This window comes from Conger conger, chromosome 7 (genome assembly GCF_963514075.1).
Source record: "Conger conger chromosome 7, fConCon1.1, whole genome shotgun sequence".
Taxonomy (NCBI): Eukaryota; Metazoa; Chordata; class Actinopteri; order Anguilliformes; family Congridae; genus Conger; species Conger conger.
Genome location: NC_083766.1, coordinates 2,320,090 through 2,550,089, shown reverse-complemented (window position 1 = coordinate 2,550,089; position 230,000 = coordinate 2,320,090). Strand labels below are relative to the sequence as shown.

At 43.6% G+C, this 230,000-nt stretch overlaps 16 protein-coding genes and 1 pseudogene across 33 annotated transcripts in view; 14 read left to right on the top strand and 3 right to left on the bottom strand.

Annotated features, from left to right (window-relative positions):
* Positions 1-3,091, bottom strand: part of LOC133132466 (la-related protein 1-like) — a 42,085-nt gene extending 38,994 nt beyond the window's left edge. The window contains 1 exon segment of the mRNA XM_061247923.1: positions 2,392-3,091. Within this exon segment, the coding sequence (XP_061103907.1) occupies positions 2,392-2,797 (406 nt within the window). The 5' untranslated portion in view covers positions 2,798-3,091.
* A 9,360-nt stretch (positions 3,092-12,451) lies between these two features.
* On the top strand, positions 12,452-50,261 carry LOC133132648 (15-hydroxyprostaglandin dehydrogenase [NAD(+)]-like). Of its 10 annotated transcripts, XM_061248234.1 has the most exons (15): positions 12,452-12,771; positions 12,930-13,053; positions 13,634-13,740; positions 13,996-14,092; positions 14,604-14,680; positions 15,494-15,651; positions 15,801-15,904; positions 20,882-20,976; positions 21,061-21,184; positions 23,543-23,649; positions 25,346-25,442; positions 26,679-26,755; positions 27,205-27,365; positions 28,331-28,504; positions 28,551-28,790. In XM_061248234.1, the coding sequence occupies exons 1-14, from the start codon at positions 12,679-12,681 to the stop codon at positions 28,500-28,502; spliced, it is 1,593 nt and encodes a 530-aa protein (XP_061104218.1). In that variant the 5' UTR covers positions 12,452-12,678; the 3' UTR covers positions 28,503-28,504; positions 28,551-28,790. The 10 variants fall into 10 exon arrangements, 9 of the variants coding, with proteins under 9 accessions (XP_061104218.1, XP_061104215.1, XP_061104216.1 ...); XM_061248231.1 differs by lacking the exons at positions 26,679-26,755; positions 27,205-27,365; positions 28,331-28,504; positions 28,551-28,790 and adding exons at positions 40,971-41,047; positions 41,484-41,647; positions 42,326-42,561; XM_061248232.1 differs by having other exon boundaries at positions 28,331-28,792.
* A 3,816-nt stretch (positions 50,262-54,077) lies between these two features.
* Positions 54,078-64,086, top strand: LOC133132653 (15-hydroxyprostaglandin dehydrogenase [NAD(+)]-like). The gene is made up of 7 exons (XM_061248246.1): positions 54,078-54,253; positions 57,932-58,026; positions 58,126-58,249; positions 59,999-60,105; positions 61,440-61,536; positions 63,105-63,268; positions 63,947-64,086. The coding sequence occupies exons 2-6, from the start codon at positions 57,934-57,936 to the stop codon at positions 63,179-63,181; spliced, it is 498 nt and encodes a 165-aa protein (XP_061104230.1). The 5' UTR covers positions 54,078-54,253; positions 57,932-57,933; the 3' UTR covers positions 63,182-63,268; positions 63,947-64,086.
* Positions 64,087-65,537: 1,451 nt separating this feature from the next.
* LOC133132649 (15-hydroxyprostaglandin dehydrogenase [NAD(+)]-like) lies at positions 65,538-72,521 on the top strand. Of its 2 annotated transcripts, XR_009709157.1 has the most exons (8): positions 65,538-65,676; positions 65,769-65,892; positions 66,589-66,695; positions 68,973-69,069; positions 69,957-70,033; positions 70,460-70,623; positions 71,119-71,341; positions 71,742-72,521. XR_009709157.1 is itself a non-coding variant. In XM_061248241.1 (7 exons), exons 1-7 carry the CDS (start codon positions 65,584-65,586, stop codon positions 71,288-71,290), a joined length of 834 nt encoding a protein of 277 aa, XP_061104225.1. In that variant the 5' UTR covers positions 65,538-65,583; the 3' UTR covers positions 71,291-72,521. The 2 variants fall into 2 exon arrangements, 1 of the variants encoding a protein (XP_061104225.1); XM_061248241.1 differs by having other exon boundaries at positions 71,119-72,521.
* A 3,309-nt stretch (positions 72,522-75,830) lies between these two features.
* On the top strand, positions 75,831-82,557 carry LOC133132651 (15-hydroxyprostaglandin dehydrogenase [NAD(+)]-like). 2 transcript variants are annotated; one of them, XR_009709158.1, is made up of 8 exons: positions 75,831-76,235; positions 76,328-76,451; positions 77,790-77,896; positions 79,629-79,725; positions 80,613-80,689; positions 81,118-81,275; positions 81,776-81,998; positions 82,399-82,541. XR_009709158.1 is itself a non-coding variant. In XM_061248245.1 (7 exons), the coding sequence occupies exons 1-7, from the start codon at positions 76,143-76,145 to the stop codon at positions 81,945-81,947; spliced, it is 828 nt and encodes a 275-aa protein (XP_061104229.1). In that variant the 5' UTR covers positions 76,121-76,142; the 3' UTR covers positions 81,948-82,557. The 2 variants fall into 2 exon arrangements, 1 of the variants encoding a protein (XP_061104229.1); XM_061248245.1 differs by having other exon boundaries at positions 76,121-76,235; positions 81,776-82,557.
* Positions 82,558-83,101: 544 nt separating this feature from the next.
* LOC133132652 (15-hydroxyprostaglandin dehydrogenase [NAD(+)]-like) lies at positions 83,102-87,717 on the top strand (annotated as a pseudogene).
* Positions 87,718-90,765: 3,048 nt separating this feature from the next.
* Positions 90,766-98,518, top strand: LOC133132650 (15-hydroxyprostaglandin dehydrogenase [NAD(+)]-like). 2 transcript variants are annotated; one of them, XM_061248243.1, is made up of 7 exons: positions 90,766-91,118; positions 91,227-91,350; positions 93,987-94,093; positions 95,376-95,472; positions 96,114-96,190; positions 96,625-96,788; positions 97,116-98,518. In XM_061248243.1, exons 1-7 carry the CDS (start codon positions 91,026-91,028, stop codon positions 97,285-97,287), a joined length of 834 nt encoding a protein of 277 aa, XP_061104227.1. In that variant the 5' UTR covers positions 90,766-91,025; the 3' UTR covers positions 97,288-98,518. The 2 variants fall into 2 exon arrangements, with proteins under 2 accessions (XP_061104227.1, XP_061104228.1); XM_061248244.1 differs by lacking the exon at positions 97,116-98,518 and having other exon boundaries at positions 95,376-95,519; positions 96,625-96,761.
* A 3,319-nt stretch (positions 98,519-101,837) lies between these two features.
* On the top strand, positions 101,838-109,233 carry LOC133133884 (15-hydroxyprostaglandin dehydrogenase [NAD(+)]-like). Its single transcript, XM_061250161.1, has 7 exons — positions 101,838-102,242; positions 102,335-102,458; positions 103,812-103,918; positions 105,651-105,747; positions 106,635-106,711; positions 107,140-107,297; positions 107,792-109,233. The coding sequence occupies exons 1-7, from the start codon at positions 102,150-102,152 to the stop codon at positions 107,961-107,963; spliced, it is 828 nt and encodes a 275-aa protein (XP_061106145.1). The 5' UTR covers positions 101,838-102,149; the 3' UTR covers positions 107,964-109,233.
* Positions 109,234-109,744: 511 nt separating this feature from the next.
* Positions 109,745-115,942, top strand: LOC133133885 (15-hydroxyprostaglandin dehydrogenase [NAD(+)]-like). The gene is made up of 7 exons (XM_061250162.1): positions 109,745-110,914; positions 111,998-112,121; positions 112,461-112,567; positions 113,121-113,217; positions 114,787-114,863; positions 115,144-115,298; positions 115,686-115,942. The coding sequence occupies exons 1-7, from the start codon at positions 110,822-110,824 to the stop codon at positions 115,816-115,818; spliced, it is 786 nt and encodes a 261-aa protein (XP_061106146.1). The 5' UTR covers positions 109,745-110,821; the 3' UTR covers positions 115,819-115,942.
* Positions 115,943-118,941: 2,999 nt separating this feature from the next.
* LOC133133059 (15-hydroxyprostaglandin dehydrogenase [NAD(+)]-like) lies at positions 118,942-126,600 on the top strand. 4 transcript variants are annotated; one of them, XR_009709188.1, is made up of 8 exons: positions 118,942-119,244; positions 119,353-119,476; positions 122,123-122,229; positions 123,512-123,608; positions 124,250-124,326; positions 124,761-124,924; positions 125,190-125,412; positions 125,813-126,600. XR_009709188.1 is itself a non-coding variant. In XM_061249021.1 (7 exons), the coding sequence occupies exons 1-7, from the start codon at positions 119,152-119,154 to the stop codon at positions 125,359-125,361; spliced, it is 834 nt and encodes a 277-aa protein (XP_061105005.1). In that variant the 5' UTR covers positions 118,942-119,151; the 3' UTR covers positions 125,362-126,600. The 4 variants fall into 4 exon arrangements, 3 of the variants coding, with proteins under 3 accessions (XP_061105005.1, XP_061105006.1, XP_061105007.1); XM_061249021.1 differs by having other exon boundaries at positions 125,190-126,600; XM_061249022.1 differs by lacking the exons at positions 125,190-125,412; positions 125,813-126,600 and having other exon boundaries at positions 123,512-123,655; positions 124,761-124,897.
* A 3,294-nt stretch (positions 126,601-129,894) lies between these two features.
* On the top strand, positions 129,895-137,291 carry LOC133132610 (15-hydroxyprostaglandin dehydrogenase [NAD(+)]-like). 2 transcript variants are annotated; one of them, XR_009709146.1, is made up of 8 exons: positions 129,895-130,299; positions 130,392-130,515; positions 131,869-131,975; positions 133,708-133,804; positions 134,692-134,768; positions 135,197-135,354; positions 135,850-136,072; positions 136,473-137,291. XR_009709146.1 is itself a non-coding variant. In XM_061248141.1 (7 exons), exons 1-7 carry the CDS (start codon positions 130,207-130,209, stop codon positions 136,019-136,021), a joined length of 828 nt encoding a protein of 275 aa, XP_061104125.1. In that variant the 5' UTR covers positions 129,895-130,206; the 3' UTR covers positions 136,022-137,291. The 2 variants fall into 2 exon arrangements, 1 of the variants encoding a protein (XP_061104125.1); XM_061248141.1 differs by having other exon boundaries at positions 135,850-137,291.
* A 135-nt stretch (positions 137,292-137,426) lies between these two features.
* Positions 137,427-143,473, top strand: LOC133132611 (15-hydroxyprostaglandin dehydrogenase [NAD(+)]-like). Its single transcript, XM_061248142.1, has 7 exons — positions 137,427-138,986; positions 140,076-140,199; positions 140,539-140,645; positions 141,199-141,295; positions 142,433-142,509; positions 142,792-142,946; positions 143,334-143,473. The coding sequence occupies exons 1-7, from the start codon at positions 138,894-138,896 to the stop codon at positions 143,464-143,466; spliced, it is 786 nt and encodes a 261-aa protein (XP_061104126.1). The 5' UTR covers positions 137,427-138,893; the 3' UTR covers positions 143,467-143,473.
* A 2,547-nt stretch (positions 143,474-146,020) lies between these two features.
* LOC133132609 (15-hydroxyprostaglandin dehydrogenase [NAD(+)]-like) lies at positions 146,021-152,794 on the top strand. Its single transcript, XM_061248140.1, has 7 exons — positions 146,021-146,351; positions 146,460-146,583; positions 148,850-148,956; positions 149,222-149,318; positions 150,011-150,087; positions 150,515-150,678; positions 150,876-152,794. Exons 1-7 carry the CDS (start codon positions 146,259-146,261, stop codon positions 151,045-151,047), a joined length of 834 nt encoding a protein of 277 aa, XP_061104124.1. The 5' UTR covers positions 146,021-146,258; the 3' UTR covers positions 151,048-152,794.
* A 5,679-nt stretch (positions 152,795-158,473) lies between these two features.
* Positions 158,474-194,044, bottom strand: LOC133132890 (histone deacetylase complex subunit SAP30L). Of its 2 annotated transcripts, XM_061248686.1 has the most exons (5): positions 192,854-194,044; positions 191,796-191,918; positions 190,765-190,863; positions 187,220-187,344; positions 158,474-158,576 (listed from the first exon to the last, which is right to left on the bottom strand). In XM_061248686.1, the coding sequence occupies exons 1-5, from the start codon at positions 193,037-193,039 to the stop codon at positions 158,543-158,545; spliced, it is 567 nt and encodes a 188-aa protein (XP_061104670.1). In that variant the 5' UTR covers positions 193,040-194,044; the 3' UTR covers positions 158,474-158,542. The 2 variants fall into 2 exon arrangements, with proteins under 2 accessions (XP_061104670.1, XP_061104671.1); XM_061248687.1 differs by lacking the exon at positions 158,474-158,576 and having other exon boundaries at positions 186,889-187,344.
* LOC133134126 (heart- and neural crest derivatives-expressed protein 1-like) lies at positions 179,048-180,444 on the top strand. Its single transcript, XM_061250560.1, has 2 exons — positions 179,048-179,521; positions 180,349-180,444. The coding sequence occupies exons 1-2, from the start codon at positions 179,048-179,050 to the stop codon at positions 180,442-180,444; spliced, it is 570 nt and encodes a 189-aa protein (XP_061106544.1).
* Positions 194,045-196,765: 2,721 nt separating the features above from the next.
* On the top strand, positions 196,766-207,519 carry LOC133133842 (organic cation/carnitine transporter 2-like). Its single transcript, XM_061250081.1, has 10 exons — positions 196,766-197,164; positions 197,757-197,860; positions 198,079-198,233; positions 202,994-203,165; positions 204,216-204,342; positions 205,034-205,128; positions 205,288-205,502; positions 206,100-206,282; positions 206,750-206,885; positions 207,080-207,519. The coding sequence occupies exons 1-10, from the start codon at positions 196,766-196,768 to the stop codon at positions 207,111-207,113; spliced, it is 1,620 nt and encodes a 539-aa protein (XP_061106065.1). The 3' UTR covers positions 207,114-207,519.
* Positions 207,520-229,756: 22,237 nt separating this feature from the next.
* Positions 229,757-230,000, bottom strand: part of LOC133133117 (transmembrane protein 47-like) — an 11,281-nt gene continuing 11,037 nt past the window's right edge. Inside the window, exon 3 of the mRNA XM_061249132.1 lies at positions 229,757-230,000. This exon is cut by the window's right edge and continues 1,909 nt beyond it. The gene's annotated coding sequence lies outside the window, so the exon portion shown is untranslated.

Below are 230,000 nucleotides of genomic sequence, written 5' to 3'. Positions count from 1 at the left end.
CCACTCAAGAATTAACACCCTCTCAGACAAGTACAGAAGCTAGAAAAATCCACCACAAACATGCATTTCCCAGAATCCCTTGCTGCCTGGGCATGTGGCGGCCAATACAACAGATTTGACATTCTCACCGATATTTCACAACACCGGCAAAGACCTTGAACACTGTGCACAGAATAGGCCCTTTCTGCGGGGGCAGGAACGCTAAATCCAGCGTTACAAAACTGATACTGTCAGTGAAAGATGCGTGCTACTTCAGGTGACACAGATAATATAGACTATAAAAAGGGTTTGTTTTTATTTATGAGCTGTAATCACGGTTGTATATCCTTACATGAGCACTCCATGATGCTGCTTTTTTTCCCTTTTTCTTCGATTAACGGTGATCAGTACCAATTCTGGTGACTGCGCACCAGAGAGGGTTTACTTCTGACCAGATTTCTGAAAGAACGAAAAACGAACGAACGCTCTTATACCATGTGGACTGTGAGCTTATTTCCTGTAAATGCTCCCCCAAGCCGAACAGGGCAGCATCACGCCAGTCGAAAACAAGCCGTTTTCTCCCTCAGTGTAAGCGTGGGGGGAGGGGACGCCCTTTGCAAGGCCGCACTGTATTGTTTACAACTTTCTGTACACCGTCTGTGACAACAAACTAATGGGATAACTCGCATTGATTTATAAACTGCTCAGTTTTTTGTAGCGGTTCCTGGACATTTTAAACGCTCCCCAACAAAAATAGCGGTTTAAAGTCGTGCATTAGAGGCGATCACATGGCTGAAAGCACGTTGTCTTCATACCAAAGGATTGTGGGACATAAGAACTTTGTAACACCAACACAAGGCCACGATGTGTTATACAGAGGGACAGTAACTTATACACTACTGTTATGTTGTACTTTTTTAGCGTTTCTCTGTAGAAACTACCGAAATATAAATTCTGTCAAGTGTTAGCGAGCTAGCCTGGTCTCGCGTGTAGACGTGATTAGCTAGCTACCAAGCTAGAAACCTCATTAAGATGTTTAGGCACAGACAAAACCAGGTAGCACAACTAAAACATTTCTAGCGCTAAAATCGTCACGTTAGCCAACATGCCAACTAGACTAAAGTTTTCATATGGCTGAAAAGTCTCGGACGAAGGCTGACTCACACGTGGACAGAGCACGTGATGTTCCATAACAAACCTGCAATTTAACTATCCTTTCTAGTTAAATTCGTCTTCACAGGGCTACGGTCACCTTCACATGATGTTTTACCCCTAAACATCATGTGCTGTGCATGTAAACAATGTCAACATACTAACTGTGGCCTCTCCGTCTTTCCCTAGTCAATTAGCTAGCTATTAGTTAGCTTGTTAGCTAGCTAACTAGTAGTAGTAGGCCCCAGGATGGCTTGCCATCTGGCTCAAGTTAGGTTAGACCAAGCTAGCTAAGCAAGCTAACTAACTGATGAGACATTCGGGACAGCTAGCACGTCTGTTTTTTGCTGATGCTATGGCGCTTTGGCATGAATTGGCTCGCGATGCAGACGACAAGGCAGAGGGCAAAACCACCACTAGCTAGCGTTAGCCTCACAAATTAGCAAACCGGCTATTCCGTCTTCAGCATGTCGTTAGCTAGCCAAGACATTAAGTCGCCAAACAAGCAACGGATGAACTCGTCCCTGACTAGCAAGTGGACTTAATAGCTTAGCCTAAGTCTAAATATAATTACTACTGAATATTTACAAAACGCTCTATTAAAGACCGGTAACAAGCAACATTTAACCAGTCCGACGAGCCAGCTGGCAAACAACGTGCAATGACAACGTGGGATTAGCTAGCGTGTAGCAGCTCAACCATAGCTAACTTTAGCCAAGCAACGTTACTACCGTTACTTAGCCAGTGACCTGGAGACAACATTAGCTAGGGATATTAGTCCATAGAGGCTTGAACAATAATAGCACGAAGGTACAACACAAGGCCTGTCACATGAGCCAGCCCGATCTTAACATGCACAAATAACGACCCAGATGAGCAGCTTGGCAATAGGTTATAGTTAGTCTATATTGTTAAGTGGACAAGTTAGTTAGTCTAGCATACCATTTCGTAGCTACATTATTTCAATTCTCAATCAGCTGACTAGTTAGGCAGCTAGTTGATACAGGCGTAAAGCATCCCTCTTATTCCTAAAATAGTTTTGGGCCTTACTCTATATATAGAGCATTCTGGTAGCTAGCCTGCTAATGTGCAGTGCAGCATTATCCCTGTAACTCCCCCACCGTCCTATCGCGGGTTGGTTTTTAGACTGTCCAATGTCCGATAAGAAATACAAGCAAGCGAGTTAAACACAGACAACAAAAGAGACAAGTATCTAGCGACTACGACTATGAAACGTGAATGAGCAGGGAGGGTACCCACCATGATGAGTTTGTCCATTTACACTGACCACGGTCACTGCGTTCATTTTCTTAGTCCATGGGTTAACCTTGGGCGGGGGGGCTTCGGCGAACTCCTTTTTGTGGCATTTAAGATCTTCCTCAATTTGCCCATCGGCATCTTTGAGATGGGCCGCTTCTTTATCGAGGTTTATCTTTTCTTGGTTGTTGCTATCATCTTTCACCTGCTTTTGGCTTTGCTCCTTCACGGCAAACACTCCCTGTTCCGACTCGCCTCCCTTGACTTTGCTCCCCTCGTCTGCAGCAGACGTCGCCTTCGCCCCTTTCTCAAGACATTCGTCTCCTTGTTGCATTTTGCCTGCATGACCGTGCTCCTCTTGCTTCAGTAGAGGATTGTTCGGTAGGAGAGTCTCCACCTGAGTGGCCATTTCTCCTTTCCTCACCCCCCAAATTCGCCTTCAAATCGAGAGCAAAAAAAAATATTGTAATCCGCAATTCAACTCGTCTCTATCTTTTCTCCACTCCACCCCTAGACCAAATACTCTTTAGTCTAAGATGCAGAGTGGTCCGTTTAAAATTAAAACATATAAAAACACCTCCGAGCACCTCTTTAAAAAAATTCTTGCTAATCTCCACCGCTAGCAGCAATATGGAAGAACACCACGCGATCGGGAGGTACGCGCACGTACGCCCAGCGGGGGGAACGAGCACGCAACGATGCGTGTGGGAGATGGCCGTGATAATGATGACGTAGCGTTCGCCGCTGCCTTGCTGAAGTGAATTTACGGAGCGTTTGCTCCACTTCACCATATTTGCCCATATGCACGTGTTGAACGCGGGAAGACCACGTGTGTCCACATGTTGTAAATGCTACGCACTTGTAGTAACGGCTTTTGGGCGTATGAAAGTTATCTGTAACGATCGTTTAATAGCAGATTTGTGCGGTGTGTTAAGTAGTATGTTTTAACCGTGTGTGTTTTCAATCCGCCCATGTCTGCTGCATTCATAGTCACTAAATTGTGTGGAAAGAAGTTTCAGAATAGTATCGGCAGTATATCACAGGCAGTGATTGGCTACTGAGAGGCAAGCCTTTTCAAAGTGTCCACACATTTGACTGCTGTGTGGGTTATATGTGGATCTGAAAACATTGTACTTCATAATGTCACAATAATATAGAAAAAGAAAAATCATGTGGATAACTATAGAGAGTGCATACACTCTCATAACGTACTTTAAACATGTAATTTGATCGAATTTCTGATTTTGATCATTGTAATGAGTTTTTAGTAATATCCAGTGGGTTGACAATCACACATTGTGCGCAATTGTTTGCTGTAAACCTCAGAAAGGTTTACGTAAGTAGCCTACATATATTATGTGTAGAGAATAGCCCACATTCTGCTCGCAGTTTGCAGTGGCCAGTGCACATGCCTGCAGATTAGGACATTTTCCCCCAAGTCTTAAAACCTATTACACCTGATGCAGCCAATGAGGATCCTTTCATCAGCGGAACAATACCAATACCGTGTGTAAAACGATGACGTTGCGGTTATGGAAGCATGGCAGAGCAGCCAGCTGCCAAAACTACGAGCACTAGTACTCGCTAATCCACTGAAAGCAGATCACGATCCTTGTATTGAGAGAGAGGGAGGGAGGGAGGGAGGGACAGAAAGAGAGAGATGGAAAGAGAGGGAGGGAGAGAGGGAGGGAGGGACAGAAAGAGGGAGAGAGAGAGAGGGAGGGACAGAAAGAGAGAGAGAGAGGCGGCTGTTAGAACTCCGCCAGAATTTCTCAAGCCAACACCCAAATGTGTACTTTCTCTGTGTTGCTTTGGCAACGTCCCCTTGTTCCTCATACCTGTAGTACAGTGGGGGCCCGGGGGCGGGGCCTGTCAGCGCTGAGCCCACCGCCAGCCAATAGGAGCTCAACGGGGAGGTCTCCAGGTCTGACTGCGATGTGGGCATCCAGGCCCCACCATTATTTATCCAGCCCATTCTTAAGCAGTCGGACCGGCACTGGAGGTTCTGTCGGATGGGACCGCCTGGCGGGGACGGGAACCACAGCAGAATGATTCTGACTGTCGTCAGCCCCCCGGCCCGCGTAAGCGCTTTGGTCCTGTTGAAAAAGCAAATATTGAAATGTCGTGTTTTTTGCCAAAGCAAACTCAAAGGAGGAGGAAAGCACGGGTTGAGCTGGGTTTGTACCGGGAGGAGGTACACACACACACACACACACACACATGATGGTAAACACACACACACACACACACACACAATGACACCCACACACAATGACAAACACACACACATTCACACACACACACACACACAATGACACACACAATGACATGTGCGCACACACACACACACACACACACATACAATGACACACACAATGACATGTGCACACACACACACACACACATACAATGACACACACAATGACATGTGCGCACACACACACACACACACACACACACACAATGACACACACAATGACATGCGCACACACACACACACACACACACACACACAATGACACGCAGCTGTAACAGTCACAAAGGGGTCTGGTTTCTCTGACCCCGTGAGAGCCCCCATGACTGTCCACAGCAACACAGCTGACAGACAGAGAAGCTGCTCACTCAGGGGAAACGGGCCACACGGACCGCACAGCTTTCTGTGCACAAGGCTGTTAACCACGTGAATCACAGGCAAAAAAATTTATTCACTTTTTTACGCTTCAAGTAGTCACAAAACAAGAGATATTATTTCATTTTCATATCTTAAAGAGGTGTAGGCACACAAACAATGCCAGCCTTTTGCCTATAAGTCATGACATTTTACATTTTAAAGTAAATACATAAATAAATAAACAAACAAACAATATAATGAATAAACCCAAAAGCATATGATGTACAACGTCTGTGGACGTACACACGTACGCAACGACACACAAACACCCACATGAATAAAACGCTAACTGAGTGGATAACTTGAGTTTATTTCCCAGGAGAACTCCGCCCACAATCTCAGAAGGAATCTGATTGGACTGAAACAAAGTCAAGAGCGCACAATATGGGCCAGTGTCCATCTGTAACCCTGTAACCAGATCCCCTCTCACAGATTCACACCCGAGGGACCCCCACCTCCACCTGACGCCTACTGCCTGTGCCAGGACCTTTCCAGCACAACTGTTATTCTGAAGAAACAAACAGCATTCATTAATGATGATTTCCTGCGTTAATTCTTCATTAGTAGCAGTCTCAAATTATTTTTTCTTTTTTACAGATGTTTTGATCCATGTGTAATTCATTAACTTAGTAAATCAGAATATGACTGAAGTCCACACCACGTTAGTGATTACAAGAAAAATAAGTTTGCCTAACAAAAAAGATTTAATGAGAAAATGTGGACTAAAATATAATGGACGTAAGTATGCATTATGTAAGTGTGTTCATTCACAAAGTTGGAATTGGGCATGGAAAGGTGTTTCATAATCTCTGACTGCATGTTGGCACTTGTTGATCTGGAAACCTCCCCCCAAAAACACTCACTCTCTTGTGTACTCCAATAAACACAAAAAATAATCTCTCTTGTGCCTCCTATCCTCCTCCACACATACACACACACCCACCCACACACCAGCTCACACCCACACACACACACACACACACACACATTTCCCGTGGCCTCCTTTGTTACCGGGGAGAAATAAACACAGTGATATTCAGACCAACTGCAGAATCCCTTTCTTTGCCACCGATGACATCAGTGGCATGTAAAGCTGGGCATTGTGCGGCCCCTGGCCCTCTTGTGCTCCCTTTAGCGGTGGAATCAGCAGCTGAATGGGTCCTGGCCGCGGGGATAAAAACTCCAGTCAGCAACTGGTCAGCAAATCACGACTGAAAGCTTTAAACAGTGGAAGTGCCTCGTAAGCACCGTACTCTGGGGGCATTGTGGAGGTGGATCGGTGGGGAAAGGGTGGACAGGAGTTTGTACTTTGCTGGTGTTTGAAGTGGACTGGAGTGTGGCTGCCAGCTGAGCCACATTTCCAATTATTAATATTTAAAATGGTGGACCTGGTGCACCGTAACCCAAACCCAGAGACACCCCCCCCCCCCCCCCCCAGCCATTAAACTGTGTGTAGAAATATATAAATATAAATAAAAAAACACTAGCAACTGTTAAAGAGAGAGAGAGAGAGAACATTTTGGATCTTGTTTCCTAGCTTTGAACCAGTCACCCGGCATCCAACCTCAAACCACACAGAGAGGTGGCTACGGAGAATGATTCAGTAACAGGTATGGCCCTCAGCCACCTCTCCTGATCCCACCCAACATGCGTGTGTTCAGAGGATGGTGGTATTGAAGCAGGCGATAAGCAGGAAGGCATGCGCAGGGCAGGACGATGTGACTTCAGGAGCGGGTGGGATTACAGGTGGGATTACAGGTGGGATTACAGGTGAAGTTTTCTAGCAGAAAGAGGCACAGAGCTTTTCAGTATTGATAAAAATAAAAATAAGGTAAGACCATTTAAAAAAAGGAACACCCAGCACATTGCATGATAGACAACACAGAGCTATCCATCTATCCATCCATCCATTATCTGAACCCGCCTATCCTGAACAGGGTCACAGGGGGGCTGGAGCCTATCCCAGCATACATTTGGCAAAAGGCAGGAATACACCCTGGACAGGTCGCCAGTCCATCGAAGGGCACACACCCCATTCACTCACACCCTCATACCTATGGGCAATTTAGACTCTCCAGCATGTCTTTGGACTGTAGGAGGAAACCGGAGTACCCGGAGGAAACCCACGCAGACACGGGGAGAACATGCAAACTCCGCACAGAGAGGCCCCGGCCAACCGGGACTCGAACCCACGACCTCCTCGCTGTGAGGCGGCAGTGCCGCCCACCGCACCATCCGTGCCGCCCCAACACAGAACTACACACAGAAAAGTCTTATTTTGAATGACACTATGAAGCTGACCGGTTCCATTTTAATTTGAAAAGCGCTCCAGCACTCCCTTGTCTGCCATGCGACTGCGATCACGTCCGTCAGTTCAGCTCAGAGGCGCTTTCATCCTCCTCATGACATATTTCATACGCAGAACTCAGGAATGGGCAGTGTGCCCAAACACGCCTCGCTTCAGAGGGAAGGATTATTATCTTCCACTCACTTCCAGTGCTGGCTACACATAGGCCATTGGGTGTCTGTGTGCTGTAAAATCCAGCTATGACCAGCTGGAAATACCAGCTACCAGCCGCTTCAAAACATAGCTTGGGCTGGTCAAACCATGTTGAGCATGGAGCTGGTCTGAACTGGTCAACCAGCTACCAGCTGTTTCAAAACCTAGCTTGAGCTGTTTATTTCAGCAAGGTCTACATTCTTCCTGACTCAGGGTTGGACAAAATAATTGAGAAGCAAGATGAAATTTACAGTTTTTTTTTCTTTGGGGTGAAGAGTATCTGGCAGTGTGAACATGAAACGTTTTTGTTATAGCATGTGACAGTTAATGCTGAAAATGCTAAAAGTTATTTCTTCATGTTAATTTTGTGTTTTAAAAAAGAAAAATTCGAAAAATAACGTGTTAATAGTGTTTGAATATAAAACAAATGTACATTTTTGGCTGGTCCAGCCAGGATTTGTATGAAGGATATTTTAAAAATATATTTAGTTTGTTGTCTAAAAACATAACTGTAAAAAGCTGTTTTGAAGTTACTTGAAGTGTATTTTCTTTATATGGGCCATCTTAGATATTTTTTCAACTGTGTCTCATGCAGAAACTGGAAGCCTGCATGAGACTGAATGCATACATTAAAATATCCTTTTTAATTTCCTTTCATTAATTTGAATGGTTTAACATAGAGTACAGTCATATGTACAGTATGAATATGGGGGTGTCCCAGGAAGATGGAAAGTTACTCATACAAGTGTGATCTTGTCAAATATGCAGAAAATACTTCAGGCCAGGTTCTTTCCCCCCCAAAAAAACCTCCAGGATATGTCAAGTTGTCCGCTTTTATACTCCTCAGAAAGAAATGGAGAAATGGAGTTTGGCTCTTTGAGCATACCCGTGTGCTCATCTGCAAACGATGTGTACACCTGCCCTTTCGGAAATACATAAGTGTTATTTTTATATGGCGTTTCGGCGGCACACTGATGTGGGCACACACAGAAATCTCCCGGGGCACTCTGGGAAGCCTTCTGGCAGCCGGTGGTAACGGACTCCTCCCAGGCACAGGGCAGCTATCTGGGCCTGGCCCAGGCCTGGGTGGGGTGCAGGCCAGGCCTGGGGGCCTCAGATAGGGCCTGAGTGCCACCCGACCCCCCAGCCAGCTCCCCCACACCATCCACACCGCAGAGCGAGATCAGCTTCCTGATCACTCCTCCTCCCCAGTTCATATGCTGAACAGAAGAACAGTTAATATTCTCCTGTGCGGCAACACTGCTTCATAACTTACCAACATACGACATCCCCATGGGGTTCGATAAAAAGCATATCTTTTTTTTTAGCATGTCTGATATCCTACAGCAGCACTGACACATTCTGAATGTTTTCCTGGAAAGAATGCATTTGCATGCATATGGAAATTATCTCATTTCGATCCCTGTAAGGTTCGTCCACTTTACAACTCAAAATATTTGTAAGAGAATGCGAATGTGGGATGGTGGTTTCTTGGAGACGTGAGTGAGCACAGAAGCCCTGAAGAGTAAGCTCTCCATCATATATGTGGCCGCCATATTGAATTACATAAGAAGGCTTGTTGGAACACACTTCCAGGCTAGTCAGAGGACCCTGCCCAAAATATCTCTCAAAAATACCCTGCTCTGCAGCGCCATCTGGTGGTTAGGCGAACTGTTAAAAACTTGCGTTCTGCGTTCAAAATTCTAGTCTGACGTGGAAGAAATGCCCTTGATTAGTTCAATCAGGTGCGTGAGTTCCTGGTTACAACTGGTGGGCCCTGAGGTCGGAAGATGAGAAACACTGGTCCAGAAGGCCCCTCATACAGGTGGCTTTTTGACACATTCAAAGGGAGTCACAGGTGTGGACATTTGGTCAATACATTTAAATACAACCTGGTATTTACACCTAGATGTGTTAAACTACTTTGAACATAGCACCTTGGTGTCAGACCACCCAATTTTTAGGTGAGTAAAAGTATTGGAACAGAGAGCATTTAAGTAAATGAAAGTAAATAACAGTTAATATTTGGTAGCATAACCCTTGCTTACAATAACTGCATCATGACTATGACCCATTGACATCACCAAACTGTTGCATTCTTCTTTTGTGATGCTTTCCAGGCTTTTACTGCAGCCTCTTTCAGTTGTTGTTTGTTTTGGGGTTTTTTTCCCCTTCAATCTCCTCTTCAGGAGGTGAAATGTATGCTCAACTGGGTTAAGGTCTGGTGATTGACTTGGCCAGTCTATAACCTTCCACCAAATGAAGTCCTTTGTTGTGTTGGCAGTGTGTTTTGGGTCATTGTCTTGCTGCATGATGAAGTTCCTCCCAATAAGTCTGGACACATTTCTCTGCACGTTGGCAGACAGAATGTTTTTGTAGACTTCTGAATTCATCCTACTGCTACCACCTATTGAGTTACATCATCGATAAAGATTAGTGAGCCCAGTCCAGGAGCAGCTAGAAAGAAATCTGAATTTTGGGCTTTCAGCAAAGTGATTGATACAGTCTACGGCTTGTTATTGGTTGAGACTTTTGCCAAGGAATCAAACCCACTACAACTTATCTAATACCACCATACAAATTGAACAAGACTGCAGTGTCACTAGATGCACCAGCCACTTGTAACGGGCAATTATGATACTGCCATATTAAATCATAATTTAATAACTACACATATGAGACTGCGCTCATACTTCCGTCACTAATGCTGATTATATCACAGTTCGAGCCACAAGATGGCGCTGCAGAGCAGCGTATCATTGACAGATACGTTGGGTAGGGCCCTCCGACTTGCAACTTACGAAATTAAATATGGTGGGCAGATGTATAATGGAGTTTACTTTTAACACATTGACTCACTCCATTTTAACAATTTGTGGTTACAAGCTAAACATTTTCCAAATGAATTGTATTGCTGGTTAGGGGTAGCTACAGTTTTAGCCTATGTAAAATATTTTTTAATGTGCAAGAAATTCCCAAAAATTGACCAACTCATTCATAGTGGGGATATTTGAATTCAGCTCATAGGGGAGCCAGTGAAGGTTCGTAACATGCGTGTGTTACCGACGGACAGCTTCAGACAGTCGTGCGAATACAATGCTATGAAAACACAAGCTTGTAGGGGGGCGGGACTGTTATAGGGGACTTCAATTACCCCGCTATTAATTGGGAATTGTTGACAGGACAAGGAAAATGTGAGGAAGACATTTTAGATGTTATAAATGACCAGTTTGACCCCAGTATTCAGGTCAGACATTTACAAACATTGGGTTATCGCAAAGACGGTTTGGACAATGATGCAATAAAAAAAAAAGAAGAAAAAAAAAGAATTAAGGTAACAGGCCATTTACTAAGAAGCATATTGCACTTGAGTAAAGGCTTGTTAAAGAATATGAAATGCATGATAAATGGAAGGTCCGCCGTTCCAGCACGATGGAGTTATGTAGGCTGTTGAGTAAATACTGGGAGTAATTTTAAAATGGAATGGCAACTAATCTACAGTTTGAGTGACGCCATCGCATTTTTCAAAACTGCGTACAGTTAAATAAGAGCGTTGCCTTCTTGAGCCCGGCCCGGGCACGACGTTATACGTTTCAATATTTATTTTCACATTCGCTAGGGGATCAAATTGCAAAGGTGAAGCTGAGGTTCAAAATTTGCCATCTGCATTCATTAATCGTTCTCTCTGTGGGGCTATATTTCCGTAATTTTTGTTGCAACCTCTTCCACTCACATCACGTTTTGCGCCGCAGTGCAATTAGGTTCTCTTTGCTGAGCCGAACATTATCCAACCGTTTCTCTCAACACTAGGATGCGTAACATTTCGTTTGATGCACCGTTTTTGACGCAAAAACACAGAATCACCCTTGAGGATATTTCAAGACTTATTTCAGTCCAAGAGAAAGCGTGAACTGCTTTTTATCCACTTTAAGCGGTGTGTGATTACACTCGTCACTTGTTAATGTGATCGCCTACATACAGCCCAGGAGTAAATTCCTTGCGTAAGCAAACCTATCCATTGCGGCGGCTTTCATCCACACCTCATCACACCAAGGAGCTGGACCATGACAATGCAAACCTATGAGGACGTTTGCATGTGGCTGTTAAAAATCGGTTATTAATACATTTGCAGTACAAAACAGTAGGTAAGAACTGAGGCTTTATTTTCGTAGTTAGCCAAAGTTCAGTCGTTCAGAAATCTACTTATCCAGAAGTGGGCCGCTACACAGATTGGAAACCGCTTGAGAGAATGCAGGTCACACATAACAATCTAGCAAAATAAATGTGTGGCCATACAAGTATATAAACACAGGTGAACTAAACTGAAATCTGACCATCAGGTGTGAGAGTGGAGATGAGGGAATTACAAACAGGTGAAATGAATGAATGGAGTGAGGGGTACGGAGCGGGAGTTAGGACAAAACATAACATGAAACCGACAACGCAAAATAGAAGGCAACACGGGGCGTGACAAGTGCGTGACCTGAAACAAAAAAACACTAATCAGGGAAAAACGCGGAATAAGACAGACAGAAGAATAGCCTAAGCCATGGGACGGCAACCCTGGGGAGAGCCGCAGGGTGTGCTGGCTTTCGTCTCCACCTTAAAATAAGCAAGCGACTCAGACCCAGTAAAAACCAGGTGAGGTGAGTTAACTGTGTAATCAACGGCTTTCATTGATCAATTAATGCCAAGCAACAACGAAAGCCAGCACAGGACCAGGCTCTCCAGGACCAGGGTTGCCGACCCCTGGCCTAAACGACGGGTGTCAAACTGAATTCCTAAGGGGTCGCATTGTCTGCAGGTTTTTGTGGTTTCCGTTCAATCAGCTGTCAATTAAGGCCTCGAGAGCAAGGTGCGTCGATTCTTTAGCCAATCAATGACTTAAATGAACCACAGGTTCCGAGAACAATCCGACAACCAGCACACACTGCGACCCTCCCGGACACCTCCGGGCCTAAGCACAAAAAGTCAGCGGTGTTATCGTTCGCAAGGATCTATTATTCCATTGGCCTACATCATATTTTTTTAATTTATTGACAAAGTGACAAATGTGTGATTATTATTTGTTCATTTCTGTAGTAAAACGCTGAACTGATTTCTTCTTGTTTCTCCAGTTATGGCATTAATTGGTAAGGTAGCTCTTGTAACTGGTGCCGGGCAAGGTTTAGGGAAAGGCTTTTCTGACATCCTTCTGAAAAATGGAGCAAAGGTAAGACGAACGCTCTCGAAAGGGCCATAGGCCATGTGTAACGATTTAAAATGACCATAATTTCAATTTGCTATTAATGCAAAATAAACGAAAATCGTTATTTTCCTGGAGAATGTATCTTATACGATGTTCCTGACACTAGATCTGCGTATATATAGGTGGCTCTGTTGGATATAAATGAGAACATTGGGGAAAACACCAGAGCGGATTTTGGTAAAGGGTACGGAGAAGACCGCGTCTGCTTTTTCACATGTGACGTGGCCTCCGTTGAACAACTGGAAGGTAGGCTATGTTTGTTTTTGTTATACGGAAGTCCGTAGAAACCATACTTTAAAAAATGAATCTGGAGATAACGGGACTAAACTGCGGTAGGCTGTGTATCCTGGTTTTTGGTCCAACTAGAGTTGCAACCCCCGATTTTAAAAAGCTGTTCTCTTAATTGTGTTGGTACTTCATGTTTAGAGGAAATGTTTACCTGAAACATCTTAAAGCACATTGTCTATGAATGGCTATGCATGTGCTATATTGCAAATACTTGCACCACTTGTTGCAAATCAATTAGGGTTGCCTGTCCAAACTGAATGCAATATGTTTTCAAAGCTTTCACTGGCTGACCGATCCTATATAGGTAGTCTACGAGTTTACCCAGCTTTGTCCAGCAGTGACTTAGAGCTAGAAGTGTTTTAAAAACAGGGTTTAAAACAATGTTAAACCAGATTAGAATCCCATCTGAATTTTGCTGGAGTTCTCAACAGGGAATACACGCGTAGGCAACATCGCAGCTTAAACGGAAAACTGAATTTACTACTAACTAGTCTCGTGCATATGCTAACGTTCGTGGTGACATTCCTTTCGCTAACAGATGCATTCCAGAAAACCATCGAGAGGTTTGGCCGAATCAACATAATGAGCAACAATGCAGGGATCTTGAACGAGACCAACTGGGAGAAAATGGTGGCAGTAAATCTGGTAAAATATCTTTCAATAATTTAAGAATGAACCATAGGGACAGATCTGTACCTGGGGGGGAATAGTTATCCTGATTGACAACAACTTCTTACCATAGAGTGAGTTGCAGTACTGCGATAGACAGATTTACACAATTTCATCTGTCTATATGACCATCTAGGAAGTTGCAAGTATTAACCTCCCTGACACATGTCTGCTGAAGTGTGAATTTAATCTGGTGTGTGTTGGTGATCAATCTTCCATGTCTTTTGACAGAATGCAGTGATTCGGGGCACCTATCTGGCACTTCAGCACATGAAGAAGGACACTGGAGGAGAAGGAGGGGTCATAGTCAATACAGCTTCCCTAGCAGGTAGATTCCCAACGTCTGTCTCTGAGGGGGACATTTTGTGTCCGTTTCCCTGCCCTTACTTGATTGTTTTTAAAGCCACTCGTGACTATTTGGTGTAGTGGTGACTTGGGGTTGCTTTGAGACGCCAAAGCTAAAAGTTTGATCAGTTAAATTTCCGGACTCCTAGATAAAAAGAAATAAATAAAATAAAAAAAAATAAATAAAAAAAACACCCCTGAAATGTTTTTTTTTAATTTTATTTATTTTTTTATAAATATGTGGGCCACTGCACAAGCTGTTGTGTTTAAACATTTCAGTTAAAGTTTGCGCTAGAAGTTCATGAATCACAAGACCACCCACAGACTTCAGGACCTTAGAATACACAAATCTCCTTGATTTTTCTAGACCTCATTCTTCTGAGGGTCGGCAAGAGTAATGCTATGGGTTGTTGCCTTTTGTTTGCTGTAATGAATTGCATCATTGGCTTGTGCTGGATGACTGATAATGGCTGATCCGTTTCTGCACATAACAGGTCTGGGTTTCCTCTTGACTGTGCCCGTCTACACAGCCACCAAACACGGAGTGGTTGGGTTTACCCGGGCTGTGGCGGTAAGTTCATTCAGGTGGTCAACGCACATCTTCAATCTGGTCCGTGTTCGGAATGCACCATTTGGGGCAGCCGCCATTTTGTAGGGTGTCGGAAATTTACAGTATCAAATTTGACGCCTGAAATGGTTCGCTCGGTATTCCCCCCACAATGCACTGCAAACGATGTGCACTACTGGAGATTGAGCCTGGTGACGGTCGGGCCTGCTTTACTCGTCTACAAATGCAAGGCTGGCAGAACATGCTCACGCCAACAAAAATGGCAACCATTACTTTTTTGTTTAATTGTTTATTGGTTATTAATCACAGAAGAATAATATGTACAGGACACTGAGCCAGGAAATCCCTTGTTCAAAAAAAAAAAAAAAAAAAAAAAAGAGATTATTTGCTCACCAAGCAAACTAAACGCAAGCGATCCACTCCCGTCCAGTATGTTGCCAAGGTGTTCCTTTCTTAAAATGCACAGCACTGATGCCATGTTTTGGGTTTGTAACATGTTTTCTTAACTTTTCACTTGGTGGTAAATGGCTGGTTTATGTAGCACCTTTTGTCCAGAGCGCTGTACAATCGATGCTTCTCATTCACCCGTTCACATACTCGCACACCCGGGGCGGGATCGAACCGGCAACCCTCTGACTGCCCGACAACTGCTCTTGCCACCTGAGGCAATGTCGCCCCTGATTCAACATGCAGTGCTCGCCTGTGCACCGCTGTCAGTTTGCTTCAAAAATAAATTCAGCACTTAAATTTTGACTATACTGTACATTCACATCGGATGTATTACCGAAAGTCATGATTTCATGGTGTGTGTTACAGGGAGCCTCCGAGGAGAGTGGGTATGGCGTGAGGATCAACGCCCTCTGCCCCGGTTTGGTCAAAACCGCCCTCCTAGATTCGACCAGCGAACGGCATGGGCAGTTTGCCCACCTCTCACATCTCTCAAAGGAAGTTGTGAAGAAGTGTGGCATTCTCGAGTAAGTTCCTGTGAGGTGTTTGTCTGTTGCTGTTGGCACCTTGGCCAACATTATCTCTGCTGCGTAGCCCTGAAACAAAACTCTCATGCCTCCATTCAAACTGCAACTCGCTTGTTTAAGGGGTGGTGGGGGTGTTTGTGTGTTTTTAGGGTACCAGTGGTGGCTGAGGGGTTTCTGCAGCTGGTGATGGATGAGGGCAAGAACGGAGCAGTGATGAAGATCACACATGAAGGTGCCGTCTACGTTGACTCGGGTACATTCAAGACTCCTCTGCCCTGAAAGTTATCTCCTGAATCTTTCTCCGAGTTAATGTGAATAAAATGTTCTGTAAACATTCCACAATGTACACACTTATTGGTCTTCTGCTGCTGTCGCCTATCCGCTTAAGAGGTTTGATGTGTTGTGTGTTCAGAGATGCTCTTCTGCATACCACTGTCGTAACGTGTGGTTATTTGGGTTGCTGTCAGCTTTGAGCAGTCTGGCCCTTCTCCACTGACCTCTCTCATTAACAAGGTGTTTTTTGCCTACAGAAACTGCTGCTCACTGGATATTTTTTTTGTGTTTCACACAGTTCTCTGCAAACTCTAGAGACATCCCAGGAGATCAGCTGTTTGAGATACTCAGACCACCCAGTCTGGCAGCAACATTCATTCCACAGTCAAAGTCACTTGGATTGCATTTCTTTCCAATTCTGACATTTGGTCTGAAAAACAGCTGAAACTCTTGACCATCTCTGCATGTTTTTTATGCTGCCACATGCTTGGCTGATTAAATATCTGCTGGTGTACAGGTCTACCTAATGCCTACCTAGTGCTCAGTGAGTGTGTGTGTATAACATGTATAGCTTATCACAATACATATTGCCCTACACCATGGTATAAGCATGCGTGCATCTCTAGTCACATTTTATAGTAAATAACCAGAAACACAGATCAGAACTTTGGTACAGAATAACTCCTTGGGTACATTTCCTTAAGCTAACATACTAACATATACATTTTACAAACAAAAAAGTACAAATTAATTGGTCTATTGCTTGCGAGGGGTATAGTTTTATGCATGTATAGAATACGTTTCTGTTGAAACAATCAAGCTGGTTGTAATTCTGCCAGCGGACAGGTGGCCTGTAGTGTAGTGGTTAAGGTGAATGACTGGGACATGCAAGGTTGCTGGTTCTAATCCCAGTGTAGCCACAAGAAGGTCCGCACAGCCGTTGGGCCCTTGAGCAAGGCCCTTAACCCTACTTTGCTCCAGGGGAGGATTGTCTCCTGCTTAGTCTTGTCCAGAGCGACGTACAGTTGATTAGAGTGTCTGCCAAATGCCATTAATGTAGTGTAATGGACAGACTGACAATCGGGTCGTAATGACAAACATGCCATCGACAGGAACCTCATTACAGTACGGGCATTTAGCAGATGCTGTTATCCAGAGCACGATGAAGTGCAACTCAAAACCAAGGACGAGTGCATTGAAGAGCCTAGAGGAAAGTGCAGATCCAAGTCTTGGAGTGATCACAGAGATGCAACTTGAACCCTAGAAGAGTAAACCAGCTTATCAACAACTTGAAAGGACTCTGCTGTCCTGACATCCACAGGAAGGTCATTCCACCACCGTGGGGCCGGACGGTGGTCATGACCGAGAAGTGCAGGTGCGGCGTGGGGGAGGTGCCAGCAGCAAAACGGAGGGGTCTAGCTGGTGTACGGGTTCTGATTAGTGATTTAATGTATGTAGGGGCTGATCCCAATTTTAGGGGTCTGATGGCCAGCCAGCAAAGAATTGCAGTAGTCCAGGCGGGACGGGACCATCGCTTGAACGAGGTGCTCAGTGGAGTAGGTGGTGAGAGAGGGTCGGATTCTCCGGATGTTGTACAGGAAGAACCTTCACGCCCGGGTCACCGTAGTGATGTTCTCGGAGAAGGACGACCTGTTGTCCATCGCCACTCCCAAGGTTTCTTGCACTAAGGGATGAGGTCAATGTATCCCCTAGTGAAATGGAAAAATCAGAGCAGGGAAAGATTAGAGCAGGGATGAAGATTAGCTTCATCTCACCTGGGTTGAGCTTTAGATGGTGGTTGCCCATCCAGCTCTGGATGTCTCTCAGGCTGGCAGAGATACGGGTAGAGACCTGTGTGTCGGGGGTCAGGATGTCGCAATACCCCCTGTGTAATGGCTAACTACACTTTTTTTTTTTTTATTCGTTAATGTTTGTAAAGCAGCATCGTCTTTCAATAATTAACTAAATGATTGGCAAAATAACAGATAATGTAATATTCCTGCATTCTGTCTGTTAGTTTTTCTTTAACTTTATTATTTTTCATATTCATGTCTGGTTTTCGTTTTCATTCATGGTTCATTGCACTCGTTTTCCCCTGTGATGTCTGTGTCTTTATGTAGCTCTGAGCCCGAGTCACTTCCCTGTCTGCGTGATTCACTATTCAGGTGTTTTCGGTAATCTCCAGTTTCCCACGATTCCTTCTCCGTCTCGCTTTTCTTACTTCCCTCCCATTCATGTTTGTAGATGGGGCTAATCTACTAATCCCGACTAACATAGATTTTGTACAGTACTATTATACATATTAACACACTAATATGTTTGTCTAACTAACTGACATTCACTAGTTTTGTGTATTTATAGTTTAATCATGTACCAAACATTAACATTCTCTTTCTGCACAGCTTGGAGCTCCAACTCCCTGTTCTATCTCTGATTGCCTGCCTTAATTCACCTATCTAAACGTTGATAATTATTTCACTGCCAATTATGTGTAAACCTGTCATATTTGAGAGTATTGAGATGCCCTTTGTGGGCGGCACGGATGGAGCACTGCCGCCTCACAGTATGAAGGTCCTGGGCTCGAATCCCGGTCGGCCGGGGCCTCTCTGTGTGGAGTTTGTATGTTCTCCCCGTGTCTGCGTGGGTTTCCTCCGGGTACTCTGGTTTCCTCCCACAGTCCAAAGACATGCAGGTTATCCTGATTGCAGAGTATAAATTGCCCGTAGGTATGAGTGTGTGTGAGTGAATGGTGTGTGTGCCCTGCGATGGACTGGCAACCTGTCCAGGGTGTATTCCTGCCTTTCGCCCGATGTATGCTGGGATAGGCTCCAGCCCCCCTGCGACCTTGTTCAGGATAAGCGGGTTAGGATAATGAATGAATGAGACACCCTTTGCCTGACTTTGAGTTTGCCCATTCCCTTCTGCTTTGTTTGCTTGTGATTTTTGTTTTTGATCTTTGCTTTGTTTACGATTCTCCCTGTGCGTACTCCTCTGTACCCCTGGCTTTCTGGGCCGCGTTTCCCGATAACAGTGTCTCTTAACGTTTTACGAAGACTCGGAAGGTATACCTTACTAAAGTTGTTTACTTTCCTAAGTGTGTTCCCCGAACTATCCCTTTAGGAGGTTGCTTAAGGTAGCTTCTATGTGCGACGTTTCTAGGCTCATCGACCTTTCTAAGATCGATTATTCACTCCATGCAGTGACTGCTTAACTGCGTTATGAGAGAAAGTAGTGTTCTTTATGAATAAAACAGGAATACTGCAATACTGGTGGGAACTTATTTATAGAATTAAACACGTACAAACTAAATTATCCAACCATATATATCATTTTCGTATTTAAAAAAAATATATACGGTTTGTGATCTCAGATTATGGTGTCACGTCTCGTCCTGCTATGCCACCAAGCAATTCGCCTTCTTTGGCATGTCATGTTTTATTTACATTATTTTAATATATTTGTCATGGTGCCTTAAATGACTTTGCAATCACGGTTGATTTGCCAAAAGCACCAACTCATTACTGGTGCAATTCATTATTTTCTCTGATTAGCTGACGTTTTCAATAAAAGCGCACTAAACGAGCAAAACGCACCAACACGAAAACAACTTAAGCTATAGTGGGAAAGAAAAAAAATTAAGAAAGAAGCGGTCCCACAGATTCACAGCAAACAAAATGGAGATATTGTTAGAGGACGTGGCGTGGAAATTATTTTCCAGTTTTAGGACTACGGTGTCCAACAAAACAAAGAAAGAAGTTATAGTTAAGTACAGTATAGTTAAAGTAAGTATAGTATACTATAGTATAGTATAGTAAGTATAGTTAAACATCGCTCCAGCCCACAGAGAGAGTGGGAAATCGGCACCATGTTCAATAAAGCGCAACATACATGCTTCGTAATGTAGCCTACACTTTAATTCTTTGCATGAAAACAGTCCCATTAATGTGGTATTTTAGTAATATTATAACTAAGAACAACAGCTGATTTCAGAGGCTTGCGGTCAGAACAGTGGTGGCCACTAGCGGAGTGAGCTGACAATGTAAGGTATAAGAGAGGTCCAGACTAACCTTAAAAAAGTACGACGTACAAAAAGTATACTTAACTAAGAACGTTTCGGGAAACACGCTGAAACGTAGAACTTAAGCCTTAAGGTATAATTTAACGACGTAACGTTAAGAAGGCTTCGGGAAACGCAGCCCTGATCTCGTGGATTTTGACCTTCGGAATGTTTTATTTTTATTTTTTATTTTTTTGACCTTCGGACACCCTTATTCATCTCGAATTGCCACTGTGTTTACTGGATTACCTGGCTTTGACCCCTGGACTGGTATAAAAAAAAAAAAAACGTTTATCGGAATACTGTGGTCTGCGTTTGGGTTTCTGGCTGCGAGCCTAACGGATACGAGTCGTAACTAGTGAGGTGCATCAGACTACGGCTTCTATCGGTGTCCTCATGTAAAGTGATTCGTAAGGAAATTTTCACCAATTTATCGAATTTTGTGGAATGGCTGGCTACCCGGAGCGAGCCGGCTAGAACGTCTGATTTTTCCAAGAATCATGCGCCATATAAATGACTACTTTAGAGGGTCATCGAAGTGCAATTTCCACGTCGGATAATTCCTACAGTACTTGAAGCCAACATCTGTGCGGGTTTGCCCCTCCTGTCGCGGATATCACATATCACGTGGCGGTGGTAATGTGTTATATGAAACTTCACTTGTAACTCTGGACAAAAAAACTGTAAGCGCATTTGGCAATTCATAAAATATTTAACAAATTTAGTTTGAGGTTGATTAATAGCCTAAGTACAAAAAATCTGCGGTGTTATCCTTCGCACGGAGGTATTGTTCCATAGGCCATAATATATTTTTTACTTGACAGAAAGTGACAAATGTGTGATTATTATTTGTAAAGTTCTGTGGTAAAACTCTGAACTGATTTCTTTCTCTTTCTCCAGTTATGGCTTTAAGTGGTAAGGTAGCTCTTGTAACTGGTGCTGGGCAAGGTTTAGGGAAAGGTTTTTCTGACATTCTCCTGAAAAATGGTGCAAAGGTAAGTTTTCAAAATGTTTCGTCGAATTGTTTCGCAGAATTTCCGTCTTCTATGGAGTTTGTAACAATAGATCTGTGTATTTAGGTGGCACTGTTGGATATAAATGAAACGGTTGGGAAAAGCGCCAAAGCGGATTTTGATAAAGAGTACGGAGAAGACCGTACCATTTTCTTGACATGCGATGTGACCTCAGACGAACAACTCAAAGGTTGGCTATAGTTGGGAAATAGTTTCGTTTCAGAATTTTCCGGTTTCCCACGATTCCTTCTGTCTCGCTGTTCTTACTTCCTGCTTTCTCTTGTGTTTATAGATAGCACTGATATACTAATCCCAACTAACATAGAATTTGTACAGTACTAATTATATTAACACTCTAATATGTTTGTCAAACTAACAAGTTCACTAGTTTTGGGTATTTGTCATTTAATCACGTAACTAACTTACTAACACATCTCCAGTTCTGTAACTCTATCACTGATTAGTTGCTTAGTTTCAGCGAAGTGGTCGCACTTGTCTCTTGTTATCACTACATCTATTGATACTCTCTAATCCGGAGCTGTTTGTATTACATGTGTGTCTTTGTGAATCCAGTCCGCGTTTTCGTTTCCCCCTCGTTATTGTATTATTACCCTTTCATGTGTCTCACCTGATGTTTATTTGTTAGACGGCCCTCACTCCCATGCCCCACCTAGGTTGTCTCATTCCCCTGTGTATTTATACCTGTCCTTTTCAGTTGCACCTTGTTAGTTCGATATATCCTGCTTTTTTTTTTTTTTTGTCCCAAGCCCTTTTACTCCCTTACCCCTGTTCTAGCCCCCTTATTCCCCTTGTCCTTGCCCTTGTGGCATTCTGTCTTGTTGATTTTTGTTTTCCTGGATTCTCGTGTAGAGGGCATTTTACATAAGTGTGCCTCTCTGCAGACCCCCAAAAGGAAACAGACTGTGTTGACCATGTTGACAGGGTCAGCAAGGCTTGATGAAAAGACAGTGCTCATCAATACAGGACTATTGCTCCTGCCATTGTGCTGCCTCTGCACAATTCTGCCACCTCAGTGGAATGCTCCCAGAACTGATGAGTTGAAATGGCACTGTATAAACCATGGGTTTTCCACATACAGTGTTTGGTGTCTTTAGATAGCTAATGATGTGGGAAATAGTTTGGTGTCATTGGTGGTGTAGTACACTGGTTGCTGAATAAAGATCTTGTAGGAATAAACCACAGGTAATGCAAGTTACCTGTGAGTCAGCATCCAGCTGTAATACAAAGGTTAACCAGGTTTATTGGACATACAGAGATAACATCAACAGGACCATTGTTACCGCCATCTTGTGACTCTTTATTTGATGATTTGTTGTTTTTTTCCTGAAAACCCTGGGTATATAGAGGGAAACATGGAATGGTTCGAGGAGACTCGCTAATACGACCTCCTGCGCACCATTTGCGTATAGCTATTAATATTGCACCTTTCCACGTAATTATATTTCTGCATTATTGAATAAATTGTATTAATTTGAACTTGCATCCTCTTGACTTACACCACTGCACAATTAGCAGTGTAGAGTCCTAACAGACATAAACAACCTAGGATACCTGCACCCCGTAGTCACTCGCCTATACACCAGTACCGTCACAAGATACATACTAAGTGTATCATTGTAGGCTATACATGCCACAGGTACGTCCGTGTCTATACAAATAGATAGCGATCATATAGAGCCACACTATTGGCGGACATTTGCAGTTCCTTTTGTTGAACTGTTAGAACAGAGGAGCAGTTGAACTTATCTATTGGAGTCAGATAAACGAGAACAAAATTAAATGAACCCTGTTCCAGTAGCATTGGTCAGACTACACGCGTTTCCTTCACCTCTCAGATACTTCCGCCTTTTGGTGTATTAGGGGGGTTTCTTACACGTGTATGACCCCTGCCTGCTTCTCTGGACTCTTTTTTTGGTTTTTGTGGATCTCTGTACCTCTGCCGTATTTGGACTGACCTCCCGGTTTTTGAACTCTGCCTGTTTTTAATTATCCTCCTGCTATTAAACCTGCCATTTTTCTACACCCCTGTCTGCTTTTGGTTCCTCTGTCCCCCCTGTCATGACAAATAATTTAATGTTATGCACTATGAATACAAAAGGGAAGGGACTATTAAAAAAATAAAATAAAAAAAAAGATATTGCAATTACATTATTTTCCCGAATCGTTCAGCCCTAATCTGGATAAAAGGGCAAATAGAGATGGGACTGCACATAGGAAAAAGAACAGTAAATACAGAGTACCCGGACTAAACCCACCCAAACACGGGGAGAACATGCAAACTCCACACAGAGGATCTGTTATACATTATATAGATTATACGCATGTATTTTTAAAAATGTGTAACTTTTTTACAGAGTATTGTACATTGTAAATATAGGTGATTCGAAGCTTGCTATAATCCATATCCCCGAAATGCACTGTTTCTCTACCGTTCACTTTACCCAAATGAACTGAAAATTACCCTCAATAAACAGGAACCATGGTTGTGTCTATGCTTCGTTTGTGGTGACATTCCTTTTGCCAACAGATGCATTCCAGAAAACCATCGAGAGGTTTGGCCGAATCCACATAATGAGCAACAATGCAGGGATCATGGATGAGACTAACTGGGAGAAAATGGTGGCAATAAATCTGGTAAGATATCTTTCAATAACTTTTTAAAATGAAGAGGAGAGATATTTGTCTGTACTTGGGGAAATTAATTGTCCCCAGGACAAGTATCGATTAAAATCAAGAAAAAGTGATTATCTAGACAAAATATTGCCAGCAGCTATACCATCATGCACCCCACTCCTGTAGCTAAGCAGGTGTGGGCTTGGTTAGTAAATGGCTGAAGCTAAGCAGGTGTGGGCTTGGTTAGTAAATGGCTGAAGCTAAGCAGGTGTGTGCTTGGTTAGTGAATGGCTGAAGCTAAGCATGTGTGGACTTGGTTAGTAAATAGTTGAAGCTAAGCAGGTGTGGGCTTGGTTAGTAAATAGTTGAAGCTAAGCAGGTGTGGACTTGGTTAGTAAATGGCTGAAGCTAAGCAGGTGTGGACTTGGTTAGTAAATGGCTGAAGCTAAGCAGGTGTGGACTTGGTTAGTAAATAGTTGAAGCTAAGCAGGTGTGGACTTGGTTAGTAAATGGCTGAAGCTAAGCAGGTGTGGGCTTGGTTAGTAAATGGCTGAAGCTAAGCAGGTGTGTGCTTGGTTCGTGAATGGCTGAAGCTAAGCATGTGTGGACTTGGTTAGTAAATAGTTGAAGCTAAGCAGGTGTGGACTTGGTTAGTGAATGGCTGAAGCTAAGCAGGTGTGGACTTGGTTAGTAAATGGCTGAAGCTAAGCAGGTGTGGGCTTGGTTAGTACTTGGCTGAAGCTAAGCAGGTGTGCTCTTGGTTAGTACATGGCTGAAGCTAAGCAGGTGTGCTCTTGGTTAGTACATGGCTGAAGCTAAGCAGGTGTGCTCTTGGTTAGGTCATGGTTGGGAGACTTGAAGTTGCTGCTGGAAGTGGTGTTGGTGGGCCTGTAGGGTGTGATCGTCTCTCTGGTTAAATTTCCCCCAGTGCAGTGATGGGGACACTGTGTGGTAGGAGGCGCCATCTTTCAGGTGAGATGCTAAACCGAGGTCCTGACTCACTGTGGACATTAAGAATCCCATGACACTCTTCACAAAGAGTAGGGAGTCCCAACCCAGGCTCCTTCTACCTGGCAGCTAATCATCCCGAAAAAACATTGTTCTCTCCCTCAACACCTCAGCTGTGTGGAGCATTCTGCCGCAAAATGGCAGCCAGGTGGGTGCTTCACATTGGTAGTGGTTGAGAATGAGTTTTCCCCTCATCACTGTGCTCTGGGTGTCTAGCCACTCAATGCCATTATATTTAATAGTCTGCATTTATACAGTGCCTTTATCCAAGCACTGTACACTGTACAATTGATGCTTCTCATTCTCACACACACACACAACAATGTCAATTGGCTGCCATGCAAGGCACAAAACAGCTCTTTGGGAGCAATTGGGGGTTAGGCGTCTTGCTCAGGGGCACTTTGACACACCCTGGGCGTGATCGAACCGGCCAAGTTACCCCCAGCCTGTAGCCTAGTGCCTAAGGTACATGACCAGTAAGGTTGGAGGCTTAAGCCTTACTGGTAGCTAAGATCAGCACAGCTGTTGGGCTCTTGAGCAAGGCCCTTAACCCCACATTGCTCCTACAGGGTTCAATAAAGTATATCTTCTTCCTCATCTTCTATGACCGTCAAGTTGCAAGTATTAACCTCCCTGACGCATGTCCGCTGAAGTGTGAATGTAATCTGGTGTTGTGTGTTGGTGAGCAATCTTTCATGTCTTTTGACAGAATGCAGTGATTCAGGGCACCTATCTGGCACTTCAGCACATGAAGAAGGACACTGGAGGAGAAGGAGGGGTCATAGTCAATATAGCTTCCATGGCAGGTAGTTTGACAGCTTCTTTGAGCATTGATCTGGCCTGGGAACATCTATCTTTTCCCTCTGTTTGTATTTGAACGTTTTGACGGCGTCAGACATTAGTTTCGTTCTCCCAGGACATCCTGCTTTTAGGTTTAGTTCAAAGCATGTAGGCTTGAAATAACAATTTCGGCCTATATTGTAGTGGTTAAGGTACATGACCGGGCCCTGCAAGGTCGGTGGTTCTAATCCCGGTGTAGCCACAATAAGATCCACACAGCTGTCGGGCCCTTGAGCAAGGCCCTTAACCCTGCATTGCTCCAGGGGAAGATTGTCTCCTGCTCAGTCTAATCAACTGTACATCGCTCTGGATAAGAGCGTCTGCCAAATGCCATTAAAGTAATGGAACAAAGAACTGAGTTCCAGCCGAATGGGAAAGCTCTTCCATTGTGACCTGTCCCTAGGTCTAGCCACTTTTCCGCTGTCACTGGCTTTGGGACACAGACATACTTTTTCTCCTTGTTGTTCCGCTTATTATTATGACAAGCATATGCCTTGCACTCCAGTTTTGCACTCAAATGTCCTGCCGATAAAATAAGCGGCTAACTCTGGCTCCTGGTTTGCAACAACTCACAATGATCCTGACCTTCGAGTATGCAGCAATCTGTCTGCTCACTGAAGTGTCATGGGATCAAGGTAGTCCGATAAAATTAATTAAATATGCTGTTATGCGTGACTTATTTTATCTAGGCACATGCTCAGGTACAGATACCCTTGTCTCAGTTCAAGTGTATGCAACAAGTTAATGAGTCACAATAACACCCTTGATTTATTCACCAGCTTCAAGGCATTTGAGTACGCTGTTCTTGGGAAGACTATAAATCACATTTACGTATGTAAATTTTAACATTTTACATTTTTGTCATACACTTTTAATCCAAAGCAAGTCCAACTGCATAGGTTCTTCTTATTTATGCTGCATAGGTTCTTCTTATTTATTTATATATTTTTTTATTAAGGATTAGGGTTAGACAAGAGGGATATCGAAATATGGGGAGGGATTCTGCTGAACTGACAGTGGTAGGCAAGTCATTTCACCACTGAGAAACCAGAACGGAAAACAGGCGTGAACGTGCAGCTCAACCGCCAGGTACACATAATGGTGTACAATGGTGCACATTGGTACATCTTTGCTGTAATGAATTTCATTGTCTGCTTGTGCTAGGTGACTGATATTGGCTGATCTGTGTCTGCACCCAACAGGCCTGGCTCCCTTCTTAATCTTCCCCGTATACTCGGCTGCCAAACATGCGGTAGTTGGGTTCAGCCGGTCTGTGGCAGTAAGTTCCGTCAGGAGAAACATGGACACCTCTAATCTGTAATGTAGTTCTGCCCTCCTATAGAGTACTACAGTTTGTATTCATAAAAGCAATATTGAAGAGTTCTCTCTGCAGATTTCCCATGCTTTTTCCCCACAGGGATTTTGATTTCTGCCAAATATACTGAAAGGCCTGTGGTTAATATCCACTTAAGAGTTTCACATTTGTTTAATGAGATGAGGTACATTTGTTTATATCATAACCATGAATTTCAAAGCCGTTATATGCTTTTAAAAAGTCAGTTGCTAACAAGTTGCTATAGCTATGACCTTTCACTTTGTGAGTCAACAAAACATGCAATTTGACCAGGAGTGCCCACTGTCTGCGTGTCTGCAGCAAAACATTTACATTTGAATTATCTACATAAGGGACTGATGATTCCATGGTGTGTGTGTGTGTGTGTGTTACAGGACGCCTCGATGATGAGTGGGTATGGTGTGAGGATCAACACCCTCTGTCCCACTGCTGTCTCAACTCCCCTCCTGGGAGCAGTGGCCGATGAGAAGAAAAACGGACCATTTTCCCACCTCTTCAACCTCATTGGGGACACAGCGAAACTAAGGAAAATCGAGTGAGTTCTTCTCAAGATTCTGTCTGTTGTCACCAAACCAGTTGCCGTTGGCACTTTAACCCTTTCCACTTTGGCACCCCTAGAAGACAATTTCAGCCTATTTTGTACTAGTAAATATCTCAACAACCATTTACTGCACCCACACAGTTGAAGATGTAAAGTAAAGAAGATGCTTGTACTATTCAGAAATTTGAGACAAAACAAATTAATGTCAGAGCATATATATAGAGTGTACAGAAAAGATACAATAAAAAGAAAATGACAAAACACCTTATGTTTTTATAGTGTTGTCAAGGACCAACCCAGAATTATTATATTTGTGGACAAACTTGATCTCAATGTGTGTACAAGATTTAGCAAAGATATCTACAGGCATTCAAATTCCACATAAGCTTTCCCAAAACTGTATCCAGATGTCCTCAGGTGTCCCCAAATCTCTCCGAATCCCTTTGCATATCTTTTTGTCCAGACACATGAATGATCAGAAAAGCTCACTTTTCTATGAAACCAGATTTGTTTTATACAATATGGAAAGAAAACTTTCACATGTTTTATTCACATATATGAGAGTGTGTTTTATAAAGTGCCGAAGAAGCTCTTGAAAAAGGATGACCTAGCAATTTTGACCTTTGCTCAAAAATTGCTGAACAGATTACAAAAAACTTCAACGTTAGTCAGAAAACTGTAGTAGGTTTTTACCATCTTGCAGTTTTTATTATGTCAGAGATATGAAAGCAACAGTAAGAGGGGGGAGTGTTTTTGTGTTTTGTGTTTTTTTGTGTTGTGTGTTTTTATGGTACCAGTGGTGGCTCTGTCTCTGTTTAAGGGGTGGGGGTTGTTGTGTGTTTTTATGGTACCAGTGGTGGCTCTGTCTCTGTTTAAGGGGTGCGGGTTGTTGTGTAATTTTAGGGTACCAGTGGTGGCTCTGTCTCTGTTTAAGGGGTGGGGGGGTGTTGTGTTTTCAGGGTACCAGCGGTGGCTGAGGGGTTCCTGCAGCTGGTGACTGATGAGGACAAGAACGGGGCAGTGATGGTGGTGAAAGAGGAAGGCTGCAGCTACGTGGATTTTCCAAAGGAATTCATGCTTGATCTAAAGGCCCATATTCCCTGTACTGAGCCTAAGCCCCCTTCCCAGTAAACCTTGTCACAGTAGACCCCTGTCCCAGTAAACCCTGTTCCACTAAACCCTGTCACAGTAGACCCCTGTCCCAGTAAACCCTGTTCCACTAAACCCTGTCACAGTAGACCTTTTTCCCAGTAGACCCCTGTCCCAGTAAACTCCCGTTCCAGTAAACCATGTCCCAGTAACTCCATATCCCAGTAAACCCATGTGACATTGATAACTTGATAATTTTTTTACATAATAATAATAAGGGAGTCATTTAATAGCTTGCCATTAATTTAAAAAAAAACATTGCTGCATCTGTATACCTGTATAAATAAGACAAATAAACTGCCATCCCTGCAATGTGGAGAATAGGCTAAATTGTCATGGCTGTACTTCAGAACATTCAGCACCTGAACCAAAGGTGCATAAGAATACACGGAGGACACAGTAAAGTCCCGACACCGGACATAGTAATCAGAGTACATTTGAAACTGTCAGACCCCTTCACAGTGGTTGGGTAATGTTGGGTAATTTTCATGCGGGTATTTAGTGTATTAAATAACCACATGAGCACTTGGTTGGGAGACCACCTGGAAAAAAGAAGTTGCTGCTGGAGGTAGTGTTGGTGGGCCAATAGGGGTGATCTTCCCTCAGGTCAAATAAACCCCAGTGCAGTGATGGGGACACTGTGCTGTAGGAGACGCCGTCTTTCGGATGAGTCGTTAAACTGAGGCCCTGACTCACTGGGGTCATTAAATATCCCATGGCACTCTTTGCATGAGTAGAGTGTTCCTCTGTGTCCTGGCTAAATTCTCAACCTGGCTGTTACAACTTGCCACCTAATCATCCCTTGATTTAAGTGGCGAGAATCTTTCTCTCTGAGCGTTCTGGTGCAAAATGGCTGCCATTGCATCACAGAGGTGGGTGTGACGCATTGGTGGTGGTTGAGGTGAGTTTCCCCCTCATCACTCTTAAAGCACTAGAAAAGTACTATAAAAATGCAATGATCTATCTGTCTATACTGAAGTACGGCAACTGTATGTCCACATATACAGTGATGTGAAAGTGCCCCCTTCCTTATTATTATTATTTTTTTTTGCATGTTTGTCACACTTAAATGTTTCAGATCAAACTAATTTAAATATTAGTCACAGACAACGCAAGTAAACACAAAATGCAGTTTTTAAATTAAGGTTTTTATTATGGGAGAAAAAAAAATCCAAACTACATGGCCCTGTGTGAAAGTGATTGCCCCCTAAATCTAATAACTGGTTGGGCCACCCTTAGCAGCAACAACTGCAATCAAGCGTTTGCGATAACTTGCAATGAGTCTCTTACAGCGCTGTGGAGGAATTTTGGCCCACTCATCTTTGCAGGATTGTTGTAATTCAGCCACATTGGAGGGTTTGCGAGCATGAACCGCCTTTTTAAGGTCATGCCACAGCATCGCAATAGGATTCAGGTCAGGACTTTGACTAGGCCACTCCAAAGTCTTAATTTTGTTTTTCTTTAGCCAAATAGCAAGTTTGGACTTGCTGGTGTGTTTTGGATCATTGTCCTGCTGCAGAACCCAAGTTCGTTTCAGCTTGAGGTCACGAACCGATGGCCGGACATTCTCCTTCAGGATTTTTTGGTAGACAGCAGAATTCATAGTTCCATTTATCACAGCAAGCCCCAGACCATCACACTACCACCACCATATTTTACTGTTGGTATGATGTTCTTTTTCTGAAATGTGGCGTTACTGTGGTACACACACCTTCCAAAAAGTACAACTTTTGTCTCGTCAGACCACAGAGTATTTTCCCAAAAGTCTTGGGGAACATCAAGATGTTTTCTGGCAAAATTGAGACGAGCCTTAATGTTCGTTTTGCTCAGCAGTGGTTTTCATCTTGGAACTCTGCCATGCAGGACATTTTTGCCCAGTCTCTTTCTTATGGTGGAGTCATGAACACTGGCTTTATAACTGGCACAAATGGCTTTATAACCTTTTCCAGACTGATAGATCTCAATTACTTTCGTTCTCATTTGTTCCTGAATTTCTTTAGATCTCGGCATGATATCTAGCTTTTGAGGATCATTTGGTCTACTTCAGTTTGTCAGGCAGGTCCTATTTAAGTGATTTCTTGATTGAGAACAGGTGTGGCAGTAATCAGGCCTGGGTGTGGCTAGAGAAATTGAACTCAGGTTTGATAAACCACTGTTATGTTTTAACAGGGGGGCAATCACTTTTTCACACAGGGCCATGTAGGTTTGGATTTTGTTTTCTCCCTTAATAATAAAAACCTTCATTTAAAAACTGCATTTTGTGTTTACTTGTGTTGTCTTTGACTAATATTTAAATTTGTTTGATGATCTGAAACATGACAAACATGCAAAAAAAAAAAAAAAAAAAAAAAAAAAAAAAAAAATCAGGAAGGGGGCAAACACTTTTTCACACCACTGTATAATCAACCACAGCCATGCCATTATTCTGGGGTGCAGTATCAACATTGTTTTAACATTGTTCTACATTCTACATTAACATTGTAGAACATCAAAGAAAAAATTTTTTTTTCATGAAGATCAACCTGACTAAGATGATGTTCATATTGTGTGACTGCAATGTGATTGGTGTATATCTTGAATACCATATTGGAATCATTTTTGTGAACAAATTATTTTGCCACCTGTAGCAATTTATTATTGCATCTTTTTATGCATGTGAGCACCGGACATGTGTAACAGAGGTAATCAGGTTTGTAATCGTAATGACAGGCAATAGTCCAAGCATGTACATCTGCAGAAGAATGATCGAGTTAATCAGACACCATTCTTTCCAGTCAATAATCACTGGTGCGGGGTGTCTCGGTGGCGCAGCCTGTAGAGCACTGACCGCATGCTCATTGCGAGCCGCGACGTCGGCGGTTCGAATCCGACCGTCTGACATTTGTCGCATGTCTTCCCCTCTCTCTCGCTCCCATTCTCAGCTGTCCTGTCTCTCTATACTATACTGTCCAATAAAGCTGAAAAAGGCCTAAAAAATATCTTAAAAAAAAAAAAAAAAATCACTGGTGCTCTGTCAGCACTGGACTGAATGGTCAGAACACATTACAATCTGGCTATGGACCGAAGCAAACAGGCGAGTATAAATGCACAGACACATTAACTGAAATGACAAACAGGTGTGAGTGCCGGGAAACCGGTAACAGGTGAAATGAATGAATGAATGAACAGACAAGGCAAACAAGTACAAGAGACACGAAACAAGGCAGGAAACAAAAATATATAAAAAACGCTAAGACTGGGCACAGTTGTTTTTCTTGACTTGTTCTTGAAATTCAAAATGGGGGCAAATCTAATGGTGCAGTTTTCAGAAAAACAATTTTGACAGATTTTTTTTTGTTCAAAAGGTAAGGCCTGTTTGTTGTAGTGTTTGTAATTTGTTTTGGTCAATTTGTTTAGAGAAGAAGGCAGATCTAGCAGGTGTAAGAGATTGCTTCTACTGAGGGAACTCCTCCCTGTCTTCTGGCTGTTTTCCATCATCCTCCAAGAGGGCCTACATCACCCCGCTGCTAAAAAAAAAGCCTACCCTGGATCCCTCACTTCCCTCCACCAGCTGCCGGTCAAAGCTGAGAACATTCTGCAGCTTCAGCCAAGTTCTCATTTCCAAAATCAACCGATTCATTGTGCTCACTTGCTTCACCCACCGATTCAGTTTCACCAGAGACACAGTCACCCTTATGCTTTCTGCTCACATGCGAAGTAAACCGAGAAGATTTGAACTCTGAATCACAACCACTGAAAGGACAAGCTACCAAATCCCCACAACTGATAAGCAATTTCAAATGCACACACAGGCTACTGAAATCTGCACATACAACAGGGCATCTTTCCACATGAGTGAATCAACATGTGTGTGCCTAACTGGCTTGGGTGCTGAATGTTTTTTATACTTCTGAGTCTTCAGTTGAGAGGGACATTGCGCGACACCACAGGGGAAACGAAAGTTGGCGCGGTTCAGGTGCATTTTTGTATGTTTCACTTAGTTAGGGAGGGTGTCTAAAGATGACTTGCTGTATCTGCACTTAAATGCCATGTCATGTAAACTCCACAATAAATGATTTTGCGGTGTTCCGGTCGGTAGCTTTTACCCTCCGTACCTCTCCTCCTCCTCGTTAATGTAGCCTACCTGGATCCCTCCATCATCCAGAACTACCGCCTGGTATCTCTTCCTTTTCTATCGAAAACAATTGAAGCAAGCTGCTTCTCATCAACTTTCTTCTTTCCTTTTCCAAACACTCCCATGTCACCCCCCTGCTCACTTCCCTCCACCAGCTGCCTGTCATGGCTCAAGTTCAAACATTGGCGTTAGCCTTCCAAGCACTTAAGGGGTCAGCGTATACAAAAGATCATCAGACCCTACACGCTTGCCAGACCTCTTCGTTCAGCCTCCACAGGACGTCTGGCCACCTCCCCCTCTCCGCACTTCCACCTCACGCTCACGACTACTGTCTGTTCTGGCTCCACGGTGGTGGAACGAACTCCCCGTGGAGGTCAGAACAGCAGAATCTCTCCCCACCTTCAAGCACAAGCTGAAGACACACCTCTTCAAGCAGCACCTCTCCCCGTCCCTCCCTACCTCCCTGTGAACCTTAATTGTTGTCTTTACCTGTGTTACTTGTCATAAGGATGATACCTTTGCTAGTTTGGTTTGGCTAGGTAAGCAGTTTATTCATTTATTTGCGTGTATTACAATAAACGTGGCTCTCACCAGAGAACACGGCCACCCCGGCTGCCCTTTCCTCTGCCTTCTCTTTTTCCCACACACCCAGATCCTCTGGCAGAGGAGGTGGCACAGGTCTCCTAATCTCATCCTCATGGAGATCTAGTGTCTTCTCCTCATCCCTCTCCTTCTCCTCTTTTGAATTTCATGTGGTTTCTGTTACTCTGCCGTGCAAACTGTTTATTATTGTTGTTTATCGCCCCCCGGGTCCTCTGGGAAACTTTTTGGATGAGATGGACATCCTCCTCAGCTCCTCACCTGTCAATGACACCCCCCTGATCCTCCTGGGTGACTTCAACCTGAACTCAGAGTCCACCCAGTCTACCTTTCTCTCCCTCCTCTCTTCTTTTGACCTTACCCTCACTCTTTCCCCTTCCACAAAGCAGGCAACCTTCTTGACCTCATCTTCACAAGGAGCTGCACAACAACCAACCTCTCTGTAACACCACTCCATATATCTGACCACTCCTTCATCTCTTTCTCTCTTCCACTCTCCTCTAACACCCATCCATCTCTCCCACCATCCACTGTCACCTGTCGACGGAACCTACGCCACCTGTCTTCCTCCACCCTCTCATCTACAATCCTCTCCTCCCTACCATCTGCGGAGTCTTTCTCTCGACTGTCTCCCGATGATGCGGCTACAACTCTCATGTCCTCCCTCTCATCTTCCTTTGACTCTCTGTGTCCCCTCACCACCAAACTAGCTCGGGCCTCCCCCCCCAGTCCTTGGCTTTCTGATGCTCTACGAGCTGTCCGAACCGAACTGCGGGCGGCGGAGAGAAAATGGAAAATGGAAAAGGTCCTGTCTCCCCAGTGATATAGCTTCCTTCCATGCCCTCTTATCATCTTTCCATTCCTCTGTCTCTCTAGCTAAATCTTCCTTCTTTCACTCGAAAATTAACGCGGCCGCCTCTAATCCCCGCAAACTGTTTTCAACCTTCTCCTCTCTTCTGGCCCCCCCTCCCCCCCCACCCCCCTCATCACTCACACCTGATGACTTTGTCTCCTTCTTTGAAAAGAAGGTCGATGCTATTCGCAATTCCTTCTCCCAACCCTCCACCCCTGCTGACCCTCCTACCCTCCCCAACTCCCTAACCTCCTTTTCTCCCCTCTCTGACGCCGACACACTGAAACTCCTTACTTCCCACCGCCCAACCACCTGTCCTCTTGACCCCATCCCCTCTCCCCTCCTACAGTCTATATCTGAGGACATTCTCCCTTTTCTCTCCTCTCTAATCAACACCTCCCTCTCTTCCGGCACCATGCCCTCTTCCCTGAAGAGGGCCAGAGTCACTCCCCTCCTCAAAAAACCTACTCTTGATCCCTCTGCCCTGAACAACTACCGGCCTGTCTCTCTTCTTCCCTTTCTCGCTAAAACCCTGGAACGGGCGGTCTGCTCCCAACTGTCCACTTATCTTCTCCACAACAATCTCCATGACCCCAACCAGTCTGGCTTCAAGAGTGGCCACTCCACTGAAACCGCCCTGCTCGCGGTCACTGAGGCACTCCACTCTGCTAAAGCAAAATCCCTCTCCTCTGTCCTCATCTTCCTTGACCTGTCAGCCGCCTTCGATACAGTCAACCATGAGATTCTGCTCTCATCGCTGTCTGGGATGGGTGTCACAGGTTCTGCACTCGCTTGGTTTTCCTCCTACCTCTCTGGTCGCTCCTACCAGGTGACTTGGAGGGGCGCAGTCTCCAACCCTCAACCCCTACGAACTGGAGTCCCGCAGGGCTCGGTTCTTGGGCCTCTCCTCTTCTCGCTATACACCATGTCTCTTGGTTCTGTTATCTCTTCCCACGGCTTCTCTTATCACTCCTATGCTGATGACACCCAACTCTTCATTTCCTTCCCCCCTGACACCCAAATCACCACACAGATCTCTGCCTGCTTGGCTGATATCTCTGCGTGGATGACTTCCCATCACCTGAAGCTCAACCTTGCCAAAACTGAGCTTCTCTACATCCCTGCCAAGTCCTCTCCGTCAATTGACCTCTTACTGACTGTGGAGGACTTTGTAGTTTCTTCCTCCCGTACGGCAAAGAATCTTGGGGTGACTCTTGATAACTGCCTCACCCTGGCTCCACAAGTATCCTCCACTGCCAGAACCTGCAGGTTCTTTCTGTATAATATACGCCGTATCCGTCATCTCCTGACTGAGAAAGCCACCCAGCTCCTAGTCCAGGCGCTCGTCATTTCCCGCCTGGATTACTGCAACTCCCTCCTAGCCGGTCTCCCAGCGTGCGCCATCAAGCCCCTCCAGCTGGTCCAGAATGCTGCAGCCCGCTTGATCACCAGTCAGCCCAGGTCGGCTCATGTCACCCCGCTTCTCATTGGCCTCCACTGGCTTCCTATTGCCGCACGCATCCGATTCAAGGCCCTAGTGTTGGCATTTCAGGCTGCTAAGGGGACTGCCCCACATTACATACAATCCCTGATTACTCCCTACTCCCCAGCTAGACCACTCCGGTCTGCCAGCTCTGGTCGCCTTACGGTTCCCTCTCTACGGGCACCTGGCGGTCGAGCTGCACGTTCACGCCTGTTTTCCGTTCTGGTCCCTCAGTGGTGGAATGACTTGCCTACCACTGTCAGGACAGCAGAATCCCTCCCCCTATTTCGACGCAGACTCAAAACACACCTCTTCAAACTCTACCTTAGTCCTCCCTCCTGACTTACCCCGCCCCCCCCTTCTGATACCCCTATCCCTGTCTAACCCCCCCCCCCAAAAAAAAAAAAAAAAAAAATGGCACTTATGATGACGACTATATGTTTAGAACAGCAGTCCAGGTGTATTTTCCTAGTTCTGGTTGTGATGCTTTGACTTGTGGTAGAACCTATGCACTTGTAAGTCGCTTTGGATTAAAAGCGTCTGCCAAATGACTAAAATGTAAATGTAAATGTAAAATGTAACTTTTTTTTTAAATCCAATGATCAGATAGGCCCTAGTCCTTATCTTTGTTGCACAGGTAGGAGTTGAAATTGTACTTCTCTCGAGGGTCATTCAGCGCACTTATCTCTGGTATGGGTATGCACTTTACACTTTGTTGTACGTCGCTCTGCATAAGAGCGTCTGTCTGCAAGACGAAATACTTCAAGTTCAGTTCCCCGCCATTTTCGCAATGCCTCTTCTGTAATGGCTAACTACACTGCCTGGGTCAATACAGTTATTGATTCAATTTTTATTTGTTAATGTTTGTTAAAGTAACTGGTGAGGTCACTGTCCTTATACGAACTGATTCATAAGGAAATCTTCGTATGGCTGCATTTTGTGGAATTTCTGGCTAGCCGGAGCGAGCGTCAGATCCGGTAATGTCTTATAAAACTTCACTTATAACTCTGGACAAAAGATAACTCTTTCTAGATAACGGTAAGCGCATTCTGCAATTCATAAAATTCCCATCAAATTTAGTTTGAAGTTGATTAATAGCTTAAGTACAAAAAGTGTTATCGTTCGCAGGGAGATATTGTTCCATGGGCCAACGTAATATTATTTTTTGACGGAACATGGTAAATGGTTGGCATTTATATAGCACCTTTATCCAAAGCGCTGTACAGTTGATGCTTAATTTCTGTAGTAAAACGCTGAACTGATTTCTTTCTCTTTCTCCAGTTATGGCTTTAAGTGGTAAGGTAGCTCTCGTAACAGGTGCCGGGCAAGGTTTAGGGAAAGGCTTTTCTGACATTCTTCTGAAAAATGGAGCAAAGGTAAGTATTCAAAATGTTTCTTCACGTTCTAAAGGATCGAATTGTTTTGCATAATGTCCGTCTTCTACGGTGTTTGTAACAATATATCTGTGTATTTAGGTAGCACTGTTGGATATAAATGAAACGGTTGGGAAAAGCGCCAAAGCGGATTTTGATAAAGAGTACGGAGAAGACCGCACCATTTTCTTGACATGCGATGTGACCTCAGACGAACAACTCAAAGGTATGCTATGTTTTATTATCGATATTTTACACGGAGTTATTATTATTTTTTACAATCTGGAGATAACGGAACTAAACTGGTAAATATCATAACATTTAAATGACGTTGCATGGTTTGCATAAGAACGCCACAACTCAGTTTGACAGGCGAGGGCAGGCAAGGGCAAGGTGGATAGTGATCAACAAAGGCCGCGTGGCGTGTCTCAAAGTGCCTATTGAGAGGTGTGACTTCTATACATAAAATTAGCGTTTTTAATAGTGCTACTAAACGTTATTAAAATCTTTTATAACCATTTGTGTTAGGCGATCTTTGGCTACGTTTAAAAGTCGGCCATTAGTAGCTATACTGATGTTGTGTCGGTTTTGATTTTGAGTGAACTTAGGGACATGGGAAATGTGTTCCTCCTAATGTGTTACTCCTAAAGTAAGTAAATAAAACGTAGTTGTTGCTAAAATAAATAAATAAATAAAAAATCGTAAAGAAGGAGATACCAGAAATACCACAGATACCAGAAAATAAAGCCAAATGTAAATTTTGCCACACCCAGCTCACATCCAACAGCACACAAATGATGCAATATAATTAATAAATTAATAAACAGTCACAGTGACAGATTGATGTGTAGCAGCTACGCTATGATACTATACGCTACTATATAATTATTTTTTATGTTAGGCACTGTGACTACAAAAGGGAAGGGACTTTTAAAAAAGCAAATCGCAATTTGCTCTGAAATATTGCAATTACATTATTTCCCCAAATCGTTCAGCCCTAACTGACTAAAATGGCAAATTGAGATGGGACTGCATGTAGGAAAAACGAACAGTAAATACAGAGTACCCGGAGAACAGAGGATCTGTTATACATTATATAGGTTATACGTATGTATTTTCTTTTTGACAAACATTAATACAGATCATTGTTCATTGTATCTCCCCCACCCCTCTTGAAAATGTAGGCGATTTGAAGATTGCTATAATCCATATCCCTGAAATGCACTGTTTCTGTATTGAACTGAACTGAAAATTACCCTTAATAAACAGGAACCTTGGTTGTGTCTATGCTTCGTTTGTGGTGACATTCCTTTTGCCATCAGATGCATTCCAGAAAACCATCGAGAGGTTTGGCCGAATCCACATAATGAGCAACAATGCAGGGATCGTGGACGAGACTAACTGGGAGAAAATGGTGGCAATAAATCTGGTAAGATACCTTTCAATAACTTTTTTAAATGAAGAGGAGAGATATTTGTCTGTACTTGGGGAAATTAATTGTCCCCAGGACAAGTATCGATTACAATCAAGAAAAAGACTAAAAAGATTATCTAGACAAAATATTGCCAGCAGCTATACCATCATGCACCCCACTCCTGTAGCTAAGCAGGTGTGGGCTTGGTTAGTAAATGGCTGAAGCTAAGCAGGTGTGTGCTTGGTTAGTGAATGGCTGAAGCTAAGCAGGTGTGGGCTTGGTTAGTAAATGGCTGAAGCTAAGCAGGTGTGGGCTTGGTTAGTAAATGGCTGAAGCTAAGCAGGTGTGGGCTTGGTTAGTAAATGGTTGAAGCTAAGCAGGTGTGTGCTTGGTTAGTGAATGGCTGAAGCTAAGCAGGTGTGGGCTTGGTTAGTAAATGGCTGAAGCTAAGCAGGTGTGGGCTTGGTTAGTAAATGGTTGAAGCTAAGCAGGTGTGTGCTTGGTTAGTGAATTGCTGAAGCTAAGCAGGTGTGGGCTTGGTTAGTAAATGGCTGAAGCTAAGCAGGTGTGGGCTTGGTTAGTACATGGCTGAAGCTAAGCAGGTGTGCTCTTGGTTAGGTCATGGTTGGGAGACTTGAAGTTGCTGCTGGAAGTGGTGTTGGTGGGCCTGTAAGGTGTGATCGTCTCTCTGGTTAAATTTCCCCCAGTGCCCCAGTGCAGTGATGGGGACACTGTGTGGTAGGAGGCGCCATCTTTCAGGTGAGATGCTAAACCGAGCTCCTGACTCACTGTGGACATTAAGAATAGCATGACACTCTTCACAAAGAGTTGGGAGTTCCCCGGTGTCCTGGGTAAATTCCCCAACCCAGGCTCCTTCTACCTGGCACCTAATCATCCCGATTCAATTGGCAGAAACATTGTTCTCTCCCTCAACACCTCAGCTGTGTGGAGCATTCTGCCGCAAAATGGCAGCCAGGTGGGTGCTTCACATTGGTAGTGGTTGAGAATGAGTTTCCCCCTCATCACTGTAAATGCTCTAGAAAAGCACTATATAACTGCAATGATTTATCTACTTACTGCAATTATATTTAATGGTCTGCATTTGAGCCTTTATCCAAAGCACTTTACAATTGATGCTTCTCATTCACCCATTCATACACGCACTCACACACCGACGGCGATTGGCTGCCATGCAAGGCACCAAACAACTCTTTGGGAGCAATTGGGGGTTAGGCGTCTTGCTCAGGGGCCAAGATCAGCACAGCCGTTGGGCCCTTGAGAAAGGCCCTCAACCCCACATTGCTCCCCAGGTGCAAATTACCCACAGGTTTCAATAAAGTATATCTTTTTCACCTTCTATGACCGTCAAGTAAGTTGCAAGTATTAACCTCCCTGACGCATGTCCGCTGAAGTGTGAATGTAATCAGGTGTTGTGTGTTGGTGATTAATCTTCCATGTCTTTTGACAGAATGCAGTGATTCGGGGCACCTATCTGGCACTTCAGCACATGAAGAAGGACACTGGAGGAGAAGGAGGGGTCATAGTCAATACAGCTTCCATGGCAGGTAGTTTGACAGCTTCTATGAGCATTGATCTGTCCTGGGAACATCTATCTTTTCCCTCTGTTTGTATTTGAACGTTTTAACGGCGTCAGACATTAGTTTCGTTCTCCCAGGACATCCTGTAAGTTCTGCTTTTAGTTTTCTTTCAAAGCATGTAGGCTTGAAATAACAATTTCGGCCTGTATTGTAGTGGTTAAGGTACATGACTGGGCCCTGCAAGGTCGGTGGTTCGATCCCCGGTGTAGCCACAATAAGATCCACACACCTGTTGGACCCTTGAGCAAGGCCCTTAACCCTGCATTGCTCCAGGGGAGGATTGTCTCCTGCTCAGTCTAATCAAATGTACATCGCTCTGGATAAGAGCGTCTGCCAAATGCCATTAAAGTAATGGAACAATTACAGCCGAATGGGAAAGCTCTTCCAGTGTGACCTGTCCCTAGGTCTAACCACTTTTCCGCTGTCACTGGCTTTGGGACACAGACATACTTTTTCTCCTCGTTGTTCCGCTTATTATTATGACAAGAATTCGCCATTTTGCACTGAACTGTCCTGCCAATACCGATGATAAAATAAGTGGCCCCTCTGGCTCCATGGCAACGACTTGACTTCACAATGACCCTGACCTTTGTCAAGTACCAAGGGGGGGACCAACGTAGTTAGATTAAATTAATTAAATGTGCCGTTATGCGTGACTTATTTCGTTTATCTAGGCACATGCTCAGGTACAGATACCTTTGTCTCAGTTCAAGTGTACACAACAAGTTGATGAATCACAAGAACACCCTTTATTTATCCACCAGCTTCAAGGCATTTGAGTACGCTGTCCTTGGGAAGACTAAATCGCATTTACATTTTAATATTTTACGTTTTCGTCATTTGGCGGACGCTTTTAATCCAAAGTCCAAGGTTCTTCCACAGGTTAAATAAATCCGTAACTAGCAAAACACGCATGAAGAGCTGTTCTAAATAAAAAGACAAAAGTCATTGTAAGTGCAAGATCATGCTTGTGCTAGATGACTGATATTGGGTGATCTGTGTCTGCACTCAACAGGCCTGAGTCCGTCCACACTCTTACCTGTATATGGGGCTGCCAAACATGCGGTAGTTGGGTTCAGCCGGTCTGTGGCAGTAAGTTCCGTCAGGAGAAACATGGACACCTCTAATCTGTTATGTAGTTCTGCCCTCCTATAGAGTACTACAGTTTGTATTCATAAAACCTGGAAGAGAGTTAGCAATTTTGAGCCATCAACTCTCTCTGCAGATTTCCATTTCTGCCATTTCTGTAAGGCCAGTGGTTAATATCCACTTAAGAGTTTCACATTTCTCATAACCGTGAATTTCAAAGCCGTTATGTGCTTTAAAAAAGTCAGTTGCTATCAAGTTGCTATACTGAAACCGCAAATTTTCACTTTGTGTTTCAACAAAACAGGCAATTTGACGAGGAGTGCCCTCAGCTTTGCATACCACTGTCTGTGTATCTGTAGCAAAACATTTACATTTGAATTATCTACATAAGGGACTGATGATTCCATGGTGTGTGTGTGTGTGTGTGTGTGTGTTACAGGACGCCTCGATGATGAGTGGGTATGGCGTGAGGATCAACACCCTCTGTCCCACTGCTGTCAAAACTCCCCTCCTTGAAGGAATGTCCGATGTGAAGAAACGCGGATGGTTTCTCCACCTCTCCTACCTCAGTGAGGACATAAGAGCGAAATTAGGGATAATCGAGTGAGTTCCTCTTCAGCTTCTGTCTGTTTTCACCAAACCGCTGGACCCAGATGTCCTCAGGTGTCCCCAAATCTCTCCAAATCCCTTTGCATATCTTTTTGTCTAGACACATGAATGATCAGAAAAGCTCACTTTTCTATTCAACCTGATCTGTTATACAAAATGTAAAGAAAATTAACCTTCACGTGTGTTTTGTTTGCAGGTATGAGAGTGTGTTTTATAGAGCATGTCCAAAGTGTTGAAAAAGCTCTCCAAAAAGGATTATGGACTCTAAAGAACATGCATCACATTTAAAAAGGAAATTTATTTCAAAATGTGGTAAACCAAAGCCGTGTTAGACAGTAAAATTATAGGTTTATCTATAGCAAGTCCAATGCAAATGCCCACTTGAGGTTTTATGTGAACGTAGCAATATTCAAAAAGTGTTCGTCACCTGAATATGACACATTATACCTTGTTGGAAAGAAAACCCTGTACAAGAAGATTTAAATAGATTGTTAAATTAATTATTTTAAATTAGTTCCGTATTGAAATGACCTAGCAATGCATTCATGCAACAAGAACAAGTAGTTCATAGTCCCTGCAAAAACATAGTTTTGTGGGGGTGTTGTGTGTTTTGAGGGTACCAGTGGTGGCTCTGTCTCTGTTAAAGGCGTGGGGGGTGTTGTGTGTTTTCAGGGTACCAGCGGTGGCTGAGGGGTTCCTGCAGCTGGTGATCGATGAGGACAAGAACGGGGCAGTGATGGTGGTGAAAGAGGAAGGCTGCAGCTACGTGGATTTTCCAAAGGAATTCATGCTTGATCTAAAGGCCCATATTCCCTGTACTGAGCCTAAGCCCCCTTCCCAGTAAACTCCTTATGAGTTTCATTGATTTTAATAGATGATTCAGTAGAACAACATTTTCACTAGATGTTTCTGCAAGAAAAGGACCTGCACTGAGGACATCAGCTGTGCATTGCATTTGGGGTGCCCAGTAGTGTAGTGGTTAAGGTACATGACTGGGATCGATCCCCAGTGTAGCCACAATAAGATCAGTGCAGCTGTTGGGCCCTTGAGCAAGGCCCTTAACCCTGCATTGCTCCAGGGGAGGATCGTCTCCTGCTTAGTCTAATCAACTGTACGTTGTAGAAATATAAATGGCATTGCACATGAGAAACTACTGCATGATATTTCAGCATCACTTGTGTAGTGGAGAATTGGGAGACAACAGGGAACAAGCCCAAGGTTGCGCTGTTCATACATGGAAACAAAATCAGGGTCAGGTTAGAAAAAGAATGCCTCTTGTCTAATGGCCAAGTATTCATGTTTTTGTTTTTTTTAAAGAATCATGTGCCAGCATAGTTACACTGAAACACGAAGCCATCAGACCTGTTCAGGCTTTCAGAAGTCTGTTCTTAATGTCACCCTATTGAAGGCAATATATCACACGAATAAATACCATCCATCCATCCATTATCTTAACCCGCTTATCCTGAACAGGGTCGCAGGGGGGCTGGAGCCTATCCCAGCATACATTGGGCGAAAGGCAGGAATACACCCTGGACAGGTCGCCAGTCCATCGCAGGGCACACACACCATTCACTCACACACTCATACCTACGGGCAATTTAGACTCTCCAATCAGCCTAACCTGCATGTCTTTGGACTGTGGGAGGAAACCGGAGTTCCCGGAGGAAACCCACGCAGGCACGGGGAGAACATGCAAACTCCACACAGAGAGGCCCCGGCCGACGGGGATTCGAACCCAGGACCTCCTTGCTGTGAGGCGGCAGTGCTACCCACTGCACCATCCGTGCCGCCCAAATAAATACCATGTCATCCTTTATGTTTTCAAAAATATCTTTCCCAGAATTTAGTGATAACACAATATAAATGTGTTTATGACCTTCAGAGAAACTAAAAGTCTTAACCTCCCTAATGCAAGAACCTGTCAGACTGGTTGAGGCTTTAGTCATCCAAGTGCAATTTCCACGTAGGATAATTCCTACAGTACTTGAAGGCAACATCTGTACGGCTTTGCCACTCCTATTGCTGACATCACATCACGCAGCGGTCTTATATGAAACCTCACTTATAACTCAAATATAGCTATTTCTAACAGTAAGCGCATTTGGCAATTCATAAAATATTTAACAAATTTAGTTTGAGGTTGAGAAATAACCTAAATACAAAAAATCTGCGGTGTTATCGTTCGCACGGAGGTATTGTTCCATAGGCTTACTTTTTTTATTATTATTGACAAAGTGAGAAATGTGTGATAATTATTAGTAAAGTTCTGAGGTAAAACGCTGAACTGATTTCTCCAGTTATGGCATTAAGTGATAAGGTAGCTCTTGTAACTGGTGCCGGGCAAGGTTTAGGGAAAGGCTTTTCTGACATTCTTCTGAAAAATGGAGCAAAGGTAAGCATGTTTCTTCACGTTCGAAAGGGTCGAATTGTTTTGCAGAATGTCCGTCTTCTATGGTGTTTGTAACAATCGATGTGTGTACTAAGGTGGCACTGTTGGATATAAATGAAACGGTTGGGAAAAGCGCCAAAGCGGATTTTGATAAAGAGTACGGAGAAGACCGTACCATTTTCTTGAAATGCGATGTGACCTCAGACGAACAACTCAAAGGTAGGCTATATTTTTATTATTGATATTTTACACGGACAGTTATACCAAAAAATAAACCCAAATGTAAATTTTGGCACACCCAGCTCTGATGATCCAACAGCACTTTTTGTTGTGTTTGCGACTGTAATGTCAAATGTAATCTGGCACACAGTCGATTGAGCTTTTTTCCGTTTCTTAAAAGGGAGGATAACTCAGATCCTACAGTCCTTTTACAGGGCGGCCTCAGGTGCTTGGCACAGGCAATGAGAGCTGACGCAGAGAGGCCCGACATAAGTTTCAAAGTGTCAGAAACATACTGTATAAAGAATAGGTCAGAAACATGGGGGATTCTTGCTAACATTACATTAGCAAGAATCACATACATCATACAAATAAAATAAATTCGTTCAGTTTTCATTAATTCGTTTTATATTCCAACATTGACTTTACGTGTTCAGTGTTCAGACCTTGGTTAAATGACACAGAAAACACTGCCTGCTATTCACTTTCTCATCCACCCGGAACTAAATTCTTCACTGTTGTGACGACATATTACAAAAATCGCAATTAGATTATTTTCCCAAATCGTTCAGCCCTAATCTGGATAAAAGGACAAATAGAGATTGGACTGCACATACGAAAAACCAACAGTAAATACTGAGTGCAGGAGGGTTGGGTGTATGCTATTGTTTGTGGTGACATTCCTTTTGCCTATAGATGCATTCCAAAAAACCATCGAAAGGTTTGGCCGAATCGACATAATGAGCAACAACGCAGGGATCGTGGACGAGACTAATTGGGAGAAAACGGTGGCAGTAAATCTGGTAAGATATCTTTTAATAACTTTTTTAAATGAAGAATATTGGCAGTTGCAGTGGGTAGCACTGCCGCCTCACAGCAAGGAGGTCCTGGGTTCGAATCCCCGTCGGCCAGGGCCTCTCTGTGCGGAGTTTGCATGTTCTCCCCGTGTCTGCGTGGGTTTCCTCCGGGTACTCCGGTTTCCTCCCACAGTCCAAAGACATGCATGTTAGGCTGAGTGGAGAGTCTAAATTGCCCATAGGTATGAGTGTGTGAGTGAATGGTGTGTGTGCCCTGTGACTGGTGACCCGTCCAGGGTGTATTCCTGCCTTTCGCCCAATGTATGCTGGGATAGGCTCCAGCCCCCCTGCGACCCTGTTCAGGATAAGCGGGTTCAGATAATGGATGGATGGATATTGGCAGTTGCTGTTGGAGGGCCAGTAGGGGGCGATCTTCCCTCTGGTCAATTTATCCCCACTGCCCCAGCGCTGTGATGGGGACACTGTGCTGTAGGAGGCGCCATCTTTCAGGTCAGATGTTAAACTGAGGCCCTGACGCACTGTGGACATTAAGAACAGCATGACACTCTTCACAAAGAGTAGGGGTTCCCCGGTGTCCTGGCTGAATTGCCAACCCTGGCTCCTTCAACCAGGCACCTAATCATCCTGATTCAATTGGCAAAACATTGTTCTCTCCCGCTCCACCTCAGCTGGTATCACCAAACCTCACATTGGTAGTGGCTGAGGCGAGTTCCCCCACCTCGTCACTGTAAGTGATCTGAGTGTCTAGAAAAGTGCTATCATAGTGCTATAGTAATGATCTATATACTCAATGCACCCATTTACACACACCAATGGCAATTGGCTGGCTGCCATGCAAGGCACCAAACAGCTTGTTGGGAGCAATTGGGGTTTAGGTGTTGCTCAGGGACACCTCGACACACCCAGGGCGGGATGGAACTGGCAACCCTCAGACTACCAGATGACAGCTCTTACCCCCTGAGCCAATGTCACCTCCATATAGTGAACAGAATCCAGTGATTGCACCATGTAAATGTATCTGGAACAGCCTGTAGCCTTGTGCAAAAGGTACAGCAAGGTTGGAGGTTTAAACCCCAGTGTGGCCATAGTAAGATCAGCACAGCCGTTGGGCCCTTGAACAAGGCCCATAACCCCACATTACATTACATTACATTATTGGCATTTGGCAGACGCTCTTATCCAGAGCGACGTACAGTTGATTAGACTAAGCAGGAGACAATCCTCCCCTGGAGCAATGCAGGGTTAAGGGCCTTGCTCAAGGGCCCAACAGCTGTGCGGATCTTATTGTGGCTACACTGGGATTAGAACCACCAACCTTGTGTGTCCCAGTCATTTACCTTAACCACTACGCTACAGGCCGCCCACATTGCTCCCCAGGTACAAATTACCCACAGGGTTCAATAAAGTACAGTGTCATTCAAAAGAATTGGAACAGCAAGGTCAATTCCTTTGTTTTTGCTATACACTGAAGACAATTAAGTCGCTCTTGGTTTTAGTCTTGGTCTTTGCCTGTGAAGCTTGCATTTGTGTTAGAAAAGATAAACTGACATGAAGACCAGAGAGCTGTCTTTGGGAGAAAAGCAAACAAATTTGAAGCTTAGAAAAGCGGGGAAATCAATCGGAGCCATTGCACAAACATTGGGGATAGCTTGTACAAGAACTTAAAATGTCCTGAAAAGAAAAAAAACGCTGGCATGCTGAGCAGCAGACATTAAACAGGGTGACCAAGGAAAACAACAGCAGTTGATGACAGAAACATTGTGAGAGCTGTGAAGAAAAACCCCCAAAACATCAGTCAGTGACATCACAAACAATCTCCACAGGGCAGTATACCACAAGATGCAAACTACTCATCAGTAGTAAGAACTGGAAGGCAAGATTACAATTTGCAAAGAAGTACAGAGATGAGCCACAAATGTTGTGGAACAAAGATGTATGGAATGAAACCAATATTATCTCTAACAAAGAGATGGAAAGGCCAAAGTGTGGAGAAAGAAAGGGTCTGCTAATGATCCAAAACATACAGGCTCATCTATGAAAGCACGGTGGAGGAAGTGTAATGGCTTGGGCCTGCATGGCTGCTTCTGGAGTGGGCTCACTAATCTTTATTGATCATGTTACTCATGATGCTAGCAGCAGGATGAATTCAGAAGTTGACAAAAACAGTCTGTCTGCCAACATATGGAGAAATACATCCAAACTAATTGGGAGGAACTTTATCATGCAGCAAGACAATGATGTGTGAATGTAATCTGGTGTTGTATGTTGGTGAGCAGTCTTCCATGTCTTTTGACAGAATGCAGTCATTCGGGGCACCTATCTGGCACTTCAGCACATGAAGAAGGACACTGGAGGAGAAGGAGGGGTCATAGTCAATACAGCTTCCATTGCAGGTAGTTTTACGGCTTTTTTGAGCATTGATCTGTCCTGGGAACATCTTGTATATTTTTCCCTTGTTGTATTTGAATGTTTTTAATGTTCTCAATCATTGCTTGACAGGAGATTCAAAATGGCCCGGGCTGTTTTTTTGCTTATATACTCCACTGTGTTTGCATTAGATTTAGCCGTGTCCGGTTTCAGCTGTCAACACTGTGACATCAAGTCATTGACAATTCAAACCAGACACTGCTAAATCTAATGGAAACACAGTGGAGTATATAAGCAAAATCATGCAGAGAATTAGCAGATTTTTTTTTGAGCTAGGCATCATTATCATTATCATAATTTTAGAAAATTCAACAGGTTATTTGTATGAACCACTGAAGAGGGATTGATCTACAATTAGTATGCTCAGGTGGAGAACGCGACGATTCAGAAGATGACATTATGGGACTTCCAACACAATCGCTAGCTGGCAATGATCACATAAAACAGGCATCTGAAGTTTGGTGTTCTTGTGGCAACAAAAAACTGATCAAGAGTTTTTTTGCCGCAAAGAACATGAGAACCACTATAATTCTGTGGCTTAAACATATGATTGTTACCTTCTTCTTGTCCCAACTGGCAGCACGTTCATCAAGGCTTGTGTCAACTGTCTTCTCCTTTTGTCAACAAATATGTTTGGTGTGGTGTCAGACATTAGTTTTGTTCTCTCGGGACATCCTGTAAGTTCTGCGTTTAGGTTTCGTTCTAAGCATGTATAAATAACATTGAGTATGACTCATTATAATAGATGCCTTAACAAGTATAATGCTGTGGATTGTTGCCTTTGCTGGGTGAATTTCATTGTCTGCTTGTGCTAGATGACTGATATTGGCCGATCTGTGTCTGCACCCAACAGGCCTGGGTCCCGTCTTACTCTTGCCTGTATACGCGGCTACCAAACATGCAGTAGTTGGGTTCAGCCGGTCTGTGGCAGTAAGTTCCGTCATGAGAAAAATGGACACCTCTAATCTGTTATGTAGTTCTGCCCTCCTAGAGTACTACAGTTTGTATTCATAAAAACTTGAAGAGAGATAGCAATTTTGAGCCATCGGTTCTCTCTGCAGATTTTTTCCCAGAGGGATTTTTCCCATAGACGTTTTGTTTAACGAAATGAGGTACATTTGTTAATATCATAACTGTGAATTTCAAAGCCGTTATTGGCTTTAAAATAGTCAGTTGTTATCAAGTTGCTATACTGAATTGCAACTTTTCACTTTGTGATTCAACAAAACATGCAATTTGACCAGGAGTGCCCTCACCTTTGCATACCACTGTCAGTGTATCTGTAGCAAAACATTTACATTTGAATTATCTACATAAGGGACTGATGATTCCATGGTGTGTGTGTGTGTGTTACAGGACGCCTCGATGATGAGTGGGTATGGCGTGAGGATCAACACCCTCTGTCCCACTTTTGTCAAAACTCCCCTCCTCAAATTCATGTCCAATGCGGGAACAGCCGGACAGTTTTTCCACCTCTTCCACCTAGTCCAGGACATTCAAGCGCGAATAGGGATAATCGAGTGAGTTCCTCTCAAAGCTTCTGTCTGTTCTCACTAAACCATTCGCCGGTGGCACCATGACCATCATTTATCTGCTGCATAACCCCAAAAGTATTTTTCAGAGTGGTAGCTAAGTGTTTCTATTTAAGGGATTGGGGTATAGTGTATTCTTAGGGTACCAGTGGTGGCTATGTCTCTGTTTAAGGCGTGGGGGGTGTTGTGTGTTTTTAGGGTACCAGTGGTGGCTCTGTCTCTGTTTAAGGGGTGGGGGGTGTTGTGTGTTTTTAGGGTACCAGTGGTGGCTCTGTCTCTGTTTAAGGGGTGGGGGGGTGTTGTGTGTTTTTAGGGTACCAGTGGTGGCTCTGTCTCTGTTTAAGGGGTGGGGGGTGTTGTGTGTTTTTAGGGTACCAGTGGTGGCTCTGTCTCTGTTTAAGGGGGGGGGGGGGGGGGTGTTGTGTGTTTTTAGGGTACCAGTGGTGGCTCTGTCTCTGTTTAAGGGGTGGGGGGTGTTGTGTGTTTTCAGGGTACCAGCGGTGGCTGAGGGGTTCCTGCAGCTGGTGATCGATGAGGACAAGAACGGGGCAGTGATGGTGGTGAAAGAGGAAGGCTGCAGCTACGTGGATCTTCCAAAGGAATTCATGCTTGATCTAAAGGCCCATATTCCCTGTACTGAGCCTAAGCCCCCTTCCCAGTAAACCTTGTCACAGTAGACCCCTGTCCCAGTAAACCCTGTTCCACTAAACCCTGTCACAGTAGACCTTTTTCCCAGTAGACCCCTGTCCCAGTAAACTCCCGTTCCAGTAAACCATGTCCAAGTAACTCCATATCCCAGTAAACCCATGTGACATTGATAACTTGATCATTTCTTTACATAATAATAATAAGGGAGTCATTTAATAGCTTGCCATTAATGTTAAAAAAAACATTGCTGCATCTGTATACCTGTATAAATAAGACAAATAAACTGCCATCCCTGCAATGTGGAGAATAGGCTAAATTGTCATGGCTGTACTTCAGAACATTCAGCACCTGAACCAAAGGTGCATAAGAATACACGGAGGACACAGTAAAGTCCCGACACCGGACATAGTAATCAGAGTACATTTGAAACTGTCAGACCCCTTCACAGTGGTTGGGTAATTTTCATGCGGGTATTTAGTGTATTAAATAACCACATGAGCACTTGGTTGGGAGACCACCTGGAAAAAAGAAGTTGCTGCTGGAGGTAGTGTTGGTGGGCCAGTAGGGGTGATCTTCCCTCAGGTCAAATAAACCCCAGTGCAGTGATGGGGACACTGTGCTGTAGGAGACGCCGTCTTTCGGATGAGTCGTTAAACTGAGGCCCTGACTCACTGGGGTCATTAAATATCCCATGGCACTCTTTGCATGAGTAGAGTGTTCCTCTGTGTCCTGGCTAAATTCTCAACCTGGCGGTTACAACTTGCCACCTAATCATCCCTTGATTTAAGTGGCGAGAATCTTTCTCTCTGAGCGTTCTGGTGCAAAATGGCTGCCATTGCATCACAGAGGTGGGTGTGACGCATTGGTGGTGGTTGAGGTGAGTTTCCCCCTCATCACTCTTAATGCACTAGAAAAGTACTATAAAAATGCAATGATCTATCTGTCTATACTGAAGTACGGCAACTATATGTCCACATGTACAGTGATGTGAAAAAGTGCCCCCTTCCTTATTATTATTTTTTTTTTTTTTTTTGCATGTTTGTCACACTTAAATGTTTCAGATCAAACTAATTTAAATATTAGTCAAAGACAACGCAAGTAAACACAAAATGCAGTTTTTAAATTAAGGTTTTTATTATTATGGGAGAAAAAAAAATCCAAACTACATGGCCCTGTGTGAAAAAGTGATTGCCCCCTAAATCTAATAACTGGTTGGGCCACCCTTGGCAGCAACAACTGCAATCAAGCGTTTGCGATAACTTGCAATGAGTCTCTTACAGCGTTGTGGAGGAATTTTGGCCCACTCATCTTTGCAGGATTGTTGTAATTCAGCCACATTGGAGGGTTTGCGAGCATGAACCGCCTTTTTAAGGTCATGCCACAGCATCGCAATATGATTCAGGTCAGGACTTTGACTAGGCCACTCCAAAGTCTTCATTTTGTTTTTCTTTAGCCATTCAGAGGTGGACTTGCTGGTGTGTTTTGGATCATTGTCCTGCTGCAGAACCCAAGTTCGTTTCAGCTTGAGGTCACGAACCGATGGCCGGACATTCTCCTTCAGGATTTTTTGGTAGACAGCTGAATTCATAGTTCCATTTATCACAGCAAGCCCCAGACCATCACACTACCACCACCATATTTTACTGTTGGTATGATGTTCTTTTTCTGAAATGCGGCGTTACTGTGGGACACACACCTTCCAAAAAGTTCAACTTTTGTCTCGTCAGACCACAGAGTATTTTCCCAAAAGTCTTGGGGAACATCAAGATGTTTTCTGGCAAAATTGAGACGAGCCTTAATGTTCGTTTTGCTCAGCAGTGGTTTTCGTCTTGGAACTCTGCCATGCAGGACATTTTTGCCCAGTCTCTTTCTTATGGTGGAGTCATGAACACTGACCTTAACTGAGGCAAGTGAGGCCTGCAGTTCTTTGGATGTTGTTGTGGGGTCTTTTGTGACCTCTTGGATGAGTCGTCGCTGTGCTCTTGGGGTAATTTTGGTCGGCCGGCCACTCCTGGGAAGATTCACCACTGTTCCATGTTTTTGCCATTTGTGGATAATGGCTCTCACTGTGGTTCGCTGGAGTCCCAAAGCTTTAGAAATGGCTTTATAACCTTTTCCAGACTGATAGATCTCAATTACTTTCTTTCTCATTTGTTCCTGAATTTCTTTAGATCTCGGCATGATGTCTAGCTTTTGAGGATCATTTGGTCTACTTCACTTTGTCAGGCAGATCCTATTTAAGTGATTTCTTGATTGAGAACAGGTGTGGCAGTAATCAGGCCTGGGTGTGGCTAGAGAAATTGAACTCAGGTTTGATAAACCACTGTTATGTTTTAACAGGGGGGCAATCACTTTTTCACACAGGGCCCTGTAGGTTTGGATTTTTTTTTTCTCCCTTAATAATAAAAACCTTCATTTAAAAACTGCATTTTGTGTTCACTTGTGTTGTCTTTGACTAATATTTAAATTTGTTTGATGATCTGAAACATGACAAACATGCAAAAAAAAAAAAAAAAAAAAAATCAGGAAGGGGGCAAACACTTTTTCACACCACTGTATAATCAACCACAGCCATGCCATTATGCTGGGGTGCAGTATCAACATTGTTTTAAAACATTGTAGAACATCAAAGAAAAAAATATTTTTTCATGAAGATCAACCTGACTAAGATGATGTTCATATTGTGTGACTGCAATGTGATTGGTGTATATCTTGAATACCATATTGGAATCATTTTTGTGAACAAATTATTTTGCCACCTGTAGCAATTTATTATTGCATCTTTTTATGCATGTGAGCACCGGACATGTGTAACAGAGGTAATCAGGTTTGTAATCGTAATGACAGGCAATAGTCCAAGTATGTACATCTGCAGAAGAATGATCGAGTTAATCAGACGCTATTCTTTCCAGTCAATAATCACTGGTGCTCTGTCAGCACTGGACTGAATGGTCAGAACACATTACAATCTGGCTATGGACCGAAGCAAACAGGCGAGTATAAATGCACAGACACATTAACTGAAATGACAAACAGGTGTGAGTGCCGGGAAACCGGTAACAGGTGAAATGAATGAATGAATGAACAGACAAGGCAAACAAGTACAAGAGACATGAAACAAGGCGGGAAACAAAAAAAATATAAAAAACGCTAAGACTGGGCACAGTTGTTTTTCTTGACTTGTTCTTGAAATTCAAAATGGGGGCAAATCTAATGGTGCAGTTTTCAGAAAAACCATTTTGACAGATTTTTTTTTGTTCAAAAGGTAAGGCCTGTTTGTTGTAGTGTTTGTAATTTGTTTTGGTCAATTAGTTTAGAGAAGAAGGCAGATCTAGCAGGTGTAAGAGATTGCTTCTACTGAGGGAACTCCTTCTGGCTGTTTTCCATCATCCTCCAAGAGGGCCTACATCACCCCGCTGCAAAAAAAAAAGCCTACCCTGGATCCCTCACTTCCCTCCACCAGCTGCCGGTCAAAGCTGAGAACATTCTGCAGCTTCAGCCAAGTTCTCATTTCCAAAATCAACCGATTCATTGTGCTCACTTGCTTCACCCACCAATTCAGTTTCACCAGAGACACAGTCAAACTTATGCTTTCTGCTCACATGCAAAGTAAACAGAGAAGATTTGAACTCTGAATCACAAGCACTGAAAGGACAAGCTACCAAATCCCCACAACTGATATGCAATTTCAAATGCACACACAGGCTACTGAAATCTGCACATACAACAGGGCATCTTTCCACATGAGTGAATCAACATGTGTGTGCCTAACTGGCTTGGGTGCTGAATGTTTTTTATACTTCTGAGTCTTCAGTTGAGAGGGACATTGCGCGACACCACAGGGGAAACGAAAGTTGGCGCGGTTCAGGTGCATTTTTGTATGTTTCACTTAGTTAGGGAGGGTGTCTAAAGATGACGCTGTATCTGCACTTAAATGCCATGTCATGTAAACTCCACAATAAATGATTTTGCGGTGTTCCGGTCGGTAGCTTTTACCCTCCGTACCTCTCCTCCTCCTCGTTAATGTAGCCTACCTGGATCCCTCCATCATCCAGAACTACCGCCTGGTATCTCTTCCTTTTCTATCGAAAACAATTGAAGCAAGCTGCTTCTCATCAACTTTCTTCTTTCCTTTTCCAAACACTCCCATGTCACCCCCCTGCTCACTTCCCTCCACCAGCTGCCTGTCATGGCTCAAGTTCAAACATTGGCGTTAGCCTTCCAAGCACTTAAGGGGTCAGCGTATACAAAAGATCATCAGACCCTACACGCTTGCCAGACCTCTTCGTTCAGCCTCCACAGGACGTCTGGCCACCTCCCCCTCTCCGGACTTCCACCTCACGCTCACGACTACTGTCTGTTCTGGCTCCACGGTGGTGGAACGAACTCCCCGTGGAGGTCAGAACAGCAGAATCTCTCCCCACCTTCAAGCACAAGCTGAAGACACACCTCTTCAAGCAGCACCTCTCCCCGTCCCTCCCTACCTCCCTGTGAACCTTAATTGTTGTCTTTACCTGTGTTACTTGTCATAAGGATGATACCTTTGCTAGTTTGGTTTGGCTAGGTAAGCAGTTTATTCATTTATTTGCGTGTATTACAATAAACGTGGCTCTCACCAGAGAACACGGCCACCCCGGCTGCCCTTTCCTCTGCCTTCTCTTTTTCCCACACACCCAGATCCTCTGGCAGAGGAGGTGGCACAGGTCTCCTAATCTCATCCTCATGGAGATCTAGTGTCTTCTCCTCATCCCTCTCCTTCTCCTCTTTTGAATTTCATGCGGTTTCTGTTACTCTGCCGTGCAAACTGTTTGTTATTGTTGTTTATCGCCCCCCGGGTCCTCTGGGAAACTTTTTGGATGAGATGGACATCCTCCTCAGCTCCTCACCTGTCAATGACACCCCCCTGATCCTCCTGGGTGACTTCAACCTCAACTCAGAGTCCACCCAGTCTACCTTTCTCTCCCTCCTCTCTTCTTTTGACCTTACCCTCACTCTTTCCCCTCCCACAAAGCAGGCAACCTTCTTGACCTCATCTTCACAAGGAGCTGCACAACAACCAACCTCTCTGTAACACCACTCCATATATCTGACCACTCCTTCATCTCTTTCTCTCTTCCACTCTCCTCTAACACCCATCCATCTCTCCCACCATCCACTGTCACCTGTCGACGGAACCTACGCCACCTGTCTTCCTCCACCCTCTCATCTACAATCCTCTCCTCCCTACCATCTGCGGAGTCTTTCTCTCGACTGTCTCCCGATGATGCGGCTACAACTCTCATGTCCTCCCTCTCATCTTCCTTTGACTCTCTGTGTCCCCTCACCACCAAACTAGCTCGGGCCTCCCCCCCCAGTCCTTGGCTTTCTGATGCTCTACGAGCTGTCCGAACCGAACTGCGGGCGGCGGAGAGAAAATGGAAAAGGTCCTGTCTCCCCAGTGATATGGCTTCCTTCCATGCCCTCTTATCATCTTTCCATTCCTCTGTCTCTCTAGCTAAATCTTCCTTCTTTCACTCGAAAATTAACGCGGCCGCCTCTAATCCCCGCAAACTGTTTTCAACCTTCTCCTCTCTTCTGGCCCCCCCTCCCCCCCCACCCCCCTCATCACTCACACCTGATGACTTTGTCTCCTTCTTTGAAAAGAAGGTCGATGCTATTCGCAATTCCTTCTCCCAACCCTCCACCCCTGCTGACCCTCCTACCCTCCCCAACTCCCTAACCTCCTTTTCTCCCCTCTCTGACGCCGACACACTGAAACTCCTTACTTCCCACCGCCCAACCACCTGTCCTCTTGACCCCATCCCCTCTCCCCTCCTACAGTCTATATCTGAGGACATTCTCCCTTTTCTCTCCTCTCTAATCAACACCTCCCTCTCTTCCGGCACCATGCCATTCCCTGAAGAGGGCCAGAGTCACTCCCCTCCTCAAAAAACCTACTCTTGATCCCTCTGCCCTGAACAACTACCGGCCTGTCTCTCTTCTTCCCTTTCTCGCTAAAACCCTGGAACGGGCGGTCTGCTCCCAACTGTCCACTTATCTTCTCCACAACAATCTCCATGACCCCAACCAGTCTGGCTTCAAGAGTGGCCACTCCACTGAAACCGCCCTGCTCGCGGTCACTGAGGCACTCCACTCTGCTAAAGCAAAATCCCTCTCCTCTGTCCTCATCTTCCTTGACCTGTCAGCCGCCTTCGATACAGTCAACCATGAGATTCTGCTCTCATCGCTGTCTGGGATGGGTGTCACAGGTTCTGCACTCGCTTGGTTTTCCTCCTACCTCTCTGGTCGCTCCTACCAGGTGACTTGGAGGGGCGCAGTCTCCGACCCTCAACCCCTACGAACTGGAGTCCCGCAGGGCTCGGTTCTTGGGCCTCTCCTCTTCTCGCCATACACCATGTCTCTTGGTTCTGTTATCTCTTCCCACGGCTTCTCTTATCACTCCTACGCTGATGACACCCAACTCTTCATTTCCTTCCCCCCTGACACCCAAATCACCACACAGATCTCTGCCTGCTTGGCTGAAATCTCTGCGTGGATGACTTCCCATCACCTGAAGCTCAACCTTGCCAAAACTGAGCTTCTCTACATCCCTGCCAAGTCCTCTCCGTCAATTGACCTCTTACTGACTGTGGAGGACTTTGTAGTTTCCTCCTCCCGTATGGCAAAGAATCTTGGGGTGACTCTTGATAACTGCCTCACCCTGGCTCCACAAGTATCCTCCACTGCCAGAACCTGCAGGTTCTTTCTGTATAATATACGCCGTATCCGTCATCTCCTGACTGAGAAAGCCACCCAGCTCCTAGTCCAGGCGCTCGTCATTTCCCGCCTGGATTACTGCAACTCCCTCCTAGCCGGTCTCCCAGCGTGCGCCATCAAGCCCCTCCAGCTGGTCCAGAATGCTGCAGCCCGCTTGATCACCAGTCAGCCCAGGTCGGCTCATGTCACCCCGCTTCTCATTGGCCTCCACTGGCTTCCTATTGCCGCACGCATCCGATTCAAGGCCCTAGTGTTGGCATTTCAGGCTGCTAAGGGGACTGCCCCACATTACATACAATCCCTGATCACTCCCTACTCCCCAGCTAGACCACTCCGGTCTGCCAGCTCTGGTCGCCTTACGGTTCCCTCTCTACGGGCACCTGGCGGTCGAGCTGCACGTTCACGCCTGTTTTCCGTTCTGGTCCCTCAGTGGTGGAATGACTTGCCTACCACTGTCAGGACAGCAGAATCCCTCCCCCTATTTCGACGCAGACTCAAAACACACCTCTTCAAACTCTACCTTAGTCCTCCCTCCTGACTTACCCCGCCCCCCCCTTCTGATACCCCTATCCCTGTCTAACCCCCCCCCCAAAAAAAAAAAAAAAAAAAATGGCACTTATGATGACGACTATATGTTTAGAACAGCAGTCCAGGTGTATTTTCCTAGTTCTGGTTGTGATGCTTTGACTTGTGGTAGAACCTATGCACTTGTAAGTCGCTTTGGATTAAAAGCGTCTGCCAAATGACTAAAATGTAAATGTAAATGTAAAATGTAACTTTTTTTTTTAATCCAATGATCAGATAGGCCCTAGTCCTTATCTTTGTTGCACAGGTAGGAGTTGAAATTGTACTTCTCTCGAGGGTCATTCAGCGCACTTATCTCTGGTATGGGTATGCACTTTACACTTTGTTGTACGTCGCTCTGCATAAGAGCGTCTGTCTGCAAGACGAAATACTTCAAGTTCAGTTCCCCGCCATTTTCGCAATGCCTCTTCTGTAATGGCTAACTACACTGCCTGGGTCAATACAGTTATTGATTCAATTTTTATTTGTTAATGTTTGTTAAAGTAACTGGTGAGGTCACTGTCCTTATACGAACTGATTCATAAGGAAATCTTCGTATGGCTGCATTTTGTGGAATTTCTGGCTAGCCGGAGCGAGCCGATTAGAACGTCAGATCCGGTAATGTCTTATAAAACTTCACTTATAACTCTGGACAAAAGATAACTCTTTCTAGATAACGGTAAGCGCATTCTGCAATTCATAAAATTCCCATCAAATTTAGTTTGAAGTTGATTAATAGCTTAAGTACAAAAAGTGTTATCGTTCGCAGGGAGATATTGTTCCATGGGCCAACGTAATATTATTTTTTGACGGAACATGGTAAATGGTTGGCATTTATATAGCACCTTTATCCAAAGCGCTGTACAGTTGATGCTTAATTTCTGTAGTAAAACGCTGAACTGATTTCTTTCTCTTTCTCCAGTTATGGCTTTAAGTGGTAAGGTAGCTCTCGTAACAGGTGCCGGGCAAGGTTTAGGGAAAGGCTTTTCTGACATTCTTCTGAAAAATGGAGCAAAGGTAAGTATTCAAAATGTTTCTTCACGTTCTAAAGGATCGAATTGTTTTGCATAATGTCCGTCTTCTACGGTGTTTGTAACAATATATCTGTGTATTTAGGTAGCACTGTTGGATATAAATGAAACGGTTGGGAAAAGCGCCAAAGCGGATTTTGATAAAGAGTACGGAGAAGACCGCACCATTTTCTTGACATGCGATGTGACCTCAGACGAACAACTCAAAGGTATGCTATGTTTTATTATCGATATTTTACACGGAGTTATTATTATTTTTTACAATCTGGAGATAACGGAACTAAACTGGTAAAGTCGGGTGGCGTGGAAAGTGATGCGATTTTAACAAAAGCATAAGCGGTGCAGAATAAGGGAAAACACATCAGAGTCCAGAGAACAAGCTTGGGAGGACTGCAGGTTCACGTGACCTCATGTCCACCGTGTTTACCGTTATGTACAGTCTTGTACCTTTGCCCTTTTTTTCTAAAGATCCCCCCCCCCCCGTTTGATAATACCATGAGTAATCTGGTCGCCGGATGGTTCGGTTCATGGCTTAGACTTTATTAGTACTTATTGTGGCACAGCGCATGCGCATCATGACTTATTTCGAACAAACAAACATGAGTTAAATAAGCAAATTTCTGTCTTCCATCAGTGAAGACTTGCGAACCATTCACCAGCTCGAGTCACATTCATGAATATCATTCATCTTACTATTTTAGCTTAATAAGTACACTGCAAGCCAATTTAAATCGAATGACATCTGGATTAGGGCTGAACGATTATTTCACACCGAAATCGCGAATTTGTTACAGTTACAGTTTTGCATTCGGAGGAAAAGTGAAGTTAGTAACCAAACGACAGGAATGATGGAAAATAGAACAAACGTATGCCGTTGCTTTACACTGGTAAATGAGTGAACTGCACATATAATATCATAACATTTAAATGACGTTGCATGGTTTGCATAAGAACGCCACAACTCAGTTTGACAGGCGAGGGCAGGCAAGGGCAAGGTGGATAGTGATCAACAAAGGCCGCGTGGCGTGTCTCAAAGTGCCTATTGAGAGGTGTGACTTCTATACATAAAATTAGCGTTTTTAATAGTGCTACTAAACGTTATTAAAATCTTTTATAACCATTTGTGTTAGGCGATCTTTGGCTACGTTTAAAAGTCGGCCATTAGTAGCTATACTGATGTTGTGTCGGTTTTGATTTTGAGTGAACTTAGGGACATGGGAAATGTGTTCCTCCTAATGTGTTACTCCTAAAGTAAGTAAATAAAACGTAGTTGTTGCTAAAATAAATAAATAAATAAATAAATAAATAAATAAAAAATCGTAAAGAAGGAGATACCAGAAATACCACAGATACCAGAAAATAAAGCCAAATGTAAATTTTGCCACACCCAGCTCACATGATCCAACAGCACACAAATGATGCAATATAATTAATAAATAAATAAACAGTCACAGTGACAGATTGATGTGTAGCAGCTACGCTATGATACTATACGCTACTATATAATTATTTTTTATGTTAGGCACTGTGACTACAAAAGGGAAGGGACTTTTAAAAAAGCAAATCGCAATTTGCTCTGAAATATTGCAATTACATTATTTCCCCAAATCGTTCAGCCCTAACTGACTAAAATGGCAAATTGAGATGGGACTGCATGTAGGAAAAACGAACAGTAAATACAGAGTACCCGGAGAACATGCAAACTCCACGCAGAGGAACTGTTATACATTATATAGGTTATACGTATGTATTTTCTTTTTGACAAACATTAATACAGATCATTGTTCATTGTATCTCCCCCACCCCTCTTGAAAATGTAGGCGATTTGAAGATTGCTATAATCCATATCCCTGAAATGCACTGTTTCTGTATTGAACTGAACTGAAAATTACCCTCAATAAACAGGAACCTTGGTTGTGTCTATGCTTCGTTTGTGGTGACATTCCTTTTGCCATCAGATGCATTCCAGAAAACCATCGAGAGGTTTGGCCGAATCAACATAATGAGCAACAATGCAGGGATTGTGGACGAGACTAACTGGGAGAAAATGGTGGCAATAAATCTGGTAAGATACCTTTCAATAACTTTTTTAAATGAAGAGGAGAGATATTTGTCTGTACTTGGGGAAATTAATTGTCCCCAGGACAAGTATCGATTACAATCAAGAAAAAGACTAAAAAGATTATCTAGACAAAATATTGCCAGCAGCTATACCATCATGCACCCCACTCCTGTAGCTAAGCAGGTGTGGGCTTGGTTAGTAAATGGTTGAAGCTAAGCAGGTGTGTGCTTGGTTAGTGAATGGCTGAAGCTAAGCAGGTGTGGGCTTGGTTAGTAAATGGCTGAAGCTAAGCAGGTGTGTGCTTGGTTAGTGAATGGCTGAAGCTAAGCAGGTGTGTGCTTGGTTAGTGAATGGCTGAAGCTAAGCAGGTGTGGGCTTGGTTAGTAAATGGCTGAAGCTAAGCAGGTGTGGGCTTGGTTAGTAAATGGCTGAAGCTAAGCAGGTGTGGGCTTGGTTAGTACATGGCTGAAGCTAAGCAGGTGTGCTCTTGGTTAGGTCATGGTTGGGAGACTTGAAGTTGCTGCTGGAAGTGGTGTTGGTGGGCCTGTAAGGTGTGATCGTCTCTCTGGTTAAATTTCCCCCAGTGCAGTGATGGGGACACTGTGTGGTAGGAGGCGCCATCTTTCAGGTGAGATGCTAAACCGAGCTCCTGACTCACTGTGGACATTAAGAATAGCATGACACTCTTCACAAAGAGTTGGGAGTTCCCCGGTGTCCTGGGTAAATTCCCCAACCCAGGCTCCTTCTACCTGGCACCTAATCATCCCGATTCAATTGGCAGAAACATTGTTCTCTCCCTCAACACCTCAGCTGTGTGGAGCATTCTGCCGCAAAATGGCAGCCAGGTGGGTGCTTCACATTGGTAGTGGTTGAGAATGAGTTTCCCCCTCATCACTGTAAATGCTCTAGAAAAGCACTATATAACTGCAATGATTTATCTACTTACTGCAATTATATTTAATGGTCTGCATTTGAGCCTTTATCCAAAGCACTTTACAATTGATGCTTCTCATTCACCCATTCATACACACACTCACACACCAACGGCGATTGGCTGCCATGCAAGGCACCAAACAACTCTTTGGGAGCAATTGGGGGTTAGGCGTCTTGCTCAGGGGCCAAGATCAGCACAGCCGTTGGGCCCTTGAGAAAGGCCCTCAACCCCACATTGCTCCCCAGGTGCAAATTACCCACAGGTTTCAATAAAGTATATCTTTTTCACCTTCTATGACCGTCAAGTAAGTTGCAAGTATTAACCTCCCTGACGCATGTCCGCTGAAGTGTGAATGTAATCTGGTGTTGTGTGTTGGTGATTAATCTTCCATGTCTTTTGACAGAATGCAGTGATTCGGGGCACCTATCTGGCACTTCAGCACATGAAGAAGGACACTGGAGGAGAAGGAGGGGTCATAGTCAATACAGCTTCCATGGCAGGTAGTTTGACAGCTTCTATGAGCATTGATCTGTCCTGGGAACATCTATCTTTTCCCTCTGTTTGTATTTGAACGTTTTAACGGCGTCAGACATTAGTTTCGTTCTCCCAGGACATCCTGTAAGTTCTGCTTTTAGTTTTCTTTCAAAGCATGTAGGCTTGAAATAACAATTTCGGCCTGTATTGTAGTGGTTAAGGTACATGACTGGGCCCTGCAAGGTCGGTGGTTCGATCCCCGGTGTAGCCACAATAAGATCCCCACACCTGTTGGACCCTTGAGCAAGGCCCTTAACCCTGCATTGCTCCAGGGGAGGATTGTCTCCTGCTCAGTCTAATCAAATGTACATCGCTCTGGATAAGAGCGTCTGCCAAATGCCATTAAAGTAATGGAACAAAGAACTGAGTTCCAGCCGAATGGGAAAGCTCTTCCAGTGTGACCTGTCCCTAGGTCTAGCCACTTTTCCGCTGTCACTGGCTTTGGGACACAGACATACTTTTTCTCCTCGTTGTTCCGCTTATTATTATGACAAGAATTCGCCATTTTGCACTGAACTGTCCTGCCAATACCGATGATAAAATAAGTGGCCCCTCTGGCTCCATGGCAACGACTTGACTTCACAATGACCCTGACCTTCGTCAAGTACCAAGGGGGGGACCAACGTAGTTAGATTAAATTAATTAAATATGCCGTTATGCGTGACTTATTTCGTTTATCTAGGCACATGCTCAGGTACAGATACCTTTGTCTCAGTTCAAGTGTACACAACAAGTTGATGAATCACAAGAACACCCTTTATTCATCCACTGGCTTTGGGGCATTTGAGTACGCTGTCCTTGGGAAGACTAAATCACATTTACATTTTAATATTTTACGTTTTCGTCATTTGGCGGACGCTTTTAATCCAAAGTGCATAGGTTCTTCCACAGGTTAAATAAACATCAAATCCGTAACTAGCAAAACACGCATGAAGAGCTGTTCTAAATAAAAAGACAAAAGTCATTGTAAGTGCAAGATCATGCTTGTGCTAGATGACTGATATTGGCTGATCTTTGTCTGCACTCAACAGGCCTGAGTCCGTCCACACTCTTACCTGTATATGGGGCTGCCAAACATGCAGTAGTTGGGTTCAGCCGGTCTGTGGCAGTAAGTTCCGTCAGGAGAAACATGGACACCTCTAATCTGTTATGTAGTTCTGCCCTCCTATAGAGTACTACAGTTTGTATTCATAAAACCTGGAAGAGAGTTAGCAATTTTGAGCCATCAACTCTCTCTGCAGATTTCCATTTCTGCCATTTCTGTAAGGCCAGTGGTTAATATCCACTTAAGAGTTTCACATTTCTCATAACCTTGAATTTCAAAGCCGTTATGTGCTTTAAAAAAGTCAGTTGCTATCAAGTTGCTATACTGAAACCGCAAATTTTCACTTTGTGATTCAACAAAACATGCAATTTGACTAGGAGTGCCCTCAGCTTTGCATACCACTGTCTGTGTATCTGTAGCAAAACATTTACATTTGAATTATCTACATAAGGGACTGATGATTCCATGGTGTGTGTGTGTGTGTTACAGGACGCCTCGATGATGAGTGGGTATGGCGTGAGGATCAACACCCTCTGTCCCACTTTTGTCAAAACTCCCCTCCTTGAAGGACTGTCCGATGTGAAGAAACGCGGACAGTTTCTCCACCTCTCCTACCTCAGTGAGGACATAAGAGCGAAATTAGGGATAATCGAGTGAGTTCCTCTTCAGCTTCTGTCTGTTTTCACCAAACCGCTGGACCCAGATGTCCTCAGGTGTCCCCAAATCTCTCCAAATCCCTTTGCATATCTTTTTGTCTAGACACATGAATGATCAGAAAAGTTCACTTTTCTATTCAACCTGATCTGTTATACAAAATGTAAAGAAAATTAACCTTCACGTGTGTTTTGTTTGCAGGTATGAGAGTGTGTTTTATAGAGCATGTCCAAAGTGTTGAAAAAGCTCTCCAAAAAGGATTATGGACTCTAAAGAACATGCATCACATTTAAAAAGGAAATTTATTTCAAAATGTGGTAAACCAAAGCCGTGTTAGACAGTAAAATTATGGGTTTATCTATAGCAAGTCCAATGCAAATGCCCACTTGAGGTTTTATGTGAACGTAGCAATATTCAAAAAGTGTTCGTCACCTGAATATGACACATTATACCTTGTTGGAAAGAAAACCCTGTACAAGAAGATTTAAATAGATTGTTAAATTAATTATTTTAAATTAGTTCCGTATTGAAATGACCTAGCAATGCATTCATGCAACAAGAACAAGTAGTTCATAGTCCCTGCAAAAACATAGTTTTGTGGGGGTGTTGTGTGTTTTGAGGGTACCAGTGGTGGCTCTGTCTCTGTTAAAGGCGTGGGGGGTGTTGTGTGTTTTCAGGGTACCAGCGGTGGCTGAGGGGTTCCTGCAGCTGGTGATCGATGAGGACAAGAACGGGGCAGTGATGGTGGTGAAAGAGGAAGGCTGCAGCTACGTGGATTTTCCAAAGGAATTCATGCTTGATCTAAAGGCCCATATTCCCTGTACTGAGCCTAAGCCCCCTTCCCAGTAAACTCCTTATGAGTTTCATTGATTTTAATAGATGATTCAGTAGAACAACATTTTCACTAGATGTTTCTGCAAGAAAAGGACCTGCACTGAGGACATCAGCTGTGCATTGCATTTGGGGTGCCCAGTAGTGTAGTGGTTAAGGTACATGACTGGGATCGATCCCCAGTGTAGCTACAATAAGATCCGCACAGCTGTTGGGCCCTTGAGCAAGGCCCTTAACCCTGCATTGCTCCAGGGGAGGATCGTCTCCTGCTTAGTCTAATCAACTGTACGTTGTAGAAATATAAATGGCATTGCACATGAGAAACTACTGCATGATATTTCAGCATCACTTGTGTAGTGGAGAATTGGGAGACAACAGGGAACGAGCCCAAGGTTGCGCTGTTCATACATGGAAACAAAATCAGGGTCAGGTTAGAAAAAGAATGCCTCTTGTCCAATGGCCAAGTATTCATGTTTTTGTTTTTTTTAAAAGAATCATGTGCCAGCATAGTTACACTGAAACACGAAGCCATCAGACCTGTTCAGGCTTTCAGAAGTCTGTTCTTAATGTCACCCTATTGAAGGCAATATATCACACGAATAAATACCATCCATCCATCCATTATCTTAACCCGCTTATCCTGAACAGGGTCGCAGGGGGGCTGGAGCCTATCCCAGCATACATTGGGCGAAAGGCAGGAATACACCCTGGACAGGTCGCCAGTCCATCGCAGGGCACACACACCATTCACTCACACACTCATACCTACGGGCAATTTAGACTCTCCAATCAGCCTAACCTGCATGTCTTTGGACTGTGGGAGGAAACCGGAGTTCCCGGAGGAAACCCACGCAGGCACGGGGAGAACATGCAAACTCCACACAGAGAGGCCCCGGCCGACGGGGATTCGAACCCAGGACCTCCTTGCTGTGAGGCGGCAGTGCTACCCACTGCACCATCCGTGCCGCCCGAATAAATACCATGTCATCCTTTATGTTTTCAAAAATATCTTTCCCAGAATTTAGTGATAACACAATATAAATGTGTTTATGACCTTCAGAGAAACTAAAAGTCTTAACCTCCCTAATGCAAGAACCTGTCAGACTGGTTGAGGCTTTAGTCATCCAAGTGCAATTTCCACGTAGGATAATTCCTACAGTACTTGAAGGCAACATCTGTACGGCTTTGCCACTCCTATTGCTGACATCACATCACGCAGCGGTCTTATATGAAACCTCACTTATAACTCTGGACAAAATATAGCTATTTCTAACAGTAAGCGCATTTGGCAATTCATAAAATATTTAACAAATTTAGTTTGAGGTTGAGAAATAACCTAAATACAGAAAATCTGCGGTGTTATCGTTCGCACGGAGGTATTGTTCCATAGGCTTACTTTTTTTATTATTATTGACAAAGTGAGAAATATGTGATAATTATTAGTAAAGTTCTGAGGTAAAACGCTGAACTGATTTCTCCAGTTATGGCATTAAGTGATAAGGTAGCTCTTGTAACTGGTGCCGGGCAAGGTTTAGGGAAAGGCTTTTCTGACATTCTTCTGAAAAATGGAGCAAAGGTAAGCATGTTTCTTCACGTTCGAAAGGGTCGAATTGTTTTGCAGAATGTCCGTCTTCTATGGTGTTTGTAACAATCGATGTGTGTACTAAGGTGGCACTGTTGGATATAAATGAAACGGTTGGGAAAAGCGCCAAAGCGGATTTTGATAAAGAGTACGGAGAAGACCGTACCATTTTCTTGAAATGCGATGTGACCTCAGACGAACAACTCAAAGGTAGGCTATATTTTTATTATTGATATTTTACACGGACAGTTATACCAAAAAATAAACCCAAATGTAAATTTTGGCACACCCAGCTCTGATGATCCAACAGCACTTTTTGTTGTGTTTGCGACTGTAATGTCAAATGTAATCTGGCACACAGTCGATTGAGCTTTTTTCCGTTTCTTAAAAGGGAGGATAACTCAGATCCTACAGTCCTTTTACAGGGCGGCCTCAGGTGCTTGGCACAGGCAATGAGAGCTGACACAGAGAGGCCCGACATAAGTTTCAAAGTGTCAGAAACATACTGTATAAAGAATAGGTCAGAAACATGGGGGATTCTTGCTAACATTACATTAGCAAGAATCACATACATCATACAAATAAAATAAATTCGTTCGGTTTTCATTAATTCGTTTTATATTCCAACATTGACTTTACGTGTTCAGTGTTCAGACCTTGGTTAAATGACACAGAAAACACTGCCTGCTATTCACTTTCTCATCCACCCGGAACTAAATTCTTCACTGTTGTGACGACATATTACAAAAATCGCAATTAGATTATTTTCCCAAATCGTTCAGCCCTAATCTGGATAAAAGGACAAATGGAGATTGGACTGCACATACGAAAAACCAACAGTAAATACTGAGTGCAGGAGGGTTGGGTGTATGCTATTGTTTGTGGTGACATTCCTTTTGCCTATAGATGCATTCCAAAAAACCATCGAAAGGTTTGGCCGAATCGACATAATGAGCAACAACGCAGGGATCGTGGACGAGACTAATTGGGAGAAAACGGTGGCAGTAAATCTGGTAAGATATCTTTTAATAACTTTTTTAAATGAAGAATATTGGCAGTTGCAGTGGGTAGCACTGCCGCCTCACAGCAAGGAGGTCCTGGGTTCGAATCCCCGTCGGCCAGGGCCTCTCTGTGCGGAGTTTGCATGTTCTCCCCGTGTCTGCGTGCATGTTAGGCTGAGTGGAGAGTCTAAATTGCCCATAGGTATGAGTGTGTGAGTGAATGGTGTGTGTGCCCTGTGACTGGTGACCCGTCCAGGGTGTATTCCTGCCTTTCGCCCAATGTATGCTGGGATAGGCTCCAGCCCCCCTGCGACCCTGTTCAGGATAAGCGGGTTCAGATAATGGATGGATGGATATTGGCAGTTGCTGTTGGAGGGCCAGTAGGGGGCGATCTTCCCTCTGGTCAATTTATCCCCACTGCCCCAGCGCTGTGATGGGGACACTGTGCTGTAGGAGGCGCCATCTTTCAGGTCAGATGTTAAACTGAGGCCCTGACGCACTGTGGACATTAAGAACAGCATGACACTCTTCACAAAGAGTAGGGGTTCCCCGGTGTCCTGGCTGAATTGCCAACCCTGGCTCCTTCAACCAGGCACCTAATCATCCTGATTCAATTGGCAAAACATTGTTCTCTCCCGCTCCACCTCAGCTGGTATCACCAAACTTCACCAAACCTCACATTGGTAGTGGCTGAGGCGAGTTCCCCCACCTCATCACTGTAAGTGATCTGAGTGTCTAGAAAAGTGCTATCATAGTGCTATGGTAATGATCTATATACTCAATGCACCCATTTACACACACCAATGGCAATTGGCTGGCTGCCATGCAAGGCACCAAACAGCTTGTTGGGAGCAATTGGGGTTTAGGTGTCTTGCTCAGGGACACCTCGACACACCCAGGGCGGGATGGAACTGGCAACCCTCAGACTACCAGATGACAGCTCTTACCCCCTGAGCCAATGTCACCTCCATATAGTGAACAGAATCCAGTGATTGCACCATGTAAATGTATCTGGAACAGCCTGTAGCCTTGTGCAAACGGTACAGCAAGGTTGGAGGTTTAAACCCCAGTGTGGCCATAGTAAGATCAGCACAGCCGTTGGGCCCTTGAACAAGGCCCATAACCCCACATTACATTACATTACATTATTGGCATTTGGCAGACGCTCTTGTCCAGAGCGACGTACAGTTGATTAGACTAAGCAGGAGACAATCCTCCCCTGGAGCAATGCAGGGTTAAGGGCCTTGCTCAAGGGCCCAACAGCTGTGCGGATCTTATTGTGGCTACACTGGGATTAGAACCACCAACCTTGTGTGTCCCAGTCATTTACCTTAACCACTACGCTACAGGCCGCCCACATTGCTCCCCAGGTACAAATTACCCACAGGGTTCAATAAAGTACAGTGTCATTCAAAAGAATTGGAACAGCAAGGTCAATTCCTTTGTTTTTGCTATACACTGAAGACAATTAAGTCGCTCTTGGTTTTAGTCTTGGTCTTTGCCTGTGAAGCTTGCATTTGTGTTAGAAAAGATAAACTGACATGAAGACCAGAGAGCTGTCTTTGGGAGAAAAGCAAACAAATTTGAAGCTTAGAAAAGCGGGGAAATCAATCGGAGCCATTGCACAAACATTGGGGATAGCTTGTACAAGAACTTAAAATGTCCTGAAAAGAAAAAAAACGCTGGCATGCTGAGCAGCAGACATTAAACAGGGTGACCAAGGAAAACAACAGCAGTTGATGACAGAAACATTGTGAGAGCTGTGAAGAAAAACCCCCAAAACATCAGTCAGTGACATCACAAACAATCTCCACAGGGCAGTATACCACAAGATGCAAACTACTCATCAGTAGTAAGAACTGGAAGGCAAGATTACAATTTGCAAAGAAGTACAGAGATGAGCCACAAATGTTGTGGAACAAAGATGTATGGAATGAAACCAATATTATCTCTAACAAAGAGATGGAAAGGCCAAAGTGTGGAGAAAGAAAGGGTCTGCTAATGATCCAAAACATACAGGCTCATCTATGAAAGCACGGTGGAGGAAGTGTAATGGCTTGGGCCTGCATGGCTGCTTCTGGAGTGGGCTCACTAATCTTTATTGATCATGTTACTCATGATGCTAGCAGCAGGATGAATTCAGAAGTTGACAAAAACAGTCTGTCTGCCAACATATGGAGAAATACATCCAAACTAATTGGGAGGAACTTTATCATGCAGCAAGACAATGATGTGTGAATGTAATCTGGTGTTGTATGTTGGTGAGCAGTCTTCCATGTCTTTTGACAGAATGCAGTCATTCGGGGCACCTATCTGGCACTTCAGCACATGAAGAAGGACACTGGAGGAGAAGGAGGGGTCATAGTCAATACAGCTTCCATTGCAGGTAGTTTTACGGCTTTTTTGAGCATTGATCTGTCCTGGGAACATCTTGTATATTTTTCCCTTGTTGTATTTGAATGTTTTTAATGTTCTCAATCATTGCTTGACAGGAGATTCAAAATGGCCCGGGCTGTTTTTTTGCTTATATACTCCACTGTTTTTGCATTAGATTTAGCCGTGTCCGGTTTCAGCTGTCAACACTGTGACATCAAGTCATTGACAATTCAAACCAGACACTGCTAAATCTAATGGAAACACAGTGGAGTATATAAGCAAAATCATGCAGAGAATTAGCAGATTTTTTTTTGAGCTAGGCATCATTATCATTATCATAATTTTAGAAAATTCAACAGGTTATTTGTATGAACCACTGAAGAGGGATTGATCTACAATTAGTACGCTCAGGTGGAGAAAGTGACGATTCAGAAGATGACATTATGGGACTTCCAACACAATCGCTAGCTGGCAATGATCACATAAAACAGGCATCTGAAGTTTGGTGTTCTTGTGGCAACAAAAAACTGATCAAGAGTTTTTTTGCCGCAAAGAACATGAGAACCACTATAATTCTGTGGCTTAAACATATGATTGTTACCTTCTTCTTGTCCCAACTGGCAGCACGTTCATCAAGGCTTGTGTCAACTGTCTTCTCCTTTTGTCAACAAATATGTTTGGTGTGGTGTCAGACATTAGTTTTGTTCTCTCGGGACATCCTGTAAGTTCTGCGTTTAGGTTTCGTTCTAAGCATGTATAAATAACATTGAGTATGACTCATTATAATAGATGCCTTAACAAGTATAATGCTGTGGATTGTTGCCTTTGCTGGGTGAATTTCATTGTCTGCTTGTGCTAGATGACTGATATTGGCTGATCTGTGTCTGCACCCAACAGGCCTGGGTCCCGTCTTACTCTTGCCTGTATACGCGGCTACCAAACATGCAGTAGTTGGGTTCAGCCGGTCTGTGGCAGTAAGTTCCGTCATGAGAAAAATGGACACCTCTAATCTGTTATGTAGTTCTGCCCTCCTAGAGTACTAGAGTTTGTATTCATAAAAACTTGAAGAGAGATAGCAATTTTGAGCCATCGGTTCTCTCTGCAGATTTTTTCCCAGAGGGATTTTTCCCATAGACGTTTTGTTTAACGAAATGAGGTACATTTGTTAATATCATAACTGTGAATTTCAAAGCCGTTATTGGCTTTAAAATAGTCAGTTGTTATCAAGTTGCTATACTGAATTGCAACTTTTCACTTTGTGATTCAACAAAACATGCAATTTGACCAGGAGTGCCCTCACCTTTGCATACCACTGTCAGTGTATCTGTAGCAAAACATTTACATTTGAATTATCTACATAAGGGACTGATGATTCCATGGTGTGTGTGTGTGTGTTACAGGACGCCTCGATGATGAGTGGGTATGGCGTGAGGATCAACACCCTCTGTCCCACTTTTGTCAAAACTCCCCTCCTCGAATTCATGTCCAATGCGGGAACAGCCGGACAATTTTTCCACCTCTTCCACCTAGTCCAGGACATTCAAGCGCGAATAGGGATAATCGAGTGAGTTCCTCTCAAAGCTTCTGTCTGTTCTCACTAAACCATTCGCCGGTGGCACCATGACCATCATTTATCTGCTGCATAACCCCAAAAGTATTTCAGAGTGGTAGCTAAGTGTTTCTATTTAAGGGATTGGGGTATAGTGTATTCTTAGGGTACCAGTGGTGGCTATGTCTCTGTTTAAGGCGTGGGGGGTGTTGTGTGTTTTTAGGGTACCAGTGGTGGCTCTGTCTCTGTTTAAGGGGTGGGGGGTGTTGTGTGTTTTTAGGGTACCAGTGGTGGCTCTGTCTCTGTTTAAGGGGTGGGGGGGTGTTGTGTGTTTTTAGGGTACCAGTGGTGGCTCTGTCTCTGTTTAAGGGGTGGGGGGTGTTGTGTGTTTTTAGGGTACCAGTGGTGGCTCTGTCTCTGTTTAAGGGGGGGGGGGGTGTTGTGTGTTTTTAGGGTACCAGTGGTGGCTCTGTCTCTGTTTAAGGGGTGGGGGGTGTTGTGTGTTTTCAGGGTACCAGCGGTGGCTGAGGGGTTCCTGCAGCTGGTGATCGATGAGGACAAGAACGGGGCAGTGATGGTGGTGAAAGAGGAAGGCTGCAGCTACGTGGATCTTCCAAAGGAATTCATGCTTGATCTAAAGGCCCATATTCCCTGTACTGAGCCTAAGCCCCCTTCCCAGTAAATGGTAGTTATAGTTTAATGATAATGTGACATGTTCTCACATTCTGAGCACTTTGTTTTTCAGTGTTGATTGGCAAAGAAACATATGATGTGAAACTCCACCTATAACTATTCATGCCTTTAGCAGGAATGTGCATGGCAAAGAAGTTTGTTATGTTCCTCTTAAGAGTCTGTCTAACGAGTGTGTTCGGGAAACCCATGTACTGAGATGATTAAAAACCTAACATACTTGTTTATCCGAAGAGCCAACGTTATCGGGAAACCCACCCCTAAAGAGTTAACTGAAGGGAAGGCTATCTTCATTTAACTCTTCAGTTACTCTTGAGAATCCTCCTCACCTCACTCTCAGGAAACTTCACCCTGATTGTTCTTCTGAGATTTGAAATGTTTTCTACATATGGTGCCAGAAAATGGACATTAAACTCCTGATGTCTCTTTCCAGATATAATTCCACAGTTACAAATTCCCACAGACCTGCATGTTTTAAATATCCCATGACACCCTTCGCAAAGAGTAGGGTGTTCCCCAGTGTCCTGGCTAAATTCTCAAACTGGCTGTTTCAACTTGCCACCTAATCATCCCTTGATTTAAGTAGCGAGAATCTTTCTCTCTGAGCGTTCTGGTGCAAAATGGCTGCCATTGCATCACAGAGGTGGGTGTGACACATTGGTGGTGGTTGAGGTGAGTTTCCCCCTCATCACTCTTAAAGCACTAGAAAAGTACTATAAAAATGCAATGATCTATCTGTCTATACTGAAGTACGGCAACTGTATATCTACATATATTATCAACCAGAGCCATGCCATTATTCTGGGGTGCAGTACCAACATTGTTTTAATACATTGTAAATGATTGAACTGCTGTTGCTGCCTGAGCCCCGCAATGTCACCAACGGTGATTGGCTGCCATACAAGGCCCCAACCAGCTCATCAGGAACATTTGGGGGTTAGGTGTCTTGCTCATTGCATTGTAGAACATCAAAGAACATTTTTTTGCCTCATGAAGATCAACCTGGCTAAGAGGATGTTCATATTGTAGCTCCTGCAATGTCAGTGGTGTCTATTTTTTAAAACCATATTCTAATCATTTTTGTTCACAAATGATTCTGCTGTCTGTATGTATTTTGCATCTTTTTATGCATGTGGGCACCGGACATGTTATTCCTTGAACTGACTGCATGTTTATAAGAAATGCATGGATTTACAAAACTATGCAAGTACAATGTTCTTATATAGGTCCAACTTTCTCGTTAATTAAATAATTTTCATCTGCTTGTTGGGAAGCTGTTCCATTTTTCTTCTGTTTATGGTCATGTAGGATGTCAAGCAGAAAATGACTGACAATAATATACACGGCCACTAGGTGTGGCTGTTGAGTTAACACAACTATTTGATAAGAGCTTGAATCCCCCAGAATGCCGTCTTGAGTATAACCACCAAAGGTTGCGGTGAGATGTTCTTATGAGCACAAGCAATATCATTACTAGCAACTAGCTACTACTCTTTAAGCACAAAAACATACCGGACTGGTTTCAGTAGGTCTAGGTTGTGTCAAGCAGGTCATAATGACATACACACCTACACTGAGGACATCAGCTGTGCATTGCATTTGGGGCGCCCAGTTGCATAATGGTTAAGGTACAAGGTATAAGGCAGTAAAGGCCCGGACACACCAAACCGACGGTCGGACGTAGGTGGTGCCCTGTCGGCCGAGTCTTTCCGGTGTGTCCGTCGGCGTGTTTTGGAGGGCTCCGACGCCGATTCAACATGTTGAATCGGCGTCGGAGCCCCCGGAGCCGTCGATGAGAGAGAGCTCTCTGATTGGCTGTCCAGCTAGCGAATCAGTGCACGAGAAGAGAAACGGAAGCGACGAAAGCAAGCAAACGAGGAAGTCAAGAGGACACAGACAAAAAGCCAGTGCCATTCCAAAGTTACTATCACTACCAGACATAATTTTCGATTAGTATTACTAAATAGCGAGAGAACAAGGAAATTGCTGCAAACTTTGTTGTGAGCGAGACAATGGCTGCTTCTAGGTCCAACGCAATGCAAACGCATTTCCGGGTCTTCCGGTTTCCATTTTTTGAAAGACAAATACAGACTACCGCCACCTGCTGGTGTGGAGAGTTATTACCTCGGCCGTCGGCGGACCGTCGTTGCGGTGTGTTCGGCACAGCCAACATTAACGACGCGTATCGACGCGAGGCGATCTTTGTCGGCGCTCAGCGGCCGACCGTCGGTTTGGCGTGTCCGGGCCTTAAGAGCAGTCGTCTGGCAGTCGGAGGGTTGCCGGTTCGATCCCCCGCCTGGGCTGTGTCGAAGTGTCCCTGAGCAAGACACCTAACCCTCAAATGCTCCTGACGAGCTGGTTGGTGCCTTGCATGGCAGCCAATCGCCGTCAGTGTGTGAGTGTGTGTATGAATGGGTGAATGAGAAGCAGCAATTGTACAGTGCTTTGGATAAAGGCGCTATATAAATGCCAACCATTTACCATTTACATGACTGGGATCCCTGGTCTAGGCACAATAAGATCAGTGCAGCCGTTGGGCCCTTGAGCAAGGCCCTTAACCCTGCATTGGTCCAGGGGAGGATTGTCTCCTGCTTAGTCTAATCAACTGTACGTTGTAGAAATATAAATGGCATTGTACATGAGAAACTACTGTCTACTTGTCTAATAGCCAAGTATTCATGTTTTTTTTTATTTTAAAAGAATCATGTGCCAGCATAGCTACACTGAAACACGAAGCCATCAGACCTGTTCAGGCTTTCAGAAGTCTGTTCTTAATGTCACCCTATTGAAGGCAATACAGTTAGGTCTGGAAATATTTGGACAGTGACACAATTTTCATAATTTTGGCCCTGTACGCTACCACAATGGATTTGAAATTAAATAATCGAGATGCAATTGAAGTGCAGACTTTCAGCTTTAATTTGAGGGTATTTACATCAAAATTGAAGGAAGGGTTTAGGAATTGCAACAATTTTCATACGTAGTCCCTTCATTTCAAGGGACCTAAAGTAATTGGACATTGAGAATCCTTTGCAGGCCATGACTGCCTGAAGTCTGGAACCCATGGACATCACCAAACGCTGGGTTTCCTCCTTTGTGATGCTTTGCCAGGCCTTGACTGCAGCTGTCTTCAGTTGTTGTTTGTTTGCAGGTCTTTCTGCCTTAAGTTTTGTCCTAAGCAAGTGGAATGCATGCTCAATCGGATTGAGATCAGGTGATTGACTTGGCCATTGTAGAATATTCCACTTCTTTACCTTGAAAAACTCCTGGGTTGCTTTCGCAGTATGTTTTGGGTCATTGTCCATCTGTACTGTGAAGCGCCGTCCAATCAACTTCGCTGAATTTGGCTGAATGTGAGCAGACAGAATGTTCCTATAGACTTAAGAATTCATGCGGCTGCTTCCGTCTTCTGTCATATCATCAATAAACACTAGTGACCCAGTGCCATTGGAAGCCATGCCATCACACTGCCTCCACCATGTTTTACAGATGATGTGGTGTGCTTCGGATCATGAGCCGTTCCAAGCCTTCTCCATATTTTTCTCTTCCCATCATTCTGGTACAGGTTGATCTTAGTTTCATCTGTCCAAAGAATGCTGTTCCAGAACTGGGCTGGCTTTTTTAGATGTGTTCTGGCGAACTCTAATCTGGCCTTTCTATTCTTGTGGCTTATGAATGGTTTGCACCTTGTGGTGAACCCTCTGTATTTGCTCTCGTGAAGTCTTCACTTTATGGTAGACTTGAATAATGATACGCCTACTTCCTGGAGAGTCTTCTTCACTTCACTAGATGTTGTGAAAGGGTTCTTCTTTACCATGGAAAGGATCCTGCGATCATCAACCGCTGTTGTCTTCCGTGGACGTCTGGGCCTTTTTGTGTTGCCGAGTTCACCAGTGCGTTCCTTTTTTCTCAGAATGTACCAAACTGTTGATTTGGCCATTCCTGATGTTTCTGCTATCTCTCGGATGGATTTTTTCTTTTTTTTTTCGCAGCCTAAGGATGGCCTGTTTCACTTGCATTGAGAGCTCCTTTGACCGCATGTTGTGGATTCACAGCAACAGCTTCCAAATGAAAATGGCACACCTGAAATCAACTCCAGACCTTTTACCTGCTTAATTGATGATGAAATAACAAGGGAATAGCCCACACCTGCTCATGAAACAGCTTTTGAGTCAATTGTCCAATTACTTTAGGTCCCTTGAAATGAGGGGACCATGTATGAAAATTGCTACAATTCCTAAACCCTTCCTCCAATGGTTGCGTACAGGGCCAAAATTATGAAAATTGTGTCACTGTCCAAATATTTCCGGACCTAACTGTATATCACACAAATAAATACCATGTCATCCTTTATGTTTTCAAAAATATCTTTCCCAGAATTTAGTGATAACACAATATAAATGTGTTTATGACCTTCAAAGAAACTAAAAGTCTTAACCTCCCTAATGCAAGAACCTGTCAGACTGGTTGAGGCTTTAGTCATCCAAGTGCAATTTCCACGTAGGATAATTCCTACAGTACTTGAAGGCAACATCTGTACGGCTTTCCCACTCCTATTGCTGATATCACATATCACGTAGCGGTCTTATATGAAACTTGACTTATAACTCTGGACAAAATATAGCTATTTCTAACAGTAAGCGCATTTGGCAATTCATAAAATATTTAACAAATTTAGTTTGAGGTTGAGTAATAACCTAAATACAAAAAATCTGCGGTGTTATCGTTCGCACGGAGGTATTGTTCCATAGGCTTACTTTTTTTATTATTATTGACAAAGTGAAAAATTTGTGATAATTATTTGTAAAGTTCTGAGGTAAAACGCTGAACTGATTTCTCCAGTTATGGCATTAAGTGATAAGGTAGCTCTTGTAACTGGTGCCGGGCAAGGTTTAGGGAAAGGCTTTTCTGACATTCTTCTGAAAAATGGAGCAAAGGTAAATATGTTTCTTCACGTTCGAAAGGGTCGAATTGTTTTGCAGAATGTCCGTCTTCTATGGTGTTTGTAACAATCGATGTGTGTACTAAGGTGGCACTGTTGGATATAAATGAAACGGTTGGGAAAAGCGCCAAAGCGGATTTTGATAAAGAGTACGGAGAAGACCGTACCATTTTCTTGAAATGCGATGTGACCTCAGACGAACAACTCAAAGGTAGGCTATATTTTTATAATTGATATTTTACACGGATAGTTATACTAAAAAATGAACCCAAATGTAAATTTTGCCACACCCAGCTCTGATGATCCAACAGCACTCAAATTATGCAATATAATGAAAAAATATAACAGTGACCGACTGATGTGTAGCAGTTGTACTGTGATATCCCTGAAATTGTCCGCTCTCTACAACCCATCATATGGTGGTTTTCTGTGATCTTGTGTTCTTGTAGTCACAGTATTTGCGGTCAAAACTGTAGTTTCATGTTGCTAAAATGTTTACAGAAGGCTTAAAGTTATCAAAAGATTTTTAATGTGAACCTTTGTTTTTTCAGTTCAATAAATTTTTTTAGGAATATGTACATATATAGGCGGCACGCATGGTGCAGTGGGTAGCACTGCCGCCTCACAGCAAGGAGGTCCTGGGCTCGGAATCCCCGAGTTTGCATGCTCTCCCCGTGTTTGCGTGGGTTTCCTCCGGGTACTCCGGTTTCCTCCCACAGTCCAGTATTAGAGCAGTTTTATATTCACGGCATCTAATGTTGTAGATATACTGTAGAATTATTTTTTATCTTACGCACTGTGAATAGAATACGGAAAAGCAAAATAAAGCAAATCGCAATGATGAAATCAGAATGTTTGTAAACAAAGGTCGCTAAGATACTGCCGCGAATGTTACTTTAAAATCGGATGAACCGCAGCTGTGTAGAAACCGTTAGCAAGTTAACTAAGCCGAAATCTTGTTGTGTTTGCGACTGTAATGTCAAATGTTATCTGGCACACAGTCGATTGAGTTTTTTTCCCGTTTCTTAAAAGGGAGGATAACTCAGATCCTACAGTCCTTTTACAGGGCGGCCTCAGGTGCTTGGCACAGGCAATGAGAGCTGACGCAGAGAGGCCCGACATAAGTTTCAAAGTGTCAGAAACATACTGTATAAAGAATAGGTCAGAAACATGGGGGATTCTTGCTAACATTACATTAGCAAGAATCACATACATCATACAAATAAAATAAATTCGTTCAGTTTTCATTAATTCGTTTTATATTCCAACATTGACTTTACGTGATCAGTGTTCAGACCTTGGTTAAATGACACAGCTGCTATGCACATTCTCATCCACATTCTCATCCACCCGGAACTAAATTCTTCACTGTTGTGACGACATATTACTCTGAAAAATCGCAATCAGATTATTTTCCCAAATCAGCCCTAATCTGGATGAAAGGACAAATGGAGATTGGACTGCACATACGAAAAACCAACAGTAAATACTGAGTGCAGGAGGGTTGGGTGTATGCTATTGTTTGTGGTGACATTCCTTTTGCCTATAGATGCATTCCAAAAAACCATCGAAAGGTTTGCCCGAATCGACATAATGAGCAACAACGCAGGGATCGTGGACGAGACTAATTGGGAGAGAACGGTGGCAGTAAATCTGGTAAGATATCTTTCAATAACTTTTTAAAATGAAGAATATTGGCAGTTGCTGTTGGAGGGCCAGTAGGGGGCGATCTTCCCTCTGGTCAATTTATCCCCACTGCCCCAGTGCTGTGATGGGGACACTGTGCTGTAGGAGGCGCCATCTTTCAGGTCAGATGTTAAACTGAGGCCCTGGCGCACTGTGGACATTAAGAATAGCATGACACTCTTCACAAAGAGTAGGGGTTCCCCGGTGTCCTCGCTGAATTGCCAACCCTGGCTCCTTCAACCAGGCACCTAATCATCCTAATTAAATTGGCAAAACATTGTTCTCTCCCGCTCCACCTCAGCTGGTATCACCAAACCTCACATTGGTAGTGGCTGAGGCGAGTTCCCCCACCTCATCACTGTAAGTGATCTGAGTGTCTAGAAAAGTGCTATCATAGTGCTATGGTAATGATCTATATACTCAATGCACCCATTTACACACACCAATGGCAATTGGCTGGCTGCCATGCAAGGCACCAAACAGCTTGTTGGGAGCAATTGGGGTTTTGGTGTCTTGCTCAGGGACACCTCGACACACCCAGGGCGGGATGGAACTGGCAACCCTCAGACTACCAGATGACAGCTCTTACCCCCTGAGCCAATGTCACCTCCATATAGTGAACAGAATCCAGTGATTGCACCATGTAAATGTATCTGGAACAGCCTGTAGCCTTGTGCAAAAGGTACAGCAAGGTTGGAGGTTTAAACCCCAGTGTGGCCATAGTAAGATCAGCACAGCCGTTGGGCCCTTGAACAAGGCCCATAACCCCACATTGCTCCCCAGGTACAAATTACCCACAGGGTTTAATAAAGTACAGTGTCATTCAAAAGAATTGGAACAGCAAGGTCAATTCCTTTGTTTTTGCTATACACTGAAGACAATTAAGTCGCTCTTGGTTTTAGTCTTGGTCTTTGCCTGTGAAGCTTGCATTTGTGTTAGAAAAGATAAACTGACATGAAGACCAGAGAGCTGTCTTTGGGAGAAAAGCAAACAAATTTGAAGCTTAGAAAAGCGGGGAAATCAATCGGAGCCATTGCACAAACATTGGGGATAGCTTGTACAAGAACTTAAAATGTCCTGAAAAGAAAAAAAACGCTGGCATGCTGAGCAGCAGACATTAAACAGGGTGACCAAGGAAAACAACAGCAGTTGATGACAGAAACATTGTGAGAGCTGTGAAGAAAAACCCCCAAAACATCAGTCAGTGACATCACAAACAATCTCCACAGGGCAGTATACCACAAGATGCAAACTACTCATCAGTAGTAAGAACTGGAAGGCAAGATTACAATTTGCAAAGAAGTACAGAGATGAGCCACAAATGTTGTGGAACAAAGATGTATGGAATGAAACCAATATTATCTCTAACAAAGAGATGGAAAGGCCAAAGTGTGGAGAAAGAAAGGGTCTGCTAATGATCCAAAACATACAGGCTCATCTATGAAAGCACGGTGGAGGAAGTGTAATGGCTTGGGCCTGCATGGCTGCTTCTGGAGTGGGCTCACTAATCTTTATTGATCATGTTACTCATGATGCTAGCAGCAGGATGAATTCAGAAGTTGACAAAAACAGTCTGTCTGCCAACATATGGAGAAATACATCCAAACTAATTGGGAGGAACTTTATCATGCAGCAAGACAATGATGTGTGAATGTAATCTGGTGTTGTATGTTGGTGATCAATCTTCCATGTCTTTTGACAGAATGCAGTGATTCGGGGCACCTATCTGGCACTTCAGCACATGAAGAAGGACACTGGAGGAGAAGGAGGGGTCATAGTCAATACAGCTTCCACTGCAGGTAGTTTTACGGCTTTTTTGAGCATTGATCTGTCCTGGGAACATCTTGTATATTTTTCCCTTGTTGTATTTGAATGTTTTTAATGTTCTCAATCATTGCTTGACAGGAGATTCAAAATGGCCCGGGCTGTTTTTTTGCTTATATACTCCACTGTGTTTGCATTAGATTTAGCCGTGTCCGGTTTCAGCTGTCAACACTGTGACATCAAGTCATTGACAATTCAAACCAGACACTGCTAAATCTAATGGAAACACAGTGGAGTATATAAGCAAAATCATGCAGAGAATTAGCAGATTTTTTTTTGAGCTAGGCATCATTATCATTATCATAATTTTAGAAAATTCAACAGGTTATTTGTATGAACCACTGAAGAGGGATTGATCTACAATTAGTATGCTCAGGTGGAGAACGCGACGATTCAGAAGATGACATTATGGGACTTCCAACACAATCGCTAGCTGGCAATGATCGCATAAAACAGGCATCTGAAGTTTGGTGTTCTTGTGGCAACAAAAAACTGATCAAGAGTTTTTTTGCCGCAAAGAACATGAGAACCACTATAATTCTGTGGCTTAAACATATGATTGTTACCTTCTTCTTGTCCCAACTGGCAGCACGTTCATCGAGGCTTGTGTCAACTGTCTTCTCCTTTTGTCAACAAATATGTTTGGTGTGGTGTCAGACATTAGTTTTGTTCTCTCGGGACATCCTGTAAGTTCTGCGTTTAGGTTTCGTTCTAAGCATGTATAAATAACATTGAGTATGACTCATTATAATAGATGCCTTAACAAGTATAATGCTGTGGATTGTTGCCTTTGCTGGGTGAATTTCATTGTCTGCTTGTGCTAGATGACTGATATTGGCTGATCTGTGTCTGCACCCAACAGGCCTGGGTCCCGTCTTAATCTTGCCTGTATACGCGGCTACCAAACATGCAGTAGTTGGGTTCAGCCGGTCTGTGGCAGTAAGTTCCGTCAGGAGAAACATGGACACCTCTAATCTGTTATGTAGTTCTGCCCTCCTAGAGTTCTACAGTTTGTATTCATAAAAACTTGAAGAGAGATAGCAATTTTGAGCCATCGGTTCTCTCTGCAGATTTTTTCCCAGAGGGATTTTTCCCATAGACGTTTTGTTTAACGAAATGAGGTACATTTGTTAATATCATAACTGTGAATTTCAAAGCCGTTATTGGCTTTAAAATAGTCAGTTGCTATCAAGTTGCTATACTGAATTGCAACTTTTCACTTTGTGATTCAACAAAACATGCAATTTGACCAGGAGTGCCCTCACCTTTGCATACCACTGTCAGTGTATCTGTAGCAAAACATTTACATTTGAATTATCTACATAAGGGACTGATGATTCCATGGTGTGTGTGTGTGTGTGTTACAGGATGCCTCGATGGTGAGTGGGTATGGCGTGAGGATCAACACCCTCTGTCCCACTTTTGTCAAAACTCCCCTCCTCGAATTCATGTCCAATGCGGGAACAGCGCATGTCCACCTCTTCCACCTAGTCCAGGACATTCAAGCGCGAATAGGGATAATCGAGTGAGTTCCTCTCAAAGCTTCTGTCTGTTCTCACTAAACCAGTCGCCAGTGGCACCATGACCATCATTTATCTGCTGCATAACCCCAAAAGTATTTTTCAGAGTGGTAGCTAAGTGTTTTATTTAAGGGATTGGGGTATAGTGTATTCTTAGGGTACCAGTGGTGGCTATGTCTCTGTTTAAGGCGTGGGGGGTGTTGTGTGTTTTTAGGGTACCAGTGGTGGCTCTGTCTCTGTTTAAGGGGTGGGGGGTGTTGTGTATTCTTAGGGTACCAGTGGTGGCTATGTCTCTGTTTAAGGGGTGGGGGGGGGTGTTGTGTGTTTTCAGGCTACCAGTGGTGGCTCTGTCTCTGTTTAAGGGGTGGGGGGTGTTGTGTGTTTTTAGGGTACCAGTGGTGGCTCTGTCTCTGTTTAAGGGGGGGGTGGGGGGGTGTTGTGTGTTTTTAGGGTACCAGTGGTGGCTCTGTCTCTGTTTAAGGCGTGGGGGGTGTTGTGTTTTCAGGGTACCAGCGGTGGCTGAGGGGTTCCTGCAGCTGGTGACTGATGAGGACAAGAACGGGGCAGTGATGGTGGTGAAAGAGGAAGGCTGCAGCTACATGGATTTTCCAAAGGAATTCATGCTTGATCTAAAGGCCCATATTCCCTGTACTGAGCCTAAGCCCCCTTCCCAGTAAATGGTAGTTATAGTTTAATGATAATGTGACATGTTCTCACATTCTGAGCACTTTGTTTTTCAGTGTTGATTGGCAAAGAAACATATGATGTGAAACTCCACCTATAACTATTCATGCATTTAGCAGGAATGTGCATGGCAAAGAAGTTTGTTATGTTCCTCTTAAGAGTCTGTCTAACGAGTGTGTTCGGGAAACCCATGTACTGAGATGATTAAAAACCTAACATACTTGTTTATCCGAAGAGCCAACGTTATCGGGAAACCCACCCCTAAAGAGTTAACTGAAGGGAAGGCTATCTTCATTTAACTCTTCAGTTACTCTTGAGAATCCTCCTCACCTCACTCTCAGGAAACTTCACCCTGATTGTTCTTCTGAGATTTGAAATGTTTTCTACATATGGTGCCAGAAAATGGACATTAAACTCCTGATGTCTCTTTCCAGATATAATTCCACAGTTACAAATTCCCACAGACCTGCATGTTTTAAATATCCCATGACACCCTTCGCAAAGAGTAGGGTGTTCCCCAGTGTCCTGGCTAAATTCTCAAACTGGCTGTTTCAACTTGCCACCTAATCATCCCTTGATTTAAGTAGCGAGAATCTTTCTCTCTGAGCGTTCTGGTGCAAAATGGCTGCCACAGCTATATGTAATGATTGCACTTGCATTTAATTATTTTATTAATCGTGGTGTTCTAGTTGCCAAAATTCTGGTATTGCTAATTGGCCAGTTATCAGATTATTCTACAATGGTTCAAGTTATTCTCTATGTGATCACTCACACACATGGAACCATACTCTGCTCTTGGGTTTTAAGAGCACCTATCCTGGCTAAGAGCCTCTGCTAAATGACTATAATGTAATGTCATTTAATGTTATATATTTTAAGATGAAAAGAAACTATTTTCTCCTGGAATCTTTTCAAGCATTCAGAACAAAAACGCACTATTATTATTTTCTAGCAGAATATTAAATTAGACTAGTATTCAGTTCCATGTGGTGCATAGCCTGATAATTCTGATTCAGCACTAGAAGGCAGCAAGCCAGTTCCACAGCAGACACGGGGCGTGGCTTTGTCTGTATGAAAGCTTAGTGAAAGAGGTGTGACTGAGGTTTGAAAGAACACAGTTCTGTGGTAAAGATACTGAAGTGATTTATTATTGTTTTTGCAGTTATGGCTTTAAGTGGGAAGGTAGCTCTTGTTACTGGTGCTGCTCAAGGTTTGGGGAAAGGCTTTTCTGGGATTCTACTGAAAAATGGAGCGAAGGTGCAGTAATACTAACTGACAACAATAGTAAATATTCTAAACATTTCTGAATGTTCTAAAGGCACTGTATGTTTTTGCACATAGTCAGATCCTGAATAATTGCCTCACTTGATAAATATGCATAAAAAATACTGAAAACTTAAAAACAAGACTGTTCAATTTTCTCATCTCATCTGACCGTAGCACCCTCTTGCAGTCATAATTCCAGTGAGGTTTGGTTTAGTTTATTGTGCTCAGTAAGTGCTTTCTCCTTGCAACCCTCCCAAAGTATTTGTTGGTATGGAGGTGACATTGTATGGTTATTTTTGAGACTGCGAATATGCAAATGCAAATATTCTCTGTGATTCCTAATCTGCAGTCCTTTGGTTATTTATGGCCTCCCTTACCAACTTCCTCACTGTCTGTGGGGACAATGTGCACTTGCGTCCTCTTCCTGGCAAGTTTGCAACCATTCCATATGTTTTCCATGTTTTTTTTTATTATTGCCCTTACAGTACTAAGTGGTATATTTAGCAGTCTACATTACCCATTACCATTACCAGGCATGTGGTAGTTAGCTACCATCTGTGTCATGTGAATGGACATGCCCTTTTCCCATGCTGATGGATGTCAGATGTCAGATTTGCATGCGTGTTGCCTAATTTTTATACTCAGATGAAACAGGGAATGATGGATTGACACAATATATTTCCTTAACTAGACCTAACTAAACAAAATGTTATTGCCAATTTAATTTGATTTCATTTTATTTAAAATCATTATTCGGAGTGCCAATAATTTTGACGTCTAAGTTTTTCTGAATTATTTTTTTTCAAACTTAAACAACATTAAATTAAATCTTTTGAAATAAAAGTGTAGTTTTCCAATATGTTTGACCATAAGGATTATTATCTGTGTTGTTTATTAGAAGCAGCCTTTTTTCTTCATTTGTATTAATAATAATGGAGCTGACTGTAGACTGAAAGTTAGGCTTCCTTAATTTCAACATTAGGCTATTGTTTGAACAAAAAAAACTATTAAAACCAATAAGACAAATACAAAAATCATTAGTTCATGAGAATGTCTGTAATCTACGGTGTGTGACAACAGATCTGCGCATTTAGGTGGCACTGTTGGATATAAATGAAACGGTTGGGAAAAGTGCCAAAGCGGATTTTGATAAAGAGTACGGAAAAGACTGCACCACGTTTTTGACATGCGATGTGACGTCAGATGAACAGCTGAAAGGTAGGCTATCTTTATTTTTTAATACAGAGGTCTGTAGGGGCCATGCTTTTTCATCTGGAGATAACAAGACTAAAGTCTGGTAAACTGTTAGGGTGTAAAGTCATACGATGTCAAACAGAAGCATAGGTGGTAGAGTCATGGATCAAGAGTCCAGAGATCAAGCCTGGGAGGTCTAGAGGTTCATGTGAGGCAAAATTAGGTGAGAGGAATATTCATCACAAAGCATTTTTAGTGTACATGCGTACAGAAGCAACATAGGGCAGTTTAAACAGAATTCCTTACAAACTAGTGGAGTACATATGCTAATGGTGACATTGCTTTTGCCAACAGATGCATTTCAGAAAACCATTGAGAGGTTTGGCAGAATCGACATTGTGAGCAACAATGCAGGGACAGTGAACGAGATTTACTGGAAGAAAATGATAGAAATAAATCTGGTAAGATATAATTTAGAAACTTTTGAAAATTAACCACAGGGATACAGTAGATGCATGTACTGAACCTGGGGGAATTCATTTTCCTGTGGTCCCCAGGACAAGGATGTATAAGGATCGAGAAAGTGATCTAGTAAAAATATTTCCTGAAACGTATTATGCATACACAGCAAACTTTACCTAATTGATCACAACTTATTAATATAGTGAGTCATAATGTTGTGATATCTTTCCCATAATTGAGTGATTTCAATTGCACAATATAAATGTGTCTATGACATTCAGAGAAACTAAAAGTCTTAACTTCCCTAATGCAAGAACCTGTCAGACTGGTTGAGGCTCTCAGACACCTGTTCCTAATGCCGCCCTACGCTATTGAAGCCAATAAATCATTTTGCTGGTTGAATATATACAGGTATTTCTGCTACACCCCCAAAATACATATAGCACAATCTAGTATACATATAGTTATCTTTCATGTTTTCACGTGTCCGCTGAAGTGTGAATGTAACATGGTGTTGTGTGTTGGTGAGCAATCTTCCATGTCTTTTGACACAATGCAGTGATTCGGGGCACCTTTCTGGCACTTCAGCACATGAAAAAAGACACTGGAGGAGAAGGAGGGGTCATAGTCAATACAGCTTCCATGGCAGGTAGATTCAGCCAAGTATATGCCTACTACAGCTTTCCTTTAAAGCTGTGGTCTTTCTTATCTGGATCAGGTGGCAGATTGCCAGCAGTTGTCTGGCAATTGGAGGGTTGCCCGTTTGATACTGTCCTGGGTGTGTCGAAGAGCCACAGGGTGTACTGGTTTTTGTTGTAAATAAGCACTTAACAGCTTTAAATGAGCAATGAACTCACCTCACCTGATTTTAAGATGAAAAACCAGCACATCCTGTGGCTCACCCGGACCAGGACTGAGAACCACTGCTTTAAAGGATCATTTCTAAAGTCCCACTTGACGCCTTGGTATACTGGTGCATCTGGGTTGGTGCGTCTGGATGAGAATCAGAAAGTTTCATGTGGAGGCACTGACTAACTATCATTCCAGCCCCACAGCAAGTAGCAATCTGTGTGAGAGCAACGAAAGTTCATTACATCACCCATACAGTCATTTTGCTGATGCTTTTATCCAAAGCAACTAACAGTTAAGTGGAGTACAATCCCCTCTGGAGCAATGTGCGGTTAAGGGCCTGTCCTCAAGGGCCCAACAGCTGCATCAGGGCTTGAACCACCAACCTTACAGGCATGTACCATAGCCAGTAGGGTACAGGCTGCCCTAACAAGCACTCTGCTGTGCATTAACAAATCAGAGTGGGTGGTATGCCCCCTCATTATTATATGGATGAAGAAATACAGAAGTAAATAAACAAATATACAAAATAAGCAAATATACAAACATACAAGCCCATTTATATATTTATTGCAATATTTATTTCAAAATGTGCCTTTTGTATTTAATTTGACTTGACGCCACCAGTAATGCTGTTAAAATTGAAAATTGTGCATAATATAATACAGTATAAAAGGTTTTTTTATGCAGTGGCACCTCTGCACAAGCTGTTTTCTGATTTAACAGTTTCAGTTAAGGTTCACGCAAGAACCTTCATTTATTCACAGGCTTCAGGGCACATCCGTACGTGTGATGTGTGAATCATTACAATTTCAGAGGCCTCATTCTTATGAAGGCCATGCAGAGTGATGCTATGGATTGTTGTCTTTGCATTCTGCAATGATTTGCATCATTTGCCTGCGCTGGATGACTGATAACAGCCGAAGTGTTTCTGCACATAACAGGTCTGGGTCCCGTCATGAACCGTCTACACAGCCACCAAACATGGAGTGGTTGGGTTTACCCGGGCTGTGGTAAGTTCCTTCAGAAGGTCAATGGACACCTCTGATCTGTAATGGAGTTCTGGTCTCCTTTACTCTCTAACAGTCTTTCTATTCTTGCTTTAGGATTCCCCCCCCCCCCACCTTGCAGAACCATTCTAGTACAGAAATATGTTAGGTATTCTTGCATGCACGGCATGTTTGAGATCTCCCCTCAGATTTTGATATGATTTTTTTTTTTTTTTTGAAACGTGGCGTCTCCACACCTACCCGATTTCATGGTGTGTGTGTGTGTGTGTGTGTGTGTGTGTTACAGTTAGCCTCAGGGCTGAGTGGGTATGGCGTGAGGGTCAACGCCCTCTGTCCCGGTTTGGTCAAAACTCCCCTCATCGATAATCTGACCAATGAAATGTACGGGCGGTTTGCCCACCTCTCGCATTTCACGGATGAATTGAAGGCTGGCATTATCGAGTGAGTTCCCGTCAAACGTCCGTCTGTTGTCATCGATTCAGTTGCTGTTGGCATCTTAACCAGCATTATATCTGCTGCATAACCCTGAAACAAAACTCTCATACCTCCATTCAAACTATACTTGCTAATTAAATTCAGTTTAAATGTATTTGTGTAACAGGGTGTTGTGTATTTTTATGGTACCAAGCGTCTGCCAAATGACAAAAATGTCAATTTAAATGCAATGCTGGCTATGTCTCCGGTTAAGTGGGGGGGTGGGGGTGATGTAGATTTTTAGGGTACCATTGGAGGCCATGTCTGTGGTTACTGGGAGGGGTGTTGTGTATTTTTTACGGTTTCAGTGGTGGCTAAGTCTGTTTAAGAAGTGGGGTGTTGTATCATTTTTAGAGTACCAGTGGTGGCTGAGAAGTTCCTGCAGCTGGTGACAGATGAGAGCAACAATGGGGCAGTGATGAAGATCACAGGAGATGGCGCCACCTACATGAATTTTAAGGATGTGCTCAAGAATCCTCTGCCGTGAAAGTTCCCTCCTGAATCTTTGTCACAGAAACTGTAAGTTAACATGAATAAAATTTCTATAAACAAAATATGCAAATATGCATATTGTTTATATATGAAAACATTAAAGATAACATTGTATGTATTTGAGGTGTGCACAGGAATTACCTGCATGTATCTAACCAGCAAAATGTCTGCGTGCAATGCATTATCTGTGCCTATTCCTATAGGGTAGTTTATTCAGTTCTGGATACATCCGATACCACAGTAATGTACTGTTGGAGGCAAACACAGCAAGATGTCAATTTGGTGTATTTGATACTCTGTAGAGCTCTGCAAGTCACGTGAGTACATCTTCTTTGCCAGACAAAAATCAATGAAAGTGAATGTTCAAACCTTTTGAGTTCACAGACAGTAAAAAAGTCTGGCCGTCAGTTATCCTACTGGGCTGGAACGGCAGGAATTTCTCTCATTTGGACCTTAGGAAATAGCAAAATTTTTAAATCTTAAAGGAACCTCTGAGTATTAAGGTCTGAGAACTGGATTAAGTAACAAGTCTCAGGTTTTTTTAGCCACAGAGACAGATTCACCTTTCACTGGTATGCTGCCCGGGACCAAAGCACACACATCTCTGGGATTCACACATTTCAATAGCACCTGTCTCACTTACTGACAAACAGGTTTTAAACATGATGGAGTCAGATAAGCTTGATTTTGCTTATCTGACTCCATCATGACTGGCGACCTGTCCAGGGTGTATTCCTGCCTTTCGCCCAATGTATGCTGGGATAGGCTCCAGCCCCCCTGCGACCCTGTTTAGGCTAAGCGGGTTCAGATAATGGATGGATGGATGGACTCCATCATGACTCCATTAAGTCTGGATTTAATTAGTGTGACATAATTGTACATTTAAAAAATCTCTAGAAAAATAATTGAATAAGAATAATGAGAATAATTGAATTACTTGTGGCAGCCATGTTTATTTCGTAGCAGAGGGGCTGATGACTCCAGTGATGGGGTATAGACTGATGAGCCCTGGTGCAAACTTGCGGCAGACTGTGAAGAGGGATATCACGAGACGAAAGCCAGGCTTTCTGTTCTGCGGCGTAATGGGGAGCCGGGCGTCGGCGGCATCGGAGTGTGGCTGAAGCCCGGTGGCCGTGGCGAACGGGGAGCTGTGCAGCAGCAACTTCCACCTCTCTCTTCCTCCGGGAAGAGCGGCGGCTGGAAGCCAAGGCACAGGCGAACGGAGACAGACCCGAAACCGGAGGACGATTGTGCCTTGGGCCCGATCAAGGAACAGAGTGCCGTTGAGAAACGACCGGAGAACAGGGGCAGTCTCTTTAGGGGAGTGCCACAAAGTGGACGAACTTAGAGAAACAGTCCGCAACGGAGAGGATTACCGTCACGTCCCTCAGAGTATCCGGTGAAGATGTAAAGTCTCTCTTAAGTCCTTGAAATGCACCTTCAGTTTCTTGAGACCAGGCGAAAGGAGCTTTAGGCAAGATCAGGGCCATGAGAGAGGCTGTTGCGGAGCTGTACTTCCATATGAATCGTCTAAAAACTGGCAGAGCCCAGGAAACTCTGTTATTTCCTCACAGTTTAGTAGGGCAAGGCCAGTTCATGACTGTCTTTTCTGGGTCCATTTCTAATTTCTAAATGCATATAGTGATCAGATGTTGGGTGGCAACACCACGGACGACACATCATTTATGTTACAAAGTCGTATGAGAAGTAACACCACAGCACTGTCACCATGAAAGGCTGCAACACCAAAGACAACTGCACACATATATGATACTTTCTTCAATGCTAACATGCAGCCATTTTAGCTAACAAGCAAGAAGACATGTGGAAACATATCCATGCATCCATTAGCTTATCCTGAACAGGATCGCTGTCCCAGCATACATTGGGCGAAAGGCAGGAATACACCCTGGAAAGGTCGCCAGTCCATCACAGGGCACACGCACCATTCACTCACACACTCATACCTACGGCCAATTTAGACTCTCCGATCAGCCTAACCTGCATGTCTTTGGACTGTGGGAGGAAACTGGAGTACCTGGAGGAAACCCACGCGAACACGGGGAGAACATGCAAACTCCACACAGAGAGGCCCGGCCGACCGGGATTTGAACCCAGGACCTCCTTGCTGTGAGGCGGATGTGCTACCCAAGAGCTATACTCCATATTATAAACGAGTAGCACCATAGACAAAAAGAAATTGGGACATATAAAATTCAGTTTTTTGTTCAATTTAACAATTGACCAGTGCCTGGTAAGTCAAACCTGTCAGAATTCCTTTGTGCAATCACCAAACCGGAAGTAGTTTAGAAGTTCTTTCTGCTTATTTTTAAAGAGCTATTATCTGTTGGGTAACACCAAAGACATCAAATCTTCAAGTCATTTTTGATACAATATTATTTTATTTAATATTATTTCAAACTAATCTAGATAATGAGTAAACAATATTTTCTGTGCTTTTCTTTTATTTGGACTAAAAAATTGTCCTTTAAAATTTAAATATTAAAGGTAACATATTATCCTATGTTCTCATCATATTGCAAAAGGCTTCGGACACACTCTTTTTCGTGATGTGGTAACACAAAAAAGTTATATATATAACAATTTCAATTTCTATATTGTTTTCTATTTCCTAATCTTAAATGAGATTAATGAAAACACATAAATCAATTTTCTGACAATAAGTATGTTTTTCTTTTTTTTTATGTAATTGTTCGGACATAGTTTGCACCACAGATTAAAGAATGACCCTTCTGCTAAGGACAAGAACCCATTGACCTCGTCAGGATGTAGCAATGCCTCTCTTATGTAATGGCTAACTACACTGCAAAACAATTCATTTAATTTTTTATTTGTTAATGTTTGATAAAGCAATTGGTGAGGTGCATCAGATTACGATCGGTGTTTTTATGCAAACTGATTCGTAGGGAAATCTTCAAACGCCATATAAATGACTACTTTACAGGGTCATCCAAGTGCAATTTCCTACAGTACTTGAAGCCAACATCTGTCCGGTTTGGCCACTCCTATCGCTGGCATCACATATCACGTGGCGGTGGTAATGTCTTATATTAAACTTCACTTATAACTCTGGACAAAAGATAGCTATTTCTAACAGTAAGCGCATTCAGCAATTCAAAAAATATTTCCAAGTTTGAAGTTGATTAATAGCCTGAGTACATAAAATCTGCAGTTTTATGGTTCGCACGGAGGTATTTTTCAGTAAACTTACATAATTTTCTTTTTTTCACAGAAAGTGACAAATGTGTGATTGTTATTTGTAAAGTTATTTGGTAAGACGCTGAACTGTAACTTTCTCCAGTTATGACATTAAGTGGTAAGGTAGCTCTTGTAACTGGTGCGGGGCAAGGTTTAGGGAAAGGCTTTTCTGACATTCTTCTGAAAAATGGAGCAACGGTAAGTATTCAAAATGTTTATTCACTTTCTAAAGGGCCGTAAGAGAATCGTTATTCTCCAGAATGTCCGTCTTCTATGGTGTTTGTAACAATAGATTTACGTATTTAGGTGGCACTGTTGGATATAAATGAAACTGTTGGGAAAAGCGCCAAAGCGGATTTTGATAAAGAGTACGGAGAAGACCGTACCATTTTCTTGAAATGCGATGTGACCTCAGACGAACAACTGAAAGGTATGCTAACTTTTATTATTGTTATTTTACACGGAAAGTTATTATTTATTTTTTGTACAATTTGGAGATAACGGAACTAAACTGGTAAGCTCGGGTGGTGTGGAAAGTCACAAGATTTTAACAAAAGCATAAGCGGTGCAGAGTCAGGGACATCACATCAGAGTCCAGAGATCAACCTTGGAAGGACTGTGGGTTCATGTCACCTTGTGAGCCAAGAGTGGGTATAGGAGTATACCGTTTTAAACGCCAAAGTGAGTGCGATTCGATTACATCGTTCGCAATGCGTTATGGGATGCATAGTTCATTCCCATTGATTTCTGTTAAATACAGTCTTGAACCTTTGCCTTTCCCCCCATTTTTCTAAAGATTTCTTTCCTTTAAAAATGTTTATAATATCGCGATTCATCTGGTAGCTGGATGGTTCGCTTACCTATTTTGGCACAGCACATCATGACTTGTGTCGAACAAACATTCGTCCATTTGCGCCGTCCTTTAGAATGGAGACTCGAGAACCATTCACCAGCTCGCGTCATATTTATGAATATCATTCATATCTTACGTTTTAATTGAACTATTTTATCATTATTTAATCGACTTAAAAGAACGCAATTTCCAAGTCGCAAAGGCTGCGGTTTTTTTTAATGACATAAAATAGTGTTAAATGTTTGTTCGGGAGTGCTTATACAGTTGTCCATCTGGAGGAAAAGTGACAGGACAGGATCGCCAGAGGACACGAACCCTGCTTACTTCCCTCCACACCCCTGCCAGACCTCTTCGTTCGGCCTCCACAGGCCGCTTGGCGCCTCCCCCTCTCCGAACTTCCACTTCCCGACTACTGTCTGTTCTGGCTCCACGGTGGTAGAACGAACTCCCCGTGGTGGTCAGAACAGTAGAATCTCTTGCCATCTTCAAGCGCAAACTGAAGACGCACCTTTCCCTGTCCCTCCCTACCTTTACATTTTTTACATTTTTGTCATTTGGCAGACGCTTTTAATCCAAAGCGATTTACAAGTGCATAGGTTCTACCACAAGTCAAAGCATCACATCCAGAACTAGGAAAATACACATGGAATGCTGTTCTAAACATATAGTCGTCATCATAAGTGCCATATTTTATTTATTTATTTTTTTGGGGGGGTTAGACAAGGATAGGGGTGTCAGAAAGGGCGGGGGGGGGGCGGGGGAAATCAGGAGGGAGGACTAAGGTAGAGTTTGAAGAGGTGTGTTTTGAGTCTGCGTCGAAATAGGGGGAGGGATTCTGCTGTCCTGATAGTGGTAGGCAAGTCATTCCACCACTGAGGAACCAGAACGGAAAACAGGCGTGAACGTGCAGCTCGACCGTCAGGTGCACATAAAGAGGGAACCGTAAGGCGACCAGAGCTGGCAGACCGGAGTGGTCTAGCTGGGGAGTAGGGAGTGATCAGGGATTGTATGTAAGGTGGGGCAGTCCCCTTAGCAGCCTGAAATGCCAACACTAGGGCCTTGAATCGGATGTGAACCTTAATTGTTGTCTCTCTGTGATATTTACTTGTGTATTAGGATGTTTAGTTTGTGTCGGCTTTGTGTAATTTGTCTCATTTAGAGCAGATACCAGAAAAAAAAGCCAAATGTAAATTTTGCCACACCCAGCTAAGATGATCCAACAGCACTCAAATGATGCAATATAATGAAAAACTATAACAGTGGCCTACATGTGTAGCAGCTGTGCTATGATACCCCTCAAGGAACTTTAAATTGTCCGCTCTCTACTACCCATCATATAGTGGTTTTCTGTGATCTTGTGTTCTTATTGTCGCAATATTTGCTGGCAAAACTGTAGTTTTATGTTGCTAAAATATTTACAGAAGGTTTAAAGTTATCAAAAGATTTTTATTGTGAACCTTTGGTTTTTCAATTCAAAAGTTAATTGATTATTATTTGTTTTATATCAATGTTTACATGTCAGTAGGCGATTATTAGAGCAGTTTTATGTTGATGGCATCGAATGTTGTGACCGTTATAATGCAGAATTCATAATAATGTAGTTATAATGTAGAATTTCAATCTTATGCACTGTGAATACAATAGGGAAGGGACTTTAAGCTAAATAAAGCAAATTGCAATCGCAATATTGCTCTGAAAAATCGCAGCCCTAATCTGGATAAAAGGGCAAATGGAGATTGGACTGCACGTAGGAAAAACCAACGGTAAATATTGAGCGCAGGAGGAAACCGGAGTACCCAGAGTAAACCCATGCAAACACAGGCAGAACACGCAAAGTCCATGCAGAGGACCTGTTATACATTCGATTTTTTAACTTTTAGGTTTGCCAAATAAAGTACAATTATGTTTGATTTGGGTACGAATAAGTACCGTATATAAGTATAAAAGGTACAAAAACATTAGGCTGTTGCTGGCTAGGGGTACAATCGCATGTGTCTAGACAGTTCCACTTGTACAAGCATTTGTATCTTTTTAGTTTTTGTAGAACTTTTTCTTGAAAGTGTTAGCGATTTGAAGATCGCTATAATCAGTATCCCTGAAATGCACTGTTTTGCTATTGTTCACTATACCCAAATGAACTGAAAATTATCCTAAATAAACAGGAACCTTGGTTCTAATGCTATTGTTTGTGGTGACATTCCCTTTGCCAACAGATGCATTCCAAAAAACCATCAAAAGGTTTGGCAGAATCAACATAATGAGCAACAATGCAGGGATTGTGGACGAGACTAACTGGGAGAAAATGGTGGCAATAAATCTGGTAAGATACCTTTCAATAACTTTTTGAAATAAAAAATCTTGGCAATTGCTGTTGGAAGTCGTGTTGGAGGGCCAGTAGGGGGCGATCTTCACTGCTTCAGCGCTGTGATGGGGACACTGTGCAGTAGGAGCCGCAATCGTTCAGGTCAGATGTTAAACTGAGGCCCTGACGCACTGTGGACATTAAGAATAGCATGACACTCTTCACAAAGAGTAGGGGTTCCCCGGTGTCCTCGCTGAATTGCCAACCCTGGCTCCTTCAACCAGGCACCTAATCATCCTGATTAAATTGGCAAAAACATTGTTCTCTCCCTCTCCACCTCAGCTGGTATCACCAAACTTCACCAAACCTCACATTGGTCGTGGCTGAGGCAAGTTCCCCCACCTCATCACTGTAAGTGAGTGTCTAGAAAAGTGCTATCATAGTGCTATGCAATGATCTATCTACTGAATGCCATTATATTTAATGCGTCTGCACCCATTCACACACACACACACCAATGGCGATTGACTGCCATGCAAGGCACCAAACAGCTTGTTGAGAGCAATTGGGGGTTTGGTGTCTTGCTCAGGGACACCTCAACACACCCAGGGCGGGACTGAACTGGCAACCCTCAGACTACCACATTGCTCCCCAGGTACAAATTACCCACAGGGTTCAATAAAGTAATGTCATCCAAAAAAATTGGAACAGCAAGGTCAATTCCTTTGTTTTTGCTATACATTGAAGGCAATTGAGTCGCTCTTGGTTTTAGCCTTGGTCTTTGCCGGTGAAGATTGCATTTGTGTTACAAAAGATAAACTGACATGAAGACCAGAGAGTCTTTAGGGGGAAAAGCAAGTCATTTTGAAGCTTAGAAAAGAGGGGAAACCATTTCACAAGCATTGGGGATAGCTTGTACAACAACTTAAAATGTCCTGAAAAAGAAAGAAACCGCTGGCATACTAAGCAGCAGACATTGAACAGGGTGACCAAGGAAAACAACAGCAGTTGATGACAGAAACATTGTGAGAGCTGTGAAGAAAAAACTCCAAAACATCAGTCAGTGACATCACAAACAATCTCCACAAGGCAGGGATGAAGGTATCTCAATCAACCGTTCGAAGAAGACTTAGAGAACAGCAATATAGAGGTCATACCACAAGATGCAAACCACTCATCAGTAGTAAGAATTGGAAGGCGAGATTACAATTTGCAAAGAAGTACAGAGATGAGCCACAAATGTTCTGGAACAAAGCTTTATGGAATAATAACCAGAGCAATCTTCCATGTCTGTTGACAGAATGCAGTGATTCGGGGCACCTATCTGGCACTTGAGCACATGAAGAAGGACACTGGAGGAGAAGGAGGGGTCATAGTCAATATAGCTTCCATAGCAGGTAGCTTTACAGCGTCTATGAGCATTGATCTGTCCTGGGAACATTTTGTAAGTTTTTTTCCTTGTTGTATATCAATGTTTTTAATGTCAAAAACCTTGTGTGTTTCGATGCTTAATATCCTACTATTGAACATTAACGTATTCCCGAGACATTGTTTATACACAGTGCATCGCTCTAAGTGCTTAAAGTTCTGTAACCATGACAAGCATCGTTTGACAGGAGATTAAAAATGGCGCGGGCACTGTGAAAAGTCGTTGACAACTCAAACTGGTGTCGGGTCCTTGGCACGAGCCGCCAAATAATGTTGCGATTTTACTCTCTACGAAACCGGGCGCCAATTAATGTTATGTAGCAGTATAACTGCAAAAAGTAATCAGTCTCATAAAATTACTGTTATCCAAAACATCTAACAACAAATTTAGTTGTTAGATATTTTAAATTTACTTTAATTTAGTATTTTATTTAATACATTTGAGTACGCTGTTCTTGGGAAGACTATAAATTAAATGACTCCTTATAATATATGCCTTGTTGAAGAGGTTAACAAGAATAATGCTGTGGATTGTTGTCTTTGCTGGGTGAATTTCATTGTCTGTTTGTGCTAGATGACTGATATTGGCTGATCTGTCTGCACCCAACAGGCCTGGCTCCCTTCTTACTCTTGCCTGTATACGCGGCTGCCAAACATGCAGTAGTTGGGTTCAGCCGGTCTGTGGCAGTAAGTTCCGTCATGAGAAAAATGGACACCTCTAATCTGTTATGTAGTTCTGCCCTCCTAGAGTTCTACAGTTTGTATTCATAAAAACTTGAAGAGAGATAGCAATTTTGAGCCATCGGTTCTCTCTGCAGATTTTTTCCCAGAGGGATTTTTCCCATAGACGTTTTGTTTAACGAAATGAGGTACATTTGTTAATATCATAACTGCGAATTTCAAAGCCGTTATTCGCTTTAAAATAGTCAGTTGCTATCAAGTTGCTATACTGAATTGCAACTTTTCACTTTGTGATTCAACAAAACATGCAATTTGACCAGGAGTGCCCTCAGCTTTGCATACCACTGTCTGTGTATCTGTAGCAAAACATTTACATTTTAATTATCTACATAAGGGACTGATGATTCCATGGTGTGTGTGTGTGAGTGTGTGTGTTACAGGACGCCTCGATGATGAGTGGGTATGGCGTGAGGATCAACACCCTCTGTCCCACTTTTGTCAAAACTCCCCTCGCCGAATTCATGTCCAATGCGGGAACAGCCGGACAGTTTTTCCACCTCTTCCACCTAGTCCAGGACATTCAAGCGCAAATGGGGATAATCGAGTGAGTTCCTCTCAAAGCTTCTGTCTGTTTTCACTAAACCAGTCGCCGGTGGCACCATGACCATCATTTATCTGCTGCATAACCCCAAAAGTATTTTTCAGAGTGGTAGCTAAGTGTTTCTATTTAAGGGATTGGGGTATAGTGTATTCTTAGGGTACCAGTGGTGGCTATGTCTCTGTTTAAGGGGTGGGGGGTGTTGTGTGTTTTCAGGCTACCAGTGGTGGCTCTGTCTCTGTTTAAGGGGGGGGTGGGGGGGTGTTGTGTGTTTTTAGGGTACCAGTGGTGGCTCTGTCTCTGTTTAAGGCGTGGGGGGTGTTGTGTTTTCAGGGTACCAGCGGTGGCTGAGGGGTTCCTGCAGCTGGTGACTGATGAGGACAAGAACGGGGCAGTGATGGTGGTGAAAGAGGAAGGCTGCAGCTACATGGATTTTCCAAAGGAATTCATGCTTGATCTAAAGGCCCATATTCCCTGTACTGAGCCTAAGCCCCCTTCCCAGTAAATGGTAGTTATAGTTTAATGATAATGTGACATGTTCTCACATTCTGAGCACTTTGTTTTTCAGTGTTGATTGGCAAAGAAACATATGATGTGAAACTCCACCTATAACTATTCATGCCTTTAGCAGGAATGTGCATGGCAAAGAAGTTTGTTATGTTCCTCTTAAGAGTCTGTCTAACGAGTGTGTTCGGGAAACCCATGTACTGAGATGATTAAAAACCTAACATACTTGTTTATCCGAAGAGCCAACGTTATCGGGAAACCCACCCCTAAAGAGTTAACTGAAGGGAAGGCTATCTTCATTTAACTCTTCAGTTACTCTTGAGAATCCTCCTCACCTCACTCTCAGGAAACTTCACCCTGATTGTTCTTCTGAGATTTGAAATGTTTTCTACATATGGTGCCAGAAAATGGACATTAAACTCCTGATGTCTCTTTCCAGATATAATTCCACAGTTACAAATTCCCACAGACCTGCATGTTTTAAATATCCCATGACACCCTTCGCAAAGAGTAGGGTGTTCCCCAGTGTCCTGGCTAAATTCTCAAACTGGCTGTTTCAACTTGCCACCTAATCATCCCTTGATTTAAGTAGCGAGAATCTTTCTCTCTGAGCGTTCTGGTGCAAAATGGCTGCCATTGCATCACAGAGGTGGGTGTGACACATTGGTGGTGGTTGAGGTGAGTTTCCCCCTCATCACTCTTAAAGCACTAGAAAAGTACTATAAAAATGCAATGATCTATCTGTCTATACTGAAGTACGGCAACTGTATATCTACATATATTATCAACCAGAGCCATGCCATTATTCTGGGGTGCAGTACCAACATTGTTTTAATACATTGTAAATGATTGAACTGCTGTTGCTGCCTGAGCCCCGCAATGTCACCAACGGTGATTGGCTGCCATACAAGGCCCCAACCAGCTCATCAGGAACATTTGGGGGTTAGGTGTCTTGCTCATTGCATTGTAGAACATCAAAGAACATTTTTTTGCCTCATGAAGATCAACCTGGCTAAGAGGATGTTCATATTGTAGCTCCTGCAATGTGAGTGGTGTCTATTTTTTAAAACCATATTCTAATCATTTTTGTTCACAAATGATTCTGCTGTCTGTATGTATTTTGCATCTTTTTATGCATGTGGGCACCGGACATGTTATTCCTTGAACTGACTGCATGTTTATAAGAAATGCATGGATTTACAAAACTATGCAAGTACAATGTTCTTATATAGGTCCAACTTTCTCGTTAATTAAATCATTTTCATCTGCTTGTTGGGAAGCTGTTCCATTTTTCTTCTGTTTATGGTCATGTAGGATGTCAAGCAGAAAATGACTGACAATAATATACACGGCCACTAGGTGTGGCTGTTGAGTTAACACAACTATTTGATAAGAGCTTGAATCCCCCAGAATGCCGTCTTGAGTATAACCACCAAAGGTTGCGGTGAGATGTTCTTATGAGCACAAGCAATATCATTACTAGCAACTAGCTACTACTCTTTAAGCACAAAAACATACCGGACTGGTTTCAGTAGGTCTAGGTTGTGTCAAGCAGGTCATAATGACATACACACCTACACTGAGGACATCAGCTGTGCATTGCATTTGGGGCGCCCAGTTGCATAATGGTTAAGGTACAAGGTATAAGGCAGTAAAGGCCCGGACACACCAAACCGACGGTCGGACGTAGGTGGTGCCCTGTCGGCCGAGTCTTTCCGGTGTGTCCGTCGGCGTGTTTTGGAGGGCTCCGACGCCGATTCAACATGTTGAATCGGCGTCGGAGCCCCCGGAGCCGTCGATGAGAGAGAGCTCTCTGATTGGCTGTCCAGCTAGCGAATCAGTGCACGAGAAGAGAAACGGAAGCGACGAAAGCAAGCAAACGAGGAAGTCAAGAGGACACAGACAAAAAGCCAGTGCCATTCCAAAGTTACTATCACTACCAGACATAATTTTCGATTAGTATTACTAAATAGCGAGAGAACAAGGAAATTGCTGCAAACTTTGTTGTGAGCGAGACAATGGCTGCTTCTAGGTCCAACGCAATGCAAACGCATTTCCGGGTCTTCCGGTTTCCATTTTTTGAAAGACAAATACAGACTACCGCCACCTGCTGGTGTGGAGAGTTATTACCTCGGCCGTCGGCGGACCGTCGTTGCGGTGTGTTCGGCACAGCCAACATTAACGACGCGTATCGACGCGAGGCGATCTTTGTCGGCGCTCAGCGGCCGACCGTCGGTTTGGCGTGTCCGGGCCTTAAGAGCAGTCGTCTGGCAGTCGGAGGGTTGCCGGTTCGATCCCCCGCCTGGGCTGTGTCGAAGTGTCCCTGAGCAAGACACCTAACCCTCAAATGCTCCTGACGAGCTGGTTGGTGCCTTGCATGGCAGCCAATCGCCGTCAGTGTGTGAGTGTGTGTATGAATGGGTGAATGAGAAGCAGCAATTGTACAGTGCTTTGGATAAAGGCGCTATATAAATGCCAACCATTTACCATTTACATGACTGGGATCCCTGGTCTAGGCACAATAAGATCAGTGCAGCCGTTGGGCCCTTGAGCAAGGCCCTTAACCCTGCATTGGTCCAGGGGAGGATTGTCTCCTGCTTAGTCTAATCAACTGTACGTTGTAGAAATATAAATGGCATTGTACATGAGAAACTACTGTCTACTTGTCTAATAGCCAAGTATTCATGTTTTTTTTTATTTTAAAAGAATCATGTGCCAGCATAGCTACACTGAAACACGAAGCCATCAGACCTGTTCAGGCTTTCAGAAGTCTGTTCTTAATGTCACCCTATTGAAGGCAATACAGTTAGGTCTGGAAATATTTGGACAGTGACACAATTTTCATAATTTTGGCCCTGTACGCTACCACAATGGATTTGAAATTAAATAATCGAGATGCAATTGAAGTGCAGACTTTCAGCTTTAATTTGAGGGTATTTACATCAAAATTGAAGGAAGGGTTTAGGAATTGCAACAATTTTCATACATAGTCCCTTCATTTCAAGGGACCTAAAGTAATTGGACATTGAGAATCCTTTGCAGGCCATGACTGCCTGAAGTCTGGAACCCATGGACATCACCAAACGTTGGGTTTCCTCCTTTGTGATGCTTTGCCAGGCCTTGACTGCAGCTGTCTTCAGTTGTTGTTTGTTTGCAGGTCTTTCTGCCTTAAGTTTTGTCCTAAGCAAGTGGAATGCATGCTCAATCGGATTGAGATCAGGTGATTGACTTGGCCATTGTAGAATATTCCACTTCTTTACCTTGAAAAACTCCTGGGTTGCTTTCGCAGTATGTTTTGGGTCATTGTCCATCTGTACTGTGAAGCGCCGTCCAATCAACTTTGCTGAATTTGGCTGAATGTGAGCAGACAGAATGTTCCTATAGACTTAAGAATTCATGCGGCTGCTTCCGTCTTCTGTCATATCATCAATAAACACTAGTGACCCAGTGCCATTGGAAGCCATGCATGCCCATGCCATCACACTGCCTCCACCATGTTTTACAGATGATGTGGTGTGCTTCGGATCATGAGCCGTTCCAAGCCTTCTCCATATTTTTCTCTTCCCATCATTCTGGTACAGGTTGATCTTAGTTTCATCTGTCCAAAGAATGCTGTTCCAGAACTGGGCTGGCTTTTTTAGATGTGTTCTGGCGAACTCTAATCTGGCCTTTCTATTCTTGTGGCTTATGAATGGTTTGCACCTTGTGGTGAACCCTCTGTATTTGCTCTCGTGAAGTCTTCACTTTATGGTAGACTTGAATAATGATACGCCTACTTCCTGGAGAGTCTTCTTCACTTCACTAGATGTTGTGAAAGGGTTCTTCTTTACCATGGAAAGGATCCTGCGATCATCAACCGCTGTTGTCTTCCGTGGACGTCTGGGCCTTTTTGTGTTGCCGAGTTCACCAGTGCGTTCCTTTTTTCTCAGAATGTACCAAACTGTTGATTTGGCCATTCCTGATGTTTCTGCTATCTCTCGGATGGATTTTTTCTTTTTTTTTTCGCAGCCTAAGGATGGCCTGTTTCACTTGCATTGAGAGCTCCTTTGACCGCATGTTGTGGATTCACAGCAACAGCTTCCAAATGAAAATGGCACACCTGAAATCAACTCCAGACCTTTTACCTGCTTAATTGATGATGAAATAACAAGGGAATAGCCCACACCTGCTCATGAAACAGCTTTTGAGTCAATTGTCCAATTACTTTAGGTCCCTTGAAATGAGGGGACCATGTATGAAAATTGCTACAATTCCTAAACCCTTCCTCCAATGGTTGCGTACAGGGCCAAAATTATGAAAATTGTGTCACTGTCCAAATATTTCCGGACCTAACTGTATATCACACGAATAAATACCATGTCATCCTTTATGTTTTCAAAAATATCTTTCCCAGAATTTAGTGATAACACAATATAAATGTGTTTATGACCTTCAAAGAAACTAAAAGTCTTAACCTCCCTAATGCAAGAACCTGTCAGACTGGTTGAGGCTTTAGTCATCCAAGTGCAATTTCCACGTAGGATAATTCCTACAGTACTTGAAGGCAACATCTGTACGGCTTTCCCACTCCTATTGCTGATATCACATATCACGTAGCGGTCTTATATGAAACTTGACTTATAACTCTGGACAAAATATAGCTATTTCTAACAGTAAGCGCATTTGGCAATTCATAAAATATTTAACAAATTTAGTTTGAGGTTGAGTAATAACCTAAATACAAAAAATCTGCGGTGTTATCGTTCGCACGGAGGTATTGTTCCATAGGCTTACTTTTTTTATTATTATTGACAAAGTGAAAAATGTGTGATAATTATTTGTAAAGTTCTGAGGTAAAACGCTGAACTGATTTCTCCAGTTATGGCATTAAGTGATAAGGTAGCTCTTGTAACTGGTGCCGGGCAAGGTTTAGGGAAAGGCTTTTCTGACATTCTTCTGAAAAATGGAGCAAAGGTAAATATGTTTCTTCACGTTCGAAAGGGTCGAATTGTTTTGCAGAATGTCCGTCTTCTATGGTGTTTGTAACAATCGATGTGTGTACTAAGGTGGCACTGTTGGATATAAATGAAACGGTTGGGAAAAGCGCCAAAGCGGATTTTGATAAAGAGTACGGAGAAGACCGTACCATTTTCTTGAAATGCGATGTGACCTCAGACGAACAACTCAAAGGTAGGCTATATTTTTATAATTGATATTTTACACGGATAGTTATACTAAAAAATGAACCCAAATGTAAATTTTGCCACACCCAGCTCTGATGATCCAACAGCACTCAAATTATGCAATATAATGAAAAAATATAACAGTGACCGACTGATGTGTAGCAGTTGTACTGTGATATCCCTGAAATTGTCCGCTCTCTACAACCCATCATATGGTGGTTTTCTGTGATCTTGTGTTCTTGTAGTCACAGTATTTGCGGTCAAAACTGTAGTTTCATGTTCCTAAAATGTTTACAGAAGGCTTAAAGTTATCAAAAGATTTTTAATGTGAACCTTTGTTTTTTCAGTTCAATTAATTTTTTTAGGAATATGTACATATATAGGCGGCACGCATGGTGCAGTGGGTAGCACTGCCGCCTCACAGCAAGGAGGTCCTGGGCTCGGAATCCCCGAGTTTGCATGCTCTCCCCGTGTTTGCGTGGGTTTCCTCCGGGTACTCCGGTTTCCTCCCACAGTCCAGTATTAGAGCAGTTTTATATTCACGGCATCTAATGTTGTAGATATACTGTAGAATTATTTTTTATCTTACGCACTGTGAATAGAATACGGAAGGGACTTTGAAAAGCAAAATAAAGCAAATCGCAATGATGAAATCAGAATGTTTGTAAACAAAGGTCGCTAAGATACTGCCGCGAATGTTACTTTAAAATCGGATGAACCGCAGCTGTGTAGAAACCGTTAGCAAGTTAACTAAGCCGAAATCTTGTTGTGTTTGCGACTGTAATGTCAAATGTTATCTGGCACACAGTCGATTGAGTTTTTTTCCCGTTTCTTAAAAGGGAGGATAACTCAGATCCTACAGTCCTTTTACAGGGCGGCCTCAGGTGCTTGGCACAGGCAATGAGAGCTGGCACAGAGAGGCCCGACATAAGTTTCAAAGTGTCAGAAACATACTGTATAAAGAATAGGTCAGAAACATGGGGGATTCTTGCTAACATTACATTAGCAAGAATCACATACATCATACAAATAAAATAAATTCGTTCAGTTTTCATTAATTCGTTTTATATTCCAACATTGACTTTACGTGATCAGTGTTCAGACCTTGGTTAAATGACACAGCTGCTATGCACATTCTCATCCACATTCTCATCCACCCGGAACTAAATTCTTCACTGTTGTGACGACATATTACTCTGAAAAATCGCAATCAGATTATTTTCCCAAATCGTTCAGCCCTAATCTGGATGAAAGGACAAATGGAGATTGGACTGCACATACGAAAAACCAACAGTAAATACTGAGTGCAGGAGGGTTGGGTGTATGCTATTGTTTGTGGTGACATTCCTTTTGCCTATAGATGCATTCCAAAAAACCATCGAAAGGTTTGCCCGAATCGACATAATGAGCAACAACGCAGGGATCGTGGACGAGACTAATTGGGAGAGAACGGTGGCAGTAAATCTGGTAAGATATCTTTCAATAACTTTTTAAAATGAAGAATATTGGCAGTTGCTGTTGGAGGGCCAGTAGGGGGCGATCTTCCCTCTGGTCAATTTATCCCCACTGCCCCAGTGCTGTGATGGGGACACTGTGCTGTAGGAGGCGCCATCTTTCAGGTCAGATGTTAAACTGAGGCCCTGGCGCACTGTGGACATTAAGAATAGCATGACACTCTTCACAAAGAGTAGGGGTTCCCCGGTGTCCTCGCTGAATTGCCAACCCTGGCTCCTTCAACCAGGCACCTAATCATCCTAATTAAATTGGCAAAACATTGTTCTCTCCCGCTCCACCTCAGCTGGTATCACCAAACCTCACATTGGTAGTGGCTGAGGCGAGTTCCCCCACCTCATCACTGTAAGTGATCTGAGTGTCTAGAAAAGTGCTATCATAGTGCTATGGTAATGATCTATATACTCAATGCACCCATTTACACACACCAATGGCAATTGGCTGGCTGCCATGCAAGGCACCAAACAGCTTGTTGGGAGCAATTGGGGTTTTGGTGTCTTGCTCAGGGACACCTCGACACACCCAGGGCGGGATGGAACTGGCAACCCTCAGACTACCAGATGACAGCTCTTACCCCCTGAGCCAATGTCACCTCCATATAGTGAACAGAATCCAGTGATTGCACCATGTAAATGTATCTGGAACAGCCTGTAGCCTTGTGCAAAAGGTACAGCAAGGTTGGAGGTTTAAACCCCAGTGTGGCCATAGTAAGATCAGCACAGCCGTTGGGCCCTTGAACAAGGCCCATAACCCCACATTGCTCCCCAGGTACAAATTACCCACAGGGTTCAATAAAGTACAGTGTCATTCAAAAGAATTGGAACAGCAAGGTCAATTCCTTTGTTTTTGCTATACACTGAAGACAATTAAGTCGCTCTTGGTTTTAGTCTTGGTCTTTGCCTGTGAAGCTTGCATTTGTGTTAGAAAAGATAAACTGACATGAAGACCAGAGAGCTGTCTTTGGGAGAAAAGCAAACAAATTTGAAGCTTAGAAAAGCGGGGAAATCAATCGGAGCCATTGCACAAACATTGGGGATAGCTTGTACAAGAACTTAAAATGTCCTGAAAAGAAAAAAAACGCTGGCATGCTGAGCAGCAGACATTAAACAGGGTGACCAAGGAAAACAACAGCAGTTGATGACAGAAACATTGTGAGAGCTGTGAAGAAAAACCCCCAAAACATCAGTCAGTGACATCACAAACAATCTCCACAGGGCAGTATACCACAAGATGCAAACTACTCATCAGTAGTAAGAACTGGAAGGCAAGATTACAATTTGCAAAGAAGTACAGAGATGAGCCACAAATGTTGTGGAACAAAGATGTATGGAATGAAACCAATATTATCTCTAACAAAGAGATGGAAAGGCCAAAGTGTGGAGAAAGAAAGGGTCTGCTAATGATCCAAAACATACAGGCTCATCTATGAAAGCACGGTGGAGGAAGTGTAATGGCTTGGGCTTGCATGGCTGCTTCTGGAGTGGGCTCACTAATCTTTATTGATCATGTTACTCATGATGCTAGCAGCAGGATGAATTCAGAAGTTGACAAAAACAGTCTGTCTGCCAACATATGGAGAAATACATCCAAACTAATTGGGAGGAACTTTATCATGCAGCAAGACAATGATGTGTGAATGTAATCTGGTGTTGTATGTTGGTGATCAATCTTCCATGTCTTTTGACAGAATGCAGTGATTCGGGGCACCTATCTGGCACTTCAGCACATGAAGAAGGACACTGGAGGAGAAGGAGGGGTCATAGTCAATACAGCTTCCACTGCAGGTAGTTTTACGGCTTTTTTGAGCATTGATCTGTCCTGGGAACATCTTGTATATTTTTCCCTTGTTGTATTTGAATGTTTTTAATGTTCTCAATCATTGCTTGACAGGAGATTCAAAATGGCCCGGGCTGTTTTTTTGCTTATATACTCCACTGTGTTTGCATTAGATTTAGCCGTGTCCGGTTTCAGCTGTCAACACTGTGACATCAAGTCATTGACAATTCAAACCAGACACTGCTAAATCTAATGGAAACACAGTGGAGTATATAAGCAAAATCATGCAGAGAATTAGCAGATTTTTTTTTGAGCTAGGCATCATTATCATTATCATAATTTTAGAAAATTCAACAGGTTATTTGTATGAACCACTGAAGAGGGATTGATCTACAATTAGTATGCTCAGGTGGAGAACGCGACGATTCAGAAGATGACATTATGGGACTTCCAACACAATCGCTAGCTGGCAATGATCGCATAAAACAGGCATCTGAAGTTTGGTGTTCTTGTGGCAACAAAAAACTGATCAAGAGTTTTTTTGCCGCAAAGAACATGAGAACCACTATAATTCTGTGGCTTAAACATATGATTGTTACCTTCTTCTTGTCCCAACTGGCAGCACGTTCATCGAGGCTTGTGTCAACTGTCTTCTCCTTTTGTCAACAAATATGTTTGGTGTGGTGTCAGACATTAGTTTTGTTCTCTCGGGACATCCTGTAAGTTCTGCGTTTAGGTTTCGTTCTAAGCATGTATAAATAACATTGAGTATGACTCATTATAATAGATGCCTTAACAAGTATAATGCTGTGGATTGTTGCCTTTGCTGGATGAATTTCATTGTCTGCTTGTGCTAGATGACTGATATTGGCTGATCTGTGTCTGCACCCAACAGGCCTGGGTCCCGTCTTAATCTTGCCTGTATACGCGGCTACCAAACATGCAGTAGTTGGGTTCAGCCGGTCTGTGGCAGTAAGTTCCGTCAGGAGAAACATGGACACCTCTAATCTGTTATGTAGTTCTGCCCTCCTAGAGTTCTACAGTTTGTATTCATAAAAACTTGAAGAGAGATAGCAATTTTGAGCCATCGGTTCTCTCTGCAGATTTTTTCCCAGAGGGATTTTTCCCATAGACGTTTTGTTTAACGAAATGAGGTACATTTGTTAATATCATAACTGTGAATTTCAAAGCCGTTATTGGCTTTAAAATAGTCAGTTGCTATCAAGTTGCTATACTGAATTGCAACTTTTCACTTTGTGATTCAACAAAACATGCAATTTGACCAGGAGTGCCCTCACCTTTGCATACCACTGTCAGTGTATCTGTAGCAAAACATTTACATTTGAATTATCTACATAAGGGACTGATGATTCCATGGTGTGTGTGTGTGTGTGTTACAGGATGCCTCGATGATGAGTGGGTATGGCGTGAGGATCAACACCCTCTGTCCCACTTTTGTCAAAACTCCCCTCCTCGAATTCATGTCCAATGCGGGAACAGCGCATGTCCACCTCTTCCACCTAGTCCAGGACATTCAAGCGCGAATAGGGATAATCGAGTGAGTTCCTCTCAAAGCTTCTGTCTGTTCTCACTAAACCAGTCGCCAGTGGCACCATGACCATCATTTATCTGCTGCATAACCCCAAAAGTATTTTTCAGAGTGGTAGCTAAGTGTTTTATTTAAGGGATTGGGGTATAGTGTATTCTTAGGGTACCAGTGGTGGCTATGTCTCTGTTTAAGGCGTGGGGGGTGTTGTGTGTTTTTAGGGTACCAGTGGTGGCTCTGTCTCTGTTTAAGGGGTGGGGGGTGTTGTGTGTTTTTAGGGTACCAGTGGTGGCTCTGTCTCTGTTTAAGGGGGGGGGGGGTGTTGTGTGTTTTTAGGGTACCAGTGGTGGCTCTGTCTCTGTTTAAGGGGTGGGGGGTGTTGTGTGTTTTTAGAGTACCAGTGGTGGCTCTGTCTCTGTTTAAGGGGTGGGGGGTGTTGTGTGTTTTTAGGGTACCAGTGGTGGCTCTGTCTCTGTTTAAGGGGTGGGGGGGTGTTGTGTTTTCAGGGTACCAGCGGTGGCTGAGGGGTTCCTGCAGCTGGTGACTGATGAGGACAAGAACGGGGCAGTGATGGTGGTGAAAGAGGAAGGCTGCAGCTACGTGGATTTTCCAAAGGAATTCATGCTTGATCTAAAGGCCCATATTCCCTGTACTGAGCCTAAGCCCCCTTCCCAGTAAATGGTAGTTATAGTTTAATGATAATGTGACATGTTCTCACATTCTGAGCACTTTGTTTTTCAGTGTTGATTGGCAAAGAAACATATGATGTGAAACTCCACCTATAACTATTCATGCCTTTAGCAGGAATGTGCATGGCAAAGAAGTTTGTTATGTTCCTCTTAAGAGCCTGTCTAACGAGTGTGTTCGGGAAACCCATGTACTGAGATGATTAAAAACCTAACATACTTGTTTATCCGAAGAGCCAACGTTATCGGGAAACCCACCCCTAAAGAGTTAACTGAAGGGAAGGCTATCTTCATTTAACTCTTCAGTTACTCTTGAGAATCCTCCTCACCTCACTCTCAGGAAACTTCACCCTGATTGTTCTTCTGAGATTTGAAATGTTTTCTACATATGGTGCCAGAAAATGGACATTAAACTCCTGATGTCTCTTTCCAGATAAAATTCCAGAGTTACAAATTCCCACAGACCTGCATGTTTTAAATATCCCATGACACTCTTCGCAAAGAGTAGGGTGTTCCCGAGTGTCCTGGCTAAATTCTCAAACTGCCTGTTTCAACTTGCCACCTAATCATCCCTTGATTTAAGTGGTGAGAATCTTTCTCTCTGAGCGTTCTGGTGCAAAATGGCTGCCATTGCATCACAGAGGTGGGTGTGACACATTGGTGGTGGTTGAGGTGAGTTTTCCCCTCATCACTCTTAAAGCACTAGAAAAGTACTATAAAAATGCAATGATCTATCTGTCTATACTGAAGTACGGCAACTGTATATCTACATATATTATCAACCAGAGCCATGCCATTATTCTGGGGTGCAGTACCAACATTGTTTTAATACATTGTAAATGATTGAACTGCTGTTGCTGCCTGAGCCCCGCAATGTCACCAACGGTGATTGGCTGCCATACAAGGCCCCAACCAGCTCATCAGGAACATTTGGGGGTTAGGTGTCTTGCTCATTGCATTGTAGAACATCAAAGAACATTTTTTTGCCTCATGAAGATCAACCTGGCTAAGAGGATGTTCATATTGTAGCTCCTGCAATGTGAATGGTGTCTATTTTTTAAAACCATATTCTAATCATTTTTGTTCACAAATTATTCTGCTGTCTGTATGTATTTTGCATCTTTTTATGCATGTGGGCACCGGACATGTTATTCCTTGAACTGACTGCATGTTTATAAGAAATGCATGGATTCACAAAACTATGCAAGTACAATGTTCTTATATAGGTCCAACTTTCTCGTTAATTAAATAATTTTCATCTGCTTGTTGGGAAGCTGTTCCATTTTTCTTCTGTTTATGGTCATGTAGGATGTCAAGCAGAAAATGACTGACAATAATGTACACGGCCACTAGGTGTGGCTGTTGAGTTAACACAACTATTTGATAAGAGCTTGAATCCCCCAGAATGCTGTCTTGAGTATAACCACCAAAAGTTGCGGTGAGATGTTCTTATGAGCACAAGCAATCTCATTACTAGCTTGCTTAGCTCTTTAAGCACAAAAACATACAGGACTGGTTTCAATAGGTCTAGGTTGTGTCAAGCAGGTCATAATGACATACACACCTGCACTGAGGACATCAGCTGTGCATTGCATTTGGGGCGCCCAGTTACATAATGGTTAAGGTACATGGCTCAGGCAGTAAGAGCAGTCGTCTGGCAGTCGGAGGGTTGTGTCGAAGTGTCCCTGAGCAAGACACCTAACCCCCAAATGCTCCTGACAAGCTGGTTGGTGCCTTGCATGGCAGCCAATCGCCGTCGGTGTGTGAGTGCGTGTATGAATGGGTGAATGAGAAGCATCAATTGTACAGTGCTTTGGATAAAGGCGCTATATAAATGCCAACCATTTACCATTTACATGATTGGGATTGATCCCTGGTCTAGGCACAATAAGATCAGTGCAGCCGTTGGGCCCTTGAGCAAGGCCCTTAACCCTGCATTGCTCCAGGGGAGGATTGTCTCCTGCTTAGTCTAATCAACTGTATGTTGTAGAAATATAAATTGCATTGTCCACGAGAAACTACTGCACGATATTTCTGCATCACTTGTGTCGTGGAGAATTGGGAGACAACAGGGAACGAGCCCAAGGTTGCGCTGTTCATACATGGTAACAAAATCAGGGTCAGATTAGAAATGCAGCGGCTCTTGTGTAATGGCCAAGCATTCTTGTTTTTTTTTAATATCATGTGCCAGCATAGTTACACTGAAACACGAAGCCATCAGACCTGTTCAGGCTTTCAGAAACCTCTTCTCATGTCACCCTATTGAAGGCAATATATCACACGAATAAATACCATGTCACCCTTTTTGTTTTCACAGCTATATGTAATGATTGCACTTGCATTTAATTATTTTATTAATCGTGGTGTTCTAGTTGCCAAAACTGTGGTATTGCTAATTGGCCAGTTATCAGATTATTCTACAACGGTTCAAGTTATTCTCTATGTGATCACTCACACACATGGAACCATACTCTGCTCTTGGGTTTTAAGAGCACCTATCCTGGCTAAGAGCCTCTGCTAAATGACTATAATGTAATGTCATTTAATGTTATATATTTTAAGATGAAAAGAAACTATTTTCTCCTGGAATCTTTTCAAGCATTCAGAACAAAAACGCACTATTATTATTATTTTCTAGCAGAATATTAAATTAGACTAGTATTCAGTTCCATGTGGTGCATAGCCTGATAATTCTGATTCAGCACTGGAAGGCAGCAAGCCAGTTCCACAGCAGACACGGGGCGTGGCTTTGTCTGTATGAAAGCTTAGTGAAAGAGGTGTGACTGAGGTTTGAAAGAACACAGTTCTGTGGTAAAGATACTGAAGTGATTTATTATTGTTTTTGCAGTTATGGCTTTAAGTGGGAAGGTAGCTCTTGTTACTGGTGCTGCTCAAGGTTTGGGGAAAGGCTTTTCTGGGATTCTACTGAAAAATGGAGCGAAGGTGCAGTAATACTAACTGACAACAATAGTAAATATTCTAAACATTTCTGAATGTTCTAAAGGCACTGTATGTTTTTGCACAGTCAGATCCTGAATAATTGCCTCACTTAATAAATATGCATAAAAAATACTGAAAACTTAAAAACAAGACTGTTCAATTTTCTCATCTCATCTGACCGTAGCACTCTCTTGCAGTCATAATTCCAGTGAGGTTTGGTTTAGTTTATTGTGCTCAGTAAGTGCTTTCTTCTTGCAACCCTTCTTGCAAAAGTATTTGTTGGTATGGAGGTGACATTGTATGGTTATTTTTGAGACTGCAAATATGCAAATGCAAATATTCTCTGTGATTCCTAATCTGCAGTCCTTTGGTTATTTATGGCCTCCCTTACCAACTTCCTCACTGTCTGTGGGGACAATGTGCATCCTCTTCCTGGCAAGTTTGCAACCATTCCATATGTTTTCCATGTTTTTACAGTACTAAGTGGTATATTTAGCAGTCTACATTACCCATTACCATTACCAGGCATGTGGTAGTTAGCTACCATCTGTGTCATGTGAATGGACATGCCCTTTGGCTTTTCCCATGCTGATGGATGTCAGATTTTGCATGCGTGTTGCCTAATTTTTATACTCAGATGAAACAGGGAATGATGGATTGACACAATATATTTCCTTAACTAAACCTAACTAAACAAAATGTTATTGCCAATTTAATTTGATTTCCTTTTATTTACAATCATTATTCGGAGTGCCAATAATTTTGACGTCTAAGTTTTTCTGAATTATTTTTTTTCAAACTTAAACAACATTAAATTAAATCTCTTGAAATAAAAGTGTAGTTTTCCAATATGTTTGACCATAAGGATTATTATCTGTGTTGTTTATTAGAAGCAGCCTTTTTTCTTCATTTGTATTAATAATAATGGAGCTGACTGTAGACTGAAAGTTAGGCTTCCTTAATTTCAACATTAGGCTATTGTTTGAACAAAAAAAACTATTAAAACCAATAAGACAAATACAAAAATCATTAGTTCATGAGAATGTCTGTAATCTACGGTGTGTGACAACAGATCTGCGCATTTAGGTGGCACTGTTGGATATAGATGAAACGGTTGGGAAAAGTGCCAAAGCGGATTTTGATAAAGAGTACGGAAAAGACTGCACCACGTTTTTGACATGCGATGTGACGTCAGATGAACAGCTGAAAGGTAGGCTATCTTTATTTTTTAATACAGAGGTCTGTAGGGGCCATGCTTTTTCATCTGGAGATAACAAGACTAAAGTCTGGTAAACTGTTAGGGTGTAAAGTCATACGATGTCAAACAGAAGCATAGGTGGTACAGTCATGGATCAAGAGTCCAGCAATCAAGCCTGGGAGGTCTAGAGGTTCATGTGAGGCAAAATTAGGTGAGAGTATTTAAAGGGAATATTCATCACAAAGCATTTTTAGTGTACATGCGTACAGAAGCAACATAGGGCAGTTTAAACAGAATTCCTTACAAACTAGTGGAGTACATATGCTAATGGTGACTTGCTTTTGCCAACAGATGCATTTCAGAAAACCATTGAGAGGTTTGGCAGAATCGACATTGTGAGCAACAATGCAGGGACAGTGAACGAGATTTACTGGAAGAAAATGATAGAAATAAATCTGGTAAGATATAATTTAGAAACTTTTGAAAATTAACCACAGGGATACAGTAGATGCATGTACTGAACCTGGGGGAATTCATTTTCCTGTGGTCAACAGGACAAGGATGTATAAGGATCGAGAAAGTGATCTAGTAAAAATATTTCCTGAAACGTATTATGCATACACAGCAAATTTTACCTAATTGATCACAAATTATTAATATAGTGAGTCATAATGTTGTGATATCTTTCCCATAATTGAGTGATTTAAATTGCACAATATAAATGTGTCTATGACATTCAGAGAAACTAAAAGTCTTAACTTCCCTAATGCAAGAACCTGTCAGACTGGTTGAGGCTCTCAGACACCTGTTCCTAATGCCGCCCTACGCTATTGAAGCCAATAAATCATTTTGCTGGTTGAATATATACAGATATTTCTGCTACACCCCCAAAATACATATAGCACAATCTAGTATACATATAGTTATCTTTCATGTTTTCACGTGTCCGCTGAAGTGTGAATGTAACATGGTGTTGTGTGTTGGTGAGCCGTCTTCCATGTCTTTTGACAGAATGCAGTGATTCGGGGCACCTTTCTGGCACTTCAGCACATGAAAAAAGACACTGGAGGAGAAGGAGGGGTCATAGTCAATACAGCTTCCATGGCAGGTAGATTCAGCCAAGTATATGCCTACTACAGCTTTCCTTTAAAGCTGTGGTCTTTCTTATCTGGATCAGGTGGCAGATTGCCAGCAGTTGTCTGGCAATTGGAGGGTTGCCCGTTTGATACTGTCCTGGGTGTGTCGAAGAGCCACAGGGTGTACTGGTTTTTGTTGTAAATAAGCACTTAACAGCTTTAAATGAGCAATGAACTCACCTCACCTGATTTTAAGATGAAAAACCAGCACATCCTGTGGCTCACCCGGACCAGGACTGAGAACCACTGCTTTAAAGGATCATTTCTAAAGTCCCACTTGACGCCTTGGTATACTGGTGCATCTGGGTTGGTGCGTCTGGATGAGAATCAGAAAGTTTCATGTGGAGGCACTGACTAGCTATCATTCCAGCCCCACAGCAAGTAGCAATCTGTGTGAGAGCAACGAAAGTTCATTACATCACCCATACAGTCATTTTGTTTTTATCCAAAGCAACTAACAGTTAAGTGGAGTACAATCGCCTCTGGAGCGGTTAAGGGCCTGTCCTCAAGGGCCCAACAGCTGCATCAGGGCTTGAACTGGTCTGCCAGCTCTGGTCGCCTTACGGTTCCCTCTCTACGGGCACCTGGCGGTCGAGCTGCACGTTCACGCCTGTTTTCCGTTCTGGTTCCTCAGTGGTGGAATGACTTGCCTACCACTATCAAAACAGCAGAATCCCTCCCCCTATTTCGACGCAGACTCAAAACCCACCTTTTCAAACTCTACCTTAGTCCTCCCTCCTGATTTCCCCTGCCCCTCCTTTCTGATATCCCTATCCTTGTCTAACCCCCCCCCCCCCCCCAAAAAATAAATAAATAAATAAATAATGCACTTATGATGACTATATTTAGAACAGCATTTCATGTGTATTTTGCTAGTTTCTGGATGTGATGCTTGGACTTCTGGTAGAACCTATGCACTTGTAAGTCGCTTTGGATTAAAAGCGTCTGCCAAATGACTAAAATGTAAATGTAAAATGTGAACCACCAACCTTACAGGCATGTACCATAGCCAGTAGGGTACAGGCTGCCCTAACAAGCACTCTGCTGTGCATTAACAAATCAGAGTGGGTGGTACGCCCCCTCATTATTATATGGATGAAGAAATACAGAAGTAAATAAACAAATTTACAAAATAAGCAAATATACAAACATACAAGCCCATTTATATATTTATTGCAATATTTATTTCAAAATGTGCCTTTTGTATTTAATTTGACTTGACACCACCAGTAATGCTGTTAAAATTGTGCATAATATAATATAGTATAAAAGGTTTTTTTTATGCAGTGGCACCTCTGCACAAGCTGTTTTCTGATTTAACAGTTTCAGTTAAGGTTCACGCAAGAACCTTTATTTATTCACAGGCTTCAGGGCACATCCATACGTGTGATGTGTGAATCATTACAATTTCAGAGGCCTCATTCTTATGAAGGCCATGCAGAGTGATGCTATGGATTGTTGTCTTTGCATTCTGCAATGATTTGCATCATTTGCCTGCGCTGGATGACTGATAACAGCCGAAGTGTTTCTGCACATAACAGGTCTGGGTCCCGTCATGAACTCTCCCGTCTACACAGCCACCAAACATGGAGTGGTTGGGTTTACCCGGGCTGTGGCGGTAAGTTCCTTCAGAAGGTCAATGGACACCTCTGATCTGTAATGGAGTTCTGGTCTCCTTTACTCTCTAACAGTCTTTCTATTCTTGCTTTAGGATTCCCCCCCCCCCACCTTGCAGAACCATTCTAGTACAGAAATATGTTAGGTATTCTTGCATGCACGGCATGTTTGAGATCTCCGCTCAGATTTTGATATGATTTTTTTTTTTTTTGAAACGTGGCATCTCCACACCTACCCGATTTCATGGTGTGTGTGTGTGTGTGTGTGTGTGTGTGTTACAGTTAGCCTCAGGGCTGAGTGGGTATGGCCTGAGGGTCAACGCCCTCTGTCCCGGTTTGGTCAAAACTCCCCTCATCGATAATGTGACCAATGAAATGTACGGGCGGTTTGCCCACCTCTCGCATTTCACGGATGAATTGAAGGCTGGCATTATCGAGTGAGTTCCCGTCAAACGTCCGTCTGTTGTCATCGATTCAGTTGCTGTTGGCATCTTAACCAGCATTATATCTGCTGCATAACCCTGAAACAAAACTCTCATACCTCCATTCAAACTATACTTGCTAATTAAATTCAGTTTAAATGTATTTGTGTAACAGGGTGTTGTGTATTTTTATGGTACCAAGCGTCTGCCAAATGACAAAAATGTCAATTTAAATGCAATGCTGGCTATGTCTCCGGTTAAGTGGGGGGGTGGGGGTGATGTAGATTTTTAGGGTACCATTGGAGGCCATGTCTGTGGTTACTGGGAGGGGTGTTGTGTATTTTTTACGGTTTCAGTGGTGGCTAAGTCTGTTTAAGAAGTGGGGTGTTGTATCATTTTTAGAGTACCAGTGGTGGCTGAGAAGTTCCTGCAGCTGGTGACAGATGAGAGCAACAATGGGGCAGTGATGAAGATCACAGGAGATGGCGCCACCTACATGAATTTTAAGGATGTGCTCAAGAATCCTCTGCCGTGAAAGTTCCCTCCTGAATCTTTGTCACAGAAACTATAAGTTAACATGAATAAAATGTTCTATAAACAAAATATGCAAATATGCATATTGTTTATATATGAAAACATTAAAGATAACATTGTATGTATTTGAGGTGTGCACAGGAATTACCTGCATGTATCTAACCAGCAAAATGTCTGCGTGCAATGCATTATCTGTGCCTATTCCTATAGGGTAGTTTATTCAGTTCTGGATACATCCGATACCACAGTAATGTACTGTCGGAGGCAAACACAGCAAGATGTCAATTTGGTGTATTTGATACTCTGTAGAGCTCTGCAAGTCACGTGAGTACATGTTCCTTTGCCAGACAAAAATCAATGAAAGTGAATGTTCAAACCTTTTGAGTTCACAGACAGTAAAAAAGTCTGGCCGTCAGTTATCCTACTGGGCTGGAACGGCAGGAATTTCTCTCATTTGGACCTTTGGAAATAGCAAAATTTTTAAATCTTAAAGGAACCTCTGAGTATTAAGGTCTGAGAACTGGATTAAGTAACAAGTCTCAGGTTTTTTTAGCCACAGAGACAGATTCACCTTTCACTGGTATGCTGCCCGGGACCAAAGCACACACATCTCTGGGATTCACACATTTCAATAGCACCTGTCTCACTTACTGACAAACAGGTTTTAAACATGATGGAGTCAGATAAGCTTGATTTTGCTTATCTGACTCCATCATGACTGGCGACCTGTCCAGGGTGTATTCCTGCCTTTCGCCCAATGTATGCTGGGATAGGCTCCAGCCCCCCTGTGACCCTGTTCAGGATAAGCGGGTTCAGATAATGGATGGATGGATGGACTCCATCATGACTCCATTAACTCTGTATTTAATTAGTGTGACATAATTGTACATTTAAAAAATCTCTAGAAAAATAATTGAATAAGAATAATGAGAATAATTGAATTACTTGTGGCAGCCATGTTTATTTCGTAGCAGAGGGGCTGATGACTCCAGTGATGGGGTATAGACTGATGAGCCCAGGTGCAAACTTGCGGCAGACTGTGAAGAGGGATATCACGAGACGAAAGCCAGGCTTTCTGTTCTGCGGCGTAATGGGGAGCCGGGCGTCGGCGGCATCGGAGTGTGGCTGAAGCCCGGTGGCCGTGGCGAACGGGGAGCTGTGCAGCAGCAACTTCCACCTCTCTCTTCCTCCGGGAAGAGCGGCGGCTGGAAGCCAAGGCACAGGCGAACGGAGACAGACCCGAAACCGGAGGACGATTGTGCCTTGGGCCCGATCAAGGAACAGAGTGCTGTTGAGAAACGACCGGAGAACAGGGGCAGTCTCTTTAGGGGAGTGCCACAAAGTGGACGAACTTAGAGAAACAGTCCGCAACGGAGAGGATTACCGTCACGTCCCTCAGAGTATCCGGTGAAGATGTAAAGTCTCTCTTAAGTCCTTGAAATGCACCTTCAGTTTCTTGAGACCAGGCGAAAGGAGCTTTAGGCAAGATCAGGGCCATGAGAGAGGCTGTTGCGGAGCTGTACTTCCATATGAATCGTCTATAAAAACTGGCAGAGCCCAGGAAACTCTGTTATTTCCTCACAGTTTAGTAGGGCAAGGCCAGTTCATGACTGTCTTTTCTGGGTCCATTTCTACTTTCTAAATGGATATAGTGATCAGATGTTGGGTGGCAACACCACGGACGACACATCATTTATGTTACAAAGTCGTATGAGAAGTAACACCACAGCACTGTCACCATGAAAGGCTGCAACACCAAAGACAACTGCACACATATATGATACTTTCTTCAATGCTAACATGCAGCCATTTTAGCTAACAAGCAAGAAGACATGTGGAAACATATCCATGCATCCATTAGCTTATCCTGAACAGGATCGCTGTCCCAGCATACATTGGGCGAAAGGCAGGAATACACCCTGGAAAGGTCGCCAGTCCATCACAGGGCACACGCACCATTCACTCACACACTCATACCTACGGGCAATTTATACTCTCCGATCAGCCTAACCTGCATGTCTTTGGACTGTGGGAGGAAACTGGAGTACCTGGAGGAAACCCACGCGAACACGGGGAGAACATGCAAACTCCACACAGAGAGGCCCGGCCGACCGGGATTTGAACCCAGGACCTCCTTGCTGTGAGGCGGATGTGCTACCCAAGAGCTATACTCCATATTATAAACGAGTAGCACCATAGACAAAAAGAAATTGGGACATATAAAATTCAGTTTTTTGTTCAATTTAACAATTGACCAGTGCCTGGTAAGTCAAACCTGTCAGAATTCCTTTGTGCAATCACCAAACCGGAAGTAGTTTAGAAGTTCTTTCTGCTTATTTTTAAAGAGCTATTATCTGTTGGGTAACACCAAAGACATCAAATCTTCAAGTCATTTTTGATACAATATTATTTTATTTAATATTATTTCAAACTAATCTAGATAATGAGTAAACAATATTTTCTGTGCTTTTCTTTTATTTGGACTAAAAAATTGTCCTTTAAAATTTAAATATTAAAGGTAACATATTATCCTATGTTCTCATCATATTGCAAAAGGCTTCGGACACACTCTTTTTCGTGATGTGGTAACACAAAAAAGTTATATATATAACAATTTCAATTTCTATATTGTTTTCTATTTCCTAATCTTAAATGAGATTAATGAAAACACATAAATCAATTTTCTGACAATAAGTATGTTTTTCTTTTTTTTTATGTAATTGTTCGGACATAGTTTGCACCACAGATTAAAGAATGACCCTTCTGCTAAGGACAAGAACCCATTGACCTCGTCAGGATGTAGCAATGCCTCTCTTATGTAATGGCTAACTACACTGCAAAACAATTCATTTAATTTTTTATTTGTTAATGTTTGATAAAGCAATTGGTGAGGTGCATCAGATTACGATCGGTGTTTTTATGCAAACTGATTCGTAGGGAAATCTTCAAACGCCATATAAATGACTACTTTACAGGGTCATCCAAGTGCAATTTCCTACAGTACTTGAAGCCAACATCTGTCCGGTTTGGCCACTCCTATCGCTGGCATCACATATCACGTGGCGGTGGTAATGTCTTATATTAAACTTCACTTATAACTCTGGACAAAAGATAGCTATTTCTAACAGTAAGCGCATTCAGCAATTGAAAAAATATTTCCAAGTTTGAAGTTGATTAATAGCCTGAGTACATAAAATCTGCAGTTTTATGGTTCGCACGGAGGTATTTTTCAGTAAACTTACATAATTTTCTTTTTTTCACAGAAAGTGACAAATGTGTGATTGTTATTTGTAAAGTTATTTGGTAAGACGCTGAACTGTAACTTTCTCCAGTTATGACATTAAGTGGTAAGGTAGCTCTTGTAACTGGTGCGGGGCAAGGTTTAGGGAAAGGCTTTTCTGACATTCTTCTGAAAAATGGAGCAACGGTAAGTATTCAAAATGTTTATTCACTTTCTAAAGGGCCGTAAGAGAATCGTTATTCTCCAGAATGTCCGTCTTCTATGGTGTTTGTAACAATAGATTTACGTATTTAGGTGGCACTGTTGGATATAAATGAAACGGTTGGGAAAAGCGCCAAAGCGGATTTTGATAAAGAGTACGGAGAAGACCGTACCATTTTCTTGAAATGCGATGTGACCTCAGACGAACAACTGAAAGGTATGCTAACTTTTATTATTGTTATTTTACACGGAAAGTTATTATTTATTTTTTGTACAATTTGGAGATAACGGAACTAAACTGGTAAGCTCGGGTGGTGTGGAAAGTCACAAGATTTTAACAAAAGCATAAGCGGTGCAGAGTCAGGGACATCACATCAGAGTCCAGAGATCAACCTTGGAAGGACTGTGGGTTCATGTCACCTTGTGAGCCAAGAGTGGGTATAGGAGTATACCGTTTTAAACGCCAAAGTGAGTGCGATTCGATTACATCGTTCGCAATGCGTTATGGGATGCATAGTTCATTCCCATTGATTTCTGTTAAATACAGTCTTGAACCTTTGCCTTTCCCCCCATTTTTCTAAAGATTTCTTTCCTTTAAAAATGTTTATAATATCGCGATTCATCTGGTAGCTGGATGGTTCGCTTACCTATTTTGGCACAGCACATCATGACTTGTGTCGAACAAACATTCGTCCATTTGCGCCGTCCTTTAGAATGGAGACTCGAGAACCATTCACCAGCTCGCGTCATATTTATGAATATCATTCATATCTTACGTTTTAATTGAACTATTTTATCATTATTTAATCGACTTAAAAGAACGCAATTTCCAAGTCGCAAAGGCTGCGGTTTTTTTTAATGACATAAAATAGTGTTAAATATTTGTTCGGGAGTGCTTATACAGTTGTCCATCTGGAGGAAAAGTGACAGGACAGGATCGCCAGAGGACACGAACCCTGCTTACTTCCCTCCACACCCCTGCCAGACCTCTTCGTTCGGCCTCCACAGGCCGCTTGGCGCCTCCCCCTCTCCGAACTTCCACTTCCCGACTACTGTCTGTTCTGGCTCCACGGTGGTAGAACGAACTCCCCGTGGTGGTCAGAACAGTAGAATCTCTTGCCATCTTCAAGCGCAAACTGAAGACGCACCTTTCCCTGTCCCTCCCTACCTTTACATTTTTTACATTTTTGTCATTTGGCAGACGCTTTTAATCCAAAGCGATTTACAAGTGCATAGGTTCTACCACAAGTCAAAGCATCACATCCAGAACTAGGAACATACACATGGAATGCTGTTCTAAACATATAGTCGTCATCATAAGTGCCATATTTTATTTATTTATTTTTTTGGGGGGGTTAGACAAGGATAGGGGTGTCAGAAAGGACGGGGGGGGGGGGGGGGGGGGCGGGGGAAATCAGGAGGGAGGACTAAGGTAGAGTTTGAAGAGGTGTGTTTTGAGTCTGCGTCGAAATAGGGGGAGGGATTCTGCTGTCCTGATAGTGGTAGGCAAGTCATTCCACCACTGAGGAACCAGAACGGAAAACAGGCGTGAACGTGCAGCTCGACCGTCAGGTGCACATAAAGAGGGAACCGTAAGGCGACCAGAGCTGGCAGACCGGAGTGGTCTAGCTGGGGAGTAGGGAGTGATCAGGGATTGTATGTAAGGTGGGGCAGTCCCCTTAGCAGCCTGAAATGCCAACACTAGGGCCTTGAATCGGATGTGAACCTTAATTGTTGTCTCTCTGTGATATTTACTTGTGTATTAGGATGTTTAGTTTGTGTCGGCTTTGTGTAATTTGTCTCATTTAGAGCAGATACCAGAAAAAAAAGCCAAATGTAAATTTTGCCACACCCAGCTAAGATGATCCAACAGCACTCAAATGATGCAATATAATGAAAAACTATAACAGTGGCCTACATGTGTAGCAGCTGTGCTATGATACCCCTCAAGGAACTTTAAATTGTCCGCTCTCTACTACCCATCATATAGTGGTTTTCTGTGATCTTGTGTTCTTATTGTCGCAATATTTGCTGGCAAAACTGTAGTTTTATGTTGCTAAAATATTTACAGAAGGTTTAAAGTTATCAAAAGATTTTTATTGTGAACCTTTGGTTTTTCAATTCAAAAGTTAATTGATTATTATTTGTTTTATATCAATGTTTACATGTCAGTAGGCGATTATTAGAGCAGTTTTATGTTGATGGCATCGAATGTTGTGACCGTTATAATGCAGAATTCATAATAATGTAGTTATAATGTAGAATTTCAATCTTATGCACTGTGAATACAATAGGGAAGGGACTTTAAGCTAAATAAAGCAAATTGCAATCGCAATATTGCTCTGAAAAATCGCAGCCCTAATCTGGATAAAAGGGCAAATGGAGATTGGACTGCACGTAGGAAAAACCAACGGTAAATATTGAGCGCAGGAGGAAACCGGAGTACCCAGAGTAAACCCATGCAAACACAGGCAGAACACGCAAAGTCCATGCAGAGGACCTGTTATACATTCGATTTTTTAACTTTTAGGTTTGCCAAATAAAGTACAATTATGTTTGATTTGGGTACGAATAAGTACCGTATATAAGTATAAAAGGTACAAAAACATTAGGCTGTTGCTGGCTAGGGGTACAATCGCATGTGTCTAGACAGTTCCACTTGTACAAGCATTTGTATCTTTTGAGTTTTTGTAGAACTTTTTCTTGAAAGTGTTAGCGATTTGAAGATCGCTATAATCAGTATCCCTGAAATGCACTGTTTTGCTATTGTTCACTATACCCAAATGAACTGAAAATTATCCTAAATAAACAGGAACCTTGGTTCTAATGCTATTGTTTGTGGTGACATTCCCTTTGCCAACAGATGCATTCCAAAAAACCATCAAAAGGTTTGGCAGAATCAACATAATGAGCAACAATGCAGGGATTGTGGACGAGACTAACTGGGAGAAAATGGTGGCAATAAATCTGGTAAGATACCTTTCAATAACTTTTTGAAATAACAAATCTTGCCAATTGCTGTTGGAAGTCGTGTTGGAGGGCCAGTAGGGGGCGATCTTCACTGCTTCAGCGCTGTGATGGGGACACTGTGCAGTAGGAGCCGCCATCGTTCAGGTCAGATGTTAAACTGAGGCCCTGACGCACTGTGGACATTAAGAATAGCATGACACTCTTCACAAAGAGTAGGGGTTCCCCGGTGTCCTCGCTGAATTGCCAACCCTGGCTCCTTCAACCAGGCACCTAATCATCCTGATTAAATTGGCAAAAACATTGTTCTCTCCCTCTCCACCTCAGCTGGTATCACCAAACTTCACCAAACCTCACATTGGTCGTGGCTGAGGCGAGTTCCCCCACCTCATCACTGTAAGTGAGTGTCTAGAAAAGTGCTATCATAGTGCTATGCAATGATCTATCTACTGAATGCCATTATATTTAATGCGTCTGCACCCATTCACACACACACACACCAATGGCGATTGACTGCCATGCAAGGCACCAAACAGCTTGTTGAGAGCAATTGGGGGTTTGGTGTCTTGCTCAGGGACACCTCAACACACCCAGGGCGGGACTGAACTGGCAACCCTCAGACTACCACATTGCTCCCCAGGTACAAATTACCCACAGGGTTCAATAAAGTAATGTCATCCAAAAAAATTGGAACAGCAAGGTCAATTCCTTTGTTTTTGCTATACATTGAAGGCAATTGAGTCGCTCTTGGTTTTAGCCTTGGTCTTTGCCGGTGAAGATTGCATTTGTGTTACAAAAGATAAACTGACATGAAGACCAGAGAGTCTTTAGGGGGAAAAGCAAGTCATTTTGAAGCTTAGAAAAGAGGGGAAACCATTTCACAAGCATTGGGGATAGCTTGTACAACAACTTAAAATGTCCTGAAAAAGAAAGAAACCGCTGGCATACTAAGCAGCAGACATTGAACAGGGTGACCAAGGAAAACAACAGCAGTTGATGACAGAAACATTGTGAGAGCTGTGAAGAAAAAACTCCAAAACATCAGTCAGTGACATCACAAACAATCTCCACAAGGCAGGGGTGAAGGTATCTCAATCAACCGTTCGAAGAAGACTTAGAGAACAGCAATATAGAGGTCATACCACAAGATGCAAACCACTCATCAGTAGTAAGAATTGGAAGGCGAGATTACAATTTGCAAAGAAGTACAGAGATGAGCCACAAATGTTCTGGAACAAAGCTTTATGGAATAATAACCAGAGCAATCTTCCATGTCTGTTGACAGAATGCAGTGATTCGGGGCACCTATCTGGCACTTGAGCACATGAAGAAGGACACTGGAGGAGAAGGAGGGGTCATAGTCAATATAGCTTCCATAGCAGGTAGCTTTACAGCGTCTATGAGCATTGATCTGTCCTGGGAACATTTTGTAAGTTTTTTTCCTTGTTGTATATCAATGTTTTTAATGTCAAAAAACTTGTGTGTTTCGATGCTTAATATCCTACTATTGAACATTAACGTATTCCCGAGACATTGTTTATACACAGTGCATCGCTCTAAGTGCTTAAAGTTCTGTAACCATGACAAGCATCGTTTGACAGGAGATTAAAAATGGCGCGGGCACTGTGAAAAGTCGTTGACAACTCAAACTGGTGTCGGGTCCTTGGCACGAGCCGCCAAATAATGTTGGGATTTTACTCTCTACGAAACCGGGCGCCAATTAATGTTATGTAGCAGTATAACTGCAAAAAGTAATCAGTCTCATAAAATTACTGTTATCCAAAACATCTAACAACAAATTTAGTTGTTAGATATTTTAAATTTACTTTAATTTAGTATTTTATTTAATACATTTGAGTACGCTGTTCTTGGGAAGACTATAAATTAAATGACTCCTTATAATATATGCCTTGTTGAAGAGGTTAACAAGAATAATGCTGTGGATTGTTGTCTTTGCTGGGTGAATTTAATTGTCTGTTTGTGCTAGATGACTGATATTGGCTGATCTGTCTGCACCCAACAGGCCTGGCTCCCTTCTTACTCTTGCCTGTATACGCGGCTGCCAAACATGCAGTAGTTGGGTTCAGCCGGTCTGTGGCAGTAAGTTCCGTCATGAGAAAAATGGACACCTCTAATCTGTTATGTAGTTCTGCCCTCCTAGAGTTCTACAGTTTGTATTCATAAAAACTTGAAGAGAGATAGCAATTTTGAGCCATCGGTTCTCTCTGCAGATTTTTTCCCAGAGGGATTTTTCCCATAGACGTTTTGTTTAACGAAATGAGGTACATTTGTTAATATCATAACTGCGAATTTCAAAGCCGTTATTCGCTTTAAAATAGTCAGTTGCTATCAAGTTGCTATACTGAATTGCAACTTTTCACTTTGTGATTCAACAAAACATGCAATTTGACCAGGAGTGCCCTCAGCTTTGCATACCACTGTCTGTGTATCTGTAGCAAAACATTTACATTTTAATTATCTACATAAGGGACTGATGATTCCATGGTGTGTGTGTGTGTGTGTGTGTGTTACAGGACGCCTCGATGATGAGTGGGTATGGCGTGAGGATCAACACCCTCTGTCCCACTTTTGTCAAAACTCCCCTCGCCGAATTCATGTCCAATGCGGGAACAGCCGGACAGTTTTTCCACCTCTTCCACCTAGTCCAGGACATTCAAGCGCAAATGGGGATAATCGAGTGAGTTCCTCTCAAAGCTTCTGTCTGTTTTCACTAAACCAGTCGCCGGTGGCACCATGACCATCATTTATCTGCTGCATAACCCCAAAAGTATTTTTCAGAGTGGTAGCTAAGTGTTTCTATTTAAGGGATTGGGGTATAGTGTATTCTTAGGGTACCAGTGGTGGCTATGTCTCTGTTTAAGGGGTGGGGGGTGTTGTGTGTTTTCAGGCTACCAGTGGTGGCTCTGTCTCTGTTTAAGGCGTGGGGGGTGTTGTGTTTTCAGGGTACCAGCGGTGGCTGAGGGGTTCCTGCAGCTGGTGACTGATGAGGACAAGAACGGGGCAGTGATGGTGGTGAAAGAGGAAGGCTGCAGCTACATGGATTTTCCAAAGGAATTCATGCTTGATCTAAAGGCCCATATTCCCTGTACTGAGCCTAAGCCCCCTTCCCAGTAAATGGTAGTTATAGTTTAATGATAATGTGACATGTTCTCACATTCTGAGCACTTTGTTTTTCAGTGTTGATTGGCAAAGAAACATATGATGTGAAACTCCACCTATAACTATTCATGCCTTTAGCAGGAATGTGCATGGCAAAGAAGTTTGTTATGTTCCTCTTAAGAGTCTGTCTAACGAGTGTGTTCGGGAAACCCATGTACTGAGATGATTAAAAACCTAACATACTTGTTTATCCGAAGAGCCAACGTTATCGGGAAACCCACCCCTAAAGAGTTAACTGAAGGGAAGGCTATCTTCATTTAACTCTTCAGTTACTCTTGAGAATCCTCCTCACCTCACTCTCAGGAAACTTCACCCTGATTGTTCTTCTGAGATTTGAAATGTTTTCTACATATGGTGCCAGAAAATGGACATTAAACTCCTGATGTCTCTTTCCAGATATAATTCCACAGTTACAAATTCCCACAGACCTGCATGTTTTAAATATCCCATGACACCCTTCGCAAAGAGTAGGGTGTTCCCCAGTGTCCTGGCTAAATTCTCAAACTGGCTGTTTCAACTTGCCACCTAATCATCCCTTGATTTAAGTAGCGAGAATCTTTCTCTCTGAGCGTTCTGGTGCAAAATGGCTGCCATTGCATCACAGAGGTGGGTGTGACACATTGGTGGTGGTTGAGGTGAGTTTTCCCCTCATCACTCTTAAAGCACTAGAAAAGTACTATAAAAATGCAATGATCTATCTGTCTATACTGAAGTACGGCAACTGTATATCTACATATATTATCAACCAGAGCCATGCCATTATTCTGGGGTGCAGTACCAACATTGTTTTAATACATTGTAAATGATTGAACTGCTGTTGCTGCCTGAGCCCCGCAATGTCACCAACGGTGATTGGCTGCCATACAAGGCCCCAACCAGCTCATCAGGAACATTTGGGGGTTAGGTGTCTTGCTCATTGCATTGTAGAACATCAAAGAACATTTTTTTGCCTCATGAAGATCAACCTGGCTAAGAGGATGTTCATATTGTAGCTCCTGCAATGTCAGTGGTGTCTATTTTTTAAAACCATATTCTAATCATTTTTGTTCACAAATGATTCTGCTGTCTGTATGTATTTTGCATCTTTTTATGCATGTGGGCACCGGACATGTTATTCCTTGAACTGACTGCATGTTTATAAGAAATGCATGGATTTACAAAACTATGCAAGTACAATGTTCTTATATAGGTCCAACTTTCTCGTTAATTAAATCATTTTCATCTGCTTGTTGGGAAGCTGTTCCATTTTTCTTCTGTTTATGGTCATGTAGGATGTCAAGCAGAAAATGACTGACAATAATATACACGGCCACTAGGTGTGGCTGTTGAGTTAACACAACTATTTGATAAGAGCTTGAATCCCCCAGAATGCCGTCTTGAGTATAACCACCAAAGGTTGCGGTGAGATGTTCTTATGAGCACAAGCAATATCATTACTAGCAACTAGCTACTACTCTTTAAGCACAAAAACATACCGGACTGGTTTCAGTAGGTCTAGGTTGTGTCAAGCAGGTCATAATGACATACACACCTACACTGAGGACATCAGCTGTGCATTGCATTTGGGGCGCCCAGTTGCATAATGGTTAAGGTACAAGGTATAAGGCAGTAAAGGCCCGGACACACCAAACCGACGGTCGGACGTAGGTGGTGCCCTGTCGGCCGAGTCTTTCCGGTGTGTCCGTCGGCGTGTTTTGGAGGGCTCCGACGCCGATTCAACATGTTGAATCGGCGTCGGAGCCCCCGGAGCCGTCGATGAGAGAGAGCTCTCTGATTGGCTGTCCAGCTAGCGAATCAGTGCACGAGAAGAGAAACGGAAGCGACGAAAGCAAGCAAACGAGGAAGTCAAGAGGACACAGACAAAAAAGTTACTATCACTACCAGACATAATTTTCGATTAGTATTACTAAATAGCGAGAGAACAAGGAAATTGCTGCAAACTTTGTTGTGAGCGAGACAATGGCTGCTTCTAGGTCCAACGCAATGCAAACGCATTTCCGGGTCTTCCGGTTTCCATTTTTTGAAAGACAAATACAGACTACCGCCACCTGCTGGTGTGGAGAGTTATTACCTCGGCCGTCGGCGGACCGTCGTTGCGGTGTGTTCGGCACAGCCAACATTAACGACGCGTATCGACGCGAGGCGATCTTTGTCGGCGCTCAGCGGCCGACCGTCGGTTTGGCGTGTCCGGGCCTTAAGAGCAGTCGTCTGGCAGTCGGAGGGTTGCCGGTTCGATCCCCCGCCTGGGCTGTGTCGAAGTGTCCCTGAGCAAGACACCTAACCCTCAAATGCTCCTGACGAGCTGGTTGGTGCCTTGCATGGCAGCCAATCGCCGTCAGTGTGTGAGTGTGTGTATGAATGGGTGAATGAGAAGCAGCAATTGTACAGTGCTTTGGATAAAGGCGCTATATAAATGCCAACCATTTACCATTTACATGACTGGGATCCCTGGTCTAGGCACAATAAGATCAGTGCAGCCGTTGGGCCCTTGAGCAAGGCCCTTAACCCTGCATTGGTCCAGGGGAGGATTGTCTCCTGCTTAGTCTAATCAACTGTACGTTGTAGAAATATAAATGGCATTGTACATGAGAAACTACTGTCTACTTGTCTAATAGCCAAGTATTCATGTTTTTTTTATTTTAAAAGAATCATGTGCCAGCATAGCTACACTGAAACACGAAGCCATCAGACCTGTTCAGGCTTTCAGAAGTCTGTTCTTAATGTCACCCTATTGAAGGCAATACAGTGAGGTCTGGAAATATTTGGACAGTGACACAATTTTCATAATTTTGGCCCTGTACGCTACCACAATGGATTTGAAATTAAATAATCGAGATGCAATTGAAGTGCAGACTTTCAGCTTTAATTTGAGGGTATTTACATCAAAATTGAAGGAAGGGTTTAGGAATTGCAACAATTTTCATACATAGTCCCTTCATTTCAAGGGACCTAAAGTAATTGGACATTGAGAATCCTTTGCAGGCCATGACTGCCTGAAGTCTGGAACCCATGGACATCACCAAACGTTGGGTTTCCTCCTTTGTGATGCTTTGCCAGGCCTTGACTGCAGCTGTCTTCAGTTGTTGTTTGTTTGCAGGTCTTTCTGCCTTAAGTTTTGTCCTAAGCAAGTGGAATGCATGCTCAATCGGATTGAGATCAGGTGATTGACTTGGCCATTGTAGAATATTCCACTTCTTTACCTTGAAAAACTCCTGGGTTGCTTTCGCAGTATGTTTTGGGTCATTGTCCATCTGTACTGTGAAGCGCCGTCCAATCAACTTTGCTGAATTTGGCTGAATGTGAGCAGACAGAATGTTCCTATAGACTTAAGAATTCATGCGGCTGCTTCCGTCTTCTGTCATATCATCAATAAACACTAGTGACCCAGTGCCATTGGAAGCCATGCATGCCCATGCCATCACACTGCCTCCACCATGTTTTACAGATGATGTGGTGTGCTTCGGATCATGAGCCGTTCCAAGCCTTCTCCATATTTTTCTCTTCCCATCATTCTGGTACAGGTTGATCTTAGTTTCATCTGTCCAAAGAATGCTGTTCCAGAACTGGGCTGGCTTTTTTAGATGTGTTCTGGCGAACTCTAATCTGGCCTTTCTATTCTTGTGGCTTATGAATGGTTTGCACCTTGTGGTGAACCCTCTGTATTTGCTCTCGTGAAGTCTTCACTTTATGGTAGACTTGAATAATGATACGCCTACTTCCTGGAGAGTCTTCTTCACTTCACTAGATGTTGTGAAAGGGTTCTTCTTTACCATGGAAAGGATCCTGCGATCATCAACCGCTGTTGTCTTCCGTGGACGTCTGGGCCTTTTTGTGTTGCCGAGTTCACCAGTGCGTTCCTTTTTTCTCAGAATGTACCAAACTGTTGATTTGGCCATTCCTGATGTTTCTGCTATCTCTCGGATGGATTTTTTCTTTTTTTTTTCGCAGCCTAAGGATGGCCTGTTTCACTTGCATTGAGAGCTCCTTTGACCGCATGTTGTGGATTCACAGCAACAGCTTCCAAATGAAAATGGCACACCTGAAATCAACTCCAGACCTTTTACCTGCTTAATTGATGATGAAATAACAAGGGAATAGCCCACACCTGCTCATGAAACAGCTTTTGAGTCAATTGTCCAATTACTTTAGGTCCCTTGAAATGAGGGGACCATGTATGAAAATTGCTACAATTCCTAAACCCTTCCTCCAATGGTTGCGTACAGGGCCAAAATTATGAAAATTGTGTCACTGTCCAAATATTTCCGGACCTAACTGTATATCACACAAATAAATACCATGTCATCCTTTATGTTTTCAAAAATATCTTTCCCAGAATTTAGTGATAACACAATATAAATGTGTTTATGACCTTCAAAGAAACTAAAAGTCTTAACCTCCCTAATGCAAGAACCTGTCAGACTGGTTGAGGCTTTAGTCATCCAAGTGCAATTTCCACGTAGGATAATTCCTACAGTACTTGAAGGCAACATCTGTACGGCTTTCCCACTCCTATTGCTGATATCACATATCACGTAGCGGTCTTATATGAAACTTGACTTATAACTCTGGACAAAATATAGCTATTTCTAACAGTAAGCGCATTTGGCAATTCATAAAATATTTAACAAATTTAGTTTGAGGTTGAGTAATAACCTAAATACAAAAAATCTGCGGTGTTATCGTTCGCACGGAGGTATTGTTCCATAGGCTTACTTTTTTTATTATTATTGACAAAGTGAAAAATGTGTGATAATTATTTGTAAAGTTCTGAGGTAAAACGCTGAACTGATTTCTCCAGTTATGGCATTAAGTGATAAGGTAGCTCTTGTAACTGGTGCCGGGCAAGGTTTAGGGAAAGGCTTTTCTGACATTCTTCTGAAAAATGGAGCAAAGGTAAATATGTTTCTTCACGTTCGAAAGGGTCGAATTGTTTTGCAGAATGTCCGTCTTCTATGGTGTTTGTAACAATCGATGTGTGTACTAAGGTGGCACTGTTGGATATAAATGAAACGGTTGGGAAAAGCGCCAAAGCGGATTTTGATAAAGAGTACGGAGAAGACCGTACCATTTTCTTGAAATGCGATGTGACCTCAGACGAACAACTCAAAGGTAGGCTATATTTTTATAATTGATATTTTACACGGATAGTTATACTAAAAAATGAACCCAAATGTAAATTTTGCCACACCCAGCTCTGATGATCCAACAGCACTCAAATTATGCAATATAATGAAAAAATATAACAGTGACCGACTGATGTGTAGCAGTTGTACTGTGATATCCCTGAAATTGTCCGCTCTCTACAACCCATCATATGGTGGTTTTCTGTGATCTTGTGTTCTTGTAGTCACAGTATTTGCGGTCAAAACTGTAGTTTCATGTTGCTAAAATGTTTACAGAAGGCTTAAAGTTATCAAAAGATTTTTAATGTGAACCTTTGTTTTTTCAGTTCAATTAATTTTTTTAGGAATATGTACATATATAGGCGGCACGCATGGTGCAGTGGGTAGCACTGCCGCCTCACAGCAAGGAGGTCCTGGGCTCGGAATCCCCGAGTTTGCATGCTCTCCCCGTGTTTGCGTGGGTTTCCTCCGGGTACTCCGGTTTCCTCCCACAGTCCAGTATTAGAGCAGTTTTATATTCACGGCATCTAATGTTGTAGATATACTGTAGAATTATTTTTTATCTTACGCACTGTGAATAGAATACGGAAGGGACTTTGAAAAGCAAAATAAAGCAAATCGCAATGATGAAATCAGAATGTTTGTAAACAAAGGTCGCTAAGATACTGCCGCGAATGTTACTTTAAAATCGGATGAACCGCAGCTGTGTAGAAACCGTTAGCAAGTTAACTAAGCCGAAATCTTGTTGTGTTTGCGACTGTAATGTCAAATGTTATCTGGCACACAGTCGATTGAGTTTTTTTCCAGTTTCTTAAAAGGGAGGATAACTCAGATCCTACAGTCCTTTTACAGGGCGGCCTCAGGTGCTTGGCACAGGCAATGAGAGCTGACACAGAGAGGCCCGACATAAGTTTCAAAGTGTCAGAAACATACTGTATAAAGAATAGGTCAGAAACATGGGGGATTCTTGCTAACATTACATTAGCAAGAATCACATACATCATACAAATAAAATAAATTCGTTCAGTTTTCATTAATTCGTTTTATATTCCAACATTGACTTTACGTGATCAGTGTTCAGACCTTGGTTAAATGACACAGCTGCTATGCACATTCTCATCCACATTCTCATCCACCCGGAACTAAATTCTTCACTGTTGTGACGACATATTACTCTGAAAAATCGCAATCAGATTATTTTCCCAAATCGTTCAGCCCTAATCTGGATGAAAGGACAAATGGAGATTGGACTGCACATACGAAAAACCAACAGTAAATACTGAGTGCAGGAGGGTTGGGTGTATGCTATTGTTTGTGGTGACATTCCTTTTGCCTATAGATGCATTCCAAAAAACCATCGAAAGGTTTGCCCGAATCGACATAATGAGCAACAACGCAGGGATCGTGGACGAGACTAATTGGGAGAGAACGGTGGCAGTAAATCTGGTAAGATATCTTTCAATAACTTTTTTAAATGAAGAATTTTGGCAGTTGCTGTTGGAGGGCCAGTAGGGGGCGATCTTCCCTCTGGTCAATTTATCCCCACTGCCCCAGTGCTGTGATGGGGACACTGTGCTGTAGGAGGCGCCATCTTTCAGGTCAGATGTTAAACTGAGGCCCTGGCGCACTGTGGACATTAAGAATAGCATGACACTCTTCACAAAGAGTAGGGGTTCCCCGGTGTCCTCGCTGAATTGCCAACCCTGGCTCCTTCAACCAGGCACCTAATCATCCTAATTAAATTGGCAAAACATTGTTCTCTCCCGCTCCACCTCAGCTGGTATCACCAAACCTCACATTGGTAGTGGCTGAGGCGAGTTCCCCCACCTCATCACTGTAAGTGATCTGAGTGTCTAGAAAAGTGCTATCATAGTGCTATGGTAATGATCTATATACTCAATGCACCCATTTACACACACCAATGGCAATTGGCTGGCTGCCATGCAAGGCACCAAACAGCTTGTTGGGAGCAATTGGGGTTTTGGTGTCTTGCTCAGGGACACCTCGACACACCCAGGGCGGGATGGAACTGGCAACCCTCAGACTACCAGATGACAGCTCTTACCCCCTGAGCCAATGTCACCTCCATATAGTGAACAGAATCCAGTGATTGCACCATGTAAATGTATCTGGAACAGCCTGTAGCCTTGTGCAAAAGGTACAGCAAGGTTGGAGGTTTAAACCCCAGTGTGGCCATAGTAAGATCAGCACAGCCGTTGGGCCCTTGAACAAGGCCCATAACCCCACATTGCTCCCCAGGTACAAATTACCCACAGGGTTCAATAAAGTACAGTGTCATTCAAAAGAATTGGAACAGCAAGGTCAATTCCTTTGTTTTTGCTATACACTGAAGACAATTAAGTCGCTCTTGGTTTTAGTCTTGGTCTTTGCCTGTGAAGCTTGCATTTGTGTTAGAAAAGATAAACTGACATGAAGACCAGAGAGCTGTCTTTGGGAGAAAAGCAAACAAATTTGAAGCTTAGAAAAGCGGGGAAATCAATCGGAGCCATTGCACAAACATTGGGGATAGCTTGTACAAGAACTTAAAATGTCCTGAAAAGAAAAAAAACGCTGGCATGCTGAGCAGCAGACATTAAACAGGGTGACCAAGGAAAACAACAGCAGTTGAGGACAGAAACATTGTGAGAGCTGTGAAGAAAAACCCCCAAAACATCAGTCAGTGACATCACAAACAATCTCCACAGGGCAGTATACCACAAGATGCAAACTACTCATCAGTAGAAAGAACTGGAAGGCAAGATTACAATTTGCAAAGAAGTACAGAGATGAGCCACAAATGTTGTGGAACAAAGATGTATGGAATGAAACCAATATTATCTCTAACAAAGAGATGGAAAGGCCAAAGTGTGGAGAAAGAAAGGGTCTGCTAATGATCCAAAACATACAGGCTCATCTATGAAAGCACGGTGGAGGAAGTGTAATGGCTTGGGCCTGCATGGCTGCTTCTGGAGTGGGCTCACTAATCTTTATTGATCATGTTACTCATGATGCTAGCAGCAGGATGAATTCAGAAGTTGACAAAAACAGTCTGTCTGCCAACATATGGAGAAATACATCCAAACTAATTGGGAGGAACTTTATCATGCAGCAAGACAATGATGTGTGAATGTAATCTGGTGTTGTATGTTGGTGATCAATCTTCCATGTCTTTTGACAGAATGCAGTCATTCGGGGCACCTATCTGGCACTTCAGCACATGAAGAAGGACACTGGAGGAGAAGGAGGGGTCATAGTCAATACAGCTTCCACTGCAGGTAGTTTTACGGCTTTTTTGAGCATTGATCTGTCCTGGGAACATCTTGTATATTTTTCCCTTGTTGTATTTGAATGTTTTTAATGTTCTCAATCATTGCTTGACAGGAGATTCAAAATGGCCCGGGCTGTTTTTTTGCTTATATACTCCACTGTGTTTGCATTAGATTTAGCCGTGTCCGGTTTCAGCTGTCAACACTGTGACATCAAGTCATTGACAATTCAAACCAGACACTGCTAAATCTAATGGAAACACAGTGGAGTATATAAGCAAAATCATGCAGAGAATTAGCAGATTTTTTTTTGAGCTAGGCATCATTATCATTATCATAATTTTAGAAAATTCAACAGGTTATTTGTATGAACCACTGAAGAGGGATTGATCTACAATTAGTATGCTCAGGTGGAGAACGCGACGATTCAGAAGATGACATTATGGGACTTCCAACACAATCGCTAGCTGGCAATGATCGCATAAAACAGGCATCTGAAGTTTGGTGTTCTTGTGGCAACAAAAAACTGATCAAGAGTTTTTTTGCCGCAAAGAACATGAGAACCACTATAATTCTGTGGCTTAAACATATGATTGTTACCTTCTTCTTGTCCCAACTGGCAGCACGTTCATCGAGGCTTGTGTCAACTGTCTTCTCCTTTTGTCAACAAATATGTTTGGTGTGGTGTCAGACATTAGTTTTGTTCTCTCGGGACATCCTGTAAGTTCTGCGTTTAGGTTTCGTTCTAAGCATGTATAAATAACATTGAGTATGACTCATTATAATAGATGCCTTAACAAGTATAATGCTGTGGATTGTTGCCTTTGCTGGATGAATTTCATTGTCTGCTTGTGCTAGATGACTGATATTGGCTGATCTGTGTCTGCACCCAACAGGCCTGGGTCCCGTCTTAATCTTGCCTGTATACGCGGCTACCAAACATGCAGTAGTTGGGTTCAGCCGGTCTGTGGCAGTAAGTTCCGTCAGGAGAAACATGGACACCTCTAATCTGTTATGTAGTTCTGCCCTCCTAGAGTTCTACAGTTTGTATTCATAAAAACTTGAAGAGAGATAGCAATTTTGAGCCATCGGTTCTCTCTGCAGATTTTTTCCCAGAGGGATTTTTCCCATAGACGTTTTGTTTAACGAAATGAGGTACATTTGTTAATATCATAACTGTGAATTTCAAAGCCGTTATTGGCTTTAAAATAGTCAGTTGCTATCAAGTTGCTATACTGAATTGCAACTTTTCACTTTGTGATTCAACAAAACATGCAATTTGACCAGGAGTGCCCTCACCTTTGCATACCACTGTCAGTGTATCTGTAGCAAAACATTTACATTTGAATTATCTACATAAGGGACTGATGATTCCATGGTGTGTGTGTGTGTGTGTTACAGGATGCCTCGATGATGAGTGGGTATGGCGTGAGGATCAACACCCTCTGTCCCACTTTTGTCAAAACTCCCCTCCTCGAATTCATGTCCAATGCGGGAACAGCGCATGTCCACCTCTTCCACCTAGTCCAGGACATTCAAGCGCGAATAGGGATAATCGAGTGAGTTCCTCTCAAAGCTTCTGTCTGTTCTCACTAAACCAGTCGCCAGTGGCACCATGACCATCATTTATCTGCTGCATAACCCCAAAAGTATTTTTCAGAGTGGTAGCTAAGTGTTTTATTTAAGGGATTGGGGTATAGTGTATTCTTAGGGTACCAGTGGTGGCTATGTCTCTGTTTAAGGCGTGGGGGGTGTTGTGTGTTTTTAGGGTACCAGTGGTGGCTCTGTCTCTGTTTAAGGGGTGGGGGGTGTTGTGTGTTTTTAGGGTACCAGTGGTGGCTCTGTCTCTGTTTAAGGGGGGGGGGGGGTGTTGTGTGTTTTCAGGGTACCAGTGGTGGCTCTGTCTCTGTTTAAGGGGTGGGGGGTGTTGTGTGTTTTTAGAGTACCAGTGGTGGCTCTGTCTCTGTTTAAGGGGTGGGGGGTGTTGTGTGTTTTTAGGGTACCAGTAGTGGCTCTGTCTCTGTTTAAGGGGTGGGGGGGTGTTGTGTTTTCAGGGTACCAGCGGTGGCTGAGGGGTTCCTGCAGCTGGTGACTGATGAGGACAAGAACGGGGCAGTGATGGTGGTGAAAGAGGAAGGCTGCAGCTACGTGGATTTTCCAAAGGAATTCATGCTTGATCTAAAGGCCCATATTCCCTGTACTGAGCCTAAGCCCCCTTCCCAGTAAATGGTAGTTATAGTTTAATGATAATGTGACATGTTCTCACATTCTGAGCACTTTGTTTTTCAGTGTTGATTGGCAAAGAAACATATGATGTGAAACTCCACCTATAACTATTCATGCATTTAGCAGGAATGTGCATGGCAAAGAAGTTTGTTATGTTCCTCTTAAGAGTCTGTCTAACGAGTGTGTTCGGGAAACCCATGTAATGAGATGATTAAGAACCTAACATACTTGTTTATCCGAAGAGCCAACGTTATCGGGAAACCCACCCCTAAAGAGTTAACTGAAGGGAAGGCTATCTTCATTTAACTCTTCAGTTACTCTTGAGAATCCTCCTCACCTCACTCTCAGGAAACTTCACCCTGATTGTTCTTCTGAGATTTGAAATGTTTTCTACATATGGTGCCAGAAAATGGACATTAAACTCCTGATGTCTCTTTCCAGATAAAATTCCACAGTTACAAATTCCCACAGACCTGCATGTTTTAAATATCCCATGACACTCTTCACAAAGAGTAGGGTGTTCCCGAGTGTCCTGCCTAAATTCTCAAACTGCCTGTTTCAACTTGCCACCTAATCATCCCTTGATTTAAGTGGTGAGAATCTTTCTCTCTGAGCGTTCTGGTGCAAAATGGCTGCCATTGCATCACAGAGGTGGGTGTGACACATTGGTGGTGGTTGAGGTGAGTTTTCCCCTCATCACTCTTAAAGCACTAGAAAAGTACTATAAAAATGCAATGATCTATCTGTCTATACTGAAGTACGGCAACTGTATATCTACATATATTATCAACCAGAGCCATGCCATTATTCTGGGGTGCAGTACCAACATTGTTTTAATACATTGTAAATGATTGAACTGCTGTTGCTGCCTGAGCCCCGCAATGTCACCAACGGTGATTGGCTGCCATACAAGGCCCCAACCAGCTCATCAGGAACATTTGGGGGTTAGGTGTCTTGCTCATTGCATTGTAGAACATCAAAGAACATTTTTTTGCCTCATGAAGATCAACCTGGCTAAGAGGATGTTCATATTGTAGCTCCTGCAATGTGAATGGTGTCTATTTTTTAAAACCATATTCTAATAATTTTTGTTCACAAATTATTCTGCTGTCTGTATGTATTTTGCATCTTTTTATGCATGTGGGCACCGGACATGTTATTCCTTGAACTGACTGCATGTTTATAAGAAATGCATGGATTCACAAAACTATGCAAGTACAATGTTCTTATATAGGTCCAACTTTCTCGTTAATTAAATAATTTTCATCTGCTTGTTGGGAAGCTGTTCCATTTTTCTTCTGTTTATGGTCATGTAGGATGTCAAGCAGAAAATGACTGACAATAATGTACACGGCCACTAGGTGTGGCTGTTGAGTTAACACAACTATTTGATAAGAGCTTGAATCCCCCAGAATGCTGTCTTGAGTATAACCACCAAAAGTTGCGGTGAGATGTTCTTATGAGCACAAGCAATCTCATTACTAGCTTGCTTAGCTCTTTAAGCACAAAAACATACAGGACTGGTTTCAATAGGTCTAGGTTGTGTCAAGCAGGTCATAATGACATACACACCTGCACTGAGGACATCAGCTGTGCATTGCATTTGGGGCGCCCAGTTACATAATGGTTAAGGTACATGGCTCAGGCAGTAAGAGCAGTCGTCTGGCAGTCGGAGGGTTGCCAGTTCGATCCCCCGCCTGGGCTGTGTCGAAGTGTCCCTGAGCAAGACACCTAACCCCCAAATGCTCCTGACAAGCTGGTTGGTGCCTTGCATGGCAGCCAATCGCCGTCGGTGTGTGAGTGCGTGTATGAATGGGTGAATGAGAAGCATCAATTGTACAGTGCTTTGGATAAAGGCGCTATATAAATGCCAACCATTTACCATTTACATGATTGGGATCGATCCCTGGTCTAGGCACAATAAGATCAGTGCAGCCGTTGGGCCCTTGAGCAAGGCCCTTAACCCTGCATTGCTCCAGGGGAGGATTGTCTCCTGCTTAGTCTAATCAACTGTATGTTGTAGAAATATAAATTGCATTGTCCACGAGAAACTACTGCACGATATTTCTGCATCACTTGTGTCGTGGAGAATTGGGAGACAACAGGGAACGAGCCCAAGGTTGCGCTGTTCATACATGGTAACAAAATCAGGGTCAGATTAGAAATGCAGCGGCTCTTGTGTAATGGCCAAGCATTCTTGTTTTTTTTTATATCATGTGCCAGCATAGTTACACTGAAACACAAAGCCATCAGACCTGTTCAGGCTTTCAGAAACCTCTTCTCATGTCACCCTATTGAAGGCAATATATCACACGAATAAATACCATGTCACCCTTTTTGTTTTCACAGCTATATGTAATGATTGCACTTGCATTTAATTATTTTATTAATCGTGGTGTTCTAGTTGCCAAAATTCTGGTATTGCTAATTGGCCAGTTATCAGATTATTCTACAACGGTTCAAGTTATTCTCTATGTGATCACTCACACACATGGAACCATACTCTGCTCTTGGGTTTTAAGAGCACCTATCCTGGCTAAGAGCCTCTGCTAAATGACTATAATGTAATGTTATATATTTTAAGATGAAAAGAAACTATTTTCTCCTGGAATCTTTTCAAGCATTCAGAACAAAAACGCACTATTATTATTATTTTCTAGCTGAATATTAAATTAGACTAGTATTCAGTTCCATGTGGTGCATAGCCTGATAATTCTGATTCAGCACTAGAAGGCAGCAAGCCAGTTCCACAGCAGACACGGGGCGTGGCTTTGTCTGTATGAAAGCTTAGTGAAAGAGGTGTGACTGAGGTTTGAAAGAACACAGTTCTGTGGTAAAGATACTGAAGTGATTTATTATTGTTTTTGCAGTTATGGCTTTAAGTGGGAAGGTAGCTCTTGTTACTGGTGCTGCTCAAGGTTTGGGGAAAGGCTTTTCTGGGATTCTACTGAAAAATGGAGCGAAGGTGCAGTAATACTAACTGACAACAATAGTAAATATTCTAAACATTTCTGAATGTTCTAAAGGCACTGTATGTTTTTGCACAGTCAGATCCTGAATAATTGCCTCACTTAATAAATATGCATAAAAAATACTGAAAACTTAAAAACAAGACTGTTCAATTTTCTCATCTCATCTGACCGTAGCACTCTCTTGCAGTCATAATTCCAGTGAGGTTTGGTTTAGTTTATTGTGCTCAGTAAGTGCTTTCTTCTTGCAACCCTTCTTGCAAAAGTATTTGTTGGTATGGAGGTGACATTGTATGGTTATTTTTGAGACTGCAAATATGCAAATGCAAATATTCTCTGTGATTCCTAATCTGCAGTCCTTTGGTTATTTATGGCCTCCCTTACCAACTTCCTCACTGTCTGTGGGGACAATGTGCACTTGCGTCCTCTTCCTGGCAAGTTTGCAACCATTCCATATGTTTTCCATGTTTTTACAGTACTAAGTGGTATATTTAGCAGTCTACATTACCCATTACCATTACCAGGCATGTGGTAGTTAGCTACCATCTGTGTCATGTGAATGGACATGCCCTTTGGCTTTTCCCATGCTGATGGATGTCAGATTTTGCATGCGTGTTGCCTAATTTTTATACTCAGATGAAACAGGGAATGATGGATTGACACAATATATTTCCTTAACTAAACCTAACTAAACAAAATGTTATTGCCAATTTAATTTGATTTCCTTTTATTTACAATCATTATTCGGAGTGCCAATAATTTTGACGTCTAAGTTTTTCTGAATTATTTTTTTTCAAACTTAAACAACATTAAATTAAATCTCTTGAAATAAAAGTGTAGTTTTCCAATATGTTTGACCATAAGGATTATTATCTGTGTTGTTTATTAGAAGCAGCCTTTTTTCTTCATTTGTATTAATAATAATGGAGCTGACTGTAGACTGAAAGTTAGGCTTCCTTAATTTCAACATTAGGCTATTGTTTGAACAAAAAAAACTATTAAAACCAATAAGACAAATACAAAAATCATTAGTTCATGAGAATGTCTGTAATCTACGGTGTGTGACAACAGATCTGCGCATTTAGGTGGCACTGTTGGATATAGATGAAACGGTTGGGAAAAGTGCCAAAGCGGATTTTGATAAAGAGTACGGAAAAGACTGCACCACGTTTTTGACATGCGATGTGACGTCAGATGAACAGCTGAAAGGTAGGCTATCTTTATTTTTTAATACAGAGGTCTGTAGGGGCCATGCTTTTTCATCTGGAGATAACAAGACTAAAGTCTGGTAAACTGTTAGGGTGTAAAGTCATACGATGTCAAACAGAAGCATAGGTGGTACAGTCATGGATCAAGAGTCCAGCAATCAAGCCTGGGAGGTCTAGAGGTTCATGTGAGGCAAAATTAGGTGAGAGTATTTAAAGGGAATATTCATCACAAAGCATTTTTAGTGTACATGCGTACAGAAGCAACATAGGGCAGTTTAAACAGAATTCCTTACAAACTAGTGGAGTACATATGCTAATGGTGACTTGCTTTTGCCAACAGATGCATTTCAGAAAACCATTGAGAGGTTTGGCAGAATCGACATTGTGAGCAACAATGCAGGGACAGTGAACGAGATTTACTGGAAGAAAATGATAGAAATAAATCTGGTAAGATATAATTTAGAAACTTTTGAAAATTAACCACAGGGATACAGTAGATGCATGTACTGAACCTGGGGGAATTCATTTTCCTGTGGTCCCCAGGACAAGGATGTATAAGGATCGAGAAAGTGATCTAGTAAAAATATTTCCTGAAACGTATTATGCATACACAGCAAATTTTACCTAATTGATCACAAATTATTAATATAGTGAGTCATAATGTTGTGATATCTTTCCCATAATTGAGTGATTTAAATTGCACAATATAAATGTGTCTATGACATTCAGAGAAACTAAAAGTCTTAACTTCCCTAATGCAAGAACCTGTCAGACTGGTTGAGGCTCTCAGACACCTGTTCCTAATGCCGCCCTACGCTATTGAAGCCAATAAATCATTTTGCTGGTTGAATATATACAGATATTTCTGCTACACCCCCAAAATACATATAGCACAATCTAGTATACATATAGTTATCTTTCATGTTTTCACGTGTCCGCTGAAGTGTGAATGTAACATGGTGTTGTGTGTTGGTGAGCCGTCTTCCATGTCTTTTGACAGAATGCAGTGATTCGGGGCACCTTTCTGGCACTTCAGCACATGAAAAAAGACACTGGAGGAGAAGGAGGGGTCATAGTCAATACAGCTTCCATGGCAGGTAGATTCAGCCAAGTATATGCCTACTACAGCTTTCCTTTAAAGCTGTGGTCTTTCTTATCTGGATCAGGTGGCAGATTGCCAGCAGTTGTCTGGCAATTGGAGGGTTGCCCGTTTGATACTGTCCTGGGTGTGTCGAAGAGCCACAGGGTGTATTGGTTTTTGTTGTAAATAAGCACTTAACAGCTTTAAATGAGCAATGAACTCACCTCACCTGATTTTAAGATGAAAAACCAGCACATCCTGTGGCTCACCCGGACCAGGACTGAGAACCACTGCTTTAAAGGATCATTTCTAAAGTGCCACTTGACGCCTTGGTATACTGGTGCATCTGGGTTGGTGCGTCTGGGTGAGAATCAGAAAGTTTCATGTGGAGGCACTGACTAACTATCATTCCAGCCCCACAGCAAGTAGCAATCTGTGTGAGAGCAACGAAAGTTCATTACATCACCCATACAGTCATTTTGCTGATGCTTTTATCCAAAGCAACTAACAGTTAAGTGGAGTACAATCCCCTCTGGAGCAATGTGCGGTTAAGGGCCTGTCCTCAAGGGCCCAACAGCTGCATCAGGGCTTGAACCACCAACCTTACAGGCATGTACCGTAGCCAGTAGGGTACAGGCTGCCCTAACAAGCACTCTGCTGTGCATTAACAAATCAGAGTGGGTGGTACGCCCCCTCATTATTATATGGATGAAGAAATACAGAAGTGAATAAACAAATATACAAAATGAGCAAATATACAAACATACAAGCCCATTTATATATTTATTGCAATATTTATTTCAAAATGTGCCTTTTGTATTTAATTTGACTTGACACCACCAGTAATGCTGTTAAAATTGTGCATAATATAATATAGTATAAAAGGTTTTTTTATGCAGTGGCACCTCTGCACAAGCTGTTTTCTGATTTAACAGTTTCAGTTAAGGTTCAAGCAAGAACCTTTATTTATTCACAGGCTTCAGGGCACATCCATACGTGTGATGTGTGAATCATTACAATTTCAGAGGCCTCATTCTTATGAAGGCCATGCAGAGTGATGCTATGGATTGTTGTCTTTGCATTCTGCAATGATTTGCATCATTTGCCTGCGCTGGATGACTGATAACAGCCGAAGTGTTTCTGCACATAACAGGTCTGGGTCCCGTCAGGAACTCTCCCGTCTACACAGCCACCAAACATGGAGTGGTTGGGTTTACCCGGGCTGTGGCGGTAAGTTCCTTCAGAAGGTCAATGGACACCTCTGATCTGTAATGGAGTTCTGGTCTCCTTTACTCTCTAACAGTCTTTCTATTCTTGCTTTAGGATTCCCCCCCCCCCCCACCTTGCAGAACCATTCTAGTACAGAAATATGTTAGGTATTCTTGCATGCACGGCATGTTTGAGATCTCCCCTCAGATTTTGATATGATTTTTTTTTTTTTTGAAACGTGGCATCTCCACACCTACCCGATTTCATGGTGTGTGTGTGTGTGTGTGTGTGTGTGTGTTACAGTTAGCCTCAGGGCTGAGTGGGTATGGCGTGAGGGTCAACGCCCTCTGTCCCGGTTTGGTCAAAACTCCCCTCATCGATAATCTGACCAATGAAATGTACGGGCGGTTTGCCCACCTCTCGCATTTCACGGATGAATTGAAGGCTGGCATTATCGAGTGAGTTCCCGTCAAACGTCCGTCTGTTGTCATCGATTCAGTTGCTGTTGGCATCTTAACCAGCATTATATCTGCTGCATAACCCTGAAACAAAACTCTCATACCTCCATTCAAACTATACTTGCTAATTAAATTCAGTTTAAATGTATTTGTGTAACAGGGTGTTGTGTATTTTTATGGTACCAAGCGTCTGCCAAATGACAAAAATGTCAATTTAAATGCAATGCTGGCTATGTCTCCGGTTAAGTGGGGGGGTGGGGGTGATGTAGATTTTTAGGGTACCATTGGAGGCCATGTCTGTGGTTACTGGGAGGGGTGTTGTGTATTTTTTACGGTTTCAGTGGTGGCTAAGTCTGTTTAAGAAGTGGGGTGTTGTATCATTTTTAGAGTACCAGTGGTGGCTGAGAAGTTCCTGCAGCTGGTGACAGATGAGAGCAACAATGGGGCAGTGATGAAGATCACAGGAGATGGCGCCACCTACATGAATTTTAAGGATGTGCTCAAGAATCCTCTGCCGTGAAAGTTCCCTCCTGAATCTTTGTCACAGAAACTGTAAGTTAACATGAATAAAATTTCTATAAACAAAATATGCAAATATGCATATTCTTTATCTATGAAAACATTAAAGATAACATTGTATGTATTTGAGGTGTGCACAGGAATTACCTGCATGTATCTAACCAGCAAAATGTCTGCGTGCAATGCCTATTCCTATATGGTAGTTTATTCAGTTCTGGATACATCCGATACCACAGTAATGTACTGTCGGAGGCAAACACAGCAAGATGTCAATTTGGTGTATTTGATACTCTGTAGAGCTCTGCAAGTCACGTGAGTACATCTTCTTTGCCAGACAAAAATCAGCACCTGTCTCACTTACTGACAAACAGGTTTTAAACATGATGGAGTCAGATAAGCTTGATTTTGCTTATCTGACTCCATCATGACTGGCGACCTGTCCAGGGTGTATTCCTGCCTTTCGCCCAATGTATGCTGGGATAGGCTCCAGCCCCCCTGCGACCCTGTTCAGGATAAGCGGGTTCAGATAATGGATGGATGGATGGACTCCATCATGACTCCATTAAGTCTGGATTTAATTAGTGTGACATAATTGTACATTTAAAAAATCTCTAGAAAAATAATTGAATAAGAATAATGAGAATAATTGAATGACTTGTGGCAGCCATGTTTATTTCGTAGCAGAGGGGCTGATGACTCCAGTGATGGTGTATAGACTGATGAGCCCAGGTGCAAACTTGCGGCAGACTGTGAAGAGGGATATCACGAGACGAAAGCCAGGCTTTCTGTTCTGCGGCGTAATGGGGAGCCGGGCACGGCATCGGAGTGTGGCTGAAGCCCGGTGGCCGTGGCGAACGGGGAGCTGTGCAGCAGCAACTTCCACCTCTCTCTTCCTCCGGGAAGAGCGGCGGCTGGAAGCCAAGGCACAGGCGAACGGAGACAGACCCGAAACCGGAGGACGATTGTGCCTTGGGCCCGATCAAGGAACAGAGTGCCGTTGAGAAACGACCGGAGAACAGGGGCAGTCTCTTTAGGGGAGTGCCACAAAGTGGACGAACTTAGAGAAACAGTCCGCAACGGAGAGGATTACCGTCACGTCCCTCAGAGTATCCGGTGAAGATGTAAAGTCTCTCTTAAGTCCTTGAAATGCACCTTCAGTTTCTTGAGACAAGGCGAAAGGAGCTTTAGGCAAGATCAGGGCCATGAGAGAGGCTGTTGCGGAGCTGTACTTCCATATGAATCGTCTATAAAAACTGGCAGAGCCCAGGAAACTCTGTTATTTCCTCACAGTTTAGTAGGGCAAGGCCAGTTCATGACTGTCTTTTCTGGGTCCATTTCTAATTTCTAAATGCATATAGTGATCAGATGTTGGGTGGCAACACCACGGACGACACATCATTTATGTTACAAAGTCGTATGAGAAGTAACACCACAGCACTGTCACCATGAAAGGCTGCAACACCAAAGACAACTGCACACAAATATGATACTTTCTTCAATGCTAACATGCAGCCATTTTAGCTAACAAGCAAGAAGACATGTGGAAACATATCCATGCATCCATTAGCTTATCCTGAACAGGATCGCTGGAGCCTATCCCAGCATACATTGAGCGAAAGGCAGGAATACACCCAGGTCGCCAGTCCATCACAGGGCACACACACCATTCACTCACACACTCATACCTACGGGCAATTTATACTCTCCGATCAGCCTAACCTGCATGTCTTTGGACTGTGGGAGGAAACTGGAGTACCTGGAGGAAACCCACGCAAACACGGGGAGAACATGCAAACTCCACACAGAGAGGCCCGGCCGACCGGGATTCGAACCCAGGACCTCCTTGCTGTGAGGCGGATGTGCTACCCAAGAGCTATACTCCATATTATAAACGAGTAACACCATAGACAAAAAGAAATTGGGACAAATAAAATTCAGTTTTTTGTTCAATTTAACAATTGACCAGTGCCTGGTAAGTCAAACCTGTCAGAATTCCTTTGTGCAATCACCAAACCGGAAGTAGTTTAGAAGTTCTTTCTGCTTATTTTTAAAGAGATATTATCTGTTGGGTAACACCAAAGACATCAAATCTTCAAGTCATTTTGATACAATATTATTTTATTTAATATTATTTCAAACGAATCTAGATAATGAGTAAACAATATTTTCTGTGTTTTTCTTTTATTTGGACCAATTGTTCGGACATAGTTTGCACCACAGATTAAAGAATGACCCTTCTGCTAAGGACAAGAACCCATTGACCTCGTCAGGATGTAGCAATGCCTCTCTTATGTAATGGCTAACTACACTGCAAAACAATTCATTTAATTTTTTATTTGTTAATGTTTGGTAAAGCAACTGGTGAGGTGCATCAGATTACGATCGGTGTTTTTATGCAAACTGATTCGTAGGGAAATCTTCAAACGCCATATAAATGACTACTTTACAGGGTCATCCAAGTGCAATTTCCTACAGTACTTGAAGCCAACATCTGTCCGGGTTGGCCACTCCTATCGCTGGCATCACATATCACGTGGCGGTGGTAATGTCTTATATTAAACTTCACTTATAACTCTGGACAAAAGATAGCTATTTCTAACAGTAAGCGCATTCAGCAATTCAAAAAATATTTCCAAGTTTGAAGTTGATTAATAGCCTGCAGTTTTATGGTTCGCATGGAGGTTTTTTTCAGTAAACTTACATAATTTTCTTTTTTTCACAGAAAGTGACAAATGTGTGATTATTATTTGTAAAGTTATTTGGTAAGACGCTGAACTGTAACTTTCTCCAGTTATGGCATTAAGTGGTAAGGTAGCTCTTGTAACTGGTGCGGGGCAAGGTTTAGGGAAAGGCTTTTCTGACATTCTTCTGAAAAATGGAGCAACGGTAAGTATTCAAAATGTTTATTCACTTTCTAAAGGGCCGTAAGAGAATCGTTATTCTCCAGAATGTCCGTCTTCTATGGTGTTTGTAACAATAGATTTACGTATTTAGGTGGCACTGTTGGATATAAATGAAACGGTTGGGAAAAGCGCCAAAGCGGATTTTGATAAAGAGTACGGAGAAGACCGTACCATTTTCTTGAAATGCGATGTGACCTCAGACGAACAACTGAAAGGTATGCTAACTTTTATTATTGTTATTTTACACGGAAAGTTATTATTTATTTTTTGTACAATTTGGAGATAACGGAACTAAACTGGTAAGCTCGGGTGGTGTGGAAAGTCACAAGATTTTAACAAAAGCATAAGCGGTGCAGAGTCAGGGACATCACATCAGAGTCCAGAGATCAACCTTGGAAGGACTGTGGGTTCATGTCACCTTGTGAGCCAAGAGTGGGTATAGGAGTATTCCGTTTTAAACGCCAAAGTGAGTGCGATTCGATTACATCGTTCGCAATGCGTTATGGGATGCATAGTTCATTCGCATTGATTTCTGTTAAATACAGTCTTGAACCTTTGCCTTTCCCCCCATTTTTCTAAAGATTTCTTTCCTTTAAAAATGTTTATAATATCGCGATTCATCTGGTCGCTGGATGGTTCGCTTACCTATTTTGGCACAGCACATCATGACTTGTGTCGAACAAACATTCGTCCATTTGCGCCGTCCTTTAAAATGGAGACTCGAGAACCATTCCCCAGCTCGCGTCATATTTATGAATATCATTCATATCTTACGTTTTAATTGAACTATTGTATCATTATTTAATCGACTTAAAAGAACGCAGTTTCCAAGTCGCAAAGGCTGGGGTTTTTTTAATGACATAATAGTGTTAAATGTTTGTTCGGGAGTGCTTATACAGTTGTCCATCTGGAGGAAAAGTGACAGGACAGGATCGCCTGAGGACACGAACCCTGCTTACTTCCCTCCACACCCCTGCCAGACCTCTTCGTTCGGCCTCCACAGGCCGCTTGGCGCCTCCCCCTCTCCGAACTTCCACCTCCCGACTACTGTTTGTTCTGGCTCCACGGTGGTAGAACGAACTCCCCGTGGTGGTCAGAACAGTAGAATCTCTTGCCATCTTCAAGCGCAAACTGAAGACGCACCTTTCCCTGTCCCTCCCTACCTTTACATTTTTTACATGTGAACGTGCAGCTCGACCGTCACGTGCACGTAGAGAGGGAACCATAAGGCGACCAGAGCTGGCAGACCGGAGTGGTCTAGCTGGGGAGTAGGGAGTGATCAGGGATTGTATGTAAGGTGGGGCAGTCCCCTTAGCACCCTGAAATGCCAACACTAGGGCCTTGAATCGGATGTAAACCTTAATTGTTGTCTCTCTGTGATATTTACTTGTGTATTAGGATGTTTAGTTTGTGTCGGCTTTGTGTAATTTGTCTCATTTAGAGCAGATACCAGAAAATAAAGCCAAATGTAAATTTTGCCACACCCAGCTAAGATGATCCAACAGCACTCAAATGATGCAATATAATAATAATAATAACACTATAACAGTGACCTACATGTGTAGCAGCTGTGCTATGATACCCCTCAAGGAACTTTAAATTGTCCGCTCTCTACTACCCATCATATAGTGGTTTTCTGTGATCTTGTGTTCTTATTGTCGCAATATTTGCTGGCAAAACTGTAGTTTTATGTTGCTAAAATATTTACAGAAGGTTTAAAGTTATCAAAAGATTTTTATTATGAACCTTTGGTTTTTCAATTCAAAAGTTAATTGATTATTATTTGTTTTATATCAATGTTTACATGTCAGTAGGCGATTATTAGAGCAGTTTTATGTTGATGGCATCGAATGTTGTGACCGTTATAATGTAGAATTCATAATAATGTAGTTATAATGTAGAATTTCAATCTTATGCACTGTGAATACAATAGGGAAGGGACTTTAAGCTAAATAAAGCAAATTGCAATCGCAATATTGCTCTGAAAAATCGCAGCCCTAATCTGGATAAAAGGGCAAATGGAGATTGGACTGCACGTAGGAAAAACCAACAGTAAATATTGAGCGCAGGAGGAAACCGGAGTACCCAGAGTAAACCCATGCAAACACAGGCAGAACACGCAAAGTCCATGCAGAGGACCTGTTATACATTTCCCAAATAAAGTACAATTATGTTTGATTTGGGTACGAATAAGTACCTTATATAAGTATAAAAGGTACAAAAACATTAGGCTGTTGCTGGCTAGGGGTACAATCGCATGTGTCTAGACAGTTCCACTTGTACAAGCATTTGTATCTTTTTAGTTTTTGTAGAACTTTTTCTTGAAAGTGTTAGCGATTTGAAGATCGCTATAATCAGTATCCCTGAAATGCACTGTTTTGCTATTGTTCACTATACCCAAATGAACTGAAAATTATCCTAAATAAACAGGAACCTTGGTTCTAATGCTATTGTTTGTGATGACATTCCCTTTGCCAACAGATGCATTCCAAAAAACCATCAAAAGGTTTGGCAGAATCAACATAATGAGCAACAATGCAGGGATTGTGGACGAGACTAACTGGGAGAAAATGGTGGCAATAAATCTGGTAACATACCTTTCAATAATTTAAGAATGAACCATAGGGACAGATCTGTACCTGGGGGGGGAATAGTTATCCTGATTGACAACAACTTCTTACCATAGTGAGTTGCAGTACTGCGATAGACAGATTTACACAATTTCATGTGTAAATCTGTCTATATGACCATCTAGGAAGTTGCAAGTATTAACCTCCCTGACACATGTCTGCTGAAGTGTGAATGTAATCAGGTGTTGTGTGTTGGTGATTAATCTTCCATGTCTTTTGACAGAATGCAGTGATTCGGGGCACCTATCTGGCACTTCAGCACATGAAGAAGGACACTGGAGGAGAAGGAGGGGTCATAGTCAATACAGCTTCCATAGCAGGTAGCTTTACAGCCTCTATGAGCATTGATCTGTCCTGGGAACATTTTGTAAGTTTTTTTCCTTGTTGTATATCAATGTTTTTAATGTCAAAAAACTTTTGCATGAGCTATCTGGTTGAAGGGTACTTGAAGTGATCATGCACAAAGGCGTGTTTCGATGCTTAATATCCTACTATTGAACATTAACGTATTCCCGAGACATTGTTTACATACAGTGCATCGCTTTAAGTGCTTAAAGTTCTGTAACCATGACAAGCATCGTTTGACAGGAGATTAAAAATGGCGCGGGCACTGTGAAAAGTCGTTGACAACTCAAACTGGTGTCGGGGTCCTTGCACGAGCCGCCAAATAATGTTGGGATTTTACTCTCTACGAAACCGGGCGCCAATTAATGTTATGTAGCAGTATAACTGCAAAAAGTAATCAGTCTCATAAAATTACTGTTATCCAAAATATCTAACAACAAATTTAGTTGTTAGATATTTTTAATTTAATTTAATTTAGTATTTTATTTAATACATTTGAGTACGCTGTTCTTGGGAAGACTATAAATTAAATATGACTCCTTATAATAGATGCCTTGTTGAAGAGGTTAACAAGAATAATGCTGTGGATTGTTGTCTTTGCTGGGTGAATTTCATTGTCTGTTTGTGCTAGATGACTGATATTGGCTGATCTGTCTGCATCCAACAGGCCTGGCTCCCTTCTTACTCTTGCCTGTATACGCGGCTGCCAAACATGCAGTAGTTGGGTTCAGCCGGTCTGTGGCAGTAAGTTCCGTCAGGAGAAAAATGGACACCTCTAATCTGTTATGTAGTTCTGCTCTCCTAGAGTACTAGTTTGTATTCATAAAAACTTGGAGAGATAGCAATTTTGAGCCATCGGTTCTCTCTGCAGATTTCCCATGCTTTTTTCCCATAGACGTTTTGTTTAACGAAATGAGGTACATTTGTTAATATCATAACTAATTGGCACAGCGTTATACGCTTTAAAATAGTCAATTGCTATCAAGTTGCTATACTGAAACTGCAACTTTTCACTTTGTGATTCAACAAAACATGCAATTTGACCAGGAGTGCCCTCACCTTTGCATACCACTGTCTGTGTATCTGTAGCAAAACATTTACATTTGAATTATCTACATAAGGGACCGATGATTCCATGGTGTGTGTGTGTGTGTGTGTGTGTGTGTTACAGGACGCCTCGATGATGAGTGGGTATGGCGTGAGGATCAACACCCTCTGTCCCACTTTTGTCAAAACTCCCCTCCTCGAATTCTTGTCCAATGCGGGAACAGCCGGACAGTTTTTCCACCTCTTCCACCTAGTCCAGGACATTGAAGCGCGAATAGGGATAGTCGAGTGAGTTCCTATCAAAGCTTCTGTCTGTTTTCACAAAACCAGTCACCGTTTCTATTTAAGGGATTGGGGTATAGTGTATTCTTAGGGTACAAGTGGTGGCTATGTCTGTTTAAGGGGTGGGGGGTGTTGTGTGTTTTTAGGGTACCAGCGGTGGCTATGTCTCTGTTTAAGGGGTGGGGGGGGTGTTGTGTTTTCAGGGTACCAGCGGTGGCTGAGGGGTTCCTCCAGCTGGTGACTGATGAGGACAAGAACGGGGCAGTGATGGTGGTGAAAGAGGAAGGCCGCAGCTACATGGATTTTCCAAAGGAATTCATGCTTGATCTAAAGGCCCATATTCCCGGTTCTGAGACTAAGCCCCCTTCCCAGTAAATCCCGTCCCAGTAAACCCTGTCCCAGTAAACCCTGTCCCAGTAGACCCCTGTCCCAGTAAACTCCCGTTTCAGGCATTCCTGGCTCAGTAGACCCATGTCCCAGTAACTCTGTGTCCCAGTAAACCCTGTCCCAGTAGATCTCTGTCCCATAGACCCGTACCAGTAGACCACTGTCCCAGTAATTCCCTGTCCCAGTAAGGCCATCCCAGTAACTTCCTGTCCCAGTAAACCCTGGGTCAGTAGACCACTGTCCCAGTAATTCCCTGTCCCAGTAAGGCCATCCCAGTAACTTCCTGTCCCAGTAAACACTGGGTGAGTAGACCCATGTCCCAGTAGACCCCTGTAACGACTGTGCTTGGGAAACCCATGTAATGAGAGATCACACTCGTTTATCGGGGAACCCACCCCTAAAGAGTTAATTGCAGGGAAGGATATACAAACTCTCCTCATGTCATGTTTTGGGAAACGCATGAAATTTCCAAGAGCTGTGTTGAAATTGTGTGTGAAGAAGTCTGTACATTTTCATGATACGTCGCTATCGGGAAACTCACCCTTGATCATTTTGTTGAGATTTGTTTTCTAGATATCCTCTGCAGCTCAATCAGACTTCTACAGTGTGGTGCTCAACGTGCGAAAAATGGACATTAAACTCCCGATGTCTCTCTCCGGATATAATGGCACAGTTACAAATTCCCACACGCCAGCATGCTTTCACCAGAAACTACTTGTGGGCTCGGTTAGCACTTGGTTGGGAGACCACCTGGAAAAAAAGAAGTTGCTGCTGGTGGTGTTGGTGGGCCAGTAGGGGTGATCTTCCCTCAGGTCAAATAAACCGCAATGCCCCAGCGCAGTGATGGGGACACTGTGCTGTAGGAAGTGCCGTCTTTCGGGTGAGACGTTAAACTGAGGCCCTGACTCATGAGGCCCTGACTCATGAACTGTGTTCATTAAATATCCCATAACACTCTTTGCAAAGAGTAGAGTGCCCTGGCTAAATTCTAAACTGGCTGTTCCAACTTGCCACCTAATCAACCCTCGATTTAAGTGGCAATGTTTCTCTCCATCTCCACCTTGGTTGATATGTAGTGAGTGTTCTGGGGCAAAATGGCTGCCGTGCATTATCCAGGTGGGTGCTACACATTGGTGGTGGTTGAGATGAAGAACTTGAGTGTCCAGACATTGAATTTTATCGACCTGTTTATACTGAAGTACAGCAACTGTATGTCCTTGCATATTATCAACCAGAGCCATTCCATTATTCCGGGGTGCAGTATCAACATTGTTAAAACATTTATATAGCGCCTTTATCCAGAGCGCTGTACAATTAATGCTTCTCATTCACCCATTCATACACACACTCGCACACCAACAGCGATTGGCTGCCATACAAGGCACCAATCAGCTCATCAGAAGCATTTGGGGGTTAGGTGTCTCACTCATTGCATTGTAGAACATCAAAGAAAAAAAACTTTGCCACCTAAAGATCAACCTGGCTAAGATTACTGTAGCCCCTGCAATGTGACTGGTGTATATCTTTAATACGGTATTCTAATCCTTTTTGTTCACAAACTATTGTGCCCTGTGTAGCAATTTATTTTTGCATCTTTTTATGCATGTGAGCACTGGACATGTTATTCTTTGAACCGACTGCATGTTTATAAGAAATTCATGGATTCACAAAACTATGCAAGTACAATGTTCTTATAGGTCCAACTTTCTAGTTAATAAAATAATTTTCATCTGCTTGTTGGGAAGCTGTTCCATTTTTCTTCTGTTTATGGTCATGAAGCAGAAAACGACTGACAATAATGTACACAGCCACTAGGTGTGGCTGTTAATACACAGCTTTTTGAAAAGAGCTTGAATCCCCCAGAATGCCATCTTGAGTATAACCACCAAAGGTTGCGGTGAGATGTTCTTATAACCATGAGGGTATAAGCAAACAATATCATTACTAGCTCTATAAGCACAAAAACATAAAGCACTAGTTTGAACAGTTCTTTAACCACAATCAAGAACATTCAGCACTAGTTTGAACAGCTGTATTGAAAGCATGAACAGTATCATGCAAAACTGTGCAATGGGTTGTACTCTATACACCCCGATAGCAAATTTGAAATAGCCCAAATGTGGGCCGGCCATCTTTCAACCACAACGGTCATAACTGGCCTGCCACTAAACCACAAAAACTACAAGTGGGCCATTACTGTGCCACATGTAGCCCAGGTCTACATTTACACCCCACCCCCCACATAATTATCCTCTTTAAAAACATGAATACGATCTTTCAATTATTAAATTAATCTAAATATTTGTCTTCATCAATAAACAGCAAAATGATTCCGGTCCACACTCACCAATTTCATCCAGCCCGCTTGTCACTTGCTCCTGGTTGCTAGATCTGACCAACATGCAGGCCAGGGAATAGCCATAGGTCAGTTCAAAAGTATGGACACCTCCAACTCCGCTGCACATCCTCCAACACCACCTACTGCCTCCAAAACCTTCATTCAGGGGTGAGTAAACAGTCAGTTTACAACATTAAAGCAAAGCCATACAGTTAGGTTATGCATCGAAATATGAACATGCTTTATTTGCAATGTAAATATTAAAATCAATTACATTGAAGCAATTGATTCCTATTCTACAGACGATCGTAGGTGAATCACATGCTCGGATTCATAACGTTATGTGGCTCAGTAACGTGTTGCTATCAGCATAGCTAACGGTATTTCAGACACTGGCTGCCCCCGATATAATATAAACTTAGCTAAGTGCAATAACTGAAATGCATCATGAAGACTAGTCGTTATATATCACCTACGAGTTACATAAACACTCAGCTAGCTAAGCAGTTTGGTTTTCTATTCAACAGAAGATGATAGAAGACTCCGATCTTTTGAATCAGTAGGCCATGTTACATTCGCAAATGTTGCTATCAGTATGATCACCGGTCTAAATTAATATGCCGGCTTGATAACTTAAGAGTTGCACTGTGTGATGAAGCACATTTGGCCGATTGAAAGTGGGAGGGGTGGAGGATGGTGGGAGGAGTTAGAGGTGTCCTCAGCCCGCCTGTTGGAAATATGTGCCGAAATTAGAACCGATAATGTTACCATTTAAAAAAAATAAAAAATGCATTAAAACCCAGCCCAACGTATACATAACTTACTGGCTAGCTTGGTAGCTTGCTAGAATGTCTTAAAAGATGTACAAAGGTCCGTCTTGACGGCACAAGTAACGTCAAAGGAAGTGAAAACGCTGCATGACGGTTAGCTAACGAACGTTAACGTAACTTCGCTAGCTCGTATCAAACTGATTGTGTAACGGGTAACTTAACGTTAACTAATAAAGGGTATAACGTAATTATACGATTAATTGTGTTTAGGGTAACTAGCTGGATAACGACTGTAACTTTAGGGACCGGTCAGCTGTTCAAAGCACTTTGCTTAATGACTAATATGGATTTGACGGCGACGGCGATAGCCCACCCCACCGTGGCCGTCCCAGAACCCGTAGAAGGGCTACTTTGACCGTTTAAAGGAAAACATCTGGCTAATAACGTTAGTTATATGTCTCAAGCTTCAGTTCAAACTGCCTTATTTTTGTTGAATAACTGAGTAGAAATGGGTCTTTAAACAGAAAACGTAGCTATGTTAACCTGCGAACTAACTTTATTGCTCAGGCATTCACCAATAACGTTAGTCCAACTAACTGACAGTAGCTAGTCTATCGTTAGCTAAATAATGTGTAAAAAGCAATGGGTTTGCTCGCTAGTCTTCTTGTTAACTGTAATTTGCCTAGACTAGTCAAGTCAGAAAATGTAAAAACAGGCCAACAAGAATATCATACCTTTTCGCCTTTCTTTTCTTCTATCTTTTGCTCAGTTCCAAGGGGAACGGTCAAAAAAGCCCGCCAGAATCTTGCAGCGGCCCTTGGGTGGTGGTTGGTCCAATTTAGAGATTAGGACAGGAAAGTGGGAGGAGCGATGAACTGTAGTCGTATTTTCATTGGAAGAAGGGCTTGTCACTCCATGCTACAATAGATCCTACACCTTTTTCAAAGTGACTTCCATTTCAGTGTGTCAGTGAGGCAGCTACTGGTGGCAGAAGCTCATGTTTCTATTGGCTTCATATTTAACAATAATAGCAACAATACTAATAATATCAAGAAAAAAATATATTAGCCCATTATTATATACCTATTATTATTATTATTATTATTATTATGTAGTAGTAGTAGTAGTAGTAGTAGTGTAAGCCTACATGAACAGTGAAGAACAGTGAACTAAATCTAGCCTAAATTTAATTCAACATTTTTATTGATAGATAAAATGGCACACTTCATGCTTCCACAGGCACTTGTGAAATGCAGCCAAAAATATGATGAGAAAACACGCATATGGGCCAGAGCTCCTGAGGCAATACAAATATGGCTCAGATCTGCTTTGTGACAGTTGGGCCACGTTCACATTTTAATACGTGGGCCCCTTCAGGCTGATACCCGTTTGCCAGTACCTTTGTCACGATTGACCTACATCCACATGTAGGTGGCCTTTCGGTAAAAAGGTGTAAAACAAATAGAGCGACAAAACTGTGGTTTAACAGGAGTGCAAATATTTGTGTTCTGGCGACCCAGCGCCTCCCGTTCTCATGCGTTGCACAACATTTCTTTATGCACATCCGTATTAGCTTTGGCTTGAAATGGAAGGTTAAAAATTTCCCCAGGGCAGTCAGATTTTGCAATGAAGCCCTGGAGCCTGCATGTCGTTGGGCTGTGGGAGGAAACTGGAGTAGCCGGAGGAAACCCACATGAACACGCAGGGGACATCCAAACGGCAGACAGTGAGAATCTAGCCGGACGGGACTCAAACCTGGAACCTCATCCTTGCGAGGCGACGTAGCTTAACCGCTGCATCCACGAAGCCTGAAAGTATGAAATGCTCTCATGTTTGAGAGAGAGTCCTGCTGACCAGCTCGCCACTTGGCCAGGACAATTCACCTGGAATGTTTTTTGCAAAAAATCCATCTGTACGTCTGGGTTATTGGGTAAAAAACACAAGGTCGCACAGATAAGTGTGTTTGTCTGGACTGAAAACTAACAAACTGTACCTTGTCCGACCCATGTTCTGTAGTTGTTACTATGGCCTTTGGTAAGCACTTATCGTACATTACTTTGGATAAAAAAAGGCATCTGCTAAATAAATGTAAATGTACAGTAAGATGTTTTAAATGGTGTAAAATCAAGGACAGCTGAGCAGGATCTGGGCACTAAGCTATTGATAACCACTGCGTTCCATCAACCCTTTCCTTTAGGGCCATAATAAACTAATCTGCCCACCGCTGCTATTGTAAAAAAAAAACCTGGGAATCTGCAATAAAAAGGAGAAAAAGGCCAGATTTGTGAAGGAGATATTTACAGGATTAATGAGGCTAAAAGTCATCTCAAACTCAACTCTTCCTCTCCTGTTTTAACAGCTGCTGGGAACCTGTTCCTCTAGACGTTTTATTCCGATTTGTTTGAGGCTCAAAATGGACCCAGGCATAGAGAATGAATGGGGGGGGGGGGGGGGAGGTTCTGCAGTGCCACCTTTCTGTAATTTTTGGCAAATTAAACTCAATAAACGTTGTGCTGTTATTGAGCATTGCCCGTCGGGATCCTGCACGGGCTTGCAGCATTGCCGCGGTACACACTGTAAATGGCTCTGCGGGTCGAGTTTAATAGGATTATAATGACAGTTATGGTTTACAAGAATTGATGTTTGTGACTTTTATGAGGTGTGGGTGAAGAGGCGGGCCTCGGCCAGGTCGTAAAGGCGGGAGGAATTTTAATTGGTCGAAGCTGTGGCCGTTTCTGCAGAGCCTCTCTTTGTTCTGAGTGGGCTTCCGTTGTGCTCCAGAGAGGCCCCGGTCTGATTTAAAATCTGTGAGCCCCTCTCCCCCTCTCCCCCCTCTCCCCCTCTCCCCCTCTCCCCCAACCCACAAATTTTAATGTTCGACCTGTTGGCCCAAAATGTTGCTGTTCAATAAGTTCAAAAGTAAAGACAAAAATCTATTCATGTTTGTTTTGTTTTTGTTTTCTTCATTAAAACAATCATGCGGTATTCATATACCTCACAGTATTTATTGATTTTAGGATTTGAAACAGAAAATGAAAGTTGCAGATTGTACAAATTAGACTGAGCAGTTAGACTTGGCAAGGCTGATGCATTTTCCATCATTCGATTGCTTCCTTAACAACCTCCTTCAGGTTGTCCTACATGCATGTGTTTGTGTGTGTGTTGTTTGTGTATGTGTTATATGTATGTGTTTGTGTGTGTGCCCTACATGCGTGTTTGTGAGTGCATGTGTGTGCATGTGTGTTTGTGTGTGTGTGCTTGTGTGCGTGCATGTGTTTGTGTGTGTGTGAATGCGTGCGTGCGTGTGTGGTTTCTGTGTGTGCACGTGTGTGTGTTTGTGTGTGTGTGTGGTTGTGTGCTTGCGTGTGTGTGTTGTTTGTGTGTGTGTGCATGTGTGTGTGCTTGTGTGCGTGCGTGTGTGTGTTTGTGTGTGTGAGTGTGCTTGCATGTGTGTGTGAGAGTATGCTTGTATGTGTGTGTGTGAGTGTGCTTGCATGTGTGTGTGTGTGTGTGTGTGCTTGTGTGTGTGTGTGCATGTGTTTGTGTGTGTGTGTGAGTGTGCTTGCATGTGTGTGCACATGTGTGCATGTGTGTGTTATATGTGTGTGTGTTTGTCCTACGTTCGTGTTTGTGTGTGTATGTGTGTGCATGTGTGTGCTTGTGTACGTGTGTGTGTTTGTGCATGTGTTGTTTGTGTGTGCTGTTTGTGTGTGTGTGTGTGTTATATATGTGTGTCCTACGTGCGTGTTTGTGTGTGTGTGTTGTTTGTGTGTGTGTGTGAGTGTGGGGAGGTTGGTGTGTTTGGCCGTGACTCAACCCTACAGGCTGAGTGGAGATAAGAGCTGAAGTGCTGTCTGATGTGTGTGTCACATACATCAGGGTCCTAATCTCCCATACGACTACCCCCCCACTCCCCCAACCCCACCCCACCCCTCAATCAGCTAATCCCCACCCCCCCAACTGTTCTCCTGCCGGGATCTGACCACCTCCAGACAGGTCGAGGTTCAAATCGACTCCTTATTTCAGACTTATCTACTCTGCTCTCTGAATCGTGAATCGAATTGACTCCTTAAACAGAGGCACCCACACCTTTGATTCATCAACTCTGGCCTCTGAATGGTGAATCAAATCAACTCATCTGGGTCGGTGTTGTTATAAAAGGGGAGGGTATCGTTAGTAACTCAAGGGACTCCTGGATCTGTTGCACAGAGCCCAGCATAAATACTCCAGGATTGTGCTGAATAGAAAAATGACTTGTTTGGTAATTGTTAATCGGGGCAGATTCATGTCCATCACCCGTGGTATCCTCTTGATCCAAACGACTCCTCCAGTGGCAAGCGCAAGTGTCTGTGGCGTTCCCTGTCTGTGGGCTTGTTTAAAACGGGCTTAGCACACAGCTGTCTAGCACACTGTACGGGAGAGAGAGGGGAAACAGCTGGAGACTCATTTTAGGAGCTGAAACAGCATAGGGAGAACTGTTACCTTTAACTAACCCTGATTAACGCCGGTTAACACTAACATCGACTTTCATTTCGATTTAATCTTTATTTAATAAGGACTACCCTATTGACATCAAAATCTCTTTTGCAAGGTGGACCTGACATTGAGCACAAAGTTACCCAGCAAGACAGACAATTAAGTTATAAACTATGAACGGAGAATGAAATGGAAGGTCACAGCCAATCAGGAGCTGTGACCCATCCCATCTTGGCCAATGAGGCCCTGTGAATTAACCACCGTCTCAGCCAATCAGGAGCTGTGAATTACCAATCACAGCCAATCAGGAGCTGTGAATTGCCCATCACAGCCAATCAGGCGCTGTTAAATACCCATCTCAGCCAATCAGGAGGTGTGGGGTTTGGGGGTCTCAGGACCCAGGCTGAAGGTGGTGGTTTGTGTGTGAGCAGGGCTATGGCATTCTGACCAATGGGACAGTGTCCAGTGTGCATGACTCTACACATACCACACACACACGCGCGCACACGCACACACACACACACACTTTCTGTGGATTTTTTGTCATGTAGGAAAACATGAAAAAACAGTACAGAAAACAGTAACACAACTTGTCCACTAGATGGCAGCACTAAGGTTTGTAACTTCAACTCCTCTAATAATCCTTTGGCAAGTTCAATAAAGTGTCTAGATAAAAACCTGTTCAGCCAATATTTTAAAAGAATTGTCTCAATGCCACTCCTCAGAATAATAAGATGCAGATATATTTTGCCATTACAGGCCAATACACTACGCACTTTGCATAATGTACTACGACAAAGAATTCTAAAATATTGTTTTATTCTTATGGTTTACCTTGATGATGATACATGGAATAGCATTAATAGGCCTCGCTGCTGTTCTAGTGTATTTGTATCATACATGTATTCATACAAGTAATCTCATTTTCTTTTAAATTCAACCCAAATTTTTTTTTACCAAAAGAACATTTATATCAGCGTAAACACACAACTATACATAGACATTCTCCTAAGTTAGCGTTCAGAGTGCTCAAGGTGTTAAATAAAGCAGGCCCGTATTTGTGATTTCTAAATCATGTTTTTGGGGACAGCGTCTGTCAGGTCAGCGTCTGAGGATAAACTTGTGGCTGGTGGGGGGGGGCGTGGTTTAACCCCACAAGCCCCGCCCCCTCCCTCCCCTGCAGACTCCCTGTCACCACTGTGATTGGTAGACTAAACAGAACAAATATTGGGCAGAGACCAGACCAACGTGTCCCACCGGTACACCGGCAGGGCACTGAAGAGGGAAGCCTCACTCAGCCCCTCAGACCTCTCTCCGAACTGACATGCCTCTGATATTCAGTCCACCAAACAAATGCATTCACTTATTTCACGTACACTCACCCAGCACTTTATTGGGTATTTATAGACTTCATTTTTAGACTTATTAAGTATTCTGCTGCTGTAGAATATCCAGTTATGATGCGTTGTGTGGTCAGAGATGCTCTTCGGCGTACCACGGGTAATTTGCGTTACTGGCACCTTCCTGTCAGCTTGGACAAGTCTGGCCCTTCTCCTCTGATCTCTCTCATTAACAACAAGTTTCTTCCCGCAGAATTGCTGCTCACTGGATGTTTTCTGTTTCTTTGCACCACTCTAGAGACTGTTGCACATGAAAATCCCAGGAGATTTTCCCGGCAGTTTCTGAGATACTCAAACCACCCTGTTTGGCACCAACAATCATTCCACGGTCAAAGTCACTAAGATCACATTTCTTCCCCATTCTGACTTTTGGTCTGAAAAACAGAACCTCTTGAGCGCATCCGCTTGCATTCATGCATTTATATATAAATAAATGTTTTTTTAAAATTTTTATTAAACCTGTATTTATATAGGGTAGGCTGACTGAACATACATGATGCTACACAGACACAGATACCCAGTCACACAAATCAATGACATAAAATCCATCTATATTGTATTAATGATTGGACTGAAAATGAGAGGGGCTTGCTGGTGACGTGAATATCATGAATTGTTTAAGAGTTTGGAGTTTGTCACATAACTACTGAAGAGTTGCATTCAAAAGTAAACTTCAGTGGCAGTGATTACCTCTGTGTTGTGGGGCTTAAGTATATGCTACTACTGTTTTTATTACTAGCATTCTTGTTATTACTGAGGCTTTATTATTTATATTGTCTTTTATCATTTCCAGTGTTGCGTGTAGGTCTTTTACAGTCTCTTATTTTTACTACGTGAAGCACTTTGGTTGGAAATCTTACACAAAAGTCGCTACATAAATAAATGGTGATTTGATTTGATGTGTGTGAAGAGACCCGGTCCTGTGATGAGAACTGAATCTGGTGCTTTCTGGAGTGACACCCGCCCACCATTTGACAGACCTGGCAGATGCACTTCCACCATCTGATAACACGACCCGGGTCTCAGCAGTAATCGCGGGGAGAGCAGATAGCAGGGTAACGTTGGTGGATGAAGATATGCCTTTTTTTACTACATTTTTCTAATCTGTATTGCAGTCTGTGGGAGTGTGGGTCTCTAATATCTTATATGGGGGAAGCGCCTACATACCAGTACTTTGCATGAAATGTCCAAATAAATCATACGTGAAGCTGTAGCTTCATCTTTCTCCAGTGCCGGAATAATTAGGATAAGCGATACAGCCACCGCGCACTTTTAAACAAAGTCTTCCGCCGAGCATTTTGTAATTCTTCACGTTTTTTTTTTCTTCCGTCCGTGTCACGCGCTCATCGCACGATATCCTAACGGTTCGTTTTTGTTAATGTCGTGGATTTCACCTCCGTTTTCTGCCGTCCATCTTATTTACGAGCGCATAGGCTATCCACTAATCTACTTCAAAGTTGAAAAGTGGCCCAATGAGATCGCAGCCGGGAGAGAGGGTACACAACACTGCGGCCGGACGCAAGAAAAATATTCATGATGCGTTTTTAGGAACCCCAACAACAGCCTCGGTTTCCACTGGAAATGGGAATAGCCACGGGGACCTGCAGTTAGAAAAGGGACCAATCACAGACCAGGGTCCACACTATTCTGTCTGGCCTGGGTAAATGACCTCCTTCATTTTTTCGTTCGCGTTCCACGCCGGCATGCCGCTTCATTAAACAAAACAACAACAAAAAAACCCCTAACGTTTCAAAGCGCGGATATTAAGACGCACGACACAGACAGACGATTTAAAGACATTTACGGAGGTGAATCGTACGTTGACCGAGACTTGGCAAAATAATTTGAGTTCGGGGAGGGAGTGACACAGTGCGTGCGGCCGGGGAGGTGTGTGCGTCCCTCGGCGGGATCTGCCGGGTCTTTGCACTCACTCCGAGCGGCAGATAAGCGGAGCCGTGCCGTCAGCGCGCCCGGCAGACACTAGGCCTGTCAGTCCGCTCAGGCCGGGTGTGAGAGCGGCCCAACAGAGACATCACGCACAGGCATTCCACATACACATGCTCACGTGCGCACACACACACACACACATGCTCGCATGCACAGACACACACGAATGCTTGCGCGCGCATACACAAACACACGCACACACATGCTCGCACACACACGAATGTTTGCAGACGCATACACACACACACACACACACACACACACACACACACTCACACACACACACACACACGCACAGACACACACACACACACACACACTCACACACACACACACACACGCACACACACAGACGCACACGCACACGCACACGCACACACAGACACACACACACACACACTCACGCACGCACGCACGCACGCACGCACGCACACACACACACACACACACACACTCACACACACACACACACACACTCACACACACACACACACACACACGCACGCACACACACAGACGCACACGCACACGCACACGCACACGCACACGCACACGCACACACAGACACACACACACACTCACGCACGCACGCACGCACACACACACACACACACACACACTCACACACACACACACACACACACTCACACACACACACACACACACACACACACACACTCACACACACACACTCACACACTCACACACTCACACACTCACACACACGCACACGCACACGCACACGCTCACGCTCACGCACACGCACACGCACAGACACACACTCACACACTCACACACTCACACACACACACACACTCACACTCACACTCACACACTCACACACACTCACACGCTCACACGCACACACGCACGCACGCACACACACACACACACACACACACACACTCACACACACACTCACACACACACACACACACACACACACACACACTCACACACACACACACACACACACACACACACACACTCACACACACACACACACACACACACACACACTCACACACACACACACACACACACACACTCACACACTCACACACAGACACACACACACAGACACACACACACACACACACACTCACACACACACACACACACACACACACACACACACCTATGCAGAAGTCAACACAGGCACTCGGCCCTAAAGGGTCATGACGACAGCGTTAAGGTAATGGATAATAACAGTCTGGCACATTCTGCAGTGGCTCAGTGTGCCTGTGATGGCCCATTAGGCCTGAGCCCCAGCCCCAGACAGGGGGGGGGGGAGAGCCCCTCCCAGCTCCTCCCCATCCAGCTAACGGCTCTCTCCCTGCTCCCTGAGGCACCAGCGGAGGCCTCGTCTTGCAGCTAGGGACAGAACCATCTCTCAGGCGAGATCCCTGCTTGTCACAGTTAGATACATTACTGCTTTTATCCAAAGCGACTTACAGTTGATTAGCCTTAGCAGGGGACAATCCCCCTGGAGCAATGTATGTGGGGTTAAGGGCCTTGCTCAAGGGCCCAACGGCTGCACTGATCTTCCTGTGGCCACATCGGGGTTTTGAACACCAACGTAACGGGTCCCAGCCATGTACCTCAGCCACCAGGCTACAGCCTGGTCATCCTGTCCATGAGAAACTCACGCAGTATAGAACTCTAAGGGCACACAACAGAAACCACACCCAACACCACATCAAAACTGACACAAATGAAACAAGAGCCGACCACCGGCATCCATTAAAAAACACCCTCCTTGGTTTGAATAGGGGAATGGAGCGATATTCATATTCATAAGGACAAAAGCATAACATTCCACAACATTAATAGCATTTGGCAGACACTCTTATCCAGAGCGACATACAGTTGATTAGACTAAGCAGGAGACAATCCTCCCCTGGAGCAATGCAGGGTTAAGGGCCTTGCTCAAGGGCCCGACGGCTGCACTGATCTTATTGTGGCTACACCGGGATTAGAACCACCGACCTTGCGTGTGTCCCAGTCATGTACCTTAGCCGCTACGCTGCGGGCCGGCCCAGTTTGAGCCCGGCCGTCGTGCCGTGGTGTTTGGAGAGGGCTCCGGGCGGCGAGTGGCCCTGGCCGGCTCTTGTAAATGTCAAAGGAAGCGGAGACGTCGTCGTCCGCCAGCGAAAAAAAACAAACGCATAAACCGAGTGTTAAACTCTTACAGGTCGAGAAGGTCCAAAAAGGAAAAAAATAAACCTTTCACACCATTTTTCATTTTTCTCCTCCATTTTACCTTGGTGCACAAACGTAAATATTTAAGCCAGCAGTGGTAAACACTTCTAAATCTTTTCTCTTTTTTTTTGGGGGGGGGGGGGGGGTGCTAAGAATACACATAACTTACAGGAGCTCCCAGAAATCATGAGATTTAAAGCAGCGCTTCTTTTTTTTTTCTTTTGGCCGTTTAGCTGTGTATTTGAAGTGTGACAGAAGAAGCAGGGGAGATTCATCCTCACACACATACACAGGAAAGGACCTCTATCCAGGGACGCTGCTGCAGCCAGCGACGGTCAGAGGTTTAGTCCATTCCTGCCGCAGTTACCCACGATGGGACTGAAGTGCTCTCAGAAGAGAGGAGGCTAAGCTTAGTCCTGGACTAAAATTAGTTCTGTATGGAGAATCTCCATTCAAAATTTTTAAATTTTAGTCTTGGACTAGGCTCAATCTGTGTCTGCAAACCTGGCCCTTATATGTCATGTGAATGATTACAGGACCAGCTCTGTGATGTTGTACATGAGGCAGTAAACACTGGAAAGCATTCCTCAGTCACAATACAGAGACGGTGAACTTTCGGCAGACACGCAATTCAGCCACTTTGGTTTAGAACTAGTTTTAGTTTTGAAATAGAGCACTTTGAAAGGTACAGTGATAATAGTGTGCAATATTCAATTGTATGGCAAAACTCTACATAAATAAAAATCCGTTGGGTATCTTTCTACTACCGTTAAATCCTTTCCGCTCCTTCTCTGATAACCTACACCAGGGAATAGATGGAGAGGGGTGGGGGGGTGGAGGGCGGGGGTCTTTTTGGGGCTCTTGGCGTAGTGCAGCTATCTGGAGCTCCCAGGAAGCCGCGGTGGAGCCAGAGTTCTGCCCCATACATCATCCTTATCAGGGGGCCTGGCGGGCTGGCTCTCCCTGGCGGTGGGGCTGCCTCTCTGGAGGCCCGGCCCAGACACAGCCCCCCAGTGCGGTGATAAGCCCCCCCCCCCCCCCCCCCCCCCCCGATACAAACAAAAACAACCGTCCTCACTGGAGACATCAAAGCCCCCTGTTTAGATTCAGAAGAGGGGGGGGGGGGGCTGGGGGGGGCTGGTGCATAACTGCGTCATCAAAGAGGCAGCCTGCCTGCTGAACCGGAATGAAGCAGCATCTTCATTCAGAAGAATGTTTATTAAGATGGCCGACACTAACAATTATCTATAAAATGGCCGACACTCACAATTAGCTATAAAATGGCCGACACTAACATTTAGCTATAAAATGGCAAGTACACATTCTAAGCATTTCCAGGCCTCGAGCCAAAATATTGTGACAGGATGACTTTTGTGCGAAACAGTGGAGAAGTTCTGTGTAAAGATGGTTCATGGTGCCCATTGTTCCAGCTTGTCAGATTGAACTGGTCACAGGCACTGATTACTTCCTATTTTCCATGCACGTTTCACTGGAAGACTTTGGAAAATATTCCAAACACCAGCGGGAATAACAGGGGAAATCGGCGAGCGGATACAAGTATGAATTCCAAAGTCCTGCCCGGACATTTCCGTGCCTCTCCTGACCACGAGACGGCTGGAACGAGCAGGACCTGCTCCATCACGGTCCGTCCGCGGTCATTACTCACCACACAGACACGAGAGGAGATCAATCTAGCGGACTGACCCGGGATGAGTCCATTTTGCTTAAGCCTGCAGTACAATAAAGGGCTGGGTGCACGTCTGGCGGGCCTGCTGAAGCCGCTCCAGGACGAGAAGCACAAAGGCTCTCGCGCACAGAGGGAGGCTCAATGCGATTAGCGCTGATGAAGATTGCATTTTGATAGAATTATGGGAAATCTGTGTTCCTCCGTCTGATCTGGCCCTGTCCGGCTCCTGGTTCCTCTCCGCACCAGGCAAGCAGACGTCACTTTGAAGTCGGAGAACAGTGGGCACATCTTCCCATTTTAGTGTACCGGAACAGGAAATTGACAGGTCAGTGTCTGCTACATTAGAGCAGAAAGCCAGTGTTTCTGTGCAAATATCAGCTATAGTACATGTAATACACTGAGCTCAAAAACAGAACATGTCACAGAACACAGGGGAAAAAACGTAACGTTCACAAAGTCCAGTGGCACTCGCATGTCATTGGACGATAGGAAAACAACACATGACATCACAATGCTCACTGACACCGTACCCAATAACAGCCTTCGCTGTTGAGATGCTGTTGTTGCCGTGTAACGGGACACTGCGGCTGGCTACACTCAGGTTCAGTAACGCAGGACAGACCAGACAGAATCCCCGCCACGCTCAAGCCGGCAGAGCAGGGATCGGTCCCGTATGTACAGTGTACGTAAATTCCAAAAGCTTTTTTCCTTGCATTTGCCACTGCTATCAAATAAAGCACACGTTCAAAAATACAGATCACAGGTCAAGGAACTCATTTGAATAGTCATATAGTATGTGATACATCTAAAATGTATATTGGGACTAGTATTAATTGACAATTGTATGCTGGTACAAATACAAAGAAAAATATATGTAACATAAAATGTGTATTTACAATCACTTTTCTCAAATAAACCACACTTCAAAGTACAAACCTCTTTTAAGGAACTACTTATAAGAGATATATTGTGCATGATGCATGTAACATTAAATGTATATTTAGACTAGCATATAAATAACATGTAAATTGTTTTTCATACACCGTCAATACTAATAATTACATATGTTTACTAGTAAACTAGTGACAGACAGTTAAGGCTGAATTTATTCTCTTCTGTATCGGATAGCTTTGTGTTACAGTGTGAGACAGTTAAGGCTGAATTTATTCCCTTCTGTATCGGATAGCTTTGTGTTACAGTGTGAGACAGTTAAGGCTGAATTTATTCTCTTCTGTATCGGATAGCTTTGTGTTACAGTATGAGACAGTTAAGGCTGAATTTATTCTCTTCTGTATCGGATAGCTTTGTGTTACAGTGTGAGACAGTTAAGGCTGAATTTATTCTCTTCTGTATCGGATAGCTTTGTGTTACAGTGTGAGACAGTTAAGGCTGAATTTATTCTCTTCTGTACTGGATAGCTTTGTGTTACAGTATGAGACAGTTAAGGCTGAATTTATTCTCTTCTGTATCGGATAGCTTTGTGTTCCAGTGTGAGACAGTTAAGGCTGAATTTATTCTCTTCTGTATCGGATAGCTTTGTGTTACAGTGTGAGACAGTTAAGGCTGAATTTATTCTCTTCTGTATCGGATAGCTTTGTGTTACAGTGTGAGACAGTTAAGGCTGAATTTATTCTCTTCTGTATCGGATAGCTTTGTGTTACAGTGTGAGACAGTTAAGGCTGAATTTATTCTCTTCTGTATCGGATAGCTTTGTGTTACAGTGTGAGACAGTTAAGGCTGAATTTATTCTCTTCTGTATTGGATAGCTTTGTGTTACAGTGTGAGACAGTTAAGGCTGAATTTATTCTCTTCTGTATCGGATAGCTTTGTGTTACAGTGTGAGACAGTTAAGGCTGAATTTATTCTCTTCTGTATTGGATAGCTTTGTGTTACAGTATGAGAACATACGGGTTCTTCCTCGATGGATGTCCAAGGTAACACAATCTGTTTCAGATCATATGAGTAAGAAATCAGAGTAGACTTCAAAGCTTCAATGTAAGCTTTGCGACAAAACAAATAGGTTAAATATGATGAACACCACGCTAACAGGAAGCCACTGCAAGGGCTAACTTATCAACATGAGGGAAGCTGCCTCTCTAATATCAAGTCATTTCAGCTGCCAAAAGCCTCATGTGCTATTGGGCCTGACGGTGAAATCCACGGGCACTGCACGGTGTCATTCCAGTAGCCTTTAATCCCAGAGATTTAATTCCTCACTCATTCGAAAAGTTATATCGCAGATCTTGGCAAAAAGTCTTGTTCGTAAAACACTACATGACGTGCGGATAAGCGCTGACATTAAGCCTCATCGAACTCCAGCGGCTTCAGGTATAAATCTGCGGTGCAGCCATGGAAACGCGGAACAATGGCCAGTTAAAACCCGCGCGCCAGATGGGGCGAGGTGCATTTGAGCGGGGAGACATATTTATGGCTTTTTCTTTAATGAGGTAACATCCTTTTCACTCGTATACTTTTCTGAATGTTTTTTTCTACCGCATGTGAAGAAACGGGAAACAGTAGTTTCGGGAGTCGAGAAGAAATAAATAGGCTGAATTGTCTCCAGCATTTAAAACCTCAGCAGGAACCTTGCCAGTCAACAGAGATTCCGGGATATTTCATAAGTGACGTTCAATGAATTTTTCGAGACCTGTACACTTCAGATTTAGAGAATGGCTTATCTATGAACGACCAAGTGACTCTTTCCAAAAGGCAATTAACTTCCACAGAAGAATATCACATAAATGGAAAGGGTCTGAATTGTTTTGGTGGAGCAGTGGGGTAAAAACTTTTACGAGCTGTTAACATGAATGAAAGTATTTAAACGGAGTAGGTAACAGAGTGGCCAGTTGAACACTAGGGTGAATTGTGCGTTTTTCTGAAAGCCGGTTCAGCACGCTCTAACTCTTCTGCACCACTCCCGCAACAATGTTTTAACAGTGCTGAAGGACTCTCGTTAGGCAGAAGAAGAAAAAAACGTCGAACATGGCTGGGTGCTGTTCACTTTTAAAAAAAAAGAAAGAAAGAGAAGCTCTCACAGAAGTCAGGGCAAATCGAGAGAGAGCGAGAGAGAGGGGAAGAGAGAGCGGCGAAACTCGAAATTGAATTTCGGCAGAAGTGATGTAATCCGGAGGTGCGGGTCAAAGCAGCGATGTTATTACGGGGATTTGGGGTTCATTAATTGCGCGTCCGCGCGGGCCGATGACAGGGCTTCCACCTCGCCCCAGCTGCGCGGACCTGGCAGCTGATTTAGGGGCGCTCCCGGCTCGGTATGTAAACCATCCACAGCAGGAATGCATAAGCAAGCCGTAAAAACGGGATTCGGCCCGAGACGCGGAGGACAGCTCGCGCCGTAAAACAATGCATCCATCCCCGGCCCCGTCCCCGAGAGGGGGGGGCGGGATTCTCCCAGGCCGAGCGAGGGCCCCGGGGCCACAGTTCACACAATAACAGACCATACATTCCAGGGGCCGTGTTTAAATCTGAGAATGGATTATTGGGCCAGAGCAGTTTAATCCTCTTCCCAAATAAACCGTGTGTAACGTATGACCCCCGGGAGGCAATCACTTCTCCCAGACCTGGGAACCTGCGCTGGTCCCCCAGACCCCTCCTGTCTTACACCCGTCACATCCAACCCCACTTGTGAGTTAGAACTGTCACTGGACTACAGTAATGGGGCATATTTCAGTCATTGGACTACAGTAATGGGGCATATTTCAGTCACTGGACTACAGTAATGGGGCATATTTCAGTCACAGGACTACAGTAATGGGGCATATTTCAGTCACTGGACTACAGTAATGGGGCATATTTCAGTCACTGGACTACATTAATGAGGCATATTTCAGTCACTGGACTACAGTAATGAGGCATATTTCAGTCACTGGACTACAGTAATGGGGCATATTTCAGTCACTGGACTACAGTAATGGGGCATATTTCAGTCACAGGACTACAGTAATGGGGCATATTTCAGTCACTGGACTACAGTAATGGGGCATATTTCAGTCACTGGACTACAGTAATGGGGCATACTTCAGTCACTGGACTACAGTAATGGGGCATATTTCAGTCACTGGACTACAGTAATGGGGCATATATTCAGTCACTAAATCACAATTTATTTTTTTCCTTTTTTTTGTCTTTTTGTAATCTGCATTTACCTAAAGAGTTTGAATGGCTTTGTTCTGATTTGTGGTGTGGTCTGAGAACTATTTCGGCCATTTTGATGTGCCGGTTGGCTGAACTGTAATGGAAAACAGATGCATTTGGAAGGAGGACAGTTGTATGCAATCTAGTAGGTAAAAAAAAAATCTGATTCCTTAAAATAATGCGCAGTATGTCACATGGCTTGTGCTCTGATGTGCTGTGGTTCATTCACAGGGGCCGTTTGATCTGTACACAGAGCTGAGATCTCAGCTTTTACGCCATTACGTTAGAAAGTATTGAAAATGAATAATAATGGTAATATTTGTATAGCGTACTACATTGGTGGGTTCTATTTATCCGGAAGATTGTGGTGTGTGCGGATTCAGGTCATTGTGTGTGTGTGTGTGTGTGCATGTGTTTGTGCGTGCATGTGTGTGTGTGTGTGTGTGTGTGCAAATGTGTGAGCATGTGTGTGTGTGTGTGCAAATGTGTGAGTATATGTGTGTGTGTATGTGTGCATGGATGTATGTGTGTGTGCAAATGTGTGCGCATGTGTACGTGTGCGTAAATGTGTGAGTATGTACAGGTGTGTGTGTGTGTGTGTGTGTATGCATGGGTGTATGTGTGCGTGCGTGGGTGTATGTGAGTGTGTGTGTGTGCGTGCGTGGGTATGAGTGTATGTGTGTGTGAGTGTATGTGAGTGTATGTGTGCGTGTGTGGGTGTCTGTGTGTGTGTGTGTGTGTGTGTATGCATGGGTGTATGTGTGTGTGCGTGGGTGTATGTGAGTGTGTGTGTGCGTGCGTGGGTATGAGTGTATGTGTGTGTGAGTGTATGTGTGCGTGTGTGGGTGTCTGTGTGTGTGTGTGTGTGCCTGGGTGTCTGTGTGTGTGCGTGCGTGCGTGGGTGTGTGTGTGCGTGCGTGGGTATGAGTGTATGTGTGTGTGAGTGTATGTGAGTGTATGTGTGCGTGTGTGGGTGTCTGTGTGTGTGTGTGTGTGTGTGTGTGTGTGTGTGTGTGTGTGTGTGTGTGTGTGTGTGTGTGTGTATGCATGGGTGTATGTGTGCGTGCGTGGGTGTATGTGAGTGTGTGTGTGCGTACGTGGGTATGAGTGTATGTGTGTGTGAGTGTATGTGAGTGTATGTGTGCGTGTGTGGATGTCTGTGTGTGTGTGTGTGTGCGTGGGTGTCTGTGTGTGTCTCCCAGGTCAGGGGCCTCCAGCGCAGGTTCCCAGGTCTGGGAGAAGTGATTGCCTCCTGGGGGTCATACACACAGGGTTTATTTGGGAAGAGGATTAAAAATATATTTTTTAAACACGGCCCCTGAAATGCACGGTCTGTTGTTGTGTGAACTGTGGGCCTGAGCTTCACTGCTGGACAGAAGCACAGTGAGCTGTTCTGCAGTAAACAGCTGGTCTGCGGTGAACAGGGATGCACAGTTCTGCTCTATTAGTTCCATACTACAAGGTTCTACACTGCATGGTTCTATACTGCATGGTTCTACACTGCATGGTTCTATACTGCATGGTTCTACACTGCATGGTTCTACACTGCATGGTTCTCCACTGCATGGTTCTACACTGCAAGGTTCTACACTCCATGGTTCTACACTGCAAGGTTCTACACTCCATGGTTCTACACTGCAAGGTTCTACACTCCATGGTTCTGCACTCCATGGTTCTGCACTCCATGGTTCTACACTGCGAGGTTCTACACTGCATGGTTCTACACTGCATGGTTCCATGCTGCATGGTTCCGTGGTTCAAGCTGAGAGTCCTGCATGCGATGCTGCGATTCTGTACTCTCTCCTAAGTTGCCGAGTGCACTGAAAATGCCAGTGAACGTATCCTGACTGGACTAAAGTGCATCCACGCATCGGGGGTGTAAATGAAAGTGTTCTCACTGCGAGCGGAGCAGAACCCCTCCTCTGTCTATGTGCGTACATATAAATACACAGCGTGTATTTCTGCGCGTACGATAATGTACACGCTGTCTAATGCATCAGCGAGGTCATGTGTCAGAGGAGCGCCATAAAAAAGGCTCGAGACGAAAGGGCGGGGGGCGGTGAGCGGGGCGGGGGGCGGTGGGGGGGGTTGGGGGTGTCTGTTTTTCCTCAGAGGCTGAGCTCCAGAGTGAATCCGACGTGGAGAAGCCAGGGTGGGGGCGGGCTGCAGATGGGGCCGGGTCCAGCTCTCACCCAAAACCCAGACGCACGGGACGGGACCGCGCTGAGGTCCCACTGGTACCGGCCCTACGGCAGCACAGACCCGGGTCCATGGCAACACAAGGCCTGGGGCTGCCAGAACATGACAGGAGGCCAAGATGAGGAAGACGAGAAAGATGTCGAAGGCTAGAAGACTTCGCCCTCCACACGCACAGAAAATAAATTCAATTCAATTGTTGGAAGTCCACATTGCAAAAGCTCGACCCATGCAAGTTCTTTACGAAATAACAAAGGTTAATCTTGTAGCACTAATGCTGTTCCACTGCTTTGACTTCCTCTCTGAAGACTCGTTCTCAGAGGACTCCGATTCTGTGCGTATAAATAGATTCCTTCCACACACAATTCGTGTGTGGCGTTGTAAATAATTCTGCAACTTATGGAAACCCTTATTATACACTGGTATTTACACATATACAGTTTGTGCAGTTATTCTATCCTCCTGTGAGGACGTCATCACAGAAATGCTGAAATAATTTCATACATCCGTGACTAGCACTACTAATTTTGGGATTGCAGAACACAAAGGACAAATGTCCATATTCCTTCTGCCTCTTTTTTTTTGCAGTAAAAATTAAGAGTAAAGTCAAGTAAAAGCAAGCATCTATATTTAGATGTATTTCTATTACTTTTTTGCTAAATAAGACAAAACTGTTGCCAATGAGGTGAGACAGTTTGACTTATTTCAAGATTTGCCAATAACATAATTACACTTGTCAAGCAAATGGTAACTCAAAACAAGCTAATACCTCAGAAAAACAAATACGATTTTCCAGACTAAAACACTTGTTAAGACAGATTGTTTTGCCGTGTGAACGAGCCTTGAAACAAACACATCTTGTCACTGCTTTTTAGGAACGGCACTGGGGTTTACATAACACATGGTACAATGTATAACTGTAGTTTTAAAAAATCAGATATTCAATATTACAGACACTCCAAACCAAATCAAACTCGACTCCATCTTAATCCATAAACTGACCCATTTCTGGATGGCCAGTTGTGATCTGAATTGGCCAATTACTTATTATGGTTTTAAGATTTCATTTGGAATTATTCTAGTGAGAGTACATCGACAACTATTGCATGTTAAGTTGTTTATAAAGAGCATTACAGAAATATAAATATAGATAAGCTGTATAAAGAGCATTACAGAAAAATTCAGGTGTTTACCTCCTGACCATGTAGCTGAAGAGCACGTTTAGATTTGGACAATGTACTCTCCTGTGTAACGCATATGAACATCCAGTCAGGCGTGAGCTTGATTTGAACGGATCCTTAAAATGAGCGGACAGTTGACCCCAGCAGACAGGCCTTCTGAAATTAAATGAAACCAATTATTGGCACAGACACCAGTGCAGTTCGATCCTGTAGCAACAAACCCGTCCGAATCCAGCCCTGGTTGGTGTCTATTGTATTTCAGTTTGTGTTTCTTCCGAACCGGGGGAACTTAATTCAGTGCCGACGTTTTTAAATAATGAAGGTGTACGCACTGGCAAGAATCAGGTCTGTGAATATAATTAACCCACTTCTGTGAGTATGCGAAGCTACTGTTCATACAGACAGCTTCTCATCAAACAGAATGTGTCATACTGTCCTTATTTTACACTGACATCAGTCCCGCGTTCTGCTGCGGTTTAAATTGGCCAGAACTTAAATGCGTAATTACAATTCCCCTAAACCAGTGTGTTTCGTCTGTCTCCGGAGATCAGAACTATTTCTGTTAACAAGCAGGAGAGGTCTGGAAGGAAAGGAGAAGTTAACGCAACCATTCCACGTCCTCAGCTCCGCCCCAAAACCGGGTGAGCTTTTAAATGGGGCCTTCCCAAGCGCTGACCACCCGCACACCGAATCACAAGTTTTAATCACTTACAGCGAGCCGGTCGGTCCTGCATCATACTTCCCGCACCCATAGAGTTTATTTTGGTTTGAAGCTGTAAGCCTACATGTCACTCATTTTCAAAAATATCATCGCAATTCTGAAGTGGCCTAAAAAACAGATATATCCAGTTGATGCTGTGCAGCATGAAAACGACCCTTCCAAATTAATTAGCTGCCTCACTGCTGGGGGTAGAGAGGGTGTGTGTGTGTGTGTGTGTGTGTGGAGGGGGGGGGGCAGGTTACATATGGCAGGTCTGCTGGGTACTACAGGCTTCTGTCCAGATGAGAGTTCTGGGGCTACGCACGGAATAAATCAATACAGAGGGCATGGGGGGTGCTCAGACGGTCTCATTACTGCTGTAAACAAACAGCAATCTGCCCCAAAAGTGCCTCGCAAACCCACCTTCAGCGCATTCCATCAGCCAGCTCTTATCTTTATTGGTAGTGGAGAAAAAAAAAAAAAACGAAACGCAAAGACAAAAAAAAAACGCTACTATGGGGCCATGGGAGCGCTTCGCAAATTCTCACAGTGCAGAAGAAGAGTGGAATTGTGGGAAAAGCGGAGAGAGTTCTGAGAAACGGGGGAGAAGGCAGAGGCGAACATCATCTCCACAATCCGCGTCCAAGGCCCAAAGGCACGCGAGGGGTGATGAGGAAAAAAGAAAAGCAATGAGTGAAAAAAAAAAAGAGTGAAAAAAGAAACGAGTGAAATTCAAAGCGAAAAAGAGGGAGAGTGGGTGAAATAAAACATTCTCAAAAGAGTAGCCAGCACGCTGAGCATGTTAATGGGCTGAATTGGGAGATATTTGTTTAAAATCTAAAACCCAGCGTAAGCAATTTAAAGTGGAGGAAAGACCAGTCATTGAAAGTCTACATGATGACACAAACAATTATGAGGGGAATTCATAACACGGCCAAGATGCATTTTGCTGACCTATTTTGGATGTTTCCATGCGAGTTCAGCATCGAGAGAGAGAGAGAGAGAGAGAGAGAGAGAGAGTGTGTGTGTGTGTGCGTGCGCAAGTGTGTGTGTGTGTGTGTGTGTGAGGGGGGGGGGGGGGGGGGGGAGACTTTTTTCTGCCAGCATCTCTAAGTGCTCCCGTTAACGCAACATTACTCAAAAAGAAAAAAAGAAAAAAAAAACGGAGGAAAAAAAAGCCAACCCCGATCCAAGTCAGTGAAACGGACGATACTTCATGGGCTGAGAAGTGTCAGCTATAAAGACCTATGGGAAAATATGACCGGTATAGTGTTTCATATCTGGATAGTGAATGTCTTAATCAACAATGTCAGGGGTTTCTTTTTGTATACACGGGTCCAAGATACTTTGATGACTACGGGAAACTGGATGGAAAGAATTTAGTTAGACAAACGGGTGATTTCGGAATGGGACTTTTAAAAGTTTGGGCATAGAAAGGTGCCCGACAGCAACACTAATATTTCGAGCATTAGGTCAGCGCCTGTTCTGATTTCTGCACAAAATCTTAATTGGAACAAAACACAATATGCCCCGGGAAACAATGAAAACAATATTATTTTCATCAATAAGTTGTACCGAGAATAAGAAATAAACTTAACTTCACAGTGGGAAGGCCTCTGCATTATTATTTTGTTTAGTGAATTACATCTTGGTACAAACAGTACCGAAACCCATGTTTAGTACTAGACTTATAAGCATAGAAATAAGAAATATAAGTAATAAGAAATAAGCATCCCAGTCGAGTTGCAGATATACTTGTTGTTGCTAGCTCCGTTCCCACCAGCACCGTACTCTCCTCCAGGACCTGGCAACCCGCGTTATAGCATTTTATTTTACTTTATTTTACTACTATATGGATTCATATTGTGAATTTGCATTGATACGATCAATCCCTGAGCTGTCACAGAAGAAACGTGTCGTGTTCAGCCTCGCAATGGCTGGCACCGACTGGGAAGACGGTAAAATATGCAGCGGACTACTTCAATATAAACACGAGCTTTGCAAGGAGGCTTTTTATGGAATATGTGTGTTTAACTGGAACCTGACACCTCTGATTTATTGCTATATTTAGATAAGAAATGCAGTAAATGGTTTCTAAATAGCGTCAAGGTCATGTAATGTAATGGGATAATGTTTTAGTCGGATAGAGATAAGATGATAGCGCGCGGGCAGCAGCGATGTGGAATGCTACTTGAACGAGGTATGAAGAATTAACAATGCCCAGCGCGAGAGGCGATAACCCGAGCGTTCCTTTCAGCTGTCTAGAGATGGCTCCCACATTATGATTAAAAACACCCCCACCCCCACCCCCACCCCAAACCCCGAAAGGTGAGTTTATAAGCAGTACTAGCACGAAAGCAGTTCATTGGAACTAGTTAGTGCCATTTCTGCGACTGGCGTTCCTTCAATTTAGAGAAAACCTTTACTCGCATTACTGGAAAATTAGCCTAATAATTTGGGAGGCTTGTGCCGTTTCAAAAATGTTTTCCTTGAATTTTAGTTTGATATTACAGTCTATAGGCTGTTACGTGTCGTTTACCACTGATTATAGAAAAAAACTGTTTGAAGTCACAGTAGTGATTAATGAAATTCGTTTATCGGTTAGGCCTATCTGCATGCACCAAAGTAACATAACTGACGAAAGGTAGACGAACTAAGGGGTTATTACACGTCTTAATAGATAACCTAGCTAAAAGACCTCATACGCCATGTCCCTCAGTTTTACTGTAGTATTTCACAACAATAGGAGCAGTACAACGACGTTTTAATTTCAACAACTGAGACGCACGGTATGCCATTTTAGGACACTACATTATTACAATAAAGGAGAATCCCAAATAGCCTATATTTCAGTGTAGGTAGGATTTACTGCATGGAAACTGTGTATTTTCGAAAACCATCACACACGCACGTGCGCGCTAGATAATTTATCAAATTAATGAATTCGTTTAATTATTTAGTTAAACAGTCCGTCTACTCTTCACAACACAAAACGATCTTGTGAAATGACGTGACATGGGCCCTTTTCTTGGCTTAATACCGCATGTTGAGGAAACACAAGGATAAGAGTTTTTTTTTTTAAAGTAAGACATGTTCATGTTAATTGACTGGTAATTATATTGACAATAACCTGTATGGTTTATAGCGTGTAAACTGAAAATGCACAACGTTTCTAAATAAAGTTTAAACATTTTTTTTTTTTTTACATTTAATATAATAATGCTATTAAAATATATTTACGTTTGAACAACTTAAAACTGAAATAGAATTTCAGATGTTGGCCGCGGTGGAGTACAAAATATGTAGCATTAAATAGTGGCTACGATAGATCTATTTAATACATGATGTTAGGTTGATTTACTGAAATTAATAATAATAAGAGCGTGTCATGCGTGGTATTGGCTATACTTGCTGTGCATATTCTTGCAGGTCTCATTTTTGACACCTATGTTGCGCACGTGTCATCATTATAGATCCATTTGCGCACTCATTCATAAAAATGTGTGGTTAGACCCTCACCCTTGTTAGCCTCGCTGATAAAGGCGACTCCCCCGTGAAATCACCCACGCAGAGTTACATCTCTATGCCGTGCGCCATAGGGACCACATCAAACCCTCAAATTAAATCATCATTTGACAAGGCAATGTGAAGAAATGGCGGACGAGGAGTTGAACTGAATGATATAATATAATTAGCACGGCTCGAGCCCAGATACAACACTCTCTTTTCACGTCTTAATAGTGACTATAATTGGCTCTTATAAATCAATATTAAAATAATCCAATTTGAATTGAAGTAGGTCTTCAGCGAAACGTTTTCAATGTGGATTGAATATTGGCTTTGATGTTTAACACAAATAGGCGTTTTGTTTGAAAGTGCGATACACACGCCCTAGCCCTATGTTTTAAATATTAATATTTATGAAATGCCTTAAGACTATATTCCTATTTATTTTCAAGTTTTCTTCGGAAAAAATAATGGTCCACCGAGAATCATAGGCCACAATTCGTTACTGAAGCTTTTCGAAAAAGCTTGAGAGAAATATTTAGGGTATATTGCAGCAGTTGTAAAACGATAAAATGCAAATATGAACACTAAAATGTTTATAGACCCATGATAACGTTAACACACGACATATATGCTTAGATAAATCTTCTCAATCAATTTTAAATAAATGTTAAAAAATACGCGAATTTTACCACATCTACATGTGAAGCACAATTCGTATTATGCTGCAACAAGAAAAAAAAAACACAACATTTGTGCGTATAAGGCCAATTTCAAGGAAGTGGACGAAAGGTCTTAATGAACATGAATTGCTTTTTAATTTTAACGTGAATTATTATCTTTACCGTTGGTAAAGTAATAGGGAAAATATAGCTCTGAGCGCCATCGCCCATCCATCTGGCACATTAAGATGTTGAGAATACGTGGTACCATGTTTCAGAGATTATGCCGTACCGTTACAAGCATCTGCACCTCCAAATCTCCTCCCCGTTTCGTGGTATCTAAACTCCTATTGGCTAGCGCGTTGTTATGCCACTTTCAGCACAATATAAACCTGGGCCTCAGCACCTTCGGCACGGGTCAGATTTCCTGCACAAATGACCATAATCCACGAGCGCAGGACTTTTCCAGCGTCTGCATAGACCTATCCGGATTTATTATATTTAATCATCGATTTCACTACAATCATTTAACAGTATGACGCTATTATTATTAACGGGAAAATAGAGATAAATAACTTTTTAAAGCATGCATTTTGAGATTGCACTTAAATCCACGAAGAATTCGCGATTCCGTGGGGCGCATAATTCCGATTAGACTATTCTGGGTATTGTTTACCACATGGACACATTCTGAAGCCAGAAAAGTAGCCGAGGACGACCATTTTCAAGACTCCAAGACGCGTCGGCTCATTTGGATCACCGTGCCATTCAAGATGAACATAATTGGGAGCTACCAGCACCATCACCTAATGCACGAGACTTTTCCGTTCGTCCAGAGGTGTCATCCCGACGCGCAGTACTTCCAGAGCTGGGTGGTGAATCACGCCGAGGTCCCCGCGGACTTTCAGATCCAACAGCCGTACTCCTCCGAGTTCAGCGCGCCGGGGGTCGTGCACGACGCCCAGATGGACGCACTGTCGGGGCGCATGGGCAAACGAAGAGCGTCGGGACCCAAGAAAGAGCGCAAAAGGACAGAGAGCATAAACACGGCATTCGCTGAACTGAGAGAGTGTATACCGAACGTTCCTGCGGACACCAAATTGTCCAAAATAAAGACCCTGAGACTGGCCACAAGTTACATCGCTTATCTGATGGACGTTCTGGCGAAAGACACTGGGGAGACCGAGGGATTCAAAGCCGAAATAAAGAAATTTGACAGTAGAGATTTAAAGCGGAAACGGGAAGCGGTACGTTCTGCGTGCCGCGCAGGAGGATTCTTGCGGTGACGTCTGTCGCATGAAGGGCAGGAATTATTATGAATATAACGACAGAAAATGTTATTAAATAAATTTAGAAAACTGAGAACCTTTCGTTTCAGTCAGATTTACGAGTGTTCCTTACCCACTGAACGGTGTTCTCGTATCATCATTAGTGTACGAAATATGCCTTTACGCAATAACAGCAGGGGCCAAATACAAGGCCTAAAACATCTATTTTGGATTTGTTTTTTCACATTTGTCATAAGATAGCAGACCTATGCTTATAAAAATATGACATTTTGCCATATTCATCGAAAAATGGCCTACAACCGACTGTTCAAAACAATAACAGGCCCATGGCAAAATGAATAACAAAATTGTTTACGGACTTGCTAACTGCAATTGTATATTATTGTGTACTATCTGTCAAGTCATGTACTCAGATTCAGGTCTTGTATTATGCATTATGCTCGTGTGCATAATACAATGCTGGATAGCCTTTTTCTAATCCAGTGATTTATTTAGAAAGTCAGTTACAAATAGGCCTACAGATCTACACACTACGCCTTAAACTCCTCTGAAGGCTACTAAAAAATGGGCTGATATGGAAAGTATTTCGTGCTGCAGGTTCAGATGCACGCAGAGATGATTAGAATGGATTTCTGTAGCCACATCTATTGCACTGCGCGTTGTGCATCAATGACAGTGTTACCACACGGGTTGTTTTGCACAGGACACCACTGTATTAGTCTGTGATAATGCATTTTATCATTGATTTTAAAGCTAATTCCAATGCATTCCCTCTGTTTCCACAGAATGACGGTCTTCAGGAATCATTAGGAAGCGAGAAAAAGTTCAAAGGCAGGACGGGGTGGCCGCAGCAGGTTTGGGCTCTGGAGCTGAACCAGTGACGGTCCCGGGCCGCACCGAACTGCACCCGGCACCCACCGAACTGCACCCGGCACCCGGCACTCAGACCCGGTATTCAAGCGGTCGCGTCTGGGAATACAACCACTCGTACACTTGTCAAAGTGCAATGTTATACTCTGGGGGAAATATTAAGAGGACTTGGAAAAACAGTATTATTGCCGATAATTTAACCGTCTTCTTAATTTGTTTGTGCTATGGTTGTACCGAACTGTGATATTTCCCACATTATTTAAAACTAAATCATAAAAGAATGAAAAAAAAAAGCAATTTTGTTGTGTTACGTTATTTTTAGTGAACAAAAGGTGATTTAAGCGATGCTCTTGATCTTGTAATGTTATGGACACGTTAGCACTAGATACATTTCAACAGAGGTGGTATTGACAAGCAAGCATTGTTTTTGTCGTACTGTATTCTGTGTGTGTGTGTGTGTGTAAATGTTTGAATCTACCTCAAATTACTGTCACCTTAAATTTGACTCAGATTAAATAAATATTATAATCATAAAATGATCTGTATTCCCAAATACAGCGAATACTAATATAATACCCTTTGTCACAGTACCCACTTCACATTAATTTCTATCCGGAAAACTATTAGGCTAATTATTACCATTATTATTATTATTATTATTATTATTATTATTATTATTATTATTACTACTACTACTGCTGCTGCTGCTACTGCTACTACTACTATTATGGTTATTTCAACGTAGTTCCTTTCATATAAAAATACAAATAAACATAATACAATTAAAATAAGATTAAGTTTATAGCCTACGATAATAAATGAAAGGGCAAAAGACGTATCAGGTGCTTGATTTGATGGTCATAACCGGTTGAAGGAGGCTGCAAAACTACATTATTTTATCTATTATTGAAGGTTTTGCCCGTTACATTAGCACATTCGTCCAGAGTAAAACCATATTCTCATTTAAGAAAGTGGTAAAATCATTGGCAACGCAATCGCAAATAACGGAAATGGTTCTGTAACAAAGGAGACATAGGTTAACGACTGTCCAATTCATTGGGCTAGGTGCTGTGCTCCAAGTGTAAGGACAAAACGCATTAAAGGGACCCTTAAATTTAATCTAAAATTATTTGCCACTAATAATACTATCCGATACATTAATGTAATAATATACGAGAACTAGTAGCCTAGTGTTATATTATACATTCTATATATCTTACGCAAGTATAAATCAATGGGTAGCCCTATACTGAAAATGTAAATAATGTAGCTTGCGGAGTGCCATATGATTGATGTAGGTCTAACAATATAGAAATCAACCTGTACTAATAGACGACTAATACACAGTTCAGCTTTAATACCTATACACATTGTATTTTCCATACTTATGTTACGATATTGAAATGTATTTGGAAAGAATGCTCAAGAGATCCTGAGCAGATGGAGTTTGTCTTCGGTTGGGCCCATCGCTCGATTCGTAGGAGTGGGCCTATTTGCTTTCGATAAATCTCTGTGTTTATTCACGCGTTCCTTATCTCGCGCTCGGTGCTGCGGAAACACGAAAACACGCGAAGCCGCGAGACTCCGCGGAGCCGCATACAAATTCCTCTTCCGACTTTTTTTGGGTCCATTCGGAACCTGGCAAGAATCAATGTCAGCCCGGTTCTGCAGAGGTGACGCAATTACGTTGCTCTCCGCGGGCGCCCTTTCCCGTAACCTTCGATAAATAAACAAGCGTCAACATGCATAGAAAATTATACTTTGATGTTAAGAGTCCATATTTTCCAGCAAGAATTGCGCATAACATCTACCCACGCTAATTAGTAAATTAAAATGTGGAGCGAATGTCCGCAATTGTAGCTAGTACTAGGGAATTGTATATTTTCTCTTTATTCGAAATTGAAGCGCACGCATAGCTATGGTGCGACTTAATATTTGGCCGATTATATAAAAAGGGATTCATGAGAAATATCTGCTGTCCAGTTTATGATTCAATTAACCCCTGAAAATAGCACGTAAGGCAGAACCTATAACAGCCTCCTGGATGCCCATATCTACAGTCCTCTTGACCGGGGCAGAAGGAGTTCTCGGTTGACTGCACAGTTTAACACTTTCCATCAATCAATCGCAGCATCAATGGAAAGGTGTAAGCTGGTATTATCAGCCCCAGGCAGACTTTTGAAGTTTCTAAAACAAAATAAAATGGAATTAAGTTGGAATTGTAGGCCTAAATGCTCGAAAACCAACGTCATGAAGTCCTCTTAACGCTGTACAGCCACGGGGAAACATCAAGCGGCAGGCCTCTGTTCTACACTGGACAACGGACATTCAAAATTATTTGGGTTAATATCAACAGATTCGGGGTAGAAGCAGACGCATGTGGAAAATCACTCAAACCCCAATTAAATCAACCCTCAATTAAATACTGATTTAACAATTAGGTACGTTTTAGCATTCAGTAAACAGTGAAACATCTGGCCAATTCCGCATGACAAAGATTAAGCAGCCCCGTCACACGTACGAAGATGGCGGCACGTGGCACGAATTGTTTTAGGGAGCTGAACCGGGGCAGATTGATTAGCACGAGGCCTACTCACGCGTTTGCGAAGTCACGTGCCACATCAACGGGCCCACAACGCACCCAGTATGGCCGCATAATCTACGCACCAGACTACACTCTCAGAAATAAAGGCACGAAAAGTGCCTAAAATGTACAAATGTTTGTATCTGGGACGGTAGCTTATGTGCACAGAATTGTCCCCCTATCCAGTAATTCGTACTTTTAAAAAAAATATAAACGTACTTATTTGTACCCAAAGAGAACATACTGTACTTTCATTGTAGGCTACATTTTTAGGAAATGTGATGCTTAAATAACAAATTGTACCTCCACTGTCACTTTATTTCTGAGAGTGTATAACCATCCAGTGCGTGCACGAACATCTTTAAACTGAAATGTGAACAGCACATTGCCAAGTGAATGAACAGCCTACATTTACGCATTATATAAAGCGCGTACAGGCGATGTTGTGAACATGTCAATCGCTGTCAAAGGCCATTTTCAGTGGTGTCACAGCAACATTATGCGTGAGGAAAACGCACATTACCACGCTATTGGAGGCCGGGTTTGGCTACAGCCTACAAAAGGATGATCAGCCACTCATTCTAATTACTCGAGAATCATAGCTGGTACTGGAAAGCCTGTTAATTGACATCACTATATCACAACAATCACTATTTATACATGCAACGTGAAACGTGTGGCCAGAGCGGCAATTTATGCTGACATACATATTCTACGCAGCAGTTCAATTAATTATTATTATTATTATTATTATTATTATTATTATTATTATTATTTTAAGTTGGAGCACATTGGACCAAAACAATAGTCCCGTTTGGGGCCACCAAAACCCTAGATGCAGTTCTGCTGGCGGCGCACAGCCAGTTCCAACGATTCAGACATCCCAAGCAGCTGGCTATAAAAACAGCAGGCTATTTACCCAAACACGAGTTCGATTATTTATCCATAAAGCATCCTCAATACATTAAAAAAGAGAAGAAAAACCGAACTGATATCAAACTATAAATATATGGAATAACGTTTTTTGTAAAAAATAAATAAATAAATAATAATACAGAAGGCTGCAAATTGAGTACAATCGTGATTCCATTTTTCAGCGGCCACACAGGTGGATTGCTTTCCACTTCCCACACTCAGAAGCGTTTCGTGGAAGCCAGAGTAGAGACGTGAGGACGAAAGTGTGGGAATGGTTCATTATTTTATACGGAGCTTCTGGTGTTGGACCGCTGATGGCGTATTGAGCACCAGGGTGGAGGGAGACGAAACCGCAAATTACTACAATGGTGCCACCAAGTGGCAAGGCATACAACAGACTGTTATGTGACTTATTTCATCAGGAACTTTGCTGCTTCGAAAGACAACAAACAAGCAGTCCTATGTGGGCGACTTGACGAATGCTTTTCGTGTCACGGTACTATCCCAGAAGAAAGAAAAAAACAAAAACAAAACATACGCAACATATTATCAGAAAGCCCTACAAGATTATGACTACCCAGGAACACCGTGAAACGGTTATTTAAAAAAAACAAAAATTAAAAATAAAAACCGTTCCAAACAAATTAAATCGCACATTTCTGAGTTTAAACTATAGGTGGGTAAAATGAGTAACAAAAACAACAACTTGTTATTTGTTCAGTTAAAATCACTCGCGCGCTTATAGACTACATTTCCATCACGTGGGCACAGGCGCGGCAGCAGCAGTAAAATAATGGATAAATAACGCTTGATCTGGACACGTGACATTTATTAAACGCAATATAGGTATGCGCTTGTGAATTACCTGGAACAGCAATTTCGTCAATGTAGCACAGCCAGAGTTAACATTATGCAGAAAGCTTGGGGGGGGGGGGGGGGGGGGGGGGGGGGGGGGACATGACAAACTATATTCTACATGCCAAAGTTATCATCAACATTTATCTACATATAGCACAAAGGTGGACAACTGTAAATAAACTTAAAATGAGAAGAAAAAAATATATAATACAGAAAACATGATTAAGCTCAGTACTAGCACCACAACACCGCCCGACACCTCTCTGAGATCAGTTCTTCCAACATACATCACAACATGGATATGCAGTGTTAGCCCAGAAAACAAATTTACAACGGGAAAAAAAACAAAAAAAAAAAAACACTGAGACACTATGACACTATGCCTAGCAGAGCTCATGCCTTTTGACAAGGCAGCTGAGTTTACTAGGTCCCTACAATAGTAGAGTCACGTCCCAGTGGCTTTTACCATTGTTACCTCCTAACACCCCCCCCACCCCCCAATAACAGCTGCCAAGAAGGCATCAGAAACAGAGAATAACCCTTATTTGTTCCTCTTAAAACATAAGTGCCAGCGTTGGTGTCACTACAGAATTGTGGAACATTATGAACCATAATGGCTATTTGTACATCTGTTGTCTTTAAGAGTCAGCATGAACATGACCAATGCACACCCTCGGCTGGCCCTCAGACCGCCACGGATGCTGGCGAATAATAAACTGAAAGATTCAGTTTACTAAGCCTTTCAAGTTCTACCACACTGACGACTGGACATCTACACCTTTATTCTATGAAACAAAAGGCCTTTTCTCCATAGTGAGTATTTACAGTAAAAACTGTCTAATCGACATATTAGACATTTAGTTTTATGGGTGAAAAGTAATGCAAGTCTTCATTTATTAACAATAAACCACCATTTCATTTTCAGCGTGAAAGTTACCACTGTCTGAAAACAGTGCGTGGAATGATCATGATTCGAAGGTTGTGGGGAGAAAAAAAAACTGACAAGTGAAGAAACTGGACATTTAAAATAATGTCACTTCCCAACAGACCCAGAGCAAAGCGGTGTGGGGTTCTGAGCCCTTTTACATTGTAGTACAGAGGAACCAGAAAAAAGAAGAAAAAAAAAAAAAAAAAAAAAAAAGTCATCCATTTTGAAACACCTTGATTTCATTTGACACAAAGCAGACCAGAAAGATGGTGCCTTTTTTTTTCATACACACACACAAACTAACTAAAACATTCGTACATTTCAGCGGACAGATCCAATTATCTGAAGAGACGTGGGGAGGGAAATGCAGCCCACAATGAGCAGGTTCCTCAGCCTTCTGAAGGACTGAGGTTATTGGGCCAGTGTCACAGACACAGATTAAGCTTAGTCCTGGACTAAATGTAGTTTTTTTTATGATGGAGAATCTCCATTCAATTTAGTCTTGGACTAGGCTTGGGCGGCCTGTAGCCTAGTGGCTGAGGTACATGACTGGGACCTGGAAGGTCAGTGGTCCAAGCCCCGGGGTAGCCACAATAAGATCAAGTGCAGCTGCTGGGCCCTTGAGCACGGCCCTTAAACCGCACATTGCTCCAGGGGGGATTGTCCCCTGCTTAGTCTAATCAACTGAAAGTCGCTTTGGATAAAAGCGTCAGCTAAACAACACATTATTGTTACTGTTATGAATCTGTGTGTGTGTGAAGCTGGCTGGTTGTGTGTTATAGCTCTGCTCATGCCGTCCACAGACAGAAGGGCAGGAACAACAGAGCTGAAGGATCGGTTACACAGAGAGGTCCATCAGGGCAGGGGGACTGCAGGCCTCACTGAGCAACGTCAATCGTCTCCCAATGCGTTGCTCAAAAGGGCAAAATCCATCTTCAGTCTCACTGCACGAGTCCATATTGAAATAACGCCAATTTCTGTAGCATCAGCGACTCTACTGGACCACAGCACTGTCGTTCTCTCAATGAAAATCAGAAGAATCTTTTTTTTTTTTTTTTTTTTGCACGGGGGTTTGGCACTCAATGAACAGCTAAGACATTGTGTCAAAACTTTAAAGTACAAAAAGAAAAAAAAGAAAAAGTATTCATATCTTTTCCCTCAGCCAAACTGTGTCTCGTATTTTATATTTCATTCAACTGCAACACAAGTTGTTCAGAAAAACAACATTTGCTACTTTTGTCTTTTGTTTTGTATTTAAAAAGTTGGAAAGACTCACCAGTAAATCAGGAAGGTGAGTTTATAATCCTTTGTATCATAAAGTTAAGCATAAAGACATAATCTGGGGCTTTAATTTAACGTGTTATTTTTTCTAGATAATGACCTTCTCGGGTAATAAATTCTCCGGGCTGAGTCAGTCTTAACTTAGGCCAGGCTGGGAGCAGCCCTTCCCTGCACCCACACACCCACCAAACCAGAATCCCCCTGAAAGGTGTGCCCTTACTCCAGCGGCTTGCTGCTGTCCGCTTTCTGGTCCAGTCGGCTCTTGTTGCTCTTCACCATGTAGATGAAGTAGGTCAGCGTCTCCTTCTCGTTCACCGGAATGTTCCGGAAGTGACGGCTCACCGTCTGCAAAAAACACGACCGCACGAGCGCAATCTGCGTTATACAATTGCGAAGATGACAAAAAAAATAGGTGGGGGAAAAAAACAAGACAAACGGACAGCAGCACTGCGGATGACAAGCCTGAATGTACACGAGAATGAGACCTGGCAGAAAAAAGTATTTTAGTCATTTGCCATAATACTTTTTAAAAATATGATTTATTTTATGTTCAGTATAGGTTTCAGAATAGCAGAATATACGGTTCTTGAGATTAAGACCAGAGACTCATGTCCCCCTCAGTGGACAAAAATGTACTGTTTGGTTTCAGGTGGATATCAAGCAATTAATTATTTTATTTTTTTTGCCTGCAACGTAGTCATACTTCCCCCCTCGGAAAATAAAAACAGGCCCAGCTCCAGAACCAAGGAACAGCAAAGCGAGGGAGGGGGACCGTTCTGCAGGGGAGTCAGCCCGACTCTAACAGGGCAGACAAATTTACGGACAAATTTACGGACACCATCACTGACCCTACAGTCTGAGGCGCGACAGCCGCGCTCGGTCGACCCGCAGACGGCGAGCTGTAATTGGAAGGAGCTGGGGACCGCGCGCTTTATTAATGGCGTGCCAGGCTCATTACAGAGAGGCCGTGGAAACATTCAACTTACAGCGCGGCTTCGTTTGTGTTTACAGAGCGCCTAATCACTCAGCCGGGCGGCGCACTGGCGCGCTGGTGCGGACAGGGGCGAGGGCCAGCCGGGGATTACGGCTGCCTCACCTGCCCATCGCACAAACACTCCTAACAACCGCCGGACCACCAATTACTCCCCACGTCCCAGGTCTCACTACATACATCAGCGTTTGTGTACCATAAAGGCTGCATTAATCACCAAGCGCACCGGTTCAATAGCCCTAATTTGAGGGCACGGCACGTTTGTTTTTGCGAACTCGCGAAAGCTAATGGAGCTCCCGCGACTTTTAAACAGGCACGCGATTTGTTACGCTGTCAGACCGGCGTACTGTAATTTCCCCGTGTGTGGGATGCACGACTCGGCGTCATTGTTAGTTCGTGCACAGGCGATCCTGTGGGCGAAGAGAGCGGCTTAACTCCGCTGGTGTGCTAAATTCATTCTCTCAGAATGCCAGTTTGGGAGAACCCCCCCCCCAACTCCATTTTTACTGAACTGCCATTTTTGTAACTTTCATAAGTACTTAAAACTGAACAGTTGACGCAAGTCATCTGATATTTTCATTCTGGTAGTGGAGTCGCGGGCAATTACAGTGTGAAAGCTAAGGCCGGCGGAATGCGTCACAAGTTTAAGAAACTCGCATGCAATGGAAGTCCGGGTTTGATACTCGAAAATGCCTGCTTCCTATCCACATGACAACAAAGACGGTACTGTTTGTCATTTGGGTATATTGATGTTAAGCAGCGTTCAAGGGCGAGTTAATTGAAATAAGCTTATTTTTACAAGAAACGAGTTTGCACTAGAAAGAACCGAGCCGCTTTTCCCCATTAAGCTTGACTAGCTTTTGGCCGGTGCCGTTCCACCTACAACAGCCAGTTTACCTTTAAAGACTACAGAACAGATGTTCCGCAGAACTGGCCCAGATCGTTTAATGCGTCCACGCCAAACGAGGACAGCGAACGTGCAGCCAAGGCTGCTCCAAGATTAAAGAAAACGTTTCTCTCTTTGCGCCGGGACCCTGTACATCCTCAAAATTAAGCAGTGTATTTCGAAACATTTAGAGCAATCTTTAATCATTTACCCTGGGGGCGTGCACCGCGGGGCCGTTCTTAAAGTAAGAACCCATGGGATAATATATTTGGTTGCGCTAAACATTTGTGGCAACAAAACAAACAAAAATAAATCCGTATGATAAATCTGGCCTACCATTGAGCTTTTTTGGAATCAACTCAAACATTTTCACTTATGAAAACATACGGTCTTGTCCAAGTGAACAAAAACCCATTTCAAACTAAACGGGCATTAAGTATGCAGCAAATTTATAGATCCTTCTTCTGTACTTCCTGCACTTTTTAGCTGGACAGTAAAGCACTTTTGAAACATTTTGGCACCCAAGTCAGATGGGCTGCCTGATGCAAGAATTTGTGTGTACAGATTTGTTCTTAAATCACTTAAGTCTCTTAAGACTCAATCGACAATGTTCTCTCATAAAGATGTCTTTCTTAGACAGGAACAACATCTACAAGTGGCCCCAACCTGGAAGTGCATGTCAGCTCGCCTGGCACACAGAACTTGGATTACATTTTCTAACTAGGCATTGCAGATCAAATATGAATCGAGTCTCATCAACTGGATTGCTTATTTCTCACCAAAAATTATTTCAGAAATGCATTTTTAGTGAACGGTTTAGGAAGAAAATGAGGACGTTTATCAACGGTCCGTCAGATTACTCTGCTACGCCGCAAAAGAAAGAACCGCAGCCCAATCAGGCATCAGTCGTTCCTTGTTCTTGTTAATCCCATTGGCCGTCGATCCGACGGAACCAACGACAGTACCTTTTACACCGTACTATAACGGACATGTTCATTTAGGACAGCTGTCAGAGTGTAGGTGTGTATTGTTGAATCCTACGTGGCACAGTCGTTCGAGCCCTTCATTCCAAAAAGAGAGAAATGTATTAAGCTTGCTAAAAATGTTCCTGCATGAGGCCCATTGTAGTTGTCGCTGTGCTGCATTAAAGATGATGCGGTCAGGCTGTACTATCCAGCGTCTCCCTGAGCTACCAGGACATATAAGGGAAGGGAAGACTGCAGCACGGCAGCGCTAACACTGAGCCAATAAAGGGATTCGTATTTATTTAACCACAACAGACAGAATAAGGTCCAGCGCGGTGAAGCGTGTGGAAACTCCTATCCCCTTCCCCCGTTCCCATCGAGTGGCAGTTGTGGAAAATATTTTCTTAACACTTTCCGGGTCACCTCGGAGATGTTAGTCAGTTGGAACTATAACCGCTGAACACACCTGTATCCTTCCATCTCCTGCTGGCTGAGCACGGTGAAGAAGGCAGCCGACCTTCAGAAGGTGCGCGGATCACTGTGCTCAACCAGCGGAAGGATACATGTGTGTTCAGCGGTTATAGTTCCAACCGTCTAACTTCTCCGAAAACATCGTCTCTCGTTTTTAACAATCCTTTTCCCACACACGTATTTCAAATACACACGATACCTTGTGTAAATAAGATAGCTTCGGAGTTGCTGTAAGGTGCACTTCTACACTTTGAGGGAGGTAGGCTACGGACTCCTATAGGCTCCAAGCCTGTATGCTAAACTAACACATTATGCTAACATGAAAATCGAGCCAGCGAATGCACAAAAATGAAATCGATGTCGGAAAAAATGTATATATCCCAAAATGTTGGTGTACTCCTGTAAGGGAGATGTAACGTGCAGGTCCGTAAGGGGTGCCGGGTCTGAGTTACCTCTGCCAGCTGGGCCTTGTTCAAGCCGGGCCGCGTCTGCAGCTTGTAGTGCCGTTTGTAGCGCCTGAGGGTGTTCACCTGCAGCTGAAACAGATCCACCTGCGGAGACACGAGCCCTCTTTAAGGTGCAAGATCACAGAGGTGTGACCGGAACGTTCCCAACAGAACACTCTAACGCTGCCGCATCAATCACAACCGGCTCATTCAGAACGAATGGAGTTATAGAACGCCGACACAGAATACTACCAAAACATTCCAAAAACCTACGCTTCAAAGGGTTTACACAAACCGTTCCATAACTCTTTGTGACACCTTTTCAAAAATGTTAAACTTGCATTACACCTGGTCACTTTGCTCAAGTATATAATTATATCTTTTTTTGTTGTGTTTTTTTGAGCACAGAAAATGTAATTCCAGGCACTGGTGGCTATGGCAACAGTACTGAATCTTCAGTTTGATCTCTGAAGGGGTCTTTTTAAAATGAGAAGATAATCATGGACAGAGTTCAGGGACATGGGCTGATTTTATAGTCAGCAGTTGGGCACAGTTCATATAAATATATGTCTATGCAGAAAATATAACAAATTCAAAAGCTAAAAATTTGAGCTTCTAATGTGAACCAGGCTCAATTATAGTATTTCATTCCATGACAATGACGACTATAATGTGTCATGCCCGGATTGATGAAGACATTGAAACTGCAAGAAACTGGGTTCAGAAAGTAGTGCGTGAATTCTCTTCGTGATGGCCAGAAATGGCAATGTGTTTGCTAACCAAAACCTGGGTTCAAATAGTATTCGTTTTGGACTGAAATACCGTTCTGCATTTGACTAAGCTTGCCCGGTTTATTGGAACAAATGAAATGATCCCAAAAGAGTAAAACTACACCTATCTGCTCCTCATTACAGGCTCAAATACACCAGGCAAGATCAACAGAGCACAGAGAAGTATTTGAATCCAAAACGAACACGATCTGAAGCCGTCGGCTTGCCTTGAGCGGGAGCACACAGAGAGCGGTTTTTAGGCTTCACCTCGGGGATCTCCACGTCGTGGTCCGGGGACTCCCCTCCATCGTCACTCGTCTTCCTCTTCCTCTTGTTGCGGACGCTCTGGATGAAGTTCTTGTGGAAGTCACAGATGTACAGGTGTCTCACCTGTAAGCAGGAGGGCACATGACCCACAGCGTCCACAGCAGTGCCCACCTCACCCGCACACCCGTCTCCCTGCCCCTCACACCTGTCTGCCCCTCACCCGCACACCCGTCTCTTCAGCACAGGAATGAGTGGTTGCCCTTGCCGGTTACAATGTTGCATCTTAAGAACCGAAAAGTTTTCTGCACGTTACATTAGATTTACATTTTATTTAGCAGATGCTTTTATCCAAAGTGACGTACAAAAACCGCATAGCAAGGTCATAGAACAAACAACAGAACAGATCGCAAAGTGGGTCACTATGTCCAGTAGTGGCGCTTTGTAATGCTGGGCCCGACCAAAGATTTTAGCGGATAGGCCGGGCTCAGGTTCACACGGAATTCCCTGCAGTATGGAGCACAGCACACATAATGCATCGGTGGCTTCTCTGCTTTTCAAGAGCCGAATTAGCATTCATGTGGCGGCATTCAGTCCTAGCGCACCTGGCAACCGGTGGCTTCCTTAGCAACAAGCCTTTTTAGGGTAGTAAGGGGGCGTGGAAAGTGATGTCATTTTTGTTAAGGCAGTGAGGACACGCCATTTAACCACACAACTCTGTGCATTTATCCAACATTAGCAAGCTGAAAACGCGCTTCATTCACATACATTGCGACGAACTCCGCTTCGAATAAAACAAATTAAGACACAGTCCAGACGTAATACAATACATTTACCTCGCCTAAATATCAGTATTGATTCATTCAATTGTAGCCTAGCTTGCGGGCGTCGATATTATTTTTCTACAAAGTTATTATGCTAGCAAGCTAAGCTACTTTTTAATGACAATTACACGATAAGTCGCAAGCCCATCTACAGACCGATCGTTCAGGTTGCTCTACGTTCACCGTACGAACTAACAATGTCTCTGTAAAATGCAAATCTAAGATCACGTTACTTACGCTTTTGTCGATGTCCAGTTTGAGTTTCTTCTGCGATATGCTCTTCTGGATCCGCTTGCTGAAGGAGGCGTTCCCCGCGGGTCGGCCGCAGCGCTCTCCGTCTTCAATTAAACAACAACTCTGGCCGTAAAACGGCGGCGCGGACGGGCCATCGTGGCTGTCCTCTTCCGTGCTAAAACCATTCATACTGTAGGCTACTTGTCAGCCAGTATCCACTTCCCTCAACACGCTAGAAACAGCAACGCTGTGTAGGCTATTGTTATTTGCTAGCAAACTAGAGCGAGCTCCCAAGCCAGTTATGGCTGGCCACCTAACGTTTGGCAACACAGAGCTAAATAGTAACGTGCGACAGTAGTAGCCTAATTACGCAGCCCAACTTATTTTTGTGAAATAAGTCGACACAACCCCCAGGTTGAAAACACACGTCTTCACAAATCGCCAGATAGCAAATAACGTGTATATTCCACTGGAAATACAAAACAGTACTTGTACACAAGGCCTCCAACTAAACTAGTCAGATACAATGTTACTTACGTTGTTTCACTCACGGCTGTTTTGTAACGTTTGCCAAGAGCTATCGACGAATGCCAAAGATACTAGACTAGCCAATTATCAGTTCAGGACATTAGTTCCAGATAACATGCTTGCTTTCTCCGAACATTAACGGTAGTCGATATTGAAAATCTGAGAGTTAACAAGCAAGCAAGGATCAATCTGTTGACGCTGGCACGAGCTAACGTTAGTGACTGGCAAGGTAAACGATAGGTGACTGACAAACGCTAGTTCTGCTACTGCGCTAGAAAACGTTACGTGAAATGAATAGCAGTACATGAAATCTATCAAGAGCTGTACGTTCCTAACTCAAGAGATAACATTACCGTTCTAATAACGCTTTCATTTAACTACTACATAAGCTAGCAGGTAGCTAACAACTAACGTTACGAGTCGAAATGTGTAAAAGCCAAATTCCTTGAGTTTTCTACGGTCGATTCCAGATATCACTAACTGTAGGTTATTTAATCGCGCTACCCAAAACAACTCAACGCGGACCGACGTCTCACGAAAGCTTAGGAATCGTCACTTTCGAAAATAAAATTAGATTCTTCGCTTGCTCCAAATATCCCCAAAAAAATGATTGTAATGTTATCAAGCTAAGTTACATATCTAAATGGTACAATGTAACTGCACGTCTAATCCTTACCGCGGAAGTCTAGGCGCTAAACTGTGATTGGTTAATTTTCTATATAGGCGGGCTTTACTAAAATCATTTCGTATTGTATTGGCTGGTGTCACTACTTCCTGAATCTCCGGCGCTGTTTTGAGATGTTCGAAGGATCTGCAGAAGGCAGAGTGACACCATGGCTTGTGTGTCAATAAACGTGTATCAGTCGATATGCATACATGCATATTGATATAGCTAAACATAGAGAGCCCGCGGCTTCCCGAATGCGCCGTGACCGGAGTTAGTCAACTTATCTGAAACTCATTCACTCACCTACTACCGTGACCGTCTTCACGAACCCGTGTTGTGACAAAATGTAACAAATTGTCTAGGAAATATAGTCCATGTTTCTGACTCACTTTTGGTACGTTTTAAACCTGAGTAACAAATTTGATCTTAATTTTATCTACTCCTACTCCAAATCATATTTTATATCAGTTTGCTTTTATCCTGTTTTCATGACATTTTAATAAAGTGTTTCTCATTTTCACTTTGCTTGTTTCATCAACCTCCATGCATAATTTGCACACTTAAAACGTCATTTTGAAGTTATTATTATTATTATTATTATTATTATTATTATTATTATTATTATTATTATTATATCCTGTTCCATTTCAAACGGGCCAGGGAGCAGAGCCTCATGAACTGTGACGAATGTGACGTAATGCAGCATCTTTTCTCAACAGAAAACAAGAGGCATCGCCGTTCTGGAACTGAGCTAACCAGGGTGTTTCACCACTCCCATGAAGGAAACTACAGCGGTCCTGCCGAGCGAGACGTTGAATAAATATCCCATACGGACGATGGTGAAAAATGCATCATCAGTCGCACCACATTATAACATTTACCAAGGAAATGCATTTATGAAAATGCAAATAGAAATCAATAATCGTCTACGATCATGATTGCAGATCGACACCAGCATATGCTGCAGCCCTGAGACAAAAAATGTGCCTTTCTGGTGCAGCAATTTTTAAAATGTACATTAATTATTTAGCTGATGCTTTTATTCAAAGCGATTTACAGTTGATTAGACTAAGCAGGACCCAATCCCCCCTGGAGCAATGCGGGGTTAAAGGGCTTGTTTAAGGGCCCGACAGTCTGCACCGATCTTAATGTGGCGACACTGGGACTTCAGTTGGGACTATCAGCTGCCACGGGAGCCGTGGCAATTGCCTCCCAAAAGCACCTGTGCACGGGTCCGCTCGTCAGTTTAAAGATTTGAGACACTGCTATGCTCGACCTTCGGCTGTTCTGCCACATACCAACACAAAGAGCATGAGTTAAAGGTGACGACTGCGTCAACAGCGCCATCTGCTGGGGAAAGGGCCCAGCCGGTAGCCTAGGGGCTAAGGTGCGTGACTGGGATCCGGTGAGTTGGTTGTTCAAGCCTCGGTGAGATCCGTGCAGCTGTTGGGCTCTTGAGCGATGTCCTTAACCCCATAGTGCTCCAGGGCGTAGTCTAATCAACTCTGTACATCACTCTGTACAGCTAAATAACAACGCTTATCATATTATTATTTATTTATTAACTTCCTCTCCTCTTTACAGCCAGTACAGCCAGTTGGGCTATGGGTGGATTTTCAAAATTCAGTTTCAGCTGAAAGGAGAGATTAGTTTCCAGGTGTTTACTGATGCACATTTAGAAAAATAATATGTGAGGCACGCTCAATGTACCGCCACATTTTGTTTAATATTTTTCTTTAATATGTATTTGTTATATTTGTCTCTCTGAGAGGAATATTTATATATTATATTGTAATGTGAGCCATAACGGTTAGCTCTTGTCCCCTTGCTTGCTGACTTATGACTCTCTGGAAATGTGATTTTCAGTGATTCACGATCTTGCCAGTAGAGGGCAGTGTGGCGCTTACTTCGCCAATGAGTTCACTTGGCGAAGGAACCAAGGGGCCAGGTGGTAGGAACGGGGTCAAAATGACATATTGAAAGTTTACTCTTTGCTGCAATGGTACAGAGCTCTGCCTCAGAAATACTTGCAAAGCTTCTAATCGTGGCTGGCTTGTTACAGGGAAGATCATCCAAGTTACCGGTGTTTCTAGCAATACCAGCTCTAATCGTTGTTACTTTAATATTTTAAAAAAATGCGCAAAGACTGGCCTGGGATTTAATAATGGATCGTTTATTATTAGAGTTGCTGACATTACTGCAGTGGTCTTTGAAAAGTGAGCTCTTCTCTCAGTGCGTACACCATTATTAAAGTTAGTGATGCGTTCCTTGAGGATGCTTTTGCATTTTTTTATTATTTTTATTATTTTTTATTATTTTCTTTCAGGTTGTCTACATAATCGCTTCAGCTCACGGATCGTGTTGTTTGTCATGCACCCTGAAGTTGCTAAATGGCTAAAGGTGTGGGCTTGGTTAGTACTAGGATGGGTGACCTCCTAAGAAAATTAAGTTGCCCCTGGAAGTGGTGTTTATGGGTCAGTAGGGGGTTAGTCTCAATTTGTTTCCTCCCATAAAGTAGCCCTACCTTATGTTTTTATTTGTAGAACTTTACATAGGCCTTCTGAATTTTATTTGCATTGTTTCCTCCCACTTCTGGATATTACATGACTTTGAATATGTATATGAGCAAAGTTTTGTTTTCATAGGAAACACCCCATTCATAAGATGAGCAGCAGCCACAGGTGCTGCCTCAGTTCGCCGCGCGCTCGTTTGTGTTTACAATGAACGCGACAGACTATGACGACGTTACCAAATTTCTGGGAGAATGGGGACCTTTTCAAAAACGGTTTGGGTTACTCCTCTGTTTATGCGTAGTTCCTGTCGGCTTGGCATGTTTCTCCATCATATTCCTCGCTGCCACCCCACCGCACCACTGCGCGATACCACCAAACGCCAATATTAGCGCCGAATGGAGAAACTATTCTATTCCACTGGAAGAAGATGATGGGGAGATGCGATACAGCCAATGCACCCGATACAAACTGGACGTAATAAAGCGTCTTTCAGACAACGGATCCGTGCCTGGAATCGACGTGAATGTTAGTGAAATAGAACAAGAAAGCTGTAAGGATGGGTGGGAATACGACAGATCAATTTACGTTTCGACCATCGTATCTGAGGTAAGTCAATAAACTCAAGTTAAGAGCCTGGACGTTCGCTGACAAAACATCACACCGCTGCACCTTAGGAATGGGGTAATTTCGTTAATAAAGAGTTTTATTTAGTTTAATTTCATATAAAAAAGGCGTAGTATAGGAGACTGTTGCCTCCTGACTCTCCGGTAACATCGGTCATTCATGAATTAATTCATTCAAAACAACTTCAGGTAACATCATAAAGTGTGTAGGCTACTCCTGTTCCTATTGTAGGGACTTCTCGGTCTCATTTATTAATTCGACAGTTGTTTTATTTTAGAATCAAGCTGGCCAAAAGCCCTCAAGTACAAGTCAAGTACAAGTAATATTGTCAACTGATTTCAGTGTATAATTGTAGTAAACTACTTAAAATATGACTGCATATTTACAAAAGAAAAAAAAAGAAGAAGTATTTTTAAATTTTCTTTTTTTGGAATGGTCCACTATATATTGTATGTTGTCTATAATGATAGACACTGCATACTGCCAAGACAGGTGTGTCAATTAATTCAAAGAAAAGCATAATAACATGTAGTAACTGACTAGCCTTTGCAGTAAATATGCCCTCTCTCTCCAGTGGGATCTGGTGTGCAGTGATGCATGGAAGGCCCCCATGACCTCTTCTGTGTATTTCTGTGGTCTGTTAACTGGATCCTTCACTTCGGGACAACTGTCTGACCGGTAAAAGTGACAAATATTTAGTCAGGTTCAGATGGAATCCTGGGAGTTGCATGACTGAGCAACTTAAAACCTTATGACATTGAATCATCAATTTTCTTAAGTGGCAAACTTGTTGTTTTAACCAATGTATAGAGAGAATACTTAAAAATAGTTGGAACAAGACTTAACAGCCTTAACAGCCTGTCACTCTCTCCCTCTCTGTTTTTTTTGTTTTTTAGGTTTGGGAGGAAAATCACTCTATTTGTGACAATCGGAGTTCAGATTTTGTTCATATGCGTCCAGATTTTCTCCACATCCTGGCCCATGTTCTTAGCTCTTTCCTTTGTAATTGGGATAGCTGAAATTTCTACCTATTTGACAACATTTGTCCTAGGTAATTATGAGTCTGCTTTGCTATTTTCTTGATAATAATTGTGAAATATGTTTTAATGTAACAGTGATTTTGTCTGCCCGCCCAGTCTTTGTTTTGGGATGAACTCGATATTGTTTTCACAAAACGAGTACACACGTTAGCCAATTATAACCACTGACAACCTAGTACATCTGGATGGATGACGATGTGGATGTGGAGCAGTCGTCTCATTGGCTCAGGCGGTAAGAGCAGTCGTCTCATTGGCTCAGGAGGTAAGAGCAGTCGTCTCATTGGCTCAGGAGGTAAGAGCAGTCGTCTCATTGGCTCAGGCGGTAAGAGAAGTTGTCTCCAGTTGGAGGGTTGCCGGTTTGATTATGCCCTGGGTGTGTCGAAGTGTCCCTGAGCAAGACGCCTAACAAAATGCTCCCAACGAGATGCTCCCTTGCATGGCAGCCAATCCCCATTTGTGAGCGAGTGTGTGTGTATGACAACAACTGGTAACATTAGAGTCTTCTCATGTCTAAGCTGTGTTTGGTTGGACCATGAAAAGAGACATTGACATTGGTTTTCTGAAACATTTAACTATTTTGAACTTGAAGCAGCTGCACTTTTCTTTTTTTTGGAAAACATTTGCCGCCTGTAAAAAGAAGGGCAGTGGACACAGGCTCTTAAGCTGCTTTCAAATCATCACATGATAATTTCAATATTTAAATAATATACGGTAGAAACAAGAGGACATACAAAGATACACTGACCGAGCACTTTATTTACATTTTACATTTTACATTTTTTTACATTTTAGTGATTTGGCAGACACTTTTAATCCAAAGCGATTTACAAGTGCATAGGTTCTTCCTCAAGTTAAAGCAACACATCCATAACTAATAATATACACATGAAGTGCTGTTCTACACATACAGTCATCATAAAAATTATTAATATTTTTTGGCTAGACAAGAGGGATAGGGATATCGGAAAGGGGGGGGGGGGGAATCAGGAGGGAGGACTAAGGTACAGTTTGAAAAGGTGTGTTTTTAGTCTGTGTCGAAATAGGGGGAGGGATTCTGCTGTCCTGACAGTGGTAGGCAAGTCATTCCACCACTGAGGAACCAGAACAGAAAACAGACGTGAACGTGCAGCTCGACCGCCAGGTGCTCGTAGTGAGGGAGCCATAAGGCGACCAGAGCTGGCAGACCGGAGTGGTCTAGCTGGGGAGTGATTAAGGATTGTATGTAAGGTGGGGCAGTCCCCTTAGCAGCCTGAAATGCCAACATTAGGGCCTTGAATCGGATACGTGCGGCAATAGGAAGCCAGTGGAGACCAATGAGGAGTGGGGTGACATGAGCCGACCTGAGCAGACTGGTGATCAGGTGGGCTGCAGCATTCTGGACCAGCTGGAGGGGCTTGATGGCACATGCTGGGAGACCAGCCAGGAGGGAGTTGCAGTAATCCAGGCGGGAAATGACGAGCGCCTGGGCTAGGAGCTGGGTGGCTTTCTCCGTCAGAAGATGACGGATACGGGGGATATTCTAGAGGAAGAACCTGCAGGTTCTGGCAGTGGAGGATACTTGTGGAGCCAGGGTGAGACTGTTATCAAGAGTCACCCCAAGATTCTTTACCGTATGGGAGGAGGAAACTACAAAGTCCTCGACAGTCAGTGAGAGGTCGATTGTCGGAGAGGACTTAGCAGGGATGTAGAGAAGCTCAGTCTTGGCCAGGTTAAGCTTCAGGTGGTGGGAAGTCATCCATGCAGAGATATCAACCAAGCAGGCAGAGATCTGTGTGGTGACCTGGGTATCGGGGGGGAAGGAAAGAAAGAGTTGGGTGTCATCGGTGAAAGAATGGTAAGAAAAGCCATGAGAAGAGTTAACAGAACCAGACAACAGAACAGATAACAGACATGGTGTATAGAGAGAAGGGGAGAGGACCAAGAACTGAGCCCTGCGGGACTCCAGTTTGTAGGGGGTGAGGGTCAGAGACTGAAAACCATGCCAGTGCAGATCCTGTGACACCCATCCCAGTCAGCGATGAGCCAGTGACCACGAGCAGGGCGGTCTCAGTGGAGTGGCCACTCTTGAAGCCTGACTGGTTGGGATTGTGGAGATTGTTGTGGACAGTTGGGAACAGACCGCCCTTCCAGAGTTTTAGCGAGAAAGGGAAGAAGAGAGACAGGTCGGTAGTTGTTCAGAGCAGAGGGGTCAGGGGAGTGACTCTGGCCCTCTTCAGGGAAGAGGGCATGGTGCTAGAAGAGAGGGAGGTGTTGATTAGAGAGGAGAGAAAAGGGAGAATGTCATTAGAGATAGATTGTAGAAGGGGAGAGGGGATGGGGTCAAGAGGACAGGTGGTCGGGCGGTGGAATGTACAGAGATTCAATTACGAATGGTATCGACCTTCTTCTCAAATAAAGAGACAAAGTCATCATGTGTGAGTGATGAGGGAGGTGGGGGGGGCAGAAGAAAGGAGAAGGTTGAAAACAGTTTGCAGGGATTAGAGGCGGCTGCGTTAATTTCCGAGTGAAAGAAGGAAGATTTAGCTAGAGAGACAGAGGAATAGAAAGATGATTGGAGGGCATGGAAGGAAGATACAACATGAGGGTTGTAGCATCGTCGGGAGACAGTCGAGAGAAAGATTTCACAGATGGTAGGGAGGAGAGGATTGTAGACGAGAGGGTGGAGGTAGACAGGTGGCATAGGTTCCGCCAACAGGTGACAGTGGATGGTGGGAGCGATGGATGGGTGTTAGAGGAGAGTGGAAGAGAAAAAGAGATGAAGGAGTGGTCAGATATATGGAGTGGTGTTACAGAGAGGTTGGTTGTTGTGCAGCTCCTTGTGAAGATCAGGTCAAGAAGGTTGCCTGCTTTGTGGGTGGGAGGGGAAAGTGTGAGGGTAAGGTCAAAAGAAGAAAGGAGGGAGAGAAAGGTAGACTGGGTGGACTCTGAGTTGAGGTTGAAGTCACCCAGGAGGATCAGGGGGGTGTCATTGACTGGTGAGGAGCTGAGGAGGATGTCCATCTCATCCAAAAAGTTCCCCAGAGGGGCGATAAACAACAATAATAAACAGTTTGCACGGCAGAGTAACAGAAACCGCATGAAGTTCAAAAGAGGAGAAGGAGAAGGATGAGGAAAAGACATTAGATCTCCATGAGGATGAGATTAGAAGACCTGTGCCACCTCCTCTGCCAGAGGTTCTGGGTGTGTGGGAAAAAGAGAAGGCAGAGGAAAGGGCAGCCGGGGTGGCTGTGTTCTCTGGTGAGAGCCACGTTTCAGTTAAGGCAAGAAAGTCAAGGTTGAGGTGGGAGGCATAGGCTGATATGGATGTCTGCTTTCTGGACGGCGGACTGGCAGTTCCAGAGGCCACAAGCCACACAGAGATCAACACCAGCGGATCTGGGAGGGAAGATGAGGTTAGAGATATTCCGGCCATGTTGGTGGGAAGCAAACCTTCTACCTGACTGGGACCAAACCCTCTACCTGAGGACAGGAATGGGAAGGAAACACATGGAGGGAACTTGGGAGGACAAGAGGAATCCTACGCAGTGAAGTGAGGGCAGGCAGCAAAAACAAAAACAATCCTCAGGCTCTCAGACAGCCTGGATGCACACCCGTAGATAGACAGGTATTATTAGGTATTTATTAGATTCTAGGTAGATTCTCGGTATTCTTTAGACTCCTACTGCTGTAGCCTATCCCCTTAGAGTTATGATGCGTTGTGTGTTCCGAGATCCTCTTCTGTATACCACTGTTGTAAAGTGTGGCAAACACATTATAGGCAAAATGAATTATAGGCCAATAAACATATTTCATAAGATTCATGTCAGGTTTGATGAATGAGGCCCCCATGGTGTAGCCCTGTATATCCTGCAGTGAGTAAAATAGTTGCACTGGGTCACAGGTAAACGCTCTGACTTGTGGGCTGGGGTGGGAGAGGTCATTCTTCAGGCACCAGTGCCATTTCAAAGTTCGGGGTGAAGCGGATGGTGTTACGACCTGATCTGGGGTTAGAGCGCAACGGGAAAAGGGTTAGGGACGTGGAGCGTGGAACGGGGTGTGGGAATGAAAACAGCAGGCCGACAAGTCGGCTAAACCCGGTCCTATCTGCCTAATCAAAACTTCATAACATTTGGCTAGTCGTCGAAGAATTACCATGCAAGAGGAGGCGTGTAGCCTACCCCCAGTGTAGATTAGATCACTGCCCACAACCGGCTTCAAAAAATAATAAAGGAAAAGTAACAAAGCATAATAACAAACAGTGTCCCTGTGGGAAAAAGCTTGAAACACCCTTTAAATATTCTGAGCTACTCTATGGTGAACAGAGGGATCGAGAGCAAAATGAAAGTCAAAGTCGGGGTGGGCGGACAAGGTCGAGCACTATGGTAAACAAACCAAGAAAGGCTAAGGCAAGAATCAGATTCGAAAAGAGTCAATGGTCAAAATCTGATCAAAGCAAACAAATCGAAACGGGCAAGGTGAGAGTGGAAAGTTGGTGGTGGCCGTTTCAAATAAAATAACCAGAAGCAGAAATTGGCAATCTACAGCAAACGGGAAGTGAAGCAAAGATAATTACATAAAGAGCGAAGATACAAAATCTAAAAGAAGCTTAAAACAACGGTCGTAACAGTGGGCTATAGCAGCAGAACACTAATACGTCTACAAAGATAAGTGTAATAAAGGGGTCACTGAGTGTATATACCATTCTCTGCTTTTTTTCCAGCTATACCTCAACATAAGTGGCTGCAGTTTTCTTTGAAATTGTCTGCCTGTTCTGCTTAAATGTTTTTTAAAGGAACAGAAGTCTTGACTCCACGCATTCGGATCATATTCTGCTCTGTGGGAGTGTCCGCTTTTTTTGCCGTTGGCTACATGTTGCTTCCCCTGACGGCCTTCTTCATCAGAGACTGGAGAATGCTGCTGATCGCTGTGGCTGTGCCTGGAGTTGTCTACGTTCCCCTTTGGAGGTAGGTGTGTGGCACGACAGCTCGGCTTCGTGTGTCTCGCCCTGTCAATCATCAATCACGGCACTGTTTTATTACTATTGATCTTTATTTATTCAGGTAAATCCCAGGGATATAGATCTCATTTACTAATAAAAAATTGTCCATCTGTTCTTTTATACTTATGTACATATCTTAAAATTGTCCTGTGGTATTAATGACTGTGGTATTATTTTAAAAATAAAAAGAATATATAAAAGAATATGTATTCTTTTTATATATATATATATATATATATATATATATATATATATATATATATATATTCATTAAGCAGGCATTTGTTTATTCATGAAAAAAGGTGACTCAAAGAGACAGGTAAAACAAGGTAATGGCTGTTATTTACATAATCCTGCTGCACAGTTGTAGATAGCTGTTAGGGCGAATATGCAAAATGGAAGATTTTGCGGACCGAAAACGCAACGTTATAAAAACTATACTGTCAGTCATAGTAGTTTTAGCAGAGGAGCTTGTCAGACACTGCATATGCGATGACCACGGCAACATCTGCGACACATATTGCCCAAAGATTACTGACGGTTTTTCATGATATCTATTTACATATTTACATATTACATATATATTTTTGTGCCCTCAGACAAACCCATTTGGTTGATGTACAGTAGGTGTGGTGCACAGTGCCGTCTGTCGTGTTGGGTGGTAAATCTGGCTGGATGGGAGTTGCCACCAGGACTGCCATGTTGTAATGCGATATGAGAACTCTCTGCTTTGTCGGCGACTAAAAACGTCTCTGTGTTATGGGGGCTGTGGCGAGGACACTGCTACTGTTGTGTGTGAACTCCTCCTGCCTTCCGAAAGCACACTGCAGCTCGATGATGGCCTCTCCAAGTGCTGTTTCTAAATTAGCTCACGGGGTGACACTGAAGACGATCCTTCTGACGTTGCTTTCCTTCGATGTAATGCAATTCTTTATGTCACGATGCAGATCTGTACCCTTACAGAACCAAACCATGACATCTCTCTCCAGTCCAGACTGACTTTGTGTTGGGACAGGTTGATCTCGGAGTCCCCCCGATGGCTTCTCTCTCAGGGCCGGGTGGAGGAGGCAGAGGCCATTTTGAGAGGTGCTGCCAAGAAGAACGGAGTCAAAGCCCCGGAGGTCATCTTTCAACCGCTCCAGGTCCACCTAATCTTACCTTCATATGAATGTCTCCAGAGTTGGCACTGCCTGTATTATCCTATCACAGCATTGTTGTGACTGAAACAACTGCATATTAGGCAGGTGGTCATAATGTTCTGGCTCATTCGTGTATCCATTCAGTGAGTATTTATTATACTTATATTTAGGCTTATTGGCCTTCTGCTGCTGTAGCCTATCCACTTTCAATGTTCAATGTGCTGTGTGTTCAAAGATGCTCTTCTGCATACCACTGTTGTAATGTGGGGTTAATGTTGCCTTCCTGTCAGCTTGAACCAGCCTGGTCATTCTCCCCTGACTCTCTTCTCACATTAAGGAGGTGTTTTTGCCCACAAAACCACTGCTCACTGGATGTTTTTTTTTTGTTTTTCACACAATTCTCTGTAAACTCTGCGTGTGAAAATCCTAGTAGATCGGCAGTTTCTGAAATACTTGAACCACCCCATCTGGCAACAACAATCATTCCAAGTCACTTTGATCACATTTTTTCCCCATTCAACAACTGAACCTCTTGACTATGTCTGCATTGGCTGATTAGATATTAATCAGATTGCACTAAGAAGCTGCCTAATAACGTGTTCACAGAGTGTGCAGTTATTTTACAGTATATTACCTTGTTGTACTCCATTTTCATCTCCATATAATGTCTGTTCATTGCGATGTGTTGGGATAGGTGGAAAATGAGGAGAAAGTGAACCACCACAGCATCTGTGATCTCGTGAAGTTCGACAACATCCGCTGGATCACGATCATACTGAGCTTTGCATGGTGAGTGTCCCAAGACCTTGGCCCAATTACACTAAACACACAAGGCAGCTAAAAGCCAGGAGTAAGAGGTTCACTTTTATGTAAACCTAATTTTTTCCCAAAACGTTGAAGACTGATGGCTGAATCCTCTAGATGAACCCCCTTCCCCCATATTTTCAGGATCACAATCTCCATTGGGTACTTCTCCTTATCGTTGAACACCTCCAATCTGCTTGGGGACCCCTTTGTGAACTGTTTCCTGTCGGCGGCTGTTGAAGTTCCGGGCTACATTTTGTCCTGGCCCCTACTTCGCTCGTTCCCAAGGCGACTGTCCATCTTTCCCATGCTGATCATCTGTGGAGTTTCCCTGCTGTTCACCCAGCTCATACCAAGAGGTAAGTCTCAACAAGAAGGCACTGCTTTAAGTTGCTTTTTATCTCAGTGCAGCAAGCCACATCCCAAAGCTAGCAGTTTAACAGAATTTTATTTTTATTTTTTATTGTCAGAAGAATACTGGGGGATTTTCAAAACCAGGCTTGATAATGTGCTAGATACTATTTTGCTTTTAGGCAAACTAAACCATACACTTTCGTGGCAGGAAAATGCAAGCATTGCTGGGATGAATGGCCTGTTCTTTTCATTATGGGATATAATTTTCAATGCACATGACTTCTAACCCTAACCCTAAACCTAACCCCATTGAAAAGATTTAAAAAAATCTGATAAACCATGCTTTCATTGTTTATCTTTGCTTGGTCGTTGGGATTATATAACTGAGCTATATTGGCAAAAGAGTTTAGCATAAGTTACTTTAAAACTATTAATCATCAACTGTGCTGTGTTGATAAGATTTTCAAAATACCTGGCTGTTTTAAAGCGGAACTATCATAAAGTTAACATTTGTCCCGCATTGCTTAGAACCTGTTAACGTTGTGGGTCAAATCAAGACAGGTTGGGATTGGCTGGTTCTGCTCTCTCTCTTCGCTCGACAGAGCTGAGTTCAGTGTCTATCGCGCTGAAGATGATGGGGAAATTTGGATTCTCGTTGTCCTTCACTCTGGTGTATGCCTACACGGCTGAGGTGTACCCCACCGTCCTGAGGAACACCGCAGTGGGCACCTGCTCCTGCATTTCTCAACTGGGCAACATCGCTGCACCTTACCTCGTCTACCTGGGTGAGTGAGCGTCCGTACCGGCTACCCCCATGCCTGTCTACGACCCCTCTTTCACCAGTGGCCCTCTTTTAAATAAGCACTTTAAATTCCAGCTATGCTTGAAAATTGTGATCGAGCTGAGCTGGTCAAACCGTGTCAAGCTGGGAGCTGGTCTGAACTGAACAGATAGCTAAGCCATGTCAAGCTGGGAGCTGGTCTGAACTGGTCAACCACCTACCAGCTGTTTCAAAACATAGCTTGAGCTGGTTAAACCATGTTAAGCTGGGAGCAGGTCTGAACTGGTCGACCAGTTGCCAGCTGTTTAAAAACCTAGCTAGAACTATATTTTTTTCCCATCAGGGTTAAAAGAACACTGTGTACCAAAATTAGGTGCCAAAAGCCAATGAGCCTTTAGCCTCTCAGAATATTAATGTTGTACTTTTATTTGCCTGACAGTAGGACACCCTGTAATTTTCTCTATCACACAGGAATCTATTCCAAGTCCACGCCGTACGTGTTAATGGGGAGCCTCTGTATTTTGGGGGGGTTGCTTGGCTTCCTGCTTCCTGAGACCTATGGTTTGCCCCTGCCTGAGACCATCGATGACATGCAGACTATTCAAAGGTAAAGCAGCCACATCTCACAAATACAGGGTCTGCTCCCTCGGCTGTTAGCACTGTTGTGCTGCAGCACCTTCTGAGATCGGACGTGTGTTCGATCAGCGGTTCGTATCTCGTGCTTTTGCAATTTGAATAGTTGTGCCAAGAAAGGAAAATTCCAGTATTTAATATATTTTTTTCCCATTTTGTTTTTCTCAGGTGTAAAAAGCGACAAACATCATTTATCATTTAACCAGGGATTCTACAGCCATGGAGGTGTCTTAATGCTTTAATGACTAGGTTACACTACGATATTGGAAGTTGGGTTTATATAAACATTGAGGTCCTGTATTACTTCTTAAACATGTAAGGTGTGCACCATTGTTATCGGTAATAATTGTTGTCCTAGTATGTGCATATATAATTTATTATGATTATATTTTTAACAGTCGCACTTCTACTTTGAGGAGTGCCTAAAATCGTGAAATCAGAACAGATTCACCTGTGTGAAATGTGTCAGGCAGTCCTTTGGTCTATGGTATCCCTGTGGCAGGCGAACCCACCTCCCTACTTTTTGGGGGTTCACGCCTGGGTTTTGCCCTGGAAAGTGTCTTTTTGGGGCTTCACACCTGGGTTTTGTCCTGGAAAGTGTCTTTTCGGCAGTGTCTCTACAGAATGTTGCACTGAATGTGTTGAACTGAATTGTACTGAATGCGCACTTAGAACTTGCTTCAGATCAGAGCGTCTGCTAAAGTCCTGTTTCACTGCCTGATGGTATATATATATATATATATAGTATGATTTCACTGAATGACCTTGATGTAACAACATTGTTTCACTCATTAATAAATTCAGGATGGACTGGGTGTGTTTCTTCATTCATGAATATTCAGTGCATCATAGATGACTGGCTGTTTTCTTTTGTGATCAACTTTTTATTGCTTTTTATAAACGGGGGGGGGGGGGGGGGCAGATGGTTACAAAGTTACAAGGTATTTGTAAAGTACATACATCCATGTAAGGATGGGTGGAAAGAGAAAACAAAATTGAAAGGAAATTAAAATACAAGATAACACGTTATCATATTATACAGGGGATTCTTGAATTTTACATAAAAATACATTCCATTTTTGTAGAGTGGACTTCTTGGCTTTGTTTAATCTAGCTGTGTGATATTCCATGTTCACAACGTCTACCAAGTAGCTCTTCCAAAACGTCCTAGGTGGTATGAGGGTTGATCCATAGTTGTGAAATAACTTTTTTGGAAGCTGTGAAACCTGCCTATGACTGGCTGTTTTTGCCAAACCCTTCTACCTTACACACAAAACAGCACAACAGCCATAGCTGTCTTGCTACCGACAGACACACAATTTCTCTGTCTATTTTATTAGCTATTTTTGCTAGCTGCGATACCTTTTTAATCATACCGGGGCTGAGACCGGGAGATCACTCCAGACCGGGAGATCACTCTGGCTGAAAAGTGGCCAGCTCGGTTTTTCTTTCTGTTGCCTTTTTTATTTATGCTGGTGCCGTGCATTGCAGCCTATCGCCGTCGGTGTGTGAGTGTGCGTTTGAATGGGTGGGTGAATGAGATGCATCAATTGTACAGCGCTTTGGATAAAGGCACTATATAAATGTAGACATTTACCATTTATTTTAGTTCATTATGTTAGTTCCCTCCGAGGAATCGCCACCTTAACGTGGTGGAGGGGTTTGTGTGTCCCGGTGATCCTGGGAGCTAGGTTGTCGGGGGCACTGTTAGCCCCCAGTAGGGTCTCCCAAGGCAAATTGGTCCCGGGGGAGGGGCCGGACTAAGAGCGATTCAAAGGCTCCCATGACACGGCCACACAAAGACCCATTTACCTCGCCCGGAAAAGGGAAACCGGGGCCCCCTGCTGGAGCCAGACCCGGGAGGGGAGCTCGTCGGCGAGCGTCTGGTGGCCGGGCCTTATCCCATGGGGCCCGGCCGGGCACAGCCCGAACTGGTCACGTGGGGTCGCCGCCCTGTGGGCTCACCACCTGCAGGGGTCGGCATCGGAGTCGGGTGCTTTGCCCAACGGGCAGTAGGCAAAGGCGGGGATCCGGGCGTGCTGATCCTCGGCGTCGCAGACTGGTTCTGGGGACGTGGAACGTCACCTCTCTGGTGGGGAAGGAACCGGAGCTAGTGCGGGAGGCGGAGCGGTACCAACTAGATATAGTTGGGCTCACCTCCACGCACAGTACTGGTTCCGGAACCAAACTCCTGGAGAGGGGCTGGACTCTGTTCTTTTCTGGAGTTGCTCAAGGTGAGAGGCGCCGGGCGGGTGTGGGGATACTCACAAGCCACCGGCTGAGCGCCACTGTGTTGGAGTTCCACCCGGGGAACGAGAGGGTCGCTTCTCTGCGACTACGTGTCGCTGGGGGGAAGGCTCTGACTGTCATTTGTGCGTATGCACCAAATGGCAGTTCAGAGTATCCGGCCTTCTTGGAGTCACTGGGTGGCATCCTGGAAAGGGTGCCACCCGGAGACTCCATAGTTCTGCTGGGCGACTTCAACGCTCACGTGGGCAATGACGGAGAAACCTGGAGGGGGGTGATTGGGAGGAACGGCCTGCCTGATCTGAACCCAAGCGGTGTTTTGTTATTGGACTTCTGTGCTGGCCATGGATTGTCGATAACAAACACCATGTTCGAGCATAGGGTAGCTCATAAGTGTACTTGGTACCAGAGCACCTTAGGCCAAAGATCGATGATCGACTTTGTGGTCGTATCATCAGACCTGCGGCCGTATGTCTTGGACACTCGGGTGAAGAGAGGAGCAGAGCTGTCAACTGATCACCACCTGGTGGTGAGTTGGATCAAGTGGCCGGGGAGGCTGCCTGACAGACCCGGTAAACCCAAACGTGTAGTGAGGGTGAACTGGGAACGTCTGGCGGAGGCCCCTGTTCGCGAGGTCTTCAACTCCCACCTCCGGAAGAACTTCTCACGCATCCCGGGGGAAGCTGGGGACATGGAGTCCGAGTGGGCCATGTTCAAAGCCTCCATTGCAGAGGCGGCAAGCAGGAGCTGTGGCCAGAAGGTCATCGGTGCCTGTCGGGGCGGCAACCCAAGAACCCGCTGGTGGACACCAGCGGTGAGGGAGGCCGTCAAGCTGAAGAAGGAGGCCTTTCGGGCTTGGCTGGCCCGGGGGTCCCCTGAAGCAGCAGACAGGTACCGGGTGGCCAGAAGGGCTGCAGCTTCGGCAGTCGCTGAAGCAAAAACCCGGGTATGGGAGGAGTTCGGGGAGGCTATGGAGAAGGACTTTCGGTTGGCCTCGAGGAAGTTCTGGCAAACCATCCGACGACTCAGAAAGGGAAAGCAGGGCTTGTCTCAGGCTGTTTTCAGCAGGGGAGGAGAACTGCTGACCCGGACTGGGGATATTGTCGGGCGGTGGAAAGAGCACTTCGAGGAGCTCCGGAACCCAAACAACACGTCCTCTGTGGAAGAGGCAGAGCCTGAAGACTCGGGGGAATCTGCACCTATATCCCTGGCGGAAGTTGCTGAGGTAGTCAAAAAGCTCCTCAGTGGCAAGTCGCCGGGTGTAGATGAGATTCGCCCTGAGATGCTGAAGGCTCTGGACATTGTTGGGCTGTCTTGGCTGACACGCCTCTTCAGTGTCGCGTGGAGATCGGGGACAGTACCTGTGGAGTGGCAGACCGGGGTGGTGGTCCCCATTTTCAAGAAGGGGGACCGGAGGGTGTGCTCCAATTACCGGGGTATCACACTCCTCAGCCTCCCTGGGAAAGCTTACTCTAGGGTACTGGAAAGGAGGCTCCGACCGACGGTCGAACCTCGGATTCAGGAGGAGCAATGTGGCTTCCGTCCTGGCCGTGGAACAGTGGACCAGCTCTTTACCTTGGCAGGGTTGCTGGCGGGGTCATGGGAGTTTGCCCATCCAGTCCACATGTGCTTTGTGGACTTGGAGAAGGCTTTCGACCGTGTCCCCCGGGGAACCCTGTGGGGTGTACTGCGGGAGTATGGGGTACCGGGGCCGTTGTTACGAGCCATCAGGTCCCTGTATAACCAAAGTGAGAGCTGTGTCCGCATTCTCGGCACAAAGTCAAGCACGTTTCCGGTGGGTGTTGGACTCCGCCAAGGTTGCCCCTTGTCACGCCAAGGTTGCCCCTTGTCACCGGTCCTGTTTGTGGTATTCATGGACAGGATCTCAAGGCGCAGCCGAGGTGAGGAGAGTGTCCGGTTTGGTGACCTCAGAATCGCATCTCTGCTTTTTGCGGATGATGTGGTTCTGCTGGCTTCATCGGACCGTGACCTTCAGCACGCACTGGAGCGGTTTGCAGCCGAGTGTGAAGCGGCCGGGATGAGAGTCAGCACCTCCAAGTCCGAGGCCATGGTTCTCTGCCGGAAAACGGTGGATTGCTCCCTCCGGGTTGGGAACGAGTCTTTGCCCCAAGTGAAGGAGTTCAAGTATCTCAGGGTCTTGTTCACGAGTGAGGGTAGAAGGGAGCGTGAGATCGACAGGCGGATCGGTGCAGCGTCAGCAGTAATGCGGGCGTTGCACCGGACCGTTGTGGTGAAGAAGGAGCTGAGCCGGAAGGCGAAGCTCTCGATTTACTGGTCGATCTACGTCCCAACCCTCACCTATGGTCACGAGCTTTGGGTAGTGACCGAAAGAACGAGATTGCGTATACAAGCGGCCGAAATGAGCTTCCTCCGTAGGGTGGCTGGGCTCAGCCTTAGAGATAGGGTGAGGAGCTCGGACATCCGGAGGGAGCTCGGAGTAGAGCCGCTGCTCCTTCGCATCGAAAGGAGCCAATTGAGGTGGTTCGGGCATCTCATCAGGATGCCTCCCGGGCGCCTCCCTTTGGAGGTTTTCCGGGCTCGTCCAACTGGGCGGAGACCCCGAGGGAGACCCAGAGCCCGCTGGAGAGATTATATATCTCTCCTGGCCAGGGAACGCCTCGGGATCCCCCAGGAGGAGCTAGAATGCGTTGCTGGGGAGAGGGACGCCTGGAATACCCGGCTTTGCCTACTGCCCCCGCGACCCGACTCCGGATAAGCGGGTGACGATGGATGGATGGATGGATGGATGGATGTTAGTTTATTATTTTGTCTGGAACCTGTGATGGGGAAAGGTGAAGACTTTTTATTATTTATGTAGGTGTGGGCTCTCTCTCTCTCTCTCTCTCTCTCTCTCTCCATGCGGCAAATGGTAGGAAGATTAAAAGATACATTTTGTGCATGTTGAAGAGCTGGAAGGACAGGTGGTGGATTAGCGGCTCTTTTGAAGGGTGCATTCAAATGCAAGCATACATCACTGGCTGATTTGAATATCTCTGTACTGTGCCAAAATATACGCCCTGAATTTTACTACTAATTACGTACAGGTCTCTGAACTAATCCCTCTTATCTCCACTGATTTTGACTGTTTTGTTCACATGCACACAGACAAACCCAAAGACAATAGAGCTGAATAACGTTTGCTAACGAATTCTCTTCTGCATACCACTGTTGTAATATGTGGTTATCTGCATTACTGTCTCCTTCCTGTCAGCTTTGACCAGTCTGGCCCTTCTTTTCTGACGTCTCTCATTAACAAGGCGTTTCTGTCTGCAGAACTGCTGCTCACTGGACTAGTGAGGGTGAAGATCTCAGGAGATCAGCAGTTTCTGAGATACTCAAACCACCCTGTCTGCCACCAACAAATCATTCCACGGTAATGACACAGTGAACATTGTTACAGAGAGATCTGGCCAACCAGCGCAAATCTTGCCATGACTGGCCAATGAGAGTGAGTTTTTCAGTGACAATCAGAAAGCCTTGTCCTGGCCGGTTCAACATCCATTTCCACAAATACACCTCAGCATTCTGTGAATGGCACGATGGGCCTGGGGGGAGACTCTATGCAAGCCATATGTTAAATGGCAGATATAATGAAGTGGGGCAGACAGAGTGCAATCCAATGATCATGCGAAGTTCAACAACCGGGTGGTCAGTCCAAAACGTGAGGAACAGAAACGTGATCCAGAAAGCAGAGTCCAAAGAGCCAGGCGGGAGCCCGAGGCTTCAGCGGAGATCGGGCCCTCGGGCGAGCCAGAGAAGGGGCCGGACGCAGGGGTGTAGACTGGAGGGGGCGGGACTGTAGGCTGGAGGGGGCAGGAGTGTAGGCTGGAGGATGCAGGAGTGTAGGCTGGAGGGGGCAGGAGTGTAGGCTGGAGGGGGCAGGAGTGTAGGCTGGAGGATGCAGGAGTGTAGGCTGGAGGGGGCAGGAGTGTAGGCTGGAGGGGGCAGGAGTGTAGGCTGGAGGGGGGGGGGGCTGGAGGGGGCAGGAGTGTAGGCTGGAGGGGGCAGGAGTGTAGGCTGGAGGATGCAGGAGTGTAGGCTGGAGGGGGCAGGAGTGTAGGCTGGAGGATGCAGGAGGGTAGGCTGGAGGATGCAGGAGTGTAGGCTGGAGGGGGCAGGAGTGCAGGCTGGAGGGGGCAGGAGTGTAGGCTGGAGGATGCAGGAGTGTAGGCTGGAGGATGCAGGAGTGTAGGCTGGAGGATGCAGGAGTGTAGGCTGGAGGATGCAGGAGTGTAGACTGGAGGGGGCAGGAGTGTAGGCTGGAGGGGGCAGGAGTGTAGGCTGGAGGATGCAGGAGTGTAGGCTGGAGGGGGCAGGAGTGTAGGCTGGAGGGGGCAGGAGTGCAGGCTGGAGGATGCAGGAGTGTAGGCTGGAGGATGCAGGAGTGCAGGCTGGAGGATGCAGGAGTGTAGGCTGGAGGATGCAGGAGTGTAGGCTGGAGGATGCAGGAGTGTAGGCTGGAGGGAGCAGGAGTGTAGGCTGGAGGGAGCAGGAGTGTAGGCTGGAGGGAGCAGGAGTGTAGGCTGGAGGGGGCAGGAGTGCAGGCTGGAGGGGGCAGGAGTGCAGGCTGGAGGGGGGGGGGCTGGAGGGGGCAGGAGTGTAGGCTGGAGGGAGCAGGAGTGCAGGCTGGAGGGGGCAGGAGTGTAGGCTGGAGGGGGGGGGGCTGGAGGGGGCAGGAGTGTAGGCTGGAGGGGGCAGGAGTGTAGGCTGGAGGGGGCAGGAGTGCAGGCTGGAGGGGGCAGGAGTGTAGGCTGGAGGGGGGGGGGCTGGAGGATGCAGGAGGGTAGGCTGGAGGGGGCAGGAGTGTAGGCTGGAGGGGGCAGGAGTGTAGGCTGGAGGGGGCAGGAGTGTAGGCTGGAGGGGGCAGGAGTGTAAGCTGGAGGGGGCAGGAGTGTAGGCTGGAGGGGGCAGGAGTGTAGGTAGTCGTCGGGCAGAAGTGGCGTGGGGGCCAGGGGCGGGTCTTCAGGGGAAACGGCAGACGAGCTGAGCTAGGAGCGGGGCCCGGCACAGCACAGAGCTGGGTTTGCCAGGGTTGCAGCCAGTCCAACCGAGACTCTACAACGGCAGAGTCAATAATCTCGTCTACGGTCCACCTAAGTTCATCCCTCAAACGATCAGAGAGTCCATGATAAAATATGTCGCCCAGGGCCTTGTTATCAAAACCTGTGGATTTCGGCAGGGTATGAAATCTGACCGCATAGTCAGACACTGGACAACACTGTGGATTTCGCCAGGGTATGAAATCTGATCGCGTAGTCAGATACAGGACGAGAATTTTGGCACAGATGAAGAAGCTGCTGAGTGTCCCAACGTTGGCCGGTTAGAGAATATCCATGTCAGCAGAGGAGAAACAAACAAAAAAACAAAAAAACAAAAAAACAAAGTTCAAAATACCAAATTCCCTGAGCACACTGGTTCTAGTAGTGGCTAGTTAATTGTGTCAGGATTGAGAAAAATGGCAGATTTAATGAAGTAGGCAGATGGGGCAGACAGAGCGTAATCCAATGATCATGTGAAGTTCAACACCGGGTGGTCAGTCCAAACAGGGCAGAGGTACAGAAACGTGATCCAGAAAGCAGAGCCAGGCGGAAGTCATAAAACAGAAATACAGAACAGAACATGAACAAATACCGGGACAGAAATAGAGGCTAGACCAGAACAGCAAACAACACCAAAGAAACAGAACTGACAAACTAGCAACCAATGAACAAAACAGGCAGGTTTAAATAGACTAACAAATGATCTAAACAATTAACAGGCGTGGGTGCTGGAGAATAGATGAGACAACGAGAAACAGCTGGGACAAGATGGGGAGGAAATGCATGTAAGGAGTGGGGGAAGAGACACGTAATGGGGAGAGAGAGGTAAAACAAGGACCGGAGAGAATATTGTAAATGGTTGGCATTTATATAGCGCCTATCCAAAGCGCTGTACAATTGATGCTTCTCATTCACCCATTCATACACACACACACACACACACACACACACCAACGGCGATTGGCTGCCATGCAAGGCGCCGACCAGCTCGTCAGGAGCATTTGGGGGTTAGGTGTCTTGCTCAGGGACACTTCGACACAGCCCGGGCGTGGGATCGAACCGGCAACCCTCCGACTGCCAGACGACTGCTCTTACTGCCTGAGCCATGTCTCCCCCACTAATAATTTAATCTATCAATTATATTAATCATTTAATATATCAATCACAATAATAATTTAATCTATCAATTATACTAATCATTTAATATATCAATCACAATAATAATTTAATCTATCAATTATACTAATCATTTAATATATCAATCACAATAATAATTTAATCTATCAATTATACTAATCATTTAATATATCAATCACAATAATCATTTAATCTATCAATTATATTAATCATGTAATATATCAATCACAATAATCATTTAATCTATCAATTATATGAATCATGTAATATATCAATCACAATAATCATTTAATCTATCAATTATACTAATCATGTAATATATCAATCACAATAATCATTTAATCTATCAATTATATTAATCATGTAATATATCAATCATACTCATCATTGTTTTAAATGAGCAAAAGAGAAATATAGGAATAGCATCAGTTCTTGTACCATGATCTTCAAATCCGTGAGACGTCATCAGTTGGATTGTTGGCCTGAGGAGAGGTTACTAGCACATCACTCAGCCGTCGCAATCAGGCCTGTCTATTTATTGTTACCTCTATGTGTCAGTGCATCTAACCTATCAAAGGCCTTCAAATGTCAGGAGGTTGTCAGGAGGTTGTCAGGAGGTTGTTCTCCCTCGTCGTCGTTGTCCACAGATCTTCATGTGTGTCTCTATGTATAAATATATAATAATAATACATAGATACTAAGATGCATCTTACATGTTTGTGTGGTTTTGTGTTTTATGACAATACTTACTCGTGATCATAAACAATTGGGGAGCGGTGCCTTTCATCATCGTCACATTCACTTGGATTTTCAGGATCAGAGTTATCGATAACTATAGCCTTGTGCTTGTTCTTTACCCCATTGGCGTCGGGCCCTTCATCAGGGTCCACCTGCAGGATGTGCTTGCAGTACTGCCGTAGGAACTAAGGATCCTTTAGGGCCGCTCTAGCTGCAGGACTCCAGTTCCAACACTCCCATCCGGCTCCCGCTCGGACTCCGTGCTCGCACACTGGGTCGCCGTAGGGACAGTCAAGGGGGCCCCCCTTTGCATTCACCAAAAATCCATGTTCATTTCGATAGGTATCTGGCCCTGTTTGAGTTATGATAACAGGAAAACATCCCACAACACCCCCACAGCTTCCGACATGTTTGGGCTCCTCTCTCCCATCAGTTTTTATTGGCATCGCATGGCCTTCCGAGGCTACAGATATAGTGTCTATGTTGTCACAAGAATTGGGATTCATTTTCCTTGGATTGTCCGGGGTTTTTTGAGCCTGGGGCATATGCGTCTGCTGTAACATCATGAGGTTGTTTTGAAACATCCTGTGGAACATGTTCCTCGAACAGCTCAGCAAAGCAAGGCACTGTGCAAAATAAAATTGTGAGTATCACTAAGACTGGTGCTATTAGATTCCCTAGCCAAGGGCCCATACTACCAAACCAATTTTTTTGAAAAGCAAAGGGATTCCAGTCTTCATCGATCCCAGCTCCCTCTGCTGCCCCATCTCGAATTTCTTTGAGCTTGTCTATGGCCTTGCTCAGGGTCCCATTATCAGCACTATTTTGGGGGATGTAGGTGCAACAGGAGTCTGTGATCGCACACACTCCTCCTGCCACTGCGTTATACATATCTAATACCATCCTATTTTGGAGAGTCATTATGGTGTTTGCCCTTAGTTCAGTCTTAACAGCAGAAAGAGCTTCTACAGTTTTGTTCATGAACGTAAGCAGGTCCCACCGTATGACTTGCAACCATCTAGCGTTTGCTACGGATTGTATGCTGAGACCGGAGGAGAAGAACATTTCTACTCCCCTGAAAAGTCTTTGGTCATATGGTATGTGATTAAGGCTTGGCTTGGCTTATTCTATGTTTCCCTAGATCCTCTGGCTTCGCTTGAACTATGAAAACTGACTGTATTAGTGTGACAGGGGCACATATTCCCCCCCAGTGAACCGACAGGCGGTTCCAAGCATTTTCCCCACACTGCCAATACATGTCTAATGCGATAGCAGTCCCTTTAGTTAAATCAGTGTTAGTCATTTCCTGCATTTGGGTGGCATTTAAGGTTAAATTACAATGGGTAGTTGTTCCCATATCTAAACTACCGCTCCCTTTGAAGCAGACAGGAAAAAAGGTTCTGGGTCGTGTTTGGGCAATAGTATTTACAGGGGATTGGTGGCTTGGTAGTATGGGGCGGCCATTCCAAAAGGCATTGTAAGAATGGGCCCATTCTCCTGGTGTCAGCATACCTAGTTGAGCAGTGTTGGGCGGTGCAGTGTAGTGTGCAGCATTTCCTACTGAGCGAGCTTGCCCTAATGATTCACTCTGGGAATATGGATGGGCCAAAAGGGGCGGCCTGTAGCGTAGTGGTTAAGGTAAATGACTGGGACATACAAGGTTGGTGGTTCTAATCCCGGTGTAGCCACAATAAGATCCGCACAGCCGTCGGGCCCTTGAGCAAGGCCCTTAACCCTGCATTGCTCCAGGGGAGGATTGTCTCCTGCTTAGTCTAATCAACTGTATGTCGCTCTGGATAAGCGCATCTGCCAAATGCCAATAATGTAATGTAAAAGAAAGGTGGGGGAAGCAGTGGAGTGAGGCATTATAGCGCATACATAGCAGTCTGTGGTTATGTTAGCCTGTTCCTGTGCGGAGTGATTCATGTAACTCCACCAAACGTTTGAGTTGGAGGAGGCATATTCAGCTCCCTGGAGCCATGATAAATTTGTTAGAAGTGAGTTCTGTTGTCGTTTTTCCTTTCTCTGAGCTATAGGGGTTTTCCCTTTCTCTGAGCTATAGGGTTTTTCCTTTCTCTGAGCTATAGGGGTTTTCCCCATATCTGAGCTATAGGGTTTTCCCTTTCTCTGAGCTAAAGGGTTTTTCCTTTCTCTGAGCTATAGGGTTTTTCCCTTTCTCTGAGCTATAGGGTTTTTTTCTCAGACAAAAAGGCAAAGAATATTAGTGTAAGTAGTCCAAGATGTCCTATCCCAAAAGCCCATTTTAAACCCTTTTACAGGGCCTAGGGGGTGAGAGTTCTGATCGTGGTCGGTTGGGTCTGAGGTTTTTCGGCAATGGTTAGGTGTATCCATGATGTGATTTCCCATAAGTCTAATAAATACCTAATAAAGTGGTCGTATAAGTGATAGTAATGTGGCTGTGGGGTTATTGTCTGTTTACCAAACTGCTTCCACTGGTAATCAGTCATTTAAATCCTGTTCAAAGCCAGTTAATCTTTCATCAAGTTTTCAGCAAGACATTTCACTGACATACCAGGGCATGAGGTGGATTATCAAGGCCTACACATAAGTGTTGTGCTTGTGTTTTCACTTTTTGGTCACTAGGTGGTGTAAGATTCTCAGTTGATGAGTTTGAGACGAGTAGTCAGGCAGGCTGATAGTTTCAGCCAGCGTGTCATTAGGATAATGGCAGTCATAAGCACAGCCAGTTCCGGGCACAGATGATGAGGGCGGGTGCCTCCGGGCTCCATCGTTCTGCATGCACACCAAAATAAGTGAAAAGAAAAAAAATATGAAATCCACGTGTTGCACCCATGATAGTCCTGAATATGTTCTAGTCTACTGGTAAACAGATCTGTTACATCCTGGATGAAGACGGGCATTTCAGCTGTTTTCCGATGTGTGCTAATCGGTTCAATTTGCTTAATCAACCGCCTCAGCAGTGGGTAGCCATAAACTGAAGCTGGCACACACCAAGATTCTCCAGTTGCAAAAACAATATTGTGATCAGTGCCTGCTTTTTCAACAAAGCATAGGAAAAGCACAAAGCAAAAAGTACATGTTCAAATGACCATGATTACCCCGGCAGGATCAGCCAAAGATCAGCCAAACTATTCCCAAAAGACACACAAAAGAGGAATCTATCCCTAACTTGCGAGAAAACAGAAAGGAGCGAGTCTTCTGCAGGTAAACTTCCCTCCTCTGACCTAAACTCTTTAAAAGGGCGGTGAAACAAAACATGCCTGGCCATCTGCCAAGTACAAAATAAACCCACTAATCGCCCCTCCTCATGTGGGGTGTGTTTGTGTTCTTCGTATCAATAGCAGTGGCATGCTGTCGAATGTAGAAAAAAAAACAAGTATTCAAGAATGATTATGAATTGGATAATGAATTGTATTTAGTCATGCAGTAGGGCTATACCTGTATATTTGAATGCTGTATGAATGAATATGCTGAGTGTGTGGCTATGTAAAACCTGCTGAAGCCGAACGGGTCAAGAAAAAAGAAAAACCCAGATCAATGGTAGCTGGTTGACCAGTTAAGACCAGCTCAAGCTGCAGTTTGTTTTGAAACAGCTCGTAGCTGGAATCTCAAGCATGTCAGAGCATTTTACACCAGGGTACAATTCAATACTGTATTGCCATAGATATCTAATGAATGGAATACTGCATTTATACAGCACTTTTATCCAAAGCACACAATGAATGTCTCTCGCTCACTCTCCCACACAACCTCGTATTCATTCATTCATTCATTCATTGTACCACTGTATATAGATTGTGGTGCCAGGATGGGGTGGCCTGTGGTGTAGTGGTTAAGGTGAATGACTGGGACACGCAAGGTTGGTGGTTCTAATTGTGTAGCCACAATAATATCCGCACAGCCGTTGGGCCCTTGATTAAGGCCCTTAACCCTGCATTGCTCCAGGAGAGGGATGTCTCCTGCTTAGTCTAATCAACTGTACGTCGCTCTGGATAAGAGCGTCTGCCAAATGCCAATAATGTAACATAATGTAATGTAATGTAATTAAGGTGCTGTCCACTAGGTGGCAGCACTGACCCTACAGACAGGTATGGCATTCACCTGCACTGTGGCCCATCACCTAATCACTGGGCTGCATAAGAGCCCTGGTGTCCTGGTCTAGGGAGGAGAGTTGGGCTTTTTGGGAAGCTGGTTGTGGGCACTGATGGTTGGACACAAGAGAAGTGAGACTATTCTACCATCCACCAGCATGCACAGGGGAAACTGCAGAACGACGTTTTAGGAACCCATGGGACAACTAACTGGTCTCAAAAAAAAAAAAAAGGGTACCCATTCCTAAAGCAGTGGCAGAGTACAACTAGTTTAAGGGGGGCATGGAATGCTGTATTTAAAATGCCAAGCGTATTGGATTTTATTTGCCAGGTTTCAGCTCACTTCTAGGTTTTTATTTTTTATTTTCACCTTTTTAAACCTGCCCCACTTTTTATTCACAATGCTGCAGTCGAAGTTGGACCCAGTATACGTTACTTACATGTCCTTGTATCTTGGTGGCACATCTGGGGAAAAAAAAGTTCTGGACTTAGAGGCCCTCTTACTTAGTTAATACAATTACTGCACAACTTCCCATAGTGGCTCCATTTCCTGCTGCAAATTCTGTCAAGATCATTTCATGGCACCGGATCTTGAATTGATGTCTGTAGGCAGACTGTGACATGCTGTGTCAAAAAATCTGAATCAATTACATCTAGGAATCCATCTTCCCTTTTTATTTTTCCTGTTACCAACTCCTAAAAATAGAGGTGAACATAGTGTGGTTTATTCCCAAAAACCTTCTTGGCTCATTAGCATATATTCTATGTTACAGTCAGTGTGGTTTATTGCCCACAACTCTTATTATTTACAGTTTATGCACTAATGTGCCATTAGTCAGTGTTACTTGTCTACAACTGGCATCAATTAGTTTAATTCCCCAGATGCTATTATAGTTGGTTTTGTCAACAACTGGCATTCATTTCAGTTTCCGTGACATTATCCACAACTTGTCCACAACTATTAAAGGCAGACTATGATTTTGTCCATGCTTCGCTCCTGTGTCAATAAGCATTTTCTCATAACTGTCATCTTTTATACTACAAACCAATTTAGTTACCCTTCTGAACCTGTGCCTTTCCTGTGAACTAAAGTGCATGTTGTGTGGTCTGACAGAGGTATTGTATAACTTTCTTGGACTTATACTCAATGCTTTTGGCTATATATCACAGCATCCTAATCGCCCTTTTCACTGATACAGCACAATAGCCAGAACCTGCTATAATTTATTGCTGTGCTCCCTTTATTGCTGTGTTCCTCCTCATGTGTAAGTATTCCTGCCTTATGTTTTCATTTCCCCAGTAGAACTTCACGTTTAGCCAAACAGGATTTTAATTCCACTCACTTCACACTTGCATTACATTACATTAATGGGAACCGGACCACCGACCTTGCAGGTCTCAGTCATGTACCTTAACCACTACAGTACAGGCTGCCCTATACTTGATTCCAAACTGTTGCACGACAACAATAAGCCTGTTGAAACTGCCTCACTTTTCGATCACAGTCTCGCAATCAAGAAGTTGTGAAGGCTGTCTATATTACTTGTGGCAGCATCTTGTTATCGGTTAGCACGTCTGGAATAAAATACATTTCTGGACGTAGAAGAGGCCCTCGTAGTTTGCCAAAGATCAAGACATGAAAACTAGCTGCACAGTGACCAGTTGACCCAAGTGGTTCCATTACCTCTGTGCTGCAAATTCTGTCATGGTCATTGTCCTGTTACCAATTCCCATTAGCATGTTAGCACGTAGACTATAAACATTATAGCCGGTGTGGCTATTTTATTGTGTTATTTATTACTTTCATTTTATGTGCTAACATGCTCGTATAGTCAACTTTTCACATTATGTGCTAATATGCTAATTCAATCAGTATGAACCAGTATTATTTTCTGTTCACATGCTCAGTTATTAATATCACGAGTATAAATCTAAATTAAAGCAACAATTAACAATAATTATTTTTCCAACCCCTTAAAATGTTAAACGTTACATGTTCATATACATGTTTAACGTTTTCAGTAACCACAAGCTCCTGTGTTATATCTCTTTCTTTTTTTGCTCTCATTTTTTGTTTTATTTGTCCACAAATTGCTCATTTCAGTTTACATTCTAATGTATTGTATGTTCTAAATTGACGTAGCCACATTAGTGCCTAATGTATAAAAAAAATATTTTAAAAAAAGGAGTATATTGTGCATTATTATCAGTTAATGGATTAGTCTACAACTTGGTAAATAATTTAGTTTAGGGGTGAGCCGGATATAGATATATATTCTTTTCATTTTAAAGACTCATTTCTTAATGATGCTTGGTTTCCTAGGAGACCAGGGAGCCAGATACATTTATTTTATCATCTCATGCTGTTTGAGCTGTTTTTTATGAGAGAATGAAAATGGAAAACAAAATGGCAAGAGATTACTGAGCTGAATGTGGCACCACGGCGAGGCTGTAATCAGGATTCACAGTTTGAGGGCTTAGAGACGAGAAAGAGACCGTCATCCCACAGTGTTGCCTTGGAGAGCAGTGTGAGCACTCAACGAAGAAAAACGTCGATATTTACTCTGGTTATTCAACACGAAAGCACATCTTGTGTATTTACTCAACGTATTGACCTCGCTTCTCGCTTGTTTGTATAGATATCTCCTCTGTGTGCACCCCATATGTACGAGCCAAGGCCGGAGAGGCAGGTGTGCAGTTCCCACCGATCAGAACGGAGTGTGGAAGGAACAGGTGTAGCTCGATGAACAAGGCCAATCTCTTCCCAGTACACAGGAAGGGAAGGCCAATCTCTTCCCAGTACACAGGAAGGGGACGAATGAATCTGCAGCATGTAGTTTCATAGAGTACTGTATAGAAGGTGGAGTAGATTGACTTTGATTCCTAGAAATTATGTTTGTTATATTTAAGCTCGAAGGATACTTTGAAAAACGAGATAAAGTACCCCCCACCTACCTCTACCTTTCTCCTGGGAAATGGGCTAACCTAAAGGTTCAGGGATGAGTACAACAAAATGTCTATTTAATTGCTGCAAAAACTTTTTTCTGGATTCTATTCTGAAAATAAATCAAAATTTAACAACGAGAGGAATGAAGGGTTAATTTCACCCATTACAGAAAAGGCAGTTATTGGGCATACTAGCCATCCTGACCATAACGCATGCAATTTGTCTGTACTGAAAACCACTCCACCGAGACGGCCAAAAGGGAAGTGATTATAGTATCATGTACATTTTACAGCTCTATCAGACCCAGGTGGACAGGATCATATTTAGCTGGTATAAGGGGGTCGACAGTGTCCCGAAGTAAGACCCCTAACCCCTAACTACTCCGGACAAGCTGGTGAATGACAAACATCAATTCTACAGCACTTTGGATTGTACAAACACTCAGCCTATGTTTTGGGTGGCAGCTTAATAAGCATAGCTCCACACTAACGCACATTTGGGTATGACTCTGTCGTCGCTTGGCTCCCGTCCTGGCTCCCATTTCCTTATTTTTTGAAGGTGTAACACTGAAGGATGTGTAAAGCTGAAGGATGTGTAAAGCTGAAGGATGTGTAACACTGAAGGATCTGTAACACTGAAGGATGTGTAAAGCTGAAGGATGTGTAACACTGAAGGATGTGTAACACTGAAGGATCTGTAACACTGAAGGATGTGTAACGCTGAAGGATGTGTAACGCTGAAGGATGTGTAACACTGAAGGATGTGTAAAGCTGAAGGATGTGTAACACTGAAGGATGTGTAACGCTGAAGGATGTGTAACACTGAAGGATGTGTAAAGCTGAAGGATGTGTAACACTGAAGGATGTGTAACACTGAAGGATGTGTAACACTGAAGGATCTGTAACACTGAAGAATGTGTAACACTGAAGGATGTGTAACACTGGAGGATGTGTAACACTGAAGGATGTGTAACACTGGAGGATGTGTAACACTGAAGGATGTGTAACACTGAAGGATCTGTAACGCTGAAGGATCTGTAACACTAGAGGATGTGTAACACTGAAGGATCTGTAAAGCTGGAGGATGTGTAAAGCTGGAGGATGTGTAAAGCTGAAGGATGTGTAACACTGGAGGATGTGTAACGCTGGAGGATGTGTAACACTGGAGGATGTGTAAAGCTGAAGGATCTGTAAAGCTGGAGGATGTGTAAAGCTGGAGGATGTGTAAAGCTGAAGGATGTGTAACACTGGAGGATGTGTAACACTGGAGGATGTGTAAAGCTGAAGGATGTGTAACACTGAAGGATGTGTAACACTGAAGGATGTGTAAAGCTGAAGGATGTGTAACACTGAAGGATGTGTAAAGCTGAAGGATGTGTAACACTGAAGGATGTGTAAAGCTGAAGGATGTGTAAAGCTGAAGGATGTGTGAAGCTGAAGGATGTGTAAAGCTGAAGGATGTGTAAAGCTGAAGGATGTGTGAAGCTGAAGGATGTGTAAAGCTGAAGGATGTGTAACACTGAAGGATGTGTAAAGCTGGAGTATGTGTAAAGCTGAAGGATGTGTAACACTGAAGGATGTGTAACACTGAAGGATGTGTAAAGCTGAAGGATGTGTAACACTGAAGGATGTGTAAAGCTGGAGGATGTGTAACACTGGAGGATGTGTAAAGCTGGAGGATGTGTAACACTGGAGGATGTGTAACACTGAAGGATGTGTAACGCTGGAGGATGTGTAATGCTGGAGGATGTGTAACACTGGAGGATGTGTAACACTGAAGGATGTGTAAAGCTGAAGGATGTGTAACACTGGAGGATGTGTAACACTGAAGGATGTGTAAAGCTGAAGGATGTGTAACACTGAAGGATGTGTAAAGCTGGAGGATGTGTAACACTGGAGGATGTGTAAAGCTGGAGGATCTGTAAAGCTGGAGGATCTGTAAAGCTGACTCTCTCTGCCCGTCTCTTCACTGGGATGAAGCCAGCTGTGGCCCTTCGGGGGTTTCGCAGACAGACTGAGCTCATTACTGAACACTGCCTCAGTCCTGCAAGACTACTGTCTGCACCACTTCACCTAACATTGTACTTATCTGAGAGTGTATTACATTAATAATAATAATAATTATTATATTACCATCAGGGTTACACACTAACCAAGAATTATGTTTTGATTTGATGTGGGGTGGTCAGGTCCAGGGGTCAGAAGGTAAAAGTCCTGCCATGCGTTTATTCCGCCCATGAACTCAGCTCAGCTGATTTCACTAATTCACTCTACCTCCTGGCTGAAAAAAAATGTGCTAATTAGCACATCCAGGTGTTTGGAGCAAAACACCAGCTTCACTTTGTAGATTTGGGTCCCCCACCTCTGATGCCTCTGCCCACAGCAAGCAGATGGAACGAGCGAGGAAGAGGAACAGCTTTAATGTCACCGAAGAGTGGCAGCTCCTCTGGAGAGACCGTCAGACCCCTCCCCTGCTTCCTGCGCTCAGGTTAACGAGCGATCGGGTCTCCCCTCCCACCTCCCAGGGTAATGTTTGACTTTGTGTGGGAGGAGATTAAGAGAGGAGTGGTGGAGGGGCTCCGGGTTTGGATCAGGTGCTGATCTCACACCTCAGAGGGACGGACTGGAGCCCCCGCACCATGGAGCCCCCGCACCATGGAGCCCCCGCACCATGGAGCCCCCGCACCATGGAGCCCCCGCACCATGGAGCCCCCGCACCATGGAGCCCCCGCACCATGGAGCCCCCGCACCATGGCAGTCAGCCCATGCTGCTACGGTGACGTATTCCTCTCTTTATTACTCCTATACCGTGGTCTTGGGCAGAAGGTCCCCAAACCTCTCCCACAGTGTGTCGTATGAACTGTCTTATATCCGGAGGTGGAAAGTCTACGGGGTTCAAGTCCTGCCATGTGTTTCTTCCACCCACAAACTCAGCCAGCTGATTTCACTAATGAGTTCTTCTGCCTCCTGGCTGAAGAATTGCGCTAATTAGCACAACTAGGCGATTGGAACAGAACACTGGGAAGGACTTTCTGAACCTGAATTTTCCAGCTCTCGAAGAAAACGATGACACCTATTTCCCTGCCTTTGCTGTACTCTTTGAACAATTAAGATACGACCGTACGTGTTAGTTTGTAACCCAGTATTCAGGATTATTCTGCCGGAGCGTTGTGCTCGACTTCAGCGCCTGCTGTCCTGTTTCTGCCACCAGCTGTCAGTAACTGGAATCTGTCACTGCAAAGACACAAAGAGCAGGGCTGATCCTGTTGCTGCCCCCTGGTGGCAGGGAAGACCACACAACCCGAGCAGGGTTACTCTGTCTCAGAGTAAGCATACGCTGGATCGTATCCCATTTCAACTGATCATATGGACTATATAGGCTTTCTGATTCAATGCACTTTTGAATTTGAATGGTTGCTGTGCTCCAAAAAAATAGCCTGTCACTTTTTGATTTGTTGTCTCTCTCTGTGTGTTTTCCACAAATGTCCACCAGATGGAGGAAGATAGCAATTTTTCATAATGTCTCTTAAACGATACCTTCACAGATTTCGGTGGGGGACTTCATTTAGCAAGGATGTACAATAATAAGATATTGGTGCATGCTGAAACATGGAAACATGCTAAAAACTGCTAAAATGTTTGTGTATTAATATAGGTTAAAGCTAAAACTGGTCATATACGTCCCATGATGGACTCCAAATAAATTTCCCCTGGGCATCATTATGAATGGAGATCATCCTGAGACAGGTTTGTGGAACACTTGATACACAGAAGGCAACACCACTTCAGTCCGTTTGTTAATACAACCTAATTAATTACTGTGTTATATATTTTTTAAAGTGATAGATAGTTTGTAAAATCACATATCAATTGGAGAGTTGAAATTGAAATCTGATCTAAAGCTGAAAACTCTGATCTGAATATCCCTACAGGAATGTTCTGTATGGTTGTCATGGCAGCATGTGATGAAGGATGAATTTATGAGTTGAATTCCTATGCTGAACAGTCCCCTTTGATTGGTCAGGCCACAGCAGGGTGTCGTGCTATAGGCCAGAGAACGACTGGCCCCTCCCCTGCAGTTGCCAAGGTCAGGGGTGAGTCTTGATCAGTGTGTGAAAGTGAAATGGTCCCCAGCAACAGACATGTGCCTGGAAAGAGCATTAGCTTATCCCACTGATCAGCATTAGAATGTTAGGCTAAGAATGAAATATGTAGTCATAACAAAGAAGTAAATGCTAATGCAACCCCTGTAATTAAGATAGTCTCAAGATAGCAATTAAGCAAGAATCACTACGTACGCTTGAGGGATAACGCATGCGTGCTTGTGTCTGTTTGTTCGTCAGCAGTCAGATAACAGTTTTGCCCAGTCGTATGATAAAGATGTTTTCTTCTAGAGATGATTAAGCGGGAGCAAGAAGAATAAGTACAATAATAAGAATAAGCTGGAACAATATAGAATGTGCCAAGTGTGCCAATAGTTTTGACACAATGTAAAAAGTATGTACTATATGAGAGAGCTTGCTGCTTTGTTTCAGATAAACTGATGTAGTGTGAATTTTCTCCATCCGTCAAAATTATTTTGGAACAACAAAATGGGTAAGTTAGAGCCCTCATACCAATCTCTGTAATGCCAGACTATATACTTTCACCTGTATGCAAATCGCAACACAGAAATCCACTCCGTATCCATGACAACGTTTTGTGATTATAATTTTTTTTCCCGGATTCTATAGACAGGACCTCCACGCACTTGAGAAATGTTAAGGAAAATGACTGGAGGTAAAACAATGGTTTAAAAAGTTGCCCAACTTTGGCAACTTAGGCGCATTTCCTCCATCGTAAACTAAAGCGTGCATACATTGTCCTTCGTGACACCATTCCTGGGAGGTAGAAACGGCTCCGTGGGAAGGCTGGAAGTCAGAGTCAGGAGAGAGGAATGTGTAAGGGGCGCTCAGGATGCCACGGCCCTGCTGAGCCGGAGTTTCTCTTCCTGTGTGCAGAAACCACCACGTCTCTGACCCGATGCGGCTCTCCTGGCCACCAGACATCAGGGCAGGCTGGAGCTAAGACCTAAAAAAACTGCAGTTGAGTGGGGTTTTTTTTGGCGCCATGGGGGGGGGGCATATAATCCCCCGGGTTTGCCCTCCCTGCTGGAAAAAAAACAGCTCAAGCTAGGTTTTGAAACAGCTGGTGGCTGGTTGACCAGTTCAGACCAGCTCATGCTACAGTGTGTTTTGAAACAGCTGGTAGGTGGTTGACCAGTTCAGACCAGCTCATGCTACAGTGTGTTTTGAAACAGCTGGTGGCTGGTTGACCAGTTCAGACCAGCTCACACTACAGTGTGTTTTGAAACAGCTGGTGGCTGGTTGACCAGTCCAGACCAGCTCACGCTACAGTGTGTTTTGAAACAGCTGGTGGCTGGTTGACCAGTTCAGACCAGCTCACACTACAGTGTGTTTTGAAACAGCTGGTGGCTGGTTGACCAGTTCAGACCAGCTCACACTACAGTGTGTTTTGAAACAGCTGGTGGCTGGTTGACCAGTCCAGACCAGCTCACGCTACAGTGTGTTTTGAAACAGCTGGTGGCTGGTTGACCAGTTCAGACCAGCTCACGCTACAGTGTGTTGAAACAGCTGGTAGGTGGTTGATCAGTTCAGACCAGCTCACGCTACAGTGTGTTTTGAAACAGCTGGTGGCTGGTTGACCAGTTCAGACCAGCTCCGTACTGAACGTGGTTTGACCAGCTCACGCTAGTGTGTGTTGAAACAGCTGGTAGGTGGTTGATCAGTTCAGACCAGCTCACGCTACAGTGTGTTTTGAAACAGCTGGTGGCTGGTTGACCAGTTCAGACCAGCTCCGTACTGAACGTGGTTTGACCAGCTCACGCTAGCGTGCGTTGAAACAGCTGGTAGGTGGCCATTTCGAGCGGGATGTGACAGCAGGGCTGAGCTCATTCCAGTGGCCAGCGGTCGAGTCACCGCTGAACGCACTTCCCTTGGTGTCTGCGGAGGCTATAATTACCCGCCACGCCCCCCCTCCGTCCTCAGAGAGGGACATTCCTGCCATACTTCACCAGAGGTATTCTAGGCTAGCATTCCCATTCCGGGGGGGGGGGGGGCGGGGGGGTCGTTAGGGGGGGTTTGGTTTCCACAGCCAGCTCTTCCAGCAGCGCCTGACTACTGCAGAGCCTCAAGTCTAAAATGGCTGCCTTCTTTATCGCAAGAAAACAAAGCAGGCCATCCCAGCCTGCACAGAACATTCTCACAACCTTGCTGCTGTTTAGTGTGATTCCGGTCACTTTGCGAGGACACGTTGTGTTAGCTGGGAAGTGCCCTGCCAGGTTAAAGAGATCTCACCTGTTTTATCGCAGTGACTGTGTACTGCAAGTTTTATCGACTCTGTAATTTCACATATCAATGGCTAAACTGAATGGCGGGGCTGTAATGTTTTCGCTGTCAGTTACTACATGTATTTTTGGACTTGGGCAGCAATGAGGTAATGGAGAGAAAACAACAATATGACCAGACTACTAAGAACATCAGGTGACACTGATAAATTGTAAATGATATGGTTTGTGAAAATCATAAAATCACATCACTCGTCGAACTCTGACAAACAATGTATTAAAAGTCATTAACTCCGTGTATCAATCATCGACACCTTTTTATTTTTTAATTTCCGAAGTACAGCAAGTCATAAGGAGCAAGAAGATTTAATTACATATATTCAGAGCAGAATCCCTCTCTCCAAAAAAATCTGCTAAACACGTTCAATGTTCATAAACAAATAAGACAAATAACAAACAGACAAATGAAGTGGTGCTTTGAAACACCAAGTCGGAGTTTGACGAGGGCAGTTATGCTATGCTATTAATAAAATACTAATCTA

Bases quoted from the DNA above. Each gene is read 5' to 3' on its own strand.
- LOC133132650 (XM_061248243.1), top strand. From the start codon at position 91,026: ATGACATTAAGTGGTAAGGTAGCTCTTGTAACTGGTGCGGGGCAAGGT. The intron at 94,094-95,375 runs GTAAGATACCTT...GTCTGTTGACAG, and splicing joins AAATGGTGGCAATAAATCTG to AATGCAGTGATTCGGGGCAC. The intron at 96,789-97,115 runs GTGAGTTCCTCT...TTGTGTTTTCAG, and splicing joins GCGCAAATGGGGATAATCGA to GGTACCAGCGGTGGCTGAGG.
- LOC133133884 (XM_061250161.1), top strand. From the start codon at position 102,150: ATGGCATTAAGTGATAAGGTAGCTCTTGTAACTGGTGCCGGGCAAGGT. The intron at 106,712-107,139 runs GTAAGTTCCGTC...TGTGTGTTACAG, and splicing joins GGTTCAGCCGGTCTGTGGCA to GATGCCTCGATGATGAGTGG. The intron at 107,298-107,791 runs GTGAGTTCCTCT...TTGTGTTTTCAG, and splicing joins GCGCGAATAGGGATAATCGA to GGTACCAGCGGTGGCTGAGG.
- LOC133132653 (XM_061248246.1), top strand. From the start codon at position 57,934: ATGGCTTTAAGTGGTAAGGTAGCTCTCGTAACAGGTGCCGGGCAAGGT. The intron at 58,250-59,998 runs GTATGCTATGTT...TTTTGCCATCAG, and splicing joins CTCAGACGAACAACTCAAAG to ATGCATTCCAGAAAACCATC. The intron at 61,537-63,104 runs GTAGTTTGACAG...TGTGTGTTACAG, and splicing joins CAATACAGCTTCCATGGCAG to GACGCCTCGATGATGAGTGG.
- LOC133132611 (XM_061248142.1), top strand. From the start codon at position 138,894: ATGGCTTTAAGTGGGAAGGTAGCTCTTGTTACTGGTGCTGCTCAAGGT. The intron at 140,200-140,538 runs GTAGGCTATCTT...TTTTGCCAACAG, and splicing joins GTCAGATGAACAGCTGAAAG to ATGCATTTCAGAAAACCATT. The intron at 142,947-143,333 runs GTGAGTTCCCGT...TATCATTTTTAG, and splicing joins TTGAAGGCTGGCATTATCGA to AGTACCAGTGGTGGCTGAGA.
- LOC133132649 (XM_061248241.1), top strand. From the start codon at position 65,584: ATGGCATTAAGTGATAAGGTAGCTCTTGTAACTGGTGCCGGGCAAGGT. The intron at 66,696-68,972 runs GTAAGATATCTT...GTCTTTTGACAG, and splicing joins AAACGGTGGCAGTAAATCTG to AATGCAGTCATTCGGGGCAC. The intron at 70,034-70,459 runs GTAAGTTCCGTC...TGTGTGTTACAG, and splicing joins GGTTCAGCCGGTCTGTGGCA to GACGCCTCGATGATGAGTGG.
- LOC133133059 (XM_061249021.1), top strand. From the start codon at position 119,152: ATGACATTAAGTGGTAAGGTAGCTCTTGTAACTGGTGCGGGGCAAGGT. The intron at 122,230-123,511 runs GTAAGATACCTT...GTCTGTTGACAG, and splicing joins AAATGGTGGCAATAAATCTG to AATGCAGTGATTCGGGGCAC. The intron at 123,609-124,249 runs GTAGCTTTACAG...TGCACCCAACAG, and splicing joins CAATATAGCTTCCATAGCAG to GCCTGGCTCCCTTCTTACTC.
- LOC133132890 (XM_061248686.1), bottom strand. From the start codon at position 193,039: ATGAATGGTTTTAGCACGGAAGAGGACAGCCACGATGGCCCGTCCGCG. The intron at 190,864-191,795 runs GTGAAGCCTAAA...GTGTCTCCGCAG, and splicing joins ACGACGTGGAGATCCCCGAG to GTGGATCTGTTTCAGCTGCA. The intron at 187,345-190,764 runs GTAACTCAGACC...TGTTTTTTGCAG, and splicing joins ACAAGGCCCAGCTGGCAGAG to ACGGTGAGCCGTCACTTCCG.
- LOC133132651 (XM_061248245.1), top strand. From the start codon at position 76,143: ATGGCATTAAGTGATAAGGTAGCTCTTGTAACTGGTGCCGGGCAAGGT. The intron at 76,236-76,327 runs GTAAATATGTTT...GTGTGTACTAAG, and splicing joins TTCTGAAAAATGGAGCAAAG to GTGGCACTGTTGGATATAAA. The intron at 79,726-80,612 runs GTAGTTTTACGG...TGCACCCAACAG, and splicing joins CAATACAGCTTCCACTGCAG to GCCTGGGTCCCGTCTTAATC.
- LOC133133842 (XM_061250081.1), top strand. From the start codon at position 196,766: ATGAACGCGACAGACTATGACGACGTTACCAAATTTCTGGGAGAATGG. The intron at 197,165-197,756 runs GTAAGTCAATAA...CTCTCTCTCCAG, and splicing joins TTTCGACCATCGTATCTGAG to TGGGATCTGGTGTGCAGTGA. The intron at 205,503-206,099 runs GTAAGTCTCAAC...TTCGCTCGACAG, and splicing joins CACCCAGCTCATACCAAGAG to AGCTGAGTTCAGTGTCTATC.
- LOC133132648 (XM_061248231.1), top strand. From the start codon at position 12,679: ATGGCATTAATTGGTAAGGTAGCTCTTGTAACTGGTGCCGGGCAAGGT. The intron at 12,772-12,929 runs GTAAGACGAACG...GCGTATATATAG, and splicing joins TTCTGAAAAATGGAGCAAAG to GTGGCTCTGTTGGATATAAA. The intron at 25,443-40,970 runs GTAGTTTGACAG...TGCACTCAACAG, and splicing joins CAATATAGCTTCCATGGCAG to GCCTGAGTCCGTCCACACTC.
- LOC133132609 (XM_061248140.1), top strand. From the start codon at position 146,259: ATGGCATTAAGTGGTAAGGTAGCTCTTGTAACTGGTGCGGGGCAAGGT. The intron at 146,584-148,849 runs GTATGCTAACTT...CTTTGCCAACAG, and splicing joins CTCAGACGAACAACTGAAAG to ATGCATTCCAAAAAACCATC. The intron at 150,679-150,875 runs GTGAGTTCCTAT...TTGTGTTTTCAG, and splicing joins GCGCGAATAGGGATAGTCGA to GGTACCAGCGGTGGCTGAGG.
- LOC133133885 (XM_061250162.1), top strand. From the start codon at position 110,822: ATGGCTTTAAGTGGGAAGGTAGCTCTTGTTACTGGTGCTGCTCAAGGT. The intron at 112,122-112,460 runs GTAGGCTATCTT...TTTTGCCAACAG, and splicing joins GTCAGATGAACAGCTGAAAG to ATGCATTTCAGAAAACCATT. The intron at 113,218-114,786 runs GTAGATTCAGCC...TGCACATAACAG, and splicing joins CAATACAGCTTCCATGGCAG to GTCTGGGTCCCGTCATGAAC.
- LOC133132610 (XM_061248141.1), top strand. From the start codon at position 130,207: ATGGCATTAAGTGATAAGGTAGCTCTTGTAACTGGTGCCGGGCAAGGT. The intron at 130,300-130,391 runs GTAAATATGTTT...GTGTGTACTAAG, and splicing joins TTCTGAAAAATGGAGCAAAG to GTGGCACTGTTGGATATAAA. The intron at 134,769-135,196 runs GTAAGTTCCGTC...TGTGTGTTACAG, and splicing joins GGTTCAGCCGGTCTGTGGCA to GATGCCTCGATGATGAGTGG.
- LOC133134126 (XM_061250560.1), top strand. From the start codon at position 179,048: ATGAACATAATTGGGAGCTACCAGCACCATCACCTAATGCACGAGACT. The intron at 179,522-180,348 runs GTACGTTCTGCG...CTGTTTCCACAG, and splicing joins TAAAGCGGAAACGGGAAGCG to AATGACGGTCTTCAGGAATC.